At 45.2% G+C, this 208,944-nt stretch overlaps 13 protein-coding genes and 2 long non-coding RNA genes across 33 annotated transcripts; 9 read left to right on the forward strand and 6 right to left on the reverse strand.

The window, feature by feature from the left end:
• Positions 1-5,514: 5,514 nt before the first annotated feature.
• On the reverse strand, positions 5,515-12,767 carry LOC148223601 (uncharacterized). The gene is made up of 4 exons (XM_088166105.1): positions 12,209-12,767; positions 9,326-9,461; positions 7,376-7,555; positions 5,515-7,076 (listed from the first exon to the last, which is right to left on the reverse strand). Exons 1-4 carry the CDS (start codon positions 12,384-12,386, stop codon positions 6,824-6,826), a joined length of 747 nt encoding a protein of 248 aa, XP_088022231.1. The 5' UTR covers positions 12,387-12,767; the 3' UTR covers positions 5,515-6,823.
• Positions 12,768-18,988: 6,221 nt separating this feature from the next.
• On the forward strand, positions 18,989-41,476 carry LOC106861451 (solute carrier family 23 member 1-like). The gene is made up of 12 exons (XM_088165135.1): positions 18,989-19,477; positions 23,215-23,364; positions 24,655-24,812; positions 27,836-27,995; positions 29,333-29,514; positions 32,723-32,843; positions 33,167-33,323; positions 33,510-33,763; positions 36,876-37,040; positions 37,844-37,952; positions 39,029-39,124; positions 40,106-41,476. The coding sequence occupies exons 1-12, from the start codon at positions 19,415-19,417 to the stop codon at positions 40,372-40,374; spliced, it is 1,884 nt and encodes a 627-aa protein (XP_088021261.1). The 5' UTR covers positions 18,989-19,414; the 3' UTR covers positions 40,375-41,476.
• LOC148223602 (uncharacterized) lies at positions 23,850-32,729 on the reverse strand. The gene is made up of 2 exons (XR_015803833.1): positions 32,458-32,729; positions 23,850-28,275 (listed from the first exon to the last, which is right to left on the reverse strand). It is a non-coding gene; the product is annotated as an uncharacterized LOC148223602 (long non-coding RNA).
• Positions 41,477-42,069: 593 nt separating the features above from the next.
• STRA8 (stimulated by retinoic acid 8) lies at positions 42,070-57,060 on the reverse strand. Its single transcript, XM_014889844.2, has 9 exons — positions 56,839-57,060; positions 55,835-56,032; positions 54,049-54,124; positions 52,567-52,651; positions 52,013-52,165; positions 48,848-49,130; positions 47,488-47,564; positions 45,739-45,850; positions 42,070-42,887 (listed from the first exon to the last, which is right to left on the reverse strand). The coding sequence occupies exons 1-9, from the start codon at positions 57,058-57,060 to the stop codon at positions 42,813-42,815; spliced, it is 1,281 nt and encodes a 426-aa protein (XP_014745330.2). The 3' UTR covers positions 42,070-42,812.
• On the forward strand, positions 56,957-75,233 carry WDR91 (WD repeat domain 91). Its single transcript, XM_088165142.1, has 15 exons — positions 56,957-57,181; positions 58,873-59,052; positions 59,986-60,192; positions 61,041-61,124; positions 63,227-63,351; positions 65,066-65,243; positions 65,511-65,669; positions 67,717-67,916; positions 68,357-68,507; positions 69,937-70,031; positions 70,316-70,484; positions 71,195-71,303; positions 72,729-72,841; positions 73,583-73,780; positions 74,597-75,233. The coding sequence occupies exons 1-15, from the start codon at positions 57,059-57,061 to the stop codon at positions 74,759-74,761; spliced, it is 2,256 nt and encodes a 751-aa protein (XP_088021268.1). The 5' UTR covers positions 56,957-57,058; the 3' UTR covers positions 74,762-75,233.
• LOC148223603 (transmembrane protein 140-like) lies at positions 66,060-84,750 on the reverse strand. 13 transcript variants are annotated; one of them, XR_015803840.1, is made up of 4 exons: positions 84,526-84,750; positions 82,443-82,554; positions 81,646-81,801; positions 66,060-66,077 (listed from the first exon to the last, which is right to left on the reverse strand). XR_015803840.1 is itself a non-coding variant. In XM_088165143.1 (4 exons), exon 4 carries the CDS (start codon positions 80,902-80,904, stop codon positions 80,290-80,292), a length of 615 nt encoding a protein of 204 aa, XP_088021269.1. In that variant the 5' UTR covers positions 80,905-80,927; positions 81,688-81,801; positions 82,443-82,554; positions 84,526-84,750; the 3' UTR covers positions 79,342-80,289. The 13 variants fall into 13 exon arrangements, 8 of the variants coding, with proteins under 8 accessions (XP_088021269.1, XP_088021270.1, XP_088021271.1 ...); XR_015803842.1 differs by lacking the exon at positions 66,060-66,077 and adding an exon at positions 78,540-78,610 and having other exon boundaries at positions 81,688-81,801; XR_015803839.1 differs by lacking the exon at positions 66,060-66,077 and adding an exon at positions 78,540-78,610.
• On the forward strand, positions 75,383-78,169 carry LOC148223604 (uncharacterized). The gene is given in 3 exon segments (XM_088165159.1): positions 75,383-77,159; positions 77,252-77,318; positions 77,320-78,169. Coding segments are annotated over 3 exon segments (765 nt in total). The 5' UTR covers positions 75,383-77,028; the 3' UTR covers positions 77,887-78,169.
• Positions 84,751-93,304: 8,554 nt separating the features above from the next.
• LOC148223605 (cell cycle regulator of non-homologous end joining-like) lies at positions 93,305-96,716 on the forward strand. Its single transcript, XM_088165154.1, has 3 exons — positions 93,305-95,706; positions 95,799-95,865; positions 96,212-96,716. The coding sequence occupies exons 1-3, from the start codon at positions 95,576-95,578 to the stop codon at positions 96,431-96,433; spliced, it is 420 nt and encodes a 139-aa protein (XP_088021280.1). The 5' UTR covers positions 93,305-95,575; the 3' UTR covers positions 96,434-96,716.
• Positions 96,717-97,343: 627 nt separating this feature from the next.
• Positions 97,344-103,191, reverse strand: LOC148223606 (transmembrane protein 140-like). The gene is given in 4 exon segments (XM_088165153.1): positions 97,344-98,925; positions 98,928-99,455; positions 100,193-100,306; positions 103,029-103,191. Coding segments are annotated over 2 exon segments (594 nt in total). The 5' UTR covers positions 99,433-99,455; positions 100,193-100,306; positions 103,029-103,191; the 3' UTR covers positions 97,344-98,836.
• A 3,053-nt stretch (positions 103,192-106,244) lies between these two features.
• Positions 106,245-133,299, forward strand: LOC148223607 (uncharacterized). Its single transcript, XR_015803844.1, has 2 exons — positions 106,245-130,509; positions 131,542-133,299. It is a non-coding gene; the product is annotated as an uncharacterized LOC148223607 (long non-coding RNA).
• A 1,502-nt stretch (positions 133,300-134,801) lies between these two features.
• PDE6H (phosphodiesterase 6H) lies at positions 134,802-152,347 on the reverse strand. Of its 4 annotated transcripts, XM_088165156.1 has the most exons (6): positions 149,282-152,344; positions 147,352-147,421; positions 141,152-141,459; positions 136,428-136,603; positions 136,140-136,180; positions 134,802-135,265 (listed from the first exon to the last, which is right to left on the reverse strand). In XM_088165156.1, the coding sequence occupies exons 4-6, from the start codon at positions 136,565-136,567 to the stop codon at positions 135,189-135,191; spliced, it is 258 nt and encodes an 85-aa protein (XP_088021282.1). In that variant the 5' UTR covers positions 136,568-136,603; positions 141,152-141,459; positions 147,352-147,421; positions 149,282-152,344; the 3' UTR covers positions 134,802-135,188. The 4 variants fall into 4 exon arrangements, 3 of the variants coding, with proteins under 3 accessions (XP_088021282.1, XP_088021283.1, XP_088021284.1); XM_088165157.1 differs by lacking the exon at positions 141,152-141,459 and having other exon boundaries at positions 149,282-152,347; XM_088165158.1 differs by lacking the exons at positions 141,152-141,459; positions 147,352-147,421; positions 149,282-152,344 and adding an exon at positions 139,597-139,855.
• On the forward strand, positions 152,155-161,200 carry ARHGDIB (Rho GDP dissociation inhibitor beta). Of its 4 annotated transcripts, none has more exons than XM_014892450.2 (6): positions 152,155-152,707; positions 156,174-156,362; positions 156,933-157,016; positions 157,877-157,953; positions 159,401-159,464; positions 160,405-161,200. In XM_014892450.2, the coding sequence occupies exons 2-6, from the start codon at positions 156,185-156,187 to the stop codon at positions 160,602-160,604; spliced, it is 603 nt and encodes a 200-aa protein (XP_014747936.1). In that variant the 5' UTR covers positions 152,155-152,707; positions 156,174-156,184; the 3' UTR covers positions 160,605-161,200. The 4 variants fall into 4 exon arrangements, with proteins under 4 accessions (XP_014747936.1, XP_088021277.1, XP_014747938.1 ...); XM_088165151.1 differs by lacking the exon at positions 152,155-152,707 and adding an exon at positions 153,925-154,206; XM_014892452.2 differs by lacking the exon at positions 152,155-152,707 and adding an exon at positions 155,902-156,041.
• A 531-nt stretch (positions 161,201-161,731) lies between these two features.
• On the forward strand, positions 161,732-179,585 carry ERP27 (endoplasmic reticulum protein 27). Its single transcript, XM_014892449.2, has 7 exons — positions 161,732-162,006; positions 162,219-162,319; positions 164,960-165,097; positions 168,395-168,508; positions 171,370-171,495; positions 178,210-178,407; positions 179,079-179,585. Exons 1-7 carry the CDS (start codon positions 161,889-161,891, stop codon positions 179,121-179,123), a joined length of 840 nt encoding a protein of 279 aa, XP_014747935.2. The 5' UTR covers positions 161,732-161,888; the 3' UTR covers positions 179,124-179,585.
• Positions 179,586-194,430: 14,845 nt separating this feature from the next.
• On the forward strand, positions 194,431-200,434 carry MGP (matrix Gla protein). The gene is made up of 5 exons (XM_014892459.2): positions 194,431-194,552; positions 196,975-197,111; positions 197,893-197,928; positions 199,106-199,181; positions 200,057-200,434. The coding sequence occupies exons 2-5, from the start codon at positions 197,051-197,053 to the stop codon at positions 200,196-200,198; spliced, it is 315 nt and encodes a 104-aa protein (XP_014747945.1). The 5' UTR covers positions 194,431-194,552; positions 196,975-197,050; the 3' UTR covers positions 200,199-200,434.
• Positions 200,435-203,322: 2,888 nt separating this feature from the next.
• On the forward strand, positions 203,323-208,140 carry LOC106863111 (osteocalcin-like). The gene is made up of 4 exons (XM_014892460.2): positions 203,323-203,726; positions 204,237-204,272; positions 206,097-206,166; positions 207,368-208,140. Exons 1-4 carry the CDS (start codon positions 203,660-203,662, stop codon positions 207,495-207,497), a joined length of 303 nt encoding a protein of 100 aa, XP_014747946.1. The 5' UTR covers positions 203,323-203,659; the 3' UTR covers positions 207,498-208,140.
• The last annotated feature ends 804 nt before the right edge of the window (positions 208,141-208,944 follow it).

The following is a 208,944-nucleotide window of genomic DNA, read 5'->3' on the forward strand; positions in this document are numbered from 1 at the left end:
AATTCCCAAAGCTGCTGCCTCCTTCAGTTTTTCACTTGTCCCTTTGCAGATTAAGTGGTGCTGTGGCAACCCTGTGCCCGTGGTCTGCTGCCACTGGAAGCCAGGCTTTAGCTGCCTTGGAGACACACACTCCCTGCTGCCATGCAGCAGCTTGTGTGGTTGGCCTACCAAAAAGACCCTTAGCCTTCAGAACAAGATTTGCAACTACAATGACATTTTCTCCTTATGGTGCTGCTTTCCCAATGCAGACTTCTTGGTGACTAACATTGGCATTACAACAGTATCGTGTATCAGTGATCAGACTGATGTGTGTTGGGTGCAGCTTTTGCCACATTTAGCTTAGTTTTGTGTACAATCTGATGTGGATTCTGCATCCCCTCAGCTGGGAACCAACCTGGTGTTGCACTCTGTTCAACTGTGTGGAGCTCACTTGTTTTTTTTTTTTTCTCCTGAAGTTTTGGGTTTACTGGTGGGGGGAGAAAAGTGATGTTTTGTTTTTGTTTTATTTGGGGTTTGGGGGGTTTGTTTTTGGTGTAGTTTTGGTTGTGCTTTTTTTTTTTTTTTCCTTTAATTGATGGAGTTTTGCTATGACAAGAAATTCTGTACAGGAGCAGTTATTGGAAAGAGAACATCTCTGTGATTGTCTTAGTTCATGGTCTGTTGTTTCCTATATTGTATGGATACTTGCAGCTCTTTCATGCATTAAGCAAAGAACAGTGCTTGACTGAAAGGCTGGTGACCCAGGACTAGCAGCACATTTGGTAGATAATGTCTGCTGAAGATAAAGGATGGCCCAGACTCCTCTTCCAAAATGTTTATGATTGTGTGTGGAAGGAAGGGAATTCTTGGCCATGAATGTGTTGGTGTAAGAAGCTGTATGGCATTTTCAACAAATTTACAATTCAGGTGTAGTAATTTGAGGGTGAGCAGTGCTGCATTGATAGTAAGAGTTTCCTAAAAGCCCTATGGCCTTTTTTTTTTTCCTCCCATCTTTTTAATATTGAACAAGAGAATGATGTTTTTCTAGATTAAAGCAAGGAATAAAATGTTACCTTCTGGCTGAGGTGAAGAGCCATTGCATGAATTCTTTTTCCTTTAATAACTTTCATTGCCTCGTTGGAAATCAAGTGTCAGCAGGTATGTGGCATTGTAAATGCAGTGTCTTCAGAGAACTGTTTTAATCACACTTAAAATAGAAAAAAAATAGCTAAAAAGGAAAAAAAATATGCTAAAAAGTATTAACGAGTATTAACTTGCAACTGGCTTGTTACTGTGAACTTCAGTTTTCCTCCTGTTGTTCAAGCTTTTGGCAGTGCCCTCCCTGTGCCTGGAACAGGAGCCGGCTCTCAGCTGGTACCAGCTTTTAACCCAACCTGATGACTTGAGCAGCAGTTGCCGGGAATGAGGGAAGGTCTGATTATCTGCTGGGCTGTTCCCAGGCGCATTCACCCCCTGGCACCCCCCTGCCTTCTGCAGCTGCTGAAACGCTGTTGCAGCATTGCTGCTGGAGCAGGCATTTCAGCCGTGCTGCCCACAACTGACTGGGTCAAGCTGGACCTTCCTCATTCCCATTTGCGATTTCCTGAACTCGGCTTTCGTTTTTCTTCTCCTCTATCACAGACTCTGTGGTCCAATAAGTTGTTGGTTTTTTTTTTCCCTGAGATGCTCATTTAATCATAAACATTGAAGATGTTGGATTTTAGTGAAAACGGGGGATGGTTTTTGCTTTGTGGTTTTTTTGTTGTTGTTGTTTTTTGGTTTTGGGTTTTTTTGTTCTGTTTTAGTTTGGAATTTTTTATAGTTTGGTAGAGCTGGTCATTCTGCTATGGAGATTTCTGGCTTTTTTTCTTCTGGTGGGAGAGAAAGGGTCATGCATTAGTTTCCATCCTTATCTTTGCAAGGGAATTTAGAAAAATACACTCAGAAAGCTTGTGATGCCTGGGTACTTATTGTTCATCCCTCTCCTCAGAACGTGTGGAAGTTGCCTTAGTTGCAAAGGAGCTTGGCACGGGTGTTGGTCTTTAGCACACATAAATGCAGTGTAAGATAGGATTTGTATTGCCTGGGACTAATTCCTTCTGGGGAAATAAAAACTCACTGCTCAGAACTGAGGTGTGTCAAGAAACTAAGAGGTGGCAGGCAGAGTGCTTGAAGCGTTGGGGGCTGGGGCTGTCACCAGCCCTGCTTGAAGGGCTTGTAGGTATTTGTAACTTCTTGAGGGGGGTGACCTCTCCTCCAGTCCAGCTGTTGGTGATGTGAGTTTTCAGTGTGGCCAGAGCACGTACTGCAAAGTGGTGTTTGGCATGAATCTGTGCTTTGAGTGCTTGTTGCTTTCCATCTCCAGCAGTGTGTGGCTGCATGGCCAGCAGTGGATGTGCTTTCCACTTCACTGGTGTATGGTCATCTCTTTGAGCTGAATGAAGATGTAGGAACTTTAAGAGCTTGTGCTCCTTCCTCTTTGCTGAAATCTCAGCATCTTTTTTCCTTCTTTGGGATGTTCAACTGATAATTTCCTAAATTCCTGAAGATTCTTTGCTATTCCATATATTTGTAGATTTTTAGGAAACAGTTGTATGGTTTCTAGTACATTTTCTGTGTTTCTCACATAATAAGCTAAACCTTTCTAACACATTCTTGAAATTCTGTTTGGTCTTACTCTTAAAAAGAGAATATCTGACAAGGACATCTTGTTTTCCACCAGAACTTGAGACATAACAAGAAATAGGGCAAAGAAGCCCCTGAACCATCTCCAAGGGACTGACCTAAGGGTGGGTTACTGGGGCAACTGATCTCCTTTTGGATGTACCCACTACATATACAAAGTAATTAACCTTATAAAAATTGTAGAAATCCTTTATCACGGGTGTGTATACAACCATATCTGGGCACCCAAAAGCTTTCATTAAAGAATTGCTTTTTATCTTACCACTCTTAATATTGTTTGGAAAGTTTTTTGTCTTTGGATTCCAGGCAATAATAGGAAGGAGCTCTTGAGTTCTTGAGTAATAACTGAGATCTTAAACAAAGCTTTTAAAAAGTAAAAAGGTCAAATATTATCATAGCTTTGGGTTGCAGTGTCAGAAAAGACATAGCCTCAGAATGCAAGGGTACTGTAAATGAGTGAGATGTTCATCTTCCCTATTTTCTGGCCTTTGCCCTAGACAAATGTTATGTTTCTGTTCCAGATTGAAGGCTCGAGTTGGAAATGGCCATATGAAGTTGTTGCCATACAAGTTCAGGGAGCTAGAGTGACTTGTGGGACTCTGAATTGCTGCATTGTGAAGGTTTGAGGTGGGTTGGGTGACCTGGCAGCTGCAGATTTGTTACTGGCTTTGCTGATGAAAAGTACTGGTCTAGAGTGGTCTGATGCAGTGACTTAGGTATGGAAGTCATTTGATCAGAGGTGGTGTCACTACAGGGGAAAACAGTACAGAAAAGTCCTTTTAAATTTAAAATCTGTGGGAGAGTGATCTGCCTGACATCTGATGGTCAGGAGGTTCCACCTCCTGCAACACAGATGAGTCTTTCAGTGGGATACAGGCATCACATAGTTACTGTTGTCTTCTGTGAAATCTTGCTAGATTGCTAGTTCTTTTTCCCAGTCCTCAGACTTAAAAAATTGATAAATAATGTGTGTGTTTAAGATTGAGAGAATGAGAATTGCTCAGCTCTTTCTTCTTCCTATCAGCACTTAAAATATTACTCTAGAAAGCTTTTACTGCCAGAAAGTGGCCATTCTTTTCAAGCTCACAATGAGTATCTTTTTTGGTTTTAGCATTTGGATGTTAGAGGTCCCAGCATTAACCTCGGTCAGATCTCCAGAGAGTCCGAGACCTCTTTTGCCAGTGCTAAACAGTCACAGGAGGCTGGAACACTAACCTTCACTGGAGAATTTAAAGTTGTGACCAGAGCTTGTTTAGTTCTTTTGAGATAAGCATGCAGGCTGAAGTTTACAGTGTGAAGTCTGTAGCTAAAATCCTGTTTAAAAAAAGAACCAACTGAGGGTACTTTGCTCAGACACTCAGCAGAAAGTTTCTGCTTGTCAAGTTTGCCTGGGACAGAATGGGCAATGACTGGCCTTGCAGCTATCTCCATCTCTCTTCAGGTGGTTTCCTTTGGTTCCAAGGTGCACCTCTCTGCAGGATATTGAATGTATATAATTTAAATTAAAAAAAAAAAAAGGTGATATATGTGTTTCAGTGGATACTGACTCCAACAAGAACCTCTCAGTAACATGGCAAAAATGCATGGGATTATGGTCTAAGAGGTTTTCTTCTCCAGTTTACAAATTACTTAAAGCTACTATATAGTTGCCTTCTTCCTCCCTCCTCATTTGGTAAATAAATGCAAACTGTGCTTCCTGTTGCCTCACTGATGGTGCCTTCCTGAGTTGAAGCTGAGTGTGGCTCTTCACACTTTAACTCAGCTCTTTGCTGTGCTGGTCCAAGGAACTGAGGCAAAGACTAAAGGGTAGATAGTGAAACTTGTAATAGAGCTGACTTTCCTGCCCTTAACCCATATTTCTTCTCTTGGTTCTCCTGCTACTGGAGATGGCTTTTGAGGAAGACCTGGCTGTGTGCTCTTGCTTGCTGGAGAAAATGTTTTGGGACCAAATAGTTCTGTTAAGAAGCTGAGCTTTGCATGCATGCAGTAAAACAAAAACAAAACAAAAAAGCCTCAGGGAAATGTTACTCCAAGCAAACTTCTCAATTTTGTCAAGTAAATAATTTTTAAAATACCAATTGTATAAAATGATTGTTTCAAGTTGACAGTTTTCTCTGTACAAAAAACTACCCATGTCAGTTTTTTATTGAAAATGCTCACTTTTTGTCATGACACTTCAAAATCAGCAACTTTCTGGACATGTTTGGTAAAAGATGTTTATATCTGAAATGTGCATCGTTTCAGTTTGTAGTGAAAGCAGGTGTCAATCTCTAATATTATGTAGCAAAATATCACACTTTTGGCTTTAAAGCCTCACTCAGATCCAAAGAAGAACAAACTGAGTCCTAAATGCATTTTTTTTGAACAAAAATATCTTTGGAGAGAGATTGTAGTGACTTTTTTTGATTCATTAAAACATAACAAAGGAGAGGAACAGAGAAAGAAATGGATAGGAAAAATCTCATTCCCATCCTATTCAATTTTTCTTTTGAACAGCTTACCTTGAAGCAGGATTATTCCCCTCCCTGTGCATTAGACTTGGCTGGAAAAAGAGGGAGGAGGAGATAAGGTTAGGATGTGAGCTGAAGGGAAGCTCAGAGCAGGACTTATTTTCCCTGTCCTTTCTAAGGTGTCAGTTGCCTTAAGAGAATGAAAGATTTTTCTTCCTTCTTGTGCAGTTGCTGGTAAATGGCCACTGTCAACATCATCATTTTCCAGGGATCTGTAAAAGTTTTACCACCTGCTTCCAGACTTCCCATAGCTTGGTCATGTGAAAAAAAAAATTACATAAGAGGTGAAATTGGGATAGATTACTTTATTATTATTAGAAATAGAAAAAACAGTGTCCCTAGCCCTCATTCCAGGGAAAAGTGGCAGTGGTATCAACATCTACTATCAAACCTTGTCTTATCACAAGGAAGTGCTACCTTGCATCTTTTTAAGGCTTCTTTCCTTGAAATGTGATGCAAATGTTGACAGAAATGAAGTCGGCATACTAAAATTCCCAGCCTTTGCAGCAATATTGTTCGAGTGTCGCAGTTTGGATCCTCGAGCAAACAGGGCATGCTGGGGGTGCTCATTCTTATTCCCAGCCCCATGCATGAGCAGGTCTTGGGGCTGCCAGCCCCTCCTCTACCACCACAGCACCTCCCACGATACCAAGAGCATCTCTGTGCAGACCTGATGCCACATTACTCCACGAGCCCCATGTGCCCAGAGTGCCTCAGGCATCTGGGCTTAGTTCTGTCCTGGGGTGCAGACAGGGGCTGTGCTGTGCTGAAGTTGCCTGGCCAGGCTCTGCATATGCTGCCTGGAACATTCCCCTGGACTGCCACCCAGGAAATGTTGGACAGAAATATGGAATCACTGCTTTCTGAACACAATGGCACTTAAGTTAGCTGAGTCCTGCTATGGGTCCTGATACATGTGATTTGAATTTCTATGATGGAGAGAAGGGATGAAAAACCCCCAAGAGGTTTGTTGGGCTTTGGGTTGGAGCTTCTTTTCTTTCCTTTTTTCTCTTTTTTTTTTTTTCCTTTTGGAGGGGGATGTTGTTCTGTTTGTTTTCAGATGTGCTAGGCTCTTTGTATTAAAGATAAAGTCATGTTTTCCCCTTGGCTGGCTAGCTTTGCACTCTTGTTAATACATCTTCCAAGTCTAAGATTGTCCGTATAGAAGTGGGAGGATATGGTAAGTTCTGAATGCCAACAAAAAAACCTTTAAGTCTCCATCTATATTCAAGTGCAATTAATTGTAAATGCTTCCAAATATCTAATCTCATTCTTTGTTCCTGGTAACTGTCTGTTTTCACTTTCAGCCTTAAAAAGATCCCTAAACAGATAATCAGACTCATGTTCAAAACCTAGAAGTCTACACGTAGACTTTGGGTTAAGCTGAGGCTGCTCAGACTTGGCTTATTGCTTTATGCAAAAATGATCAATTAAGAAGTTTATAACCCAGAAACTTCTGTTTGAAATGTGGACTGCCGGACAGGGGAGTGAAATAAAAAGGTTATATAAAAAAATGTCTTTCAGCATGAAGTGTCGGATTTTCTCCACGTGTAAACCCAAGTGCTCTTCTGAAATTCTTTCCTGAGCTCAAGGAGTTGATAGTGTTAAAAGAAAAGAAAGGAATGAAAGTGGAATGGCAGTTTAAATTCTCAAACCAAAGGCTTTCCAAACTTGCTGAAGACCTTGTGTTCCTCCAGGCCTCTGTGGTAGAGGGGCAGCAGGTCGTTGTGGAGGTGGGGTGGCAGCAGGGCGATGTGGGGCAGGTGACTGTGACCAGGCAGGTGGCCAGGGCCAGGCTGGCTGCTGGCCAGGGCCGGGCTGGGTGGCAGCAGCGGCTGGGGCAGTGCCTGGGCCTGGGAGCACCATCTTTCCAAGGACAGCTTTGGCTGCTGGGCAGGGCTGCTGGGAAAGGCAAGAGGGACAGGGCACGGTAAGGGGGCTGCAGCCCACCCCGGTGATGCTGAGGCAGGGCAGAAGGGAGCCCTGGGCCTCTGGCTTCCCTCCCCCTTGGAAAAGAGCTGGTGCAAGGGTTTCACTGCAGGTAGGTACTGGGTGGGGAGCTAAGAAGGTGGAGCAGGGGATTGACTGCCCCAGCGATGTGAGCTTTTTACTGCTGCTCCTGGCAGTGTGGGAGCAGCTCTGGTCCCTGTGCCAGGACCTTGGGAGGGTGAAGCAGCAGCAGCGGGAGGTGTGAGCGGTACCTTTGGAAAGCCAGGTTACTGCAGCCTGCGAATGCCCCTGGGAACACGGAGCTGGAGACGGCTGAAAGGTGATAATCGCGCCGGTGGTAGTGTTTGAGTCTTCCAAAAGCATTCCTGCCCCTCTCGGGGGTGCAGGGGTCACGCTTCCGTCCTCTGACTTTCCTTCTATGCTGCTGCTGCCTGCAGAATGGTGAGAGAGATGCCCATATAGGTGCTTGCTTTGTGGTTTGGCTTTTATTTACTCACACCCCTGGAAAGACCTGGCCTGTTTGTATCCTAAGGCAATGCTGTCACCCAATGATTTTTACCCCCTCCTCTGTTCCCAGAGGAAAGGACTGATGCTGTTTCAGCCCTGCAGAAAAGGGTTGCACCACCTAGGGAAGAGCAGGCCCATGGGGAGAGGAATGGTTGGTGCCTGTTGAAAGACTGAGATGCCCTCTCTTGCTTGCAGGGTTGTTTGCTTTTTTCTCCTTGTCCTTGTGCCCTTCTGATGATGAGTTAGGCTCTTGGTGAAAGGTGCATTCCAAGGCTGCATGGTCTCTGTTACTGTAATCCTTTGCCCAGGATACAAAAGGGGCCCTGCTGGACTGTAGTGTAGGCCAGGAACACTGGGCAGTGCTGCTGCAGAGATGATGCTCTGCGACTGTGGTCCTGCTACTTCTGCTTGTCCAGTCCTGCTTCCCACCATGACTTTTCTCCTGGTTCTTTCCAGAGAAGAATGCTCCTCCTTTCCCTCCCCCACCCTGGGCTGTGTGCAGACAGTTGCACTGAACTTAGCCTCAGAAATGTGATATTCCTATCAACCATCCTCCATGTATTGTCTATTCCCTTCTTCCTCTGATAATGGGGAGCTTTTCGTAAATCACCAAGCGAACAGAATCATAGAATAATTTGGGTTGGACGTGACCTTCAAAGTGACCCCATTGCAATGAGCAGGGACACCTTCATCTAGATCAGGTTGCTCAGAGCTCCATCCAATCTGACCTTGAATATTTTCAGGGATAGGGTATCTGTAGCTTCTCTGGGCAATTTGCTTACCACCCTCATAATAAAACCCATCTTCCTTATATTCAACCTTAACCAAAGCTCTTTCAGTTTAAAGTAATTGCCCCTCATCCTATCGTAACAGACCCTGTTAAAAAGCTTGTACCCCTCTTTCTTGTAGGGTCCCATCAAGTACTGGAAGGCTGCTATGAGATCTCCCTGGAGCCTTCTCTGCAGCCTGAATGCCAGCTCTGACAGCCTTTCTCATAGAAGTGCTCCAGCCCTCGTGGCCTCCTCTGGGCCTTACTCAAACAGGTCCTTGTCCTTCCTGTGCTGGGGACCCCAGAGCTGGATCCAGCACTGCAGGTGGGGTCTCACCAGAGCAGAACTGCAGAATTCCCTCCCTGGCCCTGCTGCCCACGCTGCTCTGGATACAGCCCAGGATACAGTTGGCTTTCTGGGCTGTGAGTGCACACCGCTGGGTTTTGTCCAGCCCCTCATCCACCAGTATCCCCAAGTCCTCAGCAGAGCTGCTCTCCATCTGTGCATCCCCCAGCCTGTGTTGATACCCGGGCTTGTCCCAACCCAGGTGCTGCACCTTGCACTTGGTCTTGTTAAACCTCATGAGGTTTCCATGGTCTCACTTCTTGAGCTTGTCCGGGTCCCTCTGTATGGCATCCCATTCCTCAGGCATGTAACAGGAGCCCCCTCTGCAATCAGCAGCAGCATCCCCAGTGATGGAAACCCCTTCCACAGTCAAGCATGCCTTGGCTTTGGAGCAGTGGTTTAAGTTTTTTTTATACTTGATAGTTCTGGATGTGTGAGCAGGAGGGCTGTGGAAGGGCACAGGTGGGTCACAAGTGTCCCGCGTGTCTCAGCAGATGGCAGCAGCGACACTCCTGCTCCCGCAGCCGCTCCTCACTCCTGCCAAACCACCCTCCGCTCCCGCACCACCTCCGTACTCACCCTCCGCGGCTCTTCCTCGCCCTGTCCCGCCAGCAGCACACGGCGAAGGAGACGGACAGTGCCAGGATGACGGCTCCGCTCAGCAGCGCGGCGGCCACCGCCATGCGGGACCCGGGGCCCGAGGGCTGCGGGGCGGCTGCGGGCAAGGGCGGCGGCGGTGAGCGGGGCCGGCCAAAGGGACCCCCCCGTACTCCCGTCCCCTTGCAGCTAACCCCCCAAAGTATTGTTCCAGACAATATTTATTAATAGCCATTATAAAAGCTAATGGCGAGCGTGGGTGATGCCACGCCGGCTCAATGCACCAGAAAGTTAATGGAAAAAAACCCCATATTAACACGTCATATTTTCTTCAGATAATTCATATTAAATATTCACACGGGGCGGAAAATATAAAGCATTTGATGTGTCTTGCATAAAGCATAAGAGTAGTAGAATTTAAGCCCTAAAAAATAGAAAGGAAAAAGATTGAACAGGAAAAATCGAAAAAAGGTAAAATGTAATAAAGTTAAAAGGGAGAAAAGTTTAAAAGGAAAAAAATGTTAAAGGGTGAAAGAAAACAACTAAAAAGTGGAAAAAAGTTAAAAGGAAAAAAGTGTTATGGAGGACCACTTGCAACTGGCTCGTGCTCAGCATATGCTGGGTTACTGTGAAATTCAATTTTCTTCCTGTTGTGCAAGATTTTGGCAGTGCCCTCCCTGTGAACTCCCTGTGCCTGGAACAGGAGCCGGCTCTCAGCTGGTACCAGCTTTTAACCCAACCTGATGACTTGAGCAGCAGTTGCCGGGAATGAGGGAAGGTCTGATTATCCGCTGGGCTGTTCCCAGGCGCATTCACCCCCTGGCACCCCCCTGCCTTCTGCAGCTGCTGAAACGCTGTTGCAGCATTGCTGCTGGAGCAGGCATTTCAGCCGTGCTGCCCACAACTGACTGGGTCAAGCCGGACCTTCCTCGTCCCCATTCAGGGCTGCTGGGTCACCCCGTGTCCTGCTGGCCTGTTCAGAGTGAGGAAGTCCCCTGTGAGGGCCGGTGGCTGCAGCTGCTGCCCCGGAGCCCCTGGGCGTGGGGCAGGGGCTGGTCCTGCCCGAGCGCTCCTTACCCTGGCACTGGGGTGGCGGGTGGCTCCAGGATGAAGCGCTGTCCTGGCGGAGGCAGGCGAGCCTCTCGCTGCCCACCAGCTGGTATCCCTCCTGGCACCAGTACACCAGCACCGAGCCCAAGGAGACGCCTGAGCCTCTGTCCACGTAGTAGTAGCCGTAGCGTGGCGGGGGGAGAGCTGTGCATGGCACTGGGGGAGAAGGGGACATGTTGAGTGTAGGTGGTGACAAAGGCCCCCCTAGTGATGCTGTTGAAAGAGCTGCCAGGCCCCTCTGTCATTCCTGCAGGACCTGCAAGTCTCTGGGATTTTTTGTTGTTTTAGGGCTTTTTTGATTCTTTTTTTCTGTGTTGTTTTTTTGTTTGTTTGTTTGTTTTTGGGTTTTGTGCGTGTGTGTGTTTTTGCATAGTCCAAAGGAAATACATTAGAAAGTCTAGCAGCTTTATCTAGAAAACAAGTTTTTCAGTTGCAGACTCTCCAGTGTGGGCAGCTACTGAACAGCAGAAGTGAGACTGGAAAGGTGCAGGCTGGGGAGACTGCAAAGAGCAATTTTTAGGAGAGAAAGGAAGAGAATGTTTTTTAATAACACAGTACAAAGAAATAGTACTCTCTGCTACAGAGAGGCTTTTTTTTCATCCCAGCCTTTAATTTTTTAACTAGTTTGTAACTCACAGCTATTCAGTGCAATTTAGTTATCCTGCTTAGACCATCTCTTCTGCATTGCAGTAATAACTAGGGAGAGCCAAAAGTTAGGTAGGCTCCAAAAAGAATGGCAGTCTGACCATATGTTTGCCAATGCCCCCAAGATATTCTACCACAAGACTAAGAAAATATGGTAACAGGTATCATGGGTATCAATATCCTAAATTAAAGGAAAATACTCTGATCAACTCTAATTTAACCAAGCATAAAACCTGCAGGCAGAAATGTGCTCGATCTAGCCCAAGGGGAACTTTTGTTGGGAATTCCAAGTGGAATAGTAAAGCTAATGTGAGAGAGAGGTCTGGTTTCCCTCTGCTTTTACTGAGATGGTGTAGACTTCTAGTCCAGTAGGGCTGATGAGAAACCAATCAGGTTGAGTGTCTAACTTCAGCAGTGCTGTTAACAGGTAGTGCACATGTCTATATGAGGTGATTCAGGTGCCAGGGAAGCTGCTGAATGCCTGGGCTGGATCTCTTGTATGATTACATTGTCCAGCACTGGTTGTTACGACCTTTGCCAATAGTCACCATGATTTGGAGTGTGACATGGGCTCTCTGAGCTGCTGCCAGCCCCAGGTGGGTGGTCACCCCACACCAGCCCTGAGCCCGTGTCTCACTCACTGGGGAATGGCATGTGCTTTGCCCTGCAAAGTGGATTAAAGAAAAATAATCACCCTCAGCAGTTCGAGATTATTTATGTGTTGATTTTTAAATTTTTTTTGATCTCCATTTCTTCCCAAGGGTCCTAGCTCAGCCTCTAGGGATAGGGATGTGTTCAGTGCACCCATACCCTGAGTAGACAGCTGGTCCATCATGATATGCATAGATATTAACATGGAGGAGGACTTCGCTCTCAAAGGAAAATATCAACTGACAAATTTCCTCCCTGTGCCTCCTGATGCGACACATCTCTCCCCTGTCACAGAAGCTGCTGTGGCCACCACACAAAGCCCTGGGAGTGCCGCTGTGTCCGAAAAGAGAAGCACCATCGTGCCTTCATCAGCACATCCCTGCGCCCTTCCCCTGAGTGCCTGCAGCGAGGGGCCCCGGGCAGAGGCACAGGCAGGAGATCCATCGCTCATTTAAGTACCTGACATGTTGCTCCGCACATCGGTCCCGTTGGCGGCGTCTGTGGGCAGCTCCTTTCTGACATGTCCTGCACCGAGTGAGGCGGTCCTGGGCCCAGCAGCATCACTCCAGGCAAAGCTCAGGCAGCTCCAGGGCAACAGGCAAAGGACGATGCATTTCCCGAACCTTTGTCCCGTCATGGTTCGGGGAAACACGGCACCATTGGGTGCCTGGCCGCCCCGAGTGCCTGAGGTTTCCCTTCGCGTCTGAGCAGGAATCAGCTGGGCTCTTAGTGCATTAAGCCCTGAGCAGCAAAGCTAGCAGCCGCTATCCCCCGGGACTTGCCTCTCCTCCGCGTCGGCACAAGCCCTGTGTCCCTTGTCCTAACACTGCCAGCCCTGCTCTGGCCACTCGCCTCCAGAGCCCCGCGGAGAAAGAAAACGGATGGGAAAGGGAGTGAGAAACAGCAAACCCTTAGGACCCATCCTTTACAGCCCCCAGTGCAGAGACTGGCTGTTAACATCTCCCCAGGTGCTGGAGCTGCACATCAGGACTCCTCCTCTACCTGCCAAAATCCATGCTCAGCTCACTGCTGACACTCTTAAGCTGCAGACCCTCCTGTACCCTATCTTCCTGCCAGAGCCCAGGGCTGATTTTCTGTCAGTGGCAGTGGAGTGGGATGTGAGCCATGGGACTCAACAAGGTTTCATAGCAGCAATTCTGCTGGCTTTGCCACTATGGGAACTGCAGAGAAATCTGTTTTTCCTTTTCTCTGCTTGGCATCTCTCTGCCTGTCATCTCAAGCTCTGATGTTTTATAGGTGGAGGGGCTGTAGCAGCACTTGCCTCCTGGAATGTATATTGCTCTTACCTACCCCTACCTGCCCGGTCACTTGTGTACACCCATGAAGAAAAAAGATGCTCCACGTTGCCTGAGCACTTGAGAGCCAGATGTTTTGGAGCAGGCAATGCCTTTGTGCCAAGGCTCTCCCCAGCAGCCACTACACCAGCTGTGTGACCAGCAGGAGACTTTGGGGTGGCTTTTGGAGAATCCCCTGCTGTGGCTCTCTTCTCCCCTCCTTGCATCCCCTGGAGCTCGTCTGGCCCCGTGGGTCTCCTTTGCCTCTCCTGTGCTGTATCCTTGTCTGTCCTGGGACTTACTGCAGGTACGAGGGTTAGAGGCTGTTATTCACTAATAGCATTGGCACAAATAGAGCTTTGCATTGTGAGGGGTCAGTTTTTGTTCATTTCTCTTTTTGTATCTGTGGCCTTTAGCTGTAGCCAGTGTGCTTGGCTGCCTATGGCTGCCCCAGTCTGTTCTGAGCAGGGGAATGTTGCCTTGGATGTGTGAGCAGCTTCTGTTCCTAAAACCCAGAAGTGGTCTTGCCATCTTAGTGTGATTTACTGTAGTGCATAAAGGAGAAATAAAAACGTGAGAGAGGAGCAAGCTCTTGTCATATCCCATCCCAACAGAGAGATGCAGATGAGGGTGTCTGTGGGGTGGAAGGGAACTGTGGGGCTAGGCAGTGGCTGGATCTTGCTTGCCTTCCTCCTCAGCCCTGGGACCTGCTCTTGCTCCCACTTGCGTAGTTCAGCAGTACTCTGGCCCTCCTTGCACTTGCAGAGAGGTTTCTTGTCACCTCCATGGGCCTTTGGATGTGTTTGTCCTGCTCTGTTTGTCCATCCATCTCTCAGTTCCTTTTTTCTGTTTTGTTTTCACTGGGCTGGTACTTCTGGGCTTCTCTCCAAGAGATTTACTTCATTTCTCAGAAAAAACTCTTTCAACTCCCTATGACTCATAAAGATCTTGCTCAGAAACTATAATTTCTTCACTTTTCTGGTTAATCATTCTTAAACGGTGACCTTTCCTTGGCCCCTCTTGGAGAGCAGACCAAGGAGGTGTGTTCCTCCCTGTCTCAGTGCATATTGCTGGTTTCTTGGGAGTTTTCAGTTTTTTCTTTTTTCTTTTTATTTCTTTTTATTTTTTTTTATTTTTTTTTTCTATCTGACTTCAGGAATTTTGCTGTTCGCTCGTGCAATAAAGGTAGAAGTTTTGAGGCAGGCTGGACTGTGTGACAGTGTAACACTGCCGGCAGAGGAGCGTGCCTTGGGGCATGCCCTGGGTGCAAACCCCATTATCTCCTGGCAGCCAGGAGCTGGAGTGCAGGCAGCCCCCTGGGCTCGGGAAATACATCTGTCTGGACAGGAGCGACCCTGAAGTGAGCCTGGAATCTGTGTGCCTTCTCCTGCTGGGGCTTACGAGCTGGTCCCTCTGCCGATGGCTGGAGGACAGTGGGAAGAGCCTAAGGCAGCGCCCCTCCTGCTGCTGGATGTGTCCCGATGCGGAGCAGCTGCGCACCGAGCACATGCCTAAAGCGTGGCCTCCTGCACAGCGGCGGCAGCACTAAGTCTTGTCACGCATGCCAGGGAATGAACAGGCTCAGGAAAACCCCCGTGGCACAATAACCACGCTTGTGTTCAAAATGCTGAGTAGATAACGTGGATTAACCCTTTGCTAATGCTCTTAAGAGCTAGCCTGCAGCTGAGGGAGATAAGGGGGCTTATTATTACAAAATCTATATCCTGCTGGAGTGGGATTTCAATTCTGTTCCCAGCTCCTGCTTTCCAGAGACAGACACCTGCATCAAGTGAGAGAGCTGGGCACCAGAGCAGGGCACCAGGCTGTTCCTGCAGGGAGTGACCCTGGGCTCAGGAGAGGAGCATGTCCATGCCCCGGGTCAGCAAATCCTTTCCTTGCGAAGAAGGCTAAGAGGAAGCAGGAGCTAGGGGGGAAGCTGTCATGGCCACGAGGCTGCAGCTCTCCTAGCTCCACTGTCTTGGCTGGAGTATTCCACCATTGCAGTAAATTCCTTATGGGTGATCTCCTTCAAGGGCTGCTTCTCCATCACAGCAGCCTGCAAGGCAATGCTTAGCTGATGGTTTTCAAAGCTCATTCAATTGTGTTATGATCTCCCTGCTGGCTGGATGGGGATGCACTGAGGGGTAAAGCTTATCCTGAGCCACAGTGGCATTTCCCCCTACCTTCTCTTGTGCCCCTTTGAACCTTTTAAATCTTCCCTCTGCTGAAGTGCCCCTCTTCCACACTCCCACTACTGAATTCTGAGCTGCAGAGAAGCTGTGGATGCCGAGAAAAATTGTGAATGCTCCATCCCAGGAAGTATTAAAGGCCAGATTGCATGGGGTTTGAAGCAGCCTGGTCTACTTAAAGGTGTCCCTGTCCATGGCAGCGGGCTTGGAACTAGGTGATCCTTAAGGTCCCTTCCAACTCAAACTACTCTATGATTCAGTGAACACACAGGTACTAATTTCAAGTCAGTTATCAGGGGTAATCCTCTTTGCTTGCAGGTTTTGCAGACAGAAGGACGTAGAGATGTTTTGTAACTAAATTGGTAATCACAAGTCACTTGCTTAGTTCTCTTGCTAGTCCATCCTTCATACAAACCAACCAGGGTTAGAGCTGTGGAAGAACAAACTCTTCTCCAGAAAGTGGATTGCAGTATTTGGTGTTTTGTTGGGGTGTTTTGTACAAAGTCTCCGTGACATGCCTCTTCTATACTGCACCACTTTTATTTCATAGTTCCCTTTAAATGCATCTTTATTCAACCCCAATAGCTGGGATTCAGTGTCACAGGTTTGTGAGAGCACTGTGGATGAACCTGCCCTCTGTGCACAACTCAGCAATTCTGCACCTCCCTGGGTTACAAGTGCACAGCCCTACGTGGAGGGATGGCTCCATTCAGCTTTAGGCATCTTCATCTGTGCCAGTCAGTCACTCTCGGTCAGTTCATAATTTGGGAAAGAATGTGGTGCTAATAACACCAAGGCTGTGGATTCAATCCCCACCATTTACTTAAGACTTGGACTCAGTGATGCTCGTGGGTCCCTTCTAATTCAGAGTATTCTGTGAATCTGTGAATCTGTCCTACCTGGGATTCCAATTTTAAGGTGCACTGGAAGTTTTGGAGGTACCCACTGAAGGCAAAGGGAGCTCCTGTATCAGTGCTTGCATTGCAGAGGCAAAAAATCAGAGTTATGCCCCCCTGAGGAGTATAAACTGAGCCAGCCTTTGCTGTCATGAGCAACTGGCCAGGTCACTTGACTGATTGCAAGTGATATGCCAGACACCCAAGTCTAAAGCCAATCTGTATTATATTTTTTTTTGTTTTCTTTCCTAAAACATTATGAATAATTTGAAATGGTGTGTACCTGCCACTTTTATACTTAAAAGTAGTTTGTATAATGAGTAGACTGTCATCAATAATCAGTAGTTCATAACATTGCTGTTCAAACATGCATTTTTGCTTAATGGATAATTTCTTGTTCTGAAAAAACTCATAGTTCAGTAATTCATTGATAATTCTGTTATATATACTTAAATATGCATATAAATGTGCATATATACATTATGTATACAAATATCTGCATGTACACAGAGACTTCCTACTTTTCTTGCTTATTTCCAAAGGCAGGATATTCCAGACTGGGGCATTTCACATGGACCCCATGAATTTCTACTTTGACTATACATTGTGTTATTTCATAACCTGCATCTAGATTCCAGATTATTAACCTTCTGTTGGCCAGGGGTTGGTATTGTTAAACTCTTCATTCCTAACAGGCTTGCTCTAATGTTCAGGCTTTCGACTATGTAGGACTTACTTCTTGTGTTTTTTATTAAAATCTACAATTTCTTGGTGCTCTAAAAGTGAATTGTTTTGCACTGCAGGATTTCTCAGGTGGACACACTGGTTTTCTGCCCAGCTTTTTTTGAGGAAAAGGATTGTTGTTATTATTATTATTTTGTTCTTCTCGTCCTGTTCACTTAATACTATTTGGGTGGGCAGTGTCACATGGTAGTCTAGGTGACACAGGTGTTGATATGCACCCATGCCTTTTAGATGTAACACAAGTTTATACAAATTGTTTAAGAAGCTCTGGTTACTGGATGCCTGGGTCTCATCTGAAAAAAAGGTAATGGCAGGACTCAGGAGTCATTGCATAGATGCTGGGCTGAAATTAGGAGGTAGGAGACTTTTTTATTTAAAAAAAAAAAAATTACTGGGGAGATACACTAGCCCCAGAGGAATATTGTGTCATTCTAGTCTAGAACTAGATGATCTTTATGGTCCCTTCCAACCCAGCCCATTCTGAGTCTATGATTCTATTATCTTCCAGGTCTCTTCTAATGCAAACCATCCTATGATTCAATGATTTTGATGTCTTAGAATTTATCTGTCCAGCAGATCGTAATTTCACAAATAGTGTTCAGGGTGATGTTGTCCTATCCTGTAATGCAGTTCTGGTCTCAAGAGAAGATCTAAGAATACTAAAGCTCTACAAATGGAACAGGAACTTGAGTTTATTTCAGTTCCACTGCATCCTTCATGGAAACCAGGAGATATTTCCAATGGCTGGTCACTAAGCATAGGTGATAATATGCCCCTCTCCGAAGTTCTTTGCAACTGGACTGGGAAGCTCAGTGCCTTGGGAAGCCATTCAATTAAATAGAATTTAATCTAAGTAGAGGTTGGGGTGAGAGTGGCTGAAATGGTTTAACAGAGCATTAACACCATCTGCTACTTGTTAAGAAAAGGGTGACTATGCTTTGGGACATCTGATGAGCTGGGATCCTTAGCTGTATGGGCATAATCACATGACCTGAACTCATCTCTTTGCAGTCTTATGTTTTCTGTTCCTCTTTGGTGCCATGTTCTGATAACTTCTGTGAAAGGAGAAGTTGTTGCATTAGTGTTTCAGGAGTCACACCCATACCCACACACCCCCCAAGATTATAACTGCAGAGACCAAAATCCCTTCACAGTAAGCAGCTCCGTGAGCCAGTGGGTGTCCCTTTCCTCACTCACACACACATGCTCTCAGGTGCACTTCCTCCTCATTCAGGCTCAACCATAGGTTTCCTACAACAGAGTCCCAGGCATCAGAATTTATAAAAATAAAGAATTTAATAGAGCAGCACAGCAGCTTGAGCTGGAAGCCTTCGGAGAGGGACCACGAACAAAGAAATCCTCAGGCATTTACATGCTTAAGATTACACACTTGCCCTTCATGTGCTCTTAATGCAGTTTTTTAGTCAAAGGGTGATTTTTGGTTTGGGTCTTCTAATATCTTATTGGACTCTTTCTCTGTCTTCATACAGGCAGGCTATTGCCTTATTTTATTGAGTTCTTAGTTGTAGCATCCCAATCTTCTGTTTTGTACTTCTTGTGCACCTGTTCACTGGCAGAACATGGGGAACTAAAAAAGTGTTAGGCTCAGGATAAATATTACAACTAAATTATCAGTGTATTATCAATATTCTTCTCATACTAAAGACAAAATACAGCACTGTACTGGTTTCTAGGAAAATTAACTGTATTTCAACCAAAAGCATATCTTTGTGAAATCCACAGCTTGTGGACCGAGGCTTCAGGAAATCCAGCTACTCCTGCTAAGCAAGTAAAGCTAAACAAACAGTATTCTAAATCACCCAATGTTACAGCTATGACTCACTCTACTTAAAATTTATTTAAGCTAAACAACTAATATATCTCAACACTTGGTCATTGGTTGCTGCCATAAATAAATTCACACTAAAAGCTTCATTCTTTTCAGGATGTAATAGGAGTATCCTACAAGATGATAATGTTTGCACCTAAGCCAAAATACACAGTAGTTTACATATGAATAAGTGAAACTACCTACTAACTGAGTTTCCCAAAAATGACGACAAAGGTCTTCAAACAACCCACACAACCCACACAAAAAATGCAAGTTCCTGTTGAAACAGTAATGAAGGAACAAATTCCAAGGCTGTGTGGAATTGCTCCACACAGTTTAAATTACTCCACACAAGTTCCAAGGCTGTGTGGAGGCTCTGATATCCACCACCATCCTTACCTATAGAGGAAGTTTTTTCTGTCATCAGTTACTGATTCATTCCAGGGAAAGTCTGCTTTCCAGTTTGATTTGAATGCCGGTCCTCTAATCAACTGGAGAAAAGGAGTCACTTATATAAGCTAAAGAAAAGGAAACGCTCCTGCAATACAGCTCACATGAATAGCTAGGACTGAGCACTGTTTGGCTCCTGAAATCCGGCATCTGCATCTTCTCACCCCATTTCTTTAGGGCTGTTTTGACTGGAAGGAGTGGGAATTTGGGAGGCTTTCCTCTTCTGACTGATTCTTTTTCGAGGCAGTCAGTGAAGGCAAATGGAAGGCATGACCCCCTCTTCAGACAAAGATCTCAACAGGCTAGATAACTCCAGCTTTGTGGTGAGTCTGCTCTCTGAAGGGGAATTCTTGCATAAACAGGTGAAAACCCTGTGGAAGGAGGAGGAAGGGAAAGCCGGGGGCTTGGGCTGCTGCAATGATTCTGGTTTGTGGTTAATTCTGTCTCAGCTCTTATCGACAAGAATCCAAAGAATGATTTCTTCACTACACCCCCTGCTGCTGCTGTAGACTCAGCATACTTTCTACTCTCTGGGACCCTTTTAACTTCTTTTCTCTCCACTATTTATAAAATGATAATGTAGACGAATGGCAGCTCAAGGGTACCTGTACTGAAAAGGAGGTGAGCTTGTGGCTGTGTCCCTGGGAAAAGCGTTTTATGTATTAATTAGAAAAATTACAGTAGAAATTTAGCCTAGTAAAGACTGTGTTTCTTTGTCTTTTGGACCTATTTCCAGTGAAGTGAATTGTTAGAAGGATGGGTGAAGAAGGGATTTATGTGTAAGCTTAGGAGGGCACCCTGTAGAATTACAGAAGTGTAGTAAAAGCTGCAAATGATGTGCCAGTTCAGGGGTGTGTGGTACTCTGAGAATGCTACTAGCTATAACAGCCATGGGCAATGTCCATGACAGCCCCCTTCCTATCCCAAAGCAGGGGTCACCTCCATTAGAAACGAAAAGCTTTGCTTATTTCCTGTCAGCAGGTGTGAAGGAGTGGGGTTTGCAGGATGTTCTGCAAACATCTTGCTACCTTGGTACAGACCACCTGTCTGTGCTACCTTGGAGGAAACAATTAAACCTCCTAGTGTGCAAGTCCCACATTCCTTGGGCAGCTTTATGTGAGCTTGCTGTGTGCAGTGGAGGTGCTGTGCCAGCTGTGGGCAGAGCCTCAGGGAAGTGCTCAGAGTCAATCAGTTTTCTTTCATTATTTTTAACAGCCTCTCCATTTTAACTTGTTTTGCCATAACACATATCAGACTTATGAATTCTTATGGTTTGAATCACCCTAAAGAAGGCAGAAGACAAAGGTCTTTTACCTGTGGTTCAAGCAGTTCAGTTCCTGAGTGCCTTCCTGATGCACTTATTTAAGATGTGATTGAGGACCCTTATGCTGTGTCTGGAGCCTGAGACACATGGAAGGTGTACTGGTCTCCTGTATTCATGGGAGCAGCTGGGCTGAGAACCCTCAACAGCAGTTTCCCTTCCCTGCTCCTGCCTTGTCCTCCTGCCAGGCTGGCTGAGCTTAGAATGCAACCCTGGAAGTCACCTTCTCCTAAACCCTGCTCAAGCAGGGTTGCCCAGAGCCAGCTGTCTAGGACTGTGTCTAGACAGTTTTTAAATATCTCTAAGGATAGAGAATCCACAACCTCTCTAGGCAACCTGTGCAGTGCTTGGTCACTCTCACAGCAAAAATACTTTCAGATTTTAAGATGCATTTCAGTTTGAGTCCAGTGCCTCTGCTCCTTTCTTATCCTGTTATCTCCGCTCCATCCTTTTCCTGATGAGCTCTGCTCACTCCCCTCCAGCTCCTGGAGAGTGTCAGGCATTCATGTGATGGTCATGCGGGGCTGTTACTGGCACAGGCTCTGCCTGGCTGGAATATGCCTCCTGGTTAATACAGGGAAAATTGCAATGAAAAGAAAGGAGCTTAGCTGTCTGCCTAGCTTAGCATTTGTATACTCATGGTGTTATTCAGGAGTAGTTGTCCCCAGATAACTCCATGCATGGGCAGTATTAAGTACTTTGCTGTACATTTGTTAATCCATGGTTCAAGCTCTCTTGTTCCGAAATGAAAATGTCTGTACAGGGAGTTATTAAGGAACACCTTTTGCTCTTGAAGTCCATGCCCAAGTCCAGTTTGAATTAACTCTGCCTTCACCTGTCTATTTTAAAGTATCTGTAATGCTCCCCGTTTGCCTAGGCTGTATAAATACGCTGTGTTTGTTAAAGAGGCTTCTCCAGCACAGGTACCTCGTAGCAGAGTCTTGGGCTTTAAGTTGATTAAGGTAGTTTGTTTAAGTGGTACTGCAATGGAAACAACTTGAGCTGGGTGCTGGTGGGGAGGGACCTCGAACAAAGAAATTCATGAGTAATTACAGCATTACAACCTGAGTTCCCCATCCCTCACACAACAGCTCAGATCAATAACAGTATCAGGGTCTGGGGTCTTAGGGATTACATGGTCTGTTTTCAACAGCTTGACCTGAAATGGGACTTTGGAGACTCAGCCGAGGGAATGCAGACCTGGAGGTTTCAGGCAAATGAATTCGGTAATAATCTGCCACACCTGCAAAATTTACAACAGAATGCAACAATAATTTTATATCTCTGTTCCTGACCACAGCACTACCTTTTTGCCTCCATCAGTAGGTGGGCCAGGAGTGTTACTGCAGACACTCTGCTGTTGTGTTGGATATATTGGTGTCTTCAGGCTCCTGCAGGACTTGGGGGATAAAAAAACAAAAAGAAGTTTAGTGCAGACAAACTGATAAAGCTTCTCCAGGCAGCAGGTTGCCTGATAGAGCAGGGCATCTCAGCCCAGAAAAGCCCTCTGCTGCCAGAATGCTGGGGACTTGCTGGTTGGAGATGGGTCGATGAAACAAATACTTTGAGATCTTAATGAGCTTTTGCATTTGGTTCAAAGTGTTGTGGTTTCCCAGGCAGCCTCTCTCCATCGTGACTGTGTGTGTGTGTGTGCAGTGGGCTGGAAGGAGACACGGGCAACCAGGAGAATTTGCTCACCATAAAAGCTGTGGCAAATGAAGCAAAGCACTACTTTGCATTCCTTGGCAGAATGCATCTTTATATAAATGAACTCTGAAGGACATAAACTCTGAAGAGCTCTCTGGGAAGCCCTGGGGCTTGTGGCCGCCTGGGAGGAGACCCGAGCCTTCCTGGGCAGCAGTTTCAGCCAGTTCCTTCGGCATGGATGCTGGGGTTTCCCAGCTACTGGTGTCCCTGTGTTTCACCCAGCTCCTCTGCAGGAGCAGGGTTTTCTAGTAAGACAAAAGGCAAGTGTGTTTATCAAAGCAGAACACTGGTAAAGGTGAGCATAAGGAGATTGAAAGAGAAGACCAAGGAGATGAAATATAAAATGTGCTTCTACTCAGTAATTAGTAGCAACCAGGTGTTTTAGCATATTTTATCAAAAATGCTGTTTAGGTGGACTTGCCAGGAGGTACAGAGACTAGAGGACAGTGCAGCTTTCACTGATAAGCCCACTGCTCACTCTTCCTTGCTTCTGATTGCAGTTTCTTCATCCTTAACTAGATTTTAATGATATTAATGCACTTTGTCTGGATGTCCCTTTGAGATTAAGACACCCTCTAATGTTTCTTCAGGCCCAGACACACCAGTGCATATAAAAATTTTCCATATGTGTTTTACGCATCTTTTAATGTCCCCTATTTTTTTTTTTGTTTTTTTTTTGTTTGGTTGGTTTTTTTGTTTTATGTTTTGTTTTGGTTTTTTGTTTGTTTTGGGGTTTTTGTTTGTTTTTTTTGTTGTTGTTGTTGTTTGTGGGGGTTTTTTTTTGTTTTGTTTTGTTTTGTTTTGGTGGGTTTTTTTGGTTTTTTTTTTGTTTTTGGGTTTTTTTGTTTTTGGGTTTGTTTTTTTTTGGTTGGTTGTTTTTTGGTTTGGTTTGGGTTTTTTTGATATTGTGGCATTGTAGAAAGCTACACAGGAGGTTTTCCTGCCAGATGTGGAGTGTGCTGCAAGAGAGGCAGCTGCTGGGCATCTGCAGGGCCAGGCTGTAGCTGACAAATTGTCTCTCCTGTTGTCCAGGGTGAACATGGGAGCTCCTGCCATTCCTCACCAGCTCGTGCTGCCCGGGGCCCAGAGGAAGGTGGGGACACTGGCCACAGTGGGACCAAGCTTGGCTACATTGTCACAGATGTGCCTCCCTGGTATCTGTGCATCCTGCTGGGCCTTCAGGTGAGATGGGATGCAGGTGGGGGCTGGGAGTAGGTGAAAGTTACATGGTTGTTCAGCCAGTTAATTGGGGTGAAACCTGAATTTGGGACTGCTTTACTTTCACAGGGCTTGAATGGAGCTCTGAGGCTGGATCTTAGTGAGCTCAAGTCCTTTGGTCCACATCCTGAGCACTGACTATTATCATCACGCCCACAGCTCCATTGCACCCTTTGAAGTGCAAATGGTCAGGCAGAGTCCTGGGGCTGGGGTCAAATAGTTAATAAGAACATGTGAGGTACCTTGGCTGAAGATAGGCAAACATGTAAGGGCTTCTGAACTTCTGCCTTCCCATGGCAACAAAAGCTCAGTAGCAGGGCACACACTGGGCTGGTGTCTGTGCCCAGGTGTGTTAAATGTCCCAGTGCCACCAATGCCATGCTGGGTAGGGAGCCTGTGGGAAAAGAGACCTCACAGTCATTAAGATAATGACAGACTGTGCTTGGAGGTTGGTGGAATTTTGTACTTTATTTCCTTAAATGGAAATTTAGAGTGTATCAACCCAACACATCCGCATCATAATTTTAATAAAACACACTGTAGCAAATAAAGTGTGTTTCTGAGTGCCAGTAGTTCCACCACAGCAGTCCTGTGCTCCAAAGTGAGAGTGAACAACAAAGGTTAATAATTAAAACAAAAAGAGATTTTAAAAATTATTTTCAGATTTAGTCATTAACTACAGGTGATTGTAGAAACATGTATGTGACTCTTCTGACAAATACACTGCCCAATTCTTCCATTCTTTGGCATTCACTTTTTATGGTTATCAATAATTGCACTGTGTGAGAAAAGCTATTCATGTAAAAAAACCTGTAACTCCAGTGTGCCACAACTTTGTGGTTGCAAATAAGATGGACTGAAATATTTGCATTCACTTTGCCTGATTTTGCAAATCCTGTACCTCCATGTACCTTGGGAGGTCCCCAGCTTCCTGGAAAAGTATGTCCAACAGCTTTGTCTGGAGGTGCTGAGGATAAACTGGTTGTGTCTGACAGTAGCCTGGCAAGTCCAGAGCACTACAAAAGGTCTTTGGACTTGTAAAGGAGGAGGCATTTCAGTGGGTGCATTGCAATTCTTGTAGGTGCTCTGGAACAGCCCCTAACAAAGCATTAAAGCTGCCAAAAAAAAAAAAATAGAGAGAATGGGTAATGCTAGTATAGCCCAAGCACAAATCTGTGGGCTCTCAACAACATGGTAATAACATAGAGCCAGCTGTGTGTCCTTCTTCACCCAGTCTTTCTCTGTGGCTCCTAGCACTTCTTGACAGCCATAGGAGGTCTTGTAGCCGTCCCGCTGATCCTCTCCAAAGCGCTTTGCCTCCAGTTTGACCTACTCACCCAGAGCCACCTGATCAGCACCATCTTCTTTGTCTCAGGAATTTGCACCCTGCTGCAAGTCCTCTTTGGAGTCAGGTAGGCCAAATGCAAGAACTGGGGATGTGAGCAATTACTGTGTGCTAGGCCACCACCCTGTTGTAGAGTTTATCAGTGAGAGTCATTTATTACCCTCGGGCAATCAGGGTCCATGCCAAAGCACCCTGAAACTGCTGAGAGCTTTGCAGAGCTACCTTGCTGTTCTGAATTTTGCATATCCTGATGCTTCATACACCTTTTGTTTGGCTTATAAGGAATCTGTCCTCAAAATAATAGAGTATTGCAACACGCAGTAAAAAGTACCTTGCTTATTTCAGGGATCCTCCAGCTGAGCAGGAGCCTTTGGATTTGGATCCAGGGTCAAGAGAGCACAGATTCTACAGGAAACTCTAGGGGAGGGGATAATAAGGAGAAATTGAAATCCATCTGCCACCACTTAGAGACTCAGGGAAGAGTTCAGCAGTGCATCACACAATGTGATGCCATTTCCCATGCTCAGGGATTTGTGGCATAAAAGGTAAATCCTTTGCTGATGAGCAACCAGCAGTGAGATGAGCATGGAGTTGCCATTCAGCACCCAGAAAAAAAGTATTTAATGAGAGAGAGGAGTGCAAGTACTCCCCCTTTCTAGAAAGACCCTGTATCTTTGCTGACCTTGAATAATTTCTTCTATTCCCCTTGTCATGACTCTGGGCTCTCTCTCTCTTTCCACAGGCTGTTTTTTCCTCCAGTATGGCGGGAACCCATGTTTCTTGCTTCAAAGACAAAAGTTTCACATTCTTTGGCTTCTGAATCTGAGGGACTCTGGTTAAAACTTCTGCCATCAAATCACTGGTCAACTGCCAGCTCCACGAAATGTTTTTCCTCCTCCTGCTTCATTCACTACTGAAACTTTTCTATCTCTCTTAGTCCTAAGAAATGTCTGTAGACAAACTTCCTGAAGACTGCTACCCTTCTCCTACATTGTTATAGGATTAGTGGAAGAAGGAGGAGCACCTTGACCACAAAAATCAGAGAAACTGGTTCTTCAGCTAAATTCAGGCTGGAGTGCATGGCCATCGCTGCTGGTACAATTCAGGCATTCTGAGTTCTTCCAGGCACCCTCCAAATGTCTCAGTGAATTCCTGAGAGCTGTAATGTCCCCTTGCTCTCTGTTAGTTGGGGATGAAAGAGTAGCAGAGAGCCTCTCTCTCCCATGGCTGAATAGCTAATTGAGGTACAACAGATCAAATTAAGTGGTAAGGAGTTGTTCCCATGGGATAAACTTGAATGGTTTTTGCCATGCTGAGGGTGCAATTGCCTTGTTGCTGACAACCAGCTATAAGGCATGAGGACATTCATGAAGCAATAGCCAAGGGAAGAGCTGACCCACTGCAACCTGCAGCTCAGTCATGTTACACAGCATGAAAAAGCAGCAGTAGATCCCAGACAGTCACTGGAGACACTATCAGAGGCTCCTGAGAGGAGACACAGGTCATCTGCCATGACGGTGAGCCCTGCTTAGCAAATGCTTGGACATCATATATACTGATTATCAAAACATAATATTGCCTTCCCTATTTCTGCAGCTTTCCCTCTTGCAAACCCCACAGGAAAGAGTTCAGTGTGCCCATAAGCATCACCTTGGCACTCCATTTTCCTCTGAGCCGACCCATGCCAACATGGCCTGTGAAATATCATAAGGACCAGCACAGCAGGAACTATAAATCTATTGTTAGATTCTAAGTCATGGCCCTGGGCCTTCTCTGTTTTTTTTTTTGTTTGTTTTTTGTGCCTTGCCCAGGAAAATTGTTTCAAAGCTTTGACAGTGCTTCAGTTGTGCATGACTAGTCCAAATATTTGGTTTAGGTGACAGAGACATGGTCTGTTACAGCTGTGACATCTCTTACTTCAAGAATGGTAGAAATGCCTGTTTCAGGGAAGGCTGTGCCCTGCAAAAGCAGTCACCTGAATTGCTGACCCATGGCTTTTCTGGACAGATGCCATGAGAGCTCCTGGCACAAGGAGAGGTTGCTTTGGGAGTTCCTCCTAGGGGTGCTTTCTAAAGGGAGGAAACAGAGCCACCTTGGAGGTTTCCTCTGGCTGTTTCAGGGATGCTGTGTCCACCCTCAGGCAGCTTAGGATTTTTCAAGCATACTAGAGGAATGGTTAAAAAAATGTGCACTGCAATGGGGGCTTGTGTGGGGCTTTGAGGAGCCAGTCAGGCCTTTTAGGTCTCTTCATTTCCTCATGCATGGAAAAAGGCTGGTGTAGCTCAAAGGAACATTGCTCTACTGTATAAATCTCTGCATGAAGCCAGTGCTGAACTCCCCTGGAGATGCAAACTCCTTGCTAACCTGAGGGATTCCCAGAGGGAGAGATACTCCAAGCCAAGAGACATGTGATGTGTGGGGAGAGCCAAGGTCTCACCCAGTCAGTGCCCATAGATCCTTCCATGCAGGTTTCCTTTTTAGTTTCAGTGGAAATGCAGAAGAGGAATTGGCATTAAAACCCAGTGTGCTAAAAGCCAAGTCACATTTTCTGTCACGCTCAGACTGAGGATTACTGTGACATGGAGAGTAGTTAGTGCCTGTCCTTGTGTGCATGAGCACATTGTGAAGAAAACCAAAGAAGCCAAAGGGGACAGAGGAAAAAAAACTGGATATTGGCAAGACTGACGCTGAGCTTTTCTTCAGCATCTCACCTTCTTTCTTCCTTAGTCTTCTTCCCTCCACCAGTTTTTTCCTACTCTGTGCAGGTCTGTGGTCTCATCAGCCATTAGAAGCACTACTTTTTCTTAATGTGGGGTAGCAGGGTTGGACTGTAGCACCGCTGTGCCCCTCCAATGCTGGTATTTGAACCTCAGCTCTTACCCCACATCATTGCTTTTCCATGCAATGGGCAGCAATTCCTACCCATGGTCAGTGATGGTGGCCTGCCACAACAATACAGAAGATACTATCAGAGGCCATGGGCAGACCGATTTTTAAATTTATTTTGCTTTCCTTTCTCTCATCCTTATGGAGCAGAGTTTCTAGCATTCTCACTTGTCTTTTTTTTTTTTCCCTCTGTTTTCCTTCCAGGCTGCCTATTATTCAAGGAGGGACTTTCACATTCCTGACCCCCACCTTGGCAATGCTGTCTCTCCCCACTTGGAAGTGCCCTGCCTGGACACAGAATGCCACCCTGGTGAATACCTCTTCACCAGAATTCATCCAAGTCTGGCAGACACGGATGCGAGAGGTATATTACATTTTCAGTGGCACCTGCTCTGTATCAGGGCTCTTTGCTTTCAGTAAAGTGCCTGACCATGTCATGGCCACCACAGCTGGAGAAACTTCTCTTCCCAATGAACCTTGGCCCTCATGCTGTTGCAGCTTCCTAAGCATCTATTCTCTATAAAAAAAAGCAGGTGCTTCACTTCTGCTGAGCAGGGGACAAGCAGACCTCCTCATGAGATTTATGGTCCCTACAAAATCTCCACTGGTCCAGTCAGATTCCTTCTCCATAAAGCATGGTTAGCCTAGAAGAAAAAAGGCAGGGAAAATATTGTCAAGGAAAGAACCCTGTCTAGGCACAGGAACCCTAGTAAAAAAATGCAAGGCAAAACCTACTGTAAATATTAAGGAAAAGGGCATCCTTAGGTAATCAGAAGGGAGGAGGAAAGGTCAGGGGTCTCACTGCCTTATTCTACATCGATTACCTTTATCAGAGAAAGTGACTAAATTTGCCTCTGTTGATCCATTTGTTGGTGTGCTTTCCGAACCACTTGGGATGTGTTGAAAGCTCACTAGAGGCTTGCTGTGCAGCACAGGCTGCTCTCTGCTGATACACTTAAATCTACCACAAAGGCACTGCTGCATCTTCTTTCAGCCTGGGTAATTCACCCAACCCCTGTGTTTCTCTTCCCTTTGGAGCTGGGAGAAGGAAGGTGCTCAGCACCACAGAGGTCCCAGCCTGGGCTGTCACCAAATCTGAGGAGGCAGAGAGCAGCCTCACCCTGCTTGAAGCTGACACTGAGGTGAGCAGCATTTCAGAATGTAATTGCTGGCTCCTTGGTAATGACTGTCAAACACAGGGAAGTTCAGGGTGATAAATATGTTCCCAGAGTGAAACTGATAGGAAAAAAAAGAGGCTTTGGTGAGTCACTTGCCCTATCAATGTGCTGAAGAGATCCAAGCCCTTCCCAAAAGGGAGATCAGTAGAGACCATGGCCCTGCTCCCTTTTTTGGGGCAAGAGCTTTTCCCCTGTCTTGGAAGAGCAGGCAGGAGAGTGCAGGGCAGGTGATGCATGCTTGGGTGGCCCAAGAGGACAGGGAGGAGGTGATCTCTGGAACAAAATTTGCCCTGGTTGAGGACTAAATGCATCAGCCAAGGGGGGAGTTGCTGTGCTGCTGCTTTGGTGGTCCTTCCCACAGGTAATTCTCAGCCAGGTTTTACTGCTGTCAGCAGGAGGCCTCTGTGCCAGTCTGTCACTGGAGACTGAGCCTGGCTCTCACGCTGCATTTGCACTGACATGAAGAAAAGGCTCAACAACTGGAGCTCCCTCCAACCTCTGTTTTCATCCTCCACTTTTCCAGGTGCAAGGAACTATCATTGTAGCTTCTTGCTTTCAAATCTTCGTTGGATTTTCGGGCCTGATTGGATTTCTGATGAGGTTCATCGGCCCCCTGACAATTGCCCCCACCATCACCTTGGTTGCACTACCTCTGTTTGAGTCGGCTGGGGATATGGCTGGGCAGCACTGGGGCATGGCATTCATGTAAGTCTCACATCTCTGTGGGAAAGCTGAGAGTATACAAATCACCTGTCTCTAATATGAAACCAATCATCACAGTCTGTAGCAGAGTTCCACTGGGTTCAAGGTTTATTTGTTGAGCACCAACATGTGACAGGCTTGTGCAAGGCAGCCACGTGGCAGTCATTCTCCAACCTCCAGGAAGCTAAAGCCCTCAGCAATAAAGCAAAACCCAAAAATGAGTTTAAAAAACCTGATTTTTGTAAAAATCCAAAGTTCATAGGTCAGTAGAGATACAAGCCTTTCCCATATGTATGCAGTCTCTGTCACAGCTGTCTACACACACTCTTACACACCCATTATTTAAGTTTAAAAGACATTCCTAAAATGACAAAGTTACGCACTCAGAGTTAGGTATTCTATGTTGAAATAGCTGGTGCTTTATGTATTGTCTTCACATGAGTAGGAGGAATTGTTCTCTGCAGAGAGGGCCTAAGGGGGTCTGGAAAGGTCTATTTACACATGTAGCTTTGCAGCACTGAGTGCTCTTTCAGGGATGTTTGTGTGCCTGCCCTTGTGCATGACTGTAGACTGTAGCAAAATTTCCTTGGTTATTTCAGAAATGAATTGAAAAAGGAGAAATGACACTGCATGGTTGCCTTGCAGACTTGGCACCTTCATCTCCCTAATGTAGACTTCAGCATGAGATAGCATGCAATGGGAGTAGATTGTAAATCTCTCTATGGGCTCCCATTATTTGCAGGTGCTTTCAGAGCTGATTTTGGAGGCTTTGGACACAGGCTTGACTGTAGCCCTTGGAAGACAGCACACTGTTGGGAGGACATGCTCCAGTACACCTTTCCTGGTCTCTTCACCACTGTTTCTCCCATCATACTCCTAGCTTCTTGTCCTGTTCTCCAGCTCTGGTGATTTGTCCTAACCCCTTGGCTTAGCAAATGTGAATTTTCCTCTTCAAACTGTATGTCCTTGCCTGAACTATCTCCTTTCTCCACTGCTCTTCTCCAGCCACTAGCTCCTAACCTCAGACTCATGCTTGATCTCTTTGCCCAGCTGTGCCACTCCATTTATGGGGTCCCAGCCCTTCAGCCTGTGTCCCTGCTCTCAGCCCAAATCACCTTTCTGTCCTGTTCATTTCTGTCCCATCTTCTACCCATGATAATCCAAATCCTTTCTTTCCTTAGATACCTTAGCCCCAGCCTGATCATTATACTCTGAGCCATCGCAGATGTGTCCTCTTTTGCTGCCGTCTCCACACTCCACGGGTGTTAGTGAAAGAGGGAAAGCAGGGATGAAGAGGGAAACATGAGCCACGTGGACTCAGGCCTGCTGTTCAGCCCCACCACATCCCACAGCTCTTGTGATATAAAATTCCACTGTGGCCTCAGGAAACTTCTCTAGTGTGTGGTGACTCACTCTCTGGTGTTGATGCACATACAGTTAATCACTGGGCAAGGCTTGGACATACTCAAGTAACTCAGAATCTTTATGATCTGCAAATGCAAAAGTCTGAGATGTTTCTGCTGACCTGGAACCTGGAGTTGTTGTTGCAGACTGAGCATACCTGAGCAGATTTTTGTGAGGAACAACAACATCCTTCGCCCCAAAGAACAAGTTCTTCTAAATCTCAAATTTCTGCTCCAGGTCATATCGAGATCTTGTTACTGCTTAAGGCAAAATGACCTTTTCAATGCAGGTTATATGCTATGTCTCTTTCCTGAACATCACTCTTTGAAATAGGTTTGATAGATATTTTTCAAAAAATATTTGCCCTGAGGCAGACTTTTTCCATGGAAATTTTCATCCTCAATGGGTAAAGTTAAAGTAGAACTGTAAGCAATTGAAAATAGAGCTTGTTAATAGAATGTGTCAAGCAACGTGAATAATAAGTAGTGATACCTCCCTGAGGCAGATGAAGGTTCTGTGGTGAGTCATAAGGCTGCTGAGCACCTTTGTTCGTGCAAATGCACAAAATGTGCACTCAAACAGCCTCTGTCTGTTCTCTGTAGCATTAGAAACCACGAATGGAAACCAGTTCCTCCTCAGACTTTCTCCCTCCAGTCATCCAGAGCTTTGAATTGTGTATGTTGTGGAACGTCTTTGCAGAGAACTGAGGATAGAGTTTTCTTTGCTCTGTTGGAATTCTGCCTGTCTCTGACTATTGCACCTACAGTTGGTCACTTTTTCACATGGGGAAAACTACCAGTTTTCCAGTGAAGTCAGTGCACTTCAGCTGGTGCAACTGATTTCTCACCAAATCCTATCCAGATTAATTCACTCAATGTATAAAATTTAGATTTGCTATAAAATAATGAGCCCTTCAGAGGCCTGGCTAACACAGGAAATGTCCGTGGTCTTCTACTAGCTCAGCAACTGAAGTGGGATGCCCAGTCCCTGCCCTCTCTCCAGCTGTGGTAGCCCCCAGCTTCATCTGGTTGGCCTCTCTGGGCAAAAGGGGGCGGGCAGGCTGTGAGTGCACCCAGATGTGCTGCTGTTCACAGATGTGTCCTACACAAGGGATGGGAGAGGAGCTGAACCTGCAGTCACTTCCACCCGCACAAGCCCCGGGTGCTGCCAGGGACACATGGGAACAGCCCTGCCGTGGAGGGCCCCTCCATCCAGCAGCCCTCACAGACAGAGAGCCATGCTTCCCCTTCTTGGCTGGCTGGGAGGGCTCTTTGGGCACCATGTGCAGCCCCACAGTCCCACCACGGTTTTTTTCTTTCAGAACAGGGATGTGCACAGCCAAGCCAAATCCTCTTCTTTTACTCTGTGTTACAGGAGCTTTTTGCCCCTCAAAGAGCAGCATAGGTAAACCTGAAATCAGGAAACAAGAAATCCTATATTTCTAGTATATCTGAATTATACAGGCAGAACCTGAACCTTGCATGTCTGTCAGGTCTTACTTAGGAGGCATTTTTAACCTTTCTGCAACTGTGTCATACTTACAGAGGCACTATCTGCGGTGTCAGTCTTGAAACAATAAGGATAAAAGAGTTATTTGCAAATATGCAGTGCTATCAGTAGATTATGATGGAAAGTTTGTTCCACCTCCGGCTTGGTGGAATGGGGAGCCACCCTCTGCTGCTGAGAGCCTGGTTTTATGGGTCCTCTGGAGTCCTGGGTTTTTGGGTAGCAAGTCTTCACTTAATGTGGGGCCAGGTGGGCAGCTGGGCACCCACTTTGTTTATGGTCTCATTTTCCCTCCTTCTAGGACAATTTTTTTCATAGTTCTGTTCTCTCAGTACTTGAAAGATGTTGCTGTGCCGCTGCCATCTTACCAGAGAGACAAGAAGCGCCACTTCTCTCCCATCTACGTCTTCCAGATCTTCCCGGTACGTTGGGGTTCCTGCATACCAGGGAATTGTGACAGGGACTGGCCTCACTGGCCCCGGGCTCTTTCCACTCGTGTCCAGATGAGTTAGTGGTTCCCAGCTGAGCCTGTGTGGTAAGGGGCAGAGGGGGAAAAGCTCCCCATGGCCCTCATCATTGGGAGGGAAGGAGAGAGAGGAGGGAGGGCCACCAGGAGCTCCTGCTGCCTCTTTGGCTCCATTCCGTGCGCAGGGAAAAGGGTCGGGCGGGGACTCTGTGTCCTCCGCAGCGGTGCAGAAGACGCAGCCATGCCCTAAGCCGCCCCCGTGCTGGTTGTGCCGGGCAGGTGCTGCTGGGGCTGTCCCTGAGCTGGCTGCTGTGCTACGTGCTGACAGTGACCAGCGTCCTGCCCGCGGCCCCCAGTGCCTACGGACACCTGGCCCGGACTGACACCCGCGGCGACGTTCTGTCACAGGCGCCCTGGTTCCGGCTGCCTTACCCAGGTACCGCTGCCTCCCCTTCCCCATCCTGCCTCCTCCTGCTTGCACCTCCACGTACGACTGCCAGGAGGAGATGAAAAGTCAAAAATCAGGCGAACACCCACAGGCATTCCAGCTGCTCTTCCTCCCCCGGGGCAGATTTCTGGGCATGTGTGCCCCACCCACCTAAACCGAGCTCTTCACTTGCAGGCCAGTGGGGAACGCCGACGGTGAGCCTGGCCGGCATCTTTGGCATCCTGGCCGGGGTGATCTCGTCCATGCTGGAGTCCGTGGGAGATTACTACGCGTGTGCCCGGCTGTGCGGGGCCCCGCCGCCGCCGCAGCACGCCATCAGCCGCGGCATCGGCGTGGAGGGCATCGGCTGCCTCCTGGCCGGGGCCTGGGGCACGGGCAGCGGCACCACATCCTACAGCGAGAATGTGGGGGCCCTGGGCATCACCAAGGTGAGCCTCGCTGCTGCCGTGCCGCCCGCAGGGCTCCCCTGGCGTGCGTGTGCGGGAGAGCGGTGCACATGGCTGTGATCCAGCCCACCTCGCAAAGGAACGCTGGAAAACTGTGCCTTGGCACATCGGTGACCTGCTCAGAGGCTCTATAAATTACTTAACAGAGGTGGGCAGCGCTTCCCTTTCTCTGCTTCTGGCCTGCATAGGGAGTTAGTGCACTCACCCACCGTGGCACCTGGCCTAGGTAAGGCTGAGGAGACAGTGCTACATCTGAGCTAACCTGGAGAGGAGAGGAGAGGAGAGGAGAGGAGAGGAGAGGAGAGGAGAGGAGAGGAGAGGAGAGGAGAGGAGAGGAGAGGAGAGGAGAGGAGAGGAGAGGAGAGGAGAGGAGAGGAGAGGAGAGGAGAGGAGAGGAGAGGAGAGGAGAGGAGAGGAGAGGAGAGGAGAGGAGAGGAGAGGAGAGGAGAGGAGAGGAGAGGAGAGGAGAGGAGAGGAGAGGAGAGGAGAGAGGAAGGGTGAATAATAGGTCTTCAAATTCCACAATTTCTATAACCCAAGGATGGCAATCATGTGAAAGGCAGACTATTTATTCAGGGTTATAAAATGTGATAGCAAAGGTTTGTGTTTTTATGTCACTATAAAGTTTTGTGAGTCCCTCCAGTATATTAATTGCACTTAACAGGGAAAGAAATTTCCAGAGATAAGCTTGACAATCAGATCATAGATTTTCACTAAGCTTTGCAGCCAGAGGTTAGGCTGACAGATATCTAGCTGCTAACTGGACAGCATTTTCAAATCATTGCCAAGCAAGCAATATCATGCCAGAACAGCTGTGAGTCAGTAAATAAATGCAGTTTCCTTACATCTTCCATTCTATAATATTACTTATTTCACTGAATTTTATAAACCTCACTCACTCTAACCATCTTTCACACATGGCAGTGTTAGTGTTTGACTGAGGTGACTGACTCGAGCACCATGTCTGCATGGAGTCCAGTTTAGCCTATCACCATGTGTGCACTGTCTCTGGAAAGTCTGTGCATACTAACAATCAATTCTTTTCTGATGTGCAGTTTGCTACATACATTGTACGTATGGGATGCTGTCCAAATTCATAATTATCAGATTATAAGACACATATTCTTATAATATTTGCTAAGGCCTCGAGGAGGACATGCCATCCTTGCTGATTCAGGAGAGATATTTCCCTTGGATCCCACCTCTGCTCACTCTGTCCACACTTGAAAGAGCTGAAAACCTAGAGTGTCATCTCAGTCAATTTAAATCAGTGTAAACACTCCAGCTGGGACAGATGGGGATGCTGAGAGCACAAGGCAGATTTAATTTCTTTTTTTTTTTACATGGCAAACACATTTTTCCATAACAAATGGAAACACAAGGGACTTGTTTCCTCTACTTAAACGAAGATGTCTAGCACCACCTGAGAAGTCTTTGGAGATCTCAGATACATACAGGGGCTGATGGACGAGGCAAGGAGAAGCTGCTAGAATCTACCAAGATGCAACATCTTACGTGGCACCAGGCAGCAATATTTAAACTGCTTGATCAGGCCCAGGATGCCACTACTGAGAACTCAGTACATTTTAAAGAGAGGTAAAGGCCCCAGTCACCACGTATTGTGGGGAACCCTCCAGTTTCTTCAGCCTTAAGAAAGAGAACTGATTTTATTGTTTTCCTGACATAATTGAAACAAACTCTAAACTAGTGGCTTTGGCAGAATATGGTCACAGTGCTATCACTGGATTAGGTCTTTTGCCTTTAAGGCCAGCTTCATATAGATGGTAATTCAACATTTTAGCAAACTGAGACTCTGAATCCTTGTTCTAATCCTGGAACAAATAGATCTGTTGGCTTTTATTAATTAACATTTAGATGGTAATAATGTCCCAGGGTTTTAAGCCAAAGAGTATCAAAAACAATGAAGCACCTGAAGGCAATACATGATTTTGAAACTCCACACAAATCTTTTTAATTTAACTTTCACAATCAAGAAAGACTTAAAATATTTTAAAGGGATGTGTTTAAGAAGTTACTGAGAATGTTTTTGTTGAAAGCATTCACAAAAAGCCTGTCCCATAAGTAGACATTCTTCAGATATTTAAAGGGAGGGATTAAAATATTTAATTGAATTATAAAATGTTTGCAGAAGATTAGTTTCCCTAACACAAATATTGTAAGTTTAGCATGATTCTTTAGGCAGTCCAAGTTTTGATGTGGGCAAGGCACATCTTAATTTGGAAGTTTAACAAATATTGCTGCTTTCCTTTACACTTTCCATATAATGTCTCTTTCAACCCTTTGGCAGATACTCTTTTTCTTTCCTATTTATATGCTCTAGCAGACTTGAATGAAGGACATGGATTGGTGCTTCATCTCATCTTTGTTGTAGTGCTCAGCAAAGAAAAGGCTACCCTGACTCTTTCTAGGGGAAAAAAAATGAGAAAAAATGATTTTACTGAAGATGGATGGGTGCTGCGAGATAGGGACAGACCAAGACTTCCTCACTTCTTATTTCTTGACCATAGAAAGGATATATCAGATCCTAGAGCTCAGGATGGAGCAGCCAACCAGCTCTGGTCTCTGAAATTTTGGTCTCCAGGGAATGGAGGGATCATTGTGAGACACCTCATTGAAAGCCACTTCTGGATAGCAATCCAAACCCCGGTGGAAGGATTGTCCAGTGAATTGACTGGGGGTTTGCAATGCCAGGCTTGAATGTATGCCAAGATATTTCTAGGCTAAAGAAAGAATTTGAGGTGAGGATTACTGTGCTCTTAATTTAATTTTTTTAATTTCAGTTTAATAGAAAACTGTTGAAGTTCTGTCAATAGTAGGAGAGTAGGTATGGTGCTCTCAGAGTGCCTTGCATGATAAATATTTATGGTGCAAATACTGATGCTTCCCATTCAGCATCCCAGCTCTGTACTAGTGTCAGATACCAGCAGCTGTACCCGAAGCTGTTCCTGAACATGCCATGGAGTGCTAGGGCCAGAGCTGCATCACCTACCTGGCAGGCTGGCACTGGAGCCTGCCACCCCTCGCCTTTCTTTGCTGGTCAGTGCGTGACTGCCTCCTCTTCCTCTTGCCCCAGGTAGGGAGTCGAATGGTGATCATTTCTGGTGCCTGTACCATGCTCCTGAGTGGCATCTTTGGGAAGGTTGGGGCAATGCTTGCCAGCATTCCCATCCCTGTGATTGGAGGCATGTTCCTTGTGATGTTCGGAGTTATCGCAGCAGTGGGGATTTCCAATTTACAGGTAACAGCTGTGTCAGCACTGTGTCATCCCTGGTGAAGGGGACTTAATTTCATTGGAACAGAGAATCACAGAATAAGCTGAGTGGGAAGGGACCCATCGAGTCCAACAGCTGACCCTGAGCAGGACACCCCGAGAGTCACACCCTGTGCCTGAGAGCATTGTTCAAACACTTCTTGAGCTCTGTCAGGCTTGGTGCTGTGACCACTTCCATGGGGAACCTGTTCCAGAGCCCAGCCACCCTCTGGGTGAAAAGCTTTTTCCTGATATCCAACCTAAACCTCCCCTGACTCAGCTTCATGCCATTTGCTGTCACAGGTCATGAGAGTTAAGAGATCAGTACTTGCCCCTGCTCTTCCCGTCACGAGGAAGCTGCAGACTGCAGTGGGTTTTCCCCTCAGTCTCCTCTTCTCCAGACCCTTCACCATCCTTGTGGCCCTCCTTTGGACACTCACCAATAGCTTTACATCTTATTTTGTGGTGCACAAAACTGCACACAGGACCCCCAGCTTCAAGTCAGATTCTTACCAGACTGTGTCAGCTATAACCACATTGCAGCAAATGTAAACATTTATGTTGGTAATTGCTCTGGTAAAGATAAGGGGCTGTACCCAGAGGGGCTGAATCACAGTGGGCTCCCCAGTAAGGGCAGGGCTGGCTGGCACTGGGGACTGCAGGATCACAAATGCCCCAGCAGCACCAGGGCTGGGTCCATTCCCGATTCCAGTGTTTGTATCCCACCATGTCTCATGAACAGCAGTAATCCACAGTTTTATGCTTTTATTGTATGAAATTTCTCTGTGCAGTACACAGATATGAACTCCTCAAGGAACATCTTTATCTTTGGATTTTCTCTATTTGCTGGCCTCACAATTCCCAACTGGGCAAGCAAAAATAGTACGCTGTTGGAAACAGGTAAGAAGTGACATCAGAAGCATTTTCTGTAGCATAAAACTGAAGAAGGCTGATCAGAAAAATCTTTTAAAATAGTTTTTCCTCATAAAATGCTGAAACCCGTGCTTTGACTGTTGCCTGTTTTTTTCTATGAGGGCTGTTTTTGCCATTTGCTGTGATGCACAGCTCTGGTGCAGAAATCTCTGCTTTTGGTCAGCGACTGTACCTCAGCAGATTCTTCTTGGGCTAAGGATTGCAGAGCACTTCCCTGGGACACATTCCTGGGGCAGGGCAAGAGAATACTCCAGGGCTGAATCTTGGTCAAGGTTCTTAATGAATGAGGCTTTCTTATATGCTCATACACAATAAAATGCTGTGCTTTCAAAATGCAAGAGCATCCTCCTCTACTAAATTCTGTCAAGTTCACTTTATTGAAATGTCAGTTCTGCAACAGCTGGCCCTTTGCTGTGTCTTGTGTGACTAATGTCTTCATCACAAAGGCCAGAGTGTCCTCTCTCTTAAAGTGTATGTGGTGTGCTGGGTGGGCTGATTAAAGAGCTGGGCCACAGACCACATGCTCTATAGATGGTCAATCAGGTGCTAAGTGCCACTGGGCTTTGCTCATGGTCATCAACCCTCAAGGGGAAACATCACACCTGATGAACTTGTGGTGAAATCCCATGCGAAATATACTCAGATTTCTTTGGCAACTGAAGCTTGTGCTCCTTTAGGGTACTGTTAGGTGTTATGTTGTGGATGTGCTGAATGTGTTTGGAGCAGAAGATGGCTTTTTCTCACACGGTGCTGGGGTCTGCATTGTTAATAGGGTCTTAATGTATTTATGAACCATCTCCTTCCCACCATGGGTCTGTGAATAATCATGTAGAATAAGACTGTAGGTCTGAAACTGGCTGTGAGATCATTCTCCCTTCCACTGCCAAACCTTACACTCCGCTTTGGATTTGTAAATCTCGTCCAAGCAAGCCTAGTCCAAGCAATATGCAGCTTTCAGCCTCTTGGCACTAGAAATGTTGCTGGTAAAACAGATTAAAAAAAATCTTTCTGCACAATGATCTAAAGCTTTATTTTTCTGCTAGGAATCATCCAGCTTGACCAAGTGATCCTGGTGCTTCTCACCACTGGCATGTTTGTGGGTGGGCTTCTGGGCTTTATCCTGGATAACACTGTTCCAGGTAGGATTTGCTAAAATGAACTTCTAGTGTGTGCCTGTCCTGGGGTTTCCCTGGTACTTTTTTTCTTCATTACTTCCTGTTCTATGGATAGGAGTTGTGCCAGCAACCATGAAACACTGTGTGACTGCACTCCTCCCAGAGAGGGCTGAGGATCACTGAAAAGCAGCTACAAGAAGTGGAAGGAGCCAGTGTGTGCCAATATGAGAGCTGCTAAAACTGAGGCTGAACTAAAGCCACAGCAGTGGAAAGCAGTAGGAAAGGCTGGTGACCAAAGACAGGCCACCTGCAGCTGGCCCTCACAGGCAGCAAAGAGCCTTGGATTTTCATCTAGCATGGGGAGGGAGGGCATAAGAACAGGAGAGGAAACCCTCTTTTCTGCTGCAGAAAAAGAGCAGGAAGGAAGGACACTCTATTAACCCGATCCTGTTACTGTGTGAGGCTTTTCGGAAAGCCAGTCTCCCTTCAGCTCATTAATTTTCCATTAATTTTAATTTTTAATTAGCCTTCAATTGTCAGCTCCTCTGGGTAGAATTTACAGGTGCGTTCACTCCCTTTCCCAAGAGGACTTTGGTCCCACAGCAGTTACAGGTACTTAGGAGTTCCTTTGGCTAGGGTAAATACCTGTGACTGACTAGTAACTGCTAGCTAAATCCACTCTGAAGTGTCTGGCAGCTAACATCCAGCCTTGCTTCTGTTCTTGGATCTCCTATGGCAGATGAAAACTTCTTGGTATACATGATTCCCATGTGGGAAGTGGAGAAGGCTGCTTATCTGGAAGCTGTTGCAGGAAAAAGAATGTTGTCTGGAAGCTCGTTAGTGAATATTTGTAGAGCTCTTTGGATCTGGAAGGGTTTAAGTAGAAGGGATTTGTATTTTATGCTGAGTCTGCTGGGATTTGAGCGGTGGTGTGAGGCACGCAAAGGAGCCCTATGCTTGAACACTTGCTGTTTTAAACACAACAATCTCACTTTGCTGTTGCAGGAACACAGGAAGAGCGAGGGCTCCTGGCATGGAAGCAAAGCCATGAGGGAGGGACAGAGAGCTCTCAGCTGGTTTCCAAGGTCTATGATCTTCCGTTTGGCATAGGCACCAAATATTGCAATGTCTCTTGGTTTCAGTATCTCCCTGCTTGCCCCAAAAGACTGTCTTGTGACAACAGAATGGATGAACTGAAGGCTGCTGGGCAGAAAAACAGTGTTAAAGCAAGCTTAGACAGAAACTTTGAGATTCGTGCTGATACAAGGATATAAGCACCTGGCCTGCAAGTGAACTCATCTCAGGTCAGAAAGTGTGTCATCAGCCCCCATCATCTAAGCATGAGCTGGCAGCTGTTAGAGGGTGGAGCAGGAGAAGGATAAAATCTTCCTCTTCCCAGCTCTGCTGGCTGCACCACTGATGGCCTTGAGGAAATAATTTTTTCCTTCCCTCTTCCTGCCTGCTCACTTCTAGAAAGAACCTAATTCCTCTTCGAGGAACACCAAAGCCCAAGAAATGCCTAGAAAAGATGTTCCGTTTCCTTCCTTGCACTGACCCTTGGGCACCCAAAGGGGCAGCTATTCAGCTGAAGCAGAAGGGCTTCCTGTCCCCTGGTCTGGCAGCTGAAGGAGACAATGGAGAAGACATCCCTGATGTGGGCCTTGTACCACTCTGGGCTAATCTCCAGCACCTTAAAGCAACATTCACCTCTCAGCTTGTGCTTTATACCTCATCCTGGCCAAGGGGAAGGAGCAGCTGTATCAAAGTCATAATTAATCTCATTCCATATTCCCATAATTTAGCCAGCCAAATGAATGTTGCCGTTAGAGAGGCATCTAAAGTTAATGGTATGGATTATCTTCTGAACCTGTCTCTTCTGCCTCAGACCACAAAGGGACTCTAGAGACCTTAGTTAAGTTCTTGACCTGACAGAAAAAACCAGCTTCGCTGAAATGTATACCACCTTTGGAGTGCTGGGAGGAGTCTCAGGCAAACCAGTTTCCTGTGGGGCACCCAACCCTACAAAGATGAAGGAATGCTCATCAAATATATTGGACAAAACACTTCTGCTCGCAATCTTATGCATCCCTATGCTACTGCTATGTCCTGTGTATCCTTGATGTACCTGTTTGGTCTGGTGTGGTTATTGTGTGGTGACAAGCACTTCCCTGGAAAACAGGTGTGCAGGTTATTGCTCCTATTCCCTATTAGCTTCAACCTGTATGGCCACATACAATGTGATCACATGTGGTCCTGGTTTCTGATGGTGTGTAATAACATTGTTGCTGTAGCATAAGCTTGTGCTTACTTCACTGAGATTAATACTTGCTTTTTTGTAAGTATAATAATTAATAAATAATAAAATGTACACTGTAATTGTATTTCTCGGGTGGTTGCTGTAGCAAGTGGCAGGTGGTATTCAAAGAATCACTTGCAGGCCTGCACTCCTGTGAACGATGATGATGCAAGATGAGGGACCAAAGTAACGTGTTCTTCATCTTCTCCTTCACATCGTTACAATGCTTCTAGCCTCAAAGCAATGCCAGCATGTATAAATGAAGCACAGTGGACAGGCCAGGGAATGGCAAGGCTGGAGAACTCTGAAGAGCTCTTAAACCCAAACAGGACCACCGCACCCCCACTTTCAAACACAGCAGCATGGCGAACATTCATCTGGGGGTGCTACCACAGCCTCAACTGCAGGGACAGAAAGGGCTCTGTGGTGTTTATTCTTCCCTTGTACTTCAGTAGTCAGCTCCATGTGTTTTTACCTGAATATATCATACCTTTATGCACCAAGGCAATGCTGGGCCACAGTCCAGGCTTCTTGGACTCAGTCTAAAAGCTGGCTGCTGAAGATGGATAGCTAGGCATGCCAGCATTAGTATAGGTTTTAAAATAGAACTTCCATCCTTTCTGTTTGTGATGGCTGATAGCATGGCCACAACATAACCACTATCAGAACACAGTTTGTTCAAGTCTGCAGAGAGCCTTTAATGATAACTCAGAGATGTGAAGGACTTTATTCAATTTCACAGCACTTTTAATTCCAAGACACTATCTGAGCAGCATTACTCATCCAAGAATTAGATGTGGAAGAAGAGCACAGGACTGATCACTTGGCTTTACACACTTCACAAAAGTAAATAATCCAAAATGTATTACTGTGCCTGCACTTTTCTGGATGACTGGGGAGTGCTGCTGTCCTCAGAGATAGAAGAGCCTCATCCCACTCTCTGTGAAGAAATCCCTCTTTCTTTGTCAGCCCAAGATGAAAAATTGCACCAGAAAAGTAATCACTGCCAGGAGACTTTTGCAGGCTGCAGTTTGAGACCTGCATCCTGTGGGAGTGTGCAGACTGCCACTGATCTGGCCTCCCTGCTGCTCTTCCCACACCTTGTGCTAGGCAAGGTCACTTAACTGTGCATGCCTCAGTTTCTTTGTGAAGCAAGTCTAAACATTAAATAGCAATTGGTAAAAACATTTGTTAATAAATAGCTAAGACCTTTAAAACCTTTAAAAAGTATAAATTACTCAACTGATATATCAGGAAGTACTAATGAGGGAAGGAGAAGCCAATGGTAACAAACAATTTCAACACAGTGTCTCCACACTCTGCTTAGAGAGGTAGCTCACTGAAGGAGGTGAAGCCTCCTCACACGCCCGGTGTGCCTGGCAGTGCTTGGCCAAGTAGAGATAGTGGAGATACTGTTTAGAAATCTTCATCATCGAAGGTCTCAGTGCACCGCAGCATCACGGTCTCATGATCATAGTGCAGATCTTCTTCCTGAAAGCCCCCCCAAAGTCAAGCAGGATTAAAAACCAGAGGAGTTCATTGAATTTCAAATACACAGTGAGTATATGGTCAAGAGCTGATGTACCAGCAAAGCAGCTCATGCAGCATGAGCCCTCCCTCCTCTCTAAATCAGCCAGCAGCACTTGATGAGTTCCTGAGATGCCTGATGAAGAATGGTTCAAATTTGTTGCCAATTTCCTTCTAAAATCACAGGGCTCCACCCTGTATCCATTTACATCATCTAGACAACTATTACTGACTGTGGTAGCAAGTATGTCACATAACAGGCTCTGAAGGTATGAGAGCTTCCTTGAGGCTTTAACTTCTACCAACTTCAGGCTTTCCTCCACTTTTAGCAACAGAAGGAAATAGTCTTCTCTTTCACCAGTATACAAAGAACAAGTGGCTCTTGAGAAATCAAAGTCTGGAAGATAAAAGTGTTCATGCCTGCAGTCCATCTAGTCTACCTTCTGCATTGATGCAAGACTCTTCAGTGAAATACTGCTTTTAAAAATAGGTGCTGTTTAAAAATGTATAGCTTAAAGAGCACTAAATACCACTTGCTTGTCAAGTGACTCATCTAAAATCCATAATTTTAAAAGAAAGTCTGCCTTTGAAGACACAGGTGCTCAGCACTATCTAGAAAAAACACCCCACTGAGTTTCATTTAGGTGAAACCTTTGGATCTCAGTCTAAATTAACTCTTTACTGCCTTTGCTGTTAAGCTTCTCTTATGAGGTGACCTTAAGACAACAGCTCTTGAAAAATTACAAGATAGCTTAACTAATCTCATGCTCAAAAATATTTCTCTATCATATACTGTAGATGCATGCTCCTGTTCTCATTTTGGGGTCCCTGCCCTTTTAAGAGCTCTCTCTTTCCTTGTCCAAATTATTTTCCCCCCTCCTCTTGTGTGAGTCTTTCTGAAGCTTTTTATTCCAGTGGGGTGCATGCCCTTGGCAGCCTTGAGAGCCAGGGCAGCGGCTCAAGGGGAGCTGTGCTCAGTAGCTCTGTGACTGTGAAACAGTGACCATCCACAATCCAACAGCAGTACTTGTAGTTTGTGCCTGGACAGTTAACTAGAAATGACAGAACATGGCAGTGGCATGAATGACCAGCAATAAAATCCATCACCTCATCAGGTCTGCAGATGAAATGCATGATGATGAAAGATGAAAGGCAGCATGGGTTGCCTTTTGTATTTCAGTGGGGTGCATATCACATGCCTTACCTTGGTACTTACTGTACTTGCTACCCACCTTTGTATCTTCTACAAGGTGTGTGCACAGTGTACTGGGACACTGCTTTATCCTTGAGATAATTTGTGGCAGCACTGCCCAAACTCCTGTGCTAGCATAGCCCCAGCACAGGTACCACATCAAGGGAAGGGGAATGGTCTGCAGAGGTTCAGTCATACCCATAAGGTAAGCAGGACGGTAAGCTTCCTTTCCCTGTCAAGTCCAGAAGTCTCTGATGCTCTGAGTAGCCCAATTTCTGGGGTAAGGTGAGTAGCCTATACTGATCTCTCTGCTGCTGCCTGAGGTGGTGTGTTTCAAGCTAGCTGGAACATCTTCTATCCCTGCTCTGCAACCACTTTCATAACTGTCTCAATCTGTTTGCTTTGAGATGGATCCGAATTTCTGCTCTCAAAACAAAAAATATCTTGTCAGTCATATTTTCTTTTTTCTACTTTTTTGCTTCTTGGCAGCACTGTCTAGATGTGCTGTTCTGCACTCTAAATCTAAACAGATTGTGACCTTCATATTATATAGCCTGGAATGATTTCTGCTCAAACTCCCTTTTTATTGTCTTATCACAGATAACTAAAAGTTCCTGTGTAAAAGAAGCCTGTGCAGCTTTTTATTTCCTTTGGATCCATCCAGTACAGTCAACTGCCAATTTTCAGTACTCTGGGCTCTTTTGCTTCTTGTCTTCCCATCACTCCCATTCTCCTAGTCTTATTTTAAATATGCCTCTTTAAACCTTGAAAGAGACACTACCTCTTCCCATACCACCTCATCTGGGAGCTCTGAGATGGACTTGGGCTCACACATAACAGCATGCAGCTCCAAGCAGAAGGACAAGATGAGACCATGCCAGGCATGACACTCACAAAAGAAATTTTAAACCAGAAAATGCCATATCTTGTGCTCAAAGGAGCACTGACTCTGAACCAAAACAAGCGTGCTCTGCCTGAGGGGTATCTCCCTTTCCGTTCCTCACCCACGTGCAAGCTCTGAGCCACCTCCATGGCAGGGAGACAAGGAGAGGAGGAAGAACAATGCAAGCACAAAGACTTCTGGCTCAGAAAACCTGCAACAGTAGGCTGAAGTTAAGGGGAAGCTCAGGAACTTTTCGTCAGCTCTTTCAAGACCACGAATATTCTTCTTCTAGGGCCTGCCAATGGAGGGCTCGGGGCAGGGAACCTGGCACCCAGATGAGCAGAAGGTGGTTCTAATGAGCTCGGAATGAAGCAGCTGGGGGTTGGTGGAGAGCTGCAAAGTGAGCTTTACCTGCTCAGAAGAGATCACTCAAGCTTTTCCACAAAGAACTTTCATGCAAACAAATAAAAAAAAATATTTTACAATTCCTCATGTCATTTGCCATTTTGAATAATACTCAAATCAGTGTTCACTCACACTTAAGCTCTTACAAAGGTGGTCCTACTGGCCTTTTGGAATGACACATCTAAAATAATGAACCCCAAGTTCTTATTTGTAATCATTCTGGACAATATGACCAGAAGCATTGAATACAAAAATCCCTTTCTGACACTGCTCCTGAAATATATTGCTCTGAAATACATTGGTCCTTCCATAAGGAATCCTTTGGCAAGGCTTACCTGGCAAAACTGTGTATTAGTGAAGAAGAGGTGTTTCAGGAAGTCAGTGACCTGCAGATAGAGTCTCTGGTGATCCTCTGGATTTTCAGAAGTACAGCTTGCAAATGCTGAACTGAAAATGGAATCAGATACTGTATTTATTCTCTATTCTGTTCTTTTTGCTTTCTCTCCTCCATATTTTACTTATAAATTTAAAAAAAAAAATTCAAATGGTTTTCGAGATGGTCTGATATTAAAGACAATAGCCAAGCAAGACAGGGAGGAGCTGTGATGGATGTATTGATGAGATACTGTTTGCCAAGAGCAAGGCAGATATGTAAGAACAGAACAGAAATACAAGAAACTGGTGTCACAATAAGGAGATCTGCTGGTACACTACAGCACAGTAACACTGTTTTGGAGAAAAGTAAATATCCACTAAAACAGACAGCAATAATGGTTATTTGGGAGTGTATTTGGTAGGGTAGTTCAGAGGAATAGCTTTGACTTCTTTTGTAAAGTTTTTGAGTGAATGCAGTAACCTGTGGTCATGAAATGACATGTTAGCTATAACTGGCAGGTTTGTTCTCAGGTAACTGTGGCACAAAGCTAAGCTTTTCATTCTGGACCTCACCTCTGTGTTCTTCCTGCCATCACACCTCTGTCCAGAATTACAAGGGGCAGAACAACAGGCAAGAAACAGAAAACAATAAGTGTTGACTATTGAAATACCAAACTGATTTGAGACCTAAAACAGACTTTAAAGATTATAGTAATACTTTGCAGTATTAAGGAATACTTAATCTTATTTTATAAACAAATGGAAATTGTGACCTAATAAATGTTATTTAATAAATAAATATTTGTTAAGCTTTTTCATCCATTCAAGTCTACCTGATCATCAGCCAAAACAACCTTATTTTAATTTATTCTCTTCGGGAAGTACAACCTGGAATGGTGGTGAAAGGAAGAGATTTACATTAAAGATCACTCTAAATGTTGAAAAATAAGTAGAAAATGGGATTAAAAACCCACGGATTAAAAACACTGTTTGCAAAGAGAAACAATCCTAACAAAGACTAAGTAGAATGAATACATAAAAGGTGAATCATAATGTGATTTTCCTCTTGAGGAAAACAACACTTTTCTTTCTTTGGTCTACTGGGAAAAATCAAAGGTAGTGCCAGCTTTGTACCTGACGTTCTCTTCTAGGTAACTCATCTGAACTGAAGAGGAAAGAGGTGTAATTATTTAAAAGTTCTTGTATTTCTTTGGTGTTACTGTTCAGGTCAACCACACTTTAACCTGGTCACCTCCGTGTGACTGAATTAGGGTAAGACAAGGGAGAAAATGTTGAAAAATTATAATTTTTGTCTCATTAAATGAGAGTACAGTTTAGGGAATGTCACTTGGTCCTCACAGGCCTGGTAAGTGACAGAGAGAAAAAGAAAGCATTATGAGTATTGTAAATTGAAAAGACAGAAAGCTGTGTAGAGTGGCAAAGAAAATTAGAAGGACCCCAGTTATCCTGAAGTAATGAGCTGCTCTTAACAAGTGATTCTACTGATTCTGCTGTAAATGACCATTAGTCATTTCACTTTTTCCCTTTAAAAGGAAGTATTATTGTGAACACAGTTGCTGGAAGCTGCTATTCTAACCATTTATTAAAAAAGGGAGCCGTTGTCTTACTCCATAGAGCACTTGCTGTGGAGCACTGACAGTGGGCTATTAACGTACTGTGTTACCAAAAAGGGGGAGTTTGTAATTTACCTCTGGCTGGACGTTCCCTGAGCCTTACTTCTGTCAAGGAAACCAGCAGCAACATCAAATGCATCTTCAAACATCACCTATCAGAGAAATCACTTCAGATGTTAGCATATCCAGCCACCTAAAACTTTTACTTAGGGCATTATTTTTAATAATGAAGTCTTTGAAAACATGACAATCTTTCTTTATGTTTAACAGGTATGGTTACAGCTAAAGTAAACCAAGAGGTTTTGTGGAGACAGGAATAATGTGGAATAACTGCATTTCCTGGCTAGGAACACAGGGTCAGTCCACTCCCTTAAGCTTGTGCTTCAGCCTCTAGGAATTAGACTTCACATTACATCTCCCAGAAAATCAGTAAAAACCATGAATTGTATCGGTGCTGTAGAGACTTGACTGTGGACTGCTGTCTATGGCTGGAGATCTCAGCTGTACCAGCCAGTCTCTCCAAAACTGACTCCAGTTTACAAAGGAGTTTGGATGCTCCTTGTGCCAGACCACTAAACTCATTAGTTCACTGCCATAATGCAGTTCACACACTTTCTGTGCCAGAAATACTGTACAGGGAACATTCCCACGACATCTCCTAAGGCAACAAGCAATATGAGTTGTGTCTTGTGACTCAAAAAGAACTTGCCAATGCAATTTACTTATATGCTAAAGGTAAACATCTGTCCCTTCCTTGCAGCTAATGAAATTACACATACCATACTTTGAGCAGCTAGTTACTTCAGCAATCAGTGCTCCAGGAACCATTTATAGAACTGGCTGTTATTTAATCAATCTTTTATTAATAAATGCTCTGGTCTACTCGGTCACTGACTTCTTGGCTCTGCAGAGGTGCATGGTACAGGCAGTCATTGGCCCTGGGACCAATGTACCACTGGGACTAGTCTAAAATTACATTCTCTTTGCTACCAAGTGCTTTCAAGAAAAAAAAAACACCCAACCCAAAACACAGCAGGCTTTGGCAAACTAAGTATCCCTTCTGGATTTAGATCATCTGTGCTCTTTGGAAGGTCAGCAGAGCACAGTAACTGTATAATTCTTGTTCTTGGTCCCTATCCCTGGAGCAAGGTAGGAGCAAATTTAACTGTTACTTAGCACAGAAACTCCACAGTCAATGGAGACTAGCAGGATTACTACCACTGCACTACTGTAGCTCACTAGGTATCTTACCAAGAGAAAATTTGGTGCAGACATTTACTCGAAGATTGTTTATTGTCTCTACTTATGCATTCAAGTGATCTTGAGAAATCTTAGTTACAACTAGTGTATGTCTGCAATTAAAAGCTACAAAGCCAATTAGCATCTGAAGGCTTGGAGTTTCAGAGGCAGACTATGAATGTTGCTGAGCACTTACTTCCTCTGGTGTGGAGACTGAGGAACCACTGGCTTCCTCACTGTTACCTCCGCTGTCCCTCACACTACCTTCAGTGCAAGCAGGCTCTGGGCAAGCAGCCTTGGGATCCATGAGGAAATCTCTCTGGCTACAGTACTGCAAGATGCTGTCCCTGCTCTCTTCAGAAAGCTCTTGCCAGAGATGGGAAATAGCTGTGGAGACCTCAGGAAGAGGCACCTCTCCAGTGCAAACAATCCCATGCTCTATCAGCAGGTCCACTGTGTGCTTATAAAAATACAGGTATCTGGAAGGAAAGGAAAGGGAGTATCTCTTAAGAGCAGGCTATAAGGCAGCCATCTACTGAAAATCAGCAGGACACTGGGGAGCAGCTCTGATCCATAACTGCTTCACTGACTCTGCCTCCAAGACTTCACACAATTACTGCATGATGCCCAACACTGACGATTTCCCCTGCAAACAGTAGGCATCAGCCTCAGCAGAACTGCCTCACAACAGAAGCTCCAGGCACTGCAGGTTGTATGAGTGGCACAGGCAAACCTAATTCTGGAATTTAATACATTTTCAGTTACTTGCCTTTGTATCCCAAACCTTTTTCACTGCAAGTCACTTTTTATACATTTACTGGGATCGCATTACACTTTAAAGCTCTGGCTGAGGTCATATCCTGATGCATTAGGTACTGTACCTGCAGACGGAAAGACTACCCAGGTCTGGATGCTCTGACTTAAGCATGGGAGGTCCATCTCCTCCCATTTACAACTAAGGAAACACATCCCTAAGACTGACTTCTATGCAGTCTGTAGTGAAACTGATGGTGGAACATAAGGGTCATAATTTCAACCCAGTGTCTAAATGCCAAAACAAGCCTGCTTCTTCTGTTAGCACTGCATGGAACAGTGAACCAAGGATAATAATGTCTACTTCAGAAACTGAAGGTTATTTTACATTAATTAAATGCTTAGGGAGTCTCAGATGAAAATAAAAAGACCAAAGGAGTACAAACCAAGAGTTCTATAAACAGCAGTCATTGTTACTATGTTTGGGCTCAAAATGATTCCTTGGAAGATGTCCCAAATGAGCAAATTTCCTGATTAACTGAACAGTATTGTATGAGAAAGTAACTCAAAAGAGGTCATTCTTTTCTTTTTTATTTGTATGTATTTGTTCCAGCAGACCAATATTGAAAATATAATTTTGTAGGCAAGCATAAACCTGTTTAAACCCCAGTTTCCACATTCTGGGTATTTTCCACTGCTGCTGGAGACAAAATACCATAAGAGAATAAGCTTTCTCATGTAAAGTATTGCACTCACTAAGGCTTCTGGATATCCAACTCCAAACAAAGGACCAGGAATTTCTCAAGCAGAAGAAAATGAACCACCATTAGACTGCTCTGCTAAAGAAATTAAGCTTGAAGCACGACTCAACTATTTCCTTCCCAGCTGGAAGGAGACAAGCACATTTTGCACTGGACAGAGTACTGTGAAGTCCTACCAATGTATCTCCTGCTGCTGAACATGCACAAAAAACCCGTTCAGTTGAAGCTCAAAGCATTTCTCTGATGCTTCCCAAATAAGGTGATTAAATGATAACCAAAAGGCTGTTGCTTTCTTTGCTCAAGAGTCCTTGTCGTTTGATGCCTGTTATAAAAGGTCATTTTTGGACAAGAATTGGCTATGAAGCAAAGGCAATCTGCCCTAGGGACTACAGGATAAGTGCCAGAGTCTACACAGTACAGGCCCTGGTCTACCTCGTCAGTAAAGAACATGAAAGTCAGGTGTTTATGGCTCTGAAGTGCAGTCTTTGATGAAACAGATTTTTCTAATCCTGAAAATCTTGATTCAGCTCATTTCAAGGTCTTCTAAACGATACCTTAACCGCAGCCACCTCCAGTTCTAACAGAAGTAAGAGCAGGAGCAGCAGTGGAAAGCTGGTGCCATCTGCTGGTCCAGCTGCAGTCTCCTTTTGAGGAAAAACCCGCTGGTCGAAGGGGTTTTTAGAAATACACAGCAGTTCAAAGCAAAAGAGAAGAAGGAACTGCAGAAGTTTCTGGTTACGCTGGTGATGCCATGGAAGAGGATGCCAGCTGCAGCTCTGGCTTCTGCTGCACAGCATGTTGTTAACTGTGGGAGGGTTAGGATGAAATTGACTGCTTGATGGTACAGGGTAGATTACACATGCATTTATTTCTCATATCTTGGCAATCAAATAATTGTTTATCCTATTGAAAATGTAGGATAAAACCTCTAAGTACCTCCTAGTGTTGTCTGACAGGAAGGGGAAGAACATGGAGTACAATACTCAGCTTTAAGACATCAGTAACTTTGGGAAAAAAACAGTAATTTTACCATTATGACTTCCAAATAATATATATGGACAACTGACATCAGAACAGTGGCCTTTGACTCTTAGGTCCTGCATTAGGCATTTAAGAGCTTAAAGGGTTTATAGACTCACATCCACTAGCTCTAAGTGCAACAACACAAGTTGTTTAGGTTGCCCCCCTCCCCAATGTTGCAGACAATTTTGCATTGTTGCAGAATGCCTTCTGGTATCTTCCAGACAACCACTATTCTGCAGCCCAGAGGCTGAGAACTACAAGATCTTCCTTAGTTGAATCCAGCCTTACCCTGCTCTGATTCCAAAAAAAGTACTCTGAGCTGCCAGGAGCTAAGGGTCTGTTTCTGGAAGGGGCAACATAACAGTGCCGTTAGAGGAAGGATGAGCATCACTGTGATGAAAAGAATGTGCCTATCTCTGGTTCCTCCATCTCCCTGGAGCATATACAGCTAGACTCTTGGCAAATGCACCTGGTGCAGCAATTCTTACCTTCCTAAAATCTAGCCCCATGGGAGGGATGCAGTGGTAAAGTGTGGCAACACAGGGACACACTTGAAATAAATTTTCTTCTTTTTCTTAAAGGGTGAAAAATCCTCAGGGATTTACCAAGTCCTGAAAAACTGGGGACTGCTACAGCTCTAAGAGTCCATTCATGTGCAAGTTGCAGGGACTTGGGAAATGAACAGCTTCATCACCAGCAGGGCCAAAGCTGCTGGCACAAGGCTTCCGTGAGGCTCCGGCAGGGCTGAATGAAGGGCGGTGCCTGGATGCATAATGAAAATGCAAACAAGTTAAAAACCTGAAGGCAACATGGGGTGCACCTACCGTTCAAATTCCACTAGATCTGGGGATAAAGTGTCTGAAAACTGAATCAATTCTGGCTTCCCATACTCTTCCAGTGTTTGTTTTTCAGATTCTTGAAGCAAATACCAGATGGCAGAGTCACTTTCACTCATATCTTCTGAGGCTGATGCAGTGCTGGAAAGAACACAAGGGAAAAAAGCCACATGAATAACTTCTCAACTGGTTTAATAACACCCTTGTCATGGTAACTCCAGAAGCTAGGGCCATTCTTGCCAAGCCAGCTTTTTCCTCCTTCTTTTGCTTTTCAGGCAATGAGAAATCATTGCCAGAGATCAGCTACATAGAAAAGGGAGAAAAAAAACAAGCACTGACTGGAAATGAGACCAACAATATGCTTAGAATGTTTGTGCACTCCATGGGATTAAAGCGGTCCAGGTGAAACCTCTTTGTCCATTCCTCATGATGAAAAACCTCTGCTTGGAAATACAGTAGCAATGACAAAGAGTTTCAGAGATGCTGGGATGGAAGCAAGTGCAAAATATTATCATATTTTTTTGACTGGTATAAGCCCTTACCTGTGACTGCCGAATTGCCTCCTGACATATTCCTCCCTGACTTCCTCCAAGCTGGATGGGCTCCCATCCTCCAGGCTGCAGCTCGCTGTTGGCAGCAGAAAAGTTACTGTCACATCAATGGCACTTTTGGCTTCTCTCTCACCCTCAGCCCCAGCCAAGCAGAATACTGTCATCAACTGGTTCTTCACAAGCCAGAGATTTTCATTAGGCAAAAATTACATGAAAGAAGAAACATCTGTCTCTCCTACAACATAACTAGCACAACTGGGAGTTTATGAACACTGAGGAACTCAGAATCAATGCCTTCTTCCTAATATTGATTTTATAGAACTGATGGTGAAAACAACCTGCAAATCAAACTCTGGGCAGGCACTAGTCAATACAGTATTTTTTTATTACCTTATAATGAACAAATTGCATGTGAAAAACCCTGATATCCAACCTGTGATTCACAAGCAGTATGGATTTTACATATATGCAAGTACATACAAGGGGAAGCATGCCTCAGACTCCTCTCAACCAGCCTCATTGCTTGCTATTCTTTCAGTTTTGCTCTGTCAAACTATTCTTTGTACCTGTGACTCACTTTTATGGGTTATCCAAGGATGTGAGTTCAGATGAGGTTGTTCATTTTAAGCACTGAGACTTCTAATTGATACAAATTATTGGAGGTGCAAGTCACATGAATAACAATTTTTTTTCTATCTGACAGGAATTTGGACACTCGAAGGGACAAAAATCTATGCCCAAAGCCTCTATCCCATCAGCCTCTAGTCCTGCCTGCTGCCAGCAGAGGCAGTGGCCAGCAGCACTAAACAGAAGGCTCGTGGCTGGGGGCATGAGGCCCTGCAGCAGGAGCAGCCACAAGTGCAGACAGTATCTGCTGACCAGTGTGACCCAGGTGTCTGTCATAGGCTGTGACAGTGCAGGGCGTGAGGAAGGCCCCCCCCAAGCAGCGTCTCTCTTAACCATTTATATCAGAGTACACTCTTAACCAGAGGCTTTCATTTCCTATCCTAGGAAATCCTTTCATCTCACACCACAGGGTGCTGTTGAGCAGTCTAAGCTGTGCCAGGGCTGGGTGCTGGTGGCAGCTGTGACTCGCACCCTGCCACACTGCTGTGGCCAGGAGGAGCACACAGCTCCTGCAGGCTCCGAGTGGGAGCCTAAGGATCCAGCCTGGGGACCCATGCCAGCCCCACACCTGCTGGGGTGAAGCTGCCGAGGGTACTCAGCCTGAATGGCCTGCTGCCATGGGATAGCAGGAATTGCTCGTTTCCTTTCTTCACCTAGGCTGGGGAGGGGGTAGGAAAGACTGAGTCAGAGGTGCTCAGTGGATTGACAGACTTCTCACTATCCCTTACTTATTGCTACAACTAAAGCCACAATGCTTTAATAGGCTCAACTGTGTACCTCTATTTAACAAATACATAAAAACCAAGTCCAGGCTCTTTGTCCAAGCAAATACTTGCATACAGTTACCTTTCATCTTCAGCAAAGAACACAAGGTTTGCTCCAGCTTCTCGATAGATGTCTTAGCCTTACGCAAAACCTGATACTAAACATAAGAAGAAAACAGAACTGATTGTTCTCTGCTCTAACTAGATTCGTGTTTCAACATGTCTTCGTTGCTTTGCTTTTCATGTTTACCTTCAGTAATTTCTGTGTCTCTGTGAAAACAACTGTGTTGTTTCACTAGCTACCCTTATACATATGAAAAGGGGAAAGAATTAATAAGAGAGTAAACTTCAATATAGAATATAAATATTTAGGTATATATTATGCAATACATACACATAACACCCAGTCACACAGACATTTGCTACTTAACTCTGATCTTTTTTCATCACCAATTGGTCTTGTTTGGATCGTTCTCTTCTTGGAGCATGTCCAGAAGTACCATGCTGTGAAGTCTTGTTGGATGCCTACCAACTTAAGGCATAAGATTTTACTAATGATTTCCCATGAGACTTCTGCTAGGAGAAGCCTTTGCCATGTTCTACATTGCTGTAACCTGGATTACAGCAGTGTAAAACACAGCGAAGGCTTTTCCTAGCAAAAGTCTGGATTAACAGGAGTTAATCAGTAACTTCAGTGCTGTGCATCATTCCTTCATCATCTATACCAAGCACAACTGAAAATATGTGGCCAGTGCATTTAAACATACACATCTCCAAAATATTTCAAGATTTTTGTGTGTGGTGAGACCATCCATAACTATCTTGCAGAGGTTTCATGCTGGATATTTTAGCCAGGCACCAAGCACTAGGATTATAAGTAACCTTCTATATTAAGGCTTTTTAAGATATCAAACTTCCTTGGCTCCCAAGAGTCACACAAGGGGCACAAGACACTATGAAAAAGCCATTTCAAGAACTGGAATGTGAACAGAGTTCCCTTAGACCAGGCAAAGGAAGTAGTTGTTTAGTCTTGGCTTCTGAGATCACTGACTTCACGTTAACATGCATCTTGCTCAGAACATGGCAAACTGAACTCTTAACTCAACCTACAAGAGGGCAAAAGGACTCAGCAGGCACAAGCCTGCCTGAGTGGTATTTAGCATATTCAGGGGACAGGTCCTGTCCTAAGCAATCATTACGCCCTCTACTTTACAAACTGGAAAACTGAAGGTAACAAATCAGTAGCAGATTTGAGAAAATACTCCTGATTTTTACTTCTCTGCCTCGAGCATGGTAATTTCAGTCTTTTCAGTAGTATTTTTAGTAAATTTCATCTTTATAAACAATTTTGTTTAAATAGTTTCCTCCTTTAGTAGAGATCAAGGAAAAGTTCTGGTGCTTGTTTTTATTCCTGAACTTATTTTTCCAGTGTCTTGAAGATAAACTGCACCTCATAAAGCTGAATGAATTACTCCTTTCCCTCTAACTCCTTCTATCCCTAAACTCACTGTTCTGATTTCAGAACAAAATGCTTTGACATCAGCTTCATCATGGGATCCCTTGGTTTGTTTCCAAAATACTATAAAAGAAAATGCAAAGCCGTAAAAACGCTGCAAAAAGCCTGTAAGAAAAGTACAGATAAGGCACATGATAAACCCATGACCCAGCAACTACAAACTGGACAACTCGCTTAGGCTGAGCTGGCAACTTTAAAGAGGTCCAGAAAAGGTGCATACAGTGAAATTACACACATACAGGCACCCATAAAGACACAGTGATCATCCTCATAGACTGAACCTAAACCTGGTTAAATTTGAACATACTCATGCATTATCATGATGCATAGAGAAACAGCCACTGTTGCGCACCTTTGAGGCACAGTTGTCTGACTGGGATAAAACTCTTCCCCGCAAGCTGCTGAAGAGTCTTGCCAGAGGAACCCAGTGGTGTGCCTGTGGCAAGTACTGCTTTGCCATGCAGTGTTCTACCTCTTGCAGGTGTCTCAGGGGATTGAGACTCACTTTGGTATGTGTCTTCCTACAGTCTCCAGCTGTGCCTGTCGAAAGCTGCAATGCAACATTTATTTATGCTGAATAAATATTTAAGTGAAGAGAAAGAAATCTTACAGCCTGCATAGTGGATAGACAAAAAGGAAAAATCTGGCTGACTGACAAGAGCTCATCTTTCTGTAGAAAATCATGGAATTTGAAATATTCTCTTTGCCTGAGAGATACCTGCCTGTTAATTAATTACTAAAATCTAATTCACCACCAACAATTAACAGCAACCCAGCTGAAGCCAGCCTCCCATCTCCTGCACCCCTCCCTACAATGATTTATGTTTCATTTCCATGGAATATCCAGGGCTTGGCTTCGCAAAGCACTGAGACTCATCAGCTCCCACCGATGTTGCTAAATGACAGGCTTCTTTACAACACTGACTTTTTCTTCCCAATAAACTGTGATACATTGGTGTGGGCAACGATACCAGACATACTCTTGCACGAGAGGGCCAGATCCAGGCCCAGCCGGGCCTGCTGCAGCTGCCTCGCGGGCCTGACACAGCCTGAGGCGCCCTCCTGGAAAGCCCTTCCCGGCCTTCCACTGGATTAACGCCCCCTGCCTCGCTACCGACCGCAAGCACAGCCTAGAGGTAAGAGACCCGCCCCTGCTGCTCCTTCTGAGGTCGGGAGGGACAGGCCGGCCGGGGGAAACCCGTGAGGGGCCGCGCCAGGATCCTGTGGGATCGCTCAGTCGCTCGCTCTGACCATCAATCCATCCATCAATCACTCCATCAATCACTTCGCGCCGCCCGGACCCCGCCCCGCCGCCGCCGCGCCTCTGCCGCCCGCGCCGAGCAACACGAGCCGCACGTGGCGGACAGCCAATCGGCAAGCAGCCGGGGCCCGGCGGTAGCCAATCAGAAGGCGGGAAAAACGCGGGCTGGACGCGCCAGCGGGGTGGGGAGTGGGGCAGGGAAGAGGCGAGCAGGCAAGGCACGCTGGGAGTTGTAGTCTCCCTGGTGCTGGGTCGGGCCGGGCCATCCCCTCCCCGCCCGTGGGCGGGCGGAGCCGGCGGTGCCGCGGGGCCCCCATGGCGGCGGCAGCGGAACGCACGGACGAGCTGGTGCGGGAGTATCTGCTCTTCCGAGGCTTCACCGCCGCCCTGAAGCAGCTGGACGCTGAAATCAAGGCGGACCGGGAGAAGGGTTTTCGGGTGAGCGGCCACCGTGTCCCCGTTCCCGGCGGGGCTCTGGGCGCGGGTGCCCCCCGGGGAGGACGCGCTCCCCGGGCGGGCCGCGGGCGCCTCTCCGCGCTCCGGGGGCTGGGCGAGGAGAACGGGCCTGGCGGACGGGGGAGACCTCCGAGCCACGGTGGGCCGGGCTGGTCTGTGCTGGGCTGGGCGCCGGGGCCCGGCCGGCCGCACCGGCGGGACCCCGCATCCTGGAGCCGCCCGGCCCGCCCTGCCGCCGCTTAGGGACGCGCCACCTCTGGCGGGGGGCTGTAGCCGGTTGAAGGCTCCGCTCCCGCTCGGCTCCGGAACGCCGTCAGCGCAGGACAGAGGGTGCCATCCCCTCGCTTGCTTCCCGAGCCGGGGGCTGCAGTTCCCGGCAGCCGGCCCGCACCGCTGGCCAGCCCGGCCGTCTGCGGACCCTGCGTCCGACTGTGACCCGCCAGGGGATCCTCGGCTTCGAGACGAGAAGAACGAGGAGACCCGCGGACCGAGAGGGAAGGAAGACATTCCTTTGTCCGCATCTTTTCTCGGTCATGAGATTTTTATCCAGCGGCTTTAGAGCTCCGCTCTTTAGTTTGTATGTCTTGAGTACCAGCTGCCTTGACTAACGTGTGGAAATTGGCGCAGAATTTGCCAGTCTCAAAAATACAGTTTCAGTCCTTTGTGTGAGCTTCGTATTCCTGTAGCAAGTTTTGGGCACCGAATGTAGTGCTTTGAACAGTCAGATTTTTCTTTGACCGGCAATATAAGCACTACTTTTTCATTAATGAAGCATGTTGCTTTCATTTTTTAAAATACAATTACTTTGCTAATGTTTAGAGATTGGCAAACAGCTGACTTAATAGGAATTGTTGTCCAAGAAGGGTCTGCTAGGGTCACAAACTTCAGTTTTCTCTATCAGTAAGAAACCACAGAGATAAAAGTTGGCTATGTCCTAAGATACTAACTGATGAGGGGAGAGTAAACCACATATTAAACAACTTTAATTTTATACAGGATGCAGCTTTTGCTTTTTCTGATGCCTTTCTTGGCCATGAGAAAACCACTGAACAAAAAATATATTCCCACACCATCATTCTACCTTATTCATATTGCATAAATGTTTTCCAAAGAGACATAATGATTAAAAAAAATCCTTCTGCAAAATTGTATGCCTGCCGTGTTAGTAGGTGATGATACTAAAGCTACAGGTACTTCAAAGATTGTAATAGAGCAGAACTGACTTCCTCTTTCTGTTTGCTAAATGCAGGTATTTTTCCTTTTAGTCTAAAAATAATATCTTTTTTTTCAGGTGCGGCACTTGAATTTTCAACATTTAATCATATAATTTTTTTTTTTATTATCAACTGACTTTTAAAAGAGGTAGAAGGTTTTGTTTACTTTGTAAAAACCCCGTCAGTTGGGTTCAACAAAACGTGGTATTTCTGTCAAAATCTGTTTGGCTGTGCTCTGTCATATTTCTTTTTCCTTCATTTGCAAAGTGCTGCAGGGTGGAAGAATGCTAATACAAAATGCAGAGTGTTTCCAGGATTAGAAAATAGCTAATGCATAAGGATTGTACTGTACTACTTACAGTAAAATTTACTTAAAGCTTCTCAGCACTAAGTTACAGAAAACCTTGTGCCTCAAGAGCCCTCACATGACTGAAGTCTTTCCTGTTTTGCCCTCTTTAGGTGGATAAGATAGTGGACCAGCTGCAGCAGTTTGTTCAGAGCTACGATCTGGCTGCCCTGCGGGATTACTGGAGTTATCTGGACCGACGCCTTTTCAGCCGTTTGGAAGACGTGTATCGGCCAACGGTGAACAAGCTCAAAACCAGCTTATTCCGATATTACCTTGTCCATGCTATTCAGGTAGTGTTTGATTTTTAGGCTTCTACTCTATAAAGATCCTGGTCTCTGAAACCAAAGCAGTGAACAGCCCTTGTCAGCCTCTGCCAGGCCTGCTGGATTAGGAACAAGCAATTAATGTGTCACGATCAGGAGTGTAGTATGGAGTTTGATGCAGACTCACATGACAAGCTTGTGTGCAGGATAGGGAAACATGGTTTGCTGGGTGCAAGATATTCACATAGACAGGTTTCCCTCGGAAAAGATAACAGTACTGCTAGCTCAGTCCTGCTCAGTTAACTTAGATACTGGCAGAGAACACAAAGTTCAAACCGGAACAAGGAAATGTGGAAGAGAAAATGAATGTCTTTTTGTTTTTTGTGAACAGAAAATAATGAGCTTAAAATGGAACTGAGATTTTTTTCTGTTCAAACCCAAGTCAATGGAGTATGTATTCTCCCCTTGATTCTTCTTGGTTCCATTCCCTGACTGAAGATCTAATCCATCTTTCCAGAAGTGTGGTTTTTCTATGGTTTGTTTTGCTATGTGCTTACCCTGAGGTGTGACAGTCCTGTCTGAATAATGTGTCAGATGGAAACCTTCTCGAGCTGCATCGGCTGTAGACTTGAGTAATTTGAATTGTACTGTGGTCCTGTGTGTGAACACTCATGTCAGTGCACTTTGCACTGGTATAACTGGAAATCAGTGTGTTTGGTTCTGTTGGTCTCAGCCTTTAAACAGGGTTGTGGGGACTAGAAAGGAGGTTAAATGCATTTGTGAGCTTCTCCTAGTGTATTTGGGATTATTTTGTTTCCTGGTGAATCTGTAACTAACCACTTGTTGTGTCAGGGTGGTGAAAACCGTTCTTATTGTGTTCATAACAAAAAGCAAATGTTTCTAGACCTAATCTGGTGGCATTAGCCAAGTGTGACCCCTGTTCTTCTTGCTGTGTTTCAGAATGGCCGCAATGACAAGGCACAAGAGTTTTTCCTCAAGCAGGCCTCCGAACTCCAGAACCAGGTGGAGTGGAAGGATTGGTTTGTCCTGCCCTTCCTCCCTGCTCCAGACTCCAACCCCACCTTTGCCACCTATTTCTCACGCCAATGGGCAGATACGTTCATAGTGTCTCTGCACAACTTCCTGAGCGTCTTATTTCAGTGCATGCATATCCTTTTTTGCAACTAATGGTTAAATCTCCCTTGCTCTCATGTTATATTTTCAACAGGCATGCCAAGGATATAGTACTATGGAACTTCTGCTTTCGGGTGATTTTTTTCCAGCCAAGACTTAATAGAAAGTTGGTGTTTACCAGAGGATGTTGGAATAGTTACTGCTCAATTATCTGATTATATGTTGTATTCCCTGGGCAAAACAATTGTGATTGTTGCTGATGCTGAATCATTCTGATACTAGTGACTAGAAATCTCGTGCACATCTTGTTCTGAAATGGTTTTACTCTTTGCTTGGCGTAGGACAAAACAGGCAAACAACCTCGGGTCATAATCCATAACTGTACTGGCATCTTCTGTTAGATCCTTCTTTGGGTACATTATGTTCACAACATTGCCTAGTGACAGCTCATTATAATAGAGCAGTTGGTTGTTGGCAGAAATAAGTTTTTTGCCCCACGCTACAGAGTTCTTTCTGTCTTAGTTGTTTGGTGATGGGCAGGCTTATGCTGTAGCTGGAATAAGCTCATCTTGAACTGTTTCTTCAGTGTACAGTGTAAAACAGTAACAGAACCTGTCTTGCCCTCCACTTCTGACTCTAAAAACAAATAATCTAAAAATCCTTACAAAGTCCACATGAAATAGTTAGTGCAACAGCACAGTAAAAAGTTGACTAAAGTAATTAAGCTGTTGCTAATCTTCTGGTTATGCACGTACTTTTTGCTAATTGTGTGGACTGGGCCGCTTTGTTTTTCCTGACAAATGGCTGGTATGGAGTTCTGGCTGTTAGAATTAAGCCAGGTGCGCACAAGTTATTACCTCAATTTTCTTTAGCATTGCTTACCAGTTCCAGTCATCCTGAACTTTGAAGCTGAATGTCTCAGGAGCAATCTCATACAAGAAGAAAATGAATCGCTGCGGCATAAGGTCAGAACTGAGATCACTCTTTAGCTGCTGACTGTGTGATGTGAGTTTTGTGAAATTGATTCCATCCATTCGAGAACATTGTAACTGTTCTGTTTAGTGCAGTTATTCTAAGACAGATCCTTTAAGTCTTTTGTTTTATTTTGATTTATCTTTCAATTGTCTCCAGCAAACTTAGGGTTGTGATCATATTGTGAAATGTGTGTCTCTCTGCTGGAGGTGATTGTCTGCCCTCCCTGTGCTGTCCAACAGGTGACTGAATACTATACAACTATACAAACTCCTTTTCTGTTACACTGCAAAGTCAAAACAAAGTGAAACTGGTGGAGGTTAAGGGTGTATGTTTTAGAGTAATAGAATGGATTAGAAGGGATGTATGCCTGATTTTGTGAATAGTGTTCAGTCATTTGCAGATTTTAGCTGATAGAGCAATAGAAACAGGCAGTAAATTCTGGCAAAGAGACAGAAACTGTTACATCTGAAATGGCCCCTTCACCATGTTTGATGTGCACTTAAAGCAGTTTAGACCAGCTAATGGAAATGTGCCTGTTTCCCAACTCCAGATCTTACAGTAAACAATAAGAGGGGTCTATTGGTTCGGACAAAATGTTGCCCAGCTCCCTGTCTTGTTTGACAGTATCATTAGCAGATACTTGGGGAAAGGATATAACACGAATCAGTCATTTCCAAGTATAACTTCCGTTAGAGAAATTTGTGAAATCTGCAGTTTAAGAACTTTCTGTAGATCACATGTGGATGATCACATATAAGTAGGAAGGCTTATCCATGTAAGCAGAACTTTAATTTCACTTCCTCAAGCATACCAAGAAAAGCTCTTTCTGTATAAATACTTCAGTAAAGTTTGTGCTTTACCTCTTGTATTACAAAACGTTGTATGTTGTGTTTCCTGTTTGTACTGTTTTAATAGCTGTTCAACACTGTCCTAAAAATTGAAGTAAAATAGAATAATTGATTTCAAAAAGGGGGAAATTTTTGGGGAAAAACCCCAAGATTTGTCACTGTGTACTGTATGGAATTAGTAGGTCAGTCAAATATTGACAGGAGGGTTCTGCAAAGATGGTCATTGAATAGGGACAGAGGATAAGGTATGTTTTGAAATAGAGCTCTTTTATTTCCTCACATTTTATATGCTTTACTTTTAGTCAAATTAAAGCTATGATTTGTGTTTTGCATGTTGGCCGATATAATTTGCAGTCTGGATAAGAGTTTTGTGGTAAATCAACAGAAGTAAAACTAGACTTTCCCTTTTAGTCAACTCTTCAGGTCAGAGGGGGAACCAGCTACCTCTAGAATACAGGTTTTAAAAAAGGATGTCAATAAATATTGAATTTTATGCTTGCTGAAATGAAGTAGTGATTCTGTTTTATGCTGCTGAAACAATGCAAATAACATAAATAGCAAGCCAGATTTCTAAAGCTCATTTTTCTTCTTCTATTTTCTTTCCTTAAATACTATGTTAAAAAGAAACATATCTGAAAAACAAATGTACAGAAACAGAAAAGCCTGAGGAACTCTTTGTGTGAGTAAGAGTCACAGGCATAAACCACGTCTGTTCAGAAAACTGCATCGTGAGGTTTCTCTCTGCTAAAGGGAAAAAGAGATGGTTTTCCTTTTCCATAATGTGGAGATAAATCTCACTGTCATTCTTGGGAAGGAGTTGCACAGGGTATGGAGCTGGATTTCAAGGTGACCTGGTTTCACTGACCTTGGTGCACCCTGCCAGTTCAGCAAACCCTTGGCTGTGAGAAGATTACCTTCTAGGCTCCTGCACTGCCCTGGCCTCAAACTGCCAGCACCGAGAGAGACTGGTGAGCTCTGCCCTGCCCAGCTCTTGTTTCCCAGCACCACTAATGTCCCCACAGCCACAGCCTGAGGAGTGAAGGGTTTTAAGTAGACTCCAGTTTCACGTGCTTCAAGTCCTGATTGTTTTGACTAATTGGACTAATGTGGTGCTCAGCCGGTCAGAGCAACTTTTTGCCTTCCCCGCCCTTCTAGAGCTGTTGAAATAAAAGGAGTAAACAACTTCAGTGAGTGGGAAGGAGGTGAATCTCAGTGACCCTGTGTTTATTTGGCTCTTTTTGTAGCTGTTTGCTCTGCAGGCTGAATCCTCCCGCATGAAGAAAGAGGAACTGGAGGTGGAACAAGCAGTTATGCATCACAAGTTGCCTGCATATGTGGCCAACATGGATCGACTTGGGGACTCTGAACTGTGAGTGCCTGCAAGAGAAGAGCTGGGGACAGGCTCTGCAAATTTTATTGGGTCAGGAAGCTTCCTGGAGGGTCATTTCCATGTCCCCTGCCCTGGGATTCAATGCAGAAAGACATCCAGGCAGAAATTTTGGTGACCTAGGTAGGTTTAATGGAATTCATGACAGGTGTCTCTCCCATCATTTGGGAGGTTCTTGCAAACCAGTGAGAGCCCAAGCACACATAGAAGTGATTCTGCTCTGGTGTCAGCATTGAACCAAGATATTCTGGTCATCTACAGTATTGCTCAAATGAAGTGGATTGTCTCTTGATTGCAATTTACTTGAGTGCCTGCAGTGCCATAGGTGAATGCCCTGTGTTGTTTTGTAGATACTGTTACTGTATCACCCAAAGGGATTCTTGTTACACAGGGATGTTTTCTTGCTTTTGCAAAGTCAAGGGAAAAGGAGCTTCTCTTCAGTGAGGCTCAGCTATGCACAGAATTCCCCATGAATTTGCTGCAGTTAAAAGTGCATTTTATGGCTACATCTATTTTATGCCTATTTCCGGAAATTAGGCAACATACACAGTGATAGAGCTTCTTTAACTTTTTCTGTTTTACCCCCAGTACAGGACAGGAGTAGGATTGATTAAGTTATTCTGTTGCCAGTGACAGATAGAAGTTGTAGCAGGTACTACACACAAAATGTTTTAATCTAAAATTTGATTAAATAGACTTAATTGTCTATTGAACTATCTTGATAACTGCTCTGCAGTCTTTGCACAGGACAGGCTACAGAACTTAGTTTATGATAGTTACAAAAAAACTTACGTGGAAAGTCCTGATGCTATCTGCATGTATGGAGGAGTGTGACATGAGGGATGGGGTAATTTATTCCTGTATTTATTTTTGTCCATTTGAATTAGAAAAACTTGCTTAAGAAGTGGCATTTCTTGCATGTGCAACTTATCTCTTAGTCTGGGAGGCCAGTTCTGGTTGCTTATTTAACCCAAAGCCCAGCTTTAGTAGAATGGTTTCATCCTTGAAGAGTGGATAGAGACAGTGAAGATTATTGTATTCCCCTTGCCTTTGCTGTCATTCTGCTCTCAGAGGAAGCTGTAGCAGAGTGAGGTCAGACAGTTATGTTCTGGGAAGCAGCTGCTGCTCTTGGCATTGTGGACTGAGAAAGGAGGTGTTTATAGCCATAGAAATGGGCTGTAGCTCTTATTTTCTTTGGGTCTGGATTCTGAGATATCGAGGGCCTTTGCTGTAAAATTGTTGAACATAACTTGCTGATTATCAATGTTTCAGTAAAACATTGGAGCTGAATGTTTCTCAAAGTAGGTCTGTTTTATGCTTTGAATTGGGAAGCCCATCTGAAAAGTTCTACTGAAATCTGAATTCCCATGCCTTACCCTTAGGGTCTTTCTAAACAAACCAGATGGAGTGGAAGGAGTTTTAGGTGGTCCTTCAGGGGATTCAGCAACAGTTTGAGCTTGCTGTCTCAGTGGCATCTCTGAGAAGAAAGCTTTTGGTTACAGTAGCTATAATGAGGTGCTCCAGGCACTAACAGGATATTTTCAAATAGTCTTTTAGTGTTGCACTGGCTTGGAAATGAATGTCTGTCTTCCAGTGGTTCAAACAGCTACCATTTCACTTAATTGGGTGATCTTTGATCAGGTTGCCTCGCTACACTTTCATACTCTATTTGCTGGTGTTTTGTTTTTTCCATTAGTGATATGACCTGCCATCAGAGGAACACAGCACATTCTCTTCAGTCCCGGGGGGGCTTTCTGTCCTCTTTTCTCTCCCAAAGTAAAAAGGGCCCTCCCAGACCAACCCATTCAACTGGGGCTTCTCCAATGCAGACTGGCAGTATGCTGCTGGGGAAGAAAGAACCAACAAATCACCAGGTAATTCTCACCTGAAAGTTGCTCAGTCTCCAAGGAGTTAATTTGCAGCAGGGAACTGCTCAAGCTTTTACTTCCTCCTGAAAAATTAAATGTCCTTTCTTGCCTTGCAAATGTATGCTGGGCCTGAATGCAGCACAAGAACTGCTGTTGTTTTCTAAGAGCTTGTGGAGCCCTTGCAGGTGCTTGGTTGCTTTGCTGCTTCTTTTGCTCTTTGTTCAGCGGCCTACTAGAAGCATAACTTTGCCCAATCACTTCTCTGTCTTCCAGAGTGCCAAAGGAAAAGAAGGAACAGTGAGCTGTAAGGATGGGAAGAGCCACTTCAGTGGTTTAGTGGCAGGCGAGTCTAGCTCCCTGCAGCAGCGGCAGAAGCGTTTGCAAGAGCATGGGAAAGAAAGGAAGGAGCTGTTGTCAAAAGGGACTTTCCAGGTACTGGTCAGCACTGCAAGGCTGGGAAGCATAAGGATTATATTTCTGTAAAACAAAGTGGTAAAACAAGTCCGAGTGTTTCCTTTAAGCTTTGGAATTGCTAGCCAGAAATAACCGTATCAAAGGTTAATGTCTGTAGTTAATCAACTCTTCCTTCACTTGGTTTATTTCTGTGTCCCTGGAAGTTAATCAGTATTGGCATTTCAAATAGAAGAAGAGTTGTCTTTTGTCTTCATGTTCTTCAACAGCCTTTGGTCCTGAGTCTTCCTTAAGGTTTCATTCACTCTTAGTGGTTGTATTCAAATACCTCGTTAAAATTCCCATTTCTCAGTGGTAATGAACTTGACTTCCTCATCCAGCTGAAGTGTCTTCTCTTCCTGTAGGTTGTCGTGCTGATTTATGCAGGCTCTGTATGGGACAATGAAAATGAATAGAAAATTTTTCTGGATAGGAATGGAAGTTGCTTTCCTAGTAACATTTGCTTTTTGGAGTTTTTTGTACTTTATTGTTACAGTTTTTCCTGGGGGCTATGCCCTACTTTAAAATCTAATGAAATAATAAAACTGTGTCCTGGATTTTAACTGCTGAAGGACAGCACACTACTTCTGTTCACCTGTGTGCTGTCTGGCTTTCAGCCATGTTGTCAAAAAATACAGAGCACAGGCAGCATCTCAGCTGTTGTTATTTTGTCTGTATGAGATTTGCCTTGTGGAGAGACAGTGCTGAGGGACAGTTGCCTGTTGGCCAATGTGTGGGAGAGCTGGTTAAAGAGATGTTACTCTATCACTCAGCATTCAAGGCCTTGAGAGAACTTTTTTATTCATGGTTCATCTAAAACACTTTCAGCATTGGTTGGAAAATTACAAAGCCCAATTTCCCAGTAAGTTTCCTATGACTTTCCTTTTTCTACAGTTTTCCAGGTTAAGGCAGTGTTTTTTGTGCTGTGTAAAGATTGGTCCTTGTGCTTTTGGGGAAGCTTGATACTCTTTAACTTTCTCTTATACTCAAAGCATGTGAGCAAAAAGGAAACTGAAAGGTGACACTGTTTCTTTCAATGACTGTCATTCCCTGGTTGTTACCTCCCCGCATTAACTAGCAGAATAGTTCTTGGATTTATTTCCTAATCTTTTCCAGCTCGTGATTTCAGATTATTTGATTATGCAGTGCTTGATCCACTGGTCCTGATGAGAAGCTACTGTAAATTAGGCAAGCATGTGTTACAGAACAGAAATTCAAGTCAATCAATACCAATGCCATTTTGGGGATATTCAGTTTCAGAGAATGGTTTATCAAAAGAATGCTAGCAGATGATTTACCACCTTATGTGCTGTATCTGCTTCTTGTTCTACTTTGGGTGGCAAGGGAAGACTAAGTTGCTTCCAAATATTTCTGCAGTGCAGATCTTGTCTCGTCCAGGTACCATCACCTCCTAAAACTCCATTTGTTCTGTCTGCCCTGTCAAATTGGGTTTTAAGCTTTTGGACTCATGTGTCAGCTCTTCTGTTGTCATCAGTTGGCTGCAGTGGTGGCTCAGTCTAAATCTCTGCACAATCTAAATCTCTGTCAGATGAAGATAATCCATCCACTGGGGCTTGAGAGCCAAGTTTTTGTGCAGGTTTGCTGAACTGCATATAATACAGACTTAACTTATATTGCTGAATGCAAGAATTCCCTGCAATGTGTTGATTTATTTGTGAATCTATGCTCTGATGGCATGTAAATGGGCCTCAGATATGGCTGAGCTATTCTAGAAATGTTGTGGTTCTTTTAATTCTTACAGGAAAGTGTATAGCAAGTGTATAGCTGGGCACATGGAGAGGGATATAAGGGACTCAACAACTAAGCAGGCCATATTAAATAATGCAGCTGTGCAACACATGGTCCTTGTACGGGCAGAAGGAGTGTTGGGCTGACAGTGCTTCTGTTTCGTTGCAGCTGCTTTTTTTTTTTTTTGTTTTGTTTTTTTTTTCTCCCAGCAGGCTGGGGTAGCTGAGGAGCTTGATATGGAGCTGCTTCCTTGTATTTCACACAGGATTTCTTCCTTCAGGGCCAAAGTGCTGAGAAGAAAACAGATACTAGCATAGCTGAGTCAGAACCATGCTCAGAGCTGCATGCTGAGCAAACAGAGACTTCAACCAAAATGCCTGGCAGCAGTGCAGAGGCTGTGGGGACTCGGCAGGAACAGCCTTTCATCGTCCTGAGCCAAGAGGAGTATGGGGAGCACCATTCATCCATCATGTACTGCAGGTAGTAATGCATTGGCAGGAGAGGGTTGTCTTGTAGAAACCTCTGCAGAAGGATCAGCTGTGTCTGGCCTCTTTCTCCCTGGCTCTGTTCTGTCCAGTGCATTGGATGTATACTCTCAGTTGTAGGGCAGTCAAGTCAGCGTGACTGAAAATAGCATGTAGCTTGTGCAGAGAGAATGGACAGAGATTTTTGTGATTGGGCAGTGCTAGCCAGGAAGAAACTCCCTTGGAAAGCAGGTATTGCTCAAGGGCATTACGCTTTACGTCTGGAGCTTAGTGTGCTTCGTTGTGGCAGTTATTCTGAAGTGAGCAGAAAGTAGTGCAAAGAAGTTCTAATTCCTGCAGAAGGAACTGGTGTGTGGCTAGGAAAGGAAGGATTAGTGGGCTGCATCTAAGGATTTGAGGGAGAAAAATATCCCATCAGTTTCATTCTACACACAGGGTTGATTGTTCTGGACGGAGGGTGGCCAGCTTGGATGTGGATGGGGTCATCAAAGTCTGGTCTTTTAACCCCATAATGCAAACGAAAGCTTCATCCATTTCCAAATCTCCATTGCTGTCCCTGGAATGGGCCACCAAGCGGGATCGGCTGGTGAGTAGTCTGCGTGTGGAAGTGCAGCAGATGATTTGGGCTGTGTTGCTACATGTTGCATGTTCACTTCTAGACAGCTGTACTGTGGATGAGATTGGGGCAGCAGTTAGTTTCCACTTTTAGTGGCACACAGGGAACCAAAGCCTCTAGGGTCTAAGAAAAACTACAGTGGGGAGTGTATGCTTTGCTTTGTATTGAGCAAGGAATTCACCACCACTTGCCCTGAAACAGAGATTCCCAAGCTGCAGTGTGGGTACAGCTGCAGGATAGAAGTAGTGCCTTTGAGAGAAATGCCCGTCTTCACACAGATCACACAGCAACTTGTAAAAACAGGCAGAGGCAACCAAGTACAATAGCCTGTGGGAGGCCTGCAGCAGAGAGCTTTACTCATACCCTGAGCCAGCAGCAGAGAAGGGGAAACAGGGTTGTGGGGGTGGCATTTTACTTGTGCAGGTGTGAAAAAAGCTCCATAGCCAGTTTTAGACTGGTGTCTTAAGAGCTGGGGGCCCGTGTGTGCTTAAGGAGCTTGGAGCTTGTTTAAATAACATGGCAGTTTAAATGTTTCCCATATCCCTTTTTCTCTAGTTCTGTTACTAGAGAGGAGCCTTAACTTATATGCATTCCTCTGAGTCCTGGAACTGTTGCTAGTGTTGCTTGGCACACACAGGGCTGTATGAGAAGGCTGGCCTGCAAATGAGGCCATATTTTTTGCATTTTGACACTGACAACGTGTGGCTTACTAACCCCAAAATGCCAGCTGTGAAGAGCTGGTGCTACAGCTTGTCTCTTCTTTTGCTTTTAGAAAGCAAGTTGTTGATGCATTTGTTGTGCTTTGTTTGTTGTGATGATGTTTCTTCTGTTTTGTGGAATTTATTTCCTTCTTGCTAACAGAAAAATTCTTCATTCTGAAATACATGTAGGATTCAACAGCAAATTAGGCACTGAAGTGACAAAGACCTGGCTTGCTAAATTTTCTTTTATAATACATCTCTCCATGACTTAAAATGTAACTGAAATTGTAACACCACTGATAAAACATGTGAGTTCTTCTGGATGATTTCGCCCTCCCATGAGTGGAAGGAGTTGGCTTCTGCCTGCTTCTCTTTTCTTGGACCCCTAGATATTGAGACTCCATACATGTTTGGCATCCTATAGGGTTGAGCCATGATCTAGAAAGTGGTGTTTATGCCACCCTGGTGCCTATTAGATCTTTTTCTCACTGGGAAGCAGAGTTTTTAACTCTGACTTCTGTGGCTTTGGGGTAGTCCTACTCAGTGTGATTGCACAAGAAGACAGGATGTACCATAATGGAGTAATATTTAGCCTGAAAGCATAAATAAAAAAAATTACTGAGTCTTGGTGGTTGTTGGCCAGCATCATTATACTGCTCACTTACACTCTTTCCATCTACTTCCTTGCTGGTTTCAAGCTATTGCTTGGCAGCGGGGTCGGGACAGTTCGTCTTTATGACACAGAAGCCAAGAAGAATCTCTGTGAAATCAGCATTGATGAAGACATGCCCAGGTAACTCTGGAATACTGTTTTTTATATATAAATAGAAATAAATGGTGTTGGTTTTAATAGTGAGCATCTCAATGTTCCTGCTGCTTTTCTGCAGCTACAGGACTATCTAGCCTTTTTCTAGAGAGAAGTCTCTGCCTGAGCAGTGTAAAACTGCACATGAATCCTGCCCTCCTTTAACAGTGCACCCTGTCTTGTGGGGTCTTAATGGGCGAGCTCATAGGTGAGTGTTGTGCTTGAGGCAGCTGCAGAAGAAAGGTGATTCAGACCATGTGCCTGTGTTTCAGGATCCTCTCGCTTGCCTGCAGCCCAAGTGGTGCCTCCTTTGTCTGCTCTGCCGCAGCCCAGAGCCCCGTCTCCCACATTGACTTCTCAGTAATCAACTCTGGGGGCAAAAGCATGAACCAAGTTCCTGGGAAGCTGCTACTGTGGGACACTAAGACAATGAAACAGCAGGTACTTGCTGGGTTTCTCTACTTTCTCAGTCTGCTTGCTGAGAATGAGTGTCTTCTTTTTCAATGTGTAGGAATCCTCTTTCTAAATTATGCTGACTTTCTTTTCAACACCGTTCTTTTTCCTCCTTCCTCCTTTTCCCCTCTGTCACATTCAGGATAAAAATAAATAATGTAAGTAGCTGCTGGATTGGGTGAAGTTTTTTTGTTTCATTGGTGTGTTGGGGTTTTTCTAAAGAATTCTTCAGAATAGTCCATGGCCTTGTTTCTGTCCTGGCTGCACAGTTTGTGACTGGAACTATCCCAAGTGGATTGAATGATGCTTTGCTCAGGCTTTCTCCAGTTGAGCTGTACTGAAGGGTTTTCGTTGCTGCTGTTTCCCTTGCCTTCCCTGTTTTTCAGTGAAGTGCTGTCCCCGACATGTTGGAGAAAGCAACATACTCAAGCTAATGCCTGCCAGAAGCTGGTTTTGCAACCTTGAGGCCATGGCCAAGAAAGCTGTGGCTTGGCTGAGGTGAATTGCTGGTTTAGTGTCACAGTAAAATGCTGCTGCCAGACATTGAAGTTTGTAGTCATTAGAGGTGTAGGGCTCCAAACCAGAGTTCTTGTTACTAAATACCATTTTTCTTTCTTTCTTCCTTCCTTTCCCTGGAGTTTAGCTTTTCAGCACCCTTAGCTCCATTTCTCAGCATTAATGCAGATTTTCCTTTCCAGCTGCAGTTCTCCCTGGAGCCTGAGCCCATTGCTATTAACTGCACAGCCTTCAACCACAATGGCAACCTTCTGGTCACCGGGGCTGCAGATGGGATTGTTCGTCTCTTTGGTATGGTGGAAAGGGATCTGAGGATATTGGTTGATAGCCAGCTGTGAGGCCAGGGGGCCAAAACTGGCACCTGGGCTTGTATCACAAATAGTGTGGCCAGCAGGATGAGGGAGATGATTATCCCCCTGCACCTGGCAGTGCTGAGGTTGCACCTCAAACAGCATGTTCAGTTTTGCGCCTCTCACTACATGAAAGACGCTGGGGGCTGGAGCGTGTCCAAAGAACAAAACCAAAGCTGGTGATGGGTCTGGAGCACATGAGGAGTGGCTGCAGGAGCTGGTGATCTTTACCTTAGGGAAAAGGAGACTGAGGGGACACCTTGCTGCTTTCTACAACTACCTGAAAGAAGGTTGTAGCCAGGTTGGAGTCAGTCTCTTCTCCCAGGTAACAAGGAATAAGATAGGAGGAAACAGTCTCAAGCTTCATCAGGGGAGATTTAGATGGGATATTAGGAAAATTTCCATCACCAAAGGGATTGTCAAGCACTGGAGCAGGCTACCCAGCAAAGTGCTGGAGTCACCATCCCTGGAAGTACTAAAAGATGTTACAGATGTGGCACTTAGGAGTATAGTTTAGTGGTGCACTTGGCAGTGTTAAAGTAACAGTTGAGTTTGATTATTTTGGAAGTCTTTTCTAACTTAAATGTTTCTGTGAAACTGAGGAATGAGGTGGCCCCTAGTCCTCAGCTGGATGCCCCTAGCAGGGAGGCAGATGTAGGATATGCTTGGAGACCAAGGTGGAAGCTATTTTCTCCTCAGGAGCTCTCGAGAGTGAATTGACATGGACTTTTTCTGGAGGATATTGGCTGGAGACCCTGGTAATGCTGCTGGATTTGTTGTTTCTCTCCTGCTGGAGGGTAAATTTACCTTTAAGCCATGTGGTCTTGTGCTGTGCCACTAGATACTAGAGGCTGAGTCATGAGGAAAGCAATTAATGTGAGACCTTCCATTTAAATGCAAGGGCTTCACATCAGTCCTCCTTCTGGAAGCAATTTCTGTTTCTCAGGTTTTTGTCCTCTTCAGCCTATCCTTGCAATGAAGGCAGTTCAGGCCTCCTGCCTTTGAATGGGGAATGTGCTCCTGGCACAGGTGGAGGATGCAGTCCCAGGTCTTTGGGAGGACAGAGCTGTCAGCAGCTGGGACGATGGGCAGGATAACAAGGGGAGGAAGGATGCCAGTGGTGCTTGGATGCAGAATGCCTGCAGTAGACAGTGAGCATGTGAGTGGCCCTTAAGGTCAAGTAGTTAAAATAATTTTTGAAAAAGTGAAAGCAGGAGTGTAAGCACAGAGTACTGGGACTGGATTGGGCTCTCACAGACTGGTTTGGAGGACTGTCACAGAGACCTCAGGAACATAAAAGGCCTCCCTGTCTTCACCTCAGCTCTGTGTGAGTACAAGGAGTGTTCAGTACTGGTTCTCCCCTCAGATATGCAGCAGCATGAGTGCGCCATGAGCTGGAAGGCACATGATGGGGAAGTCTACTCCGTCGAGTTCAGCTATGATGAGAACACAGTCTACAGCATAGGCGAGGATGGCAAGGTAGGCTATGGATGTGGATTACCTCCTAGTGGTCAACTGGCAGAGAGATCACTCCTGGAGTCTTCTCCATATGGTGGGGACAATCATAAAGATACACTCAGATTCTGGATTAAATGTGGGCTGCTAACTGCAGTCTTAGGTGTGCAGGACCACCCTGCTTCCATTAAATCTGCAGATGAGTGGCTGAAAATGTGATAATGGTTGGACATGTCTTGGACCTTGTCTGCAAATCCTACTGTTGGTGACAACTGTTTCCTCGATAGTCCATGTGAGGATGACCTTTCTCTGCCCTGAGATCACCACGTTTGAGATCTGGGATTCACAGGGAAGCAGATCATTGACCACTTTGCATAAATCTCATCGGCAGCTCCCTGCTGTGTTTGTAATAAACACTTCCATTTCTGCTGTTCCTCACGCTTCAGCAGTAGAGGTGTGGCTCAGGGACGGACCTTGGCTGAGGAGTTAAGCAAGTTCTCACCATAGTCCTGCATGCAGTGTGGAAGGACACATAGACAGTAGTGCTTGAGGAGGGCAGGGCTTATCTTTGCCTGGATAGAAGGCACTCTTACAGCCTTTGCAGCCTGTGTTTTATTAATACAGCCACTTAGATATGGATGTTAAAATGCCATCTTCTGTTTGTGAGGAATACCCATCATTTTGCTTAAAAGCAAAAAAGGCGACTGTACTTGCATCCCAGTTAATTTCATTATAGGCTTTTGTTATCTCTTTTTCTCCTCCTAGTTTATTCAGTGGAATATCCATAAAAGTGGCTTGAAGGTGTCTGAGTATGACCTTCCCAGGGAAGCTACAGGTCCTTTTGTTCTGTCCGGGTACAGTGGCTACAAGCAAGTCCAGTTCCCACGAGGACGGCTTTTTGCTTTTGACTCTGAGGGCAATTACATGTTGACATGTTCTTCTAGTGGGGGAGTAATTTTTAAGGTAAGTGTGAGAAGTGATGGGGAGTACTCTTTAAGTATCCATACAAGCTGCTGTTAATTACAAGGGTGCAGCAGCAGCCACTGGAAGTTCTTAAGCAGCATATATCCCTCCTTGCTCTGTCAGAGTTGCTGCTCAGTTTCACACAGTGTGCATTTAGGAGTGTGTGGTGTACAGCAAGTGTTTGCGTCCTATGTGTGTAGCTGGAGCTCCTTCTTAAAGCTTAGTTTTTAGTGTCCAAGTGCCTAGGACAAAGTTTTAAGTACTTTTTAAATATAGGATTGTTGATTGGTGCTTGTGTTCAGTCTGTCTTCTGTTCCTGCTGATTCTGTGTTAGACCCAGCCTGATTCTCTTCCCTTACTGTGCACTGAAATGAAATGAAGGGTAAGGCTGAATGGTTCCGGGTGCCCAAATTTCTGTGTTTCTGTAACAAATGTTACTGATCACATGCCCATGCTCTTGCAAGGCAGATTAGGTGGAATTTTCACTTTGCATCTGGGGCACTCGGAGCACCTGAACTAACATGAGCTGTCGCTTAGGCTTATGTGCTTCTCATCAGTGTATGCCCTTAGCCTGCCTTGTTCAATTACTGCAGTTCAGCTGATGTCAAAAGTTGAGCTGCTTGAGAACACTTCTGTAGTGAGACTGGAACCTTTCTTTCACGTGTGTGTAAGTCAGTGTCTCTCTGATTTTCTGCTTACATATGCATGCTCGTAGAGATACAGAGTCTCTATCAGGCTTTTGCTTGCCATGTTGGGTGCATTGCCCCCAGTGCAGGAAGTTACGTCCTTAAAATCTTGTGCTTTCCTTCTTTTTAGTTAAATGGTGAGGAAAAGGTTCTGGAGAGCTGCCTTTCCCTGGGAGGACACCGAGCTCCTGTTGTCACAGTGGACTGGAGCACAGCCATGGACTGCGGGACCTGCCTCACTGCTTCTATGGATGGGAAAATTAAATTAACAACCTTACTGGCTCAAAAGTCTTAGCGTGGACAATACTGAAGGGGGAAAGAGCAACAGACTTGACAAAACCAGTGTTAACTCACAGGGACAAACTGCATGAGAGAAAAGGCAAAGTCCCTCTTCTCATTGTAGCTTTTGCCTCTTGATAAATACATTTGCCAAACCACTGTGCAACAGAATGCCAGTATGGGACTGGATCAGTGGCAGCAGTGAAAAAGAAGTCTCCACTGATCCATTGTGGCAGCTGGACTTCCCTCTGTTAGGGAGTCTTGAGTAGCACGTGGCTAAAAGGCTGTGGCCATGTCAGGGTTCTGCAGAAGAAGGTGAGGCTGGAGGAAGCAAGCATGAGGCAGCACAGTGCATGACAATAAGATGACTCCAACTGGAAAGGCTGATGAGAAACCAGAGTATTCTTTGGGTATGACATTTGTTGTTATCATTTTGTTTGTTTTTATTTGTTTATTTTTTTTCCATAAAAAGAAAATATTCCCTTGCATTTGAACTCTATGCTTTGTTCAGCAGTTGCTGCAAAACATGGAGGGTGGTGAGGGCAGTGATGTCCAAGTCTCCTGCATGCAAAAAAAGCTCTTGTGTTTTCATCAGATGCTTCCAGCACCACACCTGCACACCAGGGTGAACCAAACATCCAGGAGAAAAACCAGCTGCGTTCCCTTATATGCACTGCATTAACTTGCCATAGGTATCTGCCATCAGCCAGAGCAGAAATCCTGAGTCAGACTTTGAAATACTCGTGTTGGAGTTCAGAACCTACATAATGCCTAGGGGCTGCCTGATGGTGGATAGGTGAAGGGAGGCCAAGATCAGTCTGTCCCTGTATAGGGCTGTCTCTCCCCCTAAGCCCCCCAACATCAGGGCAAGTGCTGTGCTCAGGTATTGCATAATCTTTGAATGGACTAAGCAGATATATTTCATCTGCTTCCACATTGCCATGGAGCTTTCTGCTGCTTATGTCCTTGGCTTGTATGAGGTGTTTATGGCACTGTTGTTCCTTGGCATAGCATGCACTGCTGGAAAATGAACAGCCATTCATGAACCATATGGGTAGCCCTACTCACAGACAGCTGTTCAGGAGCAACAACGCTGGATACTGAAGTCCTCACTACAGGAATCTTCATGCTCCAGGTACTTGTTGTCCGTGGAGTAACTTGCTCCTGCTAACGACACTCATCTGATAACCCCAGGGACTAATTTCAAGGGACTCCAAGACTAACGGGTCCTCTGCCAGAATGACATCTAAGTAGAGGGTTTCCACCTCAGTGGGATGTGATACTAATGGTGCTGCTGTTCTTCATGCCAGTCTGAGCTAATTTCTCCTCTGCTCCGGTACTGACTTCAGGAATTCCCAGGGTTAGTCTGAGAGTTTAGAGAGCTCTCAAATGGGAGCCTTTGTTGGCCTCTCAAATGGCAAGAAAGATCGTGGCTGTATTCCAAGCCCTGCAGGGTTGACTACATTGCATAGATGTTTTGGAATTTGGAATTACAATATTCTTGAATAGTCTGGGTTGGAAGTGACCTAAAGCTCTTCTAGTTCCAACTTTCTGCTATGGGCACCATCACCTTCCACTAGCCCAGGTGGTCCAAAGCCCCATTCAGCCTGGCCTTGACCACTACCACGGATGTTACTCTCTTCCAAATGTTATCTTCCACTCCTCACTGAGGATTTGTTGAGATTTCTGGGAGAGAGACTACTTTCAGGTTTGCTTCAGAAGTAGGTCTGAAAGCGAAACAAAAACCCTCATACAGGGAAAGAAGCATAAACAACAAGCGCCAGCGTAAGGCTGCTATGCAAAATGATGCATTAGCACAGCATGGATACTATGCTAGAAGCTCGGAGGGAAGGAATGATCACGTTGTTTGCTAGAACAATGCTCAACATTGTTGCTTTATTCCCGGAGGGGCTTTGACTCCATCCTTGGCCCAGGCTCCCCTCTCTCCTCGCTTCCCGGCACGGGTCCCGCCGCTCCGGCCGAGCGCTGCTGCCGGGCCCTGCGCTCCCCGCGGGACCGTACCGCAGCGCTCCGGGGGCTGGCTCGCGTCGTTCCGAACGTGGCGTCTGCTCCGCAGCTGGCCCAGAGCCACGTTTGCTCCTTGAAGGGCTATGGAGGGACGCGCGGCCTCGCTGACCGCCCGCCTGCCAGATCAAACACGAGGCCCTGTCGTGGCTCGGCTTTCCGGGCGGCTCGGGGCCGCTCTTCCAGCTCCCTTCGCTCCCGGTCGGCGGGGAAGCAGCGTGGGCGTGCCGGGCGGAAGGCGGCACCGCCCCCGTGGGCATGGCGGCGGGCGGGCGGCAGAGGCAGCGGCAGCTGCCGGCCTGGATGGGGGCGGCGGGGGACGAGCGGGCGGCGGCGGCCCCGTCCCCCAGGGCCCGGAGGCGGCGGGCGGCGGCGGCGGCGGGGCGCAGGTAGCGCCGCTGGGGCGGGGCAGGGCTGGGGCGGCGGGCGGGAGGGCGAGCCCCGGCGCTGCCCGCGCTGAGCGTCCCTGTGCACTGCCCAGGCCGGCGGCGCTGTACTGCATGAACGAGGCGGAGCTGCTGGAGGTGGCCCTGGCGGTCCTGGCCGAGGTGAGCCGGGACCTCCGGGGGCGGGGACGCGGCCCTGGCCGCAGCCGAGCAGGGCCGGCGGCTGGGCTGCGGAGGGCGGCAGTCAACGCTGCTGCCCGCGGCTCTCTGGGCGGGTCGGAAGGCGCTGCCGGGTGCCGCACGGCTTTCCCGGGCCCGTCCCACGTGTCCCAGCAGCGCCGGTGCCTTTGCAGCCTGCCGGGCGCTGCAGAGCAGAGCCGCGGGCCCGGGGCCTGGCGAGGCGTGGCTCACGGGGATGCTGGGCTGCCCTGCTGCTCCTTGGGGTGCTGCCGGCGCGAAGTCACGCACGGCCGGCGCTTGTTGTTTTCCCTGTGGTCATAATCTACAGTGCGAGGAAGGTGAAGAGCAGGCCCGGTTCCGGAGCGAAGAGGAGCAGGAGCTCCCGCCAACACCAAACGAAGCTCCTGGAAGCACGGCCAAGGATGGAGGCAGCGACCACGGTCCGACACTTCCACCCCGTCCTGGTGCTGGTGCTGTCGCAGAGAGGACAGGCGGGGAGGACTCTGAGGACGACGTCCTGAAATACGTCAGGGAGATCTTTTTCAGCTAACATCTCCTCTCTTGACTTGCCAGGAGAAGAGGGCACAGTGGGGAGGGTGTTTCCTCCCGCGGCCCAGAGAACGGTGGGAGAAGGGCCTGGAGGGGGCTGTGCATCCATCTGCTGTGTTGGTGCCCTGTGTAGGGTACCCATGAAGGCCAGAGAGGAAAGGAAGGAGGTACTCAGTTCCCCCACTCTATGCTGAGCTCAGTGCGATTTGGCTCCAGATTAGGATGTGTTCGTTTCAGTTTCACATTTGAGAGCACGGACAGAATAAAGAGGACATTCGGGTTTCTGTGGGTATCCCTTTGGTGGGTCGGTGTTGGGCATGGAGGGGAGCAGGGAGCTGCTGATCCGGAAGACCTTTGCTGGCAGAGCTACATGGTCATGGCTCAGCCTTGGGGGCTCCCTTGTCCTTGTGGTCCCTCTGTCACAGCTGCAGTGGGGCCTGGCAGCCTGTTCCCATTGGGCCTGGTGCTGAATTTGCCTCCGGACTCCAGCAGCCCTCGCAATGCTGGGAAGATGTGCCAGAGCAGACAGGCAGGGACCAGGACTGCCCTGAGGGGGCTGTCCCTGTGGCAGCGTGCATGGGGGTTTAGGAAGGGTTGAAGAGGACTGAGTATCCTCTTCCCAGTCCAAAAAGGGGACGAACAAACCACGTGAGGCCAGGTGTGAGAGCATGTATTGAAATGAAGAAGCAGTCAAATCAGCATCACCAGCCTCATCCCCACCAAGGCTGAAGCAAGAGAGAAAACAGACCCTGATGTCCCTTGAAACAAATTCACTCAACAGCAAAGGACATCACTGTTTGTCCTGGTTTAGGGCAAATATGGGAGGAAACCTCTGAATGGGGTTCCTCTAGGAACAGATTCAAGAAATCCCTCCCCGGTTTCCTGGTTCGGGAAAAATATTTCCTTGGAGAGAAGTGGAAGAAAACTGTTTATTTAACAGGCAAATCCCTTCCCAGCACCAAAATGAACACTACTAAACAGCAAAACCTCTGGCTACTCCACAGAGATGAGAGATTCAGAAGAGTCCTTTCCGTGGGCTGCAGCCCGGCTCACTCAGTCTGCTCTCAGTCCCTCTGGTGCTGGGAAATGCCGTGGCCCAGGCCAGGCATGGTGGGTCACAGGTGTGAGCTCCCGGTGCTCTTCTGGGTTTTCAGTCCAGAGCAGTTCGAACAATTCCATGAAAAAGGAAAAAAACCCCACAGTCCAGGGAACTTCTTTGCCTCAGCTAGCCAGAAAATATAATCAAAAGCAAAGGAGAGCTCTGTCTTGCTCTCCACTGCAGACAACACAGTCTGTGTGTAGGATGCGGGGAGCCAGTGCAGTCTCTGATAACAAACTCTGCACCTCTTTTCTCCCCCTTCACTCCTGGAACCAGTCTTAAAGCTGCAGAACTCAATATTCAACACCAACAGAGCAGACGATTTGGGGATACAAGCATGATAAAGTTCCCCCAAGACATTGTTAAACAGGCATTCTTTATTTGCATAAGTTCTCCCAGCCACTGGAGGAATTAATGCAGTTTCTAGTTACAAGGCAGTTACATATTCACTACACAGACAAATCAATAACATGAAAGGCCTGTTTTGAAAAATGATGATACCGAGAGAAGTTAACTATTTCAGTCTTTCCTGCCACCTAGTGTCCTTCAGGGGTTATTACAACCCCTTCAGGGGTTTTGGTGGTCGTTTAATCGTCTTCATCACTTGTCCTTTTATTGCACTTTCTTAATTGGTGCGTGTTCAGTTTGTTACCTTGTTTTCAAACTACAAAACAGGTTCTTTCTGGTGTTATTTCTCTATTGTCCTAGACGGCTTTCTTTACAGCCTTGATGGTAGGTTGTTGATTGGCTGCTTAGTTATTTTAAGTGATTTATATCCTGTTGCCTTACAAAGAAATTACCTATTCGGTTCCATTTTCCTCAACACTTGTTAGTTCCTAGTTAAACATAATCTGCAAATCCTGTTTTTAAAGTCCCTTTATCTTTGTTATATAGTACAGGAAAAGGTAATAACAGCGTTTTGTTAGTTAATTATGGATTAATCACATACTGTATGATAGTGGCAACTATTTTACTTCAACTACATATGGGCAGAGGGTTGTGTCCACTGTGTGCTGGTTCTGCTACCTTCACTGCTCTTTGGGGCCCAGAAGTGCTGTCACTTTGATGCTGTACCCCACATTGAGGGGTGTTACATGCTGTTGTACCTGGGAAGCTTCTGTGCTGTGCTATGGCTCTTAGTGTCTGCTACCAGCTTAATACAGGATTGCTGCACACAGCAATGTGCCAGAGCATGGCTTGACATGAGCCTTTGGACTGGGAATCAGATTTTTGCTAGGGAGTAAAGCTGTTTTTGTATTACTATTTTAAATCATGTTACTAATAGCTCTTGCACCTTCTTCACTGTCAAATCTTAGTGGGCAAGGCCTCCTCATTTAAGTGGCTTTTATACATATGTGTATACTTGACCCAGCTGAGGTACACAGTGGCAGTGAGGACCTGGAGCAGTAGCAGTGCCAGTGTCCCAAGCAGTGCCAGGAAGCCTCCAGTGAAATCAGAGGGATGAATCCATTGTGAGGTTTGTAAAAGAAACATACCCAGGCCTGCAGACAGGACTATCATTTTGATGAGGGGTATGATGCGGATCATCTTCCACCCCTCTGTCTGCCCAGTGCAATTCACAGTTAAAACAAAAACGAGGTGGAAGAGGATGAAGACCAGGCAGGAATACACACAAACCCTGGCTAGTGCTATTTCTAATAGACTGATGCCCATTGCCTGTAGCTGCTTGTTGTCCAGGCACTGCAGCTCCGCAGCTGTGTCATTCCACAGGCAGAAGTTGTAAAAGCCAATGCGTTTGTCAGGGAGGTTCACCAAGTTTCCGGTTTCATACACCAGTGCATAGGACATAAAGGCAAAGGTCCCAACAGTCTCCAGTAAAATCAGCACATGGAGCAGGTTCTCAGTACACCTCTGTTTCAGCAGACCCATCCTGGTGCCTGTAAGCTCTCCTGCTACCATGGTAAAAACTGTTGTGGGGATGCCTGTTGCAAAACACAAAGTGGGGACCCCTCAGTTGTTGCCTCTTATGGCACCCTTCTCAAGATGGGCTCTGAGCCTTTTGGCTGGGGTCTAGGGACTCCCCTGGCAAGTAGAACAGGAGTGTCTCAGTCCTGCCTAGGGCTGTGGTGCACATGTGTTACTGGGTTGAGGGGGTGCATTTGATGCACTTTTGGTCACAGCAAATGTGGCTTAATGATCTCCCATGTGTAGACCAGTCCTGGGAGGAGAGTATGACTCAGCCCCACACATGCCCTTTGCAGCATGGTCTGACTGGAAAAGAGGCATTTGTCAGCAAACTCCAGGGACAGGAGGACTATTCTGGGATAATGCCTTTCTTTCTGTTATTTCAGACAAGGACGACAAGGACATCCCTTGTGATCTTTGGACTACTGAGTAAAGTGCAGACATGACAGGATCTGAACTGCAGGGCTCCTCTTGCCTCCCTACTCTTGTCCCATAGCTCTGGGGCACCCAGTGCCATTGATACAACCCATTTCCAGCATCTGAGCTCAACATGCAGGTCCTTGCATGCCTGTAGATTGCTAAGTGCAGCAGGACTGAATACCTGCAGCTCTGCTACCCACTGAGGCTGGCAGACATGGTGCTCCTCTGTCTGGGTTGCCTGGGGCCCAGTGTCCTACACAGACAGACAGGTGCCCAGCTCAGAGAGGCACCCTGGATGCACCTGCAGCCACTCACCTTCCTTTGAGGGCCAGGGACATGGGTACTACTGAGACACACCTGTGACTGCTGTCCACTTTGCTCCTCTCTCAGAGTGGGTGGCAAACCCGACTCTGCTCCTCTCCCCGGAATGTGTACTGTGCTGAGTGCTGTCTTGCAGGCTTCTGCTTCACGCTGAAAAACAGGGAAGTGGCATCAGGAAAGGGTATCACTGGCTGCAGAGCCACATGGCATTGAAGCACTGTCCACCCAGGTCTGCAAAGAGGCATAAACACAGAGGCCTTGGCTTCAAGCCCAGCCTCAGGCTTGAGGCTTTGCAAAGAAGACTTCCTCCTTCTGACAAGCTTTATCTGCTGAGAATCATTTACCACTTTCCTTCAAGAAGTTCACATTGGCCCTGCTGTCCCCTTCCACTGCCTATTACGCAGTGCTATGTCATTCTTCAATGCTGTGTGGGCCATTTACTTAGGAATTGGACCTTGAGTCCCTTCCAGTTCAGAACAGTTGGTGAATCTATGATATGCTGGATGTCCTCCTAGTTCATCACCAACTAGATTAGGTGGATTAGGTACAGCCTCTCAGTTTTTAGAGTGCCAGGAGAGATTCCACTCAATTTGTACTCAGTGCCTGGTGGCGGTGCTGGATCAGAGACCTTTCAGCATCCCCTTCCCACTCCTCCTCTGTCTCTGGAAACTTGGAAGTGAGGCACCTCTGATTAATGAGCACAAAGATGAAGCTTCTCAGTCCCAAATTCTCCCAGCAGCAGCACACACACACAGCATAGAAGGGGGCAGGTCACAGCATCAGACACCAACCTGTCCACTTGCCTGGTCACTTTTCCCTCACTTCTTGTGGTGTCCCTTGGAGGGCTTCTTCACAACAGGCTTCTGGAGGGACTGGAATGTCACATGGAGGACACGCATTGTTCTGAATTGGCAAGGAAGACACAAGTAACCAGGAAAATATCTATGCTTGGGCACAGAGTGTGCTGCAGAATGAGAGCTCCAGCAGATGTAATTTCACCATAGTTTGTCTTGCCGCTAGTATTGCCCCTTGGTTTGTCTGTCTTACACATGGTCTCTTGCACCCAAACATTGCTGCTTTTCCTCTCCCTTTTCCATCACACCTCACACCACTCACTGTTCTCTGTGCTGTCCTCTGTGCTCCCAGAGCTCAGAGGAAGAGCAGGCTGCACTTGGAAGGAGCTCTTGGCTGGCTGACCAGGTCTCCAGGGATTTCTGTTAGACCTCAGGGCTGGGACCACTACAGCTCAGCCTACTCCTGCCCGCCCAGGAAGCTCTGCTGTTGTATTGACCAGTTTCCTAAGGAAGGCAGGCTTGTAGAAATGTGACATTTTGTTCAATCATCTCACACTCACTGCCTCGGTATCCATGAAATAGAAAAGCTATTAAAAATTGTCCTAGTTGCAGAAGTTTACTAGAGAGGGAACAGAGAATTAAATGGCTATCAAATTTGTGCTAACATATGGCAGGGATGGAGGCCAGCCACCTCCGAGACCCTGTGCTGCTGTGTGATCTCTGCATGTAAGGGGATGTGGGGAAAGCCCATGGTATATCTGCCTTCTCCTCTGCTTTGAGGCTCATGTGTGTAAGGACATCTTTTCCCAGTGATGTCCCTCTTCACTGCCAAATTGTTGGCATCTTTGCCTCCTGCTGCCTCTTCTGCCCAGCCCAACCCAGTAGGTAAATCCCTGTCCCTATGTGTGACTGACAGGACCAGAAACATCCTGGGATGGCCCTGTGCCAGCTGGATAGAGAACTCGTGACTGGCCTGGAGGCAGTGAAGGCTGAGACCTGTCACCCTGCCACAGTGCAGCCACAGATAGGACATTTGTGAGCTCTGCAGCTCATCACTGAGGCGGGTTTGGCAGCAGTCTGGCTGAGAAGCAAGGGACAAACAGGAAAGAGCTCTCACCAGTGTACAGCTTGGGTTTTTCATGACAGAGGCGGCCTCACTGCCTCTAAGGAGGTGCCTGTGCCTTTGGATGGGAGACTCCGTGTCTCTTCCTCAAAGGTGCAAGAAAGAGGAACCTGAACATGGCACAGCGAACCCCAGCCCGGATTCAGCCTCCTTGTTCCTGGACTGGCATTGATGGAAACACTGGGTTTCACCGTAGGAGAGCTCTGTGTCTCAGTCTCCCCAGTAGAGAGAGGCCCCATCGAATGGCTCAGGAGCTCCCTGAGGTCTTTGTGTGGGAGATAAGGCTCTTAGGGATCCTCTGTGCTTTTGGGACTGCACACCCTTTCCTCTGCTGCTCAAAGGCAGATGGGCAACCTTCCCAAGCTGGGGCTGTGCCTTCCTCCAGCCAGCGACTGGCAGAGCTCCTCTGTAAGGGGACAGGAAGGCACCCAGCTGTGGCACAGGATCTGGCCTCTGTGCAGGGATGAGCATTCGTGTGGATGCTACTGCAGTGAGTGCAAAGGGGTGAGGCAATGGGCATTTCCTTTTGCACTGAACAGCCCCCCCAGACAACGTGACTTTCTTGCATCCCTTCTCCCTGGCTGCTGAGGAGAGAAATGCTCTACAAGAATAATGGGAAAGTGTCAAGCTTTGGACATGACACTTCTCCTCCATGTCATCTGTCCTGGCCCTTCACCTCCTGCCCACTTCAGCTATCCGATCTGTCTTTCCCCCTGAGGCAGGCTTAGCTGCAGAGAAACCATGGGTGAAGAAAGGTCACCGACAAGCTAAGGATTGCTGGTAAACAGAAACCAACCAGCGGCAAATGGAACGGACTGTGGGGGAACTGCCCTTAAAGCGTCTTACAGCGGGGAAGGACCCTGCAAGACATCTGCACCCTGCAACACACTTCTCCTGGCAGTTCTCCCCAATGCCAGTGACATTAAAAAAGTGGGGGTGTCAGAGGAGGATACTTACGGGCTGCCCATCTGGGTGGGTGTGGAGCTGAAAGGCGCTGGAGAGGGCTGTGGTGCTGTTGTAGGAGACAAGCGAGTTTGTGGCTGCTGCCGGTGCTGTTCTGGCTGGTGTCTGTCGCCACAGCCTGTTTTATCATGTCCAGATATCTGTTATCTGCTTTCTCTTTCGATTCTGAGGGCGTGCTCTTTGCTGATAACCGAGTCAGCTGCATATGACCAAGAAAACAAGCCACGCCCAGCCCCACAATCTGAGCCAGGCTCAGGCTTGCGTTTCCTTTCATTCTTTCTGCTGTTCTAACCAGCACAAATAACTGGATGGGCTAAGCTCACCCAGATTGTTGTGCTATTATTAGAATAGCTTGGGTGTCCATGAGGGCTTGGATGAATTTGTTTAGTTTTGTTTTGACGCTCCTATAGAGGTGACTGACGGTCACCTCAGCACGGATCTCGGTGCCTCAGCATTGCTGGAGTTCGATGGCAACATGGCCCTTCTTGCACTTTGGACACTGATCCTTCTCCTTCTGCTTCCCAGACGTTGCCCAAGTTCCCTCGCCTGCAGCCACCGTGCTTATGTAGGCACAGTGCAAGGTGCCTGCTGCTACAGGGAGCCACTGAAACCTCGACTTATGTAAGGGGCAAAAGTCTCCTTTGCTGTAGTCGTCCTGGGCAGATGTGGAACAGTTTGTCCTAGTTTGTGGTGGGTGTGTTAGCTGGGCAGTGTGCTGAGGGTTGATGCATGTGGGACACTTAGCTGTGAAGCCGTTCATGGATTTTCACCTAGAAATTCCATATTTAGGCATGGTGTAGAAATCTCCATGTGGTACATGTGTTGTGAGCCTGTAATACTGGCACTCGCATTGAAGAGTGCCAAGTAAGTGAAAAGAAATATGGGAGGAAGTCCTAAGAGAAGCTCAGTGGACAGAGACATCATGTAAGTGGCGATGGGGGGATGCCTTTCTATGTGCCTCTGTGTATGGAATTACTTTAGCATGGAGAGGGACAAAGGTCTGGAACAAGGGCGTTCAGATCATGGGTGGCTTAGGCAGCGGTTCTGGTGGATGGAGACAGAAATCCTGCAGCAAATGAAGCCCAGCAGTCCAGAGCTGCTGATCTGAAATTGGAGGAGGAAGCCTTGGGGCTGAACATGGCCATCTATCTAGCACTGGGGCTGATGGCTGGGAACCTGAGGAATAAGAGACTCCTGAGGCAAGACTTCTGTTCCAGTGAGGCAACATGCTTTGGCAGGAGGCTTGTTTGTTCTCCCAAGATGGGGGGTGATGCAGTTTGGCAACATGCTATTCCTTTTTCTGTCATTCAGGGAGAAAAAGTGTATATAATTTTGATCTGGTGTTCAATCAACTCCTTAGCTGATCTGAGCATCACAAGTGAAGCTGTTGTTTCACTGCCATGGGGAGAAGGCAGAAGCAGGTCCTTCAAAACGATCCTTGCTTTCCCACTGGGGTACTGTTTGCTGGGGTAACCAGGATGAATGCCAGAGTGGGTCTGCTCCATCATGCCAGGGCATTTCTCCCTGAAGCCACTGTCCCCATAGAGGGGCGGCTGTTCCCACACCAGCCCATCGTGTGACCTGACATTGCTTCCACTGGGCACACACCTTCCTTTTTTGACCTTTCTCCCCAGGGGGAGAGCTCTGTTCAGCCAAGCTGGTCTGCTGCCTCATCTGTTTGACCTCCACCATTTTGGAATTGCCAGCTAGTGTGCCCTTAGAAGGCGCTAGTTAAAACATTTAAATGTTTAAAAGACACCATTTGGGAATATGTTTTTTGGAGTGTGGCATCTCACTGGCCAGAGCTGGGTGCCTGATTGTTACCTGTGGCAGAAACACTTTTCAGTGTTCCCTGAGGAGCCCCATGTCTCCTCGCAGCAGGGTCTCAGTCTCTGCTGCTTTTATTGCCTCCTGGGATGCCATAGCTGCCAAAAGGGAGACGTCCAGTCAAAATTTGACTCCAGACTTGCCCTTGGTCCCTGCTGAGCTTCTGATTCTGGAGGCTTCCTTCCACACCTTTGCCTGCCTCCCTAGCAAGTAGTTCCTCAGCCTTCTCCTTCCAATACTTGTGCAGGGAAGATTGTTCCTGAAGGCTGGGCAGGATGCAGTATGCCTTTCCATTCTCCTTCCTAGGCACATTTTACAGGTGTGCTCTGACTGCCTCTTGGACTTCCAATGCCAAAGTCTATCTGATGATGGAGTGGTTGGGAAGGAAAATCTGCTGGGGATGGGGTAAGCAGGGGAATGATCATCAGCATGTCTCATGGAGAAAGAATGGGAAGGGAGAGGAGAAAGAGAGCAGGGCTTCTACCTGTGTGTGCCTGGAGGTAGGAGAGACTGGATGGAGTGTTTGGGCTGCTGGGTTCTGTTTTCTGTGGATGGGAAAGAAGAGCACGTTCCAGGAGCCAACTTCTGCTGAATTCCTGTGTGAGCATTGGTTCCTGGAATTGTTTCCTGAAATAGGCATCATTTTTAGCATACATTAAGACGGTTTTCATGGCTTTAAAGTGGAATTAACTGCTCTGCAGTTCTTGATTTCTCATGATGCAGTTAAAGCAAACACTCAGCAGTTTAGTAATATTAGCAATCACAAGGAAAGCATGAGATGAACTAAGACTGTCCAAAACTTTTTGCTTATTTTAGCCTCGCGTTTTTAAAGTAAACTACTGTACCTTATCCCACGTATGATTTTGTTGGATAATACTCCAAGAGTCTGGCTAAAAAACACAGAAACAAATTATGAAGAGCTGGGATATTTATTTATTTGTTTGTTAAACTTCCTCTAAGCACTACCAATTTCAGGAAAGCCTAGAAGAATGTGATCTGTTATGTTTCTCCCCTTGGGTAGGGTACAAAACATCTAGGAATGAAATCTACAGCTGGGGGTGGAAGTACCAAGCCTGCAAAAACATTTAAAGGGACGTTCTTTATTAATCTCCTCTTTGGCAGGCAAGCTCTTACTGGTCCTAACACTGCAATATAGTCAACTGTACTTAAACTTACTTACTTACTTATTGTACTTATTGTACCATACTTAACTGTGCTTGAACTCAACTGGACTGCCTGTCCCAGAGAAGAGAATTGCTGTAATAATTTAATTAATTACTGTAATTACAGCTGTAGTGAGCTGTGCCCAGACTTAGAGGCTGGGAGAAGGGGACTCCCTTTTCACTTCATCTCTCCCTGCATCCTGTGGGTGGCTGATATGTCTCTTTTCTCAAGACTGGGCCTCCAGTGCCTTGGCTGGTGTGACACTGCACCGATGGCAGGTGAGGGCCACATGTCCAAATCAGTGCTGCAGGCCAGGCCCCTGGGCTGTCTCTGTCAGCATGACCTGACCCAGCAGATGTGTCTCCCCAGCTAGACATGGGCCAGGTTGGCTGCAGCTGCTTTAGTGCTGCACTGCAAGCACCTCCCCTCACAGAACCACTGGGTGAGGTCCATGATCAGCAGGCGAGAGGAACCAGGTCTGACAGTGTATGGGCTGGTGTGTCCCTTGGGAAACAAAGAAATTTTAGACACCATTTATTAAAACATTTTTAAACACCTTTTATTCTAAGTAAGAGGTGGCTTTTACCATGGATATAGAATTTCATTATTAATACTAAGGCCAATGAGCTCCGTATTATAAAGGCATGATCATAGTGTATTAATGTGATGAAGACAATTTTAAATTACAGAAAAATGAGCTCTTCCAAATGCTGGGACTGAGGGAAATCCCAGCCAAAGAACTCCATACCTATCTCTGTGGAACGTACTCTTTACTGAGGTTTGAGATTATAGAATTAAATGGCTTTTGGTATTTAAAGAATTAAACAAGACTATAATGTTTACTTTTTTTTTCACTGTCTCAGGTACCTGAAATATTTTACATTGAGTATCAGTGCCTTGAGTCAGTGAAACCGAAGTGCCTTGAGTTTCTGAAAAAGAATCGAAACAGGAATGAATTATTACTAACAAGTTCCCAAAGACTGTTTGACAAAAAGGTATTATCTATCAGTCAGCCACTTTAGGGGCTGTTCAGGGAGTGTACACCAGGCTGGGACAGGGGAACCTTGGTAAGAGTTCAATAACTAATGGGAAAACATTTATCATGTAAAGGCTGGTATTTTTCTTTTGGTGACAAAATTGTGTAAAGTTAGAGTGATTAAATTAAATAGGCATATATGTGTCTCTGGTCAGAAAAAAACCCAAACAGACACAGCATGTTCCTCCTTGGATGAAAAATATGAGTCCTTTTGCATTTATGACTTCTGTTCTTAGCAATGCTGTGAAAATGTTGTCCTAATATTTTAGGTTGGTTGTTTTTGTTTTTTTTATTTTTCCACTGTCTTGGTATCCATTTTGATTCATAAGGGAATATTACAGTTACAAATTGAAAAAGCCTCAACAAACCAAACCAACAATTGCCAATAAACACGACAGTCACAATGCCAGAAGGAGTACATGTAAGAAAGCTGTTCAAGGTTGAATCCCTTATGCAGTTCTTTCCAGTAAATATTTAAGAACCTGGATACAAACAATTGTATCATATTAACAAAGGAGCTCACTTCCTACCCAATATGACTTGTTTATTTTTAGTGTGGGAACCTGGACAGCTATGCTTTCTCAGCAGTGTCAATTGCTACCGCTCTGTTTTTCATATGTTCGGGCTTCTGAAAAGAGGAATTGGCATGAAATGCAAAAAGCTCAAGAAATGCTGGTCTACTTCTTGAACCACTGGAAGCATTAAAAAAGCAGTCAGCATTATAGAATTTATAGGCATAAAAGGAATATTACGCTTCAAAATATCAACGTGACTTTTTTCCAAAAAACAGGAGTTTGCTTTCTCTCGGCAGCAATAACAGTGCTCCTATTTTACAGCTTGTGGCCATATAATTTTCTAGGCTGAACATCAGCCAAGTATTGTTGAGGGCTAAATACAGCTTCAGGATGAATTTCTATCATAAATTCTATTGCAGCTGTGATATTCCTTGCTGTTCACCTTTTGTCAAATGCCTTTAGCAACTTTCATCAAGGATCAACAGCAGAACTTCTGGTTAAGTCTTTTGATCTAATAAATTAGCTTACTCGATGAAGTAGCTCCACATGGGAAAATGCACATAATCATGAGAGGAAGAGAATCAAGAAGATTCTTGAAGGTTTTGTGATCCATTTGATAAACTGTTGTTCCTTACTTTACAGAGTAACAGCATCACCCTGACATGTTTTGCTTCTGACACCCAGCAAAAGGACTTCATTAATTGCATGAAAGATATGTGAATGCAATCCATACAGTTTCATTGCATGAAAGATATCATCACTTATATTTTAGCATCAAAATGACAGAAGAGGACCTAGTGAAGCTCGACCTGACAAAGAGTTTTGCAATGCATACTGGTGTTTATAGGTCTTGGCAAGCATAGCATACAGGGTCAGGCTCTTAGGTGGCCAAAGTAGTGTTCAGTCCTGAACATCTCCTCCTCTGCTAAATTTTCCCTTTTTCTCTTGTTTATTTACAGTGTTTATGTCACAAACAGGAAGCAACTATTTACAGGAACTATTATTTTTGGCTAAGTTTCATCCCCAAGCTTTCTAAAAGACATTCACACACAAGAGTTTGCTTTGCATATCTATGGGAAACCTCTTGAGTAATAGTATGTCAATCACAGGCAACGAAGAAGCAAACAGCAAGTAAACAAGGAGAAAAACATGCTTCATCCCTTTTTTTCTCAGCCAAACGAGTAAATATAGGTTACAGGAAAACAAAATGTCTCTTTGTCCTCGTGTGAAATCAGTCTTTTAAATCTGAGGCTACATTTGAGCTTAGATGTAGGCAGTGGGCCCTTAGTGACACTGTGATGAGTCTTCTGCGTGTGTGAGAGGAGGACACAGCTCCTGAGCGCTCTGAACTGGGTGTTGCAGAATATGACTGGCACAAAGTCCATGAGCGTGATCCTTCTTGTGCTTAACGCCAGTGTCCTCCCCATGCTGACCTGTGACTGCTTGCTCAGCTGTACTTCAGAAGCTGACAGGTGAAAGCCACCTTCTTTGGAGCAAAAACTGCCTTCTGGATGATCAGGGTTAAGCTACAGGGAAAATGAATATTTCTGGTCTGCACTGCTCATTTGACCTCGTTCTCTGACGGTGCGTCACAATCATAGAACCATCACAGAATCACGGAGTGGTCTGGGTTGGAAGAGACCTTAAAGATCACCTGGTTCCAACTCTCCTGCTGTGGCCAGGGATAACTCCCACTAGACCAGGTTGCTCCAAGAACCATCCAGCCTGCCTTGAACACTTCCAGGGATAAAGCATCAACAGCTTCTCTGGCCAACTGGTTCTGGTGAATCTTCATCCTCGTAGTGAAGCATTTTTCCCTAATGTCTAATCTAAATTTATTCACGTGTCTTTTTATTTCTTTGCATTTCAGCACCAGTTGTGTAGCTCAGATCTTGATTCCTGTACTATGGACATCTTAAATTTGATGAGACAGATCCAACCTATTAATATTTCCCCAAAAACGAAACGTACAAATGTTTTATTCCCTAATAAATTATCACGTTAGGGCCACAACTCTTCATAACACACAGTGCTCACCTCTGTAAAATCACCTGGACTTCTCATCTCCCAGTCACTCACAGTCTACACAGGAGGAGCTGATCGTGTCTAATAGATGTACTGTTTGGTCAGCATACAGATCCTTGCTCTGCTGTCATTTACCCTGGACTTTGAACTTACCCTTTACTTTTAACTACTTTGGCTGAAAGCAATCAGCACAGTGTCTTCCATGATTAATGAAATAAGGTTTACACAAAACAAAATAATACACTTTTTATTGTGCCTGGATTGATCTGCAAATTGTAAGGCTGCAGAAAAGAAGTGTATTGATTTAAGTGATGCAATAGGGCAAGCTCTGTATCACCAATTTTTTTTCTCCTCTAAAAGGCCACCTGGTGTAGATACAGTTCTTTGCTTCTTCCAGTGAACTGCCTAATAAGGTTTGACTGTAAGGTTTCTGTGCAATCTCACCCTGCCCCATGCAGTCTGCAGAGAGTGGCTGAAAAGGTATAAATAGTTGGAGCTGTCTTGGATCTTGTCTGCAAATCCTACTGTTGGTGACAACTGTTTCCTCGATAGTCCATGTGAGGATGACCTTTCTCTGCCCCTGAGATCACCACGTTTGAGATCTGGGATTCACAGGGAAGCAGATCATTGACCATTTTGCATAAATCTCATCGGCAGCTCCCTGCTGTGTTTGTAATAAACACTTCCATTTCTGCTGTTCCTCACGCTTCAGCAGTAGAGGTGTGGCTCAGGGACGGACCTTGGCTGAGGAGTTAAGCAAGTTCTCACCATAGTCCTGCATGCAGTGTGGAAGGACACATAGACAGTAGTGCTTGAGGAGGGCAGGGCTTATCTTTGCCTGGATAGAAGGCACTCTTACAGCCTTTGCAGCCTGTGTTTTATTAATACAGCCACTTAGATATGGATGTTAAAATGCCATCTTCTGTTTGTGAGGAATACCCATCATTTTGCTTAAAAGCAAAAAAGGCGACTGTACTTGCATCCCAGTTAATTTCATTATAGGCTTTTGTTATCTCTTTTTCTCCTCCTAGTTTATTCAGTGGAATATCCATAAAAGTGGCTTGAAGGTGTCTGAGTATGACCTTCCCAGGGAAGCTACAGGTCCTTTTGTTCTGTCCGGGTACAGTGGCTACAAGCAAGTCCAGTTCCCACGAGGACGGCTTTTTGCTTTTGACTCTGAGGGCAATTACATGTTGACATGTTCTTCTAGTGGGGGAGTAATTTTTAAGGTAAGTGTGAGAAGTGATGGGGAGTACTCTTTAAGTATCCATACAAGCTGCTGTTAATTACAAGGGTGCAGCAGCAGCCACTGGAAGTTCTTAAGCAGCATATATCCCTCCTTGCTCTGTCAGAGTTGCTGCTCAGTTTCACACAGTGTGCATTTAGGAGTGTGTGGTGTACAGCAAGTGTTTGCGTCCTATGTGTGTAGCTGGAGCTCCTTCTTAAAGCTTAGTTTTTAGTGTCCAAGTGCCTAGGACAAAGTTTTAAGTACTTTTTAAATATAGGATTGTTGATTGGTGCTTGTGTTCAGTCTGTCTTCTGTTCCTGCTGATTCTGTGTTAGACCCAGCCTGATTCTCTTCCCTTACTGTGCACTGAAATGAAATGAAGGGTAAGGCTGAATGGTTCCGGGTGCCCAAATTTCTGTGTTTCTGTAACAAATGTTACTGATCACATGCCCATGCTCTTGCAAGGCAGATTAGGTGGAATTTTCACTTTGCATCTGGGGCACTCGGAGCACCTGAACTAACATGAGCTGTCGCTTAGGCTTATGTGCTTCTCATCAGTGTATGCCCTTAGCCTGCCTTGTTCAATTACTGCAGTTCAGCTGATGTCAAAAGTTGAGCTGCTTGAGAACACTTCTGTAGTGAGACTGGAACCTTTCTTTCACGTGTGTGTAAGTCAGTGTCTCTCTGATTTTCTGCTTACATATGCATGCTCGTAGAGATACAGAGTCTCTATCAGGCTTTTGCTTGCCATGTTGGGTGCATTGCCCCCAGTGCAGGAAGTTACGTCCTTAAAATCTTGTGCTTTCCTTCTTTTTAGTTAAATGGTGAGGAAAAGGTTCTGGAGAGCTGCCTTTCCCTGGGAGGACACCGAGCTCCTGTTGTCACAGTGGACTGGAGCACAGCCATGGACTGCGGGACCTGCCTCACTGCTTCTATGGATGGGAAAATTAAATTAACAACCTTACTGGCTCAAAAGTCTTAGCGTGGACAATACTGAAGGGGGAAAGAGCAACAGACTTGACAAAACCAGTGTTAACTCACAGGGACAAACTGCATGAGAGAAAAGGCAAAGTCCCTCTTCTCATTGTAGCTTTTGCCTCTTGATAAATACATTTGCCAAACCACTGTGCAACAGAATGCCAGTATGGGACTGGATCAGTGGCAGCAGTGAAAAAGAAGTCTCCACTGATCCATTGTGGCAGCTGGACTTCCCTCTGTTAGGGAGTCTTGAGTAGCACGTGGCTAAAAGGCTGTGGCCATGTCAGGGTTCTGCAGAAGAAGGTGAGGCTGGAGGAAGCAAGCATGAGGCAGCACAGTGCATGACAATAAGATGACTCCAACTGGAAAGGCTGATGAGAAACCAGAGTATTCTTTGGGTATGACATTTGTTGTTATCATTTTGTTTGTTTTTATTTGTTTATTTTTTTTCCATAAAAAGAAAATATTCCCTTGCATTTGAACTCTATGCTTTGTTCAGCAGTTGCTGCAAAACATGGAGGGTGGTGAGGGCAGTGATGTCCAAGTCTCCTGCATGCAAAAAAAGCTCTTGTGTTTTCATCAGATGCTTCCAGCACCACACCTGCACACCAGGGTGAACCAAACATCCAGGAGAAAAACCAGCTGCGTTCCCTTATATGCACTGCATTAACTTGCCATAGGTATCTGCCATCAGCCAGAGCAGAAATCCTGAGTCAGACTTTGAAATACTCGTGTTGGAGTTCAGAACCTACATAATGCCTAGGGGCTGCCTGATGGTGGATAGGTGAAGGGAGGCCAAGATCAGTCTGTCCCTGTATAGGGCTGTCTCTCCCCCTAAGCCCCCCAACATCAGGGCAAGTGCTGTGCTCAGGTATTGCATAATCTTTGAATGGACTAAGCAGATATATTTCATCTGCTTCCACATTGCCATGGAGCTTTCTGCTGCTTATGTCCTTGGCTTGTATGAGGTGTTTATGGCACTGTTGTTCCTTGGCATAGCATGCACTGCTGGAAAATGAACAGCCATTCATGAACCATATGGGTAGCCCTACTCACAGACAGCTGTTCAGGAGCAACAACGCTGGATACTGAAGTCCTCACTACAGGAATCTTCATGCTCCAGGTACTTGTTGTCCGTGGAGTAACTTGCTCCTGCTAACGACACTCATCTGATAACCCCAGGGACTAATTTCAAGGGACTCCAAGACTAACGGGTCCTCTGCCAGAATGACATCTAAGTAGAGGGTTTCCACCTCAGTGGGATGTGATACTAATGGTGCTGCTGTTCTTCATGCCAGTCTGAGCTAATTTCTCCTCTGCTCCGGTACTGACTTCAGGAATTCCCAGGGTTAGTCTGAGAGTTTAGAGAGCTCTCAAATGGGAGCCTTTGTTGGCCTCTCAAATGGCAAGAAAGATCGTGGCTGTATTCCAAGCCCTGCAGGGTTGACTACATTGCATAGATGTTTTGGAATTTGGAATTACAATATTCTTGAATAGTCTGGGTTGGAAGTGACCTAAAGCTCTTCTAGTTCCAACTTTCTGCTATGGGCACCATCACCTTCCACTAGCCCAGGTGGTCCAAAGCCCCATTCAGCCTGGCCTTGACCACTACCACGGATGTTACTCTCTTCCAAATGTTATCTTCCACTCCTCACTGAGGATTTGTTGAGATTTCTGGGAGAGAGACTACTTTCAGGTTTGCTTCAGAAGTAGGTCTGAAAGCGAAACAAAAACCCTCATACAGGGAAAGAAGCATAAACAACAAGCGCCAGCGTAAGGCTGCTATGCAAAATGATGCATTAGCACAGCATGGATACTATGCTAGAAGCTCGGAGGGAAGGAATGATCACGTTGTTTGCTAGAACAATGCTCAACATTGTTGCTTTATTCCCGGAGGGGCTTTGACTCCATCCTTGGCCCAGGCTCCCCTCTCTCCTCGCTTCCCGGCACGGGTCCCGCCGCTCCGGCCGAGCGCTGCTGCCGGGCCCTGCGCTCCCCGCGGGACCGTACCGCAGCGCTCCGGGGGCTGGCTCGCGTCGTTCCGAACGTGGCGTCTGCTCCGCAGCTGGCCCAGAGCCACGTTTGCTCCTTGAAGGGCTATGGAGGGACGCGCGGCCTCGCTGACCGCCCGCCTGCCAGATCAAACACGAGGCCCTGTCGTGGCTCGGCTTTCCGGGCGGCTCGGGGCCGCTCTTCCAGCTCCCTTCGCTCCCGGTCGGCGGGGAAGCAGCGTGGGCGTGCCGGGCGGAAGGCGGCACCGCCCCCGTGGGCATGGCGGCGGGCGGGCGGCAGAGGCAGCGGCAGCTGCCGGCCTGGATGGGGGCGGCGGGGGACGAGCGGGCGGCGGCGGCCCCGTCCCCCAGGGCCCGGAGGCGGCGGGCGGCGGCGGCGGCGGGGCGCAGGTAGCGCCGCTGGGGCGGGGCAGGGCTGGGGCGGCGGGCGGGAGGGCGAGCCCCGGCGCTGCCCGCGCTGAGCGTCCCTGTGCACTGCCCAGGCCGGCGGCGCTGTACTGCATGAACGAGGCGGAGCTGCTGGAGGTGGCCCTGGCGGTCCTGGCCGAGGTGAGCCGGGACCTCCGGGGGCGGGGACGCGGCCCTGGCCGCAGCCGAGCAGGGCCGGCGGCTGGGCTGCGGAGGGCGGCAGTCAACGCTGCTGCCCGCGGCTCTCTGGGCGGGTCGGAAGGCGCTGCCGGGTGCCGCACGGCTTTCCCGGGCCCGTCCCACGTGTCCCAGCAGCGCCGGTGCCTTTGCAGCCTGCCGGGCGCTGCAGAGCAGAGCCGCGGGCCCGGGGCCTGGCGAGGCGTGGCTCACGGGGATGCTGGGCTGCCCTGCTGCTCCTTGGGGTGCTGCCGGCGCGAAGTCACGCACGGCCGGCGCTTGTTGTTTTCCCTGTGGTCATAATCTACAGTGCGAGGAAGGTGAAGAGCAGGCCCGGTTCCGGAGCGAAGAGGAGCAGGAGCTCCCGCCAACACCAAACGAAGCTCCTGGAAGCACGGCCAAGGATGGAGGCAGCGACCACGGTCCGACACTTCCACCCCGTCCTGGTGCTGGTGCTGTCGCAGAGAGGACAGGCGGGGAGGACTCTGAGGACGACGTCCTGAAATACGTCAGGGAGATCTTTTTCAGCTAACATCTCCTCTCTTGACTTGCCAGGAGAAGAGGGCACAGTGGGGAGGGTGTTTCCTCCCGCGGCCCAGAGAACGGTGGGAGAAGGGCCTGGAGGGGGCTGTGCATCCATCTGCTGTGTTGGTGCCCTGTGTAGGGTACCCATGAAGGCCAGAGAGGAAAGGAAGGAGGTACTCAGTTCCCCCACTCTATGCTGAGCTCAGTGCGATTTGGCTCCAGATTAGGATGTGTTCGTTTCAGTTTCACATTTGAGAGCACGGACAGAATAAAGAGGACATTCGGGTTTCTGTGGGTATCCCTTTGGTGGGTCGGTGTTGGGCATGGAGGGGAGCAGGGAGCTGCTGATCCGGAAGACCTTTGCTGGCAGAGCTACATGGTCATGGCTCAGCCTTGGGGGCTCCCTTGTCCTTGTGGTCCCTCTGTCACAGCTGCAGTGGGGCCTGGCAGCCTGTTCCCATTGGGCCTGGTGCTGAATTTGCCTCCGGACTCCAGCAGCCCTCGCAATGCTGGGAAGATGTGCCAGAGCAGACAGGCAGGGACCAGGACTGCCCTGAGGGGGCTGTCCCTGTGGCAGCGTGCATGGGGGTTTAGGAAGGGTTGAAGAGGACTGAGTATCCTCTTCCCAGTCCAAAAAGGGGACGAACAAACCACGTGAGGCCAGGTGTGAGAGCATGTATTGAAATGAAGAAGCAGTCAAATCAGCATCACCAGCCTCATCCCCACCAAGGCTGAAGCAAGAGAGAAAACAGACCCTGATGTCCCTTGAAACAAATTCACTCAACAGCAAAGGACATCACTGTTTGTCCTGGTTTAGGGCAAATATGGGAGGAAACCTCTGAATGGGGTTCCTCTAGGAACAGATTCAAGAAATCCCTCCCCGGTTTCCTGGTTCGGGAAAAATATTTCCTTGGAGAGAAGTGGAAGAAAACTGTTTATTTAACAGGCAAATCCCTTCCCAGCACCAAAATGAACACTACTAAACAGCAAAACCTCTGGCTACTCCACAGAGATGAGAGATTCAGAAGAGTCCTTTCCGTGGGCTGCAGCCCGGCTCACTCAGTCTGCTCTCAGTCCCTCTGGTGCTGGGAAATGCCGTGGCCCAGGCCAGGCATGGTGGGTCACAGGTGTGAGCTCCCGGTGCTCTTCTGGGTTTTCAGTCCAGAGCAGTTCGAACAATTCCATGAAAAAGGAAAAAAACCCCACAGTCCAGGGAACTTCTTTGCCTCAGCTAGCCAGAAAATATAATCAAAAGCAAAGGAGAGCTCTGTCTTGCTCTCCACTGCAGACAACACAGTCTGTGTGTAGGATGCGGGGAGCCAGTGCAGTCTCTGATAACAAACTCTGCACCTCTTTTCTCCCCCTTCACTCCTGGAACCAGTCTTAAAGCTGCAGAACTCAATATTCAACACCAACAGAGCAGACGATTTGGGGATACAAGCATGATAAAGTTCCCCCAAGACATTGTTAAACAGGCATTCTTTATTTGCATAAGTTCTCCCAGCCACTGGAGGAATTAATGCAGTTTCTAGTTACAAGGCAGTTACATATTCACTACACAGACAAATCAATAACATGAAAGGCCTGTTTTGAAAAATGATGATACCGAGAGAAGTTAACTATTTCAGTCTTTCCTGCCACCTAGTGTCCTTCAGGGGTTATTACAACCCCTTCAGGGGTTTTGGTGGTCGTTTAATCGTCTTCATCACTTGTCCTTTTATTGCACTTTCTTAATTGGTGCGTGTTCAGTCTGTTACCTTGTTTTCAAACTACAAAACAGGTTCTTTCTGGTGTTATTTCTCTGTTGTCCTAGACGGCTTTCTTTACAGCCTTGATGGTGGCTTGTTGATTGGCTGCTTAGTTATTTTAAGTGATTTATATCCTGTTGCCTTACAAAGAAATTACCTATTCGGTTCCATTTTCCTCAACATTTGTTAGTTCCTAGTTAAACATAATCTGCAAATCCTGTTTTTAAAGTCCCTTTATCTTTGTTATATAGTACAGGAAAAGGTAATAACAGCATTTTGTTAGTTAATTATGGATTAATCACATACTGTATGATAGTGGCAACTATTTTACTTCAACTACATATGGGCAGAGGGTTGTGTCCACTGTGTGCTGGTTCTGCTACCTTCACTGCTCTTTGGGGCCCAGAAGTGCTGTCACTTTGATGCTGTACCCCACATTGAGGGGTGTTACATGCTGTTGTACCTGGGAAGCTTCTGTGCTGTGCTATGGCTCTTAGTGTCTGCTACCAGCTTAATACAGGATTGCTGCACACAGCAATGTGCCAGAGCATGGCTTGACATGAGCCTTTGGACTGGGAATCAGATTTTTGCTAGGGAGTAAAGCTGTTTTTGGATTACTATTTTAAATCATGTTACTAATAGCTCTTGCATCTTCTTCACTGTCAAATCTTAGTGGTCAGGACCTCCTCTTCAGTTACATGACTTTGACATCTTTGTGTGTACTTGGCCCAGCTGAGGTACACGGTAGCATAAGAATCTCGAGCTGTAGCAGAGCCAGTGTCCCAAGCAGTGCCAGGAAGCCTCCAGTGAAATCAGACAAACAAATCCACCACCGGGTTTTTAAAATTAATATAAACAGGCCTGCAGACAGGACTATCATCTTGATGAGGGCTATGATGCAGATGCTCTTACATTCCATTCTCTCCCCAGTGTAATTCATAAATAAAATATAAGTGAAGTGGAAGAGAATGACGACCAGGCAGGAATACACACAAACCCTGGCTAGTGCTATTTCTAATAGACTGATGCCCATTGCCTGTAGCTGCTTGTTGTCCAGGCACTGCAGCTCCGCAGCTGTGTCATTCCACAGGCAGAAGTTGTAAAAGCCAATGCGTTTGTCAGGGAGGTTCACCAGGTTTCCGGCTTCATACCCCAGTGCATAGGACATCAAGGCAATGGTCCCAAAATTCAGCACATAGAGCAGGTACCTCTGTTGCAGTAGACCCATCCTGGTTCCTGCAGGCTCTCTTGCTACCATGGTAAAAACTGTTGTGGGGATGCCTGTTGCAAAACACGAAGTTGTTGCCTCTTATGGCACCCTTCCCAAGATGGGCTCTGAGCCTTTTGGCTGGGGTCTAGGGACTCCCCTGGCAAGTAGAACAGGAGTGTCTCAGTCCTGCCTAGGACTGTGGTGCACATGTGTTACTGGGTTGGGGGGGTGCATTTGATGCACTTTTGGTCACAGCAAATGTGGCTTAATGATCTCCCATGTGTGGACCAGTCGTGGGAGGAGAGTATGACTCAGCCCCACACATGCCCTTTGCAGCATGGTCTGACTGGAAAAGAGGCATTTGTCAGCAAACTCCAGGGACAGGAGGACTATTCTGGGATAATGCCTTTCTTTCTGTTATTTCAGACAAGGACATCCCTTGTGATCTTTGGACTACTGAGTAAAGTGCAGACATGACAGGATCTGAACTGCAGGGCTCCTCTTGCCTCCCTACTCTTGTCCCATAGCTCTGGGGCACCCAGTGCCATTGATACAACCCATTTCCAGCATCTGAGCTCAACATGCAGGTCTTTGCATGCCTGTAGATTGCTAAGTGCAGCAGGACTGAATACCTGCAGCTCTGCTACCCACTGAGGCTGGCAGACATGGTGCTCCTCTGTCTGGGTTGCCTGGGGCCCAGTGTCCTACACAGACAGACAGGTGCCCAGCTCAGAGAGGCACCCTGGATGCACCTGCAGCCACTCACCTTCCTTTGAGGGCCAGGGACATGGGTACTACTGAGACACACCTGTGACTGCTGTCCACTTTGCTCCTCTCTCAGAGTGGGTGGCAAACCCGACTCTGCTCCTCTCCCCGGAATGTGTACTGTGCTGAGTGCTGTCTTGCAGGCTTCTGCTTCACGCTGAAAAACAGGGAAGTGGCATCAGGAAAGGGTATCACTGGCTGCAGAGCCACATGGCATTGAAGCACTGTCCACCCAGGTCTGCAAAGAGGCATAAACACAGAGGCCTTGGCTTCAAGCCCAGCCTCAGGCTTGAGGCTTTGCAAAGAAGTCTTCCTCCTTCTGACAAGCTTTATCTGCTGAGAATCATTTACCACTTTCCTTCAAGAAGTTCACATTGGCCCTGCTGTCCCCTTCCACTGCCTATTACGCAGTGCTATGTCATTCTTCAATGCTGTGTGGGCCATTTACTTAGGAATTGGACCTTGAGTCCCTTCCAGTTCAGAACAGTTGGTGAATCTATGATATGCTGGATGTCCTCCTAGTTCATCACCAACTAGATTAGGTGGATTAGGTACAGCCTCTCAGTTTTTAGAGCGCCAGGAGAGATTCCACTCAATTTGTACTCAGTGCCTGGTGGCGGTGCTGGTGGTCAGAGACCTTTCAGCATCCCCTTCCCACTCCTCCTCTGTCTCTGGAAACTTGGAAGTGAGGCACCTCTGATTAATGAGCACAAAGATGAAGCTTCTCAGTCCCAAATTTCTCCCAGCAGCAGCACACACACACAGCATAGAAGGGGGCAGGTCACAGCATCAGACACCAACCTGTCCACTTGCCTGGTCACTTTTCCCTCACTTCTTGTGGTGTCCCTTGGAGGGCTTCTTCACAACAGGCTTCTGGAGAGACTGGAATGTCACATGGAGGACATGCATTTTTCTGAATTGGCAAGGAAGACACAAGTAACCAGGAAAATATCTATGCTTGGGCACAGAGTGTGCTGCAGAATGAGAGCTCCAGCAGATGTAATTTCACCATAGTTTGTCTTGCCGCTAGTATTGCCCCTTGGTTTGTCTGTCTTACACATGGTCTCTTGCACCCAAACATTGCTGCTTTTCATCTCCCTTTTCCATCACACCTCACACCACTCACTGTTCTCTGTGCTGTCCTCTGTGCTCCCAGAGCTCAGAGGAAGAGCAGGCTGCACTTGGAAGGAGCTCTTGGCTGGCTGACCAGGTCTCCAGGGATTTCTGTTAGACCTCAGGGCTGGGACCACTACAGCTCAGCCTACTCCTGCCCGCCCAGGAAGCTCTGCTGTTGTATTGACCAGTTTCCTAAGGAAGGCAGGCTTGTAGAAATGTGACATTTTGTTCAATCATCTCACACTCACTGCCTCGGTATCCATGAAATAGAAAAGCTATTAAAAATTGTCCTAGTTGCAGAAGTTTACTAGAGAGGGGACAGAGAATTAAATGGCTATCATATTTGTGCTAACATATGGCAGGGATGGAGGCCAGCCACCTCCGAGACCCTGTGCTGCTGTGTGATCTCTGCATGTAAGGGGATGTGGGGAAAGCCCATGGTATATCTGCCTTCTCCTCTGCTTTGAGGCTCATGTGTGTAAGGACATCTTTTCCCAGTGATGTCCCTCTTCACTGCCAAATTGTTGGCATCTTTGCCTCCTGCTGCCTCTTCTGCCCAGCCCAACCCAGTAGGTAAATCCCTGTCCCTATGTGTGACTGACAGGACCAGAAACATCCTGGGATGGCCCTGTGCCAGCTGGATAGAGAACTCGTGACTGGCCTGGAGGCAGTGAAGGCTGAGACCTGTCACCCTGCCACAGTGCAGCCACAGATAGGACATTTGTGAGCTCTGCAGCTCATCACTGAGGCGGGTTTGGCAGCAGTCTGGCTGAGAAGCAAGGGACAAACAGGAAAGAGCTCTCACCAGTGTACAGCTTGGGTTTTTCATGACAGAGGCGGCCTCACTGCCTCTAAGGAGGTGCCTGTGCCTTTGGATGGGAGACTCCGTGTCTCTTCCTCAAAGGTGCAAGAAAGAGGAACCTGAACACGGCACAGCGAGCCCCAGCCCGGATTCAGCCTCCTTGTTCCTGGACTGGCATTGATGGAAACACTGGGTTTCACCGCAGGAAAGCTCTGTGTCTCAGGCTCCCCAGTAGAGAGAGGCCCCATCGAATGGCTCAGGAGCTCCCTGAGGTCTTTGTGTGGGAGATAAGGCTCTTAGGGATCCTCTGTGCTTTTGGGACTGCACACCCTTTCCTCTGCTGCTCAAAGGCAGATGGGCAACCTTCCCAAGCTGGGGCTGTGCCTTCCTCCAGCCAGCGACTGGCAGAGCTCCTCTGTAAGGGGACAGGAAGGCACCCAGCTGTGGCACAGGATCTGGCCTCTGTGCAGGGATGAGCATTCGTGTGGATGCTACTGCAGTGAGTGCAAAGGGGTGAGGCAATGGGCATTTCCTTTTGCACTGAACAGCCCCCCCAGACAACGTGACTTTCTTGCATCCCTTCTCCCTGGCTGCTGAGGAGAGAAATGCTCTACAAGAATAATGGGAAAGTGTCAAGCTTTGGACATGACACTTCTCCTCCATGTCATCTGGCCCTTCACTTCCTCCCCACTTCAGCTATCCGATTTGTCTTTCCCCCTGAGGCAGGCTTAGTTGCAGAGAAACCATGGGTGAAGAAAGGTCACCGACAAGCTAAGGATTGCTGGTAAACAGAAACCAACCAGCGGCAAATGGAACGGACTGTGGGGGAACTGCCCTTAAAGCGTCTTACAGCAGGGAAGGACCCTGCAAGACATCTGCACCCTGCAACACACTTCTCCTGGCAGTTCTCCCCAATGCCAGTGACATTAAAAAAGTGGGGGTGTCAGAGGAGGATACTTACGGGCTGCCCATCTGGGTGGGTGTGGAGCTGAAAGGCGCTGGAGAGGGCTGTGGTGCTGTTGTAGGAGCCAAGCGAGTTTGTGGCTGCTGCCGGTGCTGTTCTGGCTGGTGTCTGTCACCACAGCCTGTTTTATCATGTCCAGATATCTGTTATCTGATTTCTTGTTTGGGTCTGAGGGCGTGCTCTTTCCTGATACGGAGTCACCTGCATATGACCAAGAAAACAAGCCAAGCCCAGCCCCACAATGAGCCAGGCTCAGGCTTGCGTTTCCTTTCATTCTTTTGCTGTTCTAACCAGCACAAATAACTGGATGGGCTAAGCTCACCCAGACTGTTGTGCTATTATTAGAGTAGCTTGGGTGTCCATGAGGGCTTGGATGAATTTGTTTAGTTTTGTTTTGACACTCCTATAGAGGTGACTGACGGTCACCTCAGCACGGATCTCGGTGCCTCAGCATTGCTGGAGTTCGATGGCAACATGGCCCTTCTTGCACTTTGGACACTGATCCTTCTCCTTCTGCTTCCCAGACGTTTCCCAAGTTCCCTCGCCTGCAGCCACCGTGCTTATGTAGGCACAGTGCAAGGTGCCTGCTGCTACAGGGAGCCACTGAAACTTCGACTTATGTAAGGGGCAAAAGTCTCCTTTGCTGTAGTCGTCCTGGGCAGATGTGGAACAGTTTGTCCTAGTTTGTGGTGGGTGTGTTAGCCGGGCAGTGTGCTGAGGGTTGATGCATGTGGGACACTTAGCTGTGAAGCCGTTCATGGATTTTCACCTAGAAATTCCATATTTAGGCATGGTGTAGAAATCTCCATGTGGTACATGTGTTGTGAGCCTGTAATACTGGCACTCGCATTGAAGAGTGCCAAGTAAGTGAAAAGAAATATGGGAGGAAGTCCTAAGAGAAGCTCAGTGGACAGAGACATCATGTAAGTGGCGATGGGGGGATGCCTTTCTATGTGCCTCTGTGTATGGAATTACTTTAGCATGGAGAGGGACAAAGGTCTGGAACAAGGGCGTTCAGATCATGGGTGGCTTAGGCAGCGGTTCTGGTGGATGGAGACAGAAATCCTGCAGCAAATGAAGCCCAGCAGTCCAGAGCTGCTGATCTGAAATTGGAGGAGGAAGCCTTGGGGCTGAACATGGCCATCTATCTAGCACTGGGGCTGATGGCTGGGAACCTGAGGAATAAGAGACTCCTGAGGCAAGACTTCTGTTCCAGTGAGGCAACATGCTTTGGCAGGAGGCTTGTTTGTTCTCCCAAGATGGGGGGTGATGCAGTTTGGCAACATGCTATTCATTTTTCTGTCATTCAGGGAGAAAAAGTGTATATAATTTTGATCTGGTGTTCAATCAACTCCTTAGCTGATCTGAGCATCACAAGTGAAGCTGTTGTTTCACTGCCATGGGGAGAAGGCAGAAGCAGGTCCTTCAAAACGATCCTTGCTTTCCCACTGGGGTACTGTTTGCTGGGGTAACCAGGATGAATGCCAGAGTGGGTCTGCTCCATCATGCCAGGGCATTTCTCCCTGAAGCCACTGTCCCCATAGAGGGGCGGCTGTTCCCACACCAGCCCATCGTGTGACCTGACATTGCTTCCACTGGGCACACACCTTCCTTTTTTGACCTTTCTCCCCAGGGGGAGAGCTCTGTTCAGCCAAGCTGGTCTGCTGCCTCATCTGTTTGACCTCCACCATTTTGGAATTGCCAGCTAGTGTGCCCTTAGAAGGCGCTAGTTAAAACATTTAAATGTTTAAAAGACACCATTTGGGAATATGTTTTTTGGAGTGTGGCATCTCACTGGCCAGAGCTGGGTGCCTGATTGTTACCTGTGGCAGAAACACTTTTCAGTGTTCCCTGAGGAGCCCCATGTCTCCTCGCAGCAGGGTCTCAGTCTCTGCTGATTTTATTGCCTCCTGGGATGTCATAGCTGCCAAAAGGGAGACGTCCAGTCAAAATTTGACTCCAGACTTGCCCTTGGTCCCTGCTGAGCTTCTGATTCTGGAGGCTTCCTTCCACACCTTTGCCTGCCTCCCTAGCAAGTAGTTCCTCAGCCTTCTCCTTCCAATACTTGTGCAAGGAAGATTGTTCCTGAAGGCTGGGCAGGATGCAGTATGCCTTTCCATTCTCCTTCCTAGGCACATTTTACAGGTGTGCTCTGACTGCCTCTTGGACTTCCAATGCCAAAGTCTATCTGATGATGGAGTGGTTGGGAAGGAAAATCTGCTGGGGATGGGGTAAGCAGGGGAATGATCATCAGCATGTCTCATGGAGAAAGAATGGGAAGGGAGAGGAGAAAGAGAGCAGGGCTTCTACCTGTGTGTGCCTGGAGGTAGGAGAGACTGGATGGAGTGTTTGGGCTGCTGGGTTCTGTTTTCTGTGGATGGGAAAAAAGAGCACGTTCCAGGAGCCAACTTCTGCTGAATTCCTGTGTGAGCTTTGGTTCCTGAAATAGGCATAATTTTTAGCATACATTAAGAAGGTTTTCATGGCTTTAAAGCAAACACTCAGCAGTTTAGTAATATTAGCAATCACAAGGAAAGCATGAGATGAACTAAGACTGTCCAAAACTTTTTGCTTATTTTAGCCTCGCATTTTTAAAGTAAACTACTGTACCTTATCCCACGTATGATTTTGTTGGATAATACTCCAAGAGTCTGGCTATAAAACACAGAAACAAATTATGAAGAGCTGGGATATTTATTTATTTGTTTGTTAAACTTCCTCTAAGCACTACCAATTTCAGGAAAGCCTAGAAGAATGTGATCTGTTATGTTTCTCCCCTTGGGTAGGGTACAAAACATCTAGGAATGAAATCTACAGCTGGGGGTGGAAGTACCAAGCCTGCAAAAACATTTAAAGGGACATTCTTTATTAATCTCCTCTTTGGCAGGCAAGCTCTTACTGATCCTAACACTGCAATATAGTCAACTGTACTTAAACGTACTTACTTACTTATTGTACTTATTGTACCATACTTAACTGTGCTTGAACTCAACTGGACTGCCTGTCCCAGAGAAGAGAATTGCTGTAATAATTTAATTAATTACTGTAATTACAGCTGTAGTGAGCTGTGCCCAGACTTAGAGGCTAGGAGAAGGGGACTCCCTTTTCACTTCATCTCTCCCTGCATCCTGTGGGTGGCTGATATGTCTCTTTTCTCAAGACTGGGCCTCCAGTGCCTTGGCTGGTGTGACACTGCACCGATGGCAGGTGAGGGCCACATGTCCAAATCAGTGCTGCAGGCCAGGCCCCTGGGCTGTCTCTGTCAGCATGACCTGACCCAGCAGATGTGTCTCCCCAGCTAGACATGGGCCAGGTTGGCTGCAGCTGCTTTAGTGCTGCACTGCAAGCACCTCCCCTCACAGAACCACTGGGTGAGGTCCATGATCAGCAGGTGAGAGGAACCAGGTCTGACAGTGTATGGGCTGGTGTGTCCCTTGGGAAACAAAGAAATTTTAGACACCATTTATTAAAACATTTTCAAGCACCTTTTATTCTAAGTAAGAGGTGGCTTTTACCATGGATATGGAATTTCATTATTAATACTAAGGCCAATGAGCTCCGTATTATAAAGGCATGATCATAGTGTATTAATGTGATGAAGACAATTTTAAATTACAGAAAAATGAGCTCTTCCAAATGCTGGGACTGAGGGAAATCCCAGCCAAAGAACTCCATACCTATCTCTGTGGAACATACTCTTTACTGAGATTTGAGATTATAGAATTAAATGGCTTTTGGTATTTAAAGAATTAAACAAGACTATAATGTTTACTTTTTTTTGTCACTGTCTCAGGTACCTGAAATATTTTACATTGAGTATCAGTGCCTTGAGTCAGTGAAACCGAAGTGCCTTGAGTTTCTGAAAAAGAATCGAAACAGGAATGAATTATTACTAACAAGTTCCCAAAGACTGTTTGACAAAAAGGTATTATCTATCAGTCAGCCACTTTAGGGGCTGTTCAGGGAGTGTACACCAGGCTGGGACAGGGGAACCTTGGTAAGAGTTCAATAACTAATGGGAAAACATTTATCATGTAAAGGCTGGTATTTTTCTTTTGGTGACAAACAGTGATTAAATTAAATAGGCATATATGTGTCTCTGGTCAGAAAAAACCCAAACAGACACAGCATGTTCCTCCTTGGATGAAAAATATGAGTCCTTTTGCATTTATGACTTCTGTTCTTAGCAATGCTGTGAAAATGTTGTTCTAATATTTTAGGTTGGTTGTTTTTGTTTTTTTTATTTTTCCACTGTCTTGGTATCCATTTTGATTCATAAGGGAATATTACAGTTACAAATTGAAAAAGCCTCAACAAACCAAACCAACAATTGCCAATAAACACGACAGTCACAATGCCAGAAGGAGTACATGTAAGAAAGCTGTTGGAGGTTGAATCCCTTATGCAGTTGTTTCCAGTAAATATTTAAGAACCTGGATACAAACAATTGTATCATATTAACAAAGGAGCTCACTTCCTACCCAATATGACTTGTTTATTTTTAGTGTGGGAACCTGGACAGCTATGCTTTCTCAGCAGTGTCAATTGCTACCGCTCTGTTTTTCATATGTTCGGGCTTCTGAAAAGAAGAATTGGCATGAAATGCAAAAAGCTCAAGAAATGCTGGTCTACTTCTTGAACCACTGGAAGCATTAAAAAAGCAGTCAGCATTATAGAATTTATAGGCATAAAAGGAATATTACGCTTCAAAATATCAACGTGACTTTTTTCAAATAACAGTTTGCTTTCTCTCGGCAGCAATAACAGTGCTCCTATTTTACTGCTTGTGGCCATATAATTTTCTAGGCTGAACATCAGCCAAGTATTGTTGAGGGCTAAATACAGCTTCAGGATGAATTTCTGTCATAAATTCTATTGCAGCTGTGATATTCCTTGCTGTTCACCTTTTGTCAAATGCCTTTAGCAACTTTCATCAAGGATCAACAGCAGAACTTCTGGTTAAGTCTTTTGATCTAATAAATTAGCTTACTCGATGAAGTAGCTCCACATGGGAAAATGCACATAATCATGAGAGGAAGAGAATCAAGAAGATTCTTGAAGGTTTTGTGATCCATTTGATAAACTGTTGTTCCTTACTTTACAGAGTAACAGCATCACCCTGACATGTTTTGCTTCTGACACCCAGCAAAAGGACTTTATTAATTGCATGAAAGATGTGTAAATGCAATCCATACAGTTTCATTGCATGAAAGATATAATCACTTATATTTTAGCATCAAAATGACAGAAAAGGACCTAGTGAAGCTCGACCTGACAAAGAGTTTTGCAATGCATACTGGTGTTTATAGGTCTTGGCAAGCATAGCATACAGGGTCAGGCTCTTAGGTGGCCAAAGTAGTGTTCAGTCCTGAACATCTCCTCCTCTGCTAAATTTTCCCTTTTTCTCTTGTTTATTTACAGTGTTTATGTCACAAACAGGAAGCAACTATTTACAGGAACTATTATTTTTGGCTAAGTTTCATCCCCAAGCTTTCTAAAAGACATTCACACACAAGAGTTTGCTTTGCATATCTATGGGAAACCTCTTGAGTAATAGTATGTCAATCACAGACAACGAAGAAGCAAACAGCAAGTAAACAAGGAGAAAAACATGCTTCATCCCTTTTTTTCTCAGCCAAACGAGTAAATATAGGTTACAGGAAAACAAAATGTCTCTTTGTCCTCGTGTGAAATCAGTCTTTTAAATCTGAGGCTACATTTGAGCTTAGATGTAGGCAGTGGGCCCTTAGTGACACTGTGATGAGTCCTCTGCGTGTGTGAGAGGAGGACACAGCTCCTGAGCGCTCTGAACTGGGTGTTGCAGAATATGACTGGCACAAAGTCCATGAGCGTGATCCTTCTTGTGCTTAACGCCAGTGTCCTCCCCATGCTGACCTGTGACTGCTTGCTCAGCTGTACTTCAGAAGCTGACAGGTGAAAGCCACCTTCTTTGGAGCAAAAACTGCCTTCTGGATGATCAGGGTTAAGCTACAGGGAAAATGAATATTTCTGGTCTGCACTGCTCATTTGACCTCGTTCTCTGACGATGCGTCACAATCATAGAACCATCACAGAATCACGGAGTGGTCTGGGTTGGAAGAGACCTTAAAGATCACCTGGTTCCAACTCTCCTGCTGTGGCCAGGGATAACTCCCACTAGACCAGGTTGCTCCAAGAACCATCCAGCCTGCCTTGAACACTTCCAGGGATAAAGCATCAACAGCTTCTCTGGCCAACTGTTTCTGGTGAATCTTCACCCTCGTAGTGAAGCATTTTTCCCTAATATCTAATCTAAATTTATTCACGTGTCTTTTTATTTCTTTGCATTTCAGCACCAGTTGTGTAGCTCAGATCTTGATTCCTGTACTATGGACATCTTAAATTTGATGAGGTAGATCCAACCTATTAATGTTTCCCCAGAAACGAAACGTACAAATGTTTTATTCCCTAATAAATTATCACGTTAGGGCCACAACTCTTCATAACACACAGTGCTCACCTCTGTAAAATCACCTGGACTTCTCATCTCCCAGTCACTCACAGTCTACACAGGAGGAGCTGATCGTGTCTAATAGATGTACTGTTTGGTCACCCTGAACTTTGAACTTTCCCTTTACTTTTAACCACTTTGACTGAAAGCAATCAGCACAGTGTCTTCCATGGTTAATGAAATAAGGTTTACACAAAACAAAATAATACACTTTTTATTGTGCCTGGATTGATCTGCAAATTGTAAGGCTGTAGAAAAAAGAAGTGTATTGATTTAAGTGATGCAATAGGGCAAGCTCTGTATCACCAAATTTTTTTCTCCTCTGAAAGGCCACCTGGTGTAGATACAGTTCTTTGCTTCTTCCAGAAAACTGCCTATTAAGGTTTGACTATAAGGTTTGTGTGCAATCTTTTAAAAAGTGTTAGATTAAATGCTGTGACTTTGAAAGTCTAGTTTGGTAACATTTCTAACACTTACTCTGGCATTCTTTTTGAGATACAGAGAAGATGTAATAAATTGTGTCTTATCTGAATAGCTCCAAGCTACCTGGAATTCCAGTTTAATGCATCAGAACTAGGGACTTGGAATTCACGCTGGCTTGCTCTATCACTACCTTCTCATGTTCCTTCAGGCATGGATAATAATAAATGCTACAAATTTAGTTTATTGCTTAGAGAAAGCCATTATCAAATTTATTATTGCTATAAACCTACTATACTATTATGTTTTTCACAGCTGGACTAATGAGGCAGGAGAAAAGGCCTAGGGGAAACTTCCTTTATATGCTTGTTATTTACACAGTAGTTCAGGAATACATTGTGGAAATAATTTCCTATGGATTCCAAGTTTTTCATATTAAAAAGAATGTTCGTCTGCAGCTTGAAGCATCAGTCTCCTGTATGTTAGGGATCTACAGGCCAAAACATTATTTTGAAAGAACACAAACATTATTTAAAACAGACTGTAACAAGATGAAAAACATTAAATGTACTACTGCTGACACTGGCTTTCTGCTCAAGAGCATTTTTTGTGTTAATTTTTATAGAAGTTAAACTGGAGGGATTTAGTTTACTGATTTCAGGTTTAGTTTAATACCCGAAGGTTTAATTTTATATCCAGTGTATCAATATCTTTGTGAGTGAAAGTCTGCACAAATCAAAGCCATTTGTAGCAAAACGTACAGCAAACTTGGCAATCTTTGCTGTCAAAATGACATCTGGGATCTATTCTGAATCTAACTTCATTCTCAAAAGTGGTTGTATGCCAGAAAAGAAGAAAATAAAAGAAATATGGAATTTAATATGTAAATTTTTGCAGAGGACATGGGGAGAAATATGCTGAAAATGTCTTGAAGAAAACTCTTTTACTTTGAAGATATTACAGGAAAGGAGAAAAATATATTAAAGGAAAACCTGCACAATAATGAAGAACAAAATAACCCACTCTGAAAAGAAACTTAACCTAAAAAAAGCAGTCAGAAAGGCTTTGCTGCAGTGCAAAGATGTAAACAATACCAAAATAATAAGGGACATAAAGATATGAAACTAACAAAGATACAGTGGAAAGGAGAATAGGGTATTGTAAAGGGAAAGAAACTGAGATTACCTTTTGACCATGCTTTGGTTATACCAGATGGAAGGGGAACATTTCTTCATGATAGATCTGTATTTGAAATACGGCTCCTGGCCTGTTAAAATGCCGTGGTGATTTCTCACAATCAAACCATCTGGACTCATTGTAGTGCTTTCAAGACAAAATTGTCCTGCAGAGCTTACATTGAGTCACCAAGAATGAAATCCATAAAGCCCTTTGTTATCCAGGAATTCTTAATTTCTCCTGGATGCACCCTCACTATCAGTATCCCAGCCTTCTGCTCAGTGCCCTTGCCACTTTTGGAGGGGGTTAGTGGTGGTGATAGTTAAAACATGCACTGTGTTTCACAATGAAGAGCATGAGATGTGAATCTTACAGAATTTAGACACCACTGGAGCTTTGGAGATGGTCACCGGGTACTCCTGCAGGTTGTTGTAGGTGTAAGGATAGTAGTGGGCAAAGGAGCAGGTGTCTTGGTCGGGGAACTGGAACATCCAAGTGAGTGAGAAATAATGATGTCTGTCTTGCCCCACACTGCTTTTGTAATACTTGATTCATTTCCAGTCCTTTACCAGTCATTTCTTATACTGTTCATTAGGGCTGGTTTCTGAGTACAACAGTGGCCAAAAGCCATATTTATACAAGTTGTTCACTTGCTAAAGTTGTTAGTAGTGAAGCACTAAAGCATTGCTGCCTGCATATTGCTTGCTTGGAAGTAGTACCACTGTGTGTGTCTGTGCTTGTGTGGAGGTCGGTGTGAGGAAAGCCAGTACTCAAATACAGAATTACTAGGCAGAGAACAGACAAACAGTGTGATGCTGGTTAGCACTGTAGCATGAGGTAGTGTCAAATAATGTACAAAGGCTTGAAAAAGCACCCTGGAGTGAATCAGGTGTGAATCTGATTCACAGTGTTATAAATCAAAGTCTAAGCAACTGCTAGGAAAAGATGCTTAATCTCACAAGCGTGCCAGTAATGCAGCTGGTATGTTTATTAGAACTTTTAGCAGTAACTAGAGGTTCTTTGAACATTCTCCACACTATGCTTTAGAAGTGCTTAAGAATGTGTTGAGTTTGTGTGTATGATTATCACCTAGAGAACACATTCAGTGCCAAGCAAGCACCCATGTTCTACTGCAGCTTGATGCTTGCTATCCCAGGGATTGCTAACTGCTTGTAACTGCCTGCATGTCATTCCTCAGGAGCAGGAGGGACAGCTGGCCACACTTAAAGGCAGCAGTTTTCTTCTCCTTGGTTGGAAAGTTTAATTAATGAAGGCTGAGAATCACAATACCACAACACACACTTTGCTGGAGAGCTGTGCAGGCTGAAATAAGAATCACTTCCAGTTGCCTGTGCATGAAGATCAAGTCAGTAATAAAAAACATGGAAAGTCGCATTTTTAGAGAACAGCAACTGAAAGACTGTAAGTGAAATCCCTGTCCTTGTTTACAAAGATTCAGGGAGCTGAGATTTAGAGTGTTCCTCCACATCTTATCCCTGGCATTAAATTAGCACATCCAATTGCAAAGGACAGAGGTTCCTTCCTACGCAGCAGTTACCAGTTCTCCTGGCCACCAAGTGTAGCAACTCGTGACAAGTAATATGCCCATACTGCAAAAGTAGCTAATTTCTAAATGAACTCATGTCAAAGAGTACCAGTACTTTTCTGTGTCTTACATGCCTTTACTAACTGTATTTGCCTCAAGAAAGGTACCAAATCCTTTCAGTTTTGTGCTTCTGAACATTTTGTGGTCATAACTAGATATCCAAGGATTGCAAAACTATTATAATCCTTTCTTATCCATGTAGAAGCATCCCAGGACCAAAATCAACAACTACCAGAAGTTCCAAGTTCATCCAAGGCAACTGGATCAACATAACAAACACAGGAAAGAATAAATAAATCTGATAGTCAACCAGTGACAGTGGAATAAGGCAACTAACTCCCTTCAATTCTGTCCAATGAATTCCTTGCCAGACAGAGAAGCCTGTATTCAAGAACTGATCCAATCTGACCAGGTTTTGTTTATAAATTTTGGCAAAAACAAAATATTCTTCCAACACAGACTTCATTGTTGCAGTTACCAGCTCTCATCTTTTTCACTTTCTCTCTTGGCTCTTATCTTTCTTTGCTTGCATTTCCTTAACAAACTCATTTTAAGCTGCTTTGTATTGTTTTTCACTGAGTACAATGGCTAGAGCTGAGCGGGACTTCTGAGATAAGTAACAGGACAAACAGAACTTAAAGAAGGTGACGTCGATGTGTAGCTATGTGACTAGTTTCCTTCTCCATCTGCAGGAAAATAATTTATTCTCAAGTGCTTTAAAATTATATGGAAAATCACATTGATTCATCAGGCTTTGAATTATATTTGTAAAGGAGATCAAAGCAAGTGCTTCATCTACCTACATCTGACAGCAAGATTTCTTAGGCTGTTCCCATCTTCTCCTAGATAAATCACTTCTAGATAAAAACTCCTTTGTCAAGAGTTGGCTATGGCAGCCTTGTGTCCAAACGTGTTGTAATGTACAATGATTCAGGAGCAGTGAGTATCCACTCTGAAAACGGTAGCAGAATAGGGGCATTGATATCTCAGTCCCACCTCTATGCATTTCCAATTTTTTTATTATTTCTGAATTGCAATTTGTTGTATAAATAAAGCACACAAGCTGCCTTAGTCTTCACTATCTCAAAATAGTCTTGCACTAGGACTTCTGTTCAAACTGCATAGAATCAATTATTAGCTGACATTCATATTTAACTCTATAGCCCTGAAATACAGTACTGGCATTGCTAATAACCAGACAGGAGATTTGTACTCAATCTGTAAGACCTCAGGACTGAACATTATCTGCCTGCAGCTTTGTTTCACTTAATTTAACTGTGACAGCAGTTTCTCTAATTGGCACGTATGGCTAATTTGTTTTATTTTGTTTGCCTTTGTGTGGTACAAACATAGGTTTATACAGACAGCAGTAACAAGGAGGAGTTCTGTGTAGAAATGCAGGCCTACAGCTGGACAAACCACGTTTTAGGGGTAACAATGACATCTGAAATCAGAGGGGATTACTTGCTTGTCAGCAAGGAATTCTTCAAAGCTGGGAAAAGCCATTCAAATGAAAACATGGTAGGCAGAGAAAAGGCTTTGAAAAGAATCTATTAATTAGATGATTGAGACTGCTGGTACTGTGCACTGACTGCAACACTGTTCAGAGTTAATGACTTGTCATAGGATCATAGATATGAAAGACTCTCCTTTCAAAGCATTCCCTATCCTTTCCACTATCTCCTTGTATCAGGTCAAAAGATAGAAGTTTTGTTTCATACAACTTTGTATTTGTTTTGGGTCAGAATCAGATACCAGCACCAGTAGTACTTATTTTTTACTAGAAAAAACTTCTCATTGCTTTAGGCCTGGTTTCTAGATTTAATTCTCTTCACAACAGACAAAACCCCATAATAAACAAAAGATTTTCATCTGAAGGATCTGGTTTCAAGTGTAGATGACATATATGAGAAGTAAAGGAATTAAGCACAAAACTGATGAACCCATTTTTAAACTATAGTGGATAGTTTAAGGGATGCCTGGCTCAGTTTCTGATGGTTAAGGGTAAGCTGCAAGGTGAGACTGAGATGAATACTCACCTAGGTCAACAACCATCATGTATGAATAGATCAATTTCCAATTTTGTTTAGATCTTCACAGTAATGTGATCACTGATTTATTTTCCCTTGCCTTATCTTCCACCCGGAGGTTCAAAAGGGAAAATGTAGGGGAATAATTGAAGGGGTCTTAATATGTAAGAACAGTGCCGACCATCTTCTGTCACAAATTAGCTGAGGGGGGGGTCTTCATCCTAAACCAATTAAATTTATATACTAAAATAAAAAGTCCATAGCAGGATAGTTTGATTTTGTTTGTTTTCAGAGAAGATCTGCCTCTTTTGTTTGATGGCCTGCAGAAGAACTAGACCTAGTGTCTGTAATCTGTGTACTGCACCATTATCTCATGCCTGGATTATACTCCTGCCAGGTGCTTTCCAGCTGTTTGAGGTGGTATGAGCAGGAAAGTCTGGTGGGTTATATGATGAAGGCCCAACAGAAAGGTCAATTTGCACAGGAGTTCAGGAATAACTGTGGCATTGGAGGTCACAGCCACCTAAGCAAACTGACTGGACTCCTCCAGCTTCCTCTGTTGTCCAGGAAGGTATGTACTCATGAGGAACAATCCAGAGCACTGAATTTTGGATCTACTTGGGTTTGCTCTCGTGAAGACCTGCTTTTCCTTCACTGGTTATTGAAGCACCAGTGGTGAGTTCCTTGGCTAACACAGGAGACCAGGTTGGTTATGTGTGAATACACATCCCTGGGATTTCTCTGAATTGCATGTAGGCATGACTGCCCAGCCCCTTGGACCTTGCCCAAAGCAAGTCACAAAGGGGATTCGTGGCCACAGAAGGGGCTGTGGGTGGGGTGTTCTCTACTGAGCAGAAGAGGGAGAATTCAAACTTTCTTCTTTGAGTGCTCAGCACGTTACTGTGTGTTCTTGATCATGGATATAACAGAAAACCTACAAGCTCCACAGGTAGTCTCCAGGGCTAAACAGTCATGGGAGTTCTGCTGTTTGCTGCCACAAGATGAATGCCACGACCTGTGTATCAGCAATGTTTGTTATGGTTGTACCGGTTGGTACATGACACGAGGGACTCAGCAGGGGTTCTGCATACACATAGGGAAGTTTCTTCCTCCCTCTTATAATCACACTCCACGTGCAGTTATAGAACCCTCCCTAGAGTCACACTCTGCACCTTCAGCACTGGAAAGCAATGGATGTGTTCCTCTCTGTAGGGAAGGTGGTCCTGGGAGGCAAGCAGGTGTGGAACATACGGGGCATGCTGCTAAAATATTTGAAAGAAATTATATCTCTAAGAAAAGAGATTTAAACCGTAGTGTTTCCCTGCTTATAATGAGATTAAATTGTGGGTTTAATATAACTGTATTTACAGTACAACTCTATGCTTCAAGAAAACACTTGTAATATGAGCAAATAGTGAGAAAAAAATCCTGAAACTGGCCTTAAAATGATTCTATTTTGCAGGATGAAAATGAATATTAAATTGTAGGGACACATATTGAGAAAGCAAGAAAGTTACAGCCTGAAAAATATTCCAGGCCGGAGCTTTTCAGCTCTGTTCCCAGCCGATAAGCTGGTCCAGCTCAAAGCTAGGAAGAATTTCTCCTAGGGTGATATCTTGGTCAAAATAAAAAGGAATTAATAACAAAGATAGAACACCTGTTGTGGTGTGTGACCAGGCCCTGGGAATGGGGTGTCTTGTCCCTGAACCAATCATCTTTTTTCTACTCTTGGTATTGCCAGTTATGCTATAAAACCAAGTCTGTTTCTGAATAAACTTGTCTCTTTCTTTCCTATCATGAAAGACGACCATGTAGCTGTGCATCTTATTTCCGCCGCACTTAAAGGGTTAAAACCCCTTTCCACCACTACATTAAATGATCAATATCCTGTGATTTCCAGAATTACTTATTTCTTTTCCCAAAATACCAGTTGCATGATCAGATTTACTTCCCTCGTATAAACAGAAATTTCTGTAATCTAATCACAAACCAAATAAACTCAGTCATATGCTCTTATTTCAATTATCCAATTTTATTTCTATTATCATGATACTAAAAAATCATCATCTCAATTCGAATAATGTGTAAGGTGCAGTGTTTTGCTAAGAGTTCACCTTCGTTTAGAGAGGTGAACAGGAGAGGCAGAGAGGGCAGGGATAGGAGGCAGGAGTGACTGCCCAGAGTTTGGAGTGGAAGAAACTGCCAATTAAAACTATATCCTAAATCTGTCCTGTCCACTGGGCAGCATTATCCCTTACATGAATTCTTAAGTTTGCTTCTGACAGGTGGAACTTCACAGCCTAAACTTTAGTCTGGGATCTCCAGGAACTTTGGGTACCCCTGGTGAGAATTTTTGTATTCTTTTTTGGGAAAAAAATGTTTGTGTTGGTAGCAGCTTTATTTAAAATGTTTTCTTTAAGCTTTATATTGCAAACTGTTTTTCTCTCGATGTCTTAGTTTGTTTGTGTGTAGGTCAAGGATGGCAGGAATTCAGAAGGAGTGCACTAAAGCTTTGTTTGACATTGAAGAAATTCTTCACAAATTATTAATTTGTTTTTAAAAGGCCTGTGTTATATTTCCTTAAAAGAGTTTTTCTTTACATTTGCAAAATGAAGTGATAGCTCCTATTTTCAGATCCTTGTGTAAACTTTATGAAAAATGTTTTGGACATGTTTTTGTTCAATCTTATTCTTTCTGCAGTGTCACAGTAGAAAGAATAGGCTTGCTGTTTCATTCCGAAAGAATCATTTATTTCTAGTGGAACGGCTGAGAGGACAGGGGAAAACAGGATTGGCTTTTAAAGTGGTCGGGTAGTGCTCTTGCCGGCAGAGAGAACAAGAATGGCCACGAGATGGTAGCAATCTGCCAGAGACGGCCGGGAGATGGCCCTGAGCTTCTCTTACTGACCCAGGCAGGCAAATGCGCCCTCTGTGCCCTGTACCTTACAGTGGAACATTTGCAGTGTTCAAACAGAGCTGTTTTAGAACTATTTTTTGAATTATTTCACTCTGAGGTAGTCTCATGTGAGGTAAAGCAATAAAGAGTAACACCATGGGCTGGTGCGCTGTGACTCAAGCAAGGATGCCAATTGCAAATCCATTTAAAAATTGCCAGTGTAAGCTGACATCTGGGATTGTGTCCTGCTGTGAGGCCTTGGCTGGCATGTTCAGTCCTCCTTTTTGGGCTGTCGTCATGGCATCCAGGATGGCACAGCCCCAGGCTGCAGATTCTTAACTCCTTCTGCCCCCTTGGATCCATTCAGGTAATACAGGGGTTAATTTCATACTGCTTGGCCTGTGACATCAGGTGCCAGCCACTCTCCCCTGGCTGACATAAACTTCATGTTAATAGAAAAAGACAGTGAAAACAAAACTCCATCATGTGCCCTGCCTGGTTTGACAGAAAGGCAGTCATGTGCCCACAAGCGATCAAGATTAAACTTGTGCTGCAGAGTGATCTGGCAGTGTGCAGACTCCTGTTAATGTGCACGAACACACAGTTTTGGAGGGATTTGTACTTCTGCCGTAAGATAAAAGAGAAAGGGAAGCTTCTAAAAGACTGCTGGGGCAGAGAACTGCGGGGATCATTTTGGTCTGGGTTGCAATTACCAGCAAAGATACAGGAGACTGTTCTGTAAACCTCTTCACTGGGAATTCTGGCAGAATTTAATCCTTTTTTGGTTCACGGAATTTACGAGAAGGTGCATGAAGGCTGGCAACACTTACCTACCTTATATCTGTTCTACATCACACCTGAGTGAGGTTATTGTGTGTCAGCAGGACTTAATATAAAGGCAACATTCAACTTACAACATTGCAAAGTTAATTTAACTCGGCAGTGAAGATGAGCCCTGTGCTTCTTGTTGTATTTCTATGTACAAATGCTATTTGTGCTGCAAACAGCAGCAGTTTCATTTAGGCATGGTGCTCAGATGTGAATGCTCAAACACCTTCCAGCATGCAATTTAAATATTTCAAAGCCAGAGAAACGATATCAGTATTTGTATTGAACCAACTTTCATGATCATTTGCTTACTGAGAGCCATAAACAGCAGTCTCAACAGCCTTTTCCTCCATCAAGCCCATCTTTTGTGCAAGTTTTTCTCCTCAGTGCTAATGATTTAAATACCTATTCGTTACTCAGTAAGACTGTCCCTGGAGGCTAAGGAGGAGTTTAATGTCACTTTATGTTGCAAAAATGAAGACTTGGTTCGTGTGAGGTGCCTTTGGCCCAGTGCAAACACGCACACATGCTTCAGATTTCTCTCGCTTTCTATAGGACTATTCTTAGCAGCGCAGTGAAACGTGGTTATGTTAAACATGCTACAGAGAAGGTTCAAAATAAATCATGGCTCGAATTGACCTGATTCTCTTCTTTGCTGTTTTCCTTTGGCTATAATATAGCTCACGAAGGGATAAAATGCTGCACTGAAAGTAACAGTTTAGTTTGTTTCTCTCTGATGCAATCGCTGACACATTTTCCTATTTCTGACTTAATTTCCATGTTTTCCTTTGATTGCACAATTCTCAAAGGTGCATCCTCCGTTTTACAGAAAGCAAACTGTTTAAAAATATATATTCTCCAGATACTTCTAGCTAAATAAAAATAATATACTCCCTGGATACTTATACAACTGGCTCACTTAAGGGATTTGGTAAATCATTGAATTTTACAGGTATTTGAAAAGCTCCAAGTCAAGCAAGCTCCTTTAAATTTAGTAACTTCTGCTTTGTTCTTTTCTGTTCTTTGCAGACATTTTATTCTCTCAGGCCGTCTCATAGCATCACATCCCCAGCAGCCAATACAGATTCTTGTGTCCATGCTTAGTGGTGTTTTTTCCCCAGTTCCAACTTTAATAAGCCTCCTGGGCTTTCTTTGAAGATTTCATATGCAATTACAAAGAAATCCTTGTGTGTTCCAGTTCTTCTGTGTGGATTAAAAGTGTTTTAAATGACTTTATTTTAAAGACTGAACATAAGAGTTCTTGAAGATACATGCAGTTGGGTACTTGACACACACCAGAACTCTAGCCTGGTATACAAAAAAAAAGCTAAAAAATGTGTAAAATATTTTTCTGCTTTCTTTAACAAGTTGCTTTGACCCTGTTGTAATGTTTAAATTCCTTCCTGTGTTCACTGAGATCTAAAGGAGGTCTGTAAATATGTTTCCTATTTTCCTCCAAATGTTCTGGTTCTTGTATATGTACAGAAGTTTCTTCACATACTTGGGGAATAATTCTAATATTTTTATTTGTAACTTCAATCTGTTTTAAAATCTTGGCCAAAGTTCTTGAGACATGTTGAAACAACCTGACATCACCTAAAAGGAAATCTGAAATGTCAGGATATAAACCTGGCCTTGCAATGTCAGAATGTTAATAACAATATATGCCTTTTTCTGAGGCAGTGCTGTTTTAACACAGATGCTTGTCCAAATCATGTTACTGTGTTCCAGCACAATCCCTTGAGAGAAATGGGCAATGCTGAGAAACTTTTGGAAATGGTTGGGGAAAAAAAGAGTCACAGAAAATGGATGATGACCACACATGGATCTTTCTGCTTCTGCACATGATCTTGAGAGATCAGGAGTGTTTTTTTATATGGTTGTGCAGTGCTTAGCACAGCACAGCTTTGAACCCTGCTAAAGTTTTTTGGATGTTACGAGAATGCCAGTAAATATCATGCTATTTAGCCAATGGTTATTGTAGTGCTTTCAGAATTTGTTTTGTTCCCACAGGTTTTATTTTTATCCACATCCCTCAGCTATGTGTTGATGTGACTATCACTGTCATTGTTTTGCCAGGATTGGTCCTCACTGCATTCTAGTCTATTTTTTTTTTGGATTCTAAGTATGGCACTGACCTCTAAGCAAATGCAAATGTCCCTGTCTGATCTAGGCACCTTGGAGTTTTTCCCTTGTTCATGAAGAGTTAATCAGTGTAGCTGAGACTACAGCACAACTCATGCTGAAGCAGATGCCTATGTTTGGTTAGATGAATACATCCTTCAGCTCCAGTGGTTTCATTGAGTAGATCCCCCTTGGCAGTCATGCTATAGATACCTAAAGCCAGGAGAGATGAAACCCATCCTTGGAGACCTGTACCATGTTGCCTGTGTAATTAAGTATAGGAAGATGATGTGTGGAGGATGCTTCACCCAATCCCCATCAGAGGGCTGGGGGCTGCAGGGGCTGTCCCTCCACCCAGCAAAGGGGCTCCTCTCAATTTTTCCTGTTCTGTGAATCTGTCATAACCATGTCCACAGAGCTAGCCACATCTAGGGCAGAACATGAGCTCCAGATAACAATTTCTCTCCCTTTTTCCCTCTGCCACATCTTCCCTCACTTCCCTGTCCTCCCCTTTGGCTAATCCCTGATGCTGCTCCCAGTGCTATCTTTGTGCCCGCAGCCATCTGGGGTGATTAGGGGCTGGTGGAAAACCGGTGGTAGCAGGGCTGATGAATTTCAGTGTTGGTACAGAGTCTGAGTTTGTGACTTGCAGTAAAGATTGCCTCTGATTTAATACTCAGCCATCCAGGACGTGAATGCCCTGGGATAACCAGGCTGTGAAGGATGCTGTGTCTTAGAAAGACCTCTTTAAGATGCAGTGCAGCCAGAAGTCTTCTTTAGCTCAGAGATTACACCCCAAAATTGTAGAATGCAGGCTGGTTGTGAGCAGCAATATGATACCAGTGCTGGGAGGAACAGTGGCCAGCTTTCCAGAATGGCACAGAAGTGAGTGGCAAGTGAGAAAAGCTGATGGGGAAGATGCTTTTGGGCATGAAAAATGTTGTTTTATGAAAGGGAAGGTGAGCAGACAGTATATGCCAACTGATCCTATGGCACTGCATCAATAAGCAGGAGCATTTCGAGATCAGCTATCCTAATTGTGTAGCCTGTTTAACACCACGAACTTGGATTAACATTTCCACAGCACAAGAGATGGAAAAATATTTTGTTATTTTCTCGTTTACTTCTCTGTGGTAATATGTTGTCTAGAGGTGATGTGGTCTGTCTAAAACACTCTGCATGCCTTCACTGGTTTCTGGACTAGCACATGGGTGTCCAGTCTGCATTTCATAGCTCAGATGTACTGGGCTAGCTCCAGTTAAAGCTGCAATACCTGAGCAGTGCTGTGCTGAGATAGCACTCTGAGCCTAGAGAATAGCACAGCACTTTCACTGGTGACTCCTTTTCTCTGCAGGAAAATCAGCTGACCAGGCTGCTGTGCTGAGGTGTTAGGCTGTTTCTCAAGGCAGAACTATTTTGCTGGACATTAGCTCTGCAACCTTTGCACCAGGCTCTGTTGCCTGTTTCTGCACCAAACAGAGCTGTGATATAACAGTCAACATGAGAAATACTAATGCAGCTGAGGTTATTTTAGTCTCTGTGTTGCAAGATAGCAGTACCCAGATTAGGACAATATGGAGTAGATGTGTCACTGCTTAATAAGTCAAGAAGATCTGGGGTTGGCTGTGTAAATCAGCATAGCAGATCTATAATGCAAAAACCAAAACATTCAATAATGTTCTTACTTTAAAGATAAAAGCAAAGCCTCTTGGCTCACTGAAATGACAACAGCTCAAATAAAGCAGCACTGAAAAGGCAATGAAACCAAGGCACTAGCTTTAAGCTATCTGGCATGGATGCTGCTGAGAAAATTGGTGCAGCAGCAAGAATTCTGCATTGACTGCAAAATGCTGCTGAGAAGCTATATAAAATCACCATAGGTTCACATTTCAGCTAGTTGAAACACATATAGTCCAGAAACTAGTATGTATGAAACAAGTTCCTGCTCTTTAGGTGGCTTCATGGACTTTTCTTGACTGCCTCCAACTTTGGATGACTTCTTCTATCTTTTTCCTAAACATTTAATTTTTTTTTCTAATGGACTGACCATAAAATCAAAGCATAGTGAAAAGCATCTTGCTTGCCTTGATTGTTTTTCATGGATTCTTTAGAAATACTTCATGAAGTCCCTGCAGACTGTAGACCACAGACTGAAAATAATTTAATAATTCTCTTTGCATGTGCCTTGCAGGTTCCTGGGACACAGCATGCCCTTCAGCAGAAAAATCAGGATGATGCCTCACAAATGCTTTAGTAGGTTATTTGAGACAGAGGGTGTGCTTTTAGGTCAAGACAGAGGAGTATGAATGGCAAAAAGAACCTGATAGACAGCAAAAGGGGTGAGTGACATTTAGAGTATGATAATGAATTATGTTTTAAATTCATTTTTGCATTAAAAATTTTCATTATGAGGTGAGAGGTAAGTGAGTTTATAGAGTAGAAAACTCTGGCTGGAGTTTCTCTGGCTAGGTTAGGGTTTTTCAATGTTAAATTTGGGTTAGGAACAGTCTGTAGCTGTTACTTTCTTCAGTTATATTTTTAACTTTTGACGAAGTTTTGTAGTCTTGAAGATGTTTATTTTTATAGATTTCAGAAAACAAAATAAATAAAAGCAAGCTATTTGTGTATCTGTGCTTGTTTTATTCAATGGCTATGACTTTCCCTGGTCAAAACCAGGACCCAGCAGCTGTTTTCTTCTGCAGTTGTGGAGAACCTGAATAATACTTGATAGTGTTAAAGGTACAAAAAAACCCCATTGTCTTTGCTTCCAGTAAGAGAAAGTTCTTATTTATGCAACAGTTGCCAAAAGATGAAACTCATGCTATAACACTGAGTTTTTCCTAGCAAGCCCATCTAGCAGCTGGGGAGGGGCTTACTACACATTTTCCTGCTCCAGGAAATACTTCCATGTAGGGAGAATTTATCCTGAGATGCAAAGACATCCATCGTTGTGGATGAGCATCCTGGACCCCTCTGTGCTGCTCCTGGTACTATGGTATTGCTCCCCTCCTGCATGACAGGGTGGGTTGGGGCAGGCAGCTGGACCCCTTATGCTCTCCATTCACATGTCAGGTACTACTGATCCTAAGATTCCTCTTTCATCAGCTTTGGAAAAGCTTCTAAATGTTTCTATGGATGAGGAACTTCCCTGTGTTTCAGAGTCAGAAAGGGGAAGCTCAGAAGGGTGTTCACTTGGCACAGCCTCACTCAGAATCATTTTGCCTCAAGGTCTGAGAAGCATGAGCTAGCAGGGCAGAAGTTTTAGGGCTCAGTTTTTGCAGAGACTCTTAAAGAATGCCATTGTCATTAAAGGAGCTTTCTGATATTTCTGGCTCTAAAAAGTCCAATAAAAATTTAAGTGGGAAAACATACCAAAGTCACCCTTATTTTCTGTATTTATAGCTCCAGTTCTCACAATACACCACATGGTTATAAATTACTATATAACCATACAAGGCTGCATCCTCTATAAGAACATCTGTGTTGACATCTCCTGGAGTCTGGCACGGCCAGGAGCTGAGCACCCAGCGTGTGTGCAGAGGGGAAGCCGGGCACAGTAACCCTGGGAGGAACACCAGGCAGAACGAGAACAAGCACATCAGGAGCCCCAGGAGAGCAGGACATGTTTGGCAGCCACTGTCACCATCCCCCAAAGGGAGCTTAAAGGAGGCAGCTGAGTACAGGGCATGGGGCAGGAGGATTGAGGAGGGTGTCCCCTCCCACACCTGTGGCCTTGCTGCCTCCAGCACTGCAACAAGAGCTCTTGTCACGGTCTGTGCATGCTACTACTGACTGCAAAGCCAAAACATGGCCTTGCTTCTGCAGCTGGACTTTTGCTCTGAGGGAATAGGGGTGTCCTGGATACTGTCTTGTTAATTAAACATTATTTGCTATGAATAAATTAATAGCAGCTCTCTGTTTTGCATCCCTTGGGAATCTGCAGTTCTCCCTCTGTTTCTGCTATATCAAGTGTGGACCCTGCTGGGCACAGCACCTGCTGGGTTAATCACCCAGTTTCTGTCCTAGGTGTGTTCTGACAGCTTTTCTGAGGCAATAATTCCCCACCTTAACTTTGCTTTGAGTAACTCATAAAATGAAATATGCTCAGTTATTAGTGAGCATGAGGCAGTCTTCTCTGATTTGCTGTAGATGCCTAAAATATTAAGCCAACAGCTACCTCGTGTTCTCTAAAATGTTCCTTCTTGCTAACTATTTAATGAAGGCTAAGAATTTTATGTCTCTTTCTACAGTAAAGCCCTCAGCTCCATTGTTTCAACAAGCCTGGATGGGTTTTACTGCTGGAATCAGCTGCCAACACTCCACAGAAGCTGGAGGTTGACAATTGAAATGGGGATGCCTCAAAAACAAAATGTGGAAAGAGACTACTTGCTGGAAGAAAACACAGTTCCTTGGAATAGTGCACACAGGACCACCTGAGCTTCTCCCAAGGACCCAGAAAGCTGGTCTTGTGACAGCTGCAGTAAACATGTGGTGACTTATGGGAACAAGGTCAATTTTCAGCAGTTGTGGTTCTGATCCTGTATGTAGAAAATGGCTGAGAAGTCTGGTTTTTTAATCTTGAAGCTACTGCTAGAACACAGTAATTGTAAAGATTATTTTATCTGCCCACAGGAAATTTGCTTAGCCAATTTCCAGTAGCTTCTACTTATCTTCACCATGTCCTATCTGAATTCTTTAAATGCTGCTCCTAAGTAACACTGACTTAAAAGAAAAAACACCTTCCCCCTGCTTTTTTATAACTGTATTTAAATACAGAAGGTGTCCCGACCTCTCTAGGTAAGGAATAATATGGAGTTTTAATAGTTTTCAAGTAACAATATTTTAAATTGGAACCCAGAATTTGTAGTTGATTACCATTGGCAAAAAACGAATGACTGCAACATCCTCTTCCTGGGAGCATGGAAAGTAATAGGAATAGGTTACTTTTGCCAATATAGTACTCTTGTCTCTTCCAAGGGAAGCACTGAGGAAACTTGCAGGTAGCATCAAGTAAAACAAGGTGGGATTTTTATGCATTCTGAGAGAAAAAGACCACAGATGTATTTATTTATTTTTTGAGGTATGAGGGTTTATTGTGTGAACTCCTTAACTTAGGGTACCATAGATAGTAAAGGTCTTTATAAGTTCAGAAAGTGTCTCTACTGCATCATGAAAGAAAAAATTTACAGAGTGCTATTATTGTAGGCAAAGACATAATCTCTGGCTCAGGATGTCCTTGAGTGCAAATCACTGGAAATTGCTAGATATGTTAGTGACAGGCTATTCTATATGTCTACAGCTGGAGACAAAGCACTGGGTCTGAGGGACTTTTTTCTGATTTGGTAGAGACTTTTAACTCTTGTGCTTTTCTCATTTAAATTAGACAGACAGTAGGCAGCAGTGAAGACCTATTTTACCTGTTCTATAGCAATAGGTTAGAAATTTTACAGTTCCTGTTTCAGGCTCAGTGGCATTAGCTTAACATACATGCCAATCTCCACTCTTCCAAATGCTTTTGTATGAGTATACAGGTTATTACATTCAAACACAGTTCTTGCTCGTGGAATCCCACCTGTGCACCAGTGGGTAAACCTGGGTATTATACTGTCAAACACAGCTGGTGTCATCCTAATGACATCCTCTACAGTTCTGACTTGAAAGCTTCTCCAGTGGTCCTGCACAAGAGCTCTGAAACACTTGAGCCACAGATGTTACCCTCAGCATATCTATCCACCTTCCTGTCACACATTCTTGAAGACCTACAGGGCACAGATCACGTGGAAAGTTGTTTCTGAGTTTCATTATTGCCTCTGTGAGAAATTAGCAATGTGGTTCTTATCTGATTTTGCCAAACCAGCCACCAGATATGATTTTACTTTTCTGGTGCATATAAGAAAGACTCATCTCTTATCAGAAATATGTTCCCATGAAGGCGTTTCTGAATCTGATCAAATGTCTTTTTAGCCATCTCTTTAGTAAGCTAAACAGTGTTCAAGGATCTCTGATGAAAAATAAGGAAGCTGTTTATGGTTACTGAGTACTGTTCAGCAGCGGAGCTGCAGCAATGAGTTGCTCTTGTGCTCTGGGCTTGCTGCAAGCAGGGATGATATGTGCAAGCCTAAGTCAGCGTGAACTGCACTTTATTTGACAATTGGAACAGCCAAAGAGGTCACCTTCTCTAACCCAGGCAGTGAGCAGCAACCCCTTGATTTGAATTTGTGTCTGAGCTTTGGACTGATTTATCCTCCGTGTATGTTCAATGCCTTGTCACAAAGCTCACGGGACTGAAGGGGCTATGATACAGATTTCTCGTTTTTAAGTAAAGTCAAAGTGAAGACATGGGAAGGGCAGAGAATGGATTTTGTACTGTTATGTAGCTCCCAGCCACAATTACAGTTTGAAAACAAGCCAGAGGATTTGTACTGCTGGGAATACTTGGGACATTTATTTGCAGTTCAGAAAGAAATTCCACGTGGTTCTCACACTATGACTTTTCTCAGACCTTTGAAAGAGGTAATTTAAAATTTTCTCTGTAACTAAATAATTATAACTAGCAACAACTTCCTCCTGTTTGCAGTTTAGTTCATATTAAATTTGTCTCTATCATTTTTGTCTGAAGGAACTTGGGAATCCAGTTCATAATTGACTCACTTAGAGAGATCAAGAAATAATGTTCTTCAGAGAGTAGGCACCCAAAGGGTTCAAGCTTCTCATGTTCGATCACTGTATCAGCCCTGGGCCAGGGTAGTGAGGGTAAGGAAATACTTTTTCCTGAAGAGTTTATCAACAGCATCTTGGCATTACAGTAGCTAATTATTCTAGTTAAATGCTGCTTGAAGTTCTGGAATTCTTAGGAGTGCAGATTTTATACACATAGAAAAGCTATTGTAAGAGAATATAAAATCACAAAGCCTTTTAAATCAGGTAGTTCACTGGTTTGCAGCAGGTTGGGTTTTTTTTTTTTGGAGGTCAACCTGATCCAAAGCTTATGCAAGTCAGTGCAAAAACTCCAAAGAGAATCATAGCTTTAATTCAAGGAATTAAGTTGTATGCCTTAATGCCATAGGATATTATTGCACTAAAGAGCTTATTAAGATTAAAATGGGATTAGGCATTACTATGGATGAATGCAAAAAGTTTACATGGCTGGGATAAAGCTTCAAAGCTTTATTTCACGTTTCAGGGAAATGGTTCTGAACTGAAGCAAAGAAAGAAATAATACATGCCATAGCATTACACACAATGAGGTGTATGTTGTACCTTCCAAAGTGATAAATCTGGCATTAATAGTAGGATGTGGAATGAAAATCTTACTGTATTTTCCAAAGCAGCAGTTCTCACTGAAGAGCGAAATGAAAATGTTTCGTGTGCTTCCATGCTCTTTGTTTTGAGCTTGAGATTTTCGCTGTTTCTTCCGCATTTATTTTTCAGCAGCTGAGACCCCGGGATCTTGCTTGTGTCTTGTTATCAGAAGCTTACAGATGGCTGCTAAGCAGAGCTTCCTATGTATTTAGCTTTGATATTGTAGTGGCTGAGCATGAATTTCATATGAAAAGCAAACTTACTTTCTCTACATCACTATTGTACAGCTGGAGAGACAACTGCAGTGGAGATGGCCCAGCGTGACGGCCCTGACTCCTGCAGGAGCTACGCCTGTGCTGTACCAGATGTTCTCTGCAGGGGATTCTTGGATGCTTTCTACAACACAGTCACAAATGTCCTGAGTATCAGTACAGTTCCCATGGGGCCCACGTTTTCCCAAGGAAGGTATTTGTCAGGACTTCTTGATAACAGCTACTTAATATTTTGATGTTATTTTCAGACAGTTTTTCCTTATTTCATCCTCACTAATATTTGTCCTCCTTTGTTGTCTATGCCCTACAGCTACCTCCAGGGGGGAATTGTAACTCCACTTGACTATTTCAGGGGGCTGTGCACACTGGAACAACTTCACTGATGCCTGTAGAGTCCTTACTCCTCCTTTCTTCATTTTTGTTTACTCTTCATCCCCCTTCTACGAATTCAAATACAGAGCAGTTTATCATCTTCTGTCCTTAAAATGCCTAGAAAGGAATGGAGCCTTGTGGATGGAGATGCAATGGTGTTAAGATAATCCTCTCAGATTTATCATAATATAGCTCCTTGTGGTACTCTTTGGGTACAGGCAGCTTTAGTTCAAAATTGCCTCCTTTGCTGACCATATTTCATTCCACTGTAATTGTCGACTTGCTTTCCTTTTGCTCTTGTCTGAGACTGGTGCTTACCACATCGTCTAGCTTAAGGTTTGTGTTTGAAAGGACTTTCCCCATTACCTCCATCTGTGTGTTCCTCATCCCAACCGTCTATAGGTGACCCAGCTGTCTATATGTACTGACATTTTCAAGACTGACTGTGCTGCAATTCTGCAGTGGCTCCTTACTAGTGGAGTTCAGTATCCACAGGCTGGAGTAAAACACTTGCTTGGAGACCAGGGTTATAAATAATTCATTAGTTCACAGTGATGTACTTACAAAGTGCCTCGCAATGAAAGACCTTGATCTCAGAGAATGTTCCTGGTAAAACTGCAGTTGCTAAAGCCAGATCTAGTACAACTTGTTGTTTTCCACATGGTTGGCCTTCTGCTATTTTTCTTCCCTTACTTTCAGACCTGCAGCCAGTTCCCTGGTATAGACAGATGCAAGATGTCTATGCCCATGCCAGCAGCTGTCTGGATGACACAGATTTGAGCTGGCTTGAATCCAGGTAGCTTTTGTGAGATGAGCAAATGAGTTTGCCTTCTCCTTGTGCCTAGAGAAACCAATGTGGTGTTTTGATCAAGTGATGGGAGTTTATGCCTCAGGACACTGGTGGGGCAGAAACCTCTGTATGGTTGAGGAATTGGCCTTGCCTTCCATCTGCCTATAGCCTGTTTGCCCCTCTTCAGCCCCATGCAAACCTCCCTAGGTCGTACTTCCAAGAGATGTGTTCCAGCAGCCCTCAATGGTGGGGGTTTTAATGATCCTGGGATTTCTATTTGTTGCTCCTTTTGGTGTCTGTCCAGAGGTGAGGGGAAGTAAAACATGGATTTATTGAGTTCTCCTAATAGCACAAGACATAGATCCTCCCACTGATGTTATTTCTGCTTTACCTACTCTGTCACCCATGATTACAAGGTCAGTGTGGTGGCAATCTGGAGCTCCCACACTTTGATGTATTTTTCTCCAATCTCTCTTCCTTCCTAGACGGTTGTGCAGCCACTGCCTCCCAGAAAGAACAAGGTCTCTTATAGGAGACCAAGTTCAGCTTGCTCAGTGCTTTATAAATTATTTGTGCCTTGTGCAGATGCTCTTCTTCACTGTCATCACCGGCTCAGAATTCCTGTAAGTGCTCCTTGGCCAGCAGCTATGCCCTCCCTGTCTGGCACAGAGCACAGGGCAAAGCCCAGTGTACAGCTTTGGCAAGCAGCTTTCTGGGGCTTCACCACATTCCTTCTCTGTGTTCTCCATGTTCTTGAAGGAATCTTCCCTTCCTGTGGACTTTTCCTGTGCTGACCACTGTCCTGACCAAGGTCTCAGGGAACCAAAAGCATTAATTCTCAGTGCTCCCCTCTCTAAAGTCCTACTCTTCACAGGGTATGTAGTTCATCTATTTCTGTCATATCCCTTGTCTGCTCTGACATCTGGGCAGTCTGTTGTGTGTTGAGTATGTGCTGGTGATTGCTGTGCTCAGCCACTTCATTTACAGCCTCAGGAATGTGAGAGGCCCTCAGAAAAGTGCCAGAGGTAGCAAAGTGTTTGAAAATTCCTGAGGACCTTAATAGAGAAGGTATTCTTTTCACTCAGCAGGAGCAGCAACTACCAAAATTCTCACCATAGTTGTATTAAACTTCAAGAAGAGGAACAACATAATATGTGAGAGCACATGTTAAAGGTAAGTTGGAAGTTACAACTGACAGAATTCAATAATTTTGTACCCCCAGCACAGAGGCTTCAGCCATCCCACTCCTCCAGGTGGATCACCCTTGGTGTGGAAAAGGCTCAAAGCCATAAATGCTCCCCACCTTGGGCTGTCAGGACAAACCTGGGAGGTGCAGATGCCTGACATTAGGGTACTAAGCTGACCCCAGCTTCAACAGCCCTGACAGCACTATGGGGACTGGGAATAAGGTTTCAAAGTCTGGTATGAGGAAATTCCAGAGTTGAGCACATTTATAAGCATGTGATACTCTCTTTTATTTTAATTGCATAATCTTATGCTCTTTTTTTTTTTTTTTTTCTTCAAATCTGTCTAGATTTGCATCACAGTGGTGTGGTGGTGCTGAAACAGACTGTTGGGTGGAATAACCCGCTCACCTTATGGAGCATTACATAAATGCTCTCAAAATTAGAGACTTCTTTTTCCTCACATCTCCAAGCTGGATCTTACTGTCTGAGTGAGATCTGACTCAGAGAGAATGAGATTCACTAATGAGCACTTACAGCTGCAACCACAACTAATGACAGCTGCATTTAAAACTTCAAGATAAAATGTTAAGTACTCTGTAAAAGCAAGTATTGAAGACCTAAAGGTGGTGGATACTTTTAATTTTCCTAACTCTCAAAATTCCATTTATAAAATAAAAAAGTGCCCTACAAAGCAGAGAGTGATATTGTCAGGGTACATTTTTTAGCCTACACCTTATTGATCAATACCATAGGAAAATGTGAGAGTGCCTTGATACTGAGTGAGGTGCTGATTTGAAAACTGTTGGAGGATGGTAATTTTGCACTAGTGCTCTTCAGATCTCCTGAAGAATCCAGCTTACACTGAGGGTTTGGGAGGTTAATTTTTTTTTTATTTTTATTCATTTTTAACTGAGATTCCTGAGGCAATTTAGATATTGGGGGGGTGGGGGGGTGGAGAGAGAGAGGGAAGCAAGACAAATGCTTCTCACTTTTCCCAAGGTTCATTCTTTTCTTGCAGAGATTTGGATTTCAATAACTCTCTCACTAGAGTCAGAAACTGGAGCCAGTGAGGATGGGACTGAAAAGTTGGTTATGGCTTTAAATAGACATAACTATGTGAGAAGATGTTTTTCTTGTTTTCAAAATGTGGTTAGGAAGAGTTTATAAAAAACTCTGACAAAGGGAATCCTGGACAACTCGTATTCATATCTCACAGGATAGAGAACATTCAAAGACAAAAGACTTTCAGTTGGACACTCAGTGATGAGTTGCAAGAAAAAAGCTCCAAAGATGGCACGAAAGAAAACACTTCTAAGGCTGGCATTTGACAGCATAACACAAGAAGGCAATTGCACTTGACCATCTTGAAACCCCTATGAACACCTAGGAAGCTCAGCAACAGAAAGGCAAGAGGAGATGAATGTTTGCAGCTCTGTCTTACAGTCATGGCAATGAGAAGGAACTAAATGGCATTCACATCTCAGCAACTTTTTGCTATAGGGGTAGAAAACACTCTGACATTCATTTCCATAGAGTCCCAGAAGATGTAACTGGCAAAAAGATTTCGGCCTGAAGGAAACAATGAACAACACTTTTGGGAGAATATACCAGTCATCACTGAGGGAAAAACTGCTTCTCAGATGATATCACAGTCAGTCTTTATTGCCTATTGTTTGGAGATAAATAGCTGGTTTTCTCTAATGAGAAGTGAAGTGACTTTCAAGGCTTTCCCCAGGAAAGGAGAGGATTTCAGAAGGAAAAGCTAAGTCATCTGCCTTTCCCTGGCTATATTTTTAAGCAAGTCAGACTACATTCTTAAGACTTTTAAAACATTTTTTATTAATTTTTATTCCTTTTGACATGATTTTATAGTAAAAGAACAGAGAATAACATATTACAATGCATATAGACTTGAAATCCTTTGACAAGCTGCTTTAACACATTTGCTTTCTTACCCATCTCTCACTGAAAAATGGAATTTTCAGGAATTATGGCTCATTAGAAAAAGCTCAGAACCTCAGACAAAACAACCATGAGTGTGTTTTAAGACTCTTCTTCTAAGCCTCAAAATTCCTTACAAGTAAAGGAATGAATGCAATCCCTATTAATGAATAGAAATTATTTTTTAAATAACTAACAAAGTGTGTTGGCTCAAAACATCCATCTTCTGATACAGCTCATCAGCCAGGCATGAGAACTGGGTTATGTGTGCATTCCTGTTGGACTTCTCTAGGAAGGAGAATGGAGTAGGAACAGAATGCAGTGAGAACTGGAGCTGTGGCAGTCAGATGTGGAACTGCACTAGGACCTTCTGATTTGCTAAAACTTCAGTCCCTGGATTAAGGAGAATTTTGCTTTTACCTCAGTATGTTCTGACAAAGTATCTCACTGTGTGGACTGTTTTCCTAAGGTCTGGGATGAAAAGGGAGCAAAAGGACTAATTAAAATTTCCTTCTCTTGTTTTTTGTCCTTCTTAAAAAAGCTTAGAAAAGGGAAAGCTCAATTATAATAGAGGCAGACAGCTTGAAGGATTCAAAACTGGATCTAATGGGTCTTTTCCCAGAGAGAAGAGGACAGACTGAGAAGGTGGAATAAGGATCATATATAATATGCCATCATAAAGATGGCATAATGGGAGGGAGAGCATGAGAGTATTGCCATAGGAACATTCACATTTAACTGCAGAAGGAGAGCGCTAGTAAATGAGCTTGAAAAAAAAATGAAATCAGTTCGCTATAGTAAAAGCTAAATAAAACGTCATTTACATAAAGAACACTTAGGGAAAGAAGAAAAGCATTAAAAGGTGAGAAAGGCAGGAGAAACTGGAAGTAAGTGGAAAGGACAGACTGCCTCTGCCCAAGGAAATAGCTGTGGGCTGCAATTAGCTAAATGGTACACGACTTCTGTGCTGCCTTAGTGCTGTGGTTCTGAACCACTCCATGGCTTACTGCTGCGTCTAATGGCAGGAGTGCTGAATAATAAAAGCTGTACTCTGGACTGCCAACAGGAATTAATTTCCTTTAGCTTTTGGTGCTCAAGCTATATTTTAACTGAAAACTGCTAGCTTTTATTTCTGGAATAACAGTAGCAGATAACTGTGGCACAGCCATGGATTTATAGCAATGCTTTATGCGTGGGGATCAATCGTTTAGACAGGATTTGCTCTCCTCTCCACAATCACTCCTTGCTCCCATGAACATGTTCAGCAGAGGAAAGATAAGATAGGGGGAGGCAGTTCTTATGCAATGAGGCTTCTCAAGCTAAAGGCAATGATTAAAAATTCCACCTCCTTTTATGAATATTATGTAGCTACAATAAACTTTCTCCTTGCCTGCAAACAAGCCAAAAGCCCTTCCTTAATGCCAGGGCCATAGGGAATCTCGGTGCCTTCCCTGAACATTTATGTGGTTGCAGGTGCCTCACCACTAGGCAGCACTGGGGCTGCTGGAGACCTGCAGACACAGATCGATGGGGTTAAATGGATTGGCTCTGTGCTTGCCTGCATGTGCACATCCTACCCTTCCCCTGCCTCCCTGCTTGCTCTGCTGGTACTTCTCTCTGGGGACACCATTTGCCTGCTTGTCCAAACAAGCTCCAGAGCTTGAAATTGCCAGGGAGTGAAGAGAGAAAAGCCTTCCTGATTATGAGGGGCAGGGTGAAAGGTGACTTTTCCTATGCTAAATACAGGGAAGAGGGAGGAATTACTGCAATAGCATTTTCTGCTGAATGTGGCAAGACTACTGGCGCAGTCTGGTGACAGATCATAAGGATTCTCTGTCTTAATAAGCATCAAGCATGTCCTGGGGAACAAATGTCTCATGTAAATATGTATGGGCATGGGTACAAATGTCACGCAGGGCTTCCCATCAAAGGAGAGGAAATGCAGCGTCATTTGGAGCGCTACTTCTTTGGAACTGCAACCACAAAGGAATGAATAATAGGATTAATTCACTTAGCTATTGATCTCAGAAGCACACATTTTCATTTAACATTATGAGAACAGCCAGACTCTCATGGTTCATAGCCTGTGGGCAGTACAGAAGAGACAGCATTTGCAAGCCCTTTTCCCCATTTGCTGATGAGGTAAATCTTAGCAGTACGTTCCTTATGGTGAGCCACTGGGGAAGGATCTCCTATGGAAAACAGCCTAATGTCTGGACTGGTGACTAATGCTGTTCTCTACCAATGTACTCTGAGCAAATAATTGGTGGCTCAAATAACTCAGGGACCCACCCATGGAAATTATATATAGAAAGCTGAAGAAAGGGAGAGAAGGAAGAAAACAGAATAGGGTGATTTATTTAGGTATGGATGTACATGCACACAATATCTCAGCTAATCAGGGAAGAAGTTCAAATACAGCCTCCCTGTATCACCATAAACATTGAAGATCTATGACAGTGAGAGAAGAAAGAATACGGTGCAGGGAGACATTAAGACATTTTTCAGTAGTTTCATCTCGTGGAACTTGAGGTCTGCTCAGGGTCCCAAATAACTTCTTTGCCAAATTAATCTGCAAAGTTAAGTTTCTCTTAACTAGCTCTTACAAAACCACCCTGCCCATCAGCAAGTGGATGCAAGGGCCAAAAGTAAGTGTCAAAGGTGGTAAAAACCATGCTGGGATCTGCGGAGTCACCAGGTGACACCAGTAGAGATCCTGACACCTTAGATGATCCCAAACTGGGCCAGCTCGTGCAGTTCCAGATGGCTGAAAGCTTCCCATGGGCAAATCACAGTGATATCTGCAAAAGAGAGACAACGACAAATGTGCTCTTGTCAATGGACTCCTTGGATTTATTTTTTATTAATGGAAAGGCTGATTTGCTCAGGAAACATTAACAAAAATGAGATTCCATTTGAGGGTTAAATGGGCAGATGAGCATTTCAAATCTGGTACTACCTGTCAGACCAAACCAGATCAGGGTACTTTCTCTCTTTGAGCAAAAGCAAGCCATCATTTCCTAGTCTCTTCAGTGACTATGCAAACTGGTGTAAAAATTCATTCCTATTATGTGATTTCTCCTTTTCTTATAAATTACCTGCAGCCAAACTGTCATCTCCTCAAAGACGTGCAGTTTTAGATCTGGTGCTGAATAATTTGGCCTACAATATTCAGGATCTGTAACTCTCTCTCTTTATCAATACTTCAAAGTTCTCACTGGCTGCAGCTCATCCAATGCATGTTTCTCAATCCCAGATGGGTACATAAAATTCTTAAAATTAGGATTCTGATGACAACACAAATACTTAACCATCTGGGATTTAGTTTCTGTGATTTTATGGTATTAATAGCTTAGCATTTAGCATTTCTTTGAGAATCTCATGCGGCTGAAATTCTTAGTCAGAGTATTAGCAGAAAACAAACAAGCACTTCTACAGCCCAATGTAAGTAGTCTGAAGCTGAAGCATACATAAATAGCCTTTCATTGAGGTAGTGTATGTAAGCATAAGAATGAACGTGGCAGCTTGGGGAGGCAGAACTCATCTTCTGTGGTGACCCTGAGAGCTGCAGACCAACCAGGGAAACAGAGACCGCCCCAGAGTCCTCTCCCATTATCAAGTTTTCTGCACTAAGTGCTAAAGCAGGGCATGATGACAACATCTGGCAGAGCTTACCTGTGCCCAGCCCTTCCATGCCTGGAATGTCATCTCCAAACCTAGGAGAGAAAAGAACAGGTAAGGAGTGAGTTTGGGGCAGCAGCAAGGAAAGGGAACATGTCCTAAACCTCCAGCCAAGGAAGAAGAATTGTGGGTAGGGAGCAGAAGAGAAGCAGCTCCAGGCTGGAGAGCTGATGGCCCCTGGGGGCAGGGAGAAGCCTTCTGGCTCCTTGCCCAAGGGAAGATGCACAGAAGTACAATGTAGCAGTGGGGAGCTACTCAACTAGCATGGATTCTTTCCCTTACCCTCTTACTCCTTTTTTAGGGGGCTTGCTCTTGAACTGCCTTGTCTGTCTCTGCTTGAACTTGGGAGGCCCCTTGCGTGGTGTGGTGGGACCAGTTGGAGCATCTCCAGTGTTGAGGTTGGCAGCTGGGGTCTCACTCATCGCTGGGCTGTGTGCGCCTCTCTCAGATCCCTCTGTCTGCAAGATAACAGCAAGGACTGACACAACTCTCTGCTTATCTTTTCTAGGTATCTGTAGTCAGATGACAGAATTATGGAAAATATAATTGTGGCAGGATTAAAGATAATGATATTAAAGATAAAGAAATATTGTAATGAGTAAAAATTAAGCAGGGTAGTGTTGCGTTTCATCTGGCATGCTAGAATTAAGATGCCAGACAAAGGACACTTGCACTAAGGCCAAAAAGACATTTAGCCCTTGGTGCAGTGTCTTGCAAAGTCATGGAGACCAACACCTTCTTTTGTCTCAAACACAGTTGCACTCTTGGAGACAGGTTGCTGCAGAAACTTGCCCCACAGTTTAGGTAAAATAGGAAGTTTAATGCCAATGCTTGGGTTTTTTTCTAGCTAGTCTTGGAATAACATTGCTGAGGTTTTTGCTTACTGGTTCAGGACCTGATTACTACAGGAGCCATGAAGGCACATGTATGGCTTAGAGAAAGATCCTGTCCTTGGGAATCACCATGATATACCTCATCTGTTCTGCTGCAATTAGGGCCCAACGTTTGTCAACACCAAATTTATGGGAAATAGCACAAGACTCTTGCAAAACTCTACAGAATGCACTGGAGGCCATCTTTTAGGCAGAAGTTAATTTCGCAAATTTCTCAGGATTTAGAGGAGGAAAGCCTATAACTTTCCCCAGGATGTGCCCATTTTGGTATTTTTGAGCGTTATATTACATGTGCTGACCCCTCTTCACCACACTGTACATGAACCAATCTCCACAGGGGATCAATAGTTATCAGGGAGCAATTTCTGTTGTGAGACACATCTCCTGTCTTAGATGGCAGAACTTCTGCACTCTGAGCCTTTTGCTTCCTTCCCAGAGAGGACAGCAATAACTCTCACCAGTGCCCAAAGGGAAGCTTCCAGCCCTTCATCAGATTTTATGCTAATTAGTATGCTAGAATGGTGTGAACAACTGCATTTATGGATAAAAAATAAATGCAACTTTTTCTTTCTTTCTTGAAGTCATGTTGTCCCCCATGACTGTTACGTATCTCCTATCCCCAGGTGTTCATCCTCGTGCATTGATGGAATTAACTTCAGGATTTGGTTCTAAAGACTAATCTCATTAGGTCTCCATAGTACTCTGGCTTAATCCCCAACATAACCTGCTGTGACACTCTGGATTTTTAATCTCAGAACTATAAATGTCATCAAAGATTCTTTTCTTTAGTCTAAAGACAGTTCATTCCTTTGTCTTGAAATAGAGTGTTGGAAAGCAAATCCTTATATACAAGGAGAAAGATCATCTGAGCAATCCTCCTGTGTCACTTCCACATCTATTCCAGGTGAAGAGCCATATTTCTGTGTTTGTGGCAGTCTGGAAATACTTCACTCAGGACATCTTTCCATCTGTGGTGGCAGTAGGATGGTTCAAAATGATGGCACCTCGAGGCAGGCTAGTTCTTGTGTTGCTTGTGGTCAGGCTTCTGTCTCAGCTGTAATATCCCAAGCAGGAGACTGGACAGGTTCCAGCAGCCCCAAATGGAGCAGCAGATGGTTGTGTCTGAAGCTGAAGCATGCACAGATGCTATTCCCCCGCGTGTAACACAACGCTTCCTAAGCACATACTGTGCCCACAAACACAAGGATCAGCTCAAACCCTGGAACTTACTTATTTGGCTGCCATCTCTGCAGTGCCTGAACAGTTGCCCAGTATTTACAGCTTTTTCTTTTTCCTCACTGCATGGTGGCAGGACAGGCAAACATTGTCACCTTTTTACAGAATGAGAATGGAAGTGCATTCATAAGTATGACCTGGGCTGCACTGCTAGGAGGAGAGATGAAATCTTTTGACTTGCAGATTTTTAGGGCCAAACTGAGAGATGAAGGCATTTTACCTCCAAAATAAAGACAGAATTTGGTCCCTCTCTGTTACTCAGGATGGGAGGAATTCAGATGATACTGCCCTACAACAAAATGCTTTGCATCAGAAAGCTGTGCCATAGCATGTCTGCTATTGTGCCAAAGTCTATTATTATGTCTCTGTCTCAGATGCAATTCCCATCAGTATGTTGTCTGTCTCAGAGCTAAACCCCCACTCCTGAACAAAAAGGGACATGCATCCACTTTTAAGCACCATATTAATCTGACATTCAAGTTACTTGACACCCTTCTCAAGGGCTACTCCCAAAAGTACAACAGAAAAACCAAACCTGCTAACAGATTTCCATCCCTTAGGACTGACATCCAAAACTGGAAAGATGCATCTCCAACTGAATTCCTGTCCTGCTTCAATAACCTCTGTTGTACACTGGCATATTACCTTAACCACAAATATGTCTTTGAGGGTCAAAACCTCTTAAATTCTTGAGTTCACGTTTTGTCCCTGACTTCACTCAATAGAGGAAGAGCAAATGGAAAGATAGGGACTTCCTATCTAAGGACTTCCAGTCCTTTAAGCTTCTTTTATCCCTAATCTGAAGTAGTTGTATCCATCTACCAGATATTCAATAATCCAGGACTTGGTAGGAAAAAGGATGTGCTCAAATCACACTTCATCCTCTCTCACCTGCATGAATTCAATAAAGAGCACTCAATGAAACTTTTAGTTAGGGACATTTCTAACAGTAGGGACAATTCTAACTTCTTCTTTACTAATCTCTGTCTACTTCTATTCTCTCCATGCATAACTAGAAAAATGTCAGAGGATGGAAAGCAACCTTAATGCCACGTAACAACTTTCTCCTTGCCACTGAAATCAAGCTGCCTTCCCAGCATGGAGCTGGTGGGACTTGCTTGCCATCATTAGAGTCAAATAATTGTCCATTCATGCTGGAGTGGGCCCTGCCCCACAGCATGGAACCTGCTCCACTTCCCACACCTTGGGAACAAACTGCCCCTACACACAGCCAGACAAGCACCCCAGGATGACAGATATGAAAGAAATGCCAATAACAGCTTCTTCCAATGGGAATTTCACAGCCTTTTGTCTTACCGTACCTGGTTACTTGGATAGTCCTTGATACCAGATCAAATAGATGGCTTGACAAAGGTTTTGAGTCTCCTCTAGATCTCTGCAAGTGCTATGCTGCCTTCTCCCAGTGTTTTCTGGTCTTCCAGAGCTCTTTTGCTTCTGCCAGCACCAGCATGCAGCTCCTGGGCAAGAGCTGATGTCTGTGGATGCAAAGACTCTGGAGGCATAAGATCCTCTGCCATGCACTTCCTCTGCTCCCTCCTCTGATGAGGTGTTACCTAATTGCCCCTGACAGCATTTCTGCTCAGTCAAGGGTTTAATCCTCTAGGTAAGAGCTTTGCTTGCGTCCAAATGCTAATTATACCTAATACGCATTAATGGGCTTATCTCAGTTGCGTCAGAAATTCCACCTCGGGGGTTGTTGGGCAGGTTAATAATCCTACTTTTAGTTTTATTTAAATTTAAAGGGGCTTGAATACTACTGACAAATTCTGACTCTTTAATCTGCCCCATCCTTAATCTCTGACTCTCTGTGGAAAATGTCCCTGGCAGATAATGTAGACAGCTAACTTGATCTTCTTCTGACCATTTTGGTGTAGGAACTCATCTTCTCCTGTCCAAAGCTTTCAAAAATACAGATTCCTCCATGTGCACTTGTCTTATACTGCCTCAGGGTGTCAGACACAGAACCTCCACAAGCCATGGCCTTCCATGCAGGTGCTCTTCCATGAGTAGCGATAAATCAAGAGGAAACATCCTTGTGCTCATGTTCTTTTTATGGGTTTCTTGCACACTCAGATCTTGGCCTTGAGACAGCCACTAGCATCATGCTTTCAGGTTTTTGTCAGGTAGCATTGAATCCAGTGCATTTGAAGAGTCTCATAGCTCCAGTCTCAATTGCTGAGGTGGCTAATCATAGTGATGGGAAAAAGTCCATGTCTTACACAGGATTTCAAAGCCTTCATTCTAGCAGCAATTTTAAGACCAAGAACAGGTGAAAGAGGATGCATTCTAAGAGTCAGAAACTAATTTCCAGGAGAACTATATTCCCAAATGGGGATCAGTGGAAAGACTATCCCAGTTGAAAGAAGGGATTCAGTAAGAGCAGAGGTACAGCACCGTGTTCTAAACTCCTCCCTGATGTGCCCTGCATGTGCAGCTGGTGCTCTGGGTCAGGAGACAGCAGCTGCCTGTCCCAGCTGCTCCTTAGCAACCCCCCAGTGTTGCTCACATGCAGGCTCAGCCAGCTAAGGACACAGCCAAGGGGGTTCCAGGGAGCCCCAACCAAGGGGTGCCCAGCATGGGGAGCTGAGCAGCCCCTGCTTGTACAGCCAGAGAGCTTTGAGACAAACCACTGCAGCAGCACCTGCCCTAATGATAAGAGGAGACAGAACACAACCATGCAAGAATCACAACTCCTCCTAGCTACTGGATCTGTTCACGCTCTCCAAGCACAAACATCTGAATCTTTCCCCCATGGAGTTTTATCTGGATTTTTCTCTCCCCTGGGCTTTGCAGCCAGCTCCTTTTTCATCCCCCTGCCCCCCTTGCTATTGCTTTGAGCTCGTGGGGAACACTTACAGTGCCAAGGGCTCCTCTTGCAAATCATTCAACTCCCGTCCTTCAGCCTGTGTAGAAAGAGTCTCGAGGTGTCCTTTGTCCTCCAGATATACTCTGCCACCAGGTGACATCAGGACATCAGTCGTGGGCGGGCATCATGCATTCACATGGCAGGGGTGAAATGGGGGGAGCACTGTGAGACCAGAGTTGTGCAAGCACAGCTCCAGCAAGGTCTGGAGGAGCCAGCAGAGCCTCGACACACCCCTGAGGGGTGATGTGTCTCTTTCTGCAACAAGGCTGTGGGCTCTCTGGAGCTTCTGGGGGGACATCTATGGAGAAGCAAAGAGAAATAAAGAAATAACCTGCCCTTTGAGTGGTGCTGCTTCTTGGGATAACACATGTCTGCACATGTCAGGGAAGGGAGGATTCCCTATCCCTCTCCTGTACTAGGTAATGCCTGGAGGGGCTTCCAATAACCTTCTCAGAAGTGCTGCAGGGGCGAAGACACACCTCACAGAGCCATGCATGCAGCTGGCCCAGTGACAACAGGGCTGAGTCCACTCAAGGGAGTCATAGGGATGCTGCTGAGATGCTGCCAGGGCTCCAGTGAAGCAGATGGGAAGGAAGGGGATGAATGGGGAACCTTTGTGTTGCATGTGAGTGTCCAACCAGTCACTCCTGAGACCCAAGGTGCTGGGCTGAGGTAACAGCTGGGTCACATCTGGTTACCAATAGCATTGTTACTGTGAGGGGCCCTCAGAGGTAAAGCTCAGCCCATAAGCTAACCCAACAAAACTCTAAGCATGGTAATGCATACTATTTTAATATCCTATTGTTGCCTGCAAGATCAGTGTCAGAGACGTGGAAAGAGTTGGTGGAGTCTCAGGATGAAAAGAGAAGGTCCAGAGTCCTGCAAAAAGGTTCTGGAAGATCATCCTCACCCTCAGTCATGGCCTGTAACTGTCTGTAGGTATAAACACAAGGCTAGCCACCCTCAGGGGCTCTTGGCCCTGGTGAAGCACCTCGCTCTTACCCTTGCTGAGCATCCACCTCACTACACAAGATCAGGGCTGGCAGGACTGGAAATAACCCCAGTGAATGGAGTAGCACCGGGACTATCAGAGCAACGCAAGGGCAGAAGGAAACCACAGCGTGGGTTTGTTTATGATGGATGAGATTTTCCTTTGGGTGAGGTTGGAGGAGGGGATTTTGGAGCAGCCAGGGGTGTGACTACGTGTGACCAAGAAGGGACAGTGTCTCACTGACGTGACAGACCCTGGCAATGAACACCAGTCCAGCACTGGTGCTGAGCAAGAATCCCACAGCTGAGGCCTCTGACCTTTCAGATGGCTGAAGTTAGACAAGATAAATCCTTCAGTGAGACTCTTAGCTTACATTAAAAAAAATCAATAAGGTCCTAGCCCTTGAGTGGGCACTGAGAAGCTGAGAAGTAAATCCTAGATGTAGCTGAGAGGCTTTCCATCTAGCAGAGAAGGAGCAAACACACATTCCCACACATTTAAGACAATCACAGCTTTCAGAGGCTTGTGCAGTAATTTCTGGGCACAGGAAAGACAACGGGGGCAGCATCGTGTTGGCATCCTCTCCTCCCTGTGATGACTAGAGCTTGTATACAAATGTGTGGAGATTGATTGCACTCATCCTCTTCTGACAGCAGAAGTGATTACTGTGGGCAGGGACCTGCTTGTGTGGATATAAAGAGGTGCAGCCTGCTGGCAGTAGACTCACTCCCATCCCCACTGCTCATTCCCATGCCTCCATCTGCTGCAGACAGGTTTCCAGGGGCTCCCCCTCCCCTTCTGCCTTCTTCTATGTAGGTAAAGTAGCTGGGGAAATCAGCTGTAGAGCCCTCGACTCCTCTTTCCTGAAGCTTAAAAATGTACATACGTTCAGGCTATTTGTTTTCAAAATAGTCCCTTTGTTTTCCTGTTTTCCCAATGAAATCTGTCTCGTTTTCCTTTAACAAAAGTGGACTGTGGGAAAAAATTTCCATGGCGTCACGTGAAGATATTTTTTTACCACTGGCAAAACATGATAGAAACTCCCTAAAGGGCCCCACTTCTCATGTTCTTTCTTATCTCCCAGGATTATCATTCCTCTGTTTCCATCCAACCTCTGTCTCTCCCTTCCCCTCACAAAGAGGGTGGCATTTACTTTGCAGTCTTGTGGATGCACAGATTCCTTTCAGAGCAAGAGGCACCTGCTTCATGTTCGTGCCTGGCTGCAGCACCAGATGGACAACAGGTCCTGCCCAGGGACTGAGTACCCAATTCCTGTCCCTCCCTGCCCAGGCTTTTCTTCCCCAGGTAAGCCAGTGCCAACTTTTTTGGCCACAACAGTTGCCATTCGATCCAGACCAGAGCTGCACCAGAAACCATGGTGTCCAGCTGGTAGCAGGAGTGCAGTCCTCGTGGCCTCAAAGGAAAACTCCTGAGCTTCATCACCTCTGGCCAGATTATATTCTGTTCCAAGGAATCACTTAAAAAACATCTCCAAGGTTTCTGACCCTATTTATGAGCTGGTGTAGCCATAGAAACAGTAGTTATGCCAGAAATAGCAGCTCACTTGAATGACAAAGAAAACACAAGTTTACAAGACAGTGATTTTTCCAGAGGCTGAGTGAGCTCATGGGACTGTGGGAGGAAATCCCAGCTGAGGCACAGACTCAAGGATGCAGCTGATAAGAGCTGTGGCTGGTGTGGGCCACAATGACTTTTGAAATGTATCTCTACAAGCTTGTGCCACACACCTGTGAGACTTTGTGCCTCGTTGATAGAGATTTGTCACTTGCCACAACGATACACCTAACTGGAAGTGAGCAGAGAATTAACCAGGGAGTAAAATGTTGGTTTCCCTCCTGAGAACAGGCAGCCTATCAAGTGCCTCTGGATCCCTGGTGAGGGCACCATGGTAGGATCCGGATTTATAGTGGGATTGTCTGTTGGTCTCACAGAAGATGAGTGAGGCTGTCATGTCAGCAGTGTTTTGGTGAGAAACTCAGTGCAGTAAGTGCCTGCAAATGAGGACTCACATGCTGCCATCCTCCTCCTGCAGTGCTGACCATGTTTCTAAGCCTCACGTTGTTTGTGCTAGTGTGGAAAAGAGAAACAGATACGGGAGACTGGGCTTTCCCTGTTTGAATACATGCAAATCAGTCCATTAAAAATGCAGAGAAGAAGGCATGCTTGTGGAGAGTTTTATAATTTTTCCTTCAGGAAATCTTGCACAGTTATTTTGGTGTCAGGATTAAGCACCTGTAACAGCCTGCAATAAACAGGGTGTGCTGACTTTGGGAATCTGTGCCTGCTGCTGGATACAAAAGTTATGTTCAGAGTCACTGAGCTCAGCTTGCAGAAGAGCCTGATCTTGATACTAATTTCCACTCATGCCCTGGAGACTTCTCTGGCAACAGGGCAGAAATGGAAGAGGCTGAGGTCTGTTTTTCCACTACCAGGGCTCGAGAAGAAGGTTTCCATGACCAGCCTGGAGAAAAGGGTCCTTTGAGGAAATATAAACAAGTGATAAGCTTTTGCTGAGCTATCAGCAATGGCCCTGTCCGTGCTACCAACTAGGTATTGGGGACATAACTAAGTCCTCAAGCCAAATGGCCATTGCCAAGGCTTCTTCAGGAAAAATGAACTCCCTGCTTTTCTTACTCAGTCACGGGTGCTCTACTTGCACATGTCAGAACATCATTACAGGCCCCAGGCTTCCAGGCACAAATGCTTTAGGACATTCTGAGGCTTTTTATAGCAGATGATATAAAACCATGTCATCTGTCCTACACTTCATTAGTTACCAGAATTATATTTTCTTCTCAGTAGTCAGTCTGGCCTTTCTTGGAACAGATAACCAAGTCTTAGCATCTCACACTCACAAGACTGCTATGGTAGCAATATTTTATTAACTTACAGAAATTTTTCCCAGATTGGCATGAATAAAAGGAAAGCCAAAAGAAATTCTCCCCCTTTTTTTTTTTTTTTTTTGCGATAGCCCTTGTCACCATCAGATCTCAAGAGAGAGAACTACATTTTTATGGTTTTTATTTGTAAATATAGAAGAGATGGTGCAGAGAAAGTTCATAGACCTGCAGATGAGACTCAGCCATGCAGCCATCTTCATCTGATGTTCATGTCCATGCAGCACAAAAAGCTCAGTCGTTTCTAACTGCTTTGTGATTCATTGTTTAAGAGCATCTCCATGCAAAGTTGTCCCAAGAGAAAGCAATATCATTAGTGAGCATCCTTTTTGTGCACTAACTTTGCTTAATGTCTGCATCCAGGCTGTTGGTAATGACACAATAGGACTGACTTCGTTAGATCATTTTAAAAAGCACCCTTTCTTTCTTGTTTTCTCTCTGCTCACAATTAAAATCTCTGCTTTTTCATTTATAAGATTATTTTTCTCCTGAATGACATTTACAGAACAAGCTCAACATTAATATATTGAACCAAAACTTAGTATTTTTCCTTTTTCTATCAAATCCAGGTAGTTAATCTGGTTATCTATGTGACTGCTATAAATCAGAGCTTGTGGTTGCACATAGTTTCCACAGTATTGTCTCAAGGGTCTTATTCAAATTTTTCTTTTCTCATAATTGATTCCTTCTGCATGATTTACATGCCATGTACCTGTGAATAGCGATTAAATGGTACACTAGCACTCTCTAAAACGATCACGCATTGAACTCAACAGCGAAGTAATATTGCCTTGTTGAAAAAAAAAAAAAAAAAAGTGTTTTTATTTAAATAAAAATTAGATAGTTCCAGAGCATTATTCAGTTTAAAACAGCGAAGCAAATGATTCAGTGTCACTGGGCTAAAGAAGAAGAAACTGTACACAAGTTAGCTCCAGATGTCTTCTTTCCTGACAGCTCCTTTTCTCATCTTCTTTTTTTTTTTTTTCTTTTTGAATGATCGATTCTTTCTCCTTGGCAACCAGCAGCCCAATAAAGAAAGGCCTTCCTAAACATTTTGGTAAAATGTTTCTTTCTTCTTCTTCTTAAGGGGGCACATATCTTCCCATGGCTTTCACACCATGCAACAAGCATTCTTCCTTCTTCCTCCTACCACATAAAAGCACCTCTGTGCAATCTCATTCAGTTCAGCTCTTTGCCATCATTATTACGATTTTTTTTCATGTAACAGTTGAGGCTTTCAGAAAGAAATGATTGCTTCTGGGGAGCATCTCGTACTCTCCTTGGGAACATTTGACTAATGGGCAGAGGAGGCAGCTCCTCCTGCTCCATTATCTTGTCTCTTGGGCTGCTGCTCACCTCCCAGACACATGGATGCCAAATGCTCTAGCTGCCATGTGATAGCAGATCCCTGGTGGAAATAACTGTGGGAGGGGAAAAGCCAGGAGACGAAAATCTGAATCAATTAAAAAAATTATTTTCTCCTTTTATTGTTTAGGTGTACTGCTAGTACTAAGCCTTCTGTTTTCCCCTCAGGATCCTGCACAAGTGTAGAACTTAATGTTGTAATGTTTGTTTGTTTGTTCATTTGTTGTTGTTTTTAATGGACTTTCACTGTCAGACTACAGCCTCTTTTTTTTGAAATTTAGATCCTCTACACTCCTGTTTTGCACTGGAGGTACACACCTCTGCAAAGTACATTGAAGCATCTTACTGGGAGGCTGCTAAGGACATTTCTGTGCCAAGGACCTGGAATTGCAGCTTGCTTTCTAGTCCAGTCAAGCACTATAAACACACCATAGAAAAAGTGAATTGTTTAGTAGTCATCACTGCATGTGGGGCATGCACATGTTGCACAAAGGATGTGCTGACAGTTTTGTATACACTGAGATTTATTTGTGGCACACTGACAGCTGATGGTGTACTTTAACTGTAATGCTGGAAGTTATTTCTAGAAAGAAAAAAAAATTAAGGAAAAGAAGAGAGAGAAAAAGGGGAATTTTTCCCCACTGACCAGCAATGATGGGGTCCCATGAGAACATCCTCCTCTGAGGACTTTCTCTGATGCTGCAGGTGGTGACAGTAAAAATGACCAGTATGGTGATTTCTTGCCATGCTTTCCCTTAGCATTATATACTTTTCATCAAGACCCACTTAAACTCCTATGGGTTATTTCTGGGTGTGTTTCCATTAGATCTAGGAGGAGAACACTCATCATGTGCAAATGTTGCACATTCATTGCTTGCTAATCTTCTGTGAATATATAGAACTGGATAATATTTACCGAGAATTTAAATAGCCACTGGCTCTTTTGTTGAACACCACATTTGTTTTTCTCCTTTATACACGGAAGTCTGCAATACAAGAGAAAAAGAAGGAGTGGGAGGAACAGCAATTCTCACACCAGTTCTTCCACAAGAATCCACCATAATAACACTGTGGGGGCTTATGGAGGCAGGGCTGTGAGAGCAATAATATGTGAACAGCACAAGTGCAATAAAGAAAAAACATTGCCACAGAGAGCTTGGTAATTATTGTCTCATGGCTTTGAGAGACATTATATAGCTGCAAGCAGCATGCCCTGAGCTACAGGCAAAGCACAAAGGGACATAAAGCACCTAAGAGCTAGTCAGAGGCTGGACACAACCTGACTAGAAGCCATAAATTCCAGTATGAAATCAAGTTCTTTGTTGAGAGTACTGTTTAGCACAGGAATGTCAGGGTGCGGCTGGCAAGGGAGATTTCCCAAGGTCAGCGGAGGAGGAGAGGATGCCACAGCTCTCCTAATTTAGTCCCAGCTTCAGCTCTGGCTGTTTCAGAGGAAAGTCACAACACAGGGAGGAATGCTTGAATAAATACTTCCTAACACCCTGCTTGGTGATCAGCTTAGAACTGAGATTTGATTACACTTGCTGAGATTTGACCTTACATAACCACCTGTTTTCTGAGAGGTCCTAAAATAATCCAGTCCCCTTTTAAATCCAGTTCTGGCGGATGACTTCTCTAGGACATCTTCACCTGGAGAACACTGACTTCTGCCACGGCACCTTGCGAGGGATGGAGAGCACAAGCTGCTTTCCTGCATGCTAAGCTCTGGAGTGCAGGGGATGCAGAGAAGACACCCCCGCTCCCTGATGACAGGCACCATCTTCACCAAGCCTTGTCACCCCCTCCCACCAACTTAGCTCTCCCTCTCTCTCCTTCACTGAGCTGCTCTGTCCATTCCCAGCCTTTCTCAGGATAGCCTCCAGAGGAAACTGGCTCTGTTTTGCCCCTACCCTCTCAACCCCAACAAAATCCTTTTCCTTCCTCTCTCTTTCTGCTTCCCTTTCTCCCTCAGGGGATTGTGAAGTGACATGTGAAGTCTTTGCACACCTTCAGGCTTGTGACAGGGGTTAAGGGATTAGCACTTTAACAAGCCTGAAAGCTGCTTAAACAAGTATTAAATCTCCAATCTCTCCATCTTTCAAAGAAATCACTTCAGGAGGAGATGGAGAGATGGAGCACACAGTCATGCTTTCAGGGGTCAGCTCTTCATCCAGCTGAGAGCCCTCAAGTCCAGTGGCTAGGTGGTTTGAAGGGATTCCCATGAGATTTGGGACTGGGAAACCCAGTTAAACCCTTACAAGGGGCTTTGTGTCAGCACCTCAAAGTGCCTTCTCTGTCCTTGCTCTCCATGCTGAATACTGGCTCCATTGCCTGGCATTTTATTTAACCTCCATCCCTTTCTTCCCTTCCCGTCCTAAGGGCTGCACACTCCTTTGCAGCACTTTAGAAGGGGTGAGTAGCACCAAGTAAGAAGAAAACAGGCACCACCTCTCATAGGCACAACAGGATCAACCTTATGATGCTGGCTTTTAAAGCCAATCCTGGGGCAATTTGTGCCTGTGTTTTATTCAGAGGGGATGAATTCATGCTCCATTGGCTGTATCACCTGTTTATCCCACTTGACTGAGAGCCATAGAAGGCGGTGCTGGGATTACCAGAGCTGGGTGGCACCTCGTGGTGCAGTGAATGCTCCCCCATATGGCAGGGAAAGGTCTCATGTCTGAGCTCCCTGACCTGTCACCTCGCCCATTCCCGTCCCCTCGTGACTGCCTCAGGACCGGATTACCTCCTCCCACCTCTGCAGAGAAGAGGATCTCTGCATGGAGTGAGGGACACCATCTGGGGACACCGTCTAGGGGACACCCATGGCCAAAACTGACACTTACCTTGCAGCACCTGTTGACGTGAATTTGCTGCACAGTGAGGTCGTCTTCCCAGCATGTCACCTGTAGCCTTCCTGGAGACTGTAAAAAGCTTGAGGAGGAGGCAAAACTCATGACAGTGACAGGATTCAGCAACATTATTCACTAGAGAAAAATAAAAGTTAGTAACACTGTACCAAGTTCAGCGAAAATGCAAATTAGTAGTTCCAAAGCAAATCGCTTTACAAGAGCAGCATTAAAAAACATTACGCTGTTGAGCCTCTTAAAATCACAAAAATGGATTCCCGACCTGGACTGAAATCTCTTTTTATTTTTCCCCTCGGAGCTTCCAGCCTGGGAAATTTCAACTCCAGATTAGACAGTTTGGAAATTACAAGCAGGTGGAAATAAGAGATTCTAAGAGGTGAAATTTTTCGGATTAGTCACTTCTAAAGGTCATAAAGTAGTTTTGTTCCTCAAACGCAGCGACCTGTTCCACAGAAGATGGAGATGGCATTTAGCAGCACAAAGGTGCAATGTACCACCACTGTAAAAATTCAAACCCAGAAATACTGAATACCTAATGGCAGCAACTCAAACTCAAAGAGGAAAAAAAAAAGCCTAAGTTTTAAAATCTTACAGTTTTTAAAAAAGTCAAGGTCTGTTTTTTCCAATAGGGTGCTACAGACATATATGACTGTTGGGAGTACAGGCTGTGTATTTGAAGGATATGCATTTAAAATTTTGCATAAACTTTTTGAAACAAACTTAGACACTAGCCGTTGATCACACCTCATAATGTGGTTTACTAATTGTACAATCTACTGTTATTGGTGGGGTAAAATTAAATAAGACCTAATAATAATATTTTAATTAAAAAATGTAATTTTCTAATTAAGAACACATTTGAAATTTTACCTTTTTTTTTTTTTTTTGCAATAAAGCAGGTACACTTTAGCTGTTGTCCCTGCCTCCTTCTGTCACAGACAAAAGAACTGGCTGGGGTTGGACAATGTCTGTCAAGAGATGATCTTCATGGCATTGTATCAGTTTGTCAAAGGTTAAATATTTGGTGGTAGAGATTTGCTTTTAGTGATGTTCTGCTCCGTTGTGGTTCAAAGGTTCAAACCTTTCCTTTCTTCTAGCAGAGCAGTGACGTGGATCCCCAGCAGGATGCTCTGGATATGCTGACCCAAAGGATCAGAAGCCTGCCTTCTAAATTCCCATCTGCTTGGCATAGTGTGATTCTAATGTCTACAGCTCCTTCTCACACTGGTTACCAATCGGAAGAGGAGGAACAGAGCAATTACATGATGTCCCTATGATTACATACTGACTAATTTCTAATTTAGGAGTAAAATCTGTTTCCCTCGCTGGGGAAATGCTGGGCAGATGAACCCATGTAGGCTGAATGTACATATATGTGGTGGCACATGGCTATACATTGCTATACCTTTAGTCATATTTGTGGACAAACTGACCTTAATTTATGCTCACATGCATTTAGAAATAGTGTGCAAAGAGCTACACAAAGGCACATGAAGCGTGGTGTTTAACTGAAAAGAAACCCACAAAAGAGACCAAGCTAATCTTGACTATTCCTCAGCAAGAATGATTGCAATAACACTACTTACAATTGCACTGTAAACAGTCGCTAAAACCAAGGAAATTTCAAACCAAGCCATGAGTGAACAGTAACCTCAACCCACATCTCGTCTCAGCTGAACTGTGTTCAGTTTCTAAACTGAAATCAGAGAATTAGTCCACACAGCAAAGAAACCAAGACAACAAGCTGATGTACAAGACATCAGAGGCTTCCTCAAAGCTTTCCATAGTTAAGACATCCAACTCTTCACAGCTTTCCCAGGCCAGGACTACTTAAATGAACAACATGAGCTGCCATAAAGTGTCACTGTATTTGAAAGAATTTGCTCTGTCCTTTCCTCATCCCCATCCCATTCAGCCACTGCTGCTGGCATAAAAGTTTAGCCACATTTGTCAATTATGAACATGTATGGGGAAACCTATCTGGGTTGAAAACTCACCAATATATACCTACACATTTGCTTATATGTTTTTTTCCCTGGTACCATTTGAACTTACCTCAGTACTGTATTCAAGTCAGGTCCCTTGTGCTGGCCCAAGGGAAGGGTTAGTGTAGCAGTGGAAAAGAATGGCAGAGAATAAAATAATTTTCCTTGATGGTGAAACTAATTAATGGAAGATAGAAATGTTTCTGAAGCTATAGCCCCTGATAAATGGGAATCCATTGTCAGACAGACATATGCTCCGTTTTTCCCTTGAAATTCATGAAGTAAGAATCATTGTGCCTCCCATAACCTAAATTAAAGCAATATCTGACTGAAAAAATCAGTCCCCCTCTTCCGAGATCTGTTCATCCCTGAAGAAGAGCCCCTTTTCCTCAGTTGTTTACAACCTTTAAAAATTTGTGTACAATAAACACTTTTAATGGATATGTGGTTCTGGGGCAGTCAATGCAAGCCCATTGGCAATAGATACGCTTTGCTTATTTTGCTGCTGTAAATGCATTAAGAGCAGTCTATCAGTCATTGCAGGCCCAGATTTGTCATTTGCAAACCAATGATCTAATTTGTTGTGCACTGAGGACTATGTACATGAAGGATTTATGTGACTGATGAACAAAGTGGGGACTCCATGAGGGGCAAAGAAAAAGGAAATCTGCTCATATTTTAGAAAGTAAGCGGTGTAAAATCTTTTCGATCATTTAAGCAACCTTGGGAAATGAGAGCTTTTTCTTCCTGAGGCAGCTGATCTTTGAAACTGCTTGTGTAGGAACGGCTGGGAGTTGGGAACAATAAGCTGATTAAGTGCAGCAGGTAGCAGGAAAAATGAGGTTCATAAGAACCTCCATTTGCAATACTCCTTATCTTCCCACGTACCCAGGAATACACAACCTGATATTCCGCATATTTTAACCGGTACAAATCAGAGCCAGTTTTTGAAATCGACCTTAATTACACCAGGAAAACAAACAAAATAAAAGCCTGCGGAGAAAAACAAAGCCATCACCCCCCTGGTTCTCGGGCACAGCAGCCCTCGCCGAGACCCCGAAGCCGCGCAGGGCGAGCACTCCCGCGTCCGTGGCCGGGCTCAGCTGGGCAGACAAAGCCCAGCGCACCTCTGCGCAGAAAGAGCGCGGCGCGGCGCCGGGCGGGCGCAGACAAAGCGGGGCAGGCGGCGGAGCGCCGCAGCATGCGGGGCCGCGCAGGGCTTCCTCTGCGGGTGGGCTGCTGCCGCCGCTCTCGCTCTCTCTCTCTCTCTTTTTTTTTTTTTTTTTTTCGCTGCGTGTGAGTGTTATTTTTTTTTTTTCCCCTCTCTTCACCAACTTCCTTCCTGCTCCAACTGCCGAAGCTCGAGGCTGAGCGCTGACAGCAGAGGAGGACCCCGGCCTCAGGCGCTGCTCCGCCGGTGAGTGCGCGGGGCGGGCGGGGGCCGGGCAGGCACAGCGCGGCGGGCGCATCCCCGGCTCGCTCCCCGCCGCCGCCGCCGCCGCCGCCGCGCAACTTTGCGCCCTTGCTGCCGGGAGCCGGCGCCGCTGCCCGGTCTTGCCCGGGGGGACGGGCAGAGCTCTGCCTGCGCCCGAGGGGAAGGCAGGCTCCGCGCTGCGGTGGAGGGGCAGGGGAAGGGGAAGGGGAGAGGCCTCCGCGGTCCAGGGCTGCCGGCCGGTGTATCCCTGCGGCGTGGTACCCGGGCAATGCGCTACCCTTCTGTCTCCGCACCCCGGGGCTTGGGGTGGGGAGGCCAGGGCTGGGGGCGCTGCTGAGGCCGGTGTGTTTCTCCCCCATCGCGGAAAATTACTTCCTCCCTGCTAAACCCGCTTCCTGGAGATAAGCCCTCGGCCAGGGGTTGGTTTGAAGAAGAGATGAGGAGACGGAGGGCAGGTAGAATGCTGCTCCTCTGACATCCCTTTTTGTGCTCCGTGGAGGCACGGAGGGGCCGAAGAAGTGCCTGCCCTCCACCTTGTCACTGCCCCCTCCTGCTGCAGGTGCGAGGGCAATGCTGTCTATCCGCGGCATTGGCAGAGCCCAGCTGCGAGACGCTCGCACCTCTCGCCAAGGCGTGATTCCTTCTTTGCCTCCTGCAGCCATCTCTCTCTGACAGGGATCCCTAACCCTGCCCTTGCCCTCTCCCTGCTGTTTCACGGGTGCTGCCAGGCCTCAGGGGTGCAGGTGACGCAGGACTGTGGGCTGGGGCTGCAGAAATGCAAGAAAAATGTGGCAGGGCAAGACACCAACCGCACAAATTTCTCCTTGCACATAGCAATGTAGGGTTAATTTTCTCATTTTACTGACACTCTTGGTCTGAATGGGGGGCTCCATATTAGCCCTTGGCCTGGGCAGTGGCACAAAAACTCAGGACCCCCGACAGCAACATGGTGTCTCTGGGGAAGCAGTGGTGCCTGAGCTCAGGAATGTGTCTCAGCTTGCAGAAAGACCAGCTGGGGAGCTGGAGCAAGTAGGGGCAGGAGCTGCTGAGACAGGAGCTTTCCTCTTGATCACCGCCTGCCTTGGAGTTTGGCAGGAAGGCAGCGTCAGGTCCACGGCTTGGGGAAAAATGCCAGAACTTGGTGTGATCGGTGCCATCCTGAAAAGCCTGTGAGCCAGAGGTTGTTCATCCCAGACAGCCTGGCTGGTCCTGTTCCCTGCAGGATCCTGCTGTTGGCACAGCAGGTTGTCTGCCCCTTTTTCTGGGAGGTTTTCAGAACCTAAAAGCATTCCCCCTCAAGTGAGCCACCCCCGTGGGCTGGCAGGGACAGTCTCTGCAGCATGTGCGATGCAAAGGGAAGGTCTGAGGGATGAGGAGCAACCAGCTGGTCCAGTCCTGACTCTGCTTTTTCTCTGCATGTGGACAGAGATGCCTCTTTCCATCTACCATGTCTGAGCCTCTCCTGTGAGAAACTACACGAGGTGAACGTGGGAGGATGGGGTGGGCAGGCACCTCTGGTCTGTGCTTGCATTGGTGGCAGATGCAGCCTGGTATTGTGAGAGGGCTCAGGTCAGTGCTCAGACCTGCAGCTGGAGCCCAAATGGAAGGCAAGGCTTGGCAGTGGCTGTCATGGCTAATCACAGCCTCCTCCTGTGATGAATGTGGAATGGCACTGAGGGGATTGTGAGGCTTTTTAGGGTGTCTGTGCTGGGGCCACAGAGTGGTGGGACATGTGTGATTGCTGCTTTCAGGAGGCAGCTTTCGGTTTCCTTTCTCCTGAGGACAAGCTCAAGGGCCTTTCCTATGATATTTGGGTACTTCACACTCCTAGATCTGGGCATGAACTGAGCCAGGGTTATTCAGCTGCTGGGACCTGGTTTCTTTCCTGTTTGTTTGGGTTGAGATTCCCGTTTATTTCTCATCTGCCCACTCTGTACTCGTTCCTCACTCACCACAAAATTGCGAAGTCGTCTTGCAATGGCCATTTCCAATTAGAATACCTGACTGAATCTTCTTGTTTGTGTGCTGCTCAGTCCTTCTCTGTCCTTTTGCAACATGCCAATGTACCACTCCTTGATTATTTTTCTTCCCTGCAGTGGAATTGCTCTGAGAGGTCTGCATACTGCTCAGAGTTGCCTGACACCACTTGCTGATTCACCTTGAACAGTTGTTTCTTTTTTTCTTTTCTTTTTTTTTGTGTGTTTCTTTTCTATTTTAATGAATGAAAAAACTATGCCATTGGCTCCCAGACTAACTTTTGGGAGCAGGGGCAAATATTAAGGCCACAAGCAAGCAGAAGGGGACTTTTTAGTAGGGATAGTCTCAAAGAAGCATAAGTGGAAATGAACTGAATGATCTGTGTAGCTTGATCAAATCCTCTTGCTGCCAAAGAGCAAGGAATGGCTTGGTCATTTGTGACAACTGCCACTGTACCAGGACACTGCTCTGTTTTTCAGCCTTTCTCTGAAGAGTGGGAAGGTGGCTAGGACCATGTGGCTGGCTCCTCGAGGCAGGCAGCTGACTAAGGGGCACCTGGCACAGCATTACTTACCTCTCCTGCCTGTCTCCTGCTCCCCCATCCCATGCTCTGGCTGTCCCTTGGTTGGTATTTCCCCGCTCTGGTTCCCATTTGGGATGCCACCCAAGCAGTTTCTCTGCCCTTCTGCCACGCAGCGGTGTGTGACCAGCCCTGCTGGCTGCAGCTCCAGCTGTCCTGCCTCCCCACTCCGAGAAGCACCGCTGGAGCAGCACGGTTCCACGGGCTGGTCTGGGGTCACCATCACGCTTCCTTCCTCAGTGGGAAGGAGTCCTGGCCGCTGCCTGAAGTGAGCTGTTAGTGGGAGCACACGGAATGCCAGGAGATGGGCTACCCTGCCTGCTTCCTTGAGAGCTTCAGCTGACTTGCTAATCTAAGGAGGTGGCTGTCAGGTGTTCGATCTTTCTGTGAAATGTGGCTTTTAACCCATTATGAGAGGGTGAACGAAACATCTGTCCTTGGCTTTATTCGTGTTTCTCTGTGCTCCGGTGTGCGGCACTGGCTCTTTGTTCGAGATAGCCTGCGAGCACTGAAGCCTTGTACGATGGCTTGTAATTGCAGGGTTGCCGGCCACAACTGTGCTGCAGAGTGGCTGTAAATCACTCTGGTTTCAGCCTCTGCTCCTGCACCTCCTCCCTGGGAGGGAAGGATGCTGTAGGTCTGCGTGTGCGCGTGGTGCCTGCAGGGAGAGAGGAGCGGGGGTAGAGGGGGATTGTGTTTGAGCCAGAATATCGGCACGGCAGTGTCTGGATTGCAGCCGATCACCGTCGCCATTTGCCTGTAGGGATCCTGCTGCCTTCGGGTGCCTGCCTGTCGGGGGGACTGAGCCACGCTGTGCCCAGAGTGAGTGTCCCCGGGGGCACTACTCCCATCCACAGCAATCTCACTGACTGCCCCTCCTCTGTCTCCCAGACCAAGTGACCATGACTGAGAAAACACAAGAACCTCACGTGGAGGATGATGATGATGAGCTGGATGGGAAACTCAACTACAAACCTCCTCCCCAGAAAACACTGCAGGAGCTGCAAGAGTTGGACAAGGATGATGAAAGCCTCGCTAAGTACAAGAAGTCTCTGCTGGGAGATGGACCTGTGGTAGTAGGTAGGCTGGGGCACAGTGATAGGGAGGGACTGGGGAGAGATACTGCAACAGTGTGCTGTGGGGATGAGGAAGGTTGCTTCAAAGAAGAGGGGTCTTGTTGCACCAGGGATATGCACTGCTTGTGCTGGAGGACTGGGGATGGACAGGTGGAAAGCTGCACCTAAAGGAAGCACGGAAGATGCTCTGAGTGTTAGGAAGATTCCTGGGGTATGCTGGCATTGGAAAAGGACTTGTGGTGGAGATGTATGGGTCTCAAAGGACTTTTGAGGGGTTATGAAGGGGTCAGCCTATGCTGAAAGGTGATCTTGTTGCTCAGAATGGTCTTAAGAAGGAAGTTTTCTGTGGTGGAAAGACCACCTCTAGGTATTGTCATGGAGGCCAGAGGGATCCATGTGGAAGGACTGGGTAGACATGTGGCCCTGTTGTACTAAGGAAGCTTGGCGTTACTGGGTGTTTCATGAAACACAGTTCCTGTGTGGCAAGGCATCCCTGTTTCTTCAGTGTCATTCCCCTCCGATTGCATTTAATTTTGCAAGCTGACAGCTTCCCCCTGACTTTTCCTACCTGCAGACCCAACAGCTCCCAATGTGGTGGTCACTCGACTCACCCTGGTATGTGACTCTGCTCCAGGACCGATCACTATGGACCTTACAGGTAGGCACAGGCTCTGCCCTCGGTCACAAAGGGGACCAAGCAAAGGCCCTGACATGCTCCAAATTAAAAGAGAGTTTGTCCTTGGGATTCCACAGTGAGTTCTAGAGGAACTCTGAAGTCATCTTAGCCTTGTTTCTTATTTTAAGGCATAGACATACGAATAAAAAAGAAGGAGATGTAACAGAGGAAAATATCGAGAGTCTTTTTCTTCATCTAGGCTGCTCTAGGAGCTCCTGGGTTTCTCTTGCCATCTCTACGTGCTTCCTTTCAAAGAGACTTCATGAGCACAAGGGATGTGCATGCATTTGGGTAACAGGCTGTATTGAAACTTCAGAATCGAGCAATACTGCAGTTCCGGCTGCTGGGGACATGGGGAGAGAACCTTATAAGGGCTTTTCTGCAGAAAGAGGAAGCTGGGCCTGGAGAGGCAGAGAGGCTTCCTGTTCACCCAAAACCCTGCAGAGCCCTGTGAGGCCCAGGCAGCCTTCCAAGCTGGGCAAGAGCTGTGAAACACACTCCTCTCACCCAAGCCAGGGCTGGGCATGGATGGAGCATACACGCACTCCTGCATATGCTCAGCAACAGGTCTATGTATAAACACCTTTATGTATATGTGCTCAGACCTGTGTTTGTTTAGGCATCATCTTCTGTGGGCACAGATACGTACGAACACCCAGGAATTTCTGTGCATTTGGTCGCATAACACAATCTTACACAGATATGTGTGTACTCATTTTACAGGTGTCACCCTTTGAAGGGATGCTCACCTCTGACAGCAGCCCCATCCCCATCTTCCCCGCTGTGCCTGGTCTCTCCTTGCTGTGACATCTCTAGCTGACAGCTTGTTCCTCTCATTGCAGGTGACCTCGAAGCACTCAAGAAAGAGACCTTCGTATTAAAAGAAGGGGTGGAGTACAGAGTTAAGATCCATTTCAGAGTGAGTTGTTTTCCTTCCAGTTGCATCTTATCAGTTGCTAAGGCCAGTCAGTGGCAGTCTATCAGGTAACTAGAGCCAGGTATCATGTCTGCTCAAAATATGAACACTTGCAAAACTCCCCTAGCTTCAGGTGTTGTTCTACTCAACAGGGGATATTTCCAGGAAATCACTTCTGCTTGCTCATCCCTTGGAGGAAGCTGGTTTCTCTTTGCTCACACTGATAAACAACAAGTGGTTTAAAAGCCAGATGGGTAGGTTTTGGCTGAGTTTGGTTTTGCTTTTTAGCCACTGGAAAATCTTTACTTAACTCTAAGTGGAAATGAACGGAGAGAAGAAAAGAGTAGAATGGCTATTCATGAAGTACTGATTCAGTCAATATTACTAGGCTTCATGTACACATTAAAAAGATGTAATATTGTAGTGTTTGGCTGAAGATACCTGAATTCTTCAGGTTGTGATATACCCAAATGGGCTAATTTCTCCCTCACACCCATTAATCAGCATGTCAGTCACTTCTTCTGTTTACAGCTGAAAATGAAACTTGGCTGCAATGTGGCATCCAGCACTGAACCAATTATCTCTGCAAGTGCTTGCTTCAAAGCTGAGCTTGGAAGAGAAGGCAAAAAGGGAAGAAAGATAATTCTACTGAGACAGATGAGGGAAGGTGTTAATATTGTGGGTTCTGTAGGGCAGATTTTCCTTTTTCTCTGAGGCTTGCTGTCTCAGACATGAATGTCTCCCAATGCTCTCCCCCAAGACACCTCCAGGTCTCTTTTGTGCTGTGAAATATTTCCATCTATATCTGTGCCTTGTTGACCGAAGATACATGAGGTCAGACAGGTTATTCTAACTCCCTCCCTCAGTTCCATGGCTGGTAAGGGCTCGTACTGTGTGAATTCTACCCTGGGATGTAAAAGGATCTGTCCATCTTGTTTTCAGATTCAGTAGTGGGAAGGCAGTGTATGCTGCAGGGGAGGAGCAGTGGATACATGCAAACTGTCCATGGGAGATTTCATAAAAGATTATGAAAATTATCCCTCTGTCTTTTGAGAAAAATCTTGCCAGCTCTCCATGGAGCTTAGAGAGCACCTGGAAGCTGCCCACCCACTGGGGCTGAAGGGATGACTTCAGTTACCCATGTATGGTTTCCAGTATGAAAATTATTAAATGGGAACTCCCTGCTTCACTTTTTCTTGTCCTCATCAGCATGTCTTGAGAACCTTACTGATGTGCTCCAGTCAGCTTCAAAGCTGGGCAAAGGATGGGGAAATGCAGGAGATGCACAGAGGATGCTAAAGGAGAAGTTGTTTTAGGGACCTGTGCAATGTGCCCTGTGCTGAGGTTCTCTTGTGTAGCGAGCCAAGATGGATATGTCCCTAAGGAGAGGGAAAATCATCAGGTACAGAACCAAAACTCTTCTCTTGACACTTCTGGTTGCTTCCAACAGGTCAACAGGGACATTGTGTCGGGACTGAAATATGTGCAGCACACCTACCGGACAGGGGTGAAGGGTAAGTAAGAGCCCTGCATGCCCTGCACAACACTGCTCCTACCTGTGTGTTCCCTCTTCTTGAAGAAGTGTTCCTGCAGCTCTGGACTGGGACAGAGGCTCCCTTGCTCCCAAGTCCCATCCTTGGGTGGGAGGATGATTTCTCAGCAGTGTATAAGCCTGCATCACCCAGTACAGCAGTTTCTTGTTTTGTGCAAACTCAGTATGAACCAGCTCTGGTATCTGTATGCTACACCACTATCTGCAAAGTCCACAGAGACTCTGCTTAGACAGTGCTTGCCACAGATTGCCTCTCCATACAGAGCTCCTTTCCTCCCCTGCACCCACTGTGCAGTGGCTCAGCCTGTGTGGAGCTTCCCACCCTCTGAAAGCTCTTCAGAAGCACTTGGTAAAATTCAGACCTGCTCTATGAAACTTCTCATTGTGTGCAGGGCCCTGTGATTTCTCCTCAGTGCTGCTCTGCTTGGACAAGGCAGAGGAAAGCCCCATTTTACACATTTTACATGCACATACCCCGCATGCATTTTCGTGCAACCACCTCTAAGGCTTCAGCATCCTGTTCAGCACACATAACTGATATCTTCTCACCAGTAAAGAGAAGCAGTGGGAAATCATAGATCTTGAGCCATATGCTGGGTGTTCTCATGCCCTTCTAGCAGCCAGAATGTTCAGTTTCCTCCCAAATTTGTCTCAAACCGGGAGAAGCACATACATGTGAGAATATCCAAGTGGAGTTGCCTGTTCGCCTGCCCATCCATCTTGTCCTTCCAGCTGTCCTTATTCTTCACTAGCCTGCTTTTCCCACTGATTCTGCTCTCCTTTGCTGACATGGACTGTTCCTTTCTCCCCCATCTCCTTTCTGCTCTTTTGCTCATACCTTCCTCTCTCCCTTGTCATTCCCCATCTGAGGGGCTTATTCCCTGTGGATTGTTTTCTCCTAGTGGACAAAGCCACATTCATGGTTGGCAGCTATGGGCCACGGCCAGAGGAGTATGAGTTCCTGACACCTATTGAAGAGGCTCCTAAGGGTATGCTGGCTCGGGGCACCTATCACAACAAATCCTTCTTCACGGATGATGACAAGCACGACCATCTCACCTGGGAGTGGAACCTGTCCATCAAGAAAGAATGGACAGAATGAGTTCACCCAGTTTGCCTTCCCCCTTCCCATCCCCTTGCCTCCTGCACCAGTCTCCAGGTGGGCCATGCCCACCACTGCTCCTTCCTGCCAGCATGGCTGGCCTCAGCCCTGGCAGCCCTTCCCGTGGGTGCTGGGGCTCTGTGCCAGCCTTGGTCGATGCACAGCCTTGCAGGCGGCCTTTGCTGCTTCTTCTGATACACTGAAAACAACCCAGCTGTTCTCACCTCCATCCATCCCATCATGACGCCATAATGGGTTAAATTGGGAAGCATCTCCCTCCCTCTCCCCCAGTACTTCCTCCTGTTGTCCTCATCTCTCCTGTACCAACTCCAGTCCTGGAAGTGCCTTTTCGAGGAAACAAGATCACCTGGCAGGGGTGGACTGGTCCCTGGAAAATCCCTATCTTGAGTTACACTTGCCATGTGCTCTGACTCATTGTAAAGGGTTACTTACCTCCCCCGTTGGTCTCCTGGTCTGTATCTGGTGCCCTACCCTGTTAAAATCCATCCTTGTGCAGGCAAAGCCAGTCAGGGGGAATGAAGCCAGATGCTGTAACAAGACTTCCGTGTATGAGAATAAAACCAGTTTCTTTCTTCTTTTCTGTGTGAGTGTTGCATTCTTTTCTGTTTCTCAGTGGTGTGTCTGTGAGGAATGCATTATAGGAAGGCTTAAGAACATATTTCAGCAGGGAAATAGCCCTCCTCCTTCAAAGCATCAGCCTTACTCTATAGGCAAATTATTTCAGAACTGTTGCCTTCAGGGCTTTCATGAATCCTTTGAAGCCCAAAGTCCGGGCTGTGATCGTGGTAAACTCCAGACAGCCCCCACCTCTCATCCCAGATGGCAACAGAATGAGCCAGGGAGCTATAACATACCCTTCTCATGTTTAACACTTACCGTAGCAGCTGTTCCCTGGAGCTCCTGCAAGAGTTGCATGTCTCCATGGCTGGCCTGCTGGCCAAACACAAGGGAACATCAGCCTCTGGGATCCAGTACCTGGAGAAGGATGTTCTTAACCTAGCTGGGGTGTCTGGTCGCAGAAGTGCAGGGCAGCTGCAATGTCCAGTGCTGTGGGTGAGGACACACCACCAGCAGTGTTGGTGCAGTTCTCCGAGGCTGATTCCTGCCCAGCAGGGAGGGGCTTTCCCCAGCCAGGCAGTTATCTCAGGAGCTGAAGGCTTCGCCCTGGGCCAGCTGCTCCCTTCCCACTGCCCCAGGAGAGGCTGTGGGTCCCCACTGCAGCTGACGTGTCTCTTACCGAGGAGAGGACTGGAGCAGGGTGGCATGGCGAGAAGGCAAACTGGTACCATGGGCACATCCATCTTCCCGTGCCTCTTTGTTATCCTGCTTACCAGGTGCTCCCCAGTGGGGTGTGCTGGAGGGAGTGACTCTGCATCCCACAGTAAGTGATCTTTCTTCCTGCCTTGGGGAAAGTCTGGGTCTGCTGCAGGGAGTCCTCCTTATCCAAGGTATGCTGCACAAACATTGTGTTGAGGTTGCAGGAGAGGTGTGTGGGTGAGCTTGTAAGATTGGGATGCTTGTGTATGTGTTGGGGGATCCTCTTTGAGCTGCACCTCCTGTACACTCTGCCCAACCCTGACCTTTACTCTGCAGGCACAGGCAGCACCACAGAGAAACCTATCCTGTTAAACAACATCGCAGATGCAGAAGCCTTCGTCAGTAGTGCGGAGGTGGCAGTCATTGGATTCTTCCAGGTGTGTTCACAGCATCTCCCCTCTTCCAGCTGTGAGCTCTATCCCACCCTGACGAGAGCATGAGGCTGGATGTGGTGTAAACACCTGCCAAAGGCAGCTGCTGTCCCAAAAGGTGCTGGGGCTGTGACAGACATATGGAGGGCTTAGGTGATGAGCCACAGAGAGAACAGGGAATTTGGTGTGTGCATGGAAAAGGAGATGGAAAAAGGGACGAAGATGAAGGAGGTTGTAGGAGCCCTGGAGCAGGAGAGAGGGAAATGCTGCAGGGGAAGAAAAAAATGCATGGTAGAGAAACAGCGTTGGTGAGGGGTGAGTGGGAATGTCAGTTATTTGCTGTAGTCAGCAAAGGCAGAGTAAGGCACTGCCTGTGTGATGGGGATGAGGAAGTCAAATCTCAGGGAGAAGTGATAGTGATAGGTCTGCTGAAGTCCAAGAGCGTTTGGGCTCAGGCTGCAGCCTCTTTGTAGCGAGGATGTAGGCATGATTTCTGTTTCACTTCTTTGTTCCCCAGAGTAGATATCCTTGAGGTCTCTGTCTCTTTTTATCTAAATTCCACTGAATTCAAAGGTGAGTGACAGGTATGAGTCCCTTGCCTCTCCAAAAGGCATGAATATTTTTCCTCAGAAAATAAAAGGAAAATATTTACTGAGCTACAGTACTGTAAAAGACAGGCCTCTTTAACAGGATCCTTATTACTTTTAAGGTCCCTGAGTTGCACCTTCTTCCATGTTTTCTTTGAGCTCTGTTCTGCTTTTGTGCTGCCCACACACTGCCTCCTGTCAGAGAAGGCCTCAGGCTTTCAAAAACAGGTCCTTCTGCAAGCACCTTCCTCCTTCTGCCCTGTGCCCTGGGGCTAGAGGGCAGTCCAGGGAGGGCATCATGCACTTGTTATAGGACAGTGGCGTCTCACACCTCCAGAGTGAGGAGCGGTGCTGCGGTGCAGCGTGGGCAGCAGCGAGTCTGTGAGCGCAGGAGGTGGATGCCCCGGGGACCCTGTAAGCGCTGATCACAGAGCAGCAGCCGCCTCGACTCCGGTGCCTGCAGGCAATTGGAGCTCCCTGGGGGTTGCTCTTGCAGCGCTAAAGCTGTGCAAACCAGCCAGGCAGCCTGCACACGCAGAATGAAAGTGCCGAGACGCCTCCTTCCCCGAGGGTGGCTGGCTGGGCTTGCGGCAGAGCTGTGCCCACAGCCTCCTCCTGAGCCGCAGCAGGGACATGGCTCCTTTTGTCCTGTGCCACAGTGACCTCCCCCTGCAGGACTGCGATCCTCAGAGCCAGACAGGAGGCTGCTGCCCTGCAGCCCCGGCTGCCAGGAGCACAAGGCAGCAGCCAGCGACATCTCGGGCATTCAGTGCCTGAAGCATGACAGGGCTGCATTTGAACAGTAGATAAAGACGTATGTGTGCCGTGAAGGCTTGGCTCTCGGCCTCAAAATATATTCATCCAAATAAAGTCCATGTTCTCTGCTCACCATAAATTATTTCTCTGCCGCAGCCTTTCAGCTCACTGCAGTACGTGGCTCGGCAAGCTTCCCGTATAATGAGCACGGCCTCCCTGACTGGGAACAGCATGCCGTGGAGGAAACGCAGCGCACTGCTCCAGAAACCCCGCGTGTCGCTGAGAAAGGGCCATGCTCGGCCTGATTAAACCCCAGGTTTCCCAGGAATGCTCCAAAACGCAGCGAGATTATTCCCACTCTAGGCTTTAGCACTCTCACCAGAGCAATGTTGATGCACTGGCATTTCCAAAACAGGTCATGGGAGATGTTTTTCTTTGGAACGAACAAAGAATTTTGTTTTCCATTCTCTCTGGGCTCACAAACAGCTGAGCTGACAGTTCAGACTAAAAAGAAAAACAAACCAATTTCCAAGCAGGGACCATGTCTTGAGAATTTATATCCACTAAATAGAAGTATCAAAAGTACGTCACCATAAAGTTGGGAATGGGAATAGCAAGGAAGGCTTTAATATAGACAAAGATTAGCAGTAGTTAATGCTCTCTGCAGAAAAGAGAGTGGACCTCAAAATACAGAGAAATTGCACATGTCTATCCTCTGATATACTTGAATTAGCTACTTTTTACAGGATGTATCTAAGATATCCTTTTAAAAGGAGCCACGGTACTGATAATGTAATGTGTTCAAAATTATAACTCCTCTGACTCTAGAATCAAGGTTAGCTTAAAAATTGTGACATTTATAAATAAATAAATAAATAAATAAATAAATAAATAAATAAATATATATATATATATACATATATATATATTTGGGGGTTTTTTTTGAACGTGCTGCACCTATGTTCTGGGTTTGTCCCCTCCCCTCTGAGTGCCCAAGGGCTCAGCACCATCCTGGCGGGCAGGGGGTGGTGGCGGCGGTTCCCAGCGGGACCGAGCGGCCGGCAGGTGTCGCGCTCGATCCGCCCGCAGCCGGTGCCGGTGTCGGTACCCGTGACAATGGCCGTGCCGGTGCCGGTGCCGGTGCCGGTGCCGGCGCCAATGCCAATGCCAATGCCAATGCCCGTGCCGGTGCCAATGTCAATGCCCGTGCCCATGCCCGTGTCCGTGCCGGTGCCAATGCCGGGGCGGTCCCTGTGGCCCCGTTCGGGCTCGACCCCTCACTCTCCATTCTCTGCCCCCGCAGGACCCGCAGAGCCCCGAAGCGGACCAGTATCGCCTGGCGGCCGGGCAGGTGCCGGAGGTGCCGTTCGGGCTCAGCATCAGCGACGCCGTCCTGTCCCACTACGGCGTCTCGGCGAGCACGGTCGCGCTGTTCCGCACGGTGCGTGGGCATCACGAGCAGCTTCCTGCCGGGAACACGCTGCCAGGCAAAAACCTCCATCTCCGGCATCAGGGGCTGGTTCCGGGTCCACCAGCGCGCTGGTTTGGGTGGGAGACGCTCTTAGACGAGTAAAAAACATAAAACTCATTTCAGCCTTAGGGCAAGCCAAAATTAGGGTTGTCATTGACAGTCAGGTTGCCTGCCCACCTCAAAGAAAATCTCTTTTCCTGCCCCAAAGAGGGCTTTTGCTTTTACATTGCAGAGTACCTGTCACTGAAACACGGAGCGTCAATTACACCCGGTAAAATTCTCCTATTTAGGTGTTTGCCCCAGGGATCTGGTTCAGCACCCAGTGCTCTGCAAAGATCAATGCCCGTGTTTCTCCATGACCTGCCTGGAGCTTGGCATTAACTTGGATGGGTTTTCTGTGGTTTTGGAAATGGTCCTGAGACACGTGGAAAGCGTCTAGACTCCGTGTTACAATGGATCAACACAGCAGGCTTGATATCAAAACTTGGCAAGTGTCACTTCAGGCAGGCAAAACTGTCTCCTAGGGTACAAAACTTTTCCATCATGACAGAAAACAGATCCAGACTAGGTCTCCAGTTAAGAGATGCTGTGCCACCCTACACTGTGGTTTGCAGACTCATTTCCTAAATATGCTTTTGGCGTTAGAAATCTTGCTTTGGAGTTTCTTAGGATGTATGCTATGCTAGATTAAATCTCTGTTGACTCCAGCTCTAAGTGCAGGTAGCTCAACTTAGCCTCAATGTAGCTATATTTGCAGAAATTTTAGAAACTGATACTGGGAAATGCCATGTACTTGCTGCAAAAGTACCAAGAAAAGCTAAGAGCAAGTATCCTGCTAGTTACATCAATTTCCCCATGTTGCCCCTTCTCACACAAGCATGGCTGTTGAAAACAGCAGAGATAGGTGTGTCTCAGAGGGAATGGGGCCCCAGGCAGCACAAGATGTCCTAAAAGCCAGTGAAGTGTTGTGGCAGCAGACCTCTAAGTGCTTGAGGTGGGGAGAAATGGATAGAGACTACATGTCCTAGGGAAACTAAATATGGCAGCTTAGCCAAGTCCTAGATCCAGCTTGTACAAAGATTGGACAGTTTGTTCTCTTTTTTCCCCCTCATCATTTCCTGCACCATGTTTACCACTGATATTACCCAAATAATTAAAAAAGAATGATCTAAGAGTGAGCAATAGGTAGGCAGGCCCTTTTATTTAACCTTTTATTTGCTAGATGTTGCAATTTTAGGCAACACCCATTTCAATTTTGGTTCTTAGTCATTGTGGTTTTCTTCCAAAAATACTGAAAAGATACTTTGTTTTTGCACTGTGGCAGATAGTGAGGATGACTGCACTGGGAGAGTTTGATAAAAGAAAGTGTTTGGATTGTTGGAATTTCTATTATACTGAATATTCTTTGTTTGGAGTCAAGTTCTTGCAACTGAACTCTTGTTTAATATGGAAAAAAAAGCAGCTAAGAAAATAATACACTTGTCAGGTTCAAATATGGCTGACAATTCACTTGTCTGATTGTCAATTTTTTCTTAAATTATCAGACACATTCTTTTTCCTTTTATCCAGTGCTGAATAATGTGTAGGAGTAAGAGGTCAGAGATAAAAAGGAATTTTAAAAGAACGGATACAGAAACTTGGAATCATTTGAAGGATACAAAGATGCGTCACCAGGATAGAAGTGAATCAGAGGCATAAATTATTTTTTTTTGCCTTTGCAGTGTATGAAACACTTACATTGCTTAGAAGTTTAAACCATAATTACAGTAGTAGGAGGGACTGTGTCAACTGATGAGACTTCTTTGTATATAGGGGAAAGAAACTGATTTATTCTAGTAAGAAATCCTGATAGACCTAAAAAGAACATAATTAACAGATGCTAACAACCTAATTATAAGGAGTGATAAAGACATTTTGACTAGAACTTCCACTATTAAATGAAGGCTATTTTCCAGCCTTGTTTCCTTAAAAACATAAATGTTGAGTGCAGATTCAAGATGTTATTATCCCCAAATGGAAATCAGATGTTTCCAGAAGTCCATGAAAGTCAAGCGAAGACTTTCTGTAGAGTCCAGGCTGTCTTAGATTGGTTCCCAAGGCCTATCTGGTCTCACCCACCCAGGTGGGACTGTCCTGATCTGATTTACTTGAGCAGAGCTGCCCTTTCTGTTATGCAGGAGGAAAATTTGTGAGAGGAATCAGGCCACACAGTCTGAAAAGCACCAGCTTGTGTTGTCAGACAGGATGGGTGACTGGTGTCAAAGACCTTGCCAACGACCACAGAACAGCAAAAATTACTTTAGATGTCTGCACACCACAGGAAAAAACTAACACAAGAACTTTCAGAGGTTACCCAGACATGGAGAATAAAATCTGGGATGTGCATGTGGACTGCTCCTCAGCCCCAAGAACCTCATTCAACATGCATATCAATGGCTTTCAAATCCCCAGCTTTGATCCTACTTCATGTCAGAGACCACTGTCCCCATGGCTTAACTCAGTCACATCTTGTGGTGGTACTGTACAGGAACTCTGCCCATAAACTCTGGTGTACTGCTATCATTCAGTGGTTGCCTGCTTTTTTTCTGTTTATCAGGTCATGAAAATCTCAATAAAATCACATCATTTTGAGGGGATGAAGCGTGGGGAGATGTGTGGCAGGATGGATTTTCCTCTAAAGCTGAAATATGCTGGGCTTAATTTTTTTCTATTTTCTTTTTTTTCTTTCCTGCTTTACTGGAAGAAAAATCCTCTTTTTATTGGAGAGATTTCCTGCTTGCACAATGTTTCCAGGAATTCCATACTGGGCGATGCCAATGTTTATTACTTGTAGAAGAAACAGAATAAGCAGATGGAGATTTTTAAAAGGGATGTAAAGCCAGTACTGATGTGAAGAATTAGACTATTTAATGGCCTTTCTCCACAATGCCTAGAATATTTTGTCAGCTAATTCTCCCTGTCTCCAGTGCATTGAGAGCTGCTACTGTAGGGATGTCTGGAGTCCTAAGAGATTTCTGTTATGCCATGAGTTTGCCTTGTCTTTGGGGGGCTGGAGGAGGCTGGGAGATCCTTGTCTCAAAGCAGGCTCATCCCTGTAGGTTCCAGACCTCCAGGAGTGGTGGTGGGAAGAGGCGGGGATTGTGTAGTGGGGGAGAGAGGATGGTGGTGTCCCAGGGTGTCTCTGTGAGTGAGTGCAATCAGTGCCCCTGGAGGAGGTGCTGAGAGGAGAGGACAGCTGTGACTGGTGGTGTCTTTGCCTGTCTTCAGGTCGACAACGACCGGCGGGATCTGGATATGAGCAGCAGAGAGGTTGATGCCAAGAAGCTGATTCGCTTTGTTCGGATGAACGAGCTCCGCCTGGTGACAGAGTACGACCCCGTGGTAATTACCAGCTCCCTGCAGTCCTCACTCTTGCACTTGGTCTTCTCATGGTACCCTCTGGCCCCACTTTGCATATCCAGATGTGTGTGAGGCTTGGAGCAACGGTGTAGATGGAGTTGAGGAAGCCACGCAAGTCCTGACTGCTGTTCCACGTGTGGACTGGAAGCAGATTTGCTGGGGCATGTGTGTGGTGGGAGAGGAAGGGACTCATAGCAGTTCCTTTGGGTTTCCAGTAAATTTGGGATGTTGAGGGGCAGACAGCTCCATTTCTTACTACTCTGCAGGCAGGGCTGCTTTCTTCCATGGACATTTGCCCTGTTGTGCCATGCCTGCAGAGCCAGCTCAGCCAGAATGCCCTCTCTCTGGCCAAACTTGAGAAACATGGAAGCTCAAATGACCTGGTCTCAGAAGGCAGGCTTTTCTGCATCACTCAGCACACAGGGCTTGATGTAAGCCCAGATATTTGAATGCTTATTTTAGAGTGGGTTGGGAACTTCCCAAGCAAAAAAATCTTTCCCATCCCTTCCATTGTTCCTCCAGAATTCATCAATTCAACAATCACCATCACTCCCAAAAGAAACAAGCGAGCAAACAAACAAACAAAATGCACAAAATCAGTTTAGAATACTTCCATGTTGGCCATCTTCATTGGCTCACCCATCTGACTGGCAGCAGCAGGGTCCAGGCACTCCTCCCTGCTGTAGGGGTTGACCAAGGATTTGGGTTCCTCTGATATCTCAGCAGTTCCCAGGTCTCGTTGCTGTAGAGTCAATAGGTCTTAGAAGTCCCAGTTACATCGATCATGAGACTTTATCATTGCTGATGGGGTATTTTGTGGCCTTCTGGATAGCTATAACAGTCCTGACCAGGCTCAGCTTATATTAGAGAAGAATGGCCCGACCTGTTTCAGAGCTTTATCTTTTCAAGATAAATTCAAGGATCATCTAAGACAACCTACCATGAAATATGGTAGGAAGTTTTTTTCCTTTAAAAAAAAATAAATTATTTCTTCATCCTCAAAAGGGAAAAATACATTTTGAAATCAAAATATTTATTGGACTGGCTATATCCTGCCCCACTGGCCTAACAGCCCTTTAAGAACATCCAAGTCACATCAGCAGGGATGATGTTCTCATCTTTGTAATTTCCCAGACCCTCTGAAACCTTGGAACCCCTATTAGATGCTTTTGCAATTCATGGCACAATGTCTCTTTCTTTATGCATTTCTGTTGATGCTTTGGGTTCTCACTGCATGGTGGCCTGTTTGGCACCCAGGCTGTCTCCCTGACTGAGAATTCCTCAGCTGTTCAGCTGGTCCCCTCCACCCTGACTCTCAGTACAGATGTTGTTACAGTTTTTTTTCCCAGACACTCTGAAGCTCTATCAAGGTGCTGCAATTAACAGTGCCTTCTGCAATCCCTGGCCCAAAGCCCTCCCAGCTTCCCTAAGGTAGCTTGATTTTTCATAAATATTTATTCCCAGTGCATATGTTGTTTGCATCCAAAAATGCTGCAAGTCAGCAGATAATACGGTCACATGGCTCACATTAAGTGCTGCCAAGAGTTTCTGTCCCCATCCTGGGGCCCTTACTGTTTCTCCCTCATACTTTAGGAATTTTTAGACAACGTTTACCCTGTGGGCTTTTCAGGAGAATCAGATGTGATCCAGCCCTGCTGATGAGCTCTGCTGATTGCTCTTACAGAGGGTTGTGTGGACAAGCACACCTTTGTGTGGAGCTGCTGCTCCTGCCTTGTCCGCCCTCATCCCAGCCTTGTCAAGGGGCTTTGTGCTGGCTGGCTTCACTCTCACCTTCAGCCTCATCCTCTCCCATCAGGTCCTCTAATGTTTTCCAGCTTAGCTTGCAACCCCTCTACTGTCCCCTGCCTCAGCTGCACACCATCAGAAAAGTGAAAGGAGGCAAAATATCTGATAAGCATTAAGCTAACAGCAGAGTCCAATCTGCCAAAAGTGAGATGCTCTGTTATTCAGGGACCTTGCCAGCATGCACTCCCTGACCCCTTCCTTGTTACTCCTGGAGCATGTGGAAACTTTCTGCTCCCACTGGCGGGGAGCTGCACATTCTGTGCCTCTGTGGTTTCGGTGGCACTAGGGAGGCAGCAGGTCTGGCCCCACTGCTGTTTAATTTGAGGGAGAGGCTGCAGGAAGCAGGCGGAAGGAGCAGTGAGACTACGAGTGAGCGAGTTCATGGAGATGGTGCTGTGGCTTCTTGGGCAGTGCCAGCCCTGGTTCCTCACAGAGGGCCAGTGTGTAGTGCCCACTTGGCCCTTGCCCAGGGTCTTCTCTCACTGTGGGATAGCAGAGCCAGTTTTAACCCTCAACACTCAGGAGTGTCCAGGCCATCAGGCTGCTGGAACTGTGGACTTGTACTCATCCTACATACAGTGTAATACTAAACAAAGAAAATAAGGACAAACACCAGCCTTGACACCACAAATCCTTCCCCCTTTCTTGCTCATATTTCAGACAGATGCTGGACCTCAGTGATTTAGGACACTCTTATATTCAGTGTTTGCTGGCCTTGCTCTTCACATCCTTGCTCTAGTCTTCAGCTTCCTGTATTCTGCCCTAATCCTACTCCTCTTGCCTAGTCACTCTCTCAAGGCAGTGATGGACCTTTGTGGTCTTCAGACTTTTGTCTGGGGAATAAGCAAAGCCAGAAGGTTAATAGCTTCTGCAAATAACCTGGATTAGATCCCCTCTGCTTTAAAGAAATCTGTCCTGCTTGTGATGCTGATTTGCAAAGAAACCACAGCTGAGCCATGTGGATTTATGTTCCTCTGACACTGCATCCAATGTGTTCTCAATCTCCCTGCCCTTGTTTCTCTCCCTGTGCTGGGCAGACAGCAATAGGTGTGATGCAGAGTTCAGTCCAGTTTAACCTCCTCCTGATCACAGACAAGATGTCTCCAAAGCATCCCGAGCGAATGCGCAAGTTCCGGGCGGCAGCAGAGCTCTACAAGGGGAAGGTAAGTCCAGAGAGAAAAAGGGGCTGTTAGGGAGGAAAAAACCCCAGTGACTTCTGCCATGAATGGGGAGGGCATAATCTGCTCTGTGATTATGAGAGCAAAGGTCAAGTAGCAGCAAAAGAGGATTATCTGGATAATTAAATGGAGGGGTTGGTTCTGTTCACCTTTAGCCAGTTTGCCACCTTGTGGGAAAATACCCTCTGTATCCTGCTTGTCTGCTCTCTTGGTGAAACATCGTGTACTTTGCTGCTTTTAGTCCAGTTTTGTTCCCTTGTACTGGGAGATGAGGCACAGCTGCTACGCTTCAGTCTGCCAACAGTTGCAGTCCACTGATGCGAGAGGTGAATTTGTATCTGCAGCCTGCAGGACGCCAAGGAGCCTTATATAAGAGACCAGATAGGAAACAATGTCAGGACTTCTTAACCCTTAGATTTCTGGAGATGGCTATTTTAAAGGAACTGCAAATTTATCGCTTAGATTTCCTACACTAAGGTGATGAGATAGATGAGATGTTTCAGAGAAATGTTGCCTGAATCTCATCCCCCTAGGAAGAGAGCTCTCTAAATAGTAAATCATCCTATGTCTGCTTCTCTGCCAGCAGCTGGATTACAGTGGAATTTGTGTCCGAGGAACAGAGGAATGAACTTGCAAGCAAAGGAGGATTGGAAACATTTGTGGCAAGGGAGAACAGCAGATGGGAGGGGGCAGAATATCACAGAAGTGGGAAAGGATGAGCTGAGAGGCATAAAGAGGTCTTCCTCTGAGAAGTGTGGAGCTGGAAAGATTTGGGATCTGATAACTAGAATATATGTATTAATCTAGTTTTGGTATTGAAGAAACAGATTAGAAATCAAGTATACCCTCACTTTCAAATTCAGTGACCACCTCAGAACCATGCAATCTCAAAAGTCTTGAGACTTGCTTATGGCAGGACTACTTTGGAACCTTTACATCTTTCCTAACCAAGAGACTAGGCAGAAACTATGGATCAAAATCAAAAGGTCTCTTCAAAAGTGTTTTGCTTTGATGAATATGTAGTTATAGAAAAAAACTCATTTATCTGTAAAGTTCCATTTATCTGTTGTGAGATGTGTGTTAAGGTGACACCATTACCACTGTTCTCCATGAGAAGCAGAGTCTGATACAGGTCTTCACCTAGCAGCTATTTCTTCTAACACAATGCTGTTTAGCATCACTATCCTTTGCTGATGCAGCTGCATCTAGTTTTCATGTGACTTGCCTAGATCTGAGAAAATGGCTATAATTTTCCTAGAAATACTTCACAAAACATTGGATAAAATGTTGTACTGAAGTTCAGACAATTTATGAATTCTCAGCAAGCCAAATCTAGTTTTTTTTTTTTTTTATTTGTGCAGGCAAGTTTCCAACCAAATCAGTCTACAAGTTTGCCAGAGTAAAATATAAACATTATAGATGTGGGGATTTGACTAATTATTTCCACTTTACAGCTGCAGTACTTGAGGACAGAGAGATGAAGTGACTTAGAGTTTATTAAGTTGTTTTTCCCAAAGGAGTGGCACTTTGAGGAATAAATTGTGTTTTGGACTGCTCTCCTAGAAAGCAGAGAGAGAGTGATAGGATCCCTATGTTTGAATTTTAGATCTGGATAGTAAGGAGTAAGCAGACTGATATGCCCACTTATTGCTCTGTCATGTAGAAAGACATGAATTAGTTTGGCTATCAGTGGCAGCCACTGCACAATACCATGAAAATACCTGCTGGCTAATTTTCCTATGTCAAGTCATGTGTTGTTGGAACTACCAAGTTAATTGAGCTTTGCTTCAAAGCAAGTATTGAGTAGATTTTACCTTTTAGTGGCTTGCAGATTATCTGAGAATAAATGCAAGATTCTTGACTTGAATTTTGTTCAGGATTACCAGTGAATAATTCCTGACCTTTGGGATAATGGTGAAATGCTTGTTCGTGCTGAAGTGTTAGTACTACCAGTGCTTTGAGCAAAGAATCATTGCTGTGCAGTGAAGAGATGTTCAGGCTCCGTGTGAGCATGTACACTGCATCCAGCACTGCTTTACAATTACTGCAGAATGCCAGAACAGAGTGGAGATACTTGGTGTGTTGCAGGATTTCCACAAGCCAGTGCAGAACACAAACAGAGCCTCAAAAGTGTTCCCAAGCAGGAGAAGGGGTACTGATCCTGCCACACATCGCTGCTGCACACTGAGGGAAGAGCAGTCCTTGTCACTGTCATCACCAGTGGGAGACAAAAGGGAAACTTGTTGCTTGGATGGAGAGATGAAGAGGAACTGCTGCTGTTGCTGCTGAGTGGCTGACCCCAAAGAGTGAAGAAAAACCATAGAATTGTGAAATAACTTAGGTTGGAAAACATCTCTAAGATGACTGAGTCCAACCGTTAATGGATCACAAGGAAGTGATTCCCCTGCCAGGATTATGGTCCTTTCACCTCAGGTTTATGATATTTTCACTTCTGCCTGAGAGGCAGCTGAGATTTGCAGCTGGAGGATACATGAAGCAAGATGGTGAGGACTTTTATTTGACAATAATTTGAACTGCATCTGGAGCAAGAGTGACTGCCTGGACATAGCCTAGATTTTTCTAGATTTTATTGTGGAACCTGAGTGCTATAAAATGTTGGAGAGGAAAATGCAAATAGTAGATGATGGTAAACCAGCAGAAGCTGACAACAACAAGAAGAAATATGGTAGTTTTCTAGCACACTTTGAGAAACAGTTGTGGGAGGATAACAGTGAACAGAGTGCAGAGCACTGCAGCTGCAGGAGTAAATCCACCAGCCTTCTTGGATCTTCAATTTAATATGTGCTTATTTGACAAAGTACTGCCAAGAGTCCAGGCAAGGAAAGGAAATGCACTGGAAAGGAGATGTCAGGGTCTGCATTGCTGAGCCAAACTAGAATGGTCATATTCCATTTTCTTTCCACAGTATCAGAGTAAACCATGATAATTACAGCTGGTGTAACTTATGGGTGTTTACTGAAGTCTCAATAAGGTGATATTGGGAATAGCAAAGGAAGCTTTTGTTGCAGCTAACATAATTGGTTGCTGACGTCAAAATTATTTGGGTAGGGATATTTGTAAACTCTCTTTCAATTTAGATGTAGGTACAGAAATGCATTCTGAGAAACTCCTGGTGTCCTTCAGGAGTTCTTCCATAGAAATGAAAAGATGATGCCCTTTTTCTTGCAGACAGTTATTTGTACAATTTTATTCCTCTTGTCAGACATTGATGGCTCCAGAACCGAGAGAGATAATATTTAGATATGCCTCTTTTAGACATAAGCAGTGGAGGCTGTAAATATGGACTTTTTATGTCACTTAATAGATATCTGCAGTAAAGTTGTTTTTATAGATATCTTTTTTTTAATTCATGACCGATGTTTTTGTTTTGTTTTGATGTATTATGATGTAAGAAACGTCAAACGTCAGAATTTGATCTTTTTGCTTATACAAAACAGTGAACTGCAGCTCTATGCAGTTCAAAGTCAAACACTGGATATAAGACTTGACCATCCTTTCTGTTTGTCTTTTTCGGAGGAAAAACTAAACAATATCAAATTGGTTTCTATCATTACAGTGCTATTTTCTATTAACTTTAATTCCTTGGGGAATAACATAATTCCATATCTTAGTATCTACCAGGAATTTGATGTTCTAAAAGCACTGGCTAGGAATCAATTTGTCAAGACACCAAGACAGCACCAGTGTACAGAATTTATTAAAGGTGGTTTATTGCAAGTGACAGTGCACAGATAATATCATGTGTGAAGGGGAGATTTTGTGTCAAAGGTTTCTCATTCATGCAGGATGTCCTTCACTGCCTGAAGCAGCAGATCACTGAACACAGGCAAAAAGATTGCTACAAAATGAAAAAAATCATGGAAATAATCTCAGAATTAAAAATACCCAACCAGATATTGTGCAGGATAGTATGAAATGGAAAGTGAATTTTCTGTTTGGGATGGAACTAACTGATCTCTAGCAGTGACATTAGAATTGCCATTATAAGTGGGATTTGGTTTTGGTGAATTGTAGCTTTGGTAGATCATCTGAGTATAGGTTTTAGGCTCTGTTCATCCCTGACAGAGGAGGACAGGCATATCCTTCCTTCCCTTCTAAAACAGGTGGAATAAAGTGCCTGTCAATGTTTATTGTAGAGGTTATGTAAATGACTGGCTGAGACAAGACTAGGATCTGGATGGCAGAGGTTAGGCAATGTGAATCCTGCATCATGGTCAACGTTATTTTCCATGGTTACTGCATTCTTTCTTTATGATTGGAGCTTATTGGGAATCTCAGAACAAAATTAATTCCTCATGAGAAAATGCCAGTTTCACGAGATGGCATCTGTCATGGAAATGTGCCAACTGAGGAACCCTCTTGGTTTTCAGCTGCTGTGGAGATCAGGCTTCTGGAGCAGGGCCTGTGTGTTAACACATCCTACCTTCTGCCCCACAGTCATGCCCTAGAGAGCACGCAGACCTGGCAGGACTCCTGGAGCACAACCAGCACAGGGTGCATGGTGGGCCCTTCTGCTGAAGGAGGACCCATGCCATGCCATAGACCTCCCAGCAATGCATCACAGGCATTAAGGTGTCTTCTTCTGAGCTTCAAATGCAATTGCTTTCTTTCCTGTATTTTTTGAATATAGGCAGAGAAGGAAACTTTTCTGAACTTTGGTACACTGTAGCTCTGTGAGCCAAATGGGAGTCATTAAAGAGATCCAAATTAGTAACTCTGAATGACAATGATATCTCAGCCTTTCTAGCTGAGGGGCCAGTTTTGTGTGTTTCTCTTTGCTCCTGTGAGGAAGAAAGCATTTTGAGTTTTAAACCTCAACCTTTTTACTCTTTTATTCTCACTCTATTCTTGGTATTTAATGATAAAATATGTACAGCTTTTTAGTTTGGGGTGTTTTAGCAAAGTTTGGAAGCTTGATGAAGTGAAGAATATTGACTAATATTTATTCATATTACTATTTTAAAATGCTATTCATCTGTTTTAAAGGTAGTGGAGATTTTGTATAGGAAGTGATGCAACAATATATATTTTTTTATTTTAATGACTTCTTCTTTAACATTTGATAAAAAAAATATATTGTTGTCTAGTCAAGCTTTTATAGAGAAAGCCGAAAGCTGTTGAATGCACCATGAGAATGCAGGACCATTTACTGTACTGACATTCTGAAAGTGCTTCCCTCCAACACTGCCTATGTTCCCAGTGTTCTAGTTGAAAAGAGAGCCCTAAAACATTACATACTGCTGTTCCATCTGAAAGCCTCTTAGATCATTAGATCTTAGATCATCCCTGACCTGTGAACTTTAAATATGTGACCCTTTTCTAGCTTGGTGTTTTATCCCGCAAAAGATGAATCAAGTGCTCTGGGAGAAGTACCCCACAACCTCTCTGCTCACTAACTTTTTGCTCTTGGAGCACAGTTGGCTTTTGAAAGAAAAATTACAAATGGTGAACATCACATATCCAGTGAAAATGATGTTCCTCCTTCTGTATTTCACCAAAAGACTGAAATTAAACCTTACAGCAGCCTAACTATCCGTCCTTCCCCTAGGCTGTTGCCTAGGAAAGTTTTCAGATATATTTGTTTTTTATAGAATGTAAATTTAATAAGTAAAGAATTTAGGATTTATGAAGTTTATTTTTAGAGAAGAAAATAAGTTTGGAACTAACTTGAGTGTTCTTCATTGAGAAGAAAGAAAAACATGAGTCACAGCCTGGGAACTGGGCACATAATCTTCACATTACATTGCTTCTTTTTTTTTTTAACTCTTCTTTTCTTCTGTAAGTGAAGCCAGAGCCTTGTCCATAGGTACATTGAATATGCTAGGCCCAGTAGATTGCACAAGGTAAAAAGAAGATAAAATGACACATGTTAGCTGACTGTTTATTTCATTGACTTGGATCTCATCTGCTGAGGGATTCTATTTAATCAGACCACTGATTAAATTTTTTAAGTGTTATATTTATTTTCTTTTATAAATTTCATAATAATGACTGTAGGTCATTCTCATCCTGGCTTATTCATGTTGAGCTTCTCTCCCTGGGTCTGAACGCTCCACTGAGCTGGGCTGTATGGACATTGGTGTCTTGCAACAACTTCTCTTTCCCAAATCATTGCATCCTCGTTTGTGCTCACTGCAGCTCACTTCAATATGTCCTTTAGTTTTGCTACACTCATGTTCTTGCAGGCTCCTGATGCCCTGGTGCCCATTCCCATATTCTTGCAATTGAATTTGATTCTTCTCCCCCAAAATCCCGTTTTACACTGGGTCTTGCATGGATGTGAGCATCCAAATAACATGCAAGTGAAGGATTCAGCTTCTTTAGCATTTGCTGTTAAGATATCTTGTCTCCTTATCTATTAAGAGAATAGAAGTGGAGACTGCCTTCCTGTTGCTCTGTAGATATATTTTTTAAGAAGGTGAAAGAAGATATTTTCTTTGGTAGTGTAAGTCTGGACTTGATAAAATACAGACAAATGCACTGCATGGAGTTGCTAGATAATAGCCAAGGAAAGTGTTGTCCTAACACTTGGACATGGATGGTTTTCTCAAACTTTTTATAAAAATATCACTGTTAATATTCATATGATCACTCTTTAGGGATCTGTTCTGTGTCTCAGCTTATTTTTTTTCTCAAATTTCTGATTTTCTCACATTTTCTTTCCTATTTCCATCACAGATTCTCTTTATCCTCTTAGACAGCAATTTGAAGAGCAATGAACGAGTATTGTCATACTTCCAACTGAAGAAGTCCCAGCTGCCAGCTCTGGCTGTATTCCACACACCAGATGATGAGCACGACGTGTTGACTGTGGATGAAATCTCCATTGAGCGTGTACAGGACTTCTGTAATCGTTTTCTACAAAGAATGCAAAAGGTAGAGGGGGTCCTGATGCTGTTGCTTAAGAGGCTCTTGAAGAAGATGACTTCAGTTCCTTGAACTCCTCCCCATCCCTGCCACTTTCTCTTTCATGTACATTTCCACCTGAATATCAGAGAAGCATTAGATTTAGGGCAGAGCAGAGATGGATGTCTCTGCAGAGCCTCTTTCTTCATTGACCTCTGCCTTCTAGTCTACAGCAAAAAGAATTCACTGATCTCTGCAACTGTATGAAGGTTTCTGTGAAACATTTATCTTTTGGGAACAGCAGCTAGGGAGACAAAGTGAAGGGTGCTTTTGGATGCTGAGAAGAGAGGTGGTGGATGGCAGCATATGAGATAAGGTCAGAGAGAGAGTGGCATGGATAGGAATTAAATTTATCAGGAAGACTACAGAACAGGGTGTACAGATAGGGCTTTAGGACTCTACCAGGGGTCTCTGCTGGGAGAGGCACAATTAAATCTCCACGTTCATTCAGTGGTAAAAGTTCTCTCTCTGTCAAAATTCATCCTCCTGTAGCACAGGGTCTTTGTGTTGTGCAATGGAAATAAGATAGGGCAGTGGCATAGACAGCAGAGGAAGGCATTTGAGTTATTTTGTTTTCTTTATGCCTATGCTGAGAAACCAAGTAATGTCAAATCTGATTTCATGCCTCTAATGCGTTTTAGAAAGAAGACGAGTCTGAGGAGAAGCCCCCCAATGAAGAACTCTGATTCTTTCTCAGCCAAGAGGACGACTGTAGCCAGAGTCTGTTTCTGGTGTATGAAGAGTACATTCTGCCCTTTCAGAGCTCAGCAATTGCTGAGCCAAGTCAGTCATGGATTCCCATAATCATTCTGTGTACATACATGCTGTCTGTCTCCCCAGCAAGCTCTTCTCTCTTATCTCTTCTAATTTGCTGGCTCCACATCTCTTTTTTCAGTACTTCAGGACCTCTGGTACAATATGTCTTTCCGTGCCACTCTATTGGAGAAAAGGGTGGCATAGTGAAATGGCAATATCTGAGGTAAAGCTAGTAATTCCCAGGGATCTGTTTCTCTCATTCTTTTGGGTTTTGGTGCCATGCTGGGATCCACTGTCAGCCTTTCCTGATACTACAAACAGATTCGTTGCTTGATATCACATGAAATTTTCCATTTATTTTACTAAATAAAACAGTAAGTGAATGGCCTGAATTTTTATGCTAATATTATTTCCCACTCCCCTTGTCTTTCACTTGAGGACAAGGTCTCTGTATTTATGAGTGAGTAAGCTCAAAAACCTCCTTTCTCTGAGTTTAACCAATACAATGCTTGGTTGCTAAGAATTATTCCCTATGGAAATAGACCCATTATCAATAGATATTTCCACCAGGATAGGAGATATCTGTGAAACTTTGGGACAGAACAGCACTAGGTAAGCAGGTCTGAGATGGTGCAGCACAAATAAATGAGCCCAAGATGTTGCAGTCAGTAATATTACCCAAGAGAGGCTGTTGTTGAGCAGAGCAAGGCGTGATCTCACCATCTGTATGGCCAGAGAAGAGAACTGTCTGCACCAGATGACCTCTTGAATGAGTGTGTGTACTGGGGAAAAATATAAAAATATATGCCTGAATTATGCTTGATGCCCTTGTGGCTTTCATACACTGAAAAAAGACTGTAGAAGTGCAGGATACATGCTAAGAGCTGAAGGCTGAGCCCCAGAGAGAGGGGAAGGGCTTAAAGTGCCAGAATACCTTGCTGCTTTTGCCCTGAGTATGGACAGAGATTGTAGCACCGGACTGGAATGACTTGTGCATGAGGCAACTTTGGTGTTGATCTGAGTGAAGGTGTGAGCACAGGGATCAGCCCCTCTGAAGTACTGGGGAGCCAGAGGGTCCCATCCTAGACCCTGTCACACCACAGCTTTGGGGATAAGGGATGGCTCACCTCTCCCTCTCAATGGCCCAGAACCCAGGCAGAGCAAACTGACACCTGCCTTCCAGAATCCTCATGTCAGTGATGTGTGATGGTTTTGAACTCCCGGTTTTATGCCAGTCCTAGAATGTGCAGGGCTTTATCTCCTGCCAAGAACGCTGCTCACTTTCCCTCACTTGGAAAACTGCTTCTTTTTACAGCAATAGCTTGCTCCTCCCTAGGAATGGTTTATTCCTTTCTCTGCAGTATGGTAGAGAGGGGAGAGGCTTCTGGGGAGCCATCTGTGAGGAGTCTTTGCATTGTAGGTGTTTCCAGTGTCATGCACATCTCTCTGTGGTCCAGACCAAGGAGTGTGGGGGCCCTGACCTGCTGCACGAGTTACTGAAGTCTGTGTTTTGGCCAGCTGCAGAAACTGGGCACAGCGACGTGACTCTTTCTCAGTGCTGCAGGGAAACAAAATAGGACATGAATGAAGCTCTGGCTCTGCAAACAAGCCTGGGAGTAAAAAAAGTGTCCCCACTGACTGTGCTCACAGCTGTGTGTACACAGCTAATTATAGGGATTACTTTTCAGGAGCTTCATTATGTACACTGGGGAGTTTAATTCCCTCTGCACCTTACAGAGCTCTGCATCTAACCAACAAACTAGGGAGCCACAAGCAAGCCACAGGAAAAGCCTCCTTCTCCTCCTCCAGCTGTTCTGCAGTACTTTGTAGGACTTAGCACAGACAGCCCTGGGGTGCTGCACTCAGGATGTCCTGTGCACAGGTGTAGTGGCAGTGGAATAAGGGGTCTGCCTTAATCCCTGTGCTCAAAGGCTTCTGCAGTGCAGCTTTGGTAGGCTTAGCCACTGCGATAGGGCATTTGAGGTAGGAACCAGACGCAGAATCATTTCATGGGTCAATCTCTTGTTTGTTTTATTTTTGGGTTTTGTGCCCTGCTGTGTCATCTCTGACTTGAACTTGTGATGTATGTGGCCCAGATGTTTTGAGCTGTCTGGGGAGGCTGGTTTGGTTTGCAAATGGAGGAAGCACGAGATGCAAATTGACAGAGGGCAGGATAATGGGTTCCCTTTCACCTTTCCCTTTCACCACCTGTATTGTGGACATACTGTGGTATGAGAACCCCTGCTCTGCAGCAGCATCTGAACTCAAAGGATATTCAAAATATCTAAGATGAAAGCTCAATTTGCCTAACAGGAAAATGAGGCTGTAGAGGCATGTCAGAGCCGCTGTCTTTACTGCAGGGAACAGGGTTGTGCTGTGGAAGATGCAATTTTATATCCATCTTTAGTGAGAAAGGATTTGAACATCTCCAGAAGCAGAATGTTACAGAGACCTGGAGGTTCAGCAAGGGGGACTAACATTTTTCTATTTTGTTCCCCTGAACCGTTGTGTGTGACACTAAACAATGAAGTGTTGCTTAGAGGTGAATTAGCTCCCATCTGCTGCAGGTTGAACCAAGACTTTGTATATGAAAATCTGTGCCTCAGCTTTGTCACTTCAGTCCCACTGCACACAGAGTTATGGATCTGGCTGTGAGGGGCTGCTGAGCTGCAGAGAATCCGACTGCAGAAGGACTGAACAACTTTTGCACCTACCCTGAAGAAGAGGAGCAGGCACTGCATGTGAGTGCATGTGAGTCTGCCTTGTCAGCACTGCTCCTGCTCTTGGCAGTGGCTGGGCAGTGCTGAGAGGCCTTTGACTGCCAGAACAAAGGGAAGAGACATCTCCCAGGCCATGCAGCCCTGGTGCTTTATGTATGCAGAGGTCAACCACCAGCACAGCAAGACAGGACTGAACTTCTTCCTTTCTTCTAAGGATCCTGCCAACTTTGAATAAAAAGTTTTTAAATTCTCTCAGATATTTCCCTGAATAACTGTCACAGGATGAACTTTATGGTGTCTAAGTCAGATCTCATCTCATGCACAGAAGTCCAGCATTGAGCTGGGCCTGAGTTCCCAGGATGGGGAGGAGATAGTAATGATTTAGAACATATGGTAGGAACCATTGTTCCCCTCATCATAAATGGTTGAAGAACGTGGCTGTCTGACATCTCTGTTCACAGAATCACAGAATGGGTCTGGTGGAAGGAACCACAGTGGGGTCATCTGGTCCAAGCTCCCTGCTCAAGCAGGGTCATCCCAAAGCACATGGCATGGGATTGTGTCCAAATAGTTGTTGAATATCTCCAGTGAGGGAGACTCCACAACCTCTCTGGGCAGTCTGTTCCAGTGTTCAGTCACCCACACCATAAAGAAGTTCTTCCTTATATTCAGATACAAAACTTTCTGTGCATAAATTTCTGACCATTGCCTCTTGTCCTGTTGCTTGGCACCACTGAGCAGAGCCTGGATCCATCCTCTTGACAAGCCCCCTTCAGATACTTACAGACAGTGATGAGGTCCTCTTTCAGTCATCTCTTCTTGAGGCTGAACAGACCCTGCTCCCTCAGCCATTCCTCATAAGAGAGATGCTCCAGTCCCTTAATCATCTTTGTTGTCCTCTGCTGGACTCACTCCATGTGTCTCTTGTGTTGTGGGGGCAAGGGGAGTTCATCTGGAAGGAAGTTAAACCAATAAATTGGGTAAAAATATTAGAAACAAACTCTCTCTTGCTGGTGGACAGATCACAGGACTTAGTCACTCTTAGTCACCTCCACACAGGATGTCTTCCTCTCAGTACCACAAATGGCAGCCCATGGGCTGGCAAAGACATGGGGACAGGAGGAGGAAATATTGTCTGAAGGATACAACTGGGACAGTGGTTTGCAGAACCGTGAAAGTGGAGGGCAAGGAAGAGTCAAAGGCTGTTTTGAGAGAAGGAGAGGACTTGCCCAAGGAGTGATGTGGCCAGCAACAGGTAAGGGTCAGTGAAGGAAGGTGCTGGGTGGATACCACAGAGAACTGATAATGGTGGAGAAGAGAACACAGAAGTGTTTTTCCTAAGGCTGTGAATCAAATACCTCTTTGACCTATTTTGGCTTAGTCACTAAAGAAACTTCAGAGGAACATTTTCAGTGGAAAAACCTGCAAAACCACAAGATGCACATTGAATAAGAGCATACTTGTTCTCTCATTTGAATTTCTCCTTTCTCTGCTAAAGTACCTGCAAATCCAGACAGACAGGCTAGTTGCATGATCTGTAAAGCACCAATTTTTTCCAGGTTACAGGAAAGGCCCATAGATAACTGCATCCCTGCCTGCATCAGGCCACCACTTCCAGTAGCTATGCAGAGCTGCCCTCTATCACAGCTGCAAACAGCTGGGGAGCTGTGTCCTCCTCCCCAAACACTCACCAGAGCTCAAGCCACTGAGTCCTCCATGGATCACAACAGCCCCTGGGAAACCCCACATCCTGTCCACATACAGGTTGAAATGCCAGCCCCATCCAGTCTCCAGCCTAAACACATGGGCTGTGTGACCACTCCAGGTTTCTCCCTATCCCTGTGTTATGAGTCTTAAATATTCTTCATGTCTCCCACCTTCCTCTCTTCCTAGGCCAGAGCCCACATTTCATCATCTTCTTAGGGATTAGTGTAATTCTATGCCACCCATGTCATGTATTGTGTATGTCTACATCACCAGCATTATTTCTTGCCTTTTACCTAGTAGATGAGGTACTGTGGGTGTTGCTATCTGTAACTTTTTCAGTCCAGCTTAATATAGCACATTATTACTTCTGTAGGTGCCAGAAGACATAGCATGGGTGCAGTCTGATTCCAGTTCCATTACTTGTGTGGACAACTGCAGACAAATGGGTATTCTAATCAGTTAGAATACTTCTAGTCAGAAGACAGGATGGGAACTTGCAGTTTTCTTGTTTTTTTTTCCTCTGTTATTGTTAATTGCTGGAACGGAATAGAATAATCACCTCAAGGAAAAAAAAATACTCATCTGTTTTCTGGTCCATGAAATTATAGAGGGTTGTATTCCTGAAAGATTGTGTTTTAAAATACAGGGATGTTATTTTCAATATAAATCTGTTGTGCTCAGAGTATTCTTTGGCATCTTGGAATTCAATGTGGGTGTTGATCCTGGATATATCATAACTTCCCATTGCAATCAAGACTTTATTTTCCTTGGCCAATTTTTTCTGTTCTTTGGCTGAGAAACAGAAGAGACAGACAGTAACTTATCCCAGACTGTTGATGAAGCCTGTAGGCAGAGCTGGAGACAGAGCCCAGATCTTCTGCATGCAGATCTCCTGAATGTATGCCATATGGCCACACTTTCTCTACACCTTCCCTCACTCTGTACTCCCAATGGCTATTTGCTTAAGTTGAAATGGCAGTATTTCACCATGAGTATCTTGTTTGGTTGCTTGTTTGGCATAGCTGAAGCTGAACAGATCTGGATTCTTGCTTTCCCTCTGTCTCTCGCTCCTTGCCCTTGAAACCTTTCCTCTTGGACAAACTGCTTTATTATTTTGGGGTCTGATGGTGAATGTGATTCCTTGCTACATTGATTTCTCCAAGCAGTTGCCATGCTTTCTTGGATCCCTGGGCATCCTGGGATTCAGACCTCATCTCGTAGCAACATTCTCAGGTATTTTGCTCTGTTGAGATACTAACAGTAGAGAAAATACTATGTTAAGCAGATATTAAGAAGATATATGTGTCATCAATATGAATAATTAGGAAATATTTAAATATGATTGTATTTAAAATATTTTATTACAAAGATATTAAGAAGGTATAGTGCATAATCAAGAAGTACAAGTGGCAGGTGAGAAGAAAATGTGAATGAGCCCTTGCTTGGTACATTTTAGTCATGGTAAGAGAGTAGCAGAAAGAAAGGTATTGTTAAAGTGAAAGGCAGTTTCTCATGCTATAACTGAGGTAGTAATGCTTTTATCAAATGATCAACAGTCTTTAAACGTTCATCAATCTTCTTTTCATGGACCTCTTCTTTCATTCGGGGATCTGGATGCTGCCATGGTTAATGGCTCTTTCAAGCATTTCCATCTTGCAGGTCTCCAGCATGGGAACAGCACATCTTTGGTGTCTCTGCTGTGACCAGATTGCTCGCTGCCACCGAGACACAAACCACTCTGGAAAGATGCACTGCTCCCACAGAGCAGCAGCCAGAAGCAGGGTGACCTGTTAAGGTTGTTCTCAGGATCCCAAACCAGGGTCTGTTCTTTCTGCCCTGCTATCTGCAAGCAGCATGGAGACTTGAGAGTACAAAGCTTTCCACAGGTTCCCTCTCAGTCTCTAGGACAGGGCTGGCTCTCACTGCACCCTCCTCCTTCCTGCTGCCTCCCTGTCTCTGTGTGAGTGATGGGTCCTCTGACCCTGGTATGATTTTTATTTCTCCTTTTGCCCATACCCATGCCCTGGAGGCAGCTCTGCCCCAAGCATAACACTGCTGCTCCCAGGAAAAAGTGCCTGCCTTATCGTTTGTGCCCTAGGCACTCCCTTTTAAAAAGAACAAATATCCTACGCAAAAGTGGAACAGAGAGAACCCACCAAGCACCCTCTGTCAGAGTGGTGATGAAGAAAGACTTAAGCAACACAAACAAATGGATTAGCATTTTGCCTGGGGGCCCTGTTGGAAGGTTTCTGTTTGGTCTCTGATATTTCAGTGGCCTCCTTGGCAAGTCTGGCTTTGTGATTTAGGACAATAAAACCCTTCTTCCTTTAACAATAAAGATAACTGCATCCAGAACATTTCAAACTTAAGAAACTGCTCTACCAGCATTTTACAAATAGGGTGGGATTCTTTCTTCGGCTGTAGCTATGGAAATGAGGTGGTCTGTGTGTCTGTTTGTCCTGTCCCCACTCTCAAATGATCAGGCACACCTGACAGTAGGGCAGTGGTCTCTAAGGTATTGTGGTGCTACTAGTTTTGTGAGACTATGTGTTGGGCAGAAGTGGAAAGTCCCAAAACTGCATGATTAGCTTTTTCATGTCAGGGGTACAGTAGCCTTGCTCATAACATGCCCTCACAGTCTTGCTGGGAACTGCTCCTTGCTCCTTGCCCATTGCCTTCAATGGTACCAATGTCCTCCAACTCACTTCAGTGCCACCTTCTTGAAAATTCATGCAGGATTGTTTACTTCAATATGGGCTGGGTTTATCTGAATGTCTGTCCTTATGCTGGAAATCCATCAATCATGCAAACCCAAAGCTCCTGAAGTAGTTGGCTTCTATTTCTAGCCATGACAATCAGCCAAAGACTTGGTGCTGCTTTATTTATGTTTAATTTACTAAATGTGTCTCTGTGAATTTCCCTGTGACAGACAACAGTGCAACATGTGTGGGAGGGGACTTGTTTCTGGACAAGCACCATCCTCTTCTGTTTCTCCCCAAGCTCCACCACCCACCTAGAGAAATCCCAGGGAACCCATTCCCCAGATCACTGACAAATGCAGCAGAAGCTCCCACTAAGAACAAGGACTAGGGACATTCCCGGGACCCAGTAGCTTTTCAGGGAGCTCACACAATTTGGCAGAATGAAGGACAGCCACCAGGCAGGCAGGGATAGGCAGGAAAACGCTTCAGCAGCAAGACATCAGGAACGTTTTTCTCAGGAGCAGCTTAAGGTAAACTTTGTGCCTCAATGCTAAGTTTTGCATGGAGGAGGGAGAAACCTGATCTGAGATTTCAGGTGCTTGCTGTCAGGCAGGAGAGAAGAAGCTAAAGCCAAGCTCTCAGCTGTCATGCCAGCCTTGCAGATCTCTCTTCTGTGGCAGTACAGAGCTCCTCATATCACTCCTACTGCTGCTTTACTGATGGTGTCCTTTTCTGGAAGTGCAAACTCAATGTAATAAATTATTTTCTTATGTTCTTACTTAAGATCTTCCCCGATAAGGCAATGACAGAGATTTCTGTTCAGCAATCCAGTGCCTGCACTAGAGGATGGGGACAGCAACATGTAATTGTTAGAGTGATAGCACAGAGAGCCTGGAGAGATCAGACAATGCAGAAGAGCTGCAGGGGCTGAAAAAGAGAGTGGACTTCGGAGGCCTGTGTATCATTTGTCATCACCAAGCCCCAGGCTTGGGAAGACCAGGCAGTGATAAGAGGGCCCTTGGCTGAGGGAGGTGCTCCTGCCAGACAGGCTCTTCTCCTGTGGAGGGCTGAGGACAGGCACATAATCACACATCTCTCCCTTCTGCAGCTTGCACAGCACTTGGCACAAACAGGACCTTAATCCTAATGAGATCCCTGGGCAACTCTGATGAAATGACTGTCTTGACTGCAGTCATTACTGTTCATTTCAGTTATACACTCAGGTCTCAAATAGACAAGGGTCTTTTTAGGAGATGGTGAGTATGTCTTGTTTATTGTGTAGTATTGTTATTTTATTTAATGGATTCTCCAGTAGGTTCGTTGGTTCCTCCTCCTGCTCACTACTGAAATGACCACCAAGAAAGACAATGACCTACCTCAAAGAGCTGAAGTAACAGACAGATGCTTGGCCAAGTAACATGGGGGAAGGTGTGTTCTGCAGATGTGCACAGATGTTTGCTGTACAATATGTGCACAGCAGAGATTCTCATTCAATGTCTGCTGTATGAAAATGATAACATGGTCACTAATCTTAGGCTTAGCCAGCCAGCAGGGTTGTAACTGCTTGTGTCCCCAGAGTGTGACTCATGCAGTGTATTTTCCTGATAAATGTACAGTAACATTTTCCAGTGAAGCCCTGGCTGTATGTAGGAGACAGTGAAAAGAAATCCTAAATAATACAATCCAATTGGTGCCAGGAAGTATTGTAAGCAGATCCTATTACTCGAACAGAGGGGAAAAAAACATTAGTTAAAGCTCAGGAAGGACAAAAGTGTCTTTGTTGGCAAAAGACTTTAAAGGAAGATTCTACTGTGGAAAATAGTAGAATGCAACTTCTCTGACTGATACCTGTTGCAGGTCATAGGTCTGTTCTTATGTGATTTTTGACATCTGTATTGTATCTTAAAATGACATCCTTTATTATGTAGGTAGACAAAAGAGGACAGATGATTTCAGCAGAGAAGACTCCAGTCAGCTTTTTCCAAGCAAATGAGGGGGAATATCGAATCCAAAATTGTTACCTCATGCCTGCAGCACTGGAGTCTTGCTCTTTTTCTTGTACACCTGCCCTGGTTTTCCTCACAGTGCCTGGCTAAAAGGAACATGAAACCAAATGGAAAGAGCTCTGAAAGAAACTTATTACCAAGCAGATGACTTCCAAAGCTGCAGAACAATTTGAGATGGGTTTGGATAAAGAGTTTTCCACACTGAGGACATCATAGGAAGTCTTTATACTGCCTTCTGATGCTTCGTTTTGTAGGGATTAGAGTTGCAATGTTGAAATAACAGAGGGCAATGCAAGACACTATAGAAAGGAAAGGTTATTTTATTTCAAACCACACTAATTTCACTCACTCACTCACTCACTCACTCACTCACTCACTCACTCACTCACTCACATTAACACCCTCATAACCACGTATTCATAGGCACCAGAAGGCGTTTGTTCATACTATTCCGTTTTCTTGCAGTCACATAGAAGATTCTATTAATGGGCTCTGGAGTTCTCGTTATGTCTCTGGTGTTTCTCTTAGTTTGGCCACCATGTGCTCATTTGAGATGCATCTTTTGCATCCTGCAGAAGTTGGCAGTAGCTGCTGTCTTTTTTGCCTCCTTTACATCCTTTACCACCTCTGAGTATCATTAGAACTCATCCTCCTTTGTCTCCTCATCTTAGAGCTCAGTCTTTTTCTTTATCTTAGCACCATCATCTCCAGAGATCGAATTTTTTTTTTTTTTATTAAGTCTTAGGTGTACTCTGCCCCTTGTTTTAGGACTTACCTGGTTTTAAACTGTGTTTTTCCCCCCCCCCCCCCAGTCTGGATAGCCAGAGGATTTGTGTCAATATGCTAATCCAGCTGCCATCAATATGGGTTGTTCTTGTATCCCTTCTTACGCCTTTCTTCCCAGTGCTTCCACACCCAGACCTCTTCTTTTTTTTTCCATTTATATTATTTTATTGTTTCTTTTATAATTTAATGAGAATTGCGACCACTAATGACAAAGACACTTCTGGCAGAGTGCTGGCTTTTGGAGTCCAGTGCCATTTTCGGAAGAAGGAAAAACTAATCTAAAATATCTGATTTATCACAGAATCATAGAATATACTGAGCCAGAAGGGATCCATCAGGATCATTGAGTCCAACTCATGACCCTGAGGAGAAAACCCCAGGAATCACACCCCAAGCCTGAGAACACTGTCCAGACATTTATTGAATTCCTTGTATCTTTCCTTCTCCTTTTAAAATTCTTTCCTGCTTTATGTGAACACATTTCTTTATAAAAATAATAATTTGCCAAGCTTAATACAAATAAATGATATATATGTATCCAAAAAGCATACAAACAGTGTGAAATTCATATTAAGGGGGGTCATCAAGTCAAATGATTTTACTATCATGTGATGTTAGGAACATTAATACAATTTGTAATTATGCACAAGAAGATAAGAGTAATCAGATTTCATGCTTCAATAAATAAGAATGCCTTTCTTCTTGCCACACACAGCATTTCACAATTAGCTTTGTATTGCATGTTTCCCTCCACTCCCTAGCATTCCTTTGTACTCTATCTGACATTAACAACAGAGGCCAAGACCAGGGGCTTGGTGCACCACAGAAAAAGTTATTTGCTTACTAAAGACAACATTTATGATCCTTTAGATACTGAACTGAGATAGAACAAAGAAACTGATAAAATACTAGAGGGATGCTTGTAAATACTTCAGTGGCCTCCTGCATTCAAGACAGACAGAAATAAATGTTTCAACCTGATCTTGGCTTCACAAGGGCTGGCAGATTTGGCATCTAAGATGCTATCCTAAGTATGTTGTTTAAAAAAAAAAGAAGCATTATTGTTATTTTTTTATTTACCAGATGGATAAGAAGAGTGAAACCACAGCTGCTTTCTTATCTCTTCTCATGTCTGTACAGGAAATAAGGCGGGTAAATCTCATCTGATCCCAAAGATTTATTCAGGTCAGGACATTTTTGTGTTCATGTGGTGAAGCAAGAGGGATGGGCGTGGAAAAAGAAGGGAGGTTTCTATTCCCTTTTCCCATAAGATTGCAACCCAGAAGCATTCTCTGTTTATATAGACAAAGCTTGAACATTTTGCTTGTCCCATTTTTCATAGGATTCTTGAAGTACAAGAAATGCAAGTTTCTTATATGGGTTATTTAATCCCTACACAAGAGCCTCTGCCAATTTTTTCAACATCCAAATAATATTAATATTATCCTGTCTCTTCCTTCCTTCCCAGACTGAAAGAGAAATATGCTGATCAGTGTATGTGGACATGTGTGGGTGGGTGGGGGTAAAGCCAAAGGAAGCAACAGAATTAGTTAGATCTTAGCCCCGAAATGTTTTGGTTTCTTTATTCAGTGAACTGAATGACCTTAGTCTGCCTTCTGTGGAATTTTAGTCTTCTCTGCCCATGAACTTCCTATTACCAGCCAAACACAGCTGGTTCTGGGAAGTCCTGGCCAAAGAGAGATAGTCAGTCTTTGAGGTAACTCAGTGATAGCCCACGGAGTGTGCTGAGCACTGGAGTTGAAGGCTTGAGCCAGGCTCACTTTTTTCCAACAAGCAGAACTGGAGAGCAGAGAGCTCCCATTAGGCTGTACTGCTGACTCCAAATGCTCCTGGATTCATAGCCAGACTGAGATTTTTCTAGGACACTGGTCTTTGTTTTGAAGCTTGATGGATTTTAGGGAGTAACTTGGAGGATCACAGCTGCATAGAGGTTGTGTCTTTGAATTTCAGTAGATTAAATTAAATTTAATTTTGCTACCACTAACAAAATACAGTGGCTAAAAATCTCCCCAGTTTACCTACCGACCAACCAACCAACACAGCTCACCAACTATAAACTTCTCTTTATGGTCATGATTAATGTAGAGACAGGCCCAAACTCTCTAAGTCAGAGCATGTGGAAGAAGAATTATCCTCTCACCTCTGAATTTGTCCAGGGAAGAAGGATCTGGGCCTTTTAATGGTGTTGATTTTCAGTCCTGCTCCTTTGCCCTGGGATACCGAGCAACACTTTGTTCCAGAGCCCAGAGTGGCATCCTTCAGGTTGGACATGCAGGTGTGCTCCATATCCATGGGCAGGAGAAAGGTACTGGAAGTTATTACATAAGATGGAAAGGGAAGCTTCTAAAGTGCCCAAAATGTTGGAGGAAGCATGAAAGAAAATAGCTATAAGATGGTGTGGGAGCTTTCCCACCCACAGAAGACTGACACTATCTGTGAGCTTCAGATACCAGTTTTTACAACAGTCCTAAGACTACACATTGATCCACATTGTTAGAACCAATATGTATTTTCACACTGGAAACTTCTATTTTTTGCAGAAAGTTGTAATAGTCGGGGCAAAATTTTCCTCTGGGGAAAGGTCAAGACAGATTTCAAAGATATGTATTTAAATACTTTTGAAGAAAAAAACTCCACCACTTACTTGTTATGGAATTCCTCTTTTTTTCCCATTCCATCATGGAAGTGGAAATTAGTCACTGCTGTTATTTTGAAAAAAAATGTTTCATTGATATGAAACTAGACTTTCCTGTTTATGTGCTCCCCCCTTCTTTTAATCTTTGGAAATTTTTAAATCTAGTTTTGAAATGTTTTTTTCACAGGTTCAACTAGCATTTGAACTAGTTTAAGTTTTAATTTTGAGCACTGAGTGAGTTTGCTGCCAGAGCTAACACACATTCAGATATGTATATCAAGTTCTTTAAATGCCTGAAATGTGTTCTGTTTATTTTTATTTCATAGTCTTTTGACTAGCTTCTGTGTTTAAAAAACATCTCCCTTTCTAAAGCTTAGTGTCAGTATGCTAGTTTTCAGCACGATTTATTCCATGGGGTTGTTGACTTTAATTATATTGTGGATACTCAAACACTCTTACTTAGTGGCTCAATTATTCTTGCTTCTTGGATCAGTTCCTAGGTATTACTTAGGACTAAATGGAAAAGTAAAAATAAAGTCTTGTTTTCTCATGTGCTGTAGAACTAGTTGTTCTAAGACACTCTTGTTTATCATGTTGAGAAATCTCTTCATAAGCCATAGACCATGTGGTGGTTGACTAACTTACACCCTGAAACACAGAAGCAAATATGAAAAGGACTGTCCAGATTGGCAAGTCCAATTACTTTATACTCTGGGCAACTTGGGTTTGGAAACTCTGCTTTGTTGAAGAGCTGATAGGGTTTATTCCCTTACTGGAGTGCTCAGCAACTCTGCTGAAGCCTTCCTAGCATGAGCTGGGCACTCATTAAAGGAGACATATATGTGAATCATGGTTTTAAGGCAAAGGCTGGAAATGGGACTTGTCCTAATCATGAGAGCTGTGGACTGTGAAACAGCCCCTAGGGGGTACTGGAAACAAAACCTGACTGCTAGTCCATTGTCCTGCTGGAAAAGCCTTGAGGTCAATGCAGGGATGGAGAGACTTAGCAATTCCCACAGGCTATAGTGAAAAGATTTGTCATTTTGTCATATTGTCTTCTTAGTCCTCATCTATAGCATTTCCCACCAGAATTATTCCATGAAGGGGGTGACCTGGGCCATGCAGAAGAATCCTGCTGAGGTCTCCCTGGTAACTTATCCAGTGGCATCAACAGATGCCCATGTCTGCTGGCACATTCTCAGTAGACATCTCAGAATCAGTATTCTGTTCTTGCCTTCTTGGTTCTTGATTGTTGGTTTATAGTTCTTCCTTTTGTTCCCCATTTACTTCTACCTTACGAGCTTTTAATTTACAGCAGGATTCTTATTGCTAATCTCAATGGCAGACCTTTCCTTTGCCTTTGCATATTCTGTTCCTCTTAATGCAGATTTAAAGGTCATCCTTTTCTTCCTGCTCTCAGACTTCCTTTTCACTGCTGTTGCCTTCTTGCTTTGCGTTATTGACAAGATTCTTCAAGAAGCATTCATTTTTTAATTAAGAGAAGTAAAGTGAAGTGAAGCAAAACTAGTCCCAAGAGAAATTCAATTGTTAATTTCTCATAATTTCTCCTTTCCACTGCTTAAGATTTTGCCCTGTTTGTCTGGTTCCTTACTATTTTGCCGTTTTGGTTTTAATGCCCATTTTCTCCTGCTTAACTAAGAGTTTGCCAGATGGCACTGAGGCAAATGATTTACCAGTATCTAGGTAGATGAGGGTGACCAAATCTGATTTCTTTCAGAGCTCAGCATGTCATAGGGCTGAAAACTTAGATGACCCTGAAGGGTGGTGGACAAGGACAAGAAACGCCCTCCTGTTTGCACTACTTTTCAAAGGTGGTTCCTGATCATGTGCACTTTGCCTTGAGGACAGTTCAAGATTGCTGTCCTCAGGCTCTGAGGATGAACAGCTGCTTGTACAAGGACACAAGTAACATGGTACCTCACTGCCACAGTCAAGCCTTACCTTTCCCCAAACTCATAGAGCACTGTAGGAGCTAAAGATAAAACCCTTGGACAGGAGGTGCTCACTGTCCTCTGTCCAAACAGTGGTGGCTTTTTATCTCAATGGATATGCCATCATTTTCATTTTGGGCCAGAAGCCCAAAGCCCAGTTGAGCAGTGCCATGTCCTGGGCTGCCCAACACTGCTGTGAGTCCAATGTGAGCAGAGGGTGCATCTCAGGGGTTTGGGTTTGTGTGAGCCAGCTCTTGGCCTCGTAGCGTGTGTCACTTTTGGGGATTTTGGAGCTGACACCTTTGTTATGTGACTTTTCAGTCTGATATTAGCCTGACATTAAGAGGGGATTAGTTGTAAAAGCAGCGTGAAATGAGATGGGAGAAGGCTCCTGGCCCACCTTTCCCTGTGGAAGAACAGGTGTCCTGTCTAGCACTGGAGCTTGAGATAGAGCACAGCCAGAAAAGGAGGGAGTGAAAGGCAGGGGGGTTCTTGCAACATAGAAGGAGACTGGAGCTTGTTCTCATATCTCTGTCCACTCACTGCTCCCAGGCACAGAAAGGCAACCTGGATGTGGCTGTGTCCCCACTAGCCGCTGTGTGTGCTCTGGCTCTCCCTTTTGGCTCAGTTCTTTGATGTTGCTGGCTTCCGGGCGGTGGGCAGAAGGTGGTTCTGATGGTAGCCTGGGGGTGGATCAAGAGTGGGAGAGGGGAGGAGTCACTGATCCGTGCTAATAAATAAAAGGTCCTTCTTCTTCGGTCCAGGGTCCAAGACGCCAGGAGAGCTGCCCCCTGAGACGAGCTGCAGACTGGCAGGGAAGCAACAGCTTAGTGAGTATGCAGGGACTGCCTTGCTTTTCCTGGACAGCTGCTTATTATTATTGCCTTACTGGTGCTTCACCACTGTAAAATGTTAGGAGTGTTTGCTACAGCGTGTATAGTGTTGTGATTTTCCACTCCAGCTGCAGACACATCAATGCTGCTTTTCTGATCCCTCCTTTATTTGTGAGTCTACAGAGATTTCTCTGGCTTGTGCAGATTTGTCTTAGCTCCTTTCTGTATTTCTAACCAATGGATGCTTCAAGACAGCAGAGGGATTTGGCTCACTGTGCTGCATAGTATGTTACCCCCAGGGCAGCCCACTGTTCTTGAGTAGGGGAGATGTGTGCTGGGAAAGTATGGAGTGCAGGGGGAGTATAAAGGAATATTTGTGCAAGAGGAAGCATTCCCCGAAGGAGGTTTGTTGGGCTGTGTAGCTGGCATGTTCATTCATCCCTTGAAAAATGTATTACTTCTGTGGTGAAAAATGAAACATTTGGGTTAAAGTGGTGTTTGTGGCTGTTCTCCTGTGGTTAATGGCAGGGTATGCTCCAGGCATTCTGGGACCAGAGTCCTCTGAAATGGGAGCAGAGTATTCTAGGAAGCAGAAAGCTCTGCCCTGAGTGAAGACAGATAAAGAGGGTTTGGCTGGAAAGCGTGTTGGAATTTACCACTGGGCAGCTTCACTTTCATTCCAAAGTACACCCAGCATCTTCCTCTCTGTGCCCTTCTGCTTTCCCACTCGGGTTCGTTCTCCAGCCTCTCCCTCATGTTTTCCTCTCTTAGCAGCTACTGTACAAGACATTTGAGAAACCTATAAAATCCACATTCAACAATGGGGCCAAAACTTCCAAGTTCTAAGAAATGAAAAGGATCCCAGAACGGAGAATTTCCTTAAAGAGACTGGAGTGGCAGAGCGCAGAGTGGCAGCAGCAAAGTCTCAGTTCCCCTTTGACCTCCTTGTGTCTATAGCAAACTTAAGGCTTTTTCCCAAGTTTTCCTCCTCATTTCAGGCTAAGCACTGAACAGTCAAGAAGTGGATGTGTATGGGGGAGCCCTGATGGTGCAGGATTGAGCTGTTCTCCACATGGGGTGGGCTAACAGGGATGAAGAACAATTTTTTCTCTTTGGTCTGAAGCTGGAGTCCCTGGTCAGTTTTTCTTCCTGAGACAGGAGACTTCAGGAAAGGATCATGGGTTTGGCATTGAGAGGGTAAATTACAATTACTAAAATACTTTTTCCAATTAATTTTGCTCCTCACTGATGAAGTGTTAGGCCCTAGCTACATGTCCTTGTAGTTCTTGGCTGTGTAACCTTCAGTGTGGCTTCACAGATTGGCCTCTGAAGGTGACAGCAGTGACAACAGCACAGTGGTTTGGGGAGAATGGTCTGCACCCAGAGTGCATTCACTTTGTATCCTGTCAGTGAGAAATCCTGATACCTGCACATACACGTAGACAAAACAGGCAGTAGTCACAGCTTGGATGAGACATAAGAATAGTTCCTGTGCCCTAGGTTCATCCCCAGGCAGTGTGTGGGGTCTCAGCCCCATCACTGCCACTGAGGGAGGGCTGGCAGGCAGTGGGTACCCACCCTCCCTCCCTATTTTGCCTCTAGCAAACTCTTTCCTTTTCACCCAGCAGGGATAGCCATCTCTGTAAGTCCTTTTCTCTTTCACTGCTTTCTACTGTTCCAAGAATTGGAGAATGGAACACCCGATGTTTTGTCCATCTCTGCTGCCCATGGTATTGGATCTAAAGTCTTTCAGGTGTTAAAAGGCAAGGTAATTCTCCCTGGGTGCTGCTGTCATCTCAATGCAAAAATCATGATCCCGCCAGCAGAGAGATTCTTTCAGGTTGTCATTCCTGAAGCAATAAGGTAGGAGATGAAAAGGGACAGCAAGGTTGTATTCCTCCTCTGGTAGCTGGCATTGCAGCATTGCAGCAGAGGCCAGCTGGAGAGAGGGGCACTGAGTGGGACAGGAACGTTTGAAGCCTCTTGCTCCATGTCTCCATCGGCAAAGCTGACAGAAGAGTTTGGGCTGGTTGTATCCAGACAGGGTATGATGAGAGCAAAGACAGCAGATCAGAGGAAAAATCAGAAAAACAAACATTTCTATTTGGGATCAACACACACCTCTGCCTTTGGGCCCCTGGCAGCCTGTGAAATTCCTTCCATTTGCCTAGGCCAGCTTTTCTGAGTGTGGAGTGCTAGTGATATGTTTGCCTCTGGATTATGTCCCCCAGCTCTGAACTATGATGTGAAGGGGGCATGCCCCTTCCTTCCCAAAACCTAATCCAGTCTGCTAATAGAGGATGTTTTGTAATAGCTCCAAGAAGAGTGTGTACCAGCTAGCTGTCACCTTGCCCAGGCTCTTTCACAGCTCTTTCATAGCTCTGTTTTCATAATAAACATTCCACTGCTAATTTTGCAGTCAGCCCAGGATCTCCAGCTATCTTCAGTGAGAAGAGAGCAAAACACAGTGAGAAATTCCTCCTTGCACTGGCACAATGCGCACACTTGTCATCCTCTCGCTCCTGGCTGTCTTGGTGATGGCTGCCACTTGCTATGGTAGGTGACCTTTATTACTGGGTAGAATGAAAACTCCAAACCTGTTGACATTTATGGGTCTGTTCAGATGTTTGTTATTTAACTTTGTGTCTTATTTGCCCTTAACTTGATCTCTTGCCTGCTTTCCTGCCCTTGTGTCAGGTCCTCCTAACCCTGATCCAGAGCTTCTATCTCCAGTCATTGGAATTCATGGTCCAGGATGCTTCAACCCCTTTCTCTCTGTTCCAGCTCACCTCACTGCTCTTCTTTTTGTCCCTTTGTTGTCTGGACTATGATAAGAGTGCTAATTCTTAATTATTCTCTGCTAATTGGAAGATTTCACTTCTTCCTGTTGTAATATCATCCCTGTTTTCCTGTGAGGCACACAGTTCCATATTGGTAGAATTAAGATACTGCTTCATGCAAGAGTCAAGTGCATTTCACTGTGGTAATCCATTCTCTAAGAACACATGTAAGCTTTGAAGGTAAATTGGTATCCATCCACTGTAGTTTCAGGAGCAGAAGGTGAGGAGCTGTGCTGGAGAATCAGGCTGGATGACCAAGCATGAGTCTGGAAGCACTAATTAAATCACCAGGTAGCTCTGTATTAGACTCCTGAGCTCTTTAAACTCCTCATATAAATTCTAGGTCACACCACTGATCCCTTTCTCTTCCTTTTAAACAAGTACCTTAAAACCTGGTTTCTCTGATTTTATGTGTGTTCTATTGATCTGTGGTATATGAAATACTGGATCCCATCAGTACAGTGCCATAATACACGTTTCATTCTTTCTTTCCACAGAGTCCCATGAGAGCATGGAGTCCCATGAGTATCTCAGTAAGAGACTGCTTTACTCTTTTATTGAATTTGAAGAGTGCTACGGACATGTCCAAGATCACTTACTTGTAGTCTTACTAGGGATAAAATAGGTAGAACCACTGAGCCCAGGGAAATTGAATCTACTGAGTGATGGAGTTTTAGAATGAAAAGGGAGAGAGTTAAAAGAAGACTTCACATGTTTTGGCACAAACTCATACCACCATTTTGCACAGAATATAAAGGGAATTGGAAAACAAAATTTGAAAACAGAGCTGAGGTCTCTGTTATGTGTACCAAAACCAGGTTAACTGACACTAGAAAAAGGAAAATTGCTCAAAAAACTCTGGGATGAGCATGGAAAGAGACACTGTAGAAGCTATCATAATTTATTCTCCTCCAAGAACAAGGAGAGCCTTTCTCTAAGCACCTTGGAAGCAGGCAGGGAGTGTGAATAGGAGGGCTCCTTTGGCTGGAAGAGGGAGAGAGAGTGTCACAGGAAAAGCATGAAAAGGGTGGAGAGTCTCACTTTGGAGCAAGCAATATCCTGGAGAGGTTAAAGAACAGGTGAATCAAAACTAAAAAAGAAATCAGGACATCTGGAAGAAGAACTTCACAAAGCAGATAATCAGAAACACAAAGGCACATGTGGAAGTCAGTATCTATGACGTCCACAGACTCCTGAACTCTGCAATAGGACTGTGATGTTTCTCAAAACAGTCAGAAGGGACTTTCAGGCCCCTCAGTCCAAAACTGCCAAACAAACTTCTCAATGACTGCCTAACCTTGGAGGCAGAGAGTGTTACTGAGGCCCTTCCTATGTGCAATTTCACAATTCTTGTAGCTCTTCTGAGAGTGCTCAGATGTCCCATGGTCTGTGTAGCTTGGTGCCTATGTCTTCTGGGCCAAGCTCCACTCACTCAGAGGGCTGTGGCAGCAAAAATCACAGTAACATTGCCCTGGGTGATTTGAATAACAGCAGAACAAGAGCAGCATGGGCACTTCTGTACAGATTGCACCAGCCACTGAGAGAGCCTGTACATGAACCAGCCAAGGGACAGGAGGAGATATTAAAAGGTCCTGGATTTCATTGTAGATGGGAGGGCAGACAAGGAGGCTGTTACAAAGGAGGAAGCTAGCTTTTGTTGAAATCTGGCTTTGAAGAAGTGCCATTCTGAATAACCCCTTGCCTTCTCAGATCCCTTCCTCAACAGGCGAAGGGCCAATGACTTCATACAGGCTGACACGAGACTAAGAGCCATCACTCAGGAGAGGTATGCCATGGCCTCGGGATGCTGGGGCTGAGAGTGGGAAGAGATTCCTCCTTGCCAAGCACAGGCTGGTAGCAGGGGTGACAGCCATGATGACTTGTCAGGAGCCTCAGTCTCTTTTTTAATGTGAGGTACCATTTAAGTCCCTAGTCCCAGGCAAAGCAAGAGTTCAGATAACAGAGAGCAGGTCCTTTGATTTGGAGACATGTCACATGCTGAGAAGACTGATTAATTTTTCAGAAGGAAGCACCAACAGAAGACGAGAGAATGAGTGTGGGATGGTCTGAAAGAAAGCTCAGTTTGAAACCTTATTCTAGTCCTCAGATCTCATACAGAACTTGCATGACCTTTTCTAAATCGAAGGACCATCTGAGGGCCTCCTTGCCTCACCTATAAAATACAGAAATAACCAATTTAATGCCTTATTCAAGGCTTGTGAAAATAAAGATTGAAGTACAGAAATCATCTCTTAATCTCTCAGGCATGAGGCAAACCTCCTCAGTACCAGGTGACCCCTCTACAGAATATTTCAGGTCTTTTTTCTATATATATGTTTGAGAAGGAGCAGAAGAGCTGAAGAGAGCAGGCTGGGGAAGGCTGCAAAGGAAGGACCATTCCTTAAGTTGAGGCAGGAACCATTCCCCTCTCTCCACCACCTTACTTAGCCCCTAAATAAAAGGTTGCCTGAGGAGGCAAAACATTCCTGCTGTAGTCATGTCCCTCCCTGGGTATGGTAAACAGAAGCTGGTGTGCTGTAGCTGGATGATGGACTCTGATGGAGGATCCTTAATCCCAGTGGGGAGTTTGGGGACAGGAAAGGGCTGTAGACAGGTATTTAAGATGATAGCACTTACCCCTCTTCTCTCCTCCCTTTACAGGATCAGGGAGCGCAGTAAGGCATCCCAGGAGTATCAGAGGGAGCTCTGTGAGGATTACCACCCTTGTGAAATGTATGCCTTTCGCCATGGCTACCCTGCTGCTTACAAGCACTATTTTGGGGGGAGGAGGAGGACTAAGTAAAGGATGACCTGTCCCCACCCTGGTACCTGGAGTCCAGGGTATCCTCCCCAAAATCGCAATGGCTCTGAAACATACTCAGTTGCTTGTATCCTGTATGTTATCCTGCCTGCTGCTTCTCTCCCATGTAGCCATGGATTCCTACACTGTGTTAATTAGTGCTGAGCTGATGTAGCAGAGATCACAGAGAGTTCAGGATGTGGGTGTTTACTACAAAATAAATTGCTAGTTTGATACTATCTTCTCATGACTCACAGTATTTTGGGAGGGGGGTATGCAATTTTCCATGAAGGAACTGAATGCATTCTGTTGCAGATTATGGGGAAAAACATCATTATCTTGCAAGCATACGGCCTTGGAAGAATCTATAATGCTCTTGCTCCAGGTTCTACAAGTGGCTTCTTTCAGAGGTCACTGGACAGTTTCAGCTTTCAGTCTTAAGATGTCCAAAAACAGTGGGGTGTTCAGAATGCAGATGCAATTTCTGAAAATCAAATCTTTCCTCAGGTGGGGAAACAAAATCCAGAAGGCACCTATTTAAAATCTTAAAACAAAGTTAAGATTGGTGACAGAAAAAGCCAGTGAATTGTCTCTTATTTATCCAGCTACCATCACGTCCTGATGTTAGGTGCTCCTTTAGAAAGGAGTGTGAGGTCCAGACTTGTATTTCCTTTTGCAATCCCCTTTCAAAACCCTTCCACTTGAAACTACTCTGGTAGCACTTGAAAGCTGCAAAAGTCAAAGCTGGAGAGGGGCTTCTGGTGGTAAATACACAGAAAAAAGAAATCAGTGTTTGGGGTCAGGCCCAACTTTGTTCACATAGAACAAAATTGAAAATTTCATTTTACTGTTCACAAATCGTTTGAAATCAAGATGTGGCTTGACCCTGTGCACAAGTTACTGAGCAGTTCCTGAACCTCTAAGGAGTGAGCATGGCTGCATTCTGCTCACCATCACCAGGGCCTGTCCCCAGGCCAAAAGGCACCAGTGCTAACATGTCCAAGAATTCAGTGCTGCTCTGGGCTTGACAGCAGCCGCAGCAGCTGGGTCACCCCCTGGTGTGATTTGTGTAGGAGACATAACATCTATCTCAGCTCAACACAGATGGTTTCAACATTCACATTTCCAGGCTTTCACAGGCACCTGCAAATCATAGAAGTTGGAAAGATTCATGGCATGCAATCAAAGTCTATGATGTATAAAATATCAAATTGTTGACTAATCTGTGAAATTAAGTCTGGAGCCAAATCCACCTGGCCCGTTAGAAACATGCATCTCCTTCCAAAACATGCTTCAAGGTTTTGCCAGCTTTGGAACTGAATTTTAGAAAGAAATGTGATTCATTTATTGAAAACACTTCTGATGGGAAACTCCACCCTGACAATTGCTAAAGTTTTGTTCAGAGCAAAAAGTTAGAGAGAAATGATTTTAAGGTAAAAACCTGTACAGATTAGATATATTTGCACACACTTGTTCTCTATGTTCTCAATTAAGTGAATCTTGTGATCACCAACTGAAGCAAACTCACATATCCTAAAATCAACAAGTATGCAGTGCTTGGGTTTGACTTGACACTGTGACACCACCACAATAGAAGGCACAGGGTCTAGTGTTGTCTGGGTCTGTGTCCAGAAATATCCAGTGATTCCAATTCCCAGTTAACCAGTATAAATAATGAATAATACCAGAGATTTCTGTGGGATTTTATTAGTGTAAGCAACAACCAAACATATTTAAGAGACTATATGCTGGTTAGAAAGCTTGGGAAAACATGGAAGGATAAATAAAGCTGTTTGGATTACTAGAATTGTACATTTATATATTTATATTATTTCAAGTATTCATCTGTAAGCATAACTTTCTTAGAATACTTATTATTTTTAGATGTTTATTTACTTTTTGACTGTTGCTCTTTTGCTGCAATAATATACATACAAGACCTTTTGCTGGACGTCATTAGTATATATATTCAGCTTTCCTGGACTGTAGAAAAGTTAAGAGGGACAAAAGTTTATTTTAATCCTGAAAATTCTCTAAGTTAAAAGACAGTGTTTCTAAGAATTGGAAAAATCCCTAATGGCTCTGAGTTTCCTTGGGAGCCTCCAAAACTTTACTTCTTTAATCCTGTACATGGGTATGAGAGGACTGGATATGAGATGGAGAAAGATTATGATTATGCCTCTGCTACCAGAAAGAATGAGCACACTTGATTAAAAAAAAAAACAAAACAAAAAACCCCAACTGCTATAGCTTGGTCACTTGGTCTGTTCAGCCAGGAGGAGACTTCATTGCAGTGTACAGCATCCCCCTAAGGGGCAGTGGAGGGGCAGCACTGATCTCTGCTCTCTGGTGATCAGTGACAGGACCCAAGGGAATGGCCCGAAGTTGTGTCAGGGGAGGTTTAGGCTGGATATCAGGAAAAGGTTCTTCACCCAGAGGGTGTTTAGGCACTGAACAGCTCCCCAGGGAAGTGGTCACAGCACCAAGGCTGACAGAGTTCAAGAAGCATTTGGACAATGCTCTGAGGCACATGGTGTGAATCTTGAGGTGTTCTGTGCAGGGCCAGGAGCTGGACTTGATGATCCTTGAGGGTCCCTTCCAGCTCAGCTTATTCTGTGGTTCCTATGCTGTTTGTGGGACATGCCTTTGGTAACTTGGAGAGGGGGTTTGAGGAGTGTGGGGTTATTGACACATAGCCCATGCAAGACTCTTGTTGTACCAAGTAACTTTAGCTACTCGGGTTCTGAAGAGTAAAACACTTTTGGAGTCTAACTGTTTATTTGACTCTGAAACAAGAGAAGTCAAAATAAAGCTTCTAAATTATGAAGACTTCTAGGAGGAAAATATAAAGATCTTCCCTCAAACTAACTTCCAAAGTTCCTAAAAGTATAAAAATCTCATCTCTTTGAAACTATTTGGTGAAACTGTGAAACTCTCTGAAAAACTACTGTGTTTGCCCTGTGCAAGCTGATTTACAGATTTCTTTACCCTCAGGGTAATGAGTCAAGGTGGGGTGGAGGAAAAGGTCACCATTGTGTTCAGTCTCATTTGAGAAATTCCACATGAGAGAGCCCCATCATGGGAAAAGAATTGCTCTACTTCAGTGTGTGCTGGTCTCTCCCCTGGCTTTCCAGCATGACTGAATGACTTTCAAGTCTGTAAGAAAAATGATTTTTTAAATCCAGTTGTTTTTCTTCAACATCCCCATTCAAAACCCCAGATAAAATCTTCTGGAAATGCCCCGAGTCATGTGATGGATGCCAAAATGACTGCCAGGACCCAGTATCTCCTGGCCCAAAGAACGGGCTTTGTTTTGGAGTGCAGACACAGGAACGCAAGCCAGATCCCTGATCTCTCCAAGAAATCACAGGATATAAACTGCTGCCCAAAAGCAAGCCCCGGAGAACTTCAAAAACCTCCAGGAAAGCTCTGAGGTTAGGGAGACCAGTGCAGCCAAAGAAGACATGAGGAGTCTGCTGGCACTGCTGATCGTGACTCTGGCCCTGGCAGCACTCTGCTGCTGTGAGAAAGGTAAGGGGACATCTTCCCAGGAAGGCTCTCAGAGAGCTGCTGAGCCCTGAGCTTGCTGTCAGCCTCCCTCCAGTCTGGGAGAGACACAGAGCTTTGGGGGGAGGAGATGCAGTCTCCTGAGACCAGTCATTGCACAGCTTCAGATCTCTGTTGGACAGAGTCATGGATGAAAGAGGGCTTGGGAACAGAGACCCCCATCTTTTTATGGCATTTTCTTCCATTGGTCAACACCCACTCAGCCTCACTTCAATGGCATATTGAATTTCAGCAGAGAATTTGAGTATTTTAATATGTTTAAGATTTCAACTGGTTTATCGTTTAGTCTCCCTCTAAATGATGAGTGTTAATAAAACCATTTTGGGAAAAACAGACCTATGTAAAGGGGGAGGGGGGGACTGGATTGTGCCAGTCAGTGATGGGATTCAGTTACAGAGGAGGATGACTCACAAGCATAGAAGAACTCACTAGCAGACTCCTTTCTATCTGTCTGTCTGTCTGTTTGTCTTCCAGATGCCAAAGAACCCTCAGGATCTCTCAGTGCTGACAGTGAGTATATCATTCTGACTGATGCTCAGCTCCATTCTCCTTCATCTGCCTTCTTTCTTCCCTTTGATAGGTTCAAGGGCTGATCAAGAACCATGCTGAGTCCCTCTCTAACTCTTCCCTTTTCACTCCCTAAGTCAGCAGTCCCTGAGGTGCAGGAGCATGTGCAGCAAGCAGAGCAGGTGACATGAGGGCAGCCAGTGTCCCTGCACCAGCAAGGCTAGCATTGCCTGGTGCCGCAGGCTGCATCTCCACACGCCCTGAGCAGTGCTCTGGCAAGGCGTGAGTGATGCAGGTTGTCAGCAGCTGGATGCATCTGCCTTCTGTGAAACGGGGTTGTGTTGGTGGAGTCCCCCTGCTCTGACCTGGCTTCAGAGACCTGTCCAGAGTGACTGCTGCATCCCCAGGCTGTTCTGAGAGCAGAAGCTGCCCACATCAATGGGTTGTGATATCCCTTCCAAGTCCTGCAACAAGGAAACCCTGAAAGTGAGGGGCTTCCTTGGCTGCTGCCAAGCTGCAGTCCCTCCTGTCAGGTCACCTGGGATGCTGGATTTGCACACCTTGGGTTGTTCACAGCTTTTGCAGCAAGCTGATCCTGGCAGAAATCTGTATGGAAAATCCTTTTTGTTCTCTCGCATGTCTCCTTCCTCACACTTCAAAGGATAACATTGCTGCTGAGGAGCATGAAAGCTGGTATTTTTCCACTGAGCCAATACAAACACAGATTGGGAAAGAGGAAAAAAAATGTAAATACTGTTCAGGGAAAGGTGGTAGTTTCTGACAACTCATTAACTGGCAGTTTCTGTGTAGTCAGTATTTTGATCCAAACCAAACTTCAGTTTGCTGGGGATGGGATACCTCTCACCTCCAAAGAGAAACACAGCCAAACACTCCATGATGATGAGGGAAGGGACAAACCTCACCATCTCCCCACAGGCAGAGGTCTTAGAATTTTTTTTCCCTCAGAGACAGCAACAATTTGCCAGTTTCCATGCTGAAATGTGTGTTGGTATGCAGCTGCCTGTGTTGCTGCTGTGCCAGCACCTCTGCTGTTGTGAGACCATGCCATGGAGTGAGGTTGTGCTGTGCTGAGCCCTGGCTCGGGCTGGGAAGTGGCTGCACCTGGGCTTTGTGGGGTCCTTCACAGCACCATGGTGTTTGCACAACGACAAATCAAGGGAGCAAAGAAGCAGCTCTGCAGACATGACGTGTTCATGGAGAGCAGGGGCAAATGCTTTCATGGCTGAAACACTTCCTATGTTCTCCAGATCCCGAATGCTGGGGTCTTTGCATATCTTGGGTGTATTTCTCACTGGTTTACTGTCACTATTTATATACTTCACTTTTCACAGAACTCTGTACATGTGAGCACTGGTATTTCTGTGCACTGCCTGTTGCTCATGGCTCATTGGAGGTGCTTCAAGGTCTTCTGGTTTGTATCCCACATCATTCTCAGTCTGTGTCAAGACACAGAAAGGAAGCCAAGACTCTAAAATTAAGTAGGCCAGGAAGAGAGGGTGCCATTCTCCTAATTTTCTTCTTATTCATATTTTATGCCTTCGGCACATTTGCTGCAGACTCAGATTATGCTATGTGATAAGGACATTGAGTTTGTGACAGAAAAAGCCCTTGCTTCATGGAGATGTGAAGGCTGCAGTGAGGAGGGAGCTTTGAGTGTACAGTGGGATGGGGAGAGATGAATGAGCCATTAGGATGGTTTGTGGCAGTCATTTGCTTGTGAAGAAAGTAGATTCTGATTTTCAGAGGTTAGGCTGGTCTGTGTGTTTCAGTGTTGCAGCTCTAACCCACTGTGTTCTCCCTTGGCAGGCATCAAGATCAAAAAAGAAGTTGCCAATGCCTTTGTGAAGAGGAAGAAGAGATCCAGCCCTTACGAATGGTAACAACTCAGGAGCTGGGCTGAGAGCTGGACTCAGGACCTGCTCTGAAAAGGGGTTGGGAAAGCCATAGGGCATGACAAGGCATTATTCTGTTGTACAGCTATGTTATTACCTTCATGTATTGAAGGAAAAAGGCTGTAGGAGACATTCAGTGATGGAAAAATGGTTCTTTTTTCATTAAAATCCATTTGAAGGCTCATAGCTGGATTCTAGTATTCCTCCCAGGGAGAAAGACAGCACTAACTGTGCTAGCCATGGACACAATGGGATACAAGTTAGAAGCTGCTCCACCCTGCAGGGTCTTTTTTAGGATAATGAGAATCAATTTTTAGGATAATGAGGATCATAGAGCCTTGGTCATTGCTGGGTCTGGTTTCCCACAAAGGAAGCACAGCTTTGTTGCAGCAATAAAGCTAGATCAGATTGGCTTTTCTTTCTGAAGCTGTAGAATGTATATTTACTTGTGCAGAAAGTAGACACAAAGATTTGGAGAAATCCTAGCTATTTGAGAATTTTCAGGTAATTCAAGGATGTTCTTAATGTATTTCCTGGAAGAGCTTGTTAAGTTACTGTTTTTATTACAAGTAACAACTCATGGGATACTGGTGAGATTTCTGTGGTGGTGTGTACAGTCTTCAGGAAAGATTAACCAAAGAAGAGGAACTGACAGTGATATCCAAAGTGTACAGCTGAAACTAAAAAATTTGGGCTTTCTTAGCCTGGCAAAAAAGAAAAAAAAAAGCTACAAGGGATAGTGCTCCTGTCTACAACAGAAGTGAGGATAATTAGAGAAAAGTGTTTAAGCTAAAAGAAAATAATGGCTAGTGGGAAAAATGAAGGTAAGCAGGAAATAATAAATATATCATTAAATAAATAACAACAACAAAAAAATATTCCTGGGTAGTTGGAGTATGAGATTGAAGACAAAAAAGCCCACCCCCAAATCCTTACAGCTTCTGTGGTATCCTTTGCTGATAAAACCTCAAGAGCAGTTGATTTAAGTTGGGTTCAATCCCGTGTTTCTCAGCATTGATCAAGTAGCCTATCCCTGTATAAACACATATTTAACTCAGCATGACCAGTCCTCTGTGGGGTCACCCTGGAGGATCACTTCTTTCGTGTCAGTGTCAGATGTGTGAACTGTCTCCAAATGTATTGGCTGAAACTGCAGGATGGCATCTCTGCCTTTGTCTCCTCCAGGTACTTCGAGTATTACAAAAGTCCGCTGGAGCAGATGCATGAGCGCTGTGAGAACTACCCCCCCTGTGACTACCTCTCTGACCAAGTAGGGTTTGCCCTGGCCTACAACCGCTTCTTTGGGAGATACTGAGCATGGGAAGGTCTCTCTACTCCTTTGGCTTGGAATACACGTTGTGGTTGGGAAGGAGGGAAGGAAAACATCTGGACTGGCATCTCCTTCTGTTGTCTCCCTAACCAGCTGGAACAGCAAGGCAGGGATTATCCCACTTGTTGAGTTTCCATTAACTTTCTTCCTTTCATCAATAAAAATTCTCTTCAGACATCTTTTGTGGTATTTTGAGCTTCACCAGAAGACTGTCTTAATTCCTTCCACCTGAATCCCCAGCACACAATAAGTGAGAAATGGTGATTAGTTTCAAGAAAACCACTGCATGCCTTAGAAATATCACTAGATCTCTTATCCTCTTCTGCAAAACACAGGAGGATTATCGAAGACGATTATCACAATGTGTGTAAATGTGGTGGATCTGATCCTGGGATGTGAAGAAGGAAGAACACCTGTCTCCTGTTCCAATTAGTGGGAAAGTTCAGTATTTTCATGTAGTATAATCACATTAAATATGCATCACAGTAAGATAATTTTGTAAAGATAGAAGTGTGCAAATACTCTTGCATAGATAGCAATCAGCTTCTGGTACACTCTTCTGATTACTCTGTCATAAAGTTTGCCTGTATAGCAACAATAAATAAAACCCAAGAGGTGTGTTTAAGAAGTCCTTTTAGATGAGCCCTTGCATTTGTGTGCTGCTTTCCATGACTGTAAAAAAAAGACCTCGAATTCGCTTGTTTTTTTTTTTTTGTTTTTTTTTTTTTTTTTTTGGTTTGGTTTGCTTTTTCTTTCCAGCCAGCTTCTACTGAAACTAAAAATACCCAGCAGAACCAAAAAAGCCCCTCTTCTCCTCTATTGCTTTTGCATTTATACTTGAAACTAAAAGCATCTAAACAGTTAAAATAAATTTTAAAAAAATAAGAAAAGAAAGCTATACATATGAAATAAAAAAAAAAAAAAATTGGTTCAAGGACGGATTGGGCAGTGTTTTGTTTATTCAAGACAATTGGTAGCTGTATATATAATGTATATTAATTTTTATATACATATTGTCTTTCCTCTGCACTACTTCATTCTGTCCTCTGGTATTAATATTATACCTTAGCAACTTTCTGCATAACCTTCCTAATATAGTCTGTCAGCTTTCTTCCCTGAGAGCTGGCTCACACCTCCAAGGACAGGGACTGCTGATGCTCAGGAAACTGGCAGAGACCAAATCTCTCTGGTTACATGGAAGCTGGTGCAACCATCCTCAGCTGCTAACTGCAATAAATACTGCTTATGTACAGGGGGCTGGAGTGCTGCTTCTCTCTGTTCTTCTCTACAACCTTTACCTGTGCTAAAAGAGATGCCTGGAGGACACAGCCTGCTTTTGTGAACCCTGAGGAGCAGGAACCCAGTGCATGAGGCTTCCTTCTGCCCCAGTGAATCAGAAATGATGACACTGACATTTAGGTCATAAGTTCAG

This window comes from Sturnus vulgaris, chromosome 5, assembly GCF_052056855.1.
Source record: "Sturnus vulgaris isolate bStuVul1 chromosome 5, bStuVul1.hap1, whole genome shotgun sequence".
Classification (NCBI taxonomy): Eukaryota; Metazoa; Chordata; class Aves; order Passeriformes; family Sturnidae; genus Sturnus; species Sturnus vulgaris.

Excerpts from the sequence above, each read along its gene's own strand:
- MGP (XM_014892459.2), top strand. The coding sequence starts at position 197,051 with ATGCGCACACTTGTCATCCTCTCGCTCCTGGCTGTCTTGGTGATGGCT. Across the intron at positions 197,112-197,892 it reads GATGGCTGCCACTTGCTATG|AGTCCCATGAGAGCATGGAG; the intron begins GTAGGTGACCTT and ends TTCTTTCCACAG. Across the intron at positions 197,929-199,105 it reads GGAGTCCCATGAGTATCTCA|ATCCCTTCCTCAACAGGCGA; the intron begins GTAAGAGACTGC and ends TTGCCTTCTCAG.
- LOC148223605 (XM_088165154.1), top strand. The coding sequence starts at position 95,576 with ATGGCGGCGGGCGGGCGGCAGAGGCAGCGGCAGCTGCCGGCCTGGATG. Across the intron at positions 95,707-95,798 it reads GCGGCGGCGGCGGGGCGCAG|GCCGGCGGCGCTGTACTGCA; the intron begins GTAGCGCCGCTG and ends TGCACTGCCCAG. Across the intron at positions 95,866-96,211 it reads CCCTGGCGGTCCTGGCCGAG|TGCGAGGAAGGTGAAGAGCA; the intron begins GTGAGCCGGGAC and ends CATAATCTACAG.
- WDR91 (XM_088165142.1), top strand. The coding sequence starts at position 57,059 with ATGGCGGCGGCAGCGGAACGCACGGACGAGCTGGTGCGGGAGTATCTG. Across the intron at positions 60,193-61,040 it reads GCGTCTTATTTCAGTGCATG|CCAGTTCCAGTCATCCTGAA; the intron begins CATATCCTTTTT and ends TAGCATTGCTTA. Across the intron at positions 70,032-70,315 it reads ATTGATGAAGACATGCCCAG|GATCCTCTCGCTTGCCTGCA; the intron begins GTAACTCTGGAA and ends CCTGTGTTTCAG.
- LOC148223601 (XM_088166105.1), bottom strand. The coding sequence starts at position 12,386 with ATGACGGGACAAAGGTTCGGGAAATGCATCGTCCTTTGCCTGTTGCCC. Across the intron at positions 7,556-9,325 it reads GCGAGGAAGAGCCGCGGAGG|GCAGCAGCAGCATAGAAGGA; the intron begins GTGAGTACGGAG and ends ACCATTCTGCAG. Across the intron at positions 7,077-7,375 it reads AGTAACCTGGCTTTCCAAAG|CAGCCCTGCCCAGCAGCCAA; the intron begins GTACCGCTCACA and ends TGCCTTTCCCAG.
- ARHGDIB (XM_014892450.2), top strand. The coding sequence starts at position 156,185 with ATGACTGAGAAAACACAAGAACCTCACGTGGAGGATGATGATGATGAG. Across the intron at positions 157,017-157,876 it reads GATCACTATGGACCTTACAG|GTGACCTCGAAGCACTCAAG; the intron begins GTAGGCACAGGC and ends CTCTCATTGCAG. Across the intron at positions 157,954-159,400 it reads GAGTTAAGATCCATTTCAGA|GTCAACAGGGACATTGTGTC; the intron begins GTGAGTTGTTTT and ends TGCTTCCAACAG.
- LOC148223603 (XM_088165143.1), bottom strand. The coding sequence starts at position 80,904 with ATGGTAGCAGGAGAGCTTACAGGCACCAGGATGGGTCTGCTGAAACAG.
- PDE6H (XM_088165157.1), bottom strand. The coding sequence starts at position 136,567 with ATGAGTGAGACCCCAGCTGCCAACCTCAACACTGGAGATGCTCCAACT. Across the intron at positions 136,181-136,427 it reads CCTAAAAAAGGAGTAAGAGG|GTTTGGAGATGACATTCCAG; the intron begins GTAAGGGAAAGA and ends TTTCTCTCCTAG. Across the intron at positions 135,266-136,139 it reads CATGGAAGGGCTGGGCACAG|ATATCACTGTGATTTGCCCA; the intron begins GTAAGCTCTGCC and ends TCTCTTTTGCAG.
- LOC106861451 (XM_088165135.1), top strand. The coding sequence starts at position 19,415 with ATGGAAGGCATGACCCCCTCTTCAGACAAAGATCTCAACAGGCTAGAT. Across the intron at positions 19,478-23,214 it reads TAGATAACTCCAGCTTTGTG|GGTGAACATGGGAGCTCCTG; the intron begins GTGAGTCTGCTC and ends CCTGTTGTCCAG. Across the intron at positions 39,125-40,105 it reads CCTGGATAACACTGTTCCAG|GAACACAGGAAGAGCGAGGG; the intron begins GTAGGATTTGCT and ends TTGCTGTTGCAG.
- LOC106863111 (XM_014892460.2), top strand. The coding sequence starts at position 203,660 with ATGAGGAGTCTGCTGGCACTGCTGATCGTGACTCTGGCCCTGGCAGCA. Across the intron at positions 204,273-206,096 it reads AGGATCTCTCAGTGCTGACA|GCATCAAGATCAAAAAAGAA; the intron begins GTGAGTATATCA and ends CTCCCTTGGCAG. Across the intron at positions 206,167-207,367 it reads AGATCCAGCCCTTACGAATG|GTACTTCGAGTATTACAAAA; the intron begins GTAACAACTCAG and ends TGTCTCCTCCAG.
- ERP27 (XM_014892449.2), top strand. The coding sequence starts at position 161,889 with ATGGCGAGAAGGCAAACTGGTACCATGGGCACATCCATCTTCCCGTGC. Across the intron at positions 162,320-164,959 it reads CAGTCATTGGATTCTTCCAG|GACCCGCAGAGCCCCGAAGC; the intron begins GTGTGTTCACAG and ends CTGCCCCCGCAG. Across the intron at positions 168,509-171,369 it reads TGACAGAGTACGACCCCGTG|ACAGCAATAGGTGTGATGCA; the intron begins GTAATTACCAGC and ends TGTGCTGGGCAG.
- STRA8 (XM_014889844.2), bottom strand. The coding sequence starts at position 57,060 with ATGGGGGCCCCGCGGCACCGCCGGCTCCGCCCGCCCACGGGCGGGGAG. Across the intron at positions 52,652-54,048 it reads TTCTTTGCTGAAGATGAAAG|CGAGCTGCAGCCTGGAGGAT; the intron begins GTAACTGTATGC and ends TGCTGCCAACAG. Across the intron at positions 49,131-52,012 it reads GATCTAGTGGAATTTGAACG|ATACCTGTATTTTTATAAGC; the intron begins GTAGGTGCACCC and ends CTTTCCTTCCAG.